The sequence below is a fragment of the Liolophura sinensis genome, chromosome 8 (assembly GCF_032854445.1).
Source record: "Liolophura sinensis isolate JHLJ2023 chromosome 8, CUHK_Ljap_v2, whole genome shotgun sequence".
Taxonomy (NCBI): Eukaryota; Metazoa; Mollusca; class Polyplacophora; order Chitonida; family Chitonidae; genus Liolophura; species Liolophura sinensis.
In genome coordinates this window covers 5853121-6141478 of record NC_088302.1, presented here as the reverse complement: position 1 = coordinate 6141478, position 288358 = coordinate 5853121, and the positions used below count along the sequence as shown (strand labels likewise).

The 288358-nt window shown below is 39.5% G+C and overlaps 3 protein-coding genes across 8 annotated transcripts; 1 reads left to right on the top strand and 2 right to left on the bottom strand.

Annotated features, from left to right (window-relative positions):
• Positions 1 to 76303: 76303 nt before the first annotated feature.
• LOC135474042 (protocadherin Fat 1-like) lies at positions 76304 to 214662 on the bottom strand. Of its 6 annotated transcripts, none has more exons than XM_064754028.1 (36): positions 214598 to 214662; positions 193650 to 197033; positions 172964 to 173278; positions 152310 to 152371; positions 127467 to 127781; positions 126877 to 127090; positions 125361 to 125500; positions 118967 to 119177; positions 118376 to 118651; positions 111616 to 113111; positions 111086 to 111263; positions 110135 to 110356; positions 108097 to 108117; positions 106017 to 106141; positions 104818 to 105640; positions 104162 to 104370; positions 103368 to 103512; positions 102056 to 103110; positions 101644 to 101803; positions 101044 to 101277; positions 100198 to 100343; positions 99318 to 99555; positions 98666 to 98880; positions 98137 to 98274; positions 97283 to 97417; positions 93194 to 94250; positions 92493 to 92675; positions 91406 to 91563; positions 90717 to 91122; positions 89190 to 89342; positions 87575 to 87754; positions 86337 to 86525; positions 85359 to 85880; positions 84562 to 84687; positions 82538 to 82558; positions 76304 to 79881 (listed from the first exon to the last, which is right to left on the bottom strand). In XM_064754028.1, exons 2-36 carry the CDS (start codon positions 197008 to 197010, stop codon positions 79088 to 79090), a joined length of 14223 nt encoding a protein of 4740 aa, XP_064610098.1. In that variant the 5' UTR covers positions 197011 to 197033; positions 214598 to 214662; the 3' UTR covers positions 76304 to 79087. The 6 variants fall into 6 exon arrangements, with proteins under 6 accessions (XP_064610098.1, XP_064610097.1, XP_064610096.1 ...); XM_064754027.1 differs by lacking the exon at positions 214598 to 214662 and adding an exon at positions 206242 to 206349; XM_064754026.1 differs by lacking the exon at positions 214598 to 214662 and adding an exon at positions 206232 to 206347.
• A 16780-nt stretch (positions 214663 to 231442) lies between these two features.
• LOC135472465 (uncharacterized) lies at positions 231443 to 250668 on the bottom strand. Its single transcript, XM_064751980.1, has 4 exons — positions 250130 to 250668; positions 236342 to 236411; positions 235770 to 235815; positions 231443 to 232007 (listed from the first exon to the last, which is right to left on the bottom strand). The coding sequence occupies exons 1-4, from the start codon at positions 250299 to 250301 to the stop codon at positions 231678 to 231680; spliced, it is 618 nt and encodes a 205-aa protein (XP_064608050.1). The 5' UTR covers positions 250302 to 250668; the 3' UTR covers positions 231443 to 231677.
• An 863-nt stretch (positions 250669 to 251531) lies between these two features.
• LOC135472462 (mucin-2-like) lies at positions 251532 to 254977 on the top strand. Its single transcript, XM_064751978.1, has 3 exons — positions 251532 to 251593; positions 252988 to 253097; positions 253665 to 254977. Exons 1-3 carry the CDS (start codon positions 251532 to 251534, stop codon positions 254975 to 254977), a joined length of 1485 nt encoding a protein of 494 aa, XP_064608048.1.
• Positions 254978 to 288358: the final 33381 nt, after the last annotated feature.

Here is a 288358-nt window from a genome sequence, read left to right as displayed (position 1 = left end):
TTACTGAGGATATCCCACAACCCATGGGTCACTAGGGGGTCTCCTCAAAGTTATATACATCATACATTTATATAATCAAAAACTTGATAGTGAAGAATAACATATTTACAATACACATAACATATTTACAATACACATAGGCGTCCAATACTGCACACACTCATATACTTCATTAGGTACCGATTATATAACAGATTTAAGAATGGGTTTCAGTCTTAGCACTTTGTACCTTAAAAGAAGCTTGTTTGAACTACTTGGTGAGTACGATGGATAAATCTTCGAGTATCTTGAATGAATTTGTGCACAGAACAAAATATGGTTTTATTGTCTTCAAGAGATAGGTCATTTGATCCAAAAAGTAAAATATTTGAGATATGTTTTGAGCAATGCGGAAGGAAAATAGATAAGTGAGCATTTGGAGAAATCGTTTTAGTAAACTTGTCGAACATGTGCTTCCTTAGAGCGGCATATGCGGGACATTCAATAAGAAAATGATGAGAATTTTCACATTTGTAATTACATTTATGACAAGACTGGTCATCTGAAAGGCCATTGGTAAATAAGTCTGCGTGAAGAGCGCTCAGTCCCATCCGCATCCTACAATGCAGTATCGAGGAAAATGTTACAAAAGAATCGTACAGTACGGAAATAGTAATGCTGTCAACAAAACTAGGTTTGAGATAGGATTTAAGCTTTTCTAGAGAGTCGTGACGAAAGTGGAGAGGTATTGAATTCCAATCTTTAATTGTTTAGGGAATAAATGACGACATGTACAACTGGATACGACCTTTAGGAAGACAGATGTTGTGCTTATTTCGTAGATTGTATGTACTGGCGACAGCTTCATTTCCGCATGGTAGTAATTTTTTCAAATAAGGAGGCGATAGCCCATTTATAATTTTATGGAAGAGAAGAATTCTGTGGGATCTACGTCTCACATAAAGCGGTTCCCATCTTAGTTCGTTTAATAATTTACTATACGATGTCCGACGTAGGCCCCCAGAACAGAGAAGAGCAGCTCTTCGCTGAATTGTTTCAAGTTTTTGAGACAACACTATACCGCAATTGTCAAACAGGATGTCACCTTATTCGATGGTAGATCTTATTTGACTGAAGTATAGAGTTTTCAAACATTTTCGGGTAAGGCATCGGTTGAGAATACTCAGTTTTTTGTTACATTTATTAACTAAGTTTCTTATGTGTTCGTCCCATTTCCCATTGTGTTGTAAAAAGATCCCAAGGTGTTTGTGGGACTGAACGCTCTTCACCTCCGTGCCATTAAGATACAGTTTGGGATAGGAAGGATTTCCCTTTAATGATACAAGTAAATAAACTTTACTCTTAAGAGCATTGAATGTGACACACCATTGATTTGCCCACGATGCTAACTTGTTAAGGTCACGGTTCAGTCTAGTTTCTGAGACTGGTAGCTCTTTCTTCTAACAAGGATGTGTCGTCAACAAATATATTTATGTCACATTCAATATTAGTATTTATATCATTTATGAAGATAAGAAACAACAAAGGACCAAGTACAGAGCCCTGGGGAACTCCTGAGTACGTAGGATTCGAGCTAGATTCTTTACCGTTGAGGCAAACAGAGATTGATCGATCAGATAAGTAATCATTTATCCACGCCAGTAACATTCCTCCAATACCCATCTGCCTCAACTCAAATAGTAAACCTGTGTGCCAAACATTGTCAAAGGCTTTGCTCACATCCAAGAATACCAAACACATATCATTACCGTTGTCTAAACCTTTATAAATATTATGGACGATTTTAGTTAGTTGACAGATAGTTGAATCACCACTTTTGAATCCTGCATTGTGAGGAATAAGAATATTGTTTATCGTAAGATATTGATATAAATGTTTATAGACGACTTTTTCAAATACTTTGGATATCGATGGTTGAAGACATACTGGCCTGTAGTTAGAAATACAATGTCGATCACCTTTTTTAAATACTGGGCAAACACGGCACCTTTTCCACGCGGACGGAAAGACGCCGTTTTGTAATGAAGAGTTAAATAGTTTAGTAAGCGAGGGTACTATACTTCCTGTTGCACTCTGCAACATAAAATTACTGATCCCATCCGGACCTGATGCCGTCCTTGTATTTAACGAACTGAGACACTGACCAACTTCCTTTTCAGTTATTTGTATACTGTTTAAACGAGTTGTAGTAACGAAGGAGAAGTCTGGCAAGTCGGGGACAGGAGATGGAAGGCCAGAATGTGATGCAAAGAATGCACAGAAAGCATTGGCCTTATCAACATCCCTGGACACATTTATACCATTTACAAGTAGTGGTGGTATTGGAGGTTTTGCTTTAGAACCCAACAGTGATTTCATTGAAGACCAGTAAGTCTTGGTATCTAGATTTGGGGCAGATAGTTTGGTCTTTAGACGTGTAGCGTAGCGACGAATTGCCTCTCTTTTGGCTGTGTTGGCCTCCCTTCTGGCTATATAGAAGCGAAATTTATCTTTTTCATTTTTAGATCTTCTATACTTTTTAAAGCATCTATTTCGAATTCGTAACTTATATCGCACATCATTGGTCACCCAGGGCTTGTCGCGAGGTCTCACGGTAATTTCTTTATTTGGGATAGCTTCCTTACAGCATGACAGAAAAAGATTTGACCATGCATACACTTTGTCATTTATATCAGTGAAAACGTCACATATATCCCAGGGTGAGACAGACAGTAAGTTACGTAGACGGTCTATATCAGCACATTTAAGGTCCCATACATGTCTTTTAAAAGATTTAGGTTTATCATTGCACAGAACATCCAGTTTACAATAGATCGTGCAGTGGTCAAGATTAGCCATGGGACAAGCCACTCCGTAATCTATTACATATCTCATGTTGTCAGTGGTTATTAGATCTAATAAATAAGCACTGTCTTCCGTATATCTTGTCGGCTCATTCAGTATTTGAAATAAATTTTTCCCAGCCAAAAGGTCGAAAAGTTTCATTTTTAATTCACTCTTTTCATGGTATTTATTCCAGTCAGTGCAGCGATCGTTAAAATCACCAAATATTAGTAAAGCATGTGGGTTTTCTGATATAACAGAAGTGAGAGAAGAATCAAAGTTATCAATAAAAAGATCCCGTGATTCCGTTGATTGGTTAGGAGGGCGGTAACATACAGCAACTAATACACTTCTATTGAACAATTCAATTGTAATCCATAGCATTTCATTTTCATTTTCAAGATCTAATCTGCGTGTGATATTCAATGATGACTTACAATAAATGGCAACACCCCCACCATGCCTATCTCTGTCTTTCCTTATAATATAGTACCCTTCTATATTAACTCTTTCATCTGGTATGGCAGAACTAAGCCAAGTTTCTGTTACACAAATAATATCGTAATCATGTTCTTTTACAAGTACGGTCGAGACTTCGTCTAACTTAGAATATGATGAGATTTGATCATCAGACTGAGCCAGAAGGCTCCTAGCATTAAAATGACAACATCTTAAGTTATGCGAGCTTGGTGGTCCCGGATTTTTATGTATATCTCCGCATCGCAGCAGTAATGCGATATTGACAATTAAAACGTAATTCAAATTGTTTAACATACAAAGAATACCTATAATAACACAAAATAGTAAAGAGTCAGTAGCATTACAAATCACTGTTAATTCATTCAGCAAGTTTTCAACTCATATATTGGGAATTGGGATTTGCCTAAAGGAGACAACTATTAATCAGAAATGAGGGCCAATCTTCCGTATAGTTTTGAATGGTAATTATTTATCTACTTATCGGATAAACAACGATTTGGGCTCACTGGAAGGATACTGAAAAATGGTCAAAGACAATAAAAATAGATTGTACGTTTAGTTAACCGTGACTTTTCACTTTTGGTACCCTATAGCTTGGTACACAAACATAATGACGTCATTTTCCCCGTCTACTTCATATATTTATTGTTCCCTAATATTTGTAGTTTAATTTGGAATTTATCCGGTAATTCAACTGGAATATTTAATGTGTCATGGCTAAATGCATATATACATTTATATATTCTTAACTATCAGATAAATTTTTTAATTTTTCGGGCTTACTTATGCAGATATATGGATATATGTATATATATACATGTACATTTACACGGCCAGGGTAGATAACTCACTCTTGTCCAAGACCAATTCGTTGTGAGTACAATATTGTTGATCAAGTCAAGTGTTTTAGAGAGAGACATTGAGCAGCAGTTTGTGTTGGAGTAGCGTACATATTATCTGCTATTACGTAAGTTACGGCAGCAGACCGCACTTTTGTGTTAGTAGACACGCATGTACAGTCAGAGTAACAATACAGAAAGCACATCGGTCAGCTGTCTTTAATGATTATAGTATGAACACCCCTGTATCCTGCACGGGAAAAGTGATTTGTCCGGGTTGATTAAATGTTCTCGAGATCCCATTCAGAAGCCACCTGCACCTTCACTCCCCCGTCTTCGGAACAATAGAATACATTTCCGTCGTGTGTCCAGGCTGAGAAAATCACACCTTCCTTCTCCTTTTGAAGTAATCTTTTAAAGAGCTTATACCTTTTTTTAATGAGATCTTCATTTATATACACCCCTGTGTAACCATTGGCGCTCTTCAGTAATGGACGTGCTCTAATCAGTTCAGATTTGGTTCGGTACGAAACAAACCTAACGATTATCTGGGACTGGTTTTTTCCAATAAAATGTGATCGCGAGATATCTTTTTTACACATTTCAATATTAAGATGACTTGCAAGTCGGCACACCGCATCATCAGTCGTTTCACCTGGTTGAAGTGAAAGGCCAGAAATCCGCAGACACTCTCGTCTACTATATTGTTCGGCTTTGTCTAAAAGGGACTGGAATTCATTCTTTTGTCGCATATTTTCTTCTGAGCTTTTTCTGACTAGGGAATTGACGATTGCCAGTTCAGATTTTAGATCTGATATTTCAGCCTTACATTCACAAATTGTCTTATCCCTGTCAGCAATTTCTAGTTGTAGACTGTCAACTTTACGTGCAAGGGTTGTTATGTCATTCTTATTCGACGCTACTAGCTCAATTAGTGGTTTTATACCCGTTTCTACAGCATTCAGGATTAGGCAATTTAGATGTTTGCTGACTTGAGGTGTCAATAAGCTCTCGGTAGAAAGTTAGTGTCAGTTCCAGCCTTGGAGTTTGTTCCGTCATATAACTCGGTTTCGTCCTCACCTCGATCAGCACAAATTAGGGACTGAATGTCGGGTAATGAATTCAATCTTTTAATGCTGGGATTTGTGGCGGCCAGACTGTATAGAAAGTATATTTAACGTAAACGTACAGTTCTGAAATACTACCATAGAATTATAGGTTCTGACTTTCACCAGTACTAAAACACAAACGAGACAGGTATAACATTTTTAATCAATACCAGGGGGACTGACAAATATCTGCGAGGTCAACAAAGCATGTATACCATTTAAGTCCGTATCATTCATACGTGTATAAATAAATTGTACACCGCGCTAGACTAAATAATATTTTGGTAATCGATATTTTCTTTATCTAAGCATTATCCCGGAATTCCAAAAAACAAACCCGAATGATATATTGTTGATAGTTGTGTCTATGGCCGTTGTTATACATGCAAGTCGTTTAGCACAGGCGGCGCGCATAACCGATCATAGCCTAAACAGTGGCATCAGCTGGTGCTATCCTGGGAACTATTAAAGAACAGTCGGCAGTAAGTTTAATATTTCAGAACATTATCATTGTATCCCAGTTAAACAGCATGTTAGACTCAAGGCCATAGATGATGGATTCCAGCTTCACAACATGTAGGCCTATCTTGTAGTGTCGTTTTGGTCTCGTAGTCTGTGCTTTAGCCGTGGCGTCGCCTAAGAATCGCTGAATATTTCTACGGCAGTTTTGGAATATCACGCACAAAATGACAGTATACAACAAATTTCTCTATAAATGTTAGGGATTAATCAAACAGCATTTGTCAAAAGCCCAACACACCTGTCATTATTTTAGGGTATGCGATGTCCAAATATTATATGGAAGATCTCCAAGAAAAACACAGTATAGCATTGTGAACCACCAAAGCCATGGAAACAGAAGAGAAATCCTGAATATTCTCTTTTAAATCTGAAACTGAGTAAACTCTTTGGACACTAAAATACCACCAGGAAGACATACAGATAAGCCAAAATAAGGGCAATATGAAGCAAACGATTGGACTTTGAAGATGCTTCAGTTCGTGAAAGCAATAAGCAATTAACGAAGACAACCATATGAACCAGAAACATACCCGAGCACATTGTCACGACCACGACTCACGACCATCAAAAAGGTTAAATTATCACTGTAGTAAGTTGGCCTAGTATAGCCAATAAGTATCTTTAGAGACAGTTTTTTTACATATTTAGAATCTGGTTATTAGAAGCCATTAGAAATTGTCCTCCGGAAAAACATATATCATGAAATTGGACAGAAACACAAATTGAGCTTCTAAGCTCACAAAAGCTCATTTATTACTGTATTGCCTCTGTCAACTGCTGTGGACGGCTGTTTACGCTTACAGCACCATGTGGCCACGATTGTAACACATCTGTATTGTCTACCCATTAGTCACAGCTCAGCTTTGTAAACACACATCAGCTTCCTGTCGCTATCACATGATTTACAGTGATACTCAGGTTGATTGCGTATTCTTTATAAATCTAAAACACATGTGCTTTAATTGTTATTAATTGTCCCCGTGTTACAATGCTTTCAGGGCCCCCAGTTTCATCTAATAAAGTAAAGTACTTGATTTTGATTTATTTCCCAATTGCAGTATTACCGTAAAATGCAGCGAAGGATTGTCGCAGAATGCAAGTTCCCAAGTTCTATCAACACATCGCTGCTGTCATATCTGTGGACATAGACAAAACTCAGGCAGACAGCGAAGGCATGGCTATTAGAGGCTACAAACAGTAGCCAAGGCTTGTAAATCATTTATACCCGTGGAATTGCGATTTTTACGAGATTTACTGACTCGCAGCAGACGCCGCTCGAAGAACAAAATCAGTTATTAGGTTTAGCGAATGCGATGGAGATGTGCGTGATTTTCTTCGTGCCTGACAGACCGATTGAACACGGCGCTTAGGGAGGCGGTCTGATTATTAGGTTTCAGCTAGTGATCTGAGATCACAACAAGATTACACAGCTGTGTGTTATGAGCTTAAAGCCCAGAAAAACGGACTGAGGAATATGAGCTTAGACCTGTTACGCAGTCCGGAATCTGGTAAAAGAGATGTAGTGCAAAGCAGTGATGACCCGGTTCTTGTTCTAGAACCATGATGTCAAGCGGGGTCTTTGGGCAGACGGTGCAGTTAGATGACCTGGAATCTGGTCCTAGAGTCGTGATGCAGTGCGGAGTCGACCGTGCTGTTACATGATCTGGGATCTGGTCTCAGAGCTGTGACACAGAGCGGAGCCTACCCTGTTGTTTCAATACCTGGGATCTGGTCTCAGAGCTGTGGCACAGAGCGGAGTCTATCCTGCTGTTACATGACCTGTGATCTTGTCTAACATCTGTGACACAGAGCGGCGCCGACCCTGTTGTTACAATATCTGGGATCTGTGGTCTCAGAGCTGTGACGCATAGCGGAGTCTACCTTGCTGTTACATGATCTGGGATCTGGTCCCAGGGCTGTAACATAGAGCAGAGCCTACCCTTGTGATCTGGAATCAAAGCTGTGAAATGACCTAGGATTTGGTCTCAGAGCTGTGACACAGAGCGGAGCCGGCCATGCTGTTACATGATCTGGGGTCTGGTCTCAGAGGTGTGACACACAGCCGAGATGACCCTGCTGTTAAATGACCTGTTATCTGGTCTCAGAGGTGTCACACAGAGCTGAGCCGACCCTATTGTTTTACGTGACCTGGGATCTGGTGTCAGAGGTGTGACACAGAGCGGAGCCGACCCTGCTGTTACAATACCTGGGAACTGGTCTCACAGCTGTGACCTACAGCCGCGCCAATACTGCTGTTACATGATATGGGATCTGGTCCCAGAGGTGTGACACAAAGCCGAGCCGATCCTATTGTTACATGACCTGGGATGTGGTCTCGGGACTGTGGCACAGAGCGGAGCCGATCCTGCTGCTACATGACCTGTGATCTGGCCTCAGAGCTGTGACACAGAGCGGAGCCGACCCTGCTGTTACATGACCTGGGATCTGGTCTCAGAGCCGTGACACAGAGCCGAGCCGATCCTGCTGTTACAATATCTTGGATCTGGTCTCAGGGCTGTGACACAGAGCGGAGCCGACCCTGCTATTACATGACCTGGGATCTGGTCTCAGAACTGTGACACAGAGCGGAGAATCTGAGGTCAGCGTAGATTAATAATCGCCATCGTAATTATAATAGAAGCAGCTTTCATTATGACCATTAAACAACGATCAAATAAAATGAATATCTAACTCAAATACACGATGATTGTCAGATTTGTGGGTGAAGGAGACCGGAGTGCTCGGATTAAACCATAACCCTTCGACAGATATCTGATAAAGCTCATGACTTCAAACCGCTGTCAAACAGGTAAGTTTATGGTGGGAGAAAACCGGGCACAGCCTAGAGAAACCCACAACCAGCAGGTTGCAGGCAAACCTTCCCAGGCACGACCGAGGGGAAGCCAGCATGGGCACGGCCGATTTTGTGAGAGGATTCAGAGTTTTTGCACCAAACGGGCACGCCAACAACTCGGGCACAGAGGCCCATTGTCGTCACTGAGATAGTCACAATATCAGTGCGTTAATACAGGAGCTGTATCTGAACCATTTGGTTAAATGTCGTATCTTGACGGACATGGAGAATTCCTGTAAACTCGAATAAACCAATTATTAAGCGAGTTCTGACACATTCAATTAGCGAATGAGGTGTATTATAGATTATATATTATATTATATATATATTATATTATCAGACAGGAGTTGTGTGGTTTGGCTGATTTGCATGGTTTTGCTAGCCATTAGCAACTTATTTAGATATCCGAATAATGAACATCCGTGTGCTATCATAACATTCACAAAACTATTGTGCAATAAAAGGTAAATTACTGCACATTACAATCCGCGTTTAAAATTAGGAGTTCAATGAAAATATAAAGGTATCACTATAACAGAGGTAAAACCGTAAAGAACTGGCTTGTTCAGGTCGCAGGCAGTGATAGTCATAACACAAGATCGAGTAAAGAAACACGAACACATTTAGATAAACTCAATATATATAATTAAATAATCTAATCAGTGAAAAATATAGCTTCTTACGAAGATTTCAGGAGACACAGTTCCGGTCAAAACACACGGGGTCTCGATGGCAAGTCGAGCAATGCCACTTCCAGTGAAATTGGGAGACAGGTATGTCACGGCACAGAGAGATGATCAGTAATAATAAAATCAGAACATAAGTCTCAAACACAAGAATACTGGACACTCACTCGATGTGTAATCGTACAGTTAAGACAGAGAGTTTTCGAAATGACTGAATTAAATAGCACGAATGACTGATAGCTCTCAAAACAAAATCCCTTCATTTTTCGAAATGGGCTTTCCTGACATGCAAACTGACGTTGCACAATGCACATGTATAGACTGCAAATATAAGATGAGCCATTTACGCGCTTGGACATACTTTCTAAGAATCTAGATACTAGCATCTTCCACTGTCGATTGTCAAAACTAATAAACACGTTTACAGCAATTTACAGTTGATTCAAGAAAGTAAGCATATACACTGACTGAGAACATCTAGAAAGATCGCTAGTTAAATATACTCGAACACAAGGGTAGGCTGTAAATTGTAAACAAGCCCAGATCTAGGTAAAACGCTGACTCGGGTAGCTTCAAACCAGCCGAGTTCATTCATAAAGCAAAACAATAAAATAAACATAATATTAATATAAATATAAATATTACATACGGAGTCAAAACGAAAGAGGAAACAAGTTTTGTCGTCGTTCAAAGTGTAGGACTACTCTATGTAAACGGGCTTTAGATATGTATTCATTTTAACTTTATTCTGGTCATATCGCAATGATCCTTGGAGCTAGCCGGCCACTGTACTAGTGTTTATAGTTTTGGGTTTGTGGAACGAATGCCTAAGACATTCAGTCACAGAACACTTACGCCAGATATAACACGTCGCTCAGTCTCTGTACACCGACGCCAAACATGACACGACACCCAGTCACAGTACACTAACACCAGATACCACACAACACACAGTCACAGAATACTGACACCAGACATGACACAATAGTCAGTCACAGTACACTGACCTCAGATATTACACGAACCCCGTCTCACAGTACACTTACGTCAGATATAACACAACACACGCTAACAGTTCACTGACGTGAGATATAACACGACACCCAGTCACAGTAAACTTACGCCAGATAAGACTATCATATAAGCTATCATACATGTAGTGTACACTGACACCAGATATGACACCACACTAAGTCACGGTATACTGACTGCGGCCTGAGTGTGGGTTCCTGCCTGGAAACGGGTGTTGATACGATTTCTCACATCTCATGTCTGACGTATTTCACAATCGCTTTCAATTCGATGCTTAAATGTAAAGGTTATTTTACATATATCGTCTTATATCGTTTATATCTGAATCAGTTGAGGAATCGAATACTAATACATGGATATGCATGAATACAGAATTTTATCGCTGACTCAGCATATTATGGGCAATTCAAAGGAAATACTGACATTTCATGGGTGGCATCAACACAACAAGTTACAAGACAAGAAACCACAGATTACAGCCTGCCAGAGTGTTACAGCCGTAAACACAAGTCAGTGGCGGATCGCATCGATTTCTTATCACAGAAGAATCACTGATATGACTGATAATGTACTGTTATATGATTGATAAACTCTTGAAATATGCATACAACGAGCAGCCTTATCATCGCTGCCCCGTGTGGATTCTGTATACTTTCCCAGCACCGGGTCTCGTGTTCTTTATAACACAGTTGACGGCACTCTTCTTCAAGGTTGATAATTTATGACATCAGCAAATCCTTAGAAAGTTATGAGACATGTTCGACATGGGCGCAGAATCTCAACTTAGTTTATTAACCGAATCTTCCCACAGTGTTGGCGATAAAGATGAAAATATTTTTAATTCACAGGTAGCACATTCATCAGTGGTATTATCTTTTGAGATTAAGTAAAGTTACATGATAGAGGGTTTGGTGAAATGATGCACCCAACTCAAGAGCAGTCGATGAATAAAAGTTGATGGGAAAATTTTCAAAATAAGAATCGACGAGCAATTGCTTCATTTCGTTTCCAGGGTAGGACTAATGACATAATATACAGCAAACAGGAAGTCTTTATATTTATATACGTTAGAAAACCCCGCCGGGTTTGGATGTAATATACTTACTGTGCGTCTTGAGTTTTATATCACGTACATTTCAACATGTGTATACAGTAATGTGTGTTGATTTCGTCGTGTAATCGAGATCTTGTCAGACGGCCAGTCAGTCACAAAGAATGTCTCAGACGGAGAGCGTTTGTTGTTACTTACAGCCTAGGTATCATGTGTGAACAAAGTTTTCCGAACGAGTGGATTATGTATGTTTATAAGAAAATTCTGTTTTGATAGTGTTTAAAGGCACCGAGGTATTCTGTATGGGGCCAAATGTAGCATACATGTGAGACACAGCCTGCATGGATTTATTGCCCTAAGTGGATTAGAGCCAAGAATATCGCTTGGTCTACAGGACAGGCATATGCTATAGCAGCCAACGTCTGAATTTTACCTATGATAAATTCTGTCTTTACGTGGCTAGTTCCACTTATCCCTACACATCTGAAGAGAGCAGGACTTCAGTTTGTTCACTGTTTCTAATACGGTGGAAGTAGCACGAGTGCCAACCCACTGATCGAAACGGGTCCGTTTGGCTAACTTGTCTGCCCGTCCCTTGTCAGGAATAACCAGTAACATTGTATATAGGGTTATGTTTGTAAATATATTAATGAAGCTATTATTTTTTGGTTTTATGTATTTTTGTATTGTACCGGTGATCAATGCATATTAGACTTATTTCAATGCAGTCGTAAACCGTACCTTGTACTGTTGTTGTAAACTGCCCCATGTTCTGTTGTTGTAAACTGTCCCATGTTCTGTTGTTGTAAACTCTGCCATGTTCTGTTATGTTGTTGTAAACTGTCCCACGTTGTGTTGTTGTAAATTGGTAGACGATAACGGACTACTGTGCCTTTTAGTTAAAATGAGATAACCATTGGATGAAGAAACAACAAACTCATTTGGGCAGGAGAGTTAAAAAATAATGTGTGCGTCCGTTGAGAGGCGACAGAGGATTTTGTCCACAAATAGTCCACATTATTTTGTACCTGTTCTCCTAACGAAAAATTTCAGTTAGTCAGTTGCTTTCTTATGTGGAGTTTTTCATATTATTTTCAGCACCTAAGAATTATTTAAAGGCCTTAGATGATTTTACAGGAAAAAAGCTATTTTCAAAATCTTTTCCAGGCAAAGAATAAAAAGTCTGAAATGATATGACGAATATGAATCGATGTCCACATAATAGAGACGCGGACCGAAGAATTAAACAACCATACTATATTTTACTTTAAATTCTTTGTATGGCACATCAAAACGTCTAAAAAATAAATGTAAATCGTTAGGGTTTTTTTCATGTCCCTTTAAAGTGCACTGAATTTAGTAGTAGTAAGTATAGTATTGCCTGTAAACATATACATACAATATAGACTGTTGGACTAACACTGATAACCCATTTGTAAAACATATACTCCTACTGATTTTAACTGCTAAATTTTGCAATCCCGATTCTGGCGTTTGACATACACGAGTTTTTACAAACTCCCGTACGTAAATGAAACATTTCGAGAGGAGCAAACATCAATTTTCTCTATTTCCTCTGGGATACATGCAGTGAAGTATTGTTAAAGCTCCGTGTCACATCGGATTTCATCCCATATCAGATGATATATCAAATTTCAACATGTAATCTCCGACGGACCCCGGCATTTGAGAGAAGCTGCCCTATTAATTAGAATACCTTGCTTTAATTTAGAAACACCCAGGAAAATACGAGAATCTTTGGCTGTAACATGTTCCCATGTATTCGACAACATATATATACATATATGAATAGGCCTACGCCGTTTTCAACACATCTCTGTCAAAAAGTAAAACTACTTGAAAAGAATACATTATGCATTCAACCTGCTTTCGTCTTATGGAACAGTGCCATATGCCCCACACATTAACAACACACACATAAAAACATTTATTGCCTTCAGCTTGCTAAATAATGTGTTAGCACCTCCTCGCTGACAGTTGTCAACTCACAGTTTAAAGGGGTGTTAATGTATTGATCCCGTTGACACAAAGTTACAAGCAAACCACCTGAAAACAGTCCGCTAAACATTAAATCGAGCTTTCCACTTAGAAACACGTGTCACATGCCGACCATTAATCCGTCGTGTTCCCAGCCTGCTTGATAATTCATTAGCATCACCTTACCGCCGGTTTTCAACTCAGAGATTGTCATGGCCTGACAGCATTAAACCCGAATGTATTTTAGTGCCTCTGTGTTTTATTGCCCACAAAGATGCATTTGTGCTTTGATCGTTGACATTTAGCCACAAACATGACCTTTTGATCAATGATCAACCACGTATGGATTTGCAGCACGACACGTTTTCCGCTTAAAACAATAAAGATCGCGCGCATTCCGGATGTCACGGATAGCGCAGACATGATACGGGTAGGCCTATAGTTATTCACTCTTACGATGAGCTAATTGGTTGTGCTGTAACCATACCCTAATCAATTGCTCTGAGCTCCAAAAACACACCGAAAAACCCCTGCTAATAAACACGAAGACCTACATATCCACAGCTGGAGAAGGCTTGTTATGAACCAGATGGCCCATTCAGGATTCAATTTGCTACATCTTTTACTACTTTTCCTCGTACAGTTTTTGCTGATCAAGTGAACTGCAAACATCTTACATTTGCCAGAATGATATGGAACTTAATGAATTCGTGAACGGCGATTTTATCTGATAGGAGATCTGCCTTACTTAGCAATCCTCTGGGTGGAGATCGGAACTTTAGTAAATACAGTCAACCTGTGACCTATTCGACTGTGGACATTTACAGCATATCAGTTTACAATACGGTGAAAATCAAAGATTAAACATCCCGCACACACGTACTGAACAGTAACAACACTGGAAAAAAACTTTTCTGAGCGAATTTAGCTTTACTTAACTAAAAGATGAGCATTTTTGAGTATAGACCTACATATAACACAAATTTATACCAGTTTCAACCAAAGTAAGGATTACACAAAATCTTTGTAGAGAAACTAAAAGTAATTAGCTATAAGCTAAAAGGCTCATGTCCATCGAAAAAAAAAATTAGAGAACAAATTTGGTTTAATTTACATTTTAATCTGGAAAGCGAGAAAAATAATTTTATGGAAGCTTTCCAATCTGGGCCTCCATGAAATGGCTGTGCACAATGTTTAATCCATACCATGATGCATAATGTAATAGAGGGTGTCCCAGAAGTCGCACACTATCCAGGTTGAGGTTGAATGCTTGAGCTACAGAGCCGTGGAGCTTATGGAAACATAAACATAATAACCAATTCAACTCTTCCTTGTACTGTTAGTTTATTAGCCATAGTTAACTCTGAAAGAGAGAAAAAAATGAAAATCAGTTTTAAATCTGAAACACAGAAAAAAAATGAAAATCAGGATCACACCATACCATTTTATCGCTGACTCAGCATATTATGGGCAATTCAAAGGAAATACTGACATTTCATGGGTGGCATCAACATGACAAGTTACAAGACAAGAAACCACTGTATATAGGTCACTGGAGAAACACAATCCAGGCGCACTCGGACCCATGCTTATTACCCTGACTTGTATTGTAGTATTGTCTATACGCCGGCCACAGGACGCGTCATCCATGCTCAGTGTCACTGTTTTTTCCTGAGTAGTGTTTCGTTTCTCATAGTTCAGCTTGTAGAACACAGCATTTGACCGCGGAAAAGATAAATCATTATAGGGACATAGTGAGATCTGTGAGATGATGACCAACACGGAGGCACTGCCATAATTAAACACCCTACAGCTGAAGGATATACTAAGATTCCACAAGCTTTTCTTCCTCTCAAAACCTCAGAAGGCTTTGGGTAATACCCATAAAACCAACCGACATTATGACATTATAAAAAAGTCATTCCGTTTCATAGAGAAACTATATACGGATCTCAATCTTTGCTTTACCAAAAAAAAATGACGTGATGTGTGATAAAGGAACATACAATGAGAAAAGTTTTAAAGACATATTGGCACCTTCACTTAGGTATTAAGGTGTGCATTTATTCATTCTCAAAGTAAATAAATTTATTTAAAGACGTTCAGTATAGAGAGTAAAACCAGAGCAGCGACGACAGTGTGATAGCTGGCAAATAATAATGGTTACACGTAATACACTACAATACATGCCATTTTGCTATAGTCAAGGCCTTATACTGACTTCATATAAATGCATAACACAATCGTGACGGTGTTTAAGTAAATGCATAACACACTTATGACAATGGTCATGTAAATGCATAACACAATCATGACAATGTTCATATAAATGCATAACACAATTATGACAATGTTCATGTAAATGCATAACACAATCATGACAATGTTCATATAAATGCATAACACAATTATGACAATGGTCATGTAAATGCATAACACAATCATGACAATGTTCATATAAATGCATAACACAATTATGACAATGTTCATGTAAATGCAGAACACAATCATGAAGCTGTTTATGTAAACACATAACACAATTATGACAATGTTCATGTAAATGCATAACACAATTATGACAACGTTTGTCAAAATGCATAACACAATCATGACGATGTTCATGTAGATGCATAACACAATTATGACAATGTTCATGTAAATGCATAACACAATCATGACAATGTTCATATAAATGCATAACACAATTATGACAATGTTCATGTAAATGCAGAACACAATCATGAAGCTGTTTATGTAAATACATAACACAATCATGACAATGTTCATGTAAATGCATAACACAATTATGACAACGTTTGTCAAAATGCATAACACAATCATGACGATGTTCATGTAGATGCATAACACAATTATGACAATGTTTGTGAAAATGCATAACACAATCATTACGATGTTTATGTAAATACATAACACAATCATGACAATGTTCATGTAAATGCATAACACAATTATGACAACGTTTGTCAAAATGCATAACACAATCATGACGATGTTCATGTAGATGCATAACACAATTATGACAATGTTTGTGAAAATGCATAACACAATCATGACAATGTTCATGTAAATGCATAACACAATTATGATAATATTTATGTAAATGCATACTACAATCATTACGATGTTCATGTAAATGCATAACACAATCAGGATAATGTTCATGTAAATGAACAACACGATTATGATAATGTTCATGAAAATGCCTGACACGATTATGACAATGGTCATGTAAATGCATAACACAGTTATGACGATGGTAAAATACCAAGCTTCCAGTATATAGACTAACACAAACCCTACTTTCTGTCTTCTTCACTACTATTATCGCGGAACCAGTGCAGTCTTTTTTTCACCACCTTTGACACCAGTCGTTAGCGGTGTAACCATTATCTGTTATGCTCGGGAAAAAACACTCATACCTTGTATTAATGTCCTCAACAGATTATTAAGTTGATTATAATTAAGGATATTGACCGGCCCACTAAAGATGAATGACCTTAACCCCCAGTTATCTCATTAGCCCCCTAGATCGTCAGTCTTGCTTTCCTGCTAGAACACGATATCTGGGAATAATGAGAATGCATTACATTTATTTTCTTTTAGCAACATTTCTTGGAGGAGAATTATATAGAAACATAGAGGCATGGTGAGTCGCAGCGAGAGCTTATCAGATTCATAGAAGACAGCCTTCACAAAGGTACATTCACGGTGGCAATGCATCGGGATAGGATAATGATAAATGGCTATTGTCATTTCAGTCGATCTAAGTGATTGAATTAACGCTATCACCACACACGTACAAGTAAGAACCATGTACAGCCGCATTTTGGAAATGACGTCTCTGAACCTCGATACCCCTCATCCCTCGAGTATCTACGACCCTGATGCTGGGTCCAGAAGCAGTCGGGACAGACGATATTCCTGTGTTACACCTCTCCAGGGAACTCACATAGATTACGAATTTCATCTCTTGAATTAAACGCCTTGTCCCAGCAGGCCTGTCCCTTCCGACCTTTGTCTTCTGACAACTGACGAGAGGTTGAACATAGCTGGGGTTTTCCAGGTTCCAAAGATTACTTGGATTCAGTTGCAAACAGATAACTTTCGTCCACATTGGAATTTTACTCATTTTCAGTGAATAGCTGTCCTTTGTTCATATTTTTGCCGTCTATGTGCAAATATTTTAACTGTACAACGTCATCAGGTCTGTCCAAATCACCAGATACTTGGATTGAATCAAACATATAACAAAGTGCATTACACAAGGAGTCATTAAGGCAGTGTAGAATCTTCGTCTACCATTATTTCAATGATTTATAAAATTTGTTCATGTAGTCCTTAGTCTGTATAAGTTCAAAACCGAAAACCATGCGCTTATGCTAACTGTTTAGATGGTAATAGACCTACACAAAATACACGCTTTGGAATGGATGTACACATGAAGCAGATTGCGTTCATTACTTTTTACTGTTTACCCAAAATACTGAATTCGCTTCTGAAAGGCATGTTCATAAAGAATAGAATTTAACACGTCTAAAGCAGTTCTGACAACGCGCATCTGTCCGTTGGATACACTTAAATGCTATGGTAAGGAAGTATATATGGACAATGTAGACTACAATACTGTGAAAATCCATAAAGGTTTCTGTCTCTGGTTACATTCGAGATTCAACAACTGTTTATCAAGATTAAGAAAATCAACACGTCATTCCTGAACAGGAACTGGTAGCGCGTTTTCATTTAGTGCTAGTAGAGTATTCTCAAAATACATGCATGTCAAACGTTAGCATTGTATGGATGTTGCAGTATACAATTTCATTTCAGGATATTGATTAAATATTGTCATGATTAGCTGTTGGTACAGCAGGAAAGGTCGTCAAGAGAGATACTTTAATGAAGTATGGTAACAGATATTTCGGACGACCTTTTCGATGACATTTATTTGATGTGCGTGCTAGATTAATTGTTGCAACATTTCGTTACCGATGAATTTTTGAAAATATTCAAAATGTTTTATAGCATCCCCGGTAAATCACCTAAAAGGTTTAAATAGGGGGGTTATAGTCTACTTTTCTTCAGGGGAAGTTATCATCAATATAAGCGTCATGTCCGACATTCATATACCATTCGCAGTCCGTAAAGGGCGTTAGCAGGCCAATCCATTTCCAAAACATGGTTAAACACTAGCTCCTAAAGACAAAGATATGTGGATATTCCAGGTATGAATTCCATATCAAAGTTCAAATTCGTAGTCTATGAATGAGTTCCAGGTCAAATAACAATTAAACAAGTATCTCAGTCGCGCTTTGATTGCAACTGTTCATAAAGGCACCATGCAGATGTAATGAGCATGGCTACCTTTACGACCCCTAGCCACAGGTTAAGCGGTGTTGGATACAGTTCGAAAATGACGAGCGTTACAGGCCATAGGTTTGCCAGTGGTACATTATCTTCACTGTCAGAGTCATTATGATCTGTATCGACATGGATTTCATCAGTAGTACCTAATGGAAATTTCTCTTCGTTACTATCTGTTCCACTTCATCTGACAGATCACCTATATCACTTTAATTTCTATTTTCCAGCAGAGGACGCCAATAACATTATACAACTTCTGTGAAGACATCTCGACTGACAAAATTGATAGTTGATAATTATTTACTTGGAGTTGTGACGATACAAACGATGAAATTACTCTTACGACAGTATTGTTACCATCATACATATTTACCTACATATGCGGAGGCCAAGATTAAGTTTGAAGATCTTGTCTGATTGACTTCACATTCAGGTGCGTATTAAATTTATGGTTGAATTTACTTCAGCCACCACAGATACAATTTTACTGATTGCTTCATATATTTTCTGAACGTACGTGGGAAGGTATGCCAGCAGCCTGCGGATGGTCCTGGGTTTCCCTCAGGCTCTGCCCGGTTCCCCCCCCCCCCCCCCCCACCATAATTGTGGCCACCGTCGTATAAGTGAAATATTCCTGAGTACGGCGTAAAACACCACTGAAGTAAAGAAATAAATATATTTTCAAAAGTTTCGAAAATCTACCGATAAAGTGATTATATTTAATACCTAACGAAGGCTAAATGTTGGATTATTGCTATTTTTGATGTTGTCAGTATACCTAACGAAGGCTAAATGTTGGATTATTGCTATTTTTGATGTTGTCAGTATACCTAACGAAGGCTAAATGTTGGATTATTGCTATTTTGATGTTGTCAGTATGCAAGGCACAATAGAAAACACCAACTCTGAATTTAAGCATCCCTAGACCAGTCGTTTAGAACTTGAGAACATGTCACCCCCTTATACCCTATGATGCACATTTGCAACCTTATCGTAAAGAGCTGTGCGATGACAATGTAGTAACAGTAAATCTAAAGACCACCTAGTATAAAGTAACACAAAATAACATAATACTGCAGTATGACTTGATTGCTTACAATGTACACGGGGTTCGCCATAGCCAAAGTTCCTTTCTTATGGTGAGATGACACGCACGTGGGCGTTCATGTTACCAATGCTAGTCACTTCATTCACCACTAGATGGCAGTCTAAAACCATGCAGATTTGCAACACTGGGCTTAAAGGGGTGCAGTGGAAAATACATTTTTCCATGCACCACATTACAATTTTTGCATACTAATTAGAATTTAACTTTGCGGTGCTACGGGATCTTTATGTATTATTATAGTTATTATTTTATGGTTGTATGTATATGTTAGTTGTTTTCTCAGAATGTTCATTATTTAATTTCTATGTCTACTATAAAGTAATGTTTACCTATATGTATATATTTACATGTGCATGTTTGCATGTTCACTGTGGTACTTGCCGAATTGTGTCCTTTATATCTCTAATTATCCCTTTATATCTGCATGTAATATGTGGTTTTTGGTGAGATCCCCTCGTGGCCATTGGCTATGGGTCATCCTTCAATGAAATAAATAAATAAATAATTAAATTAAATTTCTGTATTGTACCGAGATCAATGTAATAATCGTGGAGGTATTTCACCTATTTCAATCATTGTTGTGAACTGCCCCATGGTCTGTTGTTGTAAATTGTTTAATGACAAATCGGTTAATGTGGGTTGTAAGAAAAATGAGACAACCACTGCATGAAAAAGCAACAAACTGACAGAAGAGAACATTCCAAGTTACGCTTATGTTGACTTTTCATTTTACAATACAGATCAATTACAATACTATCAATAAAACGACACTTCTACACGGATTTTTTCCACACTCAGATTCTTTTGTTTTGAAAGGCAACAGAGGGTTGTGTGGAAAAATAGTCCAAATTATTTTTGTATCTTTTTTCTTAAACTCTACAAAAGCAATTACTTTCTTATGTGGGCTTTTGAGGCCAAATATTTTCCGAAGTTTTTTTCGTATTATTTTGAGCAGCTAAGAATTCATTTAAAGGCATCATATTGTTCCTAAGGTAGTTCGTCTGAGATGATTTCATACAAAATTTTCGCTAGACAAATAATAAAACATCTGATATTACATGCTAAAAGTGATGTGATGTCCACATAATACGTGGACTGAAGAATCAAACAACCGTATTTTATTCAACCTGAAATGCTTCATGAGGGACAGGAACACATCAAAAAATTAAATGTAAACACTCTGGGTAGAGTTTTGCACGGCACTTTAAATGGCAATTAATTTATCAAAGCGTTTATGCAAATTTGGCACTCCGTATAAACATACGCATATGAACATACATAGACCACCGATAATCCATTTGTAAAATATCTATTCCTATGGTTTATTAACCGGTAACATTTGGATATGCATTTCTTCAGTTAGCAAACATTTTCTATTTTGTACGCTAAAAATATCGACACACGTACACAAATCAAACAATTCGAGAACAGCAAACATCACTTTTCTCTTCTTCCTCTGGGACACATGAAGTGCTGTTAATGCTCCGTATCACATCGGATTTCATCCGATGTAATCCCCTAGAGACCCCCGAAATTTTAGGAAAGCTGTCCTATTACTTAAAACACTTACCTTTAATTTATCTTCTTTAGGAAGATACTAGAATTTTTGCGTAAAACAGGTTTCCGATAAAGTGGACAATATATATCTATGAATAGGTCTACGCCATTTACAACACATCTCCTTCTTAAAGTAACACTACTTGAAAAAAATGCACTATGCATTAAATCCATTGTTCCTCTTATGGAACATGTGCCATATGCCCCACACACAAACAGACACAAAACAAAAAACATTTATTGCGTTTTTCAACTTGCTAAATAATATATTAGCATCTCTTCGCTGTCAGTTGTCAACCCACAGTTTTAAAGGGTGTGAATGTATTGATCCCGTATACTACCATTTATACATGAAAATATGTCAAACAGTGACAAGTAGTCCACTTGAAAATAGTACGCTAAACATTACATCGAGCTTTCCACTTAGAAACACGTGTCACATGCCGACCATTAATCCGTCGTGTTCCCAGCCTGCTAAATAATTCATTAGCATCACCTCACCGCCGGCAGAGATTGCCATGGCCTGACAGCATTAAACCTGGATGTATTCTGGTGCCTCTGTGTCTTATCGCCTCCATAAAACAAAGATGCATTTGTACTTTAATCGTTGACATCTAGCCACAAAAATGATCTTTTGATCAATGACTGTCTACGGATAAAATGGACGAGAATATAACGCGTATAAAGCAGTTCGGATGACGCGCATCTGTCCATTAAATATACTTAAATGCTATGGTAAGGAAGTAAATGTCGACAATGTAGACTATAATATATAATGTGCACCTCATGTACAAAAACAGTTTTGTTTTCAACTGACATTGAATTATTTTGTCAAGGTCATCGGGTCTATGCCTCCATTTTGTACATTTCAACTGATCTTGAATTATTTTGTCAGGGTCATAGGGTCTATTCCTCCATCTTGTAAACACCACCATGGACCATGTAGGTAGATTTACCACACTGATATCACATGTAGCCTACATGCAGACAAGAGTTTGATCATCGGGGTCAGTAAATCATATATTAGGGAGGAAATGTTTATTTATTTGTTTGATTGTTGTTTTACACCGTACTCAAGAATATTTCACTTATACGACGGCGGCCAGCATTATGGCGGAAAGCGGGCAGAGCCCGGGGAAAACCCACGACCATCCACAGGTGTTTGGCAGACCTTCCCATGTACGATCGGAGAGGAACCCAGCATGAGCTGGACTTGAACTTACAGCGACCGCATTGGTGATAGGCTCCTGGGTCATTGTTTCGCGCTGGCACGGAAACCACTCGGATATGGAAACCCGTGTGTATTCAAGTGTAGGTGTTTCCTCTCTTCCACACATACTTGTATTTGCACTTGACCTTTGATATCCAGCCACAAATATGACCGTGAAAGCCACGACAGCCGGCGTGAACCTGCACTACGGCACATTTCCCCCATGAACATAAACAATCTGCGCATTGTAAATTTAATAAGACTGTCTGAACAGCAGCTATTTCCATCCACGACTAGCTAATTTGTTGTGCACCATCTCTGCACCAGCTGATTGGTCGAGGTGAAGAAATGTACAAAAAGAGCAAGACTACTAAAGCTGAAGATCTACACAGCTTTTGATGGCTTCGCTACTTTAGGCCTAGATTTGCCATTCAGGTGCCAGTGTAAAGATCTTTATCCATCGACCAGCATCAGATCTTTATAGGTCAAGTGAATTTAAACAGTCTACATAATCTTAGAAACACAACTTTGGACGCGGCCTGAACTGGCAGGAGATCGCCTTGGCTTAGCATTCGTGCGTATAGCGAAAGTAACGGTAGCCAGCATCGTGACATATGACCTATTCTAGGGTTGACATTTATTGGACAGTTGCTCAAGACTAACCAGTCTATAAATTATACTGAATAATGAAAAGATATTTCATTCATAGCCAGCCTATACTGAAAATGGATTCTAAGCTATGTTCACTTGACTGAGGGAAATGATATTTGCTTTAGTACACAATATGTTATAGAACAGAAACACAGGGAATTCTGCCAAATTGAGGATTGTGCAAAGTCGTTGTGAGAAACTAGAACTATAGTCAGCTCTAAACTAAAAAGTAAAATGAGAGAGCAATGCGATAAAGAATGTATTACGGAAGCTTTCCATTCTGAACCTCCATGAAGTGCGTGTCTCCAATGTTCGATCAGCATGATGATGGATAGAGCAACGTATAGTTCTATGGAGAAACACAATCCAGGCACCTTGTGTGTTGTTTATTATTAGTATCTTAGTACCTAGTCTATCCCTTCCACAGGAAGTGCCTTCTAGGCTAACAGTTGGTGCATGTTTTTATCAATCGCGTGGACAGCAATTGGCTTCTGGCTCAGGTATTTAGTAATTTTATATGAATAGATATAGCTGAAAGTTGCTACAGCATGACCGTTTAAATCATCGAGTATCAGGTAAGAAACAACCTGGAACTTCGGAAGATATAATGACCAACGGGGAAATAAGTAGGCCAGAAGTAGCAGATATATCTCAAAGCCTGAGAAAACACTGAGTAATACCAAGGAACCTGCACAACAGTGCATGTGATTTTCCTTTCGTAATTACTTTAGATTTCCAGCGTTATAGTATTACCGAGAAGCAATAATGTGACAGAAAAAGGGAAACCCCTGCCCAATCATCAGAAAAGACTTCACAAGAAGCAGTAATCCCATCTCACTTCTACTTGAAGCTGATAAAGCCTGCACCTGTTTACCCAGCTGGTAACATAACAAAAATATGACGACATTCAAATATCAACCTTCCAGTACACATTATACAAAAAGCAGTACGGTAGTCTTTGTGTTACTCGACATTGTTATCCTAGTGAAAATATTTTCTTTCGTCAGGTCTGTGACAGGAAACTCAAATTAGCAGTTCCGCCACGAATCCCATATTTACATTTCTTTCACCATCTGTGTCCGGAACAGTTACCATGTTTAATAACACACTCTGGGATTAAACACTCTTAGCTTGTATAAGTGTCAAGAGACTATCGTCTCCCTTGTTCTCTTAGACCGTTAATCCTCTGTTCTTGTCACAACACCTTGTCTAGGAATTAGGAGAATATATGTGCTTGTTAGCACAAATAATCTAATGAAGGGAGCATGGATTCTGGTCCTTGAATAAACGGCAGAGTTAAGGTACTGCTGTCCTCTTATCAACACTGACTGGATTGAACTGTCAATAGCCACAAGGAAGCTATATAAACATGAAGGAGTATAGCTCTACATCAATGCGTCCAAACAGACATTCGTGTACCAGCCGTTAACTAGGATGGACGGTCCAGGTTAATAATCGCAAGGCTAATTCGCAAAACAACGTGTAGCTACCAAAGAACTAAGAAAGTATATCAAGTATAAAAATGGGACGGAATGATAGAAGATGAAGTAATCCACAGTTTTCAGTAATGTTGGATAGACGTTAGGTATGTTCTAGGCGACTGAGTGAAATTCAAATTGTGTACCATACTAGAATATAAGTTGTCAGTAACAAAATATCTCTCTCAGTTGTGTTTTGATTGCAACTGTTCATATATCCAAAGTGGCGAGCTAATTCAACACGATGAATATACAGCCCTAGCCCCGTGTTAAGCGGAATCATGTAGCAGAGGACCAGGGTGAGTATTGCAATGTACCCAGCGTCCCATGCCATCTACGAAGGCGTATTCCTGGCCATAGATGACAGCCTTCACACAAGACAATATCACACACAATAGATATCCACGGTGTCAGCACATCGGGATCGGACAATACCAAAAAGCTATATTCCTTGATTTTAATTCGTGGTGTGAATCAATCTGAGTGATCGAATTAATAAGTAAGAAACCTGTACAGCGTTGATTTGGAGATGGCGTCTGTAACTCGATAGCCGGTCATCCCTAGTGTATGTACGGCTCTGGGTGCTGCTAGGGGATGCCTGTGCCCGGAAGCAGTCAGAGCAGACGATGTCCGTATACCGATCTTCCACATCGCCTTTTTCCTATCTTTTCCCAGCAAGGTCTTCTGTCAATTTCCTTTGCCTAGAAGGTTGAGCATAGTTCCATGGGTCATACCTTAATTGATTTCCAACCATTTAATTTCATCTTCGTCCATGAATTTAAAATCACACCGTTTTTTTATTGGATAATTGTCTATTTACGTGATGTTATTTCATCCCTAAAACGTAAACAGTTAAAACAAAATCACTGATTATTACACTGAACCTATTTATTTCATTGAAATCAGTTGTCAATGCACAGAATCGTTTTCGTCCAAGCTGCTGTGAATGACATGTCGAATTAGGAAATGTTAAGAATGTCGCTATGTAAAAAGGAAACCCTTCCCTTTCCGCTAATCCGATTTATTTCAACTTGGCGTAAAATAGTAACAGATCGAATATGACCACAATACAGATTGCATTAAAACTAAAAAATATCGTTGTTCAAATATCACATTTAAATAACTGAAGTCGATTGAGGATAACCGTTTAGCCCTCTTCTGTACACCACAATGTAGAGGAGCCATAAAGATAACAAATATGTGCTAAGTTAAGCCAGATGTTTCCAGTGAACTCGAGGATTTAGCAATTCACCTTGTCGTTCAGAGATTCCTCCGCGGTGTCAAGTGCTTTTAATCGACTGATCATGCCATGGTCTAGATATACCACTACCTAACCATGTCAAATTCTTTAACCAATATTAGGCGACAAAATTTGCATACCCATCAATAACATTTGCATATAAAAGTGTTAGAGCAGAAATTGAACTTTTCAGAGCAGAATGGAAGTCACCAGTTCAGCTGAAATTGGTTCTATTCCCTTCAGAAAAATGAATGTAGCAACAACTTGACGCTGACCTTGGCGTTAGCCGAGTCTGGTGGAACATATTTTTATTTGTGCATTGGTAAACTGTGCATAATTTGAGAAGGTCAAAGCGAAAACATTGAAAAGAGAATAGATGGGAGTGTAACGTGTAAAAAGTAGTTATCTGACGACGCGCCTCTGATAGATGCATAAATCCGACGGTAATTAGCTGCATGTTAGGAAGTAAATGTCGAAAATAGTAAACATCCTTCTAATAATATAATTCTCTGATGATTACCCACTGGCAAAGATCCAAGCACTGTCTGAAAAGATGAAGAAAACCAACCCTTTATTGCTGAGCGAGAAATGGTATCTCCTTCCTCCTAAGCGCTAAAATTATTGACACATGCATGTCAAGCGTTAATGTTGTGTTGATATTGTAGAATTCAAAATCATCCATGGATACTGACGAAACATTATCATGAATAACTGGTAGCTGTTTTAATGCAGCATTTTATGGATGCTTTCAGTTTTACGTCGTACTTAACAATTTTTCAGTCATATGACGACAATGGATCCTTGTTCCTGTTCGATGCCATTTGCTTAATGCTCTTTCTAGATTAATCACTCATCCTTCTGCATCTAATTCTTTACGGCCTTGTTTATGTCCAGCTCTTTATGTAGACAATGCCCACGCTAATCTCTCTTTGAATTGTTCTGAGCGGTAAGACGGTTCGCATTGATCAACTGCTAGAGTGCAGGGTTTGGCCACTGAATCAGATACTAAGTATCTTTAAAGTACAGAAAAGATTCATGATTACCAAGAGATAGTTCAGAGAGAGTTGCTTAAATCATGGAGTACACAGTATAGGTACAAACCAATACTTTGGAAGATATACTGATGAGCAGGCATACATTGCCGGAGTTATACACTCCAGAACTGAAGGAAATTCAAGCTTTACTTTCTAAGCTTGAGAAAGCATTCCGTAATGCCGGAGGCCATTCCTGAAGTTCACAGAACATCGTTTCGTAATTACTTTGGATTCGCAATCTTAGCTTTACCAAGAAACAATCAGGTGACAGAAATAGATGAAATCCCCACAGAGAGACTTCACAAAAAGTATTCGAAAATAATTCCATCTCACTTTTAGTGCTTGCAGTCCAACTCTGTATCTATTCCTTCTACTACAATAACAGTGTAAAACAATAACTAATTTTTGTGTTTTTCGACATTGGTATCCCAGTGAGAATATTTTCTTTCACAACTTTCGACAGGAAACACGAATTGTTATTTTCACACATTATCATCTAATTTCTTTCACCAGTTTTGCCCGGAATACCCACCATATCCAATACACTCAAACAATGCACACTTGCAACTGGTATTCATCTGCTAAACAGATAATCGGGGTGATAATGATCAGAAACATTAGCCGGTCCAATAAAGCTGTCGGGGAATTAACCCTATCGCCAGACACGCACAAGTAAGAACCCTGTGTAGCCTTCACTGATACTCGCTCATCCCTTGTGTATGTACCACCCTCGGGTTACCAGGAGAAATGCCACCATTAACTGAAGAAAGCAGAACCTGTTCACTGCTATACTCTCAGAGTATCTGTTCTAGAACTTCTGATCCCTTTGAGTTCAACAGTTTATGTGTCATACTTGCAGTGTTCAAACCAGGCGTTGATTTCACTTCTTCGTAAGGCACGAGAAGGAGCCATATGGCCAACAAATTTCTGGTAAACCAAGCCAGATGTTTGTAATGAATTCATGCAAACTAGTGCTTTTTATTCCAAGTCGACTTAATTTCATCATGGTCAAGATGTACCATTCTCGCGGCGTGCCTGGTGCTTTATAATTCCAATATTAGGCGCCAAGATTAGTCACTCCATCAATAACATTTGCATAACAGGGTGTTAGAGTAAAGATTGAAATCTGATTGTAGAACAGACGTCCACAGTTTTTGGAAATGGTGATACAAGTTGCTCAGTTTAGAAGCTGTGGTAACGCCTAGTGACACGACATCAACTGAGGACGTCAAACCAGTAAAGGTGAAAAGACAGTGGATAAGCGTATTACGTGCAATCAGAAAATGCAAATGCTGAAATAAGTTGCTCAGTTTAGAAGCTGTGGTAACACCTCATGAAATGACGTCAACTGAGGACATCAATCTGATACAGGTGAAAAGACAGAGGATAAGCGTATTACGTGCAATCAGAAGACAAGAATACGGTATACACATACATACTATGGCAATAAGCAAATTGAAAAGAAAATTTAGATAATGGAAAACATCCTTTCCTTTTTTGAGAATATGAAAGCCAGTAAAGCTAATACATATACGGTAGCCTCTAGTTACACTAGACAGACAAAAACAGGAGCTCAGTGAACTGAAATGAAGTAGAAAGGTCATCGATGCTGAGTGATTATAAACATCATGTAATGGTAGTTCATCTATCGCTAGTGCTTTACCTATTCTCTTTGCACGACAATGTCAAATATATGAAAGGAAATAAATTAAATCTTAATGCTGTGGTAATATTTTGGTAGATCATTCATTGATCAAGTACTGAATGAACATTTGCAATATCATAATTAGCAGAGGATGTTTTTATGGAGCATTTACAACGACCTGTTCATGGGATGGTAGTGAGTTTTATGCGTGGAGGAAACCGGATTGCCCATAGTAAACAACGAACCTGTAGCGAATTATTGACAAACTTTGCAAACAAAAATTGCCAGTTACGATATATTGACATTGGTGGAATAAAACTAATTTCAGAAAACTGATTGCAAGACCACAGAATCTTATTACAAGATCCCTATGATTCTGCCACACGATTAGAGAGTTGTGAGCTGCCGTCGATAATTCCTTGGTAAACTGTCTGGCATCCATGACATTTGTACTAGACGTTAGAAATCGTGCACGTTAATTATTATTAGGTTGCGAGCTCAAGTCCATAGAATACGAACGTGCAAGGTAAATACAGAAATTCCATGTAATGACAGCTTATAACCAGACGATTTATCAACAAGACTCATGTGAAGCTTCCTAAAATACTAACATTTCTCTCCTTCAATGCTCTTCATTGTGAAATTGATAATCTGAGATAATCTGCAGCAGAACTTTTACTCCAGGGAACTCTACCCTGTTCTTATGCTGAGAATACTCACCGTTTTGTTAAAACAACAAGTAAAGATCCTGAAAAAATCTACCGTGAAATGGTTCCATACAAGCCTCTAACTTGTATGTCAATTCTTTATATTGCCAACTGGAGTTTCTAGGCGTATAGATGTGATTGATGACGCTTGGTTGTGAACACTGGATGTGCTCCTTTAAACTAGGAAAATTTGAGAAGAAGTGCAAAACAGGCTACATAAAAAGGATACACAATACGGTATATCCAGTTTTGTGTTTAACAAAGGAGACACACACTAAAAATTCTAATCCAAAAACACAAGAACCCCCATCTAGTACAGACACCTGAATAATCGATTATTTCCCCCTCACCACCAGTTGTAGAGTCATAGGTTAACGTGGCGTGAACGTATTATATAGCCAGCGTGATTTCGCGTGCATCCGAATATATTCGACTACACCTTTTTCCTTTCGATATCATCCAGAAACCGGTCCTTGTAAACAATATAATTAAGACGTACGGCATAGAGAAGAAACCCAGAGCAGCGAAGACAATGTGATAGTTGGCCAGTGTTACCTGAGCGGAGATGTCTTTGGTTGGCAGTCTGTGAATACAGTGACAGATGCTGTATTAGATGTGGATATTCACTAAACAACAGCTGCTTGAGGTAACTCCCGAGAAGTACTAATGAATAAACTGACTAGAAAAGTACACTGATCTAAAAGAAAACTAATTATATTTCTTGTTTTCAGAGGGCATTTTACTGCGTAGTGAACAGCGACATATGTTCAACACGTATTCAGCTACGTTCATACATGCTGACACCACATATTTCAACTGCATGATCATCTCTGTCCATGACAATAAAACATGACATATGTTTTTATTTATTTATTTATTTGACTGTAGTTTTACGAAGTACTCAAGAATACTTCATTTGTACGAGGGTGGCCAGCAATATGGTGGGAGGAAACCGTGCAGACCATGGGGGAAACCCACGACCAAGCACATGCTTTGATGTGTGAAACAAATTTCATCTCAGACGGTGATTTTAGATTTTATAAAATTATTTTGACGGGAACTGGTTAACTAGTATCAGAAAAGACACAACCCTTCGAAATATGAGGAAATTAATCGCTCTAGATAAATCAGATGTTATAAATGTCACATAGGATAGTTGCAGTGTATTATACATATCAACGGGGAAACAAGATCCAGGCAGCCAGCCCTATTTATCATTGTCTCCCTAAATCGCGGGACGCGTCATCCAGTCTAACAGTTGGTGGATGCTTTTTTTCTGTGGTAACATATTCCACGTTCGTCAAGCGCCAGGATAGCGACTGGTTTTCGACACAGATACTCAGTACCTTGGAAGCATAGCGAAAAAGCATCATTTTTCGCACGATAACGATAACGAATGACCTAAGTCACTGCGGAGAGAAAAACAAAAAAACGAACTGATTCTCTGGAAGATATATTGACCAACCGGGAGACACTGCCGAAATTTAATACTCTAGTGTTAGCGATTATGCATGCATTACAATTTTAAAAAAGCATTTAGTGATACAAGTTGCACTGCAGAAATGATATGGCAAAAGTTCATAGAATTCCGTTGTCTTATTACGTTGAAATCCAATCACAGTTTTGGCAAGAAACAATCGTATGATATATATAAAGAAAACAAATCTAAAAAGAATAGAATTTGCGCATTAGCCCTTGGCACTGAAATTGCTTGCAGGCTCGCATTTCTTCTCTTTGCTTCCAGAACAACATATATATGACAATGCCAAGATAACAGTCGTCCAGTACCTAGCGTGAAACAGGAGACCAAGACTAATATAAAAGGGCATATGTAGGCATGTTTGATTACAATGTACTAGGTTACGTCACAACGATCTATGACAATGTTCTCTCCGTACACACGCTACAATATTAGGGGATTCGCAAGGCGGAAGCAAATTGGAACAAAGATCGTTGAATACGCCGGGGGCTTGGGAGCTCACGAATTTCAGCTCTAAAATTGAACGTCTGCTTCCAGCTCTTCTGACCTCTGTCTTCTGCCTATCGCCTTTTCTGCAGTGGTTGTACATAGCTGGAGTCTCCAAAGTGTCAGAATCCATGTTTCATACCATAATTGATCCATGCACCCTTAATTTCGGTGCAAATTCTTGAAATTTAAATCTCGCTCGATTAATTAAATAGTTGAAAATCATTTGATTTCCACAACGAATGAGACATTATTTCAGCCATACAACCTAACACTGAGAAACAAACCCACCAGTTATAGGAATGAATCTTACATGTACCTTTAGCAGCATGTATAAGATGAGCATTCCCACAAGAGCAAATTCGTTCTCTTCCATCATCGCACTGTAAAGAAGACATTCTACATGAAATGTTTTGTGTGTGCCGTGGTTCATTTCTGTCTTTGACCTTAACAGCATGTAACATGGTAATAGATTGTTTTTCACCTACAGCCCCACACTGACGTTTAAGTTGCGTGCACCCGGAACTAAAACCTTACAATAACACCATCAGTTGGAGGTAATAGTTGTCTTTCATTGCCGTTCACTGTTTTTGACCATATTCGCTTCTTCTGTACGCTGTGTTCAGGATCGTATCACACAACGGACAAATATCTGGTAATCTAAGCCAGCTGTTTCCATTGATCTCAGGGAATTAACAATTCACAGGGCGTCGTTCACTGTTTCTACCGCTTTGTCAAGTGCTTTTATCCCAAATTGACTGGCCTGACCTCGACACAGGATGACCACGCAGGATGGAGCCATAACGAGTCGTTTAACCAATATTAAATTCAAAGATTAGCCACCCTATGACCTTTTCACACCAGAAGAAATGGTAACATTTGCTAATACTGTAGTTAAGTAAATTGAATTTGTTTCATTTAAGAAGCCGTTGAAAATGAATGAGCAATATTCATTTGGTGTATTAAGCGATTCTCAGATCAGTAGCTTATATGACAGGTTTTAGTTTTGTTTTTGTTTTTTTGTCCTACAGATCCTTTCTAATTGTTTTCCTAGTGTTAAGTTGGTTTTTCATTTTTTTTTAATCTTAAGTGTGGGTTTTGGGTTGAACCTATTTTCTTATTCATGTTTTTTGGGGGGAGGGGGTTATGGTTTTTCTCTAGTTTTATGGGTTTTAAGATTTAACCTGGATGGAGAGTCATGTTATCAGAGCTGATATAGATTGACTGTACTTGTCTTTACATAGGCTTCGGTGTGCACTGTGACCCAGTGTGAAATACTAGTGCAGCAATAGTACTAGAAAATGGGAAAAAGGAAACCCAGGGCTATGAGAATATAACTGTCCGTGGCGGTTATTAGTGTATATCGGCCCCTGGTTACATTAACTGGACCAAAATACGTGCTCTGTCCATCGGGATGAAGTAGAATACACAATCATTACTCAGTGGTTATAAAAGTCCTGTAATGATAAGTTGTTTTCGTTAGTGCTATCGAGGTTCTCCTTAAGCGACAATGTAAAATATACAAAACAATGCAGGTTGAATCATTATCATAAACAGCCATTGGCATTGTAGGAACATTCGTGAAAAGCTATGCTTAAATGGCGCATTTTAACCTTGTTTGACAACCTGTTTGTTGGCATTTGCTTAATGCTCACTCTAGATAAATGGTCTCTCTGCTTGTTGTGCTTTACAGACACGCTTAGATACAACCATTCACTTTGAGGTAGCAGAAACATGATACAATTTTGTGTGAATGTACGGTTATTGAAGCCTTCCTGTCTCTGAACTACGTTGTATAGAAGAGACCGTTTATTATATTCTGTTAATATCGGTCTTTTAATACTGTAGACGGTCAGACGAAGTATATCGAACTATAATGATTTCATCTTTCAAAAACGGGCGATGGCTGTTTATGTTCTTTAGAGCTGAGCAGTTATTTGATTTGGGCTTAGGGCAGCCATTTACAGGTAATTTCTCTTTATTATGGATGCTTTTGGCTGGCAAGCCTCGGTAAAGCTGTATGAACCTACTCTTGATAATGCGCTCCCCGGGTGGCCATTGGAATTGGTCGAGTGTTCACCATTAACGTACTCATTGTTTACATTCTCTTGTCTTGATACTCTTGTCATTTGGTGAAACACTCGATCATTTGGCCAGTCACTTGGAGATCTTCTTATGTAATGGGAGTCAGAGGTACTGTCTATTTTGGACTGTAGAACCTACTGAGTATTGTGCCAAAGGTAATGTGGTGGTAATAATCTGAGAGTATGAGTGTATGAACCTAAGAACGCCAGCGGGGGACCAGAAACAAATGCTCCACCGGTTCACCGCTGGGATCTTTTATTTTACGATGGGATCGATAATGTCAGGGTAGTGAATAGCGAGACAAAGTAGTACAGTCGCTGTTCGTGTATAAACGAAAGAGTACTGGTCTAGCTGAGTCTGAGTCGTTGAAAGGCTGGAATGGCACGTAGACCATAAGAACAGGTGTGAAGTTAGAGGCTTACACCAGCTTGATGCCACCAGCCAGGGCTGTCAGCAGGGATAGTTACATTGTCAGCGTTCTAACACAGTATGCGAGGCAGGGGATAAAGTTTGACAGTGATGTTGGTTTAATGTTCGGGTCCAGGATTCCGAACGGCATTTCCCTGTAATGAGTAGTATTTCGTACATGAGCTGAAGCAATCTGGGACGGCGTCAAAGGTAAGATAACTAACCTTTTTCTGTACCTTGTGCTTTTTTCAGTTACAAGGTAGGTAGTTTAATTTTGCTCACATCTTATCATTCTGCTATCGTATCATCCTATTAAAATCAGATATCGCGGTGATGACGTAGTGGCAGGCAATTTACTTCAATCTGAAAAAAAAACTGCAACACAGTTACGTGTACTCTGTACATTGGTTTTCAGGTAACATTGGGGCGGCTTTTAGAAATTTTGAAGGGGTAATTGCAACTCATTAGCAGCTTTTATTATTGCAACTCATTAACAGTTTTCATTAAACTGAATATTTAGGTAAAACTAACAGCTCCTTTTAAATTCCATTCAGGTTCCGTTTCCTTTCTGCCATGTTTTGCAGTATGCATCAATAAAAGACTGTTTCCAAATATGCATGCGGACTGAGGTTCATTAACATATCTTTGACTGGTGTTGTGAACGCTTCTTGATAAAGCATGACTGCTCTTCCACTCATACCTGCATTGGTGCCAGCTGTGTGACATTGAAACGGCGTCAATTTAAAATCCTACTTTCTTCCAAGTGAAAAAGCCTAATTGATGGACATCGCCAGTTAGAGGTTAACCTGCAGTCGATATCTCAGCCGACAAGACAACCGCAAGCGAATCAATTTGTTCCAAAAGCACGATAATTTACAATAAGTTGGCAAAGGCTTCCGACGTCTAGTTGAACTGTCTGCGATTCATTGGCCATCCAGTCAGCCGCTGTGCTTAATTAACTGTGTCTGTGACTGTGTCGCTCCCGTCCAACCCTTTTCTGTTTTCCAGTTCTTTTGATGTGTTATCTGTCTCCAGAAGACATTTCATGTTCACTCTCAGTGATTATTTGCTGCACAAATCCAATTGTCGTCCAACTTACAGGCTTCAAAACGTTACGCTGTCCATTGCTTTCTTCAAAAATATGGTTTTGTTTTATTCCACCTATAAATACATAGACCTGATATGAAATGCTACAACACCCGGAAATGCCCACAAGTCATTTGATGTGTGGACTAGACATTGACCTTAGCACCTTCATTATGAGCCATCATTCAGATATTTTAGTCGTACAAGGCCCCTGCGATCAACTGCTAGTCTTTGGCGGGCTCACAGGATTATCTGTATTTAGCTCTTTTGATCTAGGGCATGTTGTTCAATTATGAAGATTCAAACTCCAGGGACAAGCAAATGCCTATTTCATTCCACGGGAATCATGGAAGAGAGAGGTGTGGGAATAAACCATTGGCCAACTTTTCTTTGCTGCCGTCTTTGTACAACGGTTTGTACCAGAGGCTATGCTGTTATCAATGAATATGTTTGAACCCCTTGGAAGTGTCTCTGGACGCTACACTGAAGAATAGGGTTTGTCACCGTTGTATTCATTGTCGATGGTTTGTCAGTTCGATCGAACGAAAAATTTACATTTTAACCCCGAATCGGTGTTTGGTTAGAACGTGTCTGATCTCGTATCAACGGCGCTCTGTTAGCAAGAGCCCACGTGAGAGAAAATCATTCTGTTGTCAGCGGTGATTGATTATCGGTAAGTTTGGTTACCATGGAATATGTGTCCAAGCCACGTCTGTTTCACGTAGCGTCAAAGGAAACGTTGAAAGTCGATGGTTAACGGGAAAGGCGCATTGATGGAAAGACGCATGATGCACCGTAGACATCGGCTGCACAAGCACCTGGGGACTATAGCGAATAGTGTACAGTTTTACATTTAACCCAGTTAAAATTTCGGCTAACAATCAAATCGTTTACTGCAAACGCGATCATTGGGATAGTATCATCAGCCAGTGCCCTTAAATGCCGTATAGATGATACCCAAAGCAAACGAGATCGCACATTCGGGTAATAAGAATGTCGTAACTTGTTTAGGGTTAACGCTACGCCTAATGTGAAAAGCATGGTTACACTGCAGATAATAAACGGTCTTCTGTCATGTCCAACAGGCCAGCTCTGGACTTTAAGCAGAATTCTAGTGCAGATACTTGCTGTCTGTTGTGAATAGTGATGCCGATATCTAAACCAAATCGTGTCACAAAAATTCGCACGTGTCAGTTTTGATGATAAAATATAGGCCTATAAAGGAGCGAAACATCTCATCGACAGCACTCATTTTAATATCCTTGTAGTTCACGGAAAGTTATTTTGAGGGTTGTTCTCTAGTATGCGTTCGTTGTATTTTCTGTAGAACCGGAATATATTATAAAGCTAAACATCATTGTTATTAGAATGCACCGAATCCGTTTGAGGATTGCTTTGCATCACTGACAGTCTAATGTATTTTCCATGAATCGGCAGTCATTGTCACAGAAATCTATTTTAATAGTGCACTTGCAGCCATTGGCTTTTCGGATCTTCTTTTTTTTTTTTTTTTTTTTTTTTTTTGTTTTGCTGTAGAATAAGATCTTTCTAGTTGCTTGCTACACTGGGGTAGAAGATTTCTCAATCGCATTGTCTCATCGATCGTAGTCGGTCCAGGAGAAATTGTTGGAAGTCTGAGACGTTCAAGTCACTAAAATCTCTGATCGGTCAGCTGCAATGGGTCTATCTCTCTAGCATACCGCGCCTCTAACATTCACTCTTCCTCATTTTTCTAGGCCAAGCCTTGGATGTCAGAGATGAGGATTGGGCATGTGAAGTGATATCGCTTCTGAGGAAGTCTAATCTGTTGTCCCGATACGGTAACCTGATATCACTTTGCCTTGGATAAAAGCCAGGGGACTGTATCATTTGTCCTATCGATATTTTGGACGGTTGAGTTCCTACCAAAATTCTCAGCTGCAAATCTCCGCTTCATCATTTCTTACTATATGTACACAGCCATAGGAAAATCCTTCACCGGCCTGTTGAGAAAGTAATACAGCCCGGGTTTAGTCGATCGTCTGCCTTCAGTCTACTGTCATCCAGCAACCATTTTTTCAGTTATTTGGAGGGAAGTCAGTCACTTGTTAGAATCAGACCCTTGTCCCTTGTTGGCACTTGGCAGCAAACGCGAGCTCAGATCTTTAATTTCCTGTAGCGTCGACACGTTTTCACAGGTCATTTATGAACCTTTCAATGTCGCGCTAAATCAACACGAGCAAATGTGCCAGGGATTTACCGAGATGTTATGGGAAAATATTTGTTAAGGTTTCCAGTAATAAGAGAGCGTCTCTTCATTTTATGATATCGTGTTTCCTCACTACCGGCAATGTGATTTTCCAACGTATATAGGCATGCTGACCATTGCTGTTGGAAGTGAGATACATGCCGGCTATGTCCCCGAACCTTGCTGAACTCGGCAACACAGTACAGTACACCTCTGTTCCACCGCGCTCAGGTTGTGTGAGTCACTGTACGCCGTACGGGTGAAAATATTGTCACGCGCCATATTTTGTGCCGCAATGTACCGTGGATTTCATAGCTAGTCAAAAAATATCAACTTTGATTGTTTTTAACATGGAAAGCATTAATTTTCCCCGTAAATTTCAAAGATGTATGGAAGAAAAAAATGATCATCCCAATTGTTTAGGAGCGCGGACATAGGCCAAGCTCCTGAGTGCAGCCCTCTGTACTTTGTCCTGATCTATGACAGTGTATTCGATTATGAAGGCTTGATCAGTTCCATTCAGCCGGGTAGGATGAATTGTAAAATTTCTGAAAACAGCCCATTACTAACCTACCACTTATGATTTATCAAATGGCCGCGATCTACATAGCGCGCATGTGCGACGAGGCAACTGGATATGATACTATCCCTCCCTTCAATTATGCTGGTTACGAAGTCCTTTTTTGTTATACGATCACGTGCTGGATGGTTTTAGTTCGCTTGACTTTAGATGGTACAAATAGCGCTTCAGAGAACCAAGCTAGAGCACGTGCCGTTGTTTTGACCTGCGTGACCTCCACAAATAAGGCCAGTACAGGTCGACCTTTTCGTATCCCGCTGCCTGGCCGCGCATACGCGCCATGTAGATGGCGACTATTTCGCAGATAAGAAGTCAGCGGAGAGTGGGGGGTGGGGGTGGGGGGAGCTGTAATGAATATGGATAAATATTTACCTTTGAGATGATCAACTTCTCGAGATGTTAACAGTCAAGTGCTAAGCATTAAACGAATGGCTGGATGGACGTGGTAGGTTAGTAATCGACTGTTTTCCGAAATTTTACAATTCTTCCTACCGGGCTGAAAGGGGACTGGTCCATGACGAGCATTGTCATCCAGGGCTAGTCTGAAAGGAGCTTATCCACCAACATAGTTATCTATGATATCGTCTGCTAAACAATCGTGCATACGTATAACACTTTGGGATGATCGCCATCCTACTCTTTTTTGGAGGGAGGTGACAGGTCTCAATGGTGCAGCTTTAGATGTCAGCGTTATTGCCAATCATATGAAAATTGTTCTTGGAGTCCTAAAGCTTCAGCGGTTACCTGTAATCAAATACCGTTTATCGCAATACCATCGCAGCTCCGATGTCGCAGTGCCATCGCAGCTCCGATGTCGCAGTATCATCGCAGCTCCGATGTCGCAGTACCATTGCAGCTCCGATATAGTTACTCAAATGGCTCAGATGTACATTGCATATCCACTACTATATTGCCTAATGCTATATGATACAGGCGATGTATAAGCCGCTTTTCTTAACGTCTCTGGCACTCCATGTCGGCTAATCCAGATTACACATAATGCGATTTGTCTTGCACAGGTGCTTTCCGGAAGCTTAACTGTTGCACTGCCGGGTATATGCAGCGTTACATTTTACACTCACAGACGGGAGAACTGAATTGGCGGATTTGCCACTTTTTAGTCGAAACAGCTGTCAAACCTTTCAGCTTAAAAGTCTAGACTATATACAAGGAAAATATTTTCTAAGGAAGCCTCTCTAATTCTTCGAAAATTCTGAATAATTCTTGAGATGGTGTTGTGTGCAGGCTGTAGGGCAAAATAGAAATGTATGAACAGGTTTCGTCATTTCATATTTATAAGTCTACTACATTGCTATTAAAATCATTGAATGTTCATACGTAATTCTTGTTTCAGCACTGTATGGGAACGTATAAGTTACTGCCATTAAATATTTTCATAAACAGAATAAGGCAATTCGGGATATTGACAGCAGCTCTAATTTCAATGGCTACGTGTGACCATTTTCTGAAATACCACATTTTCGTCGCATCTGTATTTATATATGACAGCAGTCATTCAGTTGGCAACCATGGACGTTTCACTTCAATAATCGCGTGACCAGTTTTCAAAAAATCATTCACAAACACCAGAGAAATAAGAAATTAAGACGGAGTCATGTGAAGAGAGGTTGAATAAACCTCGATTCGTAATTGTATACCTAATGAAGATAGGCCTATGCTCTATATCCCTCACTTGCACACAGTACAATTAAATACGTAATAACATCCAGCCATGAGCACATTGTTTTGATAAGGGAAGTTTGTATTGTTGTTCCTGATTAAAACAAGGTAAATGCCGTTTGTTGATCTCGAACACTTTAGGTCTTGACTCGAAAAGCAGCTGCCGCGTTCACCGCATACCATTTGTATTATAAACTAGTCGAAAGTGAATAGGACACGATCTATCAATAGACAGTCTACACATATCATTTTTGTTCGATTCTGTAATTCCGTACCAGTACGACAAATAGCATTATGTTAAATGAGCTTACATCTTTGGACGTACAGAAATGCTGTGACTAGGTCACACCAGTACATTGATTTTTCTTACTATTTATGTAATACATTTGTTAGTTTGAACTCAAACTATGTGTCATCCTATGCTGTACCATAAGACGTACGTGTATCTTGAACTTGTTTGTTCCACATATCAAAAGATCAACAAATCTTGAAAGTGGTTTAGCACTTTGCAACTGGTGATGTCATAGCATTTTGCTACAAAGGCATCCTGAAGGACGTTTGTTAATCACTCTGCGGGAAACACTTCAGCTCTTTCAAAAGAACACAAAATTCTGGTAGTTTTGACTAGCGACAAAATAAAAATACAAAAATCTATTGCGTAGCGTCTGTCTGACAGTATTATACAATGAGCAATATCACGTCAAAACAAATCGCCCTTTGACCACTTCATGCTCCTCACGGCTCATGCGTCGCTCTTTACACTCGTCTCTGCCACTGCCACCACTAAGATATACTGTAAAGAACTGTTGAACTTTAACAACACCGGGGTCACGGAGATGAACCAAAAAGTGATGCTAGAAAAAAAAACCTCGGTCTCGCTTTCTCTTTTAGCCGAAATGTGCGCCACATGATTCTAAAGGGCACCTCATTGATGAATGGTGATTGCCGTGCAATAGGGTGACACGAGTTCTTGTTTAAAAGATTTAATGCGGCCATAGTTTAATAATTTACAACTTCAGATGGTTTAATGCTTATTTATAAAGGCCGAGTGCATAATCTTGAGATCATCAGATTTGTTTTTATGCGCAGGTGGCGAAGTTTGTGGATGGCAAAAACTGTTGCGGTTAAAACAATCCACCACCTTTTGCCTGGTACCCGACAAACTTACGACGTAAAACGGCTTCAAGGTCTAGGCATCAGTACGCATCTGTACAGTGGATTAAGTCATTACTAATATTTTCCCAACATCATATGTTTTAATCCAGTCATGCCATAGCTTCTGCGCTGATCTTCGTGCGTCTGTAATTTTCCCAGTTGGATTTAGAGGCAACAACAGACTCTCCATATGGTACATCTTATCCGGATCTATATTTGTACAAAGACCAAAAACAGTTTCCTCTCTCGTAGACTTTACGACAAGAGGGATAGTTTTAGTTTTGACATTGTAAATTATTCTTGCTTGGACATCATTATACCGAAAGGATCCTGCTTTTGGCGTGTACATATATCGTCTTGTAGTATTTGTTAGATCCTGTGTGTTGTGAGACGATTTCAGTCAACGTGACAAGTTATTACTGCAAAAACTAGTGTGTTAAGGTTATTCCATCAAACGTTTTCACTCCAAGTTTCTTAAATTTTACAATGAGTATAATTCTCTTGTAAATAAATCCGGACAGAACGTCCAGAATCTCTGACGCTCTGCTTCATCATTGTGTCTTTTAGTATTACTGCATTTACATGAACAGTTAGAATAAAACCCTGACTATGGTAAATTGACAAAAGGCCGTATTTCACCGGTTGCGTGAAATAACGTAATTATTATTATTTAATTAGAATTATATTCTAATTCCATTCTAAGATTAGTGAAAACTGTTGCCTGCATCTCTTTGCAGTTCTTTGGTGTTTTTTGTTATGCGCCGTTTTGGGAATTGGCCTTGCGATTATTGACCTGGAACGCCCTTGCTGGTCGACGGCAGGTATACGAATGTCTGTTTAGACGCATAGATTCACTGTGACGTCGCGCGGTTGACGTTGCAGCAGAACGTTCAGCGTCACTAAAATGACGTAATATGTCCCACTTTGCACATCAGCCTAAATTCAGAACATGTATATCCCCTCCAATATGTCTATACGCTGAAAACGTGACTACACACCAACATAGAGGGTGATGTACCGATAGCCATGGAGATTCAATCCCATGCATGTATGTACGACCACATGACTTCATGCCAGACCTATGTCACATGGCATAGGGATAAGTATTCACACAATGTTGTACACTAGGTTGGCACTTGCTTCTTAGTAATTTAGGAACGGGACATCTGGTTGTTAGGTAAAATATTCCTGAAAATATCTGTCTGCTTGAGGCATAAGTAAAAGAAGGTCATATTGATACTACTGCGGAAAATGCGAGTTTCGGAATGGGGTGTAACAAGAGAAGGTCAACTTCGCAGTGTCAAGACTTCCACAAGGCATTCAGTCAGATAACAACGTGTGACAGCTTTGTCCTTGATCCTTCTATTGATTTCTACAGTGGGTAGATTGTATATGAATTATGACAAATTCTACACTCAATCACGTGATAGGCTTCACATGCGAGGACAGGAATAGTGGGCAGAACGTTGTCTCCATCCATTGGCAAGGCCTGCCTTTTGCGCCTTTAAATGTCTTTATATGTATGTCTTGGAATTTTCAAGATACCGGTTGATGAAAGTAAACTGCAGTAGTATGTATACATATACATACACTTCACGGTTTGCTTGTATATTTACAGCTAACTACTGCAGACAAGAACAGATAGAATGGCTGAACTGTACCTTTGAGATGAAAAAAAAAAACAGTCCGGGAATGTATTCACGTACAGAGCAATGAAGGTCCGAGCTATTGTATATCGAGTGTCATATACACGGACAGGCTAAATTGCAGTGTCTTTCCTTCTTTTACTTATAACTTGAAAAAAGAAAATAAAAATTGGAATCACTTTTATGCAAGAAATTCTCTGGTAAATCTTAATAAATTATTAGCGTTCATTCTACTTTAATCTAAAAGGTTTAGTGCCTTTGATTGGAGCAATAAAATCTCGATAATATCTGAAATGAACTAGTTTCCTGCTTTCCAATACAAGCAAAATTATTTAAACTGTTCGTGTAGCAGATGAACGTTGGCTGGCGGTTGAAAAGCAATTCTGCTTCTGCTTATAACTTGATCTTTCAGAATTCTGCTGTCATTGCAAAGATTAGAATATGTTCGCCAAAGGTTTGCGGTGGTTGACTTCTGTGTGCGATTTCCTCGTACATGAGTTTTCATTTTCGGATCAGAATTTTCAGCTGAGTTGTTCTTCTTTCTTTGAACGAATTTGCATATAGGTTGAAACCTCATATGCATGGATGTCCACTTTCTGATTCCTGACTAGTGCCTAAGATCCCTTTTTTTACAGTTGTAATCATCTATGTGTCAGTTGCCAAAGGAGAAAATGTGTTGACACTGTAAAGTGTACCATGGAAGTGTGTGGAGTCAGTGGTGACCATAATACCACGATCATAGATCGTGAATCACAAAGGCATGATCATGGATCATGTATCGTAAAACCAAGATCATGGGTCGTTAATCATAAAGCAGTGGGCATTAATCGTGAATCACCGATTTAAAATCAGAGATTGTGAATCATACTGTAAAACACTGACCAAATATCATAAAGCCCTGATTTTGTATCACGATTCATAAATTCGTGATCATGAGTCGTATAAAGCTGATCATGGGTCGTGAATTATAAAACCTGAACCATGAGTCATACAACACTGTTCAGGGATTGTGCATTATGAAAGCATAATCATGGATCATGAATCATAAAACCATAATCATGGATCATGAATCATAAAACCATAACCATGGATCATGAATCATAAAACCATAATCATGGATCATGAATCATAAACCATAATCATGGATCATGAATCATAAAACCATAATCAGAGATCATGAATCATAAAACCATAATCATTGATCATGAATCATAAAACCATAATCATTGATCATGAATCATAAAACCATAATCAGAGATCATGAATCATAAAACCATAATCATTGATCATGAATCATAAAACCATAATCATGGATCATGAATCATAAAACCATAATCAGAGATCATGAATCATAAAACCATAATCATTGATCATGAATCATAAAACCATAATCAGAGATCATGAATCATAAAACCACAATCAGAGATCATGAATCATAAAACCATAATCAGAGATCATGAATCATAAAACCATAATCATGGACCATGAATCATAAAACCATAATCAGGGATCGTGAGTCCTAAACCCATGAGCGTGGATAGTAATTCATTAAACCCTGATCATGAATCATGAAACACCGGTCATGGATCGGGAATCTTAAAAACCTGTTGCTGCATCTTGAGTCATTAATACTTGACCGTTTATTGTGAATCAGTTTTCTGCTGTTGTCTTACTTTGCAGCATGCATTGCATACAACATCATTCCACAGAAAAACCACCTTTGCTGTTGGACACGATTTGTCAGTCCATTTTGAACATTCATTTGATATTTTAAATGGCGATTTGGTTCGTCTTGCGCTGGGATTAGAGACTTCCTGATCAAACGTCCTCATATGGATTTAACCTCTCAAAGGTCTGTGTCTTGCTGCCATCACAATGTCGCTAAAAGTGGAGTAACAAGCAGTTATTGCGAGTTCGGATTTGTGATACATGTACCTCTATGGAAAATAAAAGTCTGCGGTTCCAGCAGATGTCCTTTTCATAGGATCGCCTAGTATAGTTGTAAAATATATCATGTGTTCTGTGAGCAGACTATGCTATCTTCTGAAGTTAAACATTAAGAGTTTCGATACAGTTAACTTGTAGATGTATTTGGGCCGTCATCACGTTTAGAACCATAATGGATTTATTTGTCCTCGGTTTAAGCCAGAGACAATCTGAAATGAATCCCAAGTCTGTCTCCAACGTTTAGAATTTTGTCATGTTTTGGGAAAGTCAGCTCACTAATAGAACTCAGGCGGTACAAAACAGTCAGATTTTTGTACCGTGGTTTACTGGTAGAAAGTTAATTGATCACAGATTTAAGGAAGTGTGAGTCTAACGATTCCATCCATGCTTCATTTGAAAATGAATTCCAGTGACGTTTTACAAACAGTTAAACAGTGAACATTTTAAATTAACGTATAATGTATGTTGACATGATTTTCCTGGTGGATTAGGCATGCCTGAGTCATGGTCCTTAGCATTGTTTTTTTTTTTTTTGGAGAGATCCTAGACCGGTGATATGTAATAAATGGAAACTAACATCACTGTTTTTTTACCTAATTCTGTGTAAGCTATTCTCCTAGGAGGCTTGTACATTGGTACATTTTAATCTTATACCTAAACAGTTGAAATAAAACCTTGACTGATGAAAACTGACAAGAGGCCGGGTTTCACTGGCGATATTTGTTTGATTGATTTATTTGATTGCTGTTTTACGCCGTACTCAAGAATATTTCACTTATACGACGGCGGCCAGCATTATGGTGGGTGACTGGCGATATGAGTTAACATTTACCAACTAATCCACACACATTTTAATTTCTACCCTATGAACTTGATATACGAAAAGAAATTGTTGGTACTTTTTGGTTAATGCTTTCTACTTCTTATCTGAATTTTGCATTACATCGTTTCTTGACGTATATGGGCTTGGAAAATGCCACATATATATATATATATATATATATATATATATATATATATATATATATATATATATATATATATATATATATATATATATATATATATATATATATATATGCATATCGATTGCGGATGCAAGTGGTTTTAAGGATACATCTTAATACGTTCGCTATATATACTCGCACGTTCAAGCCATTTCTTTGTCACTGCCTTCCCGTGGGGATAATCAGATTTAGTGTGGCGTACATCTCTCTGTGAGCCTGGTATATAAAGGTTTAAGGACATTATGTAAAGCTCAATACACCGTTATGACGCCCGTATTCAGTCTGGGTTGTTGTGAACATCGCACCTGTTGCCATCTGAGCATGCGTAGAAGCCCGATCGGTATCATGATCCTTGTTGTGCCACAAGCAATAATTTCAGTTTATTGGAGAGATTCAGAATCAAAGTTTTTTTTGGCTAATCACGATTAAATATCTTGATCTAAAAACAAAAACATGGTAATACGCTATGCATTTCTAAACCTGATTAAGTGGCTTCGAAACAGCTTGTCTGTCCTCTGTGAATAATATGCAATAAAGCACGGGATTACCGCTGCAGCCCATGAAAAATTTATAGCGTATACGACTGGCATATTATCTCTGCGTAATATAATCATATCCAATATGAGAGCTGAATGTAATTTGTTAATAGTGATGCTCGGCATAACAAGGACTTACAACTGTTTTTTTCTTCTTTTTTAAAATTTTTAATGATTCAGCCATAAGGTATCATTTCAGAGATCAGTTGACCTCTGGCCTTATCAGCACTGATGGTCAGTCACGTGATGCTCAGAGGCTTGTTATGGGTGAACGATCATCAGTATATTGTCAATCAAAGAGCTTTACACTTGATTTCACAGCCCGATCCTCAGCTTCACAAAGACGGTAGACATGACAGCGTGTCAAAAGCGGCAGCCTAAGCTTCAATCCGTCCATAAATTAACTTATCTTATTGGTTCCTACTGTAAAGTACTAAGACGAAAGCGCTGAGTGGAGCTTTGGTGTGCCGGAAGCGTTCGCACCACACGTTGCTGGATGACGCACCTGCTTCCGAGGAAGTTTAGGGTGAAGAAATTAAGTCGCGTATTTCCCAAGTGATTTGTTCCACAATCTACTTGTCTTTAACAGACTTTTCCCTCAGGGCAAAAGCGATATAAGTAAGCAGACCATCATATTCCATCAAGAGTTACTGGCAACTGTCTAATATACATCGTTCTTTGTCACTGGGGTTCCAATCAGTGGACATTCCTGCCCTTTACCCGAGTCTTCAGCCAAAGTCCAGCGGCAATGACTAAAGACGATATTAGCTAGCACTTCAAGGCATATCGGGATAAAGACACAGCCGGGTTGGCGGGCGGATCGTTTGTCTCTAACCTGGTCTTCAGGCATGCATAATCAGACGTGCTCTCCGTTACAGGCTCTTTCAATAAATATAGAAAACGTTAAGAAACAAATTTTCACAATCTTATTACAATAAAGGCCGAAAACAAAGAAAGCGTTCAGAAATATTTTCTGTTCAATGACACGGGTGCTCAGGTTGCACATTAAGCTTAATTCTGTCTGCATATATCAAAGTAAACTGTGTGAGTCTTCAAAGATAGTAATCTATCAGATACGTCTCCTGATTTAAGCATGTTCTCGCTTGATATGCCACGCCAATAAAGAAGCTGAAACGTGTCCGAAACACATAGTTCTGTTTTATTAAATCCGAATGGTGCTAACACTGAGCATATATGTAGCTGAGCGTTGTGAAAGCTGTACTGAAAAGGCTAGTACAGTACATAAAATTTTTTTTTGTCTATTGTGTTTGGAAAATATATTGATTTAGTTTAAATGTCATTGATAACATTACCATCCATGGTTTTGAGGTTTCTTGTTTGTATTGCAGTGTTCATGCCATACATTATCATTATATAACATACACCGCAGTTTTAGACATGGCGGATTTTTAGCAGAAACCTGGGAAATGCGAGCATCTCGCCAAGTACATGATGTAGATAAACGTTCGGGCCGAGCAAGGAGAGTCTCTATTCAAAGCACCTTAATTAACGAAGGTCACAAAGGGTGTTCTTTTACAACTTCTCACTAGACCCCGCAGTTTCATTCTGATACCATAGAAGTTTCGCATTTGTTGCAAATTACGTCTGCTTGTTTAGATATACGGCGGAAACCTTAACAAGTTTAAACTCGGAACGTGAAAAACGTGGACAATCCGACATCAGCACGTCGACAGTTGCGGGTAATATAAGGATAAGTGTGAAGATACATCATGGTATACGGGAGGTTTGCTCAGGTAGCGCGTAGTCGTTGTCACCCAGGAAACCCCATGAGGGTCTGGCCACCGAGAACACATCAAATGCAACTCTTCTCGTTTGCAATGGCTCTTATTTGTGTTCAACCTGCACGATACTCTCTGGCTCTCTCAAACAGCATAAACACGCCCAGACAGTAAATATCATTTATTTCACTGGTGGTTGAGCGTTACTCGATAGTATTTTACCGAAGCAGCGGTAGCGAGGTTTATTGAATACGGTAGAAGCGATCGCCCAACTCCATGTAACTGACCAGGGTCCTGACACAAAGCCGCAGCGGAACCAGCTCCAGCTAGATATGATTAGGTACCGTAATGCTATTTGCCAATAAGTATTCGGCTGTGTCGAGAGTGACTCATTAGCTGAAATAAGCCAGCTACAGTAAAGCGACGCACCGCTCCTACCTTATCCCTTCGCCCAACACCCTATCCCCTTCCCGGTACCCCCATCCTGAGCAAACAGGCCTAATAGTTAAAAGGCCTAAAACAGTTTATTTATTAACACACAACGTAAATATTCACATTATTTGTTGTAACACGAAAAAACCTATAAAAAATTAGCTTTAGATCATCCAAATCTGGCAAGAAGATTTACATCCATTCATTGCATCGAGTGGTAAATGCTTGGAAATATTTCCCAAAAAAGTATCAGGCAATTCCAAAGCAAGGGGACACCAGACCTAGGCGAGATGTAGAGAATTAGCCAGACACATGTTGATGATGCTAAACACTTAACCTTTAACTTAAGATTCTTCTTGCTGGAGCTGTGATGTACAGAGATATGATTCTAACTTTAGTGTTGAGAGCAAAATAGCAGATGCCAAAGTGCTTATGCACGTCTTTATCTGTTTTATGAATATGTGTCCGTTAAACAAGTACCGTTCTAATGTCAGACCTATTAGCCTTGATTGTGATCACGACTGGCTTTTCCAGGCAGTAACGTGGGGCATGAAGTCAGAGTTTACTTGCCGGGACAATATCCTGTCATTTCCACATTAACTCAAATAAAGCTTGATGCGAATGTTCCTTGTGCCAGCTGGATGGAAGACAACAATAAAGACATCAGTGGATCCCTGGATCAGAGCTGAGAGCAGCCCCCATTGTGCTAATGACTCCGTGACAAATTAGCTCTACGCTCCGTACTCATAAATTCTCGACCGTACTTTTTGTCACATGTCATGTTGCCATGGTGATCGTCACCATCCAACCTCGCAGATCCTTTGGTGTACCAGTTTAAGGCTCAGGTATGCCTGCGTCAAAGTGGCTAATGCTAAGGTAACACTAGCCATCTGTGTATTCAACACTTACCTTTACCTACCCGAGACGGCTGCTTCCCGACCGGGGCTCCCGCCGGTGTAGCTCTGCCATCCCGCTGTTCTGCTAATCGGTACTAACTAGACAATCCATATGTTACACAGCGCCGCACATTTATAGTCGGTTAGTGTCTGTGTGGCTCTCTCTTTCTGAGGTCTTTACCCACCTGTTGCGTGTGTATGTGTGTCAAACCAGCCTCTAATATCGTGAAACTCCAACTCTTCCTTAGGTAAGTATGTGGTGATCTAATCTATCTATGTAATCTATGTGCAGTATTCGTGGGGAAAGCTGTCCCCAAGAGCGCAGGGTCTAAAAGCCTGTTAATCATTGCTTTAATCTTGATTCACATGGCATCAGTCATTGAACGTCAACTCCGAATTCACTGCTATGAGTGTGCAAGTCGTCTTTCCGCCATTTTTTCACATACTGACAATCTTTTCTGCATCTTTTAATATGTTCCGTGTCGATTTTCGCACATGCGTGATAGTAGCTTTGTTTTAGTGACAGATTTTAACAGTAGTGTGACGATAGCCTTCTTTAGAAGCGAAGTCAAACGTTTACTATAGTAGCAGATTGCTACAAATGCATATAGCCTTTCTATGGTAGCTGGAGCTTTCTGATGATGATAGCTTTCAGTAATACATGTAACAGAATAATACGTTTCTCCAGTAGCAGAATCGGTCTCTGGTATGTATTTCTAAAACCAAACAGGGAAGAATGAAATAGATCTCAGATGTATGCATTGCACAAATATTCAACGCAGCCATTTTGTTACGTCTATTCAGATTGACTCCTGCAACACGGTACATTATAAATTCAGCACCAGCCTGTCTATCAACGATGTGTGTTGATTTTCACAAATAAATGTAAAAACTGACTGTCTAAGTTTACAATCATTTTGACTGAAAATTTCGTACAGTTCATTGAACTATTTTTGATTCAACATGTTTAAGGTGTATGTTAGTAACAAATTTTCATATCGTGTTTCCATTTCGTTGCAGGCCATCGTCATTTGCTGTGAAGAGACTGCCCTTGACAAGTCGGCCGCATGATGCACCACTGGATCGTGGCGTCTGTAGCCACAGACTTACGTAAACACAGATCCGTAGAGGTCCTTAACGATTCAGCCAAGAAGAATTACTATGCCACGGAGAAAAATCTGGAGAGGTTACGCTCAAAGCGGAGGATGGAGGCCATTCTGCAACACAACAGGCTGCGTGCAAAGCACTCTCACGGAGACATTTCAAAAGAGATACCTGCCTACTGTCACCGAAACAAAAAGACACCGGACAAACTATTCCCGCCAGTTCAGATAACGGTTGCGCAGTCATGGGATGACGTCACTTCCTGTGGCAAATGCCCACAGAAGCGTTCCTCGGCAAGTGACCGTTTGTTGTCGCCATCAGATTTGCCGTTTATGTCGCGGAGTAAATCACAAGGTGACGTGACAGAGTCTGTTAAGGCGTTCCACGGTAGCCGCGGCCTTCTGTCGCCCACTTTGCTCTCGCCAACTTCGCCCGTTCATAACAGCAGCTTCGGTCACAGTCATTACCTGGCTACCGGGGGTTCCAGCGCTGAACTAACGCGATCAGTCAGCGACAACGACGTCCGATCAGACAAAGTGAGACTGATAAAACACAGAAAGAGAACAGGTTCCTGGAATTGTTTAAAGTCTCCCAATACGAGCAGCAGTGAAAACTCTCCTGAACGGGAGTGTGTGCCGATTCAATTCCCCGTGTACGATTCCATGAAACCCTCCAAAAGTGAGGACACATTTGGACGTCGTACTGGTGAAAAGGGTCTCCGCGCTTGGCTAGGCTTGGCCTCTAAGCGCAGTATGTCCCCTCAGAGGAAGGGCCATCGTTAACAGTACATAAACATATTTATGTGGATTTATACGACTTCAGAGAATTTGTAATGACAAGTATTAACAGGCTGAGACATTAGGGTGGGGGATTTACTTTTGAACATTTTTGTCTTTAAACTTTCTATTAACTGGATTGGATATTTTCTATACTCATGAACTATTTTATGTTTGTATATGTATGTAAAACCTTAACTTCATAATAAACCTCTCAAAATGTATCACAGAAAATAAGTCAATATTTACGGTCCACAGGAGTGAAATTTAACGGAATGTAGACACACAATGAGGGTTTATTTAGCGTTTGGTCGTGTCAAATTCAGATTGCCAAGGGCCAGGTATTCCACAGGATATTCAATTTTCCCTTGATCACGCTCGAATAACATGGGTTGTTGCTCTGGTTTTTATGACGGCACATTGCATGGTTGCCTCATTGACCCCCTCTTTGAATTTAGAATTGGTTTTTCATAGCTTCGTCTTTTGAAGCGGTAAACCGTTAGAAACAGCACGATCGCGTCGATCATGATAGCTTGTACACGACAGATTGCTTGGATACACAGCCACTTTCAAGTTGCACACGGGAAACTATCCAAGTGACATATAGAAGCTAACAAATAGAGCCCTTGTCAGTCAGGCAAAAAAGTGAACTTTAAACACCTGATACCACTTGAGCGCATGCAGCAGCGTGCCTACTGGTCACTGAAGTGTATGCTAAGGCTCATGAATCATTATTGCAACCACTAGCTGAGAGAGTGGGCATATTGTGTAATGCAGGACACAGTCCAGAACACATCAAATCACTTTAAATCTCTCCAGTAAGGGCGAATTTATGGCGTGTTTAGCAAATATTTCCTTTCAACAAAACGGTTTTTTTATGAATATCTCTCGTAAAAAAAGACAAATGTTCCTCTTGATCAATCAGGTGTTGTTGGTCTCTAAAGGACGAGGTACTCAATACAAATCCTTCAGTCATTAAACACAAGACAACAGGGTACCGCACAAAAGAAAGGAAAGTAGAAATCGAGTTGATTGGCTCTTGACCATGTTGTATAAAAGCATGTTGTCGAATGCTCCCACATGTAAATGAATACCCCATACCGGCCTGATATTTAACAACCCTACAAACAACGCTCCGACTAAGTTTATAAAATAATTAAATAGGGCACCAGATAGACCCTCGTAGAAAAGAGATCCATGAAATAAATTACATTTACACGAGTTATTTGATAAAAATTAGCATCAAGCGACGGTGTCATACGTTTGTTTAACGTCAGTCTGCTTGGGATAAATAATAGATATTTAAACGACTGCGACGACAGTCTGACAAGAGCAGTTTTTTTAAAACTAACCATTTTACGACATCCAGTCGATGCTAAGAAATCAACTTAGACGTATGGCCTTTCATTTTCAGACAAGTCTTTTAAGAAAGAATTGTTGTATTATGTACAATTAACGTCAGCAGTCATTTTAGAGGACGGAACCCGTGTTTTTCAAACATGTATGTGACGCACACATTTTATCACATAGGGCAAGCCGAAGTCGGGGGACTCCGATATCAAAGTCCGGATCGGGTCATTTCAAAAACTTTAAAAATGTATTTGCTGCTGCCTAGCTTGGCGCTTAGCAGTGAGAGGTTAGACATCACTGATTGTTTCGTTGCCCGTGTAATGTCACTGGGTGGGGTTTCATGTTTGTGTCTTCGGAATGATGCTTCAGTGGCGGCAGCACTTTGGCGGCATGGACAAGCCCTGTCACAAGAACACACATTATATGTACACCTCTCACCTCTCACCTCTCACCTCTCAAACATTTCTACCTCTCATAAAACATGAACAGCGTTCATACAAAGCTGACAAGAAACCCTTTCGTGTTCAAACAAGACCAGGTCTTTCGTGTTGCACGTTTCCGAAAAACTCTATTTGTCATGTTCATCCAGCATCACGACAATCAGAAACGTAATTTCAAGTTGATCTCGAGGGAAAGCGCAGAAGTCCAGCAGAAGGATCTTGGCTCAGGTACATACAAGTTTACCGCTGGTGACCTCTAGGGACCATGGAGACCTACATGTTTGCAGACCCCGAGGAATCAGCGAGGACAGGTGGAGACCAATGGGGATCATCGTGGACTGGTTGAAAGCTACTGGGGGCATCGGGAACAGGTGGAGACCAACCGGGAACGAAATATTGCTTTAATCAGGAAATTAATCATTTGATGATTGATTTCATTATTCTTACTACAGATGCCCATTACCAGAGTTATCATGAGTACAATCAACGCACAGTATTTGTATCTACATATGCACAGTTTTTATAAATAAAACTTCGTACAATATGCGTTATATATATAACTCCAAACACCAAAAGAGGGAGGCATACAGAGGTTTAGACTGAAGGTCAAAATCACTTTGAATTGAGGAATACGTTAGATATCGACAGCTCTTTCTAGCTTTCATGCAATCGTTATTAATGGTCCAGATCATTTACTTTAAAACAGCCTGTGCTGTGAAATGGCCATCTGCAAAAATAAGAAGAAAATATTACCAATGTGCCCTTCCCAGAGGTGACTCATGCGGATTGTGAAAACATGAAGACACCATCCACGACAAAAAGAATAACAACAATTTGTTACTATGCATCACTTGTAACTCAGCTACAATAAGGGCATGGTTTCGGTAATCGGTATTAAACCTACCGCATTAAAAAAAGATTTAGATCCAAACATCGCCAATTCATAACTACCATTACATCGCTGACTAAATGGATACCTTCTCATAGCCTTTGTGCTCTATGTGCGCTAGCTGCCCAAAGAAAGACAGGTTTCAATGTATCCAAATTGTTCATAACTGAACATGCCTGTGTATTAGATGCTGGGGAATTGATGGGTCAATTTCCGCTTTGTTGTCCCTCCTCGGCTATTTATCGCCTCAAATGTCCACCTAATAGACTAGGTTAACGCCGTTTATTGTAACTCGACCAACACAACCAAATCAATGTAATGTGTATATACCTGCATAACGAGATAAACGGGGCCTAATGAATATCGTCTGTGCAGTGAGTGGTTTCGAGGCTTAAGTACGTCTGTTTCCAAGAGTGATTGTTACAGTTCTACCCTTGAGAAACAATCCGCCACGGACACAATTGTTCCTTCAGACGGGGGAGCCGGTCTGTTTGTCCACATGGGCTTGTTATGCGATAGGAGGCTGTTTGGGTTAAGGGAATACGACCCTACGGTGACTGATCGCCATCATTACGTCCACGGAACACATGCCGCTGTGACATGTAACAGACAAGGCCAACTCTGTCTGATAACGATAACAGTGTCACAGGTGCAGCCCCTTCACACAATTATGACAGGGAATAAAACTGGCCAATACCCACCTGCTCGTGGATGGGGTCGACAGATATTGGGTTTCACGCATTAGCCATACATTGACATCACCCTCCCTCTTCCATCTCAGCCCAGCTCAGTCTGGTGGCACCAAGGGCCATAACAGTTCTTACAACTCGTGATCACCGGGAGTTCTCTACAACCAATAACAACTATGTTTTTTTTTTAAATCATGAACTGGCACTCATCTGTGGATGACAGATGGCTTAGCAGAACCTATACTGTAAACAACACAAACATTAGAACGATTTTACTTTACCATATGATACCGTTCATAATTATTGCTGTGTACTTATTTGTTTGATTGGAGGTTTTACATCGTACTCAAGAATATTTCACGGCGACCAGCCAGCATTATGGTGGGAGGAAACCGGGCAGAGCCCGGGAAAAACCCACGACCATCAACAGTTTGCTGGCAGATCTTCCCACGTATTTGAACTCACAGCGAAAGCATTGGTGAGAGGCTCCTGGGTCATTGTGTTGCGCTGGCGTGCTAACTGGCGTGCTGGGCCACCGAGCGCCCATCCCCCTAATTATTGTTAGAACTGTGAACATTAGGCAAGAAACCTCCAACAACCTGTCGAACGATGTGGATGCTTTAGCGTAACCCACAGCCCGGGAATATCCTCGGGATTCCTTGTCCCATTTGTCCTTTTGGCCATTTGTGTTACCAAATAATAAAACAATAGGCATACAGCAACTCCAGATCGACTAGACATTCCCCAGCGAATCATGAAAGAAGATCAGCCACACTGGGGTTCTTACTGATGGCTGTATCCAGAGGATGTCGTGTCCTGTCTGTCAGACCATCGACGAGGCCTTGTGCCCAGGCAATGATCTCATTAGGACAAGGTGGTGTCTGGAGTAATCTCAGAATTACGTGGTGTTTTTTATTCTTCACTATTTTGCTTAGTGACGGGACGCAAAGAACTGGACAAAGCGCAACAAATGTCTTTTTCCCCTATTGTGGTTTATTTAGAGCTGCAAAACCGGTTTCTTCTCTTTACGTTTTTTAATCAGTAGGAGGGTTAAGGTAGCATAAAATAAATTACTCTGAGCGTGTGTTTCCTGTGGTTTTTGTGGCATCGACGCTTTAAAAAAAGGGCATTTGTCTACCACCTTTTCCTTGAGGCTGTGAAAACAGGGGTATTTGCCTACCAACTCTGCAGTTATACTCTGTTGGCAATCCATTCGTCTGGCATCCGGCCTTCAGGCTCACACCTTCCTGATCAACCTCCAAAGTATTGGTGTTCAAACTAATCTTGGAAACCAAGCCAGACGCCCCGTTTCTGACCTCAATACCATGGAGTCGCATTGGGGTCGGAACAGTGGGAAAGTCCCATATCCCACTACAGTGGGACAGTCTACAGCTAACCGGGAAATCGATGTAACTTTCGTACCTTTGTCATAATTAGGGCCAAGAACCCATTCAGTTACGATATAACAAACTAAACGAAAGTTAAGTTTATCGATAAAACTGTTCTAAAACTAATGCTATCTCAAATACAGTGTGTATAAAGTTACTACTCGTGTTTTACGTGGGCCTTGAATTTTGTTCACATTTATTTATTGATTGATTTCAAAGGCGTGTTTCCCGTATTGAAGAATATTTCTGTTATCTGACGATGCTACGTTATCAGCTAGGGGAATACTACACATGCAGCGGAAGAAAACCAACTGTACTTTTGACAATATAAGAAATAAATGACCAATATCCAGTCACAATCTTTAGGGCATGCGCGTTTCAAAACCCAGGATCGAAAACAAGAAGAACACATCCACGACCGAAGGTCTGCCAGTGTATAAGTAAAATATTCTCAAGTACACCGTCAAACACCAATCAAATAAATCAAATAAATCATAACTCACACGCAGTAAGGACACGATTTCCGAGAATGAACATCAACGCTTATCATATCTTAAAATGACTAATCGGTATTAAACCGACCACTTTCAACATAGGTTTAGATCCAAACATCGTCATGTTCATAACTACCATTACATTCCTAAATAAATTGATAGGGTCTCATAGAAGTGTCGCTATTCGTAACCTTTGTGTTCTACGTTTGCTAGCTGTCCAAACAAAGATAGGTTTCAATGTGGTAAACAAAGTGCTCATAACTTAGCATGTCTGTGTATTAGATCCTTTGTATTATACTGCATATGTCATAGCATGTACACATGTTCTTTTAAATTAACCTTTATATTTCTCCGAATACTGTATTATTAAAAGTGTATCATTAATTAAACTGATTACATGTGGTTCTCTGTTGGAAGCCTGACTGTAACCGGGCTGACCGCGATCACCTTCGACGGTAACCCCGAGAGGTTCGGTCAAGTGCCCATAGGGATGACAAATCCGAACCTGTCTCAGGCACACCAAAACAGCTCGTGTTATCCAATCAGTGAACACGACTGATGGGAGACCCTGTGTTGTTTAGTGTGTGTTGTATTTCTGTAACTTTAAATGATGAGTCGTTTTATATTATAATAAACATTCTGTTCCTCGACTGATTGGAAACCCTGGGTTGTTTAGTATTTCCAGACTATCATAAGAACCAAATAAGAACTAAGAAAAGACATAACAAGAGTCATAACATTTGGAATCGGTGGGTCAGTTACCGCTTTGTTGTCCCTCCTCGGCTATTTATCACCTCAAATGTCCACCTAATAGACAAGGTTAACGCCGTTTATTGTAACTCGACCAACACAACCAAATCAATGTTTTGTGTATATACCTGCATAACGAGATAAACGGGGCCTAATGAACATCGTCTGTGCAGTCACTCCCTATGAGGCTTAAAGTATGTCTGATTCCAAGAGTGATTGTTACAGTTCTACCCTTGAGAAACAATCCGCCACGGACACAATTGTTCCTTCAAACGGGGGAGCCGGTCTGTTTGTCCACATGGGCTTGTTATGCGATAGGAGGCTGTTTGGGTTAAGGGAATACGACCCTACGGTGACTGATCGCCATCATTACGTCCACGGAACACATGCCGCTGTGACATGTAACAGACAAGGCCAACTCTGTCTGATAACGATAACAGTGTCACAAGTCCAGCGTCTTCAGATAATAAAGACGGGCAAGATAACTGTCCAATACCCACCTGCTCGTGGATGGGATCGTCAAGTATTGGGTTTTAGACATTATGCAAGCTTTGACATCACCCTCTCTCGCTCAGCCCTGCTCAATGGGAACGCACCAAGGACCACAACGACTGTCAATACACGTGATTACCGCGAATCGTCTTGTCACAAGAGTGGTGTAAGATTTAAGACACCTAAGGCCAAGTGCTCTGTTACCAACAACAACTATGTTTGCTTACATGACGAACTGGCACACACCTGTTGGTGACATTTGGTTTAATTCAACCTATACTGTATTCATTTAGTTAATTAGTTGATTGGTGTTTTACGCCGTACATTGTTTCACTTTACGACGACGGCCAGCATTATGGTGTGAGGAAACCGAGCAGAGCCCGGCAGAAGCCATCACCATCCGCCGGCCAGGAAGACAGCATAAGGTGAACTTGAACTCACAGCCACCGCATTGGTGAGAGGCTCCTGAGTTATTACGCGGCGCTAGAACGTTAACAGCCTCGTCCATCAAGGCCCCCCATCCATACTGTAAACAACACAAACATTAAGGGGGCCTCCGTGGCTCTTTTGGTTAGCGCGCTAGCGCAGCGTAATGAACCAGGGGACTATCACCAATGCCGTCGGTGTGAGTACGGCTCTCTGGCCGTGCGTGGGAAGGTCTGTCAGCAACCTGCGAATGGTCGTGGGTTTCCCCCGGGCTATGCCCGGATTCCTCCCACCATAATGCTGGCCGCCCTTGTATAAGTCAAATATTCTTGAGTACGGCGTAAAACACCAATCAAATAAATAAATACTTGAAGATATGATGAAGTTTCAAGATTTGAAAGCGCGATATTCGACTGGAAATAATAATTAAATCGATCTCAACATTACCTAAAATAAATGTGTATTTACAGATTTATAGTTATTAAACTTATTTATCATTAAATTATAAAAAAAATCATGACTATTGTTAGAATTGTGAATTCCTAGGAACTCAATGCACCCGAAGACCTCACGAATAGCCCAAAAAACAGGGATATCTCGAGAAATCCGCGTCCGAGATTGAGATTCATCCATCACTTTGTGTGTTCTCGTGTGTTACCCACGTGATATAGGGAAACTATTACTTTGTAAAATGCCACCTTTCTATGGGAGAGACATATACAGCTTCCTGCTTACGTCGTTCAAATCTCATGGGTTAAACTACAGTTTGTCCCTGAGTTTGTTGCCTGCAAATATTGAACGTGATTTGTCTCAACTGTCAGTTTAAAATTCATCAGTTTTTGACAGTAACCTAATAGTAACTTGCTGCCCATTCAAAACTATTCCCTGCTCACGATATTTTTTACCAAATGATTGAGTAATTGGCATCCAGCAACGCCCTCCACGCTGAGGTTCTTGATGTATCCAGAAGCTACCATGTGCTGTGTATCATCATCGACGAGGTCTTCTGCCAAGGCTATGACCTCATTAAAACTTGGCGGTCTCTGGAGTAACCTGAGAATTGCTCGTTGTTTAATCCTTGGTTTTTAATGCAATGTGGACAAAGTGGCAGAAAGTTTTTTCCACCATCCCTCGGCACATCATGTTTTATGAGCCGCCTTTGTCTGTGACGCCTCTGTCAACATACAGATTAAAACGGTACAGTTCGTTTCCAGCAATGGATCTACACATAGAGGTCCAAATTGCAATGAAGTCTTCCATGAACAACATGCACCGAATGATGTGACTTAATTTAGGAAATTATATAACCTTACAAGGCTCTTGTGTTCTGAATGTAGCATAGTGATTTCTAATCGTTTCTGGTATTTTGTGTTTGGCGATCTTCTAATATCTTGTTTAGCAACATCAGTTTCAGACACAACATCGGTTTTTGTGCATTACCTAGTGCTGTTACCGTACGTGGGAAGGTCTGCCAGCTACCTGCGGATGGTCGTAGGTTTCCCCCGGGCTCTACCCAGTTTCCACCCACCATAATGCTGGCCGCCGTCGTATAAGTGAAATATTCTTGAGTACGGCGTAAACATCAATCAAATAAATAAATAAAATAGTGCTGTTATCGTTTAACCCATTGCACGTTGTAGCTCTAGTGCTGGGAAACTGTATTTTCAAGCAAGCTTTTTAATCAGTAAAACGGTTAAGACTGCACCAAACCTAGTAACGTTGAGCGTGTAACGTTTTCTCTTCTGGCTGGGTTTTGTGATCTCCAGTGTTTATCTGACACCTTTTCTGCTATACTCTGTGTCCTAATCATTCAGGGCATCCTTCTAAGGCACACACGTTCCAGACCGTCAACCTTCAAAGAATTGCTGTTCACACTAATCTCGGAAAGAAAGACACGTCAAGTTTCTCATCTTAATACTATGGAAACAGAGTGGGGGTAGTCTGCTGCCAACGGGGGCACTTTCATACATTTGTGATTGTAAGTGCCAAGCACATATCCGTCTATAATATAACAAACCACGCCAAGTGCTAGCTTTATCGATAACACTATTGTAGTGATATTACCACCTTAATTAAGCAGTTATTGCTCGTGTTTTATGTGAGTCTTGAATTCCTTTGAGATCTATTTATTTACTGATTTTAAATGTGTGTTTTCCAACGGAAACAACGGTTTGATTAGAGCTGTACCACTAACAAACAAATGAACCAAGTTCGGTCAAAGGCTGCGAACATGCGTAAATCACAAATGCACTCCACGATCGAATACCACAAGAACAGCGTGTACTACAACGCCGTTCGACCATACATCACCATGTGTTTCCATGGTGCAAAACAGGATTGATTTATTGTAAGCGCTTTATTTGTTACTCCACACCACTCAGATTACGCATGGTGAAAACAAGATTTCTGAGTATAAAATTCAACACTTATTATTCTGCAGAATGGCTGGTTAATAATCAGTATTAAACGGACCATTAAAACAACAGGTTTAGATCCAAACATCGCCATGTTCATATCTGTCATTATATCGCTTACTGAATGGATACGATATCGTAGAAGTGTCGCTTTGCCTTAGTCTTTCTGTTCTATGTGTGTTAGCTGTCCAAACAAAGACAGGTTTCAATGTTGTATCCAACTTGTCCATAACTGAACTTGTCTGTGTATTAGATGCTGGTGATTTGGTAGGTCAATTTCTCTCTGTTATCCCTCCACGGCTATTTATCGCCCCAAATGACCACCTAATAGACTCGGTCAACGCCGTTTATTGTAACTCGACCTACACAACCAAATCAAAGTAATGTTATATACCTGCATAACGAAGATAAACCAGGCCTAATGAATGTCGTCTGTGCAGTCACTCTCTGTCGCAGTTCTACCCTTCAGAAACAAATCCGCGGCGGACACAATTGTTCCTTCAGACAAGAAGACTCGTCAATTAATCCACACGGGTTTGTCATGTGATAGGACGCTGTATGGGTTATTAAGGGAATACGAGCCGACTGTGACTGATGGCCATTATTACGTCCACGGAACACATGCCGCTGTGACATGTGACAGACACGGCCAAAAGTCTCCGATAACGATAACTGTGTCACAGGTGCAGCGCATTCAGACAATAATGACAAGGAATAAAACTGGCCAATGCTCACCTGCGCTTGGATGGGGTCGTCAGATATTGGGTATCAAGGCCGCTGCATACACTGACATCACCCTCTCTCGTCTGCCACTCAGCCCTATTCAATCGGGACGCACCAAGGACCACAACGACTGTTAAAACACATAATCACCGGGAGTCATCTCGTCACAAGAGTGGTTCAAGGTTTGGCTCTTACCTCGTCCTCTATAACCAATTATAACAAATGTTTATTTACATCACGTACTAGTTATTATAACTAAAAATTTCAAATAATGTTTAGAACTCCACTGCCCTCCATGCAAAACCTCGTATGTGACCTCACGAACGCTGTCGTTCACTTATCGTCACAAAAGCCCACAGAACGTGGAAATCTCATGGATTTCTTGTCTGAGGCTGGAATAGAACTAACACCTTCTGTTTTCAGCTCAGTGAAAAGCACAAAATTCGTTCTTGACTCATTTAGTTGGGTAGATCTTTTAACAAAAACAAGGATGGTCCAGCTGTTTACTTCTCTCACAAAGTCCTGGTAAAGGAATCTTAGGAAAATGCCATCTTTCTATTGCAGAGAGACATATACAGCTTCCTGTTTACGTCGTCGAAATCTCATTGGATAGATTTCAGCTTGGCATCGAATTTGCCATTTGAAAATTCTGAACATGTTTTCTCCCGACATTCAAAATTCCTTATTTGTTCACAAAAATCGAAGGATAACTGTGTTGTTCATTCAAACGTTGTCCCTGGTCACCATATGTATTACATAATGATAAATTGATAGACATCCAGCAACTCCGAATCGACTAGACATTCCAAGGCGAGCCATGGCAGAGGACCGGCCAGCCTGGGGTTGTTGTTGAAGGCTATATCCAGAAGATACCGTGTGCTGTCTTTCACAATCGACGAGGCCTTTTGACCAGTCTATGTCAGCATTAGAACATTACTCTTTGGGGTAATCTGAGAACTGGGTGGGTTTTGTATTACTTTTTACTCTTTTGATGGGAGTGAAGGGCTCAAAGAACTTGACAAAGTGGCTCAAACGTCTATACCCCCATTCCTGAGCTCATTATGATTCAAGAGCCGGGTTTCCCTGTGACGCTCTGTCAACAATGTCAATTGGCGAGGTAAATAAAAAAGGTTCAAATTGCAATAAAAGGACACCTTTTTCTGTAGCAGAGATTCTGTACTACTTAGTTTTTTGCCTCAAGCATTCACCGAACAAAGTGAAGTAATAAAAAAAACCAGTCATTTGCCGCACTGTTACATGCGGGAAAACGTTTCCGAGTCTCTCACTGAATACTATATCCAATTTTTATCCTCCATACACTTCACGATCAAAATTGTATTCGCGTTAATTTATTAAAAAAACTTTAGCAGAAATAATCAAAAGCCCGTGTATTGCAATGAGCACCGCAACACTGAAAAAAAAAACAACGTTCTCAAGGTGTGTTACAAGCAGGACAAAGTGGTGTACTCCATTTCTTAATATGCACCTTTTTCTTTAAACCTGTGTTTATGAAGTAAAGAAATACTTCACCAGCGCTAAGGTGCAGCAGCAGAGAATGACGTGTTTGTAGACCGTTTCCAACTGACCTGTTTAGGTAAAAAAGGTTTTCCCCGATTTTGCGCTTCAATGGTTGGTCCTAGTAGGCTACGAGTTGACAAAGTTCCACAGGTACACGTCTTTACTTCACTGCTCCATCTCGCCACTATTGTGACAATAAAGTAAAAATTGTGAGGAACATAACCTCGTAAATCCGGAAGTTACACTGAAAATTTTCTTTGGAAAACAAGCCACGTCATTACGACACCATTCTATTTGGCACCCAATACTTCAGGCAAAAGCGTACTAAGATGCTGAAATACTGAGTTCATTGTTTCGAAACAACACCAGACTAGCTTTTGTTTTAAAGCTGTCATTGTGATTTCTATTCGCTTCCGGGTTTAAGTGTTCGCCTATTATTCAATATCTTTTTTGCAACAGCACGGTCAGTTCCATGATCGGTTTCTATTCATCACATTGTGTTGTTGGTGTTTAACCATGGGAACGTTGTGATTGAATCTGGGGCTCAGAAACCGGTTTCCTCTCGATAAACTGTGCAAACAGTAGAAGGGTTAAGATGACACCAAAAACTAATTCCCATGAGAGTGTAACATCCTTTCGTCTGGATGGCTTTCGTGACCTCCACGCTTTGAAGACACGATAAGATTTGTCTGTCACCATGCAGTTATACTCTGCTTCCAAATCATTAAGCTGGCATCCTTCCAAAACATACACCTTCCCGACCATCAGCGTACAAAGTATTGGTGTTCAAGCTAATCTGGGAAGCCAAGACACACGTTCATGTTCTCACCTTAATACCTTGACAGCACGGTGGGGCAATTTACTGCTGATCGGGGAACTTGTGTACTTTTCATACGTTGTCCATCGTTAGTGTCAAGCACGTACACATCTATGACATAACAGATCTTGGAAGTGCTAGTATTATCAATGAAACCATTCTTGTGCTAATGGCACCTTAAGTGTCTTGATTTCTGTTTAGATTTATTTATTTATTGTTTTCAAATGTGTGCTTTTCTGTATTCAAAAATATTCCAGTTATTTGACGTTCCTCTGTTATCCTGTATACACTGGGAGAGAAACCACGGTATGATAAGAACTGTGAATCGAAAAATATAAGACATGGAACCCATCTAAAATAAAATAAACAACAACACTGGAGTCCGCCTTCGGGTCGAGCTCCTTGTATTGTCCTGGTCCAAAGATTGTATTTCTAATGGGTAGAATCGAATTTATTTATTTATTAGTCATAAATCACTCGCTGTACAGACAACATGTCAATGTGTGCACACCAACACTTATTAGATCACAAAATGGCTGGTTAAGAATCCGTACAAAACAGACCGCCTCAAAAATAGGTATCAATAGATGCTAACATCGCCATCTCCATAACGGCCATTACATCGCTGACTAAATGGATAGTCTCTCATAACCTTTGTGTTCTATGTTTGCTAGCTGTACAGACAAAGGCAGGTTTCAACGTGGTATCCAAAGTGTTCATAACTAGGCACGTCTGTGTATCAGTTGCTGGGCGATTGGCGGGTAAATTTACCTTATGTTATCCCTCCAAGGTTATTTATCGCCCCCAAATGACCACCATGACGCCGCTTATTGTAACTCGACCGAATCAGTGTAATGTGTATATACCTTAATAACGAGGTAAACCAGGTCTAATGAATGTAGTCTGTGCAGTAACTGGCTATGAGGCTTAAGCAGGTCCTAAGAGTGATTGCTATAGTTCTACCCTTGAGAAACAAATCCGGGCGGGCTCAATTGTTCCTTCAAACGGGAGAGCTGGTTGGAAGTCTACACGTGTTTGTCATGCGATAGGACGCTGAATGGGTTATTAAGGGAACACGACCCGATTGAGACTGACCACCATTATTACGTCCACGGAACACATGCCGCTATGACATGTAACAGACAATGCCAGCTCTCTTTGATAACGATAACAGTGTCACAGGTGCAGCACGTTCAGATAATAATGACGGGAAATATAACTCGCCAATATACACCTGCGCGTAGATGGGGTCGTCAGATATTGGCACTGCTCTATGGGGACGCACCAAGGACCATAATGGCTTTTACAACACGTGATCACAAAGAGTCATCTTTTCACAAGAGTGGCGCAAGATTTAAGACACCTAAATAAAAGTGTTCTATATCTAATAACAACTATGTTGTTTATATTATGCAATGCCACTCACCTGTAAATGATAGCTGGCTACTGGACCGTATGATAATAAACGTTAGTGATGCCAGAATGCGTCATTCGAATGAAAATAAATATTTACGTGATTATGGCAATACGGCAAAAATATGTATTTACAGATTTAGAGTTATTAAAAACTGAAAAATTCCTAATTATTGTTAGAATTGTGAAATCGAAACATGAGGGAAGAACATGCAAAGGGCCTCACGAGCTCTGTCAATGGACAAAGGCCCACAGCACGGGAATATCCTCAGGATTCCTTGCCCGATTCAAATGTTGTCCCTTTTTGACTATGTGTGTTACCAAATAATAATAACAACAGACATCCAGCAACTACGGATCGACTAGACATTCCAAGGCGAGCCATGGCAGAGGACCGGCCAGCCTGGGGTTGTTGTTGAAGGCTATATCCAGAAGATACCGTGTGCTATTTTTCACAATCGACGAGGCCTTTTGACCAGTCTATGTCCGCATTAGGACATTACACTTTGGAGTAATCTGAGAACTGGGTGGGTTTTGTATTACTTTTTACTCTTTTGATGGGAGTGAAGGGCTCAAAGAACTTGACAAAGTGGCACAAATGTCGTTTCCCCCATTGTGGTCCACTTAGAGCTCCAGAACCGGTTTCTTCTCCGTATGCTTTTTAATCAATAGACGTGTTTAGAAGGCATAAAACTAATAACTGTGAACGTGTGTATTCGGTGGCTTTTTTGGCCTCGGGGCTTTCAAAACAGGAGCATTTGCCTGCTACATCTACGGTTATACGCTGTGCGCAAATCATTTAGCTGGCATTCATCCTGCAGGCATACACCTGCAAAAGTATTGGTGTTCAAACAAATCTGGAACACGAAGCCCGACGCCCCGTTTCTGGCCTTAGTACCATGGAAACATAGTGGGGCAGTCTACAGCTAACCGGGAAATTGATGTACTTTTCGTACGTTTCTCATTGTTAGGGCCAAGGAACCATCCAGCTATGATGTAACACACTAAACAAGCGCTAGGTTTATCGATAAAACTATTCTAGTGCTAATGCAACGTCAACTATACAGTAAGTACACATGTTTTACGTGGGTCTGAATTTCTTTCAGATTTATTTATGCATTAATTTCAAATGTGTGTCTTTCCACATTCAAGAACATTCCAAATACGATGCTACGTTATCAGCTCGGGGAATACTGCATATACGCCAGGAAGAAAACCACGCTTTAATAAGATCTGTACTGTTGAAAATATAAGAAGAAACTAGAAGCGAAAGCCTTTTGGCAATATATGCTTTCTTTTTGCTGCCTTGTATGGCCTTCGGTAGTAGTATCCCTGTGTTTCTTCCACCAATAACCGACCCATTGGTATATACGTCAAATTTCTTGAGCATGGTGTTAAACACCCATTTAATGCCCCTACTAGCCCGAAATATCCCGACATACGCAGCAGATAAAATGACATGACTAACTTCATGATAGATAAATGAGCTTTCCTGCATTCATGTAACTGACAAAAGTGTAGCGCAACATAGATCTACATAACTCCTGTAGTGTAAGCAAAGGTATAATCGACAGGGTACCAGAAATGTTGAAAAATAACGAACTGTAGTAAAATTCACACACTTGGTTGGGTCCTAGTGTAATCTGTTCACATTACATATATATATATTACCTGTGCACAGATAAGTGCTGTTCAGTTGATACAGCCTGTTGTTCTGCTTCGCAAAAAATGTTACACTCAAAAAATGTCAACAACAACAAAAAATGAGCATCAGGATAGAAAACAAGAAGAAGACATCCCACAGCGTAAACAAAGATAACAGCAACGTCGTTCATCAGTAGAGCTCCTAGTATTTCCGTAGTGCAAAACAGGATTGGTTTATTGTGGGTGCTTGTATTTCTTACGAGCATTCAAGAGTCGAATTTATTTATTTCTTACTCTATACCACTGAGAGGCAGTAAGGACATGGCTTACAAGTAAGGACTAGAAGTATATCACAAAATGGCTGGTTATTAAGTAGTATTAAACCAACTATTTTGAAAACACGTTTAGATCCAAGTGTCACCATGGAATAGCCTCTGTGTTCTATGTTTGTAGCTGTCCAAACAAAGACAGGTTTCAATATCAAATATAAATAGCCATGTCGGTGTATTAGATGGTGAAAAACTGGTGGATCAATTTCCGCTTTGTTATCACTCCACGGCTATTTATCGCCACAAATCACCACCTAATAGACTCCGTTAACGCCGTTTATTGTAACTCGACTAACACAAACCAAATCAATGTCATGTGTATATACCTGCATAACGAGATAAACGGGGCCTAATGAATGTCATCTTTGCAGGAACTGATTCTGATGCTTAAGGACTTCTGATTCTAAGAGTTATTGCTGCAGTTCTACCCTTCACAAAAAATCCTCGGCAGATGCAATTGTTCTTTTAGACGGGGGAGCTGGTCTGTAAGTCCCCACGGGTTTGTCAAGCGCTACGGCGCTCTATGGGTTATTAAGGGAATACGACCCGACTGTGACTAATCGCCATTAATACATTTGGCTTAGCACAACCTATGCTGTCAAGAACACAAATGTATTAAAGGTTTTACTTCAACATGAGTTACACTTTTGAACGTGAGTGATGTGAGAGCGCAGTATGCGATTGGAAATTAGAATTAAGATGATTTCAAAATAAATACTTATGAATAGATTAGAGCTAGTTCCGTTGTGTTACCCACATTGTATATAGGAAACTATTACTTAGTATTATGCCACCTTTCTATTGGAGAGAGACATATACAGCTTCCTGTTCATTTCGTCCTAGTCTCAAAGTCTAAAATCCAATTAGTCACTGAAGTTGGTGTTTGAAATTTCTAAATACAAAAAACAATAACATCCAGCACCTCAGAATTGACTAGACATTTTCAGGCGAGTCACGGCAGACGACCAGCCAGCCTGGGGTTGTTGTGCTGTCACCATCTGTGAGGCCTTGTGCCAAGGTTATGATCTCATTAAGACAAGGTGGTCTCTGTAGTAATTTGAGAATTGTTAGGTTTTTATTCCTCGGCTTTTGCAGGAAATTGTGTGACAGGTTCATGAAATTCATGGAGTTCCAAAATGTAGTGAAACCACATCGTTTTCTCTTGTCGGGATTGTTCGTCCACGTTATCTTACTTTCTAAAAAGTATTCATGATACAGATAATGCGTAAAACACCAAAACAATCCATTCAGGGCTCTACTCAACAAAATAGATTATTTCTTACGCATATACTGTATATATTAAGCTGTTGACAATTTGCCTCAGTCAGGGTTTTATTCTAACGGTTCATGTAAATGCATAAATAGTAGCAATTTACATGCTCCCTTGCACCATAGCTTAAGCAGAATTAGGTAAAAACAAATGCAGTGATGTTAATTGCAATTTATTAGACGTCACTGGTCTAGAATTACTGAAAATGCTCTGCCGTCATCACATTCAACATACGATCACATTAAACCGATGGAAAAGGACTGCATTAAAAAAAACTCATTGATATTAGGTGAATGATATTAAAACGAGATATTCAACAGAAAATATCAAGAGGATATCAGCAATACGGAAAAAATATATATGTATGTTGCTGACAGATGGAAATAGTTTAGAATTACCATGCATATACTGCGTTACGAAATGTAAAGCAATAATATATCCACAACTTAAGTTTAACACAACTGGCAGACCTATCTGGGAAACACGGGATACGTCATACAGAGGACATTAAAAATGGTACTTGCTGCCGCCTGGGTTGGCTGAGAGGTCAGAGCAAGGAAACAGGACTGGTTGGCCTGATGTCAGTATAAAGCCGGGCGTACATGGGCCTTGCGACTGGGAGCAACTGGGTTTTAAGCGACTGGGAGCAAATGGGTTTATAGCGACTGGGAGCAACTAGGTTTGTAGCGACTGGGAGCAACTGAGTTTTTAGCGGCTGGAAGCAACTGGGTTTAAAGCGACTGGGAGTAACTGGGTTTTTAGCGACTGGGAGTAACTGGGTTTTTAGCGATTGGAAGGAACTAGGAACAAGTGAAGGCAACTGGGAGCATACGATCGGACGCTGGTTTTGGTCGATCTACCCGCATCCAGTTGTACGCAGTTCCGTCGACCTACGCGTGCTTGCGTCCAGGTGGTCACGGTTGCTCCCAGTGAAGCTTCGCATAAGTTCCACGAGGAAAATGGCGACCACCGATTGGACAGTAAAATAATCTCATCCATGTTTGTACGACACCTCTTGCTAGGCACAGACAAAGCATATGATGGAGAGAGATATAATTAGAGAAAATTATTAAGCTTGTCTATCTTAAATTTCACTGAATGGGAGTATAACGTGAAAAGTTGGCATAAAAGTACAAGAAATTTTTTCAAGAAAGCTTAAATTTCGAAAGAATAGGTATATTAGACATTGCATCATTTACATCCACGTGTACATCGTGTAAAAGGGCCCCGCCATCACGAACAGGTCACATGACAGTCTGCTCACAGTTACCGCCAGTCGTAGACGACTCACGCGCACGGAAACTGAATCCGATCAGACGCCGCCAGTTGCTCACGATCGTAAGATTTTGTCAAACTTTTAACATAAGCACTAAGCGTAGGTCGACTGTGTCGAGTTGTACCCAGTTGCTTACGATCTCAAGTCGACCTACGCCTCGCTGAATGTGACTAGGTGGGATGTCATGGCTGGTACCTTGGACATGATACTGGGAGCATACGATCGGACGCTGGTTTTTGGTCGATTTACCCGCATCCAGTTGCATTTCTATCGATCTACGCACTGATGGCGTGGTCTCGCTCTAAAAACTTGTTTAGTACGACGTAGAAATCAAAGCACACATATATACACACACACACACCTGAGTTTGACAAAACTTAAGCAGCCCAAACTCAAGACTTACCCTCCTACATGTAGTTCAACATCAACGGGTTTTTTGTACATGGTTTTAATGATTAAACAGGTATGAACTGATAATAGGAATCACTAAAATCTGACAAGTAAAACACATTTACAATAGCAACTACAGTTGGCCTGTATTCCCTGGCTGGGACAGAACCAAGACCTCGCGTGTCCTGGCGACTACAAAAACACCCAGCCACCATCCATCCTGATACATTAGTTTCACCAATAACATACAATATGGGCAACGTTCGACTACAATTGAAGTTGATCGATCTTCATTTAAGTAGTCACCTACGTGACCGATGTTTCTACCGGAGAGCCCTCACCATTGCGGTCCCTGGAAGTTCAATCATCTCATGCTGGTTTCATCGCCGGGACGTAGGTGGAAAGATCTGTTAGCAATCTGCAGATAGTCTCCCCCCCCCCCCCCACCAGGGCTATTTCCAATTTTCCTCCCACCATAGTGCTGACCGTTGTCGTATAAGTGAAATAATGTACGGCGTAAAACACCAATCAACTAATTAAATAACAGTATAAGTTGTATTAAACCAGATTTCACCGACAGGTGAGTGCCAGTGCGTCATGTAAGCGAACATAGTAATTGTTGTTACAGAGCATTTGACTTTAAGTGTCTTAAATCTTGCACCACTCTTGTGGTAAGATGACTCTCAGTGATAACGCGTGCTGACAGCCGTTATGGTCCTTCGTGTGTTCCGAATGAGCAGGACTGAGTGAGAGAGGGTTATGTCAATGTTGGCCTAAGGCCTGAAACCTAATTCTGGCCGCCGTCGTATAAGTGAAATATTCTTCAACACGGCGTAACAGAAATTTTAACAAATAAATGAAATCATTAAAGTACATGACAGTAATGCTGTTTGTACTTCGCGTAGTTAAAGAGATAGAGTTTTCACCGCTTGACAGCCTGAAAGCTCGTATGTTTTGTCTCGTACGTCAAGTCAGGATTCCCTCTTCATTATTTAATTTATTTGATTGGTGTTTTACGCCGTACTCAAGAGTATTTCACTTATACGACGGCGGCCAACATTATGGTGGGTGGAAACCGGGCACAGCCCGGGGGAAACCCACGACCATCCGTAGTTGATGGCACTTACGGCAGGAGAGGAGGTCAGCATGAGCTGGACTTGAACTCCACAGCGACCGCATTGGTGAGAGGCTCCTGGGTCATTACGCTGCGCTAGCGCGCTAACCAACTGAGCCACGGAGGCCCCCGTCTTCATTGACAGCAGCCTAACAATAACAGTGTTGTTCATTCAAACGTCATCGTTTCTGGTCATTTGTGTTACGGCATCATAAAACAATACACATCCAGCAACTCCTGATCGAGTGGAAATTCCCACACGAGTCATGGTCGATTGGCAAGGCTGGGATCTTGTTGCTGGCCGTACTGAGAAATTTTGTGGGTTGTCTGGCACCGTCGGCGAGGCCTTGTGGCCAGGTTATTATCTAACTTGGACAAAGCGGTATCTAGAGAAATCTGAGAACTCTTCGGTCTGTGAATCCACGCTTTTACAGCAAGCTGACTGACGTGGAAGAAACGGACAGAGTTTTTTCCATCCCGTACCTAAGCACATTTTCTTTCACGAGCTTTTCCGCGCAGGAATAAACGGTACAATTTGCTTACAACTATTGGAGACAGACAAGCTACACAAAGAGATCTAAATGGCGCGGTTTCCCATGTAACGTTGTTTATGTAGTGTTTTATAAGCACACATACATAGAAAAAAGTGTGGCGTCCCACAGTAAAGAACAAAACAATACAGAACTTTGGACCGCTTTGCTAAAGGCGGGAAAGAGTTTTGCATAGTTTATCATAAACCTATTGCACTGGGCCCCAAGGTTGCTGTATCAGCTTGTATAATGTATTCAGGTACACCTGGAGAAGGGCCCCAAGGTTGCTGTATCAGCTTGTATAAAGTATCCAGGTACTCCTGGAGAAGGGCCCCAAGGTTGCTGTATCAGCTTGTATAATGTATTCAGGTACACCTGGAGAAGGGCCCCTAGGTTGCTGTATCAGCTTGTATAATGTATTCAGGTACACCTGGAGAAGGGCCCCTAGGTTGCTGTATCAGCTTGTATAATGTATTCAGGTACACCTGGAGAAGGGCCCCAAGGTTGCTGTATCAGCTTGTATAATGTATTCAGGTACTCCTGGAGAAGGGCCCCTAGGTTGCTGTATCAGCTTGTATAATGTATTCAGGTACACCTGGAGAAGGGCCCCTAGGTTGCTGTATCAGCTTGTATAATGTATTCAGGTACACCTGGAGAAGGGCCCCTAGGTTGCTGTATCAGCTTGTATAAAGTATTCAGGTACTCCTGTAGAAGGGCCCCAAGTTACCCATGTTTCCGTTGATGAGTCACATCGCTTCTATAAAAAAACTGGAAAATGTAATGTCGTAAATCTCGTACTTCCTCTAATAAATGTCACGTTATTCTGAAAAAGGAAACAATACATATTTGCACTCGGCACTTCTGACAATTGCCTAATACAAACCTCAAATATTGACTTCAAAATGGCTTCATTTTTAGGAATAACACCAAGTCTGGTACTAGTATTGGGCGACCTTTCAAGAGAATTTTTCATGACAGCACCGGTTTCCATTCATGACCTAATCTTACAAAGTGTTTAGACATGATGAACCCCTTATCATACAGAATAAAAACAGAGTAGTATGACAAATGGTCACACGTATAACCGGTGAAATGCGCCCTCTTGTCAACTTACCTCAGTGAGGATTTTATTTTAACTGTTCATGTAAATGCTTAAATAGTAGAAACGCCCCTAGCACCATGGCTTAAGCAGAATTATGTAAAAAAAAAACATGCAGTGTTGTGACTGAGGAAGAGTTTTGCTGTTAGTGAGATTTGTAATCTGCAGACAGGGATAAGACGGTATCAAAACCAATTTCTGTGAGTGTGTAACTGTGTCTGTCCTGGACAGCTTTTCTGACCTCCAGACTTCAAAGAAGACACACGAAATTTGTCGTCTACTTTGATAATTAAACCCTTAGTTCAAATCATTCGGCTTGCAGCCTTTTCAGGCGTGTACCTTAGGGACCTTCAACTTTGAAGCATTAGTGTTAAAACTGATCTTGGAAACACATATCCAGTTTGTGGCCTTAATGCCATGGAAGCTCTGTGGGGTCGTCCACTACTAGCTGTGAAATGTATGTACTTTTTGCACGGTTGTCATTGTAAGGGAGGGGCCTCTCACGCCCATACTGATTTCCTCATATGTCGTACGTGGGAAGGCAGGTCGTGGGTTTCGCTCGGGATCTGCCAGGTTTCCTCCCATCATAGCAGGCCTACTACTGTTTTAATACATTTCGACTATAATGATTCTGAAATGAGACTGTATTTGATGAGTGTTACACGCATACACCTATATACATCACGTCCATTGTCCTTGCACTTGACACACCACCGACTTGCGCACCGTACTAAAATCACCACAACAAACAAAGTAATGAATGTCCCGGATGTATAGCCAGTGCTTTATGCAAAGTCACTTCTCATCGTTATTTAAACAGGACTTTGTTTGCAAGTACTGGAATCACGGATACAGGGAATATTTTGCACGGTTGTCAAATTTTCAAAGTAGAGAAACCATTGTTTTCCTCTGTAATATTGCTCAGTGAAATCATGCAGATGAATTATCTGTTGAACAGAGTCGCCCTACAGTTGGAACCTAACCTATCAACTTAATCACTCCTATCACCGTATGTGTAACTAAGTATGCTGTTGTTGATGTTGGTTCGATCCGTTGTATCGATATGTCGAATACTACTATTCAATTGACAAACTGTATTCCAAACGATTTGTATCTTTTGACCAAATGTCAGTTTAGAATTGCGACTAGCCGTGGGTTTGATCCGAGCTCTGCCCGATTTCCTCCCACCATATTGCTGGTCGATGTATAAGTGAAATATAATTGAAAACGGCGTAAAACCTCCAATCAAATAAATTAATTGAATGACAATTTACATACATCAGCAAATTTTTAATCCTGCAAAGCTTCAACAATGGCCAGTGGTTTAACCCAAGCCTGATTCCTGCACCAATAACATACAGCGCCATCCTCTCAGTGAAAAATGCTCCGATATGGAGATAAGCGACAATGAAACCTATGACAGTCACAAGTACACTTCACATCGTGTTATTGGGAAGTCGACGGGATTTATTTCTCTATAAAATTTGTATTTCACGTTAATTTACTTGCGCGACAGCTGAGAATATTACTGCACCTTGGCAAGCAGCTGACAAACATCACGAGTACTTGACTGAGTGAAGTCAGCGCAAGGTGAATCAGAAAATCTGCCATAACATCGATAATTGTGGCAGAATACTGCGGAGATACCGGTCAGTAAAAGCTCAAGAGAAAATAGGACCTATTAGTATCTGTTTCGACTTTTGGGCTGACGTTTCACAACATATGTGATGTCGAGTTGCTCAGGATCGACATTTAGTTTGACGCTGTCGCAACCCCTATTGAAATAAATTACCCTAATTGAAACAATTACTTCAATAGGGGTTGCAGTAGGACAAGAAAATAAAAAATATTTCAATAGGGGTTGCAGTAGGACAAGAAGATAAAAAAATATTTCAATAGGGGTTGTAGTAGGACAAGAAGATAAAAAAATATTTCAATAGGGGTTGCAGTAGGACAAGAAGATAAAAAAATATTTCAATAGGGGTTGCAGTATTGAAATATTTTATCATCAGGGGTTGCCACCGCAACCCCTATTGAAGTAATTGTTTCCATAGGGCTTGCTACTGCAATCCCTATTGAAACAATGCTGTTTCAATAAGCACTTTATTTTACATTTATGACCCTTATTGAAATAAGTCGAATAGACACCAATTTATGTTCGTTTGAATATTCTATTTGTTTGTACTGTGTAAAATTGTAATATTGCCAAGTTTGGTATAAATATACTTTTTGTGGAACAGGGAATGGGCAAGGATTAGGATATAGGTAATACTGTCAAACATTCTTGTCCGACTTGAAGTACACAGCTCTGTGCCCAAAATTCGTTGGAGTTTGTACATAGGTTCAGGATGATAAGTATTTTCATACGAATTCTTTTGAAACAGAAAATTCTTACTAAGTTTATGCTGTGTAAGAGATTTTCATACTTTTAGTGGTATTTTTATCTTTTGGGTCTCATTTGTTTCTGTCTTTTTAAAGAATAAGGTGCATGTGATCAGTGAACAAATTCAACATTCACCCTTCCATCGTCTGCTCCTAACACGTCGTGGAAAAATCGTCAACAGCTCATCATATTTGTAGAAAATAAAACAGTTTCTGATATTTTGAACACGTGGTATTCTATCAGTTATAGAGATAATACTCTTGAAACTATAATACTAGTATTACAAAGGCGTGAAATATTTCAAATGGCAAGTAGAATATGTGCAAATGGGTCTTATTGAAATAAATCTTCTTAATTTCAATTGGGGTTGCGACAGACAACCTGAGCATCCACGCTGAAAGGCTCTGTTACCGTTAGTTCCTTGAACAGTGACGCCACGGAATTCACCTCTGGCTATTACAAAAGGTGGCCAACGTACCGGTGTGACCAGGTTTCTTTTTAGCTGTCGGTTCGTCTGTGCGTGCGTCCATGTGTCGGGTCGTCTGTCAAAGCGCCCACGTACACCGAGCATACTACACGTTGGTTCTTCTGATGTCGGTACGCTCAATTGTCTGTTTGCTGTTTGTGTGCTCACGTGTCGTTATGCTGTCGCTTAACCCACATGTTCATAAGTTTATCTGAATTTTTTGGAAACCTTTCTGCGCATGAATATCAGTAAAACCTGATGTGGCTTCCACAAAGCCAGTTTTAACTCAGAATTAGAAAAGTGGTTTAAAGACTTATTTTATTTTAATTTATAAGGCTTAACAAGAGCTACATTGACACACGTATCAAAATTTAAACCCATGAGACATTATATTCAGCTTTTTATGTTCAAGCCAAAAATCGCTTTGTGAAATCGGACCCTGGGAACTGGTAAATTGCCTACTCAGGCTCCTCTCTGACGTAGGCTCATCCCTTTGTCTGGTAATTATATATCTTTTTAACTTTAAACGATATTTCCTGAGGGGTTTCGCGAAATTTCGCCGATATATTTATCGTAATGAGATAATCTCGATCGAAACCTGCCACATTGAGTTGGGCTTGTGTTGAGTTTATGGAACACTTGATAAATACAAGATTGTCAACGGCTCACCAACTAAGCAGAAACACGGAATACCAGGGCAGGTTCTAGGACTTCATCATGAATTTGGTCCAATGAGGTCATCTGCACTTATACCGATGTGGTTTTCGAGAGAAAAACATTTGTAATATATGTTCTTCAGTAATTGCCATGGTTTTACCCCGCATGGTGACGGACAGAATTTGCAAATAAACTGTAATATAGGCGTGTTTGTTGCCCATTATTACCTTATCCCTATGTTTCATTTGTCTGTAGCTCTATGTCTTCGGAAAAACGTTCACATTTCAAACGCTGTTCATTTTGTTATACTTACATGTATCTGTATTGGATTGAAATTGATTAATTCCTTTTGCAAACTTAAGGTCAGGATATAACCAGAGGAAACAGGAATGCCCAGGAAAACCATTGCACATTAATTAAAATTAATAAATGTTACGACCTAATTGTGTAGCCCTCCCACCCACCTGGATTCTACAAAGATGTAATTGCACGTGCAGTTCCCTTTACCGTGTTTTCAACCATAAATAATGCTTACTTGATCTGAGATAAACATAGAAACATATCCCATCCCTCACTTTCACATCCAAAACGATTCATATACTCCGCTTAAAAACAGAGCAAAACCTGTTAGCTGGCGCATAAAACATTGAAAAGCAGTAAGTTCAGTTTTAGATCTTATTTATTCATCTGGGTACAAAAGTAGACAAGTTTCGCACACTACTCAATCCAGTAGTCGATGGCTTGACTCAGTCTACCAACACATGTACTGTTTAACAATCTTATAGAAAACTCAGCATAATCATATGGTAAGAATACATACAACATCCACGTAACCATATTAACATCCAGTCACAAGAGCTTCGCTTAAAATGTACACCTTCCCATACTGATTTCACACATGATTTGATGACAGATAAAATGAGAGTGAAAAAGAATTGAGGCATTCAGTGTGACCTGGGTGAAAATACTTATATTTACAATTTTACGACATGGAAGTCCCTTTGAGGAAATTCAACATAAATAACGTAAAGTTAAGAAGCTGGCAGCAAACTGACATGCCTCCAGCGTCCTATAAGATTGAACCTCCAATACGATTTACCCAGGGCACAAACAGTTAAAACAAAAACAATAAAGTCTTTCTCTAAGATAGCATTTCAAGGTAAGCACCTTTAACAAACATAAATAGCATCCCATGATTTCCAGCCTACTGGGCCAGATGGCATCCCATGATTTCCAGCCTACTGGGCCAGATGGCTGAAAACCCAACAATGAATGGTAACTGAAATGAAAGATGAGAAAGGAGAAAGAAAAACGAAGCACATACTCTGGGGAGAAACTTGCAAATTCTCTAGACTAGATAAAGCGCAACAGCGACTACAGACAATAAATCTTCCCAGGGGCTCAGACACACAATTGTGCACAAAACAATTTCTTAACAAAGCTATAATAAATTATTAAAGTTGGCAAATGTCCTAAAATCTTCAGGCTCAGTATCTAAAAGTACAAAGAAACACAGTATACTTTAAACAAGAATTAATAAGCTTATGTAAGAAAATGCTGAGATCTTAGAAATTAAGATGCAAGACAAGTTGAACAAGTTCTGCAACTTCTGCACTGTAAAACCCTCTACATATACATGTATGTAGACAAAAAAAAAACGATACTGCATTTCGATACCTGACAGTATTAAAACCATGGAAACCTTAAAATAGTGGTGGCTTATTTAAACTCATCTCACACATCAGGGATTTGAATTCATGCAGATTTTATAAACCTGGACGTACAAGCCAGACTGAGAACATATTGCAGGAAACTGCACATAGTCCATGACCAGCATTCAGTGCCTACTATTTCACTCTGGACACCACAGACCTAAGAACACAACATTGGGAATCATACTGTAAATTTTCTAGTGATATCTTTGGTCAGTCCTCAGAAAGTAATACACATACATGTACATGTATGCAAATATTATGTACAGTCATATGAGAGAAACCAATTTGTTGAAAATTACCCATGACAATGAAAGTGAAGCAATCCAATATGGCAGCAAATCTAAAATTCACAACCAAATAGAAGACACGATAAAATTGCCCTTAAACATCAAATCTGGAATGGATCAATAAAACTTGCATTATCTGAACAAACTGTTGCCCTAAGCTTTCAGCAGAGAAGTATAAATTGATAAACAATTCTATATGGTAACATTTGCGACTTCAACAGGTCATGCATATCTACATTACACTGTACAAAAAATCCACTAAATATGGACTTATTCAAAGGCAGTAGTCATGGGAGGATAAAATTAGTTTAAAACAGGAAGATGTAAAATACAACAAATGTGGTTGAATCTTGGTCTAGTACTGCTTGGATGCTATTTTGGCATTGTCCTTGGCAGGTTTTGTACAATTCAGAGCTGAATTAATAAAAACATGGTATTTAATACAGGTTGCTCTGAGAGTGAAAAGGTGAACTACACTGCATACGCATTAACGCAAATGCATGCATGCAGCCTGTACTACGCAACAAATTGTATTTCATTTCCTTGGCAAATATAAAGAGATATACATATGCATGTACAGACAAAACTTTGGATCAGTTTCTACAAACTATGGCAAGTAAATTACAAAACAAGGCGGGAGGCGGGAGGCACAGGCGGGGAAACAGCCAATTTGAATGAGCTATAAGGAACACAGTAACAACCACAGTCTTCACAACCATGAACACCACAGCAACAGATAGGGAAGTCTGCCTTGAAATGCTTCCCAACCAAGGCAGCTTGACATTGTGCCCGATACAATATAATGACACATCTGCACACAGCTACACTAATCAAAGTCTACTGTGTACCACATTTTCTCATACACAATGTCATAAAAAATGATACACAGAATTTCATGAAATTTGCACTAATTACTATGGTTTTCATGACTAAAATGAAAGTACATTTGTCAAAATCACATTTTGATTGCAGACATTCTGGTCTGGGGATCAAGTTTCACCAATATAATAAAATTTGTAATTCAGATTCAATAGTTACATTTGACAAATACAACAGTAGCCTCCAGAGATTTCCGCAGGACATAACGTTCAATGACACTTTGAGTCATAGCTTGAACTCCGGAACACTGCTACCACAATAACATCAACACCACAGTCAAATTCAACATCTGCCAAACCAGACAAATATCACAAAGCTTACACCAATCAAGCAGGCAGGTGAACTGTGCCAGTACACAGACTCAGATCACGTGTTCACAGAAAATATAGCACCATGCCAGCCAGGCCAGGGAAGATAACTGTACACCTATTTGCATTGAGGGAATTTCCAGGACTGGCTTGGCTGCTGGGGGGACCCGCATAATGGACACTGAAGTCACTCAGGGGGCAAGGGCTGACTGTCTACCAGAGTTCTTAGATGACACTTCACACCGGTGCACCACTAACAAGCCATCACACCTGTGTGTGCAGGTTGTCTGCGCGCAGTCGGGCCGAGGGGCTAGACTCCGTGCTGTCCTCATCAGAAAGATTGATCTCGCTGTCTTCTATCTCACAGAGACCAGAGATGTCAGAGCATGAGGCATTGGTGGAGGTGTAACCACCTACAGACACGCTCATGTCATCTAAAGCTGACTGAGAGTTCTCAAAGTCTCCATTACAGTCGCTCTGCACCCCGAGGTCATCCCCCATGAACCTGCGTGGTCCCTGGCGTGGAAACCCATAATGGATGATGTTCTCCTCCGGGGCGCGAGCCTCCGCACCCAGCAATGGCTGCCGGTTTCCGTTGTCCTCCTCATCGGCATTATCCTGTTCGCTTTGGTGTCCGTTGAGGCTGTAATGGGGCAGGTACTGGTCTGGGTGGACATTGAGGTTATGCCTGGGTAACTCGTAGTCTACGGCCTCCTGAAGCTGGGCCTGAAGAGCCAGGATCTGCTGGAAGTCTGCGTGAGATGGGTACTGGGTGGGGTCATCATTGTACTCATCATCAAACTCATTGTCGGCGTATTCAGAATCTCCCACGTACTCCGATTCATTCTCCACATACTCAGAGTCGTAGAGCAGATGGCTGTGCTCATTGATGCCATCCTCCTCCTCGGCATGGCTATGCTCCTGCACTCCTATGTTGGTGTTGGAGTCATGACTGTGGGGGCTGGAGCTTGGCGAATCTAAAATCTCTTTCATCGGCACTTCGCTTATGTTCGGAAGGGAAGGGTGTGGCGCCCAGTCACTGGTGTCCCAGTGGTAACCTGTCAACACATAAACAAAAACTATTAGACCACAAGACAAACCGCTCTCACATTAGACCATTTATCTTTGAATGAAATGAACAGAAAACTCACTCTTGTAAAAGTACCTTTCCATATGCCAACAGTTTATACATGTAACTTTCTGTATCAACAAAGTAACAAAAGTTCCCTATCACTTTTTCTGTAAGTTTTTCTCTATAAATTGGTCACCTAGAAATTACTACATGTATCTGAGAACACCCTAGCAAAAATGTTTTTTTCCAAATTTCCGAATTATTTGTGCAAAAAAAAGAATACATGTATTTGCTTCAACAAAGGGGGGAAAAGGAAGCAAACAAATATTATTCTATAGTGTGTCTCTTGTATGAATTTTTGAAGATTTTTTACATTTTAAAGAAATGTTATTAGGCAAATAAGGGGGTCTTATACCGTGGGACTGACACAAACATAATGAAGGCATGGTTGGGTAAAGGTACATAACACACTGACGGGGTAAACACTAAACTACCTGTCAGCCAAGAGAATCACTCACTTGAGCACTTAAGTATTCAGATGTCAGATTTAGATGACAATGCACCAAGACACAATTCTAAAATCTACAGCATTTGTTCTACATGATGATATGAAAGGCTGATCAAAGGTTGAACTATTACTCCACAGGTATCAGACAACAGGTGTATCTGAAGATTTGAACAGTGATGTGAACTTACAGGCACAAATGAAGACAACACTCCTATAGGTGCACATTGTAAAAAAGTAGAAGCAGAAATGTGATCAAGTTCATGTACACAAAAACTGCATTAATATTGTGCACATTTATTAAGAGAAGCCCAAGTCTGTTGCCTTTAATAGGAGTACCTGAATACTGATTATATCCTAGAGGATGCTAGTAAATATGTTTGAAATTGAAGGATACAAAGTCCCCGTGAAAGTATGGAAGCAGATACAGGTATAATATTAAAGATGAAGTGTCATTAGTCAGAAGAAACGACTATTTGCTACCTCATTTCTCACACACTCCCAAATATAGGTGCTATATATAACTGGGCATGAGTATAATAAAGAAAGTTCATATGACACCATTACCCTTCTTGTTTATACACGTTCTTCAGATGTTAAAGATGCAGTTTGTGAAAGGCAAGAATTCAAGAAACAAAAGATGATAACAATAAATGCAGCCCAAAGAAAACCCCCACAGTATTGGTTGAATACATTTACAGGTATTATTCATCCAGATTGTTTGATCACTCATTCATGACAAGAATAACAAGACTACATGAATGATTAGCTTGTCAACAGAATACTGCTAAATGTACAGCCTGTGGTAAATACAAGATACAGATAGTTGTGATGTTGTGTTGAAAGATACATGTTAACATACTGCCAGGAATGCTACCAAATTTGTGTCAGTCCTAACTGCATCAAGGATTACATTACAAACACATCAAGGACGTAATGTTTGTTTTATACAAATGTAGTCCTTGCCAAATACTCCGTTTGACACAAAATCAACTTTCTTTTTCTACTTCCCAACGCATGTACATTAACAAAACACTGTGTCAACATTTTCATAAGCTTACATCTACCAGATGTACTTAACAGGTGATATTAATGACGTCAAGTACAATTAAAACTAGCTGCTAAGTTTTAATTCCATCACAAATCCAAGCTACATTCAGAAGATCTAGAAACTTTCCAAGGTTAAAGCCTGAAGGTCAAAAACCAGCCTTCAGGTCACGGGAACACTTCACAATTAAAACTCTAATTGCAAACGCAGTTGTATCCATCATTATAACTGAGATAATTGTCCCATTTTTCCCTTAAGAGAATAACATTACTGACAAATTTGGGCTGTCTCATTTAGCATTTACAATCAAATTCAAATGATTTGGCATAATAAAAAAAACAAAACAAAAATAACTGAAAAAATGCATTTTGATGGCGTAATGCTACTTCTGCCATTCAGAAAGTCAATACTTATAAAATATACTATGACAGCGTGCATTACAGAACAACACAGACAACATGTTCTCTACTCACTTACGAGCAAATTTTCATGAGAGAGTGTTTCTACAAAGTTTGCTCTGCCAAAGTATTCTCAAATAGTCTATGGATATGGTGATGAACTTTAACTTCCTCAGCTGGAACTCTAACATTCCACAAACACACTACAGGCAAACTATTGAGACACTGTGGCAAACTACTAGGATGTAACCATCCACTGAAAAGGGGCCCATTTTTATTAAACTGTCACAGATGTAGTTTTCACTACAAGTTGTCATAAATGTTACACAAGTGTGGGAAAAGTCTCCAATGAGCTTTCTGTGTAAAACATGCCGCATTTCAATACTCTGGCAGAAGAACCAGGCTCCTATAACTGGTCCACACTGCACAACATTCTCAGCAAGGCCATACATCTATCAGATCACTCCTTCAATCATTTGTAAACACACATACATGTAAAACAGCATTCATTTATGGTCCATTCAATCCATTCAAACATTCATGTACTGTAACACAGTCAATGGACTGGACACCACAAACACAACAACAACAACAACAACAGACAAGATGAATCTGAGTGACACCACCACACAATCAAGAAACACCACAATCCAACATGCAGATAGTCAAAAGTTTAGGCTGTTAACACTACCTTTCTTCTTCCCTCGCTTGACTGTGGAAATGAGAACCAGACTGGTTAGTCAACACAGAATCACGACTACAAGAGAACTTTGAAATGTGCGAACTACTGGAACATTACTGGTTTGGTGCACAGAGATTGTGAGTGATCATCATCAGCACACATGTATTCTACTGTAACAAGATCTGGCAGGGTTTCATGTATAATTAAGTTAGACACTTCAATATTTGTACAGTGTTGTAGTAATTTCACACTGTCAAATACAAGCCTGAAGATTTATTATAAAAAACAGGTACGTTGGTTCAGTAGACAAAAATGTTTTTTTTCATAAATATATAGCATCAAAAATAAAAAAATCATCCCTAGTTAACAGTTTACCAAATTAAGTACATTTTCGAAAAGCTTAATTCAAGCAGTACTGCAACCGTATCAATTATGAAGAAAACAAGGAATAAAGAAAAACAAAAGGCGTTTGCTGTAAAGAGGTCCTTGCTCTACAAATACAAGTAGTATATCAGATATTAGTCCTTGCATGTTGTGTTAATGTTTGAAAAATTGTTACTAAAAGAGTAGCTGATTTAAAAGCTGGGGTAGTAGCCATTAGCAATGTATCGGAATGTTCTCTTGTACTCAGCAATTTACTGTTAGGCAAGCATGTTAACTGGTACCTTGGGGGAGTGGGGAGGGGCATGTGTAATCCTGAGGCTACATGCACTATACATACATACAGTCTACTCACCAGGAAGAAATTCGGGGGCAACATGCAGAGTTTTCTTTGGTCATTGTTAACTTTCCGAAAACACAACTCTAGTGTAATCTATAAGGTGAGTTTTATTTGTCTTATATTTAGTATGTGCAAGGATTCACACACAGGACATGAAAATGCAAATGTTCGGGTGGGGGTGTGGCAGGAAGATGTCCTTTATCATTGCATGAGCAAAGAGAAAAGGGACACAACTCTTGGAATAAAAAGACAATTAACATGTGCATGTACATATATGTACTACTGATAAACGATATTTAATATCTGTGTTCATATGTTTTTTGTCAAGATCTTTGCCTCATCCTCATCTTACAGTTTAACCTTAGAAGAAAAAAAAAAGTTATTGTAAAATGTGAATGGTCTACGTCTGTAAGCTGGTTATTGAATATAAGGTATTAAAGCTTTCAAGTTATGAAATAAAACAACAAGCAAGCTGTTGTTGCAATTTCGAGTTTGCATTTTTAGAAGCTATTGCTGGTGTAAAGACCTCAATGTTTCCGGAATTTAAAACAAAGACAAAAAACAAAGACTAAAACACTTCTTAATGTTATGTTAGTAGACACAGAACTAAGGGACATCACCCTGTAAGTAGACTGACACAAAAACTAAACAAATAGATATCTTTTGTTAATACTCGTATTCAGCACATACCCATAGCAACTACAGGTATAAGGGTGTACATTGCTATATTACAGGTGTCTGGTTTAGCATAAAGGTAACAGGTAAATAACAGTGGCTATACAAATGGGAGAGGTGTTCAACAGTCACATGGCATGGACAAGACGAGTTTGTGAGGAAGGCTGTATTCAACCAAAACCAAGTTTAGTTTACCAGGGTGTCACTTACCAAGAATTCAAACACAAATACTGAAGTACTCGCTTACAATTGATGTTTCAATACATCCAATCAGATTCACTGCATTGTGACAACAATCAATTCCAACACATGTATATTCATAATTAGCAAATTTTACTTTTGATTGTTGCAACATATTTTCCTGACAGTGACACTTGATAGTTGTTAAAGTTTCCCCTTATCCAGTTTGAACTCTAGTCAGGTAAACCTACCACTGGTCACATTTGTGCAAAATTACAACAGGATCAGGCTAAATTGATCTGGAGTTACAAACAGTCCCCACATAACACTATCATCCATGGCCAGGTGAGAGGTGACCACCACTTGTTAGTCTATGTATCAAATCCAGGTATATACACAAGCATTCATCCACCTCTCCGGAACACCTGAGAGGAGCAGAGGTAAACCGACGATTTACCTGGGAGGTCATCTTCAGACTCGGATACAGGTAGGCTAGAAAAGGAACCTGTACAGGGCCCGGCCATGGTCGGTGGCATGTGGGCCCCAGGCATCATCTTAGCCAGGTTATCTGCGTACTTTTTATCTACAATACAGACACAATAAAAATGGACAAGTAAACATAACATTTCCACTCCAGAAAAAATCCTAACGCACAAGGTTAGTGTAAAAATTATAAATGTATAAGACTCTGGATGTTATTTCCCTCGCCCAGTAACCTGATTTATATTTAGTACTGTATGGAGTTATGATGCTACACTGTACAAGGCACGGTTACAGATGATAATATACCACTTGCACTAGAGGCTATAAAGTAACCACTCCAGGGTCCTCTTTCCACACTAAGCACAAGACAAGGTTACAAGGTTACAGGCACGTAACTTCCATGGAGATCAAAACTCTAGGTTTTATAAGTTCTTGGTGATATGAACTTCACAATCATAAAGCTGCTTTAGACTTCAAAGACAAAAAAAAAAATCCTTAAGGTGGGTCAGGATTTCAGGACTTCCCAAAAGTATAATTTTATCAGTCAACAAAGAATAATGCCTTCAGAATGTGCTTGAATAAACAGCTGGCAGACATGCGAAAAAGTTGAAGAATTACAGTAGCAACTTGGGTGTCAGAGATGCAAACAGCTGAAAATAACAGTAACAGTGTTTCATTTGCTTTGCATCACGTACTTACAAAGACATTGCTAACAGGTCAAAAGGAGTTATCTCCCATAGTTCGACATCCTTCTGTGAATGCAAATCTTACCTTCACCGTAGTTCTCCATTATATTAGGGTAGTCAAACTCCCAGTGTGCTTTCTGTATGGAGTCAGAGTCTGACGCTGAATTGGAGGGTGGGGGAGGAGGTAGTGAGGGTGGAATGCTGGCTGGGGTGGTACGAGGTCCGGTAAAAGTCTGTAAATACTCTGAGTTGTACACTGGAATGTTGTGAATACTTTCTAAATCGTCCGCAGCGCTGCCGTAGTTCCTGACAGTGTCAAAATTGTTCAGGGTGTTGACAGAGTCATGGTTGCTGGGTGTATAGGATGCTGGACGGTTAGGGACAGGTGGGGGTCGTGGACTTGGAGGCTTGTTCTGCACGGACAGGGCTATGTCCAGGTTACTCAGCTTCGTACGCTTCATGTCGTCATGAATACTGTTCAGCAGGACATCACTCGGGTCGTTAGCGATCCCGGCAGTTACGTTACCACGGCGACGCTTCTGTCTCCTGCGACACAGCCGGTAACTCACAAATACGATGACTATCAACAAGAGGCCCACCAGGCAGCCTTAAAAAACAAAAGAATCAGATGATTATTTTATATAATTAATGAATATAATTAATACCACTCCAAACGCACAAATTTATTCAAAACAGCTGATTTAAGATGAGGGCACAGCGGTGATTTAAGATGTGGCCATGCATAATGAATGATTAATATCTTGTAAAACAAACAATGGTTCCCCACATTTCTGCTCAGGGTCCATTCATGAACCAACCAGTTGACGTTCACGAAATTTATCTCTAAACCTACTGGGACAAAGTATGCCAATGAGTTTCAAAACGAGTGCTTTTCCATTAAGTGCACTGCTGCAGAATTTCATTTTGTTTTTGCACTCATGTCCTTTGTGAAGTCATGGAAACATGTTAACAAAATGACAGGATTCTGGAGGTGTCAAAGTCACAGCTGATAACATAACATTTGAAATGTCCCTTTATCATGTCTTTCCATCCATCAAGTTACCTATAATGCCGTATATCTCCTCCACACTGAGGCTGGGGGTGATGGCAGGCACTGTGACCTCCTTACAGTCCACACCTGCTGTACCTTCTGTGCAGTTACAGGTGTAGGTCTGGCCCCTTCTCTGGCAGATGCCACCATGCAGGCAGGGGGAGCCGAAACATGGGTCCACATTCAACTCACATCGTTTTCCTGTAACAAGTTAACACTTTTTCTGATACACAATGAGTAACATTTCAACTGATGCACTAAGATTCCGCAAACATCTCAACTGATGTACTGAGCAACATTTCACTAAGATAGAGCAACATTTTATGTGATGTACTGAGTCTGAGCAACATTTCAAGTGATTCACAAAGACTGAGCAACATTTCCACTGATTCACTATGATTGAGCAGCATTTCTACTGATGTGCTAAGATTGAGCAACATTTTAAGTGATATACTGAGTTTGGACAACATTTCAAGTGATTCACAAAGACTGAGCAACATTTCCACTGATTCACTATGATTGAGCAGCATTTCTACTGATGTGCTAAGATTGAGCAACATTTTAAGTGATATACTGAGTTTGGGCAACATTTCAAGTGATTCACAAAGACTGAGCAACATTTCCACTGATTCACTATGATTGAGCAGCATTTCTACTGATGTGCTAAGATTGAGCAACATTTTAAGTGATATACTGAGTTTGGGCAACACTTCAAGTGATTCACAAAGATTGAGCAACATTTTATTTGCCGTACTGAGTTTGAGCAACATTTTAAACTGATATACTGAGTTTGAGCAAACATTTCAACTGATGCACTTGGATTAAGCAACATTTTATCTGAAGTACTAAGCTTGAGCCACATTTCAGCCAATACACTGAATTTGAACAACATTTTAATTGATAAACCAAGCTGATTAACATTTCAACTGATACAGTACTCTAAGTTTGAGCAATATTACAACTGATTTATTTATTTATTTGAAGAAAGGCAAAAAGGAATGCCTTGTAGAAAGGCAGCCAGCATTATGGTGGGAGGAAATCGGGTACAGCCTGGAGGAAACCCATGACCATCATGGTTGCTGGAATTACGGTGGGAGGAAATCGGGTACAGCCCGGAGGAAACCCACGACCATCATGGTTGCTGGAATTACGGTGGGAGGACATCGGGTACATCTGATTTACAACATTTCAGTTGTTAAGCACTGTACATCAACAGCATTCATAAGATACAATAATTATAATGTCCTTACCTGCAAATCTCTCTTGGTCGCACTGACAAATGGCAGAGTTAGGCCCCTCAATGCAGACCCCGTTGTTAATGCAGACGTCAGGGTGACAGTAGCGGCCATAGTTACACCGCTTGCCAGATAAACCCACGTCACACTTACACATGAAGTCATTAGGAACCTCAGCAACATTGGAACATACACCTGATGAAGAAACAAATTAGAAAATTTGACAACAATTCTTCAGAAGCCTGATTTATTTGTTTGCTTGTGGCTTTGTGTTGTTATGTATGTTTGGTGCAATTATCTATGAAGCAATGACAAAAAAAAAAGAGCTAGTGTATTGTCAAAAGATGGCATGCTTCACCCAATAGGTATAAAACTATACACCAAATATTAGATATGGTCGGGGAGAGACTGAATGACAATTTAAATTAAATTAGAACTGATCATGGCGACTAGTGTGGTGATACATACCGAAATACAATCAATCAATAAGCAGGCAAAAAATAAAGACAAAATTCTATTTCGGGGTACACTGTATAAAAATGCATGATGGAAATTGCTTAGCAGGAATTTGTGTTGATAAATCTCACAGGTGAGACCCGACTCAGCTGATGGAGTGAGGTTGAAAGGGCAAGACAGCACCTGGCTAAAGCCTATTTCAATCAAAAGCAGGATACTCAAAATTTCTACAAAGTTTCATACTTTAAATTTTTTAATTAAACAATTAATTTATTTTAATGAATTTTCACCGAATAACATGTAAAACAAAATGACAATGCTGCATAAATTGCTGGTGTTGAGTCAAGGCAGCCATCTTAAGAATTTTATCTAATCATACCCTTTGCTATCAGATTGTGTGGCCTAAGCTGTGACGTAGCCTCTACCCATTTACTCCGCTTCATCACTTACCAACCACCACAGACATAAAATCAAAAGTCTTATTCAATGACGGTATCACAAATTATGTCAGACAGTATAACATACCGTCTCTGCCCAAACCGCATTCAGCACCCCATTGCTGTTTTCCTGGTTCATTTTAGCATTTAACCAGCAGTTTCTACATGACAAATATCAGAGTCCGTGCAAAATTCATTAGGGGTGCCGAAGGTTTATGGGAATGAGAACACGGCATCTCACTGGACAATTACTAAAATTAATTAAATCTTATGATACAATTATTTTCTCTCTGAATTTATTACAACTCAAGAATTTTGCTCCTTTGTCTTTCTCACACAGAAGTGATTTTTTTTTCTGTTTTTTTTCATAAAATGCAGTAAAACAATTGAAATGCCGTTTTCAAAACGAAGTACTTTCTCTGACGTCTGCGATAACTAGGTCACCACTGTTTTCATGTTAGACCCCACCCCTACCAAACTAAAGCATAAAATCCAACAAAACAAGTCACCTTGCTCTCGATAATGGCGATGTGCTCAAGCTGCATCAAAATGAAGTTTCACTAAATTTTGCTGGGTTGAAAAAAATCTAAAAAATTATTTAATGCCGGTTTAAGATACTTTCAATGGTAGTTTTTCATAAACATTAGTCAGGTTCTGTCTTTCACTTGAAGTCTTCAATGCGTTGGACAATGGTTTCATGATTTCTGCCTGATTCTGCACAAATGGTCATCACATACCTCCGTACATGCAGGGGTTACTGGCGCAGGGGTTGCTGTCAATTTCACACTTCTGGCCTCGGAACCTGTCCAGACATTGACAGTGGAATGTCTGCTGGTTCAGACTTATACACTGACCACCGTTCAGGCATGGGAAACTGCCACAAGCGCCACCTGGACAGGAGAGATAACAAGGTTTACAGTATGACTGCGAGACCGAAATAAATGGCTGCTAAAGCCGCATTAGTGGTATTTTCGATTCATCGCTGTGAAAAACAGGGACAACATGTCTTCCATGCCAGGCCATAATCTCAGCAGGAAAATTAAACATAACCTTATGGTTTGAACATTAAACCAGTTTCTAGCATTCTGGTTCATAGTCCCTGAAAATTCGGTTCACCAGACATCATGTCCAAACTAGTTGCCGTCTGTCTGTATTTCCACTAGGCCTAGTTGTATTTCTTCTGCCATGTTAAACTGACCAAAAATGACGATGTATGAAGACTCTTAATTACTGTAAATGCCTATTTGGTCACATGGTACTAACATTCGCGGATTTCGTAGCCAACACATTTCCGCAAAAATAAGTGCCATCGAATATAAAATCCATCTAAGTAATTTATTAATGTCGCATGCGTTACAGTTATGAATTCGTTAACAAGCACTACAGTTCCAATACTTTTTCAAACATGTTAATTAAAAATACCCAATTAGAATGTATTCTGGCTTTCACAAATCCAGCTTTACTGATCGTCAGCTAATTTTGCTTTCTTTTAAGAAGGCTTTAGCTCCGCCTAAGTATCGCCACATTGCAATGTTGCTGTTGACTTATTGCCGCGGTTAGAGACATACAAATCGATAATTTGTACTGGGCGTGTGTACTTGATACAAATATACATACGATGAGAGAGGCTGTTTATTTATCGACTGTATTTGCCTTTCAGTCAGATCACCTTTCCAAAGCGCCCGATACATGGCTAGGGGGTTTCCGCACTTCCAATTTCCTTTGCATAATGATGATTTCTGAGAAATTTACTCAAATCTGCCACAGTCCACTCAAAGTTTCACTCACACCGCTGATGCATGAGAATTAAACAGCGGGATTTATTTATATCACATTTAATCCTTCGTCGTCTCCCGGAGTGAGTGATACGAATATTTGCTCACACAGCAGGTAAGGGCTTCGTCTTAAAAAGACTAACAGTCTTCAACAGATTACAAGCTTAGGAGAATTAATTTCCTTTGTCTGATCAAGTTACTGTATTGTATAGAAGTTTTGTCACATCTTACAGGTACAACCAAATTTAAATGATAACATTGTTACTTGAATGTTTGAGTTGATTTATTACTTGATGTTTCTGTATTGAAGTTTGATTTTCGTTTATCAGCTGTCCAGAAATTCTGTTAAGACCCATGAAAGTTGATTCCCGCTATATGTGTCTTCTTACCAAATCAGCAAAAGTTTATGCCCGCGAATAAAAAGGCATTTACAGCAAGTCTTGTGTGTGGACGAACTCGGACTACACATGTCTGCATCTCATGACTTACTTGTATCGCTGGGGATAGATCCAGAATCTCTACAGTGAAATTCAACATCCTTAAAATCCTGACTGGTTGCCACAGAGTTGCTTCCTGATGCTGGGAGTCGCACACCGTTGACCTTAATGTCATCCATACAACCTTCAAATCCATTCTGTATGTTCTTGTAGCCATTGGTCATAAGCGTGACCTCTGCCCCAAAGTACACATCATGTGTGTAAAGATTGAGGATATCATTTGGTTCTGGTGCCAACACCTGGCCTGAGAATCGTCCGTTCAGCATGACCTCAGCAAAGTTCCCGTTCCGTTCCACAATGATCTCATGCCAGTTGCCGTCGCTGATTATCTCCGGAATTAACACAGCTCCCTGACCACTGCCCAGGTTAAACTTGAACTGTACCATCCCATTGATCAGCTGGAAGTGTCACAGAAATAACAAGATTTTTCAAATCAACATGAATGGTTTACTTCAACTGGCTAATTTAAATGACTTCTCCCATGACTTTGCACACAATTGCAGGTCAGAAGACCAAATTCCATAACTCTGATGCCATGTAAAAACCACTGTCAAATTTTATGTCAATTGCCCTGGTTTTTCAGGGTAAAATTAATAAATCTGGAAATACATGTATAAACGCCTTATACAAGTTCATCATCCAGTTGCTACCTTCATGCAGATTTCTAATGTCCTTATTTACCTCCAGAATGCTGTAGTCCCTCTGACCCGTGGCATACATCAGACTGGCAGTGGCCTTGCGGGTCTTTATTTTAATGGCCAGGCTGAGACGCCTCTCCATCTTGTCCACCAACCTCCAGCGAGCATAACTACGGCCAGAGAACGTCATCGGCTTGTCACCTACCACAACAAACATTTCATTCAACTTTAATAAAAATTTGCACAATTCTTTAATACGAAAAACATAATCTGAACTAAATCATAAAAAAGGTCCTCGAACCACGAAGCATACATGTATATGTTTATGTGTCATTGCCTGACAAGTTAAGGGACATTCATGTTACAAAAAACATTTCATTCAACTTTAATAAAAAATTGCACAAATCTGTAAAATGAAAAACATAATTTGAACTAAATCCAAAAAAATTCCTCAAACCATGAAGCATACATGTATATGTTTATGTGCCATTGCCTGACAAGTTAAGGGACATTCATGTTACAACAAACATTTCATTCAACTTTAATAAAAAATTGCACAAATCTGTAAAATGAAAAACATAATTTGAACTAAATCCAAAAAAATTCCTCAAACCACGAAGCATACATGTATATGTTTATGTGCCATTGCCTGACAAGTTTAGGGACATTCATGTTCATAAAAAGTTATCGAGCCAAATACTATCTCTGGTCTGAGAAAGTACATGTAGGTTGAAGTTCAAATAAAGTGCAATATTTGGAAAAAAGGGGAGTAACTCAAAATATTATATACTTTGAAAGGTTTTCTACTTAACAGAATGTTCAACAAACTGTATCAACAAATCCCTTTTTAGGGAATATATGAATGTGGATGACAATGTCCTTTGGTCCATATTGGTCAAAAATATTTCACTTGAACGACGGCCGCCAGCATTATGATGGGAGGAAAGTGAGGAGAGCAAGGAGGAAACCCATGACTATCCGCAGGTTGCTGCAAGACCTTCCCACTTATGGCCGGAGACGTAAAATTTTAAATCAAATATTTAAATAATGAAAATCTCTGCTGAACAGTGAAGATCGATCAATCAATTTTCTGCAACCTGATGACATATTCTCTGACATACCACACTTACCTCTCTGACAGTGGACATCCGTACATACTCCCTGGGCCTTGGGTAATTCTTCCTCACAGCGTGGCCCAGTGCGCCCCACTGGGCACTCACATTGGTACCCCTGGGCAGGGTGTGGTCGACACAACATGTAACTAGGGCAGGGCTTGTGGATACAGGTGGTCACCTGCTCTGAACACTTCTCACCTGAGAAAAGAAGAGCCACTTCCGATAAGGTAATGTTTCTGACTGATTTAGTGTATATGACTTCAAATGTCATCCATGAATAAGTTGATAATTTTGTCTGATTGTGAGAGTTCCATTCACCTCAGACAGCAGGTTGGAGGTTTGTTTGGAGGGTACACATAGAATGCTATCCTACACAAAAATATGTACGTTTTAGCAGCAAAATGTAATATTTTATGACCTATCTTTGCTTCTAAATATACACTTTGTTGGGAAAACTTTTAAAGCAAATACATTCGTCAGGGACAACTATGTACCTATTGATCTTGCACACAATATATGATTCTGCGTTACCTATTATTCTAGTAAATGGTTTTGGTATTCCTGAAAGTAGTCACATATCGTTATGGTGGAGAGCTGTTAAAAACCGAAGAGAACTTTGTAAAATTAGATATAACTATGGGAAAGTTGCTGTGGTCAATTCCATTAATTCGCGAATGAAGTTGTAAGCTAGAGTCAAACTTCACAAGATTACTTACCACCATAGCCCTCATGACACTGGCACTTGCGGGCATACTTATGCTGAGCGGTGACGTATGTTTCATCATCAAGCACAACACGCACCACGGACTCTTTGTTAAACTCCACGTAGCTGAAACACTCTCCCTGGTCACAGAAATCTCGCTCACAGATGTCATTAAACACCTTCACAACGGGAACGCCCAGAGCAGACTCCAAGGTGGGTATCGCCAGGGAGACCTTGCGTCGCAAGGCATTGCTGCGGTAGTATGAGCTGGGCGACTTTCTCACAGCAAACAAGACATCAAGATTCTGGCCGTGAATGGCTCGCCGCTGACGTTTGAAGATGTTCTGGTCGCTGTCCTCTACAGCAGGCTGAACGCTGATAATTTCAATGTCCTTAGCACGCACAGATAACTCTGCCTTGAGCGTCCTCTTGAAGGCCTTGATGTTTCTCTGTAGAAATTCTTCCGGCACAAGGTTTTCTAGCTGAATGGTGATGGCGTTGTCCACCATTTCCTGGGTGATGGACTGCACCTCCACATTCACACTCGTCGTAGTGTAGTACTTGCCGTCCGTCACACTCACAACAATCACATAGTCTCCAGCATCCAAGCCTGGCAAGGCTATGATACGACCATCTTTCTCATCAATGTTGAACAGGTGTTTGTTGGGTGAAGTAATGGTGTAGGTCAGTCTGTCATAGATGTCATCATCCGTGGCTAACACCTGGCCAATCAGTCCACCTGGGAACTCGTCCAGGTATGAACTAATGCCAACACTCAGACTGCCTACCTTAGGTGGGTAGCTGCTCTCCTCTATGATGTGAATGATAACACTGGTATCAGTGTAAAGTGTGGGGAGACCATTGTCAAACACACGGATGGTGAGGTTATACACATCCTTCACCTGTTTGCGGAATATACCTGCAATTAACAGTGTCCCTTTGCTGTCCACTCGGAACTCATTTCCTTGGTTACCGCTGATGATGTCAAAAGAGAATGGGCCTGCATTAGGCTCAAGGTCACAATCTTCCACTTTGAAGGTCAGGATGTTGTAACCAACACTGCGGTCCTCCTGAAACAACAAAACACATAATGTCCTGTAAATCTCATCTGTACAGGAAGTCAAGTATTCTTATGCAATGACGTACAGATTGTTGTTCCAAGCTGTTGACAAGATTTCATAAAATGAGGTTTCCAGGTTTTATGTACAAGGTTTCAAGTTTGTACATCTCATTCACAAGCCCAGGGTGCTTTGTATGATGCAAATGATTTTTTTGGCAATATAAAGAGTATGGTCTGCCATACAGAACAAATGCACTGTGAACAAATGTGTTAGTGGATGAAGTAGAATGGACCCATTTACTTGCTGATCTCATTATGTTATTGTTGCCTGTTGGATGATACTAATACTTCGTGATTTTATGCAATGTTTCAATGAAACTATGAAATAACACTTGCAGTAATTCTATTAAAAACGTTCAACAAGTATAGCAAACATTTACACAAACTGCTAAGTAGTGGCATGCAGTTGGAGCACAATAAAACATTTGCACTCCAGCAAAAAGTTTGTTCAAACCTTATGACTGGACTGCTTGATGAACAAGATTCAAGGAACCATCTGCCTCATTACTGTAATTCATCAACCTTTCAAGCATATTCTAAATGCATTACTCTGTGTGAATTGATAATATGCTTTTTGTGAAGCCCTGAAAAAGTGAAATGCCTTCAACCAATGTAGTTTAGTTTTTCCAAAATCAAATCATAATTGTGCTAATACTGCACTGAAAGTTTCTCTCATGTGCAAAAAGGTTGAGGAATTGGAGTAGGGATTGCAGTGAACATAACCATGGTGCTTCCTCAAAACCTACATACTTTTGTTGTAGTATAATAGTCATACCGGTACAAAACCCTGACCTTAAAATATCCAGCTTCAACCTGTGCTGACCTTAACACAAGTCAGAATTTGCCTTTCAACTCGATCAAATAAATGGACACAAAGCAATCATGCTGCAGGCTTTTATCCACATGTTAAATACAACATCCTGTGGTTATGTTTCTGAAAATCTACATGTACTTGGTGCAAATGACTACTTGTCTACTCTTACAGGCACGTTGTTATCAATCATGTTCAACTGTGAGATCCAGGTTATTATCATATGTACAGGTAAGCCCAAACGGTATTAACAAGGGAATAGCCTAAACTGGGGAAAGACTCTAAACACAGAACACAGAAAGGTCATGCTAGCTTTAACTGTTATTCTATTCAGCATGAAAAGAACATCAACAAAATTTAAAATGTACTTATTTTTGGGAGTTGTTCAGTTCATGAATCACTCGCATCCCAAATAAACTCATTTCACTGTTTACTTACAATTTGGTTTATGTTAATCATAAAAAACATTCCACCCACAAATGCACAATGATGTACATGTATACAAAGCAGCAAATTTATAAAAACAAAATAAATGGAGATATAACCATGCTTATAAAAATAAAGCTACGAAAAATACAAAAGGTATGTTTCATTCTGATGTAAGCACACATTTGGCTAAAATGTAAAAGTGACTTATTGCACAGGCATCTTTCTGTCCAACATGCAAAATGAGCTGCAGTGGTGAAGGTTTACATTGGAAAATGAAAATGGATATGCATCAGTGCTTGTCAGAGTACACCTCTGTTTGCCAATGTACACCACTGTTAGTCAGGGTACACCACTACTAGTCAGTGTACACCTACGCTGGTCACCATACACTTTTGCTAGTCAGTGTACACCACTGTTAGTCAGTGCACACCTTTGCTAGTCCGTGTACACATTTGCCAGTTCATGTACACCTTGCTAGTCAAGGTACACCACTGCTAGTCAGTGTACACATTTGCTTGCCAGTGTAAACATTTGCTAGTTCTTGTACAACTTGCTAGTTAGGGTGCCACTTTGCTTCTAGGTGTACACATTTGCTCATCAGTATACACATATGCTAGTTAGGGTAACCCTTTGCTTGTCAGTGTACACGTCTGTCATTGTACACCTTTGTTAGTCAGGGTACACCTCTGCTAGTCAGGGTACACCTTGGCTAGTCATGTACAAAGTCATAATACACCTCAATCAGAGTTAACACAGGAGACAGTACACACAAACAAGCTAAGTTTATGTCACAACATCTAGACTTTGTTCATCACAAAGCTACTTACGTCTGCTGTTAACTCTGCGCTCTGTTCCAAGTTAGAGTGGGGTAAGGATAAATTTTTATAAACTTTATGAAAAAAAATGCATGGCATCAATCACAACAAATTTCCTCAGCCATATGAATACTGTTAACACATGATGCATATCATGGAAAGTTATCATGAAATGATCAACTGTACAGTTATTAATGGATCTGAGTCTAAACCAATCTGTTTTGAAAACACACAGCTTACAAGTCACTATGAAGTAATACAAGTGAAAATGCTCTGTGATGATGAACAGTGGCATAAAAACATCAACAAAAAACATGGTGGTATAATGTCAATTGTGTTGTGCTACAATGTTAAAAAAATTCCCAATCACAGGTTTCAGGAGTGAGTGTGAAAGTGGGAAATACTGCAGAAATGGTGAATTGAAAAGAAAGGGATCAGAAAGGGACCTTTAATGTCAGTACTGAACACACTGTCATTAAAAATCTTGTGAAAGGTGTTAATGACATGTTGAATAAATCCCACTCAACCCTGCCTAGGCCTTCCATGAATGGGGATTTTCTACTTACCCTAATTCTTCAACCTTTTCGCATATGAAAAAGTAACTTTCAGTGCAGTTTATGCACAATTTGAAATTGATTATGAAGACAAAACTACATTGGTTGTATGGGCCAATGCCAAAATACAATTTTATCAGTTTACACAGAATTATGCCCTCAAAACCGGCTTGAGTAAACACCTTCAAAACATTACGAAAAGGTTCAAGAATTACGGTAATAAGACGGTAACTGGCAGCAAAAAATTATATAGGACATTTACGGTGGAAAACATGATGGAAGTGTGTTATCGATTTCTTTTCGTATTGTGCTTTATTAAGGATGCATTGATGTACTAAAATCATGGTGCCACCATCAGTGCAGCCACTCTTACCTGTACAAAGACAGTATGGTTGTTCAGCTGGAAGACAGGTGGACAGTCATTAGCATCCTTAATGGTGATTGTTACGTCAACAGAGGTCAGCAGGTCACCATCAGAGGCCACGACAGTCAGTGTATACTCAGCAGTCTAGAACCACAACAACATATGTAGAAAAATCTCTCACGTGAATTTATTTGGGTGAAGGAAACCCGAGAGTGCCTGAAGTAAACCACCGACCTTCGCTATGTATCTGACAAACAAATTATATTACATATCACCTTTAAGCATGCACTACTCTTCTGGAAATAACAGGCCTAGAGGTACCCAGGCAACAAACAACACGCAAAGTTATATCCATGTACCGACTGAACTACTAAACTTTATGATACTGTGTTGATACTCCCAGATGTACCTAGACCTCCCAAATTCGTTACCAGATATACATAGTTTTGGAGAGTCTGAAGCTCTCCAGAGACTCCATGCTTCTGAGGTGGCTTGATAATGGAGAATAATGTACCAATCATGGAGAAAACTAGGCCCTAGATAGAGTCTCATATAGAAGTCATGTAACACTGCACTCAAGCCCATTGCAATTGACCACAAAAGCTTTTTCCCCCTGTTTCTATTTTCATTATTTACACGGTAGAAAGAACCAACACTAATGACTGCTGTTTATGATGGATGTTAAACAGTCCTCAGATTCCTCAATGATTTTGCCTGCCTGCTCTTGTCTCTCTCTTTTTTCCTCCATCCTACTAAGATGATGGAGAGCTAAAGATAATCAAGCCCAAGTGAAAGTGAAGTACTGTATAACAAAGTAAAATCAGCTGACTTCATCCCACATGTATACCCCCAGGCTGCTGTACCTGTTCCCTGTCCAGCACCTCTCCTACTGTAACAACACCAGTCTTCTCCCCAATCAAGAACCTATTCTCAGGGTCACCCTTGATGATGCTGTAGGTGATGTCATCAAACGGAGGGCTGTCTTCATCAGTAGCCATAACCTGATCAATTACAATAAACAAATATTCACTTCACTGCAACAACATGTCCTTCAAATGTTTCTTCATATCTTCTTCAGATAATTAAACTTTGTATCACAATCAATGCAGAATATTCTACAATACACCAACAATTTGGTGTGTGTTTTTATTTTGTACCTTGTGTATTATCTAACTCTTTTGTTTTCCTTTTATTTTCCAGTTCATGAATGCATAAAGCACATTACCAAAGGTAACAAATCCCAAATTCAAATCTGGAACTAAGCACACAGATTTAACAAAATAGTTAATCCTCTTTTCTACGATGTGTCAAACTTTACGCTCACCGGCTGCATAATTTCCCAACACTGAAGTGTCAATAGCCAATATTTGTTGTAACCAGCAAACACACTACCTGCAGAATTGTCTCCCCTTCCTTAGCATCTTCCCTTATAGAGCCTGAGTAAATGGGCTGGCTGAAGCGTGGAGGCATATCATTGACATCCGTCACATTAATGTTCACCACGGCTGTGTTACTCAGGGTGGGGGAGCCACCGTCACTGGCTTGTACTGTGAGGAAGAACTCGCGAGAAGCCTCATGATCCAGCATCTTATCTACACGGATAACACCTAAGGAAGAGAGGCAAGATTAACACTTCATACGGGGTATTCAACACAAACCAGCATACTGTATGTATAAATGTATCTTTATATTTATATGTGATAGCATGTATGTTTATAAATTAGATTCATGATTTATGCTATATCAGCCATATAACACAAAACTGAAGACAATTTGCAGAAAGATTACTGGTGTATACTGTACATTAAACCTTGAAAAAAAAAAAACACTAGCTGTCAAATCACATCTTATGCTTTTTTTTTTCACAAAAATACCAATAATCTACTTTAATAAGTGTTGTAAATTGGCTTTGAAATACTTAACACACATAAGCACACAAACTGAAATTCAGGCAGGCTAAAACATAAGACTAGTTTTAACACTTCTGTAAGGTTGCCTTTGAAGTATTATCAATATTACAATGGGAACAATGTTTACAACTTACCTGTGGACGGACCTACTGTGAACTTCCCCAGCTCATTGCCAGCCACGATAGAGTATGTGATGACAGCGTTGATGCCCACATCCCTGCTGGTGGCCAGTACGGTCACTACAGCCGTACCTGTAGGTACATCCTCCTGTACACTGACCGAGTAACTGGTCAGCTCAAACTCAGGGGGATTGTCATTGATGTCCAGCACCACGACCTGGACCATGGCCTCTGACGACAGAGAGGGGTTGCCCTGGAAACATAACACACATGCATAAGCTGGTGGTAAATGGCTGAAGAGGCTGATTTACAAGATATAATAAGATACAGAATGTGAGAAAAGTTGCATAGTACAACAGTGACGCTCAGACAAAACAATCTTGTCACAGAGAAAACACATTTCCTCTGCTGAAACAGGAATATATACAACTGAATCTAACATACCCGAGCTTGACATTTTATGTGTCAACTTTCAGGGCCAACAGTAGAATAATTGCTACAAGATATGCACATGACTTTATAATTGTTAGCATCACTTCCATAATTATATAGCTTCAAACTGCTGAAATTTTATCTATCCATTTGTTTCACTGTTTTAATAAAGTCAGAAGTTGATAGGCAAGTGATGCCCACAAAAAAAAAGGATGTAGGATCTCACTGTTTTTCTAACCTTCCTGGAATTTCAAAGCAGCATAAGCATTACCATACTGCAACTTCCATCTCACAAACTGCCTAGGACAGCCTGATATGCACTATGAATTCAATTTTCAATTGTTTAGAAATTTTAAGTTTAAGAATTATTAATTTTCAAGAACTAAGAATTTTAAGTTTATGAACAAGAAATAGTGTTAAGCTAACTGTTAAGCTCTAAGAGGAACTACTTGTTGACTCTTGCCTGATCATATGCCTCCACAGCTAAGGAGTATTGCGGAGTTATCTCCCTGTCCACACAGCGAATCAGGCTGATGATACCATTGACCTCATCCAAGGAAAAAGTGTCAGACCTGTCCTTCAACCGGTACTTCACTTTACGATTTATACCTGGGAAGAAAAAAACGGGAAATTACAATCACTGATTCTTAGCACATCAATTTTAGTACAAACTGAAATATGGAATATAAACTCCATACTATTGAATACTGAATAGGAATGAATGATTATGGCTTAACGCCACATCGGCAACATTTCAGCCATATCGAGGCTAAAATACTGTATAGGAAATAAGACGTATTTTGCATTTAAAAAAATGTATGCCTTTCCGATTGCAAGATGTTACCACCATTTTAAATTTAATGCTGAATTTGGAGCACACTGCCCTTTGTGAAACTGATGGGCCAAACAAGCCCAGTGTCTCAATTTTTTTTCTGAAAATTTCAGTAAATAAAGTTGTGCACTGGTTTAAAAATTACAACTTGTATATGAAGGATGGAAATCACTAATTTACTGAAATGTAAATGACTATGCCTAACACGTCTCACAAGTCTTACATGTCTCACAAGTCTTACATGTCTCACAAGTCTATCATGTCTCTCAAGTCTTACATGTCTCTCAAGTCTTACATGTCTCACAAGTCTAACATGTCTCACAAGTCTTACATGTCTCACAAGTCTATCATGTCTCTCAAGTCTTACATGTCTCACAAGTCTATCATGTCTCTCAAGTCTTACAGGTCTCACAAGTCCAGGCATACACATACAGTTGGACAGCATGTGAAAAGTTGAAATTAAAGTTAATGCCTTACCCAGATCTTCATCCGACGCTGACACACGGGTAATAAGCGTGTTCACTTTGGCGCTTTCTGCGATGGTGACGGTGTAGGTTTCCATGGTGAAGACTGGGGCGTTGTCATTGACATCCTTGACAGCAACGTACACCTCTGTGGTACAGGACAGTCCTCCTCCGTCTACTGCATGAACCAGCAGTTTATAATCAGCCTGTACCTCTCTATCTAATTCAGCAGCTGTCGTCAGGTAACCTGGTGTCACAAAGGCAACAGTAACACATCAAGTTTGCAGGTAACAAGCATTTATGTGGTCGATCTGATTTGTTAAAGTATAAAAACCTGCTTGAAACTTATTTGAAACCACTCTGTTACTGATTTGTTCTTGAAGTTCTTAGAAACACAAGGTAATCATTTAAAAACAAACAGATGAGTTGTTTAAGCCAGTCTTTGACAAATGTCTATTGTACTCAACCACATAAAGATGTCAAAGAAGCATGCAACTTGAAAACACGAATCTACCTTCATACAAGCTTGCCAAGAAGTAGAGGACTTGTCTTGCATGTGTTATGAACAAACAACGCCTGATATAAACCCTGAATCACTTTTATTTCAACAAACCTGTTTTCTCATCGATGTTGAAGTTCTCTGCCCCTTCTCCTTCCAGGGAGTACTTGATCCTGGCATTGCGCGTCCCGTGTTCATCAGCATCAGTAGCAATGATGGGAGTAACGTAATGGTTGGGAGCCACATCTTCTGTCACAAACTTCTGGTATAACGGCTAAAAACAAAAAAGTAAACACATGATCAAACATCCACTACAAGACCATCAATCATGGTGATTTTGAATTTACTGTGATTCACCAATCATACATGTACATCATACACATGAAGTAAATATACAAAACAGAGAAATGCAATCACGTAAGATTGTGGTTGGTCTAAAGGACATTGCTAACTTTAGACGAAACTGTGGTCATTTTATTTCGAACTGCATGTAAAAAGAGCACAAGCTAATCTATTTGGAACTCACTATATCGCAGTTAGGAGCGTTATCATTGGCATCAAGTATATCTATGACAACCATCGCCGTGGTAACAAATCCACCATCGGTTGCCATGATAGTCATCTTGTAGCGAGACTTAGCCTCCCTGTCCAGTGCCCTGTTTACGTATACCTCTCCAGCCTTGCTGATGCTGAACTGCCCTAGGGGATCTCCGCTAGTCACATAGTAGGTGATGTCTGAGGCCAGGTCACCATCAGACGTAGAGATGGACACAATGACAGTGCCCGGTAAGGCATCCTCATTGACGGCCGCGGAATACGTGGTCTGGCTGAAGACGGGTGCCTCATCGTTATGGTCCATGACCCGAACGGTCACCAGTGTGGTGTTGCTGAGGCTCTCTTTGGAACCTCGGTCGCTGGCGATCACAGTCAGATTATACTCATCGGCCTCTTCCCTGTCCAAAGGCACCAACAGAGTTATCTCCCCTGTTTCTGAATTGATAGCAAACATATTAGCGAGCTTGCCTACCTCGGCTGTGAATGCATATCGCACCTCGGCGTTTACTCCAGTGTCATTATCAAATGCTTTGACTTTGATCACATGTATACCAGGGTCTGTGTTCTCTGGCACGGTTGCCAAGTAAGGGTTTGATTCGAACTGAGGACAGTTGTCGTTGATATCCATAATCTGCACATGCACCTGTGTATGTGCAACGAGGGGCGGTGTGGTGGGTGTCTCGGCCCGTATCGTCAGCGTGAAGCTGCTCGTTGTCTCACGATCCAGCTCTCCCAACACTCGAATCTTCCCCTCTCCGTTAATACTGAATTTAGCCGGGTTGTTACTTCCCCTTGTGAAGCCTGGGACAATACTGTAGGTGACGGTGTCATTGCTCTGGGCTGTGATGGTTGCGATGATAGTGTTAGGTCTAGTATTCTCAGGTATGAAGAATGAATAGCCTGGCTGATCAAACATGGGTGGGGCGTCCATGGGCCCCATCACAAGGATCTCCACAGGGACGTTGTTCTCCAGGGAGGGGCTACCACGGTCTGTGGCATGCACAAAGAACTGGTACACTTGGTTCACTGTAAGTACAAAAATTCCATAGGTGAGTTACAATTACGGTCAAAATTGGAAAGTGTTTTTTTGAAACTCATGAAAATGTTAATCGTTTTGGCAAATCATTTCTAACAGATAAATCTAGACAGTCTGAAAGACAGAAAATCACCGTAATTACTACAAGCCTAACTCAACCCTCAAGACTAAATTACACTTATTAATCACATAAACAAGTTTTTGGAAGCAGACATTCAAAACAAGTGAGTTTACAAAGATGTATTACCAGAGTTTTCCAGACCGTCCTTGACTGTTATCACACCGCTGTCTGGGTCCACATCGATGAACTCGGAGGCTTTGGAGTTCTCCCCATTAAAGATTGAGTAAACTACATCCCCATTGTCCCCAGTGTCATCATCTGTGGCTCGCAACTGGATAAAGACAACAGCATACAACTTAAACTTTCTCTAAAAGAAATCCTTCAATGTTTATCACTAATGCATTAGAGTATTTCCACCAGTAATTTCTTATCAACTATCGATTGAGAAGCATGTTTGAAAGACGTCTAAATCAAATACTTTCTCATATTCAATTTCAAACCAAGGATGAACTGATATGACATATGATATTGTAGTAACAGTTTTCCAAACATTACATCTTATCAGAGTCACCATGCAAATTATATTGTTCTGATGTAAGATCCGATCCTGAACTCAGGGTAATATGCTATTTATGTTGCATAGTGTCACATCTAAGGTTACCAAATTTTGGAGAGAGACTTGTAGAGCAACAGCAAAACATTTGGTTGTTTGTATGCAGAACTGGTGGAATCTCACGTATGTACCTACTATTGTGGTGGAATCTCACATATGTACCTACTATTGTAGTGGAATCTCACATGTACCTACTATTGTGGTGGAATCTCACATATGTACCTACTATTGTGGTGGAATTTCTTGAGATTAGGTGGAAGAATAATTGTGGAACAGCCAGGTGCAAACAAATTCCATTAAAGAATGTGTTCATTTACTTCATGAAGTAGCAGCTGGAGACAATGACAACCAAGAGTCAAACAACTACCTGAAGAACAGTAGAGTTGATAGAAGCATCATGGTATACGTTGCCCTTGTACTCCTGCACCAGGAACTGTGGGACGTTGTCGTTCATGTCAGACACAGTGACCAGGACGGAGCTAAAGGCCATGAAGCCTCCGTTGTCCGTGACGGCAATGGGAACCTCATACTGGCTCTGGGTCTCACGGTCCAAGATCTTCCTGGAGAACATCTCACCTGAAGAAGAGTACGAAAAGTGATAGCTTTATTTCATACCACTTCAGCAGTATTACAGCCATAACATGATGACTAGAGAAAAGAGAGTGAACTCAAGGTTATAGTATTCATCCATATGGTTTGTGTTTCATGCTGTTTTCAGAAATCCCAATATTTAACTGACAAATGGCTGGAAGAAACCAGATGCTTCCAAAATAAGTCATAACTGTTTTTCACAAATCAGCATGAAAATGCATCTGTAATTTGCTCATTCCTACCATCCAATTGTATAAGGTATTTATACATCCTACAATACATACATGTACATTCAAACCATTGATTTTGGTGAATTTAAGTCTATTTTCGACCATATTCAGAGAAAAAAAGATTCCCAGAATGAAACTTTTAATTAGTCTAGATACAGCACCAGTTAAACAACATAACAGATGACTAAGGCGTCAAAGTTACCAGTATCAGCATCCATTCTGAAGATTTCATCGGACAGGGCACTTGTGATGCTGTAGCTGAGGGCTCCAAATGTCCCAATGTCCTGATCCACTGCCGACACAGTTGTCACCAGCATTCCCTCCCCAATGTTCTCTGAGAACTCCGCATAATACATGTCCTGGGAGAACTTAGGAGCGTAGTTATTCAGTGACTTGACAGAGATCTGTACACGGGCGAAGTTGGTGAAGACCTGATCTGTCACCGAGATGTTCAGGGTGTAACTGGACTGTAAATTGGGCGTTCTTTGGTCAGAGAGGCGAATAATCCCAGAGTTCTTCTCAACGATGAAAGCTTGTTGATCATTGCCGCCTACAATGGAGTATTGTAGCTGACCAGCGTCAGAGGAGTCTGGGTCAGAGGCTGTCACCTTGGTAACAAACTCCCCACGCCTCAGCTGCTCCGTAATGAGACAGTTGTAAGAAGGTTGGTCAAATGTTGGAGGGTTGTCGTTGAGATCTGAGAGCGTAATTCGTGTCAAAGAGGAGGAGCTGAGGGCTGGCATTCCGCTATCTGTTGCCACCACAAAGAAGCGAAACTCCGCCTGAGTTTCCTGGTCGAGGAGGAGCCTAGTGCTGAGTACGCCTGTCTCTGAGTCTATCTGGAAGTACGTGCTGTCGTTCCTGTCTGTGGAGATGTCTGCTAGACTGAAACGCACCATCTTGTTCATGCCCTCGTCCTGGTCCGTCGCGGAAACGCTCAGCACCTTACTGCCAGTGCGCACTGCCTCAGAGATGACAGACATGTAACTCTGGCTCTCAAACTGAGGGGCGTTGTCGTTGACATCCTGATGAATACAAAATACAACTTCGGGCATTGGCCAAATGCGGCATACAGCTTACAGTGGTATACACAATTCTTCCACACATGACTGCTTTGATAACAGCAGACTTCTTTTCCACTTCACACAGCACGATTAGAATTATTTTACTTGGGTTTTTTGATGGACAAATCTTAAATTCTGGTCCAATAGGTTTTTCCTTTTTAACAATATTTGAATGACAGTATTATCGTTCGAAACCTGCAGTGGTCTCAGCCAAATTTTCAGCACTAGAATCTGTGCTATATTCAGAAAATGTAATCCCTATTAACGATAATACTGTTATTTAATCCACTTTCCAAATGACATCCATACCTATTTAATATTTGAATAGTGTCCTTACCTCTAGTTCCACCATGACGGTGGTCTCCGAGTACGAACCCGTCATCACATCCGTGGCTCGCAGAGTTAGTTCATAACTCCTGACCACACCCTCATTATCCAAGCGGTCCACTACATATAGCACACCTATAATCAAATAAACATGAACACCATCAGGTATCACCTGGTCACCAGCGTTTCTCCTGATATAAACACATACATTTGTAGGATTTCAAGGATTAGAGAGCTTTCTACTTACACCAACTGAAACAGTTTTCTGACATGCAAATTAATATGTGCCTCAAGTAATCTCCTTAAAATATCCTTAACCTTAGCAAATGAAATTAAAATCAATTGCCAGTACACAAAGTTATGTAGGCATAGCTCTTTTGGGGGATAAAAAATGTATCTCTGCCTTATGAAGGATTACTTTAACAAATAGCATTAACTACATGAAGTCATCATTGTGTTACAGATTTTCATAATAAAAATTTTTCAAAATCTCTTGACTACTGGGCACAAATATATACAATTATCATTCAAATATGCTATGCTTTGAGAAATACAAGCCTACAGACATAGTCCTAAATAATGTTGCAAGAAATGCAGTAACTTGCATAGCCTCAACTACACTGGAGTCTACTGTCATTTATCAAGCTAAGAATTTCTAATCCAAATTAAGCATTGTAAGTAAGAGTAAGCATTCATTACTTTCTTACACAAAGGGTAATATAACTTTTCTAAATATGCACATATGCATTATCTAGATTTATTTTAAACATTCCCCTGCTTCCTTTTTTTATCAGTAAGTCGAATGTCATGTAGTCTTACATGAAAATCACATGAAACCAGGTGCCTTCCACCAATAATGACACGTGTCACACTTGGAATAGTATGCCAGTATCACTTGCCAATAGTCAGTGATTTACTCAATTCTCCTTCACCACATACTGGCCACCTTCATATAAGTGAAAAAATCGGTATCTAAATTTGTAGGTATCTGTCACATTTACACAGCCTCAAGGCCAGTTATGGCAGCCCTCAATGTACAGTATGATCATGGTAAACCTGTGGATTGTCATGGGTTTCCACCTGGGCTCTGCTCAGTTTCCTCCCACCATAATGCTGGCTGTCGTCGTATAAGTGAAACATTCTTGAGTACAGTGTAAAACGCTACTCAAATATAACAAATATATGACCATGGTGAAAGGGGAAGGTGGAAAAGTATATACAGGTGTGAACCACATATTTCCTTGTGTTGTGGCAGCTATGAGTATTGCTAATTAAATCAAAACTCTGCAAAGGAACTGAAGAGCTTTCCTAAACTCACAATCTTTAGTGTCCTTAAAACGGCAATTATGCTTCCTAACTGTTTTATAAACGGACAGAATCACATGAAAACACTTGAGGTAATAAGTTAAGAATTTTGTATTTGAAGGCGTTGCTCGTTACCCTAGTGCTATACAGGACATATAAATAAGTTTGGGACAGAAAAAATCCTATGTGGTATTATCTAAATATTGCCACTAAGATGCAAGTAGCATACTTGAAGTTGTGAGCAAAAAAAGCATACATTTCAAAAGGCATGTTCCAGAAGCAATTTCCAATGCAGAAAAAACAAATATTAAAACCACTGTCCTGTTTTGAATTATATGCTTTTACAGTTTTAATGAAGTCAAAGTATGAAAACAATAAAATTTGTAAAACATAACAAAAAATTAAAGTTTAAATACAAGTTAAACACAGTAATACCAGAACTCATTATTTATGAAATTTGTCTCGTTCATTGCACAAAGTAAGTAAAAATTTAAAATGGCTCATTTTTTCTAAATGTATGAAATATCATACATACTCAGGGTACCACAGAGTTAAGAAAATCAGGGATTAGAGATGAGAGGCTACCACAAACACCCAGTAAAACATTATCATGCAAGCTGAGGCAGTGAGAGGACAGAAGAGGTAGAGTGAAGGAGGTAACTCAGTGTGCTAATCTAATGAACAGTATGCTTCTTAAGGTCAGGCAGCATGCAAAAAAACATAACCCATCATCCCGAGTCAGATAACCCAGATGAGAGAACACCATATATGGGAACAGTACTCACATGGCCCTAATACGTCCATATCTTTTCAATAAACACACCAGATAAAGGGAGAAGGTAAAAAGGAAAAACCATGTAGACAATATTAGTAACCAGGGTATAATACATGTACATGTTAACATTTAGATAATTAGGGGAGGACTATACTTATCACACCATACAAAATATGTTAAATAACATGTAAAGAAGGCAATGAAAGGGAATTATTGTGTATATGGATGAATAAGAATGACAAATATATAGACATTACTAAATCTTTATCAGTAATGTGAAATTAGATCCACTGTAGGGTTTCACAGGTTTGGACAAGTGTATAACATAAGAAGTCCATAGTTCTGCTATAGCTTCACTAAATCAGTATGTTCTCGTATAGACTTCATATATTTCTTGACAATGATTAAATTGCATCTGCATGTCCCTTTCAGTGTCCACATCATGTAAAAGCATTGGGTTGAACTAGACAGACAGCCTTGCTATGTATTATGTCATCATAATAATTTACTCATATTTTGTATCAAGCAGATTATCATTCTTACATGTATGTGTGAAAGTGAAAGTGAAATCTCAAACAAAGAGGATCTCACATAAAAGGCTGTGGACTGCATGTAACTTTGTGTTTATGTACTTTACAGGTATCTAACATCATACCCAAGGTTTACGTGTGGAGGAAACTAGATTGCCCAGAGTATATCTTTACCAGTTCACCTGTGCCTGACAAATGGTCTGATGTCAAACTTGATTGATGACAGGCCTTTTAACGTTAACTTACTTTATTAATCTACCTTGACATTTTCAAATCTCTCATTACCATTACAAGCAATTTGTGAGTTTCTACGTGGTATAAGTGGTTCTATGTTTAGTACACTGGGATGACCTAACTATATGCCTTAATGAAGGTTGATCATGAGATGGGTTAATGTGGAAACAATTGCTGGAAGGACATGAGTACTATATTTCATGCATAGAAATGCTGACAACACTACGTAATTAGGCTAAGTTAGAGGGAATCTAAAACTTACTGAGGAAGTACATGTACCAACTCTTTAACTCCGAGGAAAAAAATTAATGCTTCTAATTTCTAAACATACATGTACAAATATCTAACAGTAGGTGTATCCACAGGCTTTTAAGGGGGATAATTATTGTCATGCCATTTAATAAGTGGTTATATAAATTCATTTCAAGTTAATTACCTAATATTTTCAATTTTCCAATCAATTTCCAATCAACAGTTAATTTCAATGCCTAAAATCTTCCATGGAAGACATTGATGAATTTATTAAGCTGCAGGAAAGTTTATAAAATATAACTTTTTACACATTAACATGTGGCAGAAATATTGAACAAGTATGGTAGATTCCTACTAAAATTTGGCTCAATGTACAAAAGCTGCTTTGCGTTGATGTTAGTAAGAAGTCATTGCCAGAAGACCAACACCTAAAGAGATCAGTTTCTACACCGCGGTGAACAGATAGACACAGGTCAAACCAAGAGAATGGCAAACCCCAGAATACTCTATTGGTTAGGTCAGATTCTAAAATGTCTACACAATGTGTATAAATCATTAGCAGGGGATTTCCTGAATGCACTAGCAATATAATGTACTGCACAAGCATTATGAATACATGTAACCGTACTACAGTGGATCGTGTCCTCTTTTGACATGTCAGAAAAATGACAACTTGGTAACATCGTTCTGTTGTTCAGCCTCCTTTTATCCATTTGAATACACAGCCTATTCCAAACACCAATACAAAAATTCTAGTCTGCAATCGGTTTTTTAAATTTTTTTAATAATCCGAAAGATTGACACAGGATTGGGCCACCTGTGTACATGTACTAGTCCTGTGTCAGTCCTGGTGAAGGCACTATTTATGTTCAGATACAAGCAATATATATGTACGTCTTTTGGCTACAGATGGACTTAATTAGCAATAGATGCGATTCACCAGCTCTATACCTGTAGTAAAGAGCACAGTGAACACTTGCGATAAATTAACTAAATACAAGTTGTCACAACATTCTAATGCCAGGTACACACCTGTATTAAAGTCGACAGCAAACTCGCCATATTTATCTCCCTTGGTAATGGAGTAGATGAGTTTCTGTCCGTTGGGACTGCCGGCCTGAAGACTGATGACAGGGGAGTGAAGCTGAATGTTCTCAGGTATGCTCACACTGTAATACTGTTGGCTGAATACAGGTGTGGCTTTTGTAATCACCTTAACAGGTACCACAGTCTGTGACTTCAGTGATGGAGTTCCTGTGAATGTGAATAAATGTATGAAAATTAATTTATTGATTTGTTCTTTTCACTTGCCAAACTTATGAATATTTCACATATATGATGGCAGTTAGGTTTATAAGCCACATTCGTTTTCCAGAGAGATCCTTGTTCCCGAACCAAGTTCGGAAAAGTCCTACAAGGCTAGGAGCAGTTAGAGTTTAATGCAGCCTCTTGTCCTAACATACTATTTATTCATCCAAAATTAGACAGCTCAAAATTAATTTTATAATACAAAAACACAAAAATATCCCTCATTATCACACTTTCTTGAAAGCTAATATGACTAATTTATCAATTTTTTGCACCTAGACTTATTATCATGTTCATTCTCACATGTACATGCATGACCAACTAATATTTTACCCATGTAACAACCACAAATCAACCATAGAAGGTCTGGCAAACATTACACTCAGTAAGGTATGGCCGCACACCATCTGACTTGTGCTAAGGTGCCCAATGATCATAACTAGGCTACCAGGACCTATTCTAGTTGTTGCAGGGCCAGTAGTTTCTTGTGAACAAGGGGCACTTTAGAAAACTATAAGGGCTAGTTTTAGTCTGTTCTTTCTTTTCTTCTTTTTTTTCTCAAAAGCAACTTTATTGTCAAGGGCACCATCTGGTAATCACACCATAAATTTAGCCATGCTAGTCAATCAACAAAGTTTAATCACGTCCCAGTTGGGTTGGATTGACTGATTTCACCTCTGTCCATGGCCTCGACCAGCAAATCAAACTGTGTGTTCTCCTGGACCGTGGTCAGTAACTCTGACAGGTAGATCTCCCCTGTACTGCGGTGGATGGTGAACTTGCCCTCCGCCCCATCCACCAGTCTGTACGTCACTGCTCCATTCTCCCCAAGGTCCTTGTCAATAGCCAGTACCTGTACACAAACACAGAGGATTTACACTGCATCTCATGTAACATGCTCAAAGGCATCAGCAAAAAACCCTCAAAAACTCCATCTAACACTACAATCATTTTTCACCAGATTTTTTATCACAAACTAAAAATTAAATGAGATAAAATACCAAACTTTTAAGGGCCTTAGGGGCCACACTGAAAATACTGCATTGAGTTTTTTCACTTTTTACCTTTGTATGAAATGAACTTGAAATTCAACTATTCTGGGACAAAACAAAGCGCTAGTGTATTATTCCAATACACCTGTATTAAACATAGTAATCAACGTAAACATGGCACCACAGATTTCTCTCTCAAACCACTTTACAAACCTGTAGCACAGTTTCTCCTCTTCCAGACTCCACTGACAGTATTGAGTAGTATGGCTGGTTAACAAACATAGGAGCGTTGTCATTCTTATCCAGTACAGTGACGCTGACGACGATGTGAGCTAGTCTGGGCTCTGGGCGCGCATCACGGACTTCTACCACCAGGCTGTACCTATCTCGTGTCTCTCTGTCAAACAGGTGTCCAGTTGTCTGTAACACACCAGACGTCGGTCCGATCTTAAACAGCTTGCTCGGGTTCAGTATGGAGAAGGTGAGGTGCTCGTTCATGACATGACCTTTGACCTGAATGACCGCCAGGTTTTTGACACCTGTCACGTTTTCCATCACGTCTACAGATATGGTGTCCTCTGTGAATTCTAGCCCACTGTTTTCAGTTTTCTTGACAGTAATGTTCACGAGAGCTTTTCCTGTAAACTCTCCATCGCTGACTGTGACGGCTAAAGAGTAGCTCTCACTCATATTCTGTTCATCTATGACAAACAAAGCACCGCTACTGTTGTTGATTCCAAAATGGCCTTCATCATTCCCATCAGAAATCTGGAAGACCAAGTTGCTCTGCACGTCCGTGTCTGGATCAGTGGCTTCCAGAGTCAAGAAGTGAACGTCTTTGTAGGTTGGTAACAAAACGGTCGCATTGTACACAGGAGAGGAAAATTCTGGCGGGGAATCGTTGATGTCCTCAATGTAGATGACCACCCGTGCAGGTTCTTCTGTGGTCAACTGTGGCTTTCCCGTGTCACTGACCTTCACCTCAAACTCAATGACAGTAAATTCCTCGTGGTTAAGAAGTGCTGCTGTTTTAATGGCACCTGTACTAGAGTCAATTGAGAAGTATTTCTTGGCTTCCACTCCCATGATCTCATACACCAAGAGACCGTTTCTGCCGAAGTCTTTATCCCTTGCCTGGATCACCAAAGGACCCAAATCACTGTCAAGAACAACTGAACCAGCAGCTGTACATTCTGTGATATTTCCTACATAGACTGGCTTAAGAAATTCTGGTCTATTGTCATTCATGTCTACAATATGGACAAGAACATACGTTGTTGCAGTTGCTCCCACCATATTGGTTCCTTGTACAGTCAAGTTGAAGAACTGATCCTTTTCGTAGTCAAAACTGATTCTGTTGGAGAGGATGCCAGAATTGGGGTTGATAGAGAAGGTGGAATTGTCATCCCCGTGGATGATCTCATAGACAACAGATGAGCAGCTCTCGGCATTAACTGTGACTATGGCCTCTCCGGGGGCGGAATTTTCCTCCAGCTCAGATGTGTACTCTGTGTAGCGGAACTTCGGTGGAGCATTATTCGAAATGGTGACAAAAATCTTCACTCTTGCTGTACTACTCATGGAAGGTTCACCTTTGTCAGTGGCTTTAACAACCAACAGGTAAGAGGACTGTTCATTGCGATCCAGCTCTTCAGACACTGTTATGGTACCCAACTTCTCATCAATGCCAAAAGCATTTCCTACATTACCTGAAATAAACAAAAGGAATACTATAGTTGAAGAAAACCATAAAACTTTAAAACTTTGCCAAAGAAACATTTCACATCTATAGAGTGTGTGCAAAAAAATCAAAAGGTATACATATTCATCGCCATAGAGATTTTAACATACATGTACACAACAGTGTTATTGTTAAAAGCAGATGATCTAATTTGCATCAGCGTAGCTAAGCCAGTGGAAGCTTACTGCAACGTGCTAATTACAAGCAACTGATGTTCACACGGAGTATGCAACATCTGATTACAAGTATCACATGTAAATTCAGCAACACTTGCACAAAGATGATGATATTCAAGATCTTGTTTTATAATTAATGGTAATAGTTGTTTATACCCGATTCTGAAGCTGTTGAATTAGTTAATTTCAAACGAAGCTTTCCTATTATTTCCCTGTTTAGATTGTGAAAAAAACACTTCAGTACATTACTTCACAGACGCGTACACACACAGCAATCTATGTGAGCAAGAGCATTAAAAGGCACTCCATGAATATGTACAAAACTGGACGTTTAGTGGTTAGAATTGCATACGTCATACTTTCTAGGAGTGTGGGATTTCTCACGCGTGAAGTGTGGGATTTCACTTCATGCATTTTTAATCTTTGGAGTTTTGTTGAGAGATGTTATAGCAGCGCAACTGTACTTTGTTCCCCTCTGTCACTCTGAAGCTTTAATCAACGCATGTACAGAACCTACCAACAGAATCTTACTTAATAGCAAGGCACTATGTTTAAACTTAGCTCAAATTTCAAGCCTTCATATAACGCATTGCAACCATTAGATGTTGCTCAAATGTATCTTCAAAGTGACATAAGCAGGAGAGACACAGTCAGCCGTTGGCTCCCAGGATATTTCTAAAAGATCCCTAGCTACCTTCAATAGACAGCTTAAGGCCTGCAGAACTTCAAAAGACTTCTGTGACAAGGTTCTAATCCCTTTCAAAATTGACGCTTTTCAAGCAGACAAAATTCAGTGTGCCATTGCTACAAACAGCCGCCTTCTCTGAACAGGCCATGCCATGTGGTAATATTATACAGACAAAACAGAAATGTCAGAACACTACTAAATACAATCTACCACACGATACCGTCAGTACAAATCACACAAACATATGGGTGGTCAGGAGAACACATTACAGACTTGGTTACACATGTACAATAAACAAGCTTGGCTACAACTGTATCTACATCTACAGAATGTTCTAGGATATCCAAGATGAAATACGGAATGAACTTTAATTGTCCAGCTAGCCATCAGATGACAACATGTAGAAAGTTGGACAGTCATCTGAGGTACAGACAGTACAACATACATCATTGTCCCTTATTCAACACCACCTCTTCTGTCTACCAAGAAACAAATGCAAATCACATCCTATACACTGAATATATTAAATTCTACAAGCTTACATTTTCTACCACAAAACATTAAAATGTTAAAAAAATCAAGCAGAAGAGCAAAATGACTTTCAAACTAATGCCTAGACATGCAAATGTATAACCTTGGACAACAAAATTAAGTTTTGTCTCTTGATTAATTTGTGAATTACATTTGTTATTTAAAAGAGCCCCAAGAATGTTTTTCCCCACTCTGCATTCTTTATTTAACACCAGTATTTTGGCTAAGCCATGTGTACCCTATACAGATGGTATACAAGAGATACTGGTTACAAATCAAGCTGCCTATAGTGACCCCTTCCACAAAGTGAGCAGTAATCAGCATTTTGACTAACGCTAGTACTGAGGTTTTAGGACTGATCGTAGATACATGTACTACTGGCACATTACAGTGAGCACAAGTTACATTAGCTCTTGTGTGTGCACCAAGCCATGATGTATACATGTATATTCCAAATCATAACATCTATAATATTGATTCTGTGGGAAAAATTACAAATAATAAAAATACTTTGAAAAAAAAAAAAAAATTCAAGAGACTTAGTTGCCCGTGGTATTAATGGGATCTGTCCCATAAAGCTAAGGTGAACCCTGGTATACCATCTGGTTAAACCCTGACCAAAATTTAGTGTAAAAACGTGATCAAATCTGAGCCATAATTTGCTAAAGAAAAAAACAACCAGGCCAACAAGACTTAAAGCCAATTAAACCAGATAAGAATCCAACAAGCAAGTTAGAGAAATATATATGGCTGCATGGTGAATCAAGTTTGAATGAGAAAAATATTAAATATTGATCTTAACCAGTGAAACACCATCTAAAGCGTGTCGATGTTAAGACCATCTTATAATTAACCTTAAAACATCTCTGAGGAACCTAAAGAGAAAACACGATATAATTCATATATAATTGACACTATAGACATCAAGGGAAAGGATAAAAGGACTACAACAACAACAGCAGAGGTTAGAACAAGCCATGTGCAGTTAACACAGGTGACAGGTGTATCAAGACAGTGATATGATGGTGATTGGCTACTACCTGCCCAGGACGGCCCCTGACAGCGCCAAATAGAGCAGGGGATTGGTTCTAAGGCTGAAATCAGTAGGGGCATTTAGATCAGTCTAGGGTTAATCTAGCTGCAATCTTCAGTACCAGAGATAGAAAAGCTATGGAAAAGGTACATGTATTCTGATAAAATGCTGTTAGTGGTGAAACAAAGCAATAAACAAATAAAAATGGTTATTCATGGCACAAACTGCATTCATACGCACAAAAGCACTATTGGAAATAGTCTGAAGGTAATACTTCTTTCAGTCAATGATTATAGGCATAACAACGTAAGGTATTTCAGAAATATAACAGAACTAAAGAAGAAAATGGCACATGAGACTTGAGTCCAAGCATTTCAGAGAAATATATACATGTAAGAGTCCAAAGATGGTTTTTAGCGATTCCAACAACTCAGGATACAAGTACTGCAGAGAATTCAGGTGTGAATAAAAGAAATGGAATACTAAAAAAAAAAAAATTTAAATTATTAAAATGAGAAAGGAGGTTTGTGTGACAGAATGGTATGGATGTATAGTACATGTACAAATGTAGTTGATATACATGTACCTTACCATTAGACAAAACATAAAAACAACCAGTAACTTAGTCATGGGACAGGTACAGGATACTGTTAATCTGATGTGTCATATGAGATAGAAAATAACACCATGTCTGGAGACAACCCTTTTAACCTTTCCAGGTAACAAACTCCCAATGCCTCAACCATTACAGATGAAGGGGTAGATAATGAGAAAACCTCATGTGCTGGGATTAATGAGTTCAACAGAAATTCAAGTCAATGGTTGATGAATGAGGTAAACATGTGATATAGATGGTGTTAAGCAAAAAGAGCATATACCACAGCACTGTGGAAGCATCTGCTGCCAGAAAACTTAGAATCACACAGGTGGAAATAACTGCATGTACATGAAATTTGTTTCAAGAAGTATAAGTACAAATCAAAGAAGCAATAACAATACAGCAAATTTGCAAACCAAAGTGATGTCAGTGTTGTAGGTCAGGATTATGTGTATGAAACTTGGTAACACTGTGAACCGTGGAAAGGAAAACCACCATGGTGAACTTATGAGCCAAATAAACACCAGAAAATAATATGAATGCACCAACTTAGTGTCAGAAATATGAAATGTGTAATTACTGCCATGGTAAAAAGCACTGGTGCAAAAAAGCGGCCAAATACATTATATTTCTCCCATAAATGTCCATTTTTCCATATAATAAAGGCATGACATATCGTTTTGATATGCACCACATATGATTACATATGATATTACATACCATATGTAATGTAAATTCTGATATTTTGATTGGTCTGTGTATCTTTTCATTCATCAAATCGACCAATCAAAAGATACAACTAGGCTGTACAGGCACTACTTTTTTTTGTTTTTTACAACTTTTTCATCTCCACGCCACCTTTCCCAAATAAATTCTAGATAGCCATGTGATGTCTAGTTCCAGTTAGTCCACTGTGATAGCCACTTCTTCAAATTCTTAAATGATGCCAATATTTGGCGGTCCCGTATTGGGTGGTCTTTCATGTGCATGTTCATTACAATCATGGAGCACCCAAACGACGATGTGTTTGTGAATCGTCATCCAAATCTTCACAAGAGCACTAGCTGATGACTAAATTCCAGTTAGCCGTAAGAACTTTGTACACTGTTTCGCTTGTTCAATCTTTGTTAAATCAAACTGTCAGTTGTTTTTTGAAAGTTGCACGGCGTGTACTCAGTGCACGTGGAATTTGTCTATTTTTAGACAGTAATTCTTTCTGTAGTAAATTGTAATATACTTGCTATAAATATTACAGTATTGAACGATATATTGTATAAAGCAAACTTTTGCCATCTATGGTACAAAAGAGTCGAAAACAATGTAAATGAAGTCCCAAAAAAATGTCAATAAATTTTGTCTGTACTGTACTATACTGCGCCATGTATTTGTCACTTACTGAAGCCGCTTCACCTGACCTATATCTGTGATATCACTACGTGCTTAGATTTAGATCGGCTTAAGTCGTAAGGATTTTTTCCACTATAAATTTACAATAAGGCATTTATGGGATAAATAGGATATGAAATTTGTGACCCTCTATATCAAATTTATTAAACTCAAGTAGTAGTTTTCATTTGTTTCTGGCCAGAGGCTCGGGACAAATGAAAACTACAACTCTCGTTTAATACATTTGGTATCTTCAGATCATTCATTACATATCCTCATACACTGTGCCAAATCAAAATAAAAATCCAACAGAACCCAAAGAATGGACAATAAAGTCCTGAACAAGACATGTACAAATGGATGTATCATAGTCGAGATCTGCTACTTAGAGAAAGGCTGAATCTGTACACAGATTAAACAGCTGAGGTACGGAAAGAGGAAGAAGAAAGTCACCCAGTAGAAGTTACAAATGTACTAAAAGGATATCATAAAGAACACAGTGCGTGTGATACGTGTTTATCAACTACTGTATTTAACACGATAAACCATTGGGACTGTTAGAATTGCTCCCACTCCATATTCCATTAAAAGACGCAAAACTAAATATTCATTTTGGGGAACAAACAATTCAATCATGCTACCTGAAATAACTTTGTCCTGAAACTATAGTTGCAATATTCCCACAAGACCACCGTTTCAAAAATCAGAGTACTCTGTCAGTAACTTTACAATTCTACCAGTTTCAAAGCAACAATACAGTCCTTGTCCATTAAAGAGGCATTTCTTATCACCAGCACGAGATAAACGGAAGCACTCTTACCAGACACGATGGAGTACTGGATCTCTGCATTATCTCCCTTGTCTCTGTCGAACGCCATCACCTGGACGACAGACGTCCCAATGGCAGCTGTCTCAAACACTCGCCCTTCAAACCTGCCAGAGAGGAACTCAGGAGCATGGTCATTGTGATCCTGTACATTGATGACAACTTTTGCAAAGCTCCGGTATGGCTTAACTCCCTTGTCTCTGGCCATGATGACTAGCTGGTGTTTATTCAGTGCCTCATGGTCCAGTGGTTCCTTCACAGAGATTTGACCTGTGGTACATAAAACAATGGGTCAACGACTGTGCAACATCTGCATTGCATACTTCAAATTGGGAAGTGTCTGTATGCAATTTTACTTTAATTATAGAAGAGTTTGAATTAAATAAATAAAGGTAATTTAAAGACAAGGGAGTTTTAAGTGTTCCTAATTGTCGAGAAAAGACTTTTCATTTACTTCTTTTGGACATGTACCATGTTCACTGCATTTTAACATCACAAATTACTTTGAATTTACATATATTTTCACTCTCCAAGAATGCTGAACATTTTATATTTATTACACTTTTAGTCAGTATCCTTTAATACCTGTTAGCGAGTTAATTTGGAACATTTCCATGCTGACACGATTCGCAGCACCATGGATTGTGTACAGTAGCTTGTTGTCCTTGTCAAGGTCAGTAGCCGTGACCTCAAGGACACTGGTGCCGACCTCTGCACTTTCTGAAACCTGACCTATGTACAATGTCTGGGAGAATACAGGAGCATTGTCGTTGTTGTCCTGAACCTTGACATTCAACTGAAAAACAAACCATAGATTTCTTGTTTACACAAGTACATATATGTACATGTATGTCATGTTGCAGTGATATTTTCCTTTTTTTTTTTTAAACTCCTGGACAAGAGTTGTTTTAAGAAATAACTTGATGTAATAATGTCTTGTCACTGGATGTGAGCTCACAATGTCATGCCAGCAGCCTGTCAGATACACCCCATGTCCCATCAACACCCCATAATAGCACCCCTCATTTACATAACATTTCCATAAATCACAGCTCATTTTTAGCTTCTGGGCAAAGCGGACGTAAACTTCTTCATTAATCTTCTCCTTTCATACCCTTTTTTATTTCTTTTTTTTTTTTAATGGTTGTGCCTAAGTAGTACTTACACGTACAAGCTACTTTACAACTTGCTAACATGATAACATGTGTCCATACCCAGCCATGTAACCTGGCGACTCCCAGGCAACCTCCTTCATGAATCACTGCCTGTATATGGCTTACATAAAACAATGTTGTAGTCTGGTGTTGTGACATGCTTCAGTTACTACACATTATTCTATGGTCACCTGAATCTTCCGTACATAGTTTCCTCTATACACAAGTACCATTTTCCAGGCCCTCACTGACTGAAGGATAAACTTATCCTACATGGCCATGAATTTTGTCCATCATTAACTTGCCAATTTTTCCTGATTCTGAGAGTTCTATTGATTTTAGAAGGGTGTTTGCTTGGTCTGCTTGGAACATGGGGTGATATTCTACTGGAGCAGCAAAAATATTTTGTGACATCTATTTGCCTCTAAAAATGCACTTTTGTGTACAAACTTTATGATCATTTAGGAATATTTTCTTCAGCATGTTCACAAGCACTAGATCATTATTCAACTCCAACTTCTACAGGTTTATCTACCAGTTAAGGTGGTGTGATTTTATCAAACTTGTACAGGGATTGTCTCATTCCCCTATATCTCCTCTCCCCTGCCAATAAGCCTGCTCCTTGTCGTAGACAGCAAGCATTCAGAGCATGACAAAAATCAACAATTGATCTAATAATAAATACCAATATTTGATTTTATTATGAACATACTGAAGTGCCGTAGAGGAAATGCTCTATGTACTGCGAGCTTAACTGTCAGCCATGTAATTGTCTACTAAGTCATATAGAATATTACATGTATTCATTTACTTATTCGATTTGTAATGTTTAACACACTGCAACTGTTCACCTATATGGTGACAGTCAGGTTTACGGGTTGACAGAACTAGATACAGAGTATGACCTGAAGCCTGGGTAAATGGTCTATATACATGTATATATATAGCCTGTCATGTAATAACAAACATGCCATACATGTACATGTAGTGTGAAATAACCTATAATGTACACGTACACTTGCGCCTAGTGTGTGTCTGTAAAAGGTGATTTTCTGATCCCGTATCTGACCTAATATTCCCCCCATGACTAAGCTACATGTCTCCTCTGATTCCGAGATTTAATCTTGTAAATGTGCAGTGAGGTTTGTTTGTAACATACATGTATCTGACATCTTACAGGCTTCTTTAATGTTTTATTTGCCTCTAAAAATGCAAACACCTTCAAATCACAAAATAACTGCATGTAACAGTATGCCATGCCTGAGTGTGACCAAATGACATCAAGTCTTTATTGCATAACCAGGAATAATTATTTGACAAGACTACACATACATTAATATGCATTTCTATACATTTGTATGTCACCTACATGTAGTCACATATTAACAATTGCTGACAAAAAATCCCCAAACTCAATTAATCAAACAAGAACAATAAATCATTTGAAAGTTTAATTCAGAACATTAGTGTATCAAATTGAGACTGAAGCTTCACTGTCGTCACGATCATGAATTATTTGCCTTTTAAAAATGACATCATTGTTTATTGAGGGCGCCAGATGCTGATGTCTTCAACCAACAAAGAACCCTTATTCTATTCTGCGAAATATTAATTAACGTTTTAGTTATAATGAAGCATAAAGTCAGTCAGTCATATAATGATAATGTTACACAATTTTCCAATGCTGTGTACAGTGAAAATCTCCATAACAATACTGTACATGTACATATAACCTTGCTTACAACGTAACTTCCACATAATTCAAGATCCAAATAAGATGTACTTACATGTCATTTCCTTCTGATTTTCAGCCAAGGAGACCTTTCTACTTCAGAATTTTCATATAATCATCTAGGCTAAATTATCAGCCACTTTCAGCCAATTTTCAGCAAAAATGCCTCCTTCTGCTCAAACTTTTAAAAGCTTTTAATGTGCATAATTTCACTTTAGAAAGGTCTTTTCTGTTTGTGATGTTTAGTAAAGAAGGTTAAAAACTATGGGATTATAATATAATCACTAATTTGAACAGCCAAAGTTAAACTGTATCTGTGTCACAGCTGCCAAATAAGCCCCTACATGTATAAATACGACTTTGACAATAGTTTAATATACCACTTCAATAAAGTTTTGGTTTTGGAGCTTAACATGCAGCAACCAAACCAAACAGCACAAATCTAGCACATGTCAAGGTTCCCCCAGACATCTCTGTATCTTTCAACGTGTCACTATTTATCAGCTACTGTGTCTAAGATAACTGTTGATACAATACACGGCACACCTGGTACAGGTAACATTTCCTCTCCACAGGTAAATCAGATATATCTGCACTGCCTGTTTAGTTAGTTTGCATGGGTAATCATCACAATGACTCAACAAGGTGATGATATCACACACATGCAGGATTCGGACTTCCTGCATTCAGTACCACATTACTTCTTCATCATATGACTTTCTGAAAACCATTTCAGGTGCTATGTATTCAATGAATTTGGGCAGAGATGCATGCTTATATTCATCCACATATGCTCTTTGGTTAAGTTGGTTAAAATATAATGCTACAAGGTGGGCACTCTTCTTGGATTACATCTTTAAAATATACAGCTTTATAGTCATTATATATTTAAAATGGTTAGAAGAATTGATTGAGCAAGTATTATTTATATGTTTAAAAATACATAAGCATTATATCAAGTTCAGAATTTTGCACCACAGGGTATGTTCCAACTGAGATGTGGGGCATATAGAGTGCCAGCTGTAAGCTCTGTGATGATTGTCCCCCATTTCCTGTGTGGGGTCCCTGAATTTATGGTTTTATTATACTGCAGGGGCTCTATCAACAGTAGAGCTCCTGTGTAAACTGACTCTGGTCAGAAACTGACCTTGTCTGGTCAACCAGTCTGGTCACTCTGGTCAGGTTGAGGCTCACCCAAGTGTACCCCAACCCTGATCTGACCCCCATCTAATCCCCCCAATACAGCTCAATCTGCATTTGAAGTGCCCAATACTGTATGCAAAGAATACCTCTTCTGAATGTAAGTATACCTAAATTCTCACACATATGTGTTACAGTATGTGTGTTTTTTTGTTCAACCTTAATTACAGTGTGTTTATGGAACAGTTTCATGGTCAAAATATTCAGTGTATATTATTTGTACCTCTGCCTTTAATAGCAATATACAGCTCAATCTGCATTTGAAGTGCCCAATTCACATAAGGCCCTAAGTGCAGACAAGGGAACCAAACCTACAGTGCAGAAGATGCTGAGGTAGAAAAGCCTAACATGTAGATGAGGAAACCAGGCCTACAGTGTCTGGAGTGGAGAGGTCAGGTAACCAGACCCAAAGTGCAGAATATCACCATTACACCTATATGTACATGTACATGCAGCCATGCACAAACTCAGTCCATTTGAATCTTCCAAGAACCTTGATAGCAGCCAGGCTAACTATTCCAACAATCCACCCATTAGCTCCTTGATTCCAGATGACCCATTTTATTTGTCTTGGAGGACTGGAGTTCAAACAGCAGAGTTATCTGGATGAGCATGTGGACCATTTTATCCCAGGATCATTTCCTGCCAGAGTTGGATGTGAACCAGGTGTACCTGACTTGTTCCATCTATGTGCATGTGTACACAAGTAGATCAGACAGGCAGTGGTGTGCATGTGTGGGTATGTGATGAGGGTGGCTGGGTGGTGGTTGAGAATGGGAGTGAGGGGGTGGGGGGTGAACGATCAATTGGTAGCACATCAGCTACACTGCATATTCAGTGAAGCTAAGGAAATGATGATAAATCAGGCTCCATTCAGGTTGCCAAGATGCTGTGGAGATATGCCCATAGATATATTTGGCAGCAGACAAAGTTGCCCCTCCATCAGCCATTTTTGCTCCCTAGTTACTGACCACAGAACCAGCCTCACATTACTCATCTGTCCTTAATTATAGGTCATGTCTAGCAATCTACTAGATAGCCCTTGAGTGGGGACAGTGCCTGAGGTTGTAACCTCTGGAGGGGTCATTTAGGTGGGTGGTTCTGGATGATTTAGTGATCAACTTGCCAACAGAGACATGAGTTACAGTTCAGCATGTGTTATCTGGACAGGAAATGGCTAGGGTTAGGGTCCATTGGAGTTTCCCTGTGATCAGCATACACATCTCAAGTGCTCACTCAGGCCAGTTCCTACCGTGCTTCATGATGGATGCCAAGACTCTCATTCACTGATTGTAGATGTGCATCATAATGGCTTTTCTGTTTTTTCATTCTCTTTAAGCTTTAATTTGGAAGGACTGATTTAATACAACAAGCTTTCCTTGAGTTGATGCCTAGTATCTGAGATTTCTTGCGCTTTGTTACATTATATTCATAGCTTTCTTCATCATTTTTTGTTTTGATTTGAGTGTTGTTGTTATACAAACTCTTCCGAAAACATATGTCTAAGAAAGAAAATTCAAATAAAAATAAAATTGGAAAACTACAGAATGTCTCCACAGGTTAGCAGGGAGGTAATTCTTCTACCCATGGTCTACTACAGGCTTGGTTTCTGGTAAGTTGATACCAACCCCAGGTTAACAGGGAGGTAATTCTTCTATCCATGATCTACAGACTTGATTTCTGGTCAGTTGATACCACCCCCAGTGTTCCCTGGTTTATAAACATAGGCTGATTCCCCCTCCCTGCCCATCTCCACCACAAACATAGTTAACATAAACAATCTAGTTGATTTTATTAACAAACGCAGTTTTCCTATCACAGATATTAGGCTCAAGGCAATTTGCCACTTCTTTGAAGTGAGCCATGTAATTGACAAGCCTGTTCATTGGTGTGGACAAAGTCTATCCAGATCCTGTCAGAGGTGACTATAACCAGGCCTATACCCCAGGTACTAGTAGCAGATACAACTCTTCTGCTCTCACTCCTACAGATGACAAACAGATGACAAGACATAATCTGTTGATCTAGAACCTTGCAATGCTGTTACCATTGAGATGCTGGGTGGAGACAAGATACCACTGCCTAATTATACACATACACCTAATGCTACATGTCCCGCATAACCCTTGACCATTGCCCAATCATTGTTCCAATCCCACAAACTCTTGTTTGGCCACAATTTACACATCAGGATGTCCATCAAAGGCCTGTCTAAAAAGCAGTGGTTGTACTGCTCACCTTTTCAACACTACATTTGAATGTAACAAATATGTGGTTCATAGTCAACATAAGAATTACCCAAAATTAAACCTAATGCCAAGCTGAATGTAGTCCTCTTTGAGGTAGAAGAACCACACAGAACATCTTATTGAAATGTTGTGTATTGCACATTATTTTCATATCATTCTGGACTAGTTAATGACCTCTGGCCAAGGTCTGTCAGCAACCTGTTCTTTACAGAAAAGTAACCATCAAATTGAGGCTAATCTATAGGTAAGACACTATAGTTTCGACTGCCTCAGACTCAGGCAAGGCCTGAACAGTTTGGTATACTGTCTCCACTCTCATAACTAGAGTATAACACCCATTTCCCGAGTCAGTGTTGTTGCCAAACTTGAAGATCTCCTCATTAATCAGCCTATCTACCCATCACCCAGGAGTTTACTGTGAACACCAAACACTCACTCTCCACAGTCACGAAAGCTTTCAATTTCCTGCAGAGTGAGGCAGACAACTGAAAGCTGTATTTAATCAACCCTGAGTATGATAGCTAAGCCATGGCATTCGTCAACTAGAATACTCTAGCCACAGCTAACTTCAACTGTCTTGGTTGTTCTAAGGCTTCGAAACATCCTCTAAAGCCTGTCAGGAAAAGCGAGGCTAGGGTACTCACCCAACAATAGGCTGTGTGAACACCATCAGTGACGCTGATGGTGAGGTTGTAAGAGTTCCTCTGCTCCCAGTCAAGGGACTGTGCCAGTAACACGATTCCATCTTCTATTCCAATCACAAACTTTTTCTCTTCATTGCCTCCTGTCAAAAGGAAGGAGACATGTGCAGGTGTTAAAGGAAGGGACATGACAAAAATAAAAAAATGAGGCTGGCAATGTTAAATTTGAATGATCAGACATTTAGTGTGGACAAAAAGCATCTGGATTTTATCACTTCTGTCTTTCACAGCCTGATGATCCAATGAACGGGTGATTGGATATTGATTATGAAGCATACATGTAGCTCACCAAGAGAAATCACTAAGATTTCCATTATATCACAGACGGACCGACAGACAGAAAGGTGGTTCAGCTCTATACATATAACATCAATTGGAAGATACTTGCTACAAATTAAATGTTCTGTATTTAATGCTTGCAAAGTTTAAATGTTTGCATCCCCGATGTTATCAAGCAAAGCCATAAACTAGCCGTTTGCTTATAATAGTAGCCAGCAGTCCCACATTTTCATGTAAATTTTTCAGGATTTCAGGTAAAACAAAATGAATATTCAATCAAAAGATCTGTTGTAAGACGCTAGCATCCAAATAGACACATACTTTCACCTAAAGGAATTACTACAACGTCCACAATAGTAGGGGACTGATATAATGCATACACCTTTCTAATTTCAGCACCAAGTTTGTTACCAGTAAATTTCTCTGAGTTTTTAGTCTCATCTCAGAGCAAAGAGAAAATCAATATCTGTGCAAGCAGAGGAAAATGCCATGATAACCACAATGTGATCATAATTATCTATCACCAGTCCTCATGGCCTTTCCTAATTCCAATTTATGCACACAATTGTCACCCAGAATTGAATCGGCCTTCTAGCTGCAATTTAGATTGGTAAACCAACACACACTGTCCGAATGAATTGATTTTGCAATTGGCTCGCAGTACACCGTTCCAGAAACCCTCCAAAATTGACCACAGATTTGCACGAGGTGATAAATTAGCATCAAGTCTATTACCAAACACATTAGAACAAGTTGGGAATCAAGGAACCGGAGCTAAATAATTCTGGATTCTTGTGCTCTTAGTTGGAAAACCTTCTAGAAATCATTCTGCTAACCCAGAACCAGTATATGCCTCAGCAGAACTTCACAACTGATACTGCTATGACCAAAGTTAATGCATTGAGGAGACAAAAAGGGAGCAATTGCTGAATGATTTCATAACGAGAGATTTATGACTTTACTGTTGTTCTGTGAATGTTCATGGAGTTTTCAGATGTTGACATCAAACTTGTCATTTTCAGGTTTCTATGTGCTTCAGAAAGTACATTTTTACGTTCATGTACGAAACTTTAGGTCATATACAATATTTATAAATTTCAATAATTTCAAAAAAAAAAAACCCCAACACAAGAAAATCTTGATGTTCCATACAACTTTAAACATGTTCCCATACCCTTACCTGTGATGTTATACCAAAGTTTGTCATGGTCATCATCAGTGGCTCCTAAAAGGGCCACCATACTGCCCAATTTGTCATCCTCCATGACACTGACGGTCATATCAGCCCTGTCAAACTTGGGCGGGTGGACGGAACGGTCGGGTCTACCCAGTACCTCCACTCTGACGCGTGCAATGGACTTCCTGGGTGGACTTCCGCCATCCTCAGCCTTGATCTGACAATCACAAAGGATAAGAAAAAGGTAACAGGCACCGAAAAGCATTACCACTGTCATGTTTCTAGAAAGAATTCAAGAATATGTAGATGGAAGTATTTAATCAAAGCTTGCTATGGGGGAAAGTGGAATTATTTTCGAAACCGAACAAGGTAGAGAACAACCATTATAAAGATCAATATACAGTCAGTCAGAAGCTTTGATGCATACAAATTTCAAATGTAATCCCAGGTCTAGCATCAAGAACATGCAGAAAGAAGACTAGATCATCATCAACAATGCCATCCTCCCACAGAGCTGTTCATCACACGTAAAAACCCAACAATCTGAGAGACATGTTTTGTTGGATGACCTGTAACACTGAAAAACCACTTACGCTAACAGAATGGTCGCTTCCTTTAATCAGATCCTGTGGACTGAGGGCAGTGATCTCCCCGGTTTTTGGGTGGACATGAAACTTTGTCCTTGTTCCTTTGGCAGTGTAGGTGATTTCAGCATTGACTCCAGAGTCCTTGTCGAATGCCACCACCCTAAAGAGTGACACCGACTGGGCACCGGGCAAGGGCTCAAGGATCCTAACCCTGTAGACACGCTCCGTGAACTGTGGAGCATTGTCATTCTCATCCTCCACCTTGACCACAACTCTGGACGTGGATGACAGGTTAGGCTGACCATTGTCACTGACCGTTATCTGACAATGGCAAAAAGACACAAACTTGTGAAAACATAGAACATTAACCACCGAGACAAGTTCGCTGAAAATAAGAGGCACTTCCAATATATCCATTTCTGAAAAAGTGAATAAAAACACAAATATATGGGAATGCTCCTTAGGACATAAACTTATGTCTGTACTAGCACATGCTTAAGTTATTTAGCAGTGAGGAAAGTTATTTGAGCAGATATGAAATACAACAGATACCTGGAGAGGAAGAAAATTGTAAAGATATCAGTCCCCATAGATAAATGTGGAAAGACACACACGCAAGCAACAAGACAGCAAACTTATCCTACAGTTTACTTCACTGCTTTCCTGTAGAATTTTCAGACATGGCTCAAAGGAAATGGTAATGGTAAGACTTTGAGGGTGACAGCTGAGTATTTACCAGATTACATGAAAAAGTGTTGAAATAATATATTACTCTGACAAATTTAAATGTTTACAACTGTGTCAATTTAATTTGTAAAAACTCAACAAGTTCATAACAATAAAACTTAAACTTTCTTGCAGCCTCCTGAATGTTACACCTCTTGCAAACTTTTCACACAACATTACTTTCTTTACCTTCATAGAGAGCAAATAGACTATCAATATCAAAGTATGAACAGTTCCACACACACAAAAAGGACTTATGTCAGCGCAAACACTGGGCTGAGTCACACCTTTAACAAAGCTATTTCAGTCACAGTGTAGACATGATCATGTACTTCATATCAGTGATCTATGTACATCAATGCCAGGGGTCAGCCCAGGCAGAAACCTGCTATAGAATTACATACCTACTTCAGGATGTCCCCCGGTTATGTAACCATTCAACTCTAGAACTTGACAGATCGGATAAATACTTGACACAAAGCCATTGAGGTTTTAAAAATAATTTCAGATACGTTTGTATTAGAGGGCGGAGTATTGAAATTAATACACTCCTTCTGACGGACCTGGATCAACACCAAGCATAATCAGACAACTGAAGCTTACCACAGAAGCAAGACTTAGACAGCTTCAAATCTTTAAGTGCCATAAAGTCATGCTCTATCAACGATTATCTTGAGTTTGAATGAAAGCTTTAATGTACTTATTCGTGGGAAGCCATTGCTGAGAAATTCATGAATGGAATAAAAGTGTTAACATGTACTTCATGCTGTTCACATCCATGTAAATATTACTTGAAAATATTTATGTGTGTAAACCATCACAATTGTTGAATCAACTAAATTGTATCAATTGAATTCTGTTTTATACTGAAACTCTGAAAGCAATAAAATCTTATCCCCAGAAAAAAAAAGGAAATCTACAATCCTTTACACGTGTGGTTCTACTTCTGCCCCTTACTTCTGTCAAATCATGAAGATATGAAGTCCAAAACAATATTTTTAGCTACGATGTAATAACTGCATGAAATGGATGCAAACTTTAACTTCTATTCCTTCTAATCTTATGTTAAGATACATATATGTCGTTCTTGATATTCAGAAACTGCTCCTTGCAAATTAGTCCACAGCAAACGCTTGTATCAGCGCAGTAATAATTCTTGATTAAGTTCAAGGAGTTAGAGCTGTGATCATATTACGCTATATTTCACAAGCTTGGAATGTCTGATTGATAGGGGTTTACATTGAGATCATCCACAATAGTATAAATAAGCCATGACATCAATGACATCCTGACATAACTTCAGCAATCTTTTGTCCACACTTGTTCTGGAATTTCAAGTATGTCACTCCTATATGACAAAAGATAGGACAAATATCGAACAATTACATACACAAGATTTCCAATAGATGTAAATGTCCTCAAAATAAGTAGCATCTGTAGCAAATCTGAGTCTCATTGAGCAGCAATCAAGTCTCACACTTGATATGCATACCTCTACAAGTACATGAATGATTGCTCAATTCGTCTATGGAGTAACCAGTAACCTACATGTATACTCAAACATATACATTGGATAAAAAGCAGAAAATGCTTTGGAAACATTACAAGTAAAATTATGAACCAGCAAGAAAAACTTCTTCCATATTAACAGATCATGAAGTATAAACATCCAAGTCCCAGATATGATACTGCTTTAGCCAACAAAGGTTATGTAACAATACAATGTCAAACTCGTTCTCTTGGATACCGTGACAATATGTGTGCTACTAAATTTTTGTCCTTCAATCAGAAATCATGCCAGACTATGCAATGGTGCTGGAATACATGGACCAGGTCAAACAACAATGGTTTTAACATCTCTGTCTAGTGTCAGACGAGAGGATGGACATCGGGAGTTTCATCAATGTATTTGGGCTCAACATGGAGGCCTTGATTAACCTATCTTCAATCCATTTGAAAGGTAGAACATGTGAAGAACATATGACCTGTTTGTTTGTTGTTTTTTTTTGTTGCTGTTGTTTTTTTATGCTGCACATAAATTCCCATAACTCTCAACAATGATGTTCCAATTTTTCTATCTGTTTTCTTCGCTAAAGACATTATGAATGAAAAGAATGACCGCAGCCCCTACAGGCATCACCTTTTCTGTCTTATGTTAAATTTCATCAAGGGTTCATTACCCCTGACCTAATCCCTAACAGTAAAAACCACTTTTGTTCACTTCACTGATGATGTGATCCATAGGAACAGGCCATTTGTACTTGGCTGCACATCTACAAGTGCTTTTATACCATCTTATCAGTTAAGAAACATTAATTAACGACTGCTTGATGTCTATTAACTTCAAACCATTAAATAATGCAGCAAAGCTTGTTATCCCATTTCAAAATTCATTAATTCAGAATAATGTAAATGGAGCATTAGTATTGCCAATTCACTTTGTTATCTTTATGTAGTGCCTCAGAGGCCTTTAAGCTATTGTCAGACTGCCTTTGCTTTGGGAAGACAAATTAGTTACGTTTTACAGCACGAAAAATTGTCCTGGAGTTTGTTCGTTTGCTTTTTTTTTTGTTGTTGTTCACGACAGAAGATTTTCACCACAGTGTACTGTGAAACCTGCCAGCAGCTTCACAAAAATATAGATCGGTACAAAAATGATGAATTACAGAGCTGTAGCAACCTTCTGTCTTCTCCCTTACTAAACAGGAATTTGTGCAATGAAATATTATTGGAAGTAAAAATTCTCTGTTTATCAACAACTTTTCTATACATATTTTTTTCTTCTGGTTAATAAATAGTAAATTTTGTAACAAATTAAATTCTTACTTTTAATTCATAGCTAAAAAAATTTTGTTGCAAACTGAATGATTAGTTTTCGTTTACATCTAGGAAAAATTTATAACAAATTAATTTCTTAGCTTTAATTCACAGTCAGAAAACATTATGATTAAGTACAGGAAACCATGCTGCACCTCACAAGCATCAAACAGTCCTATAAATCTTTATTTGTGTACATGTACATATGCTAAACATTCAGGGCACCACAACATCGCTACCTTGTACAACAAATGTTCAGATAAACTGACCTTTTCCAAAAACCTCACATCAGATAACAAACATGAAAAGCACCTTGCTTTGTTTGGTTTACATAAAACGAAAAGAACAAGGAGAAACAAGATTAAGGTGTTTGTATAACTTATCAGTAATCAAACAAAAGCATCCTGTACATGTAGGCCTTTCAAGATGGCTTGACAAAGCCAGTGAACAGACTGGGATTATAACACTTGTGGCAACTCTACATGCCTTTATGGTAACTAATTTCCGCGTCGGTTGCTAAACTGTTTTTCTTACGACAGAGAAGACAGTTTGTCATACAAATTCAGAACTGGCCATATCTAATCAGCTACTCAGTCTCCATCCAAGCCATTATATATCAACCCATCACGATTTCCTTTGATCTTAATAGACACTTTGATGAACTTACTAATCTTTATCTTATCAGCCAAAGGGGAAAAAGTCTCATTCAGAGAAGAGAAGATAAATGGTTTATTATTGACATGTGAACTTGTTCAGATAGAGTTTTGTGGGTGCTCCCCTCTATACTGGGAAACTTTTACAAGGACATTAACCTATATGTGGTACTATATCCTGGACCAATCAGAATTCTCACCTAGATCAGGAGACACAATGTACACTCCACTGTACCAGTACATATCCACACCTTTATCAAACATATGAAAGTTTTTGAACTGTCAAGCGTAACAAAAACAAATCTTGTGAGGAAAACACCCTCACACAGACACAACAACAGAAAGCAGGCATTATACATGTACATGATCTATTGTGATTTATTTCATTGGTGTTTTACGCCGTACTCAAGAACATTTCCAGCATTATTATGGGAGGAAACCCAGCAGAGCCCGACGAAACCTACGACCATCTGCAGGTTAATGAAAGACCTTCCCATGCTGATGCATGATCTATTCTAAATGATACATGGAAGCATGACATAACCATGCAGTGGTGTCAAAAGGCAATGGAAAGTGCTTTGTAGATTAACTACCTATATGTACATACCCTAAATGACCTACAATTTCGTCCATGACAACAGCTTGCTCAATATACCACATTCTGACATTTCTAAAGATTCTACAATCTGTAAGGCTTGCCTGGAAGGTATTATGATATTCTGCTGGAAAAATGTATATTTCAGCCCCAAAAATGATGTTTTATAGCATTTATTTGCCTCAAAAACGGCACTTTTGTGGGCGAAATTTGGGGACATTTAGAATATTCTTGATTAAAATATTGCATTTTATCATGTCTTGAATACTTAAAATAGGAGTAATATGATGACACATTAACCTAATTATCCACAGTCTAGAAGGATGATCTATGTTACATCATCGTTTGGGAACTGTATGTTACATCATCGTTTGGGGACTGTATGTTACATCATCGTTTGGGGACTGTATGTTACATCATCGTTTGGGAACTGTATGTTACATCATCGTTTGGGGACTGTATGTTACATCATCGTTTGGGAACTGTATGTTACATCATCGTTTGGGAACTGTATGTTACATCATCGTTTGGGGACTGTATGTTACATCATCGTTTGGGAACTGTATGTTACATCATCGTTTGGGAACTGCCTCATTTCTCTTATACATGTAAGTGTGATTCTATTAAAAAAGAAGCTAAATGTATATATTTGAAATACCCAGTTTTCTTCGGTCATCCAAAATACACAGTTTTCTTGAGTCATGCAAAAAAGCCCAATAAGTCCTATAAAATCCAATGCAGATGTGCCCACCCCTAGTGAAAGTAATGTGTACAAACACTCATGTTTACGTGTACAAATCAAATTTTATGTGTACCAAATCAGCAATGCAGCAGATTTATTCTAACCCTTCTTAAAAAAAATCACTTCAAATAAAAACACCAATGCAAAATAAAGTTTTAATTACTGTAAACTTTTACTTGTGTCACTTAAACAGAGATGCCAGGAACTTACAAAAAAGGGGGCTAAGCTGCCCCAGAAGGAAACATGTTAGGTGTGTTAGTTTGGGACATTAACAGGCCAACTGTGCATATTCTACGTCAAGACAATGAGCTAATTAAGGATATAGCATGTTTAGTTGGTGTATAATGTTTGATGTGTTCTGTATATTTTCTGTGATCAGGCTTTTTTGACAGTTTGCTTATTGCGCAGAAAACAAAATTGCAGATTTCAGCAAATGTCACATCTATGGATACCACAAAATATTTGTGACAGGAGCAAATTTGAATTCATCGAGTTTGGCACCCGTTCGAGACCGGGGACCCGCACTGACCATGTGATGATGTGGATTTTCCAGTCATGACGCTGTAATTCTGAGAATTAAGGGATGCTTGATCAAGAATTTCTCACTGTAAGTGACTTCGTACTTTTCTCCATCATGAGCACCAACACCAAGCATTTAATCGCCAGCCACTTTGCCAGAGAAAGCATGCTCAACGACAAGGGTTGACATAAAAAGATAAACTGGCCCCCATTCGGAAATCCTTTGCGGACTATATTTAAGCGTTAGTAAATTGCAAGTTGGGGGTTTCCTACAAAATCCCTGCTGTAATGTGAATGGTAAAATAGTGGATCTCATGCTAAAAACACACTTGTATAAAAATAAAAAACGAAATTGGTCTTTGGATTTAATTTTCTTCAGTGGCATCTAAACATATTTTATACTTCTTTAGTGTACGGTCATATTTTCTTCATTTTTGGCATACAAGATATGCCAAAATCGTACAAGAAGGCAGGTCTACCAATGACTAAATCTACACTAAATCTATATTTAGTCATACAACATGACAAGATACAACACTATACTTTAAGCCAGTATGATTGATGAGGGAATTAATGGCTATCTTAGCTCTGTGTTCCATATCTTTACCAAAAGCTGGCAAATTCCAATGTAAATGACACAGGATACCACAACTAACCAATCTCTGCCAGGGCGACTAATGGCGCCTGTTAGGTGGTGCTGTTTTAGGTCATCCATTATTCCATTTGTTGACCAAATCCTGAACTACAACCCTGATCAGACGCATCTACCAGACAGCTCATAACTAAAGCAATATATGTGCATGTATACTAGACTACAAGTAAGCAGCTTTAAACATCCAGCATGAGGATATAACAGCAAGTATTCATACATCTACACATGTCTTGATACATAATATTATATGACCACTATAATCATTACAAATAGAAATTATTGATGTCGTAAGCCTGACTATCTGTAAATTTATGAAAGACAGCCAGAGATTTTTACATGTATAGTGTTTGTTTTCACATCTTAAATTCTAATTTATGAACGGACTGTACAAATTCTGTCACTTAAAATTGTTTAACTATTTAACCAAGCATTAGAAAAAAATTCACGTTTACATTTGTTCTGTAATGACAACATGTTTATTAATATCACCTATAAAGATAAATGTCACAGCAAGCCAGGTCTACATACAATGAGTCTAGACTACATTGTAACATGCGTGGCTCCAGGCACCCATCATTAATAATGCAAGGCATAGAACCGGAAAGGAGATATGTACCCATATCTATGATATAGGTGAGCTAGTACTGTAATGGATGTTGTGTGCTACATGTAGGTCTCTGTAACTGCTGGGAATTAAACGCCCGATGCATATCTGGGACCAGTCTTACAAAATGTCTCATTTTACTGATGACCACAAAATGACCTCGTTATGTGAGCATTTTAATGTGGCCCCAATGCAAAACCATGAGAAACTCTTTGCCATTCCATGGTAAAATCACCCAGCCTGGCAAACACTGATGTAGTTACATGGCTATTTGGTATTCCAGGCACAACATACTCTTCTGTAATCAAATTGCTTTGGAGAACAAGCCTTCATCCAGGGAGGCTTCGATTTCCCTCCAGGCGTGTTCACTGCTGATTTTTCAGTATAGCCAGGTGACATTTCCTTCCTACCAGTCACCTCGCCAGCACACCATTACAGTCTTACACAACATGGCTTTCCTCAGAACACAAACTGGGCAATATTCACTTCCTCCATGTTTAACCTCAACAGGCAGTACTAAGCTGCATAAATTAAATGGAAAACAAGCTCAACATCCAACTTCATTTTCACAGTTCTAATGAAACTGTTTAACTAGTGTCCCTTCAATGTATAATCATCATATATATTTGTGCCAGGTTTCTTTATAGTTTTGAATGTATATTTTTCAATTTTTTTAAAATTGAATAAACTTACTGATTTATAAGTCCTACAAAAACAAACTGAAACTACAATGAAGGTTGAACATCATAAATACTATTCGAGTAAGTGTGGAAACTGTAACATGCTCAACACTTTGTATTTCCACCTCTTGCTCAACGATGTTTATCGCATTCAACCTTCACAACAGAATATCCCCTATTTTACTGGCCTTTCACAACTTACTCATGATTACCCTAAATGACCACAGATTTCGTGAATGACTACCTTGCCCATTTTTCCTGATTCTGAGCGTTCTAGTGATGTAAAAAGATGTTTAGAGGTTTGCTTTGAACACGGAATGATATTCTACTGGAAAATTGGAAGTTTCAGCACCAAAAATAATATTTTGTGACATTTACCTGCCTCTAAAAATGCACTTTTGTTGATGAAATTTGAGGTCATTTAGGGTGCATCACTTAAATATGGAGGTAAACATCTCCATGAGTAGAGGATACTTGGCTAGGGAAAGCGCCACAGCTTCCCATATAGATGTATATGCCTTGCTGTAGCTAAACCAACAAGTACTTCATTGGTCTACAGCTAGCTGTCTTTTGGAGCAGCCTCAGACGTCATGGGTGGCTCCCCTTAGGGCCCATATCATTTCAGATGTACTTGTATCAAACGTTCACAGAGTCTGACCAAATATTCAAATGCTAGTCAAATGTGTACTCACACCTTTGGAACAAACTGAATCTGACACTCTTATGTGAACATTTTTTTTCCTAAGATTCAAACAGAGACTTTGATAGTTTACAAGTTCTACATGTAAGCCACAAGACTTTTGCACGTATTTGTAAAGGCCACCCTTCACTGGGCATTAGGCAGATGGAATACTAGATAAATGTACATGTATAAATGTAACTATAAAGCTTCTTGATCTATTTAAAATTCATAAATCTTGGGAGTAAGATGTAAGAGTTCAGGGGGTCAGAATTACACACACCTGTACTTGTCATTTCACTTAACATATCACCCACCCCACCATCACCTAACCCTTTTCTGTTTACCTTATACAGACTCTATGTCAAAAACTGACCCCATTTTGCAAGAGGATTTAATCCTTCAGGGGTCCCTGTCGGCAGGTCCTGGGGATTAGCGAAATCCTGCAACAAGCTGCAGGCCCTGGAGAGGGGATGAGACAGTGGATTAGGTTAACAGCAGTCTGGTTGGTGTGGACGCAGGCTATAGTGGGTGGATTTCTTCTAGATTTTCATATCATTTACCGCCTGAACATTTTCACATATTCTGAAGATACTACCATTCTTATGCAACTTATCATTATGTCATTATTGCTACCTGCCCAGCACTTAAAGTTCATTTAGTATCTAATGTCAATGTGCTTCTACTGGTAATATAGGCTTTGAAGCATACCTGGTTGAACACTGATCATGCTATTAACCCCAGCCCCCACCTAAACTGTCTCTACACATTGCTCACCCACAGCTAGAGATTTTAAGCCAAGCCAGGCCAGCTATAACTGTCAATATCCCTGGTTTGTTATTTGAGTTTCTAAGTTGGGACAAAAACAAAGGCTGCTGGACAAGGTTCCTGCGACCCTGTTGAGACTGCAATACAACAAGTCGCTCAGAGACAGGGCTGCCCAGTTCTATTAACAGCCCCTTACTGTTTGCTCCTTGTTCTTGTAATGCTTACAAGATCTGCTACTTCACAGCCAAAGCCTACATTAATCAATGGTTCCGAACTAGCCTTAGGCTTTGAGGTTGATGCATACATTTACACACACACAGACCACTTTATTAACATATCTTTAATAATTTGAACAGGTTTGATTATGGACTTTGTTTATCTGGACATAACAGTATTATGAGTGGATCTTGTCTTAAGAAAATACAGATATTGAGGCTCTACAATTAGAAGCTTTTTGGGCATAATGATTTGCATGTAGCTCTGACAGACCTCACACCTAGCAGAATATGTATGCCTGAACACTTGTAACTCTCCACTTCTCGGTGATAACAGCCAATTTGTCCACATGAGCAGCCACACAAGAGAGCAGGATTACTGTATAATGTGTACGTCAGCTCTCTCCACAACTACATTCATCAGTTATCTTACCCACTGGAAAAGGCATCCACTTTTGTCCACTTGCCAAACCCCAGTCACAATAAATCTCATTTCTGTTTATTTATTGCCCCTTGTCATGAGTTAAATTAATTGTCTTCTTTGAAAACCCATGCAGATGCACCACGATTAATTGTAGTTAGGTTTAGAAATGCCATGTGAAATTTGAGTCAGGCAAGCCAACATTTTGCATCACACGGAAGGTTTTTCATTACCCTACTCAAAAAACCAACTGCCTGGTGGCTTGCTTACAAACACGTACAGTGTACGTAGTTAGTGTAGCAGAACTTTACTCCAGATATCACTAAACATAGCAGACTGGAACCGGTTTAGAAGTGCAAGAAACTTTTGGATTAAGACATACTGTACACCAGGAACAGTTAGTGAATCATTATGGCATTATGCTATATTGGCAATATTACAGCCAAAGCTTTCACCTGGAAAGTGATTCACCTGAAAAGGAGCATGCCATTGATGGCACCATGCTTATATCGGACTTAAATGTACGGCCTTCTACAAACCCTGCTAAGGATCTGATCCATACATGTACGTTTTAATATGATCACATTATATCATCTTAGAGGTACATGCTTGTATGCTAAGAAACCAATAATTTAAAAACTTTATACATGTAGTTAAGTTTTACCAGAAGATCGAATTACTCCAATTGTGAATTTCTTCCCATTCTGGAACAATCTAATTTATTGTCGCTCAGTCTTAAATCCACAGACAGTTGAAGACTGAGGGTTTATCTATCTCCTGACCCACATTCCCCCTCTTCTCCCATCCTAAATCACATCTTAGTTACACTGCTTAATCTTCAAGTCTGGTACATCTCCATCATTAACCTTACCAATGATAAACTGGCTCTGTCACCAAGAGAAGCTTTCTCCATACCTTATCAATATGCAAATGGTTTTGTAGCAAAGCTTTCAGAGTCTGCGTCCAGTGATTGGCTTCAAGAAAATACAGTATGGACAAATAGAGATGTATTACTATCCAAATCCCTGACACCACTTTGACCATGCAAATATACAAGTTGATCTCACAACCAGTCTATTGTTATTTCAAATGTGAAACTATGTGGTGGCACAACTTTCATTGGCTATGAAATATTATATCTATGCAGCAACATTTAATAACTGTTTTTTGAAGTATGATAATACTTCAAAAAGCTAAAGAGTTCACTAACACAGTATCTTTTACAGAAGATCTTCAGGCTAGAATTGACCAAATCCTTTGATGTATTTACTCCATTTGTGGTCTGTGCTTTACTGAAGAATATTTCACCTGTACTTATGACCGTCAAGATTATCAATAGAGAAAACTAGCACACCTGTGTGGTGGAGATTCGAGTAAACCATTCTACCTCAGAAAATACATGTACATCGTACCTGATGAACTTCCCAAAATGTCCTTTATTTTAATGATACATATACCTGTAAACTCCAAACCCAATAGAAAAGTGAACAGTGCTAATTTTATCTCTCAAACTATTTCATATACATGTGTATATCCTTCCTGAGCTCTTCTCTGTGTCACCCACACTTTTATATCTCCAGGTATATTAAAACTACAACACTCCCTAGCAATATATCCACTTTATATGTGCACAGGTATTTACTACCTGTGACAAGGAGCTGACAAATATTTCCTTATAATGCCAATACAGTAATGCAGTAAATTTTCAGAGTAAACTAAGGGTAGATAAACAACATCACAGCAAGTTAGATATAGTTTTCATCATTTCCTTCAGTTCAAATTTATTCAAGCATGTAAATTAAACCTTAACCATGCCATAACCGGGATCATACAGGTATGTTATGAACAAAAGTAGAGCTGCACTAACCAAAACCCCTATGCTCTGCACTTCATCACAATATAGGCAATATCACAAAAACTTGCAATTAAATTTTACATGTGTTCAGAATAACCAAAGACTAATTTTTATCAGAGATGGCTTGGTAGTTAGTAGTTAAGTAGTAGTTAATAATCCAAGGTAAATATGCACAAGCTGTTCACAGAGAAGGTGGGTTAAAAGTCCATCTTTTTAGACCATGTTCTAATCAAGTCGATCTGCAGGCACCATTAATTGATAATTGTAGTGGATAAGTGTATGAGGTTTCATTGAAAATGGTTCATTTGTTCTAGAGACATTAATTCTTAAATCTGGAAAAACGGAACAGTATATAAAAATCTGTCATAGGACACGGATTTTTAATACTGTACACTGTTTCCTCTGATCACTTACAAACTACATCCAAGCACCCACAGGCGAGAATGAAATTCGCGAACAAGGGGTTGGGCCATATGGTCTGAATTTAATCCATGAGGGACAGATGAAATTTCAGATAATTTTAATCATTTTAATCAGAAATGTGTTACTAGCCTCTGAAGATTTATTTGTTAACACAAGTAAAGGATGAAATATGTCAAATTAATGGTGTGCTCTAGCTGAAAATTGGTTATCAGTGAATGAAAAATTTGCAAAGCACAACAGATATGATGGCTAAAAAACACAAAACAAATACTTGTCGATACGAGGTGAAATCAGGGGCAGAATCAGCTATTTGTTATTGCCAGGATATGATGAGATGTCCAGCTATTACAGAACCAGAGACTATCCACCCCATGCTACAAGGCTCTGTGCCTCTATTATATTACATTATACTGATCAATGCGCTTAATTGTCGCAGCTCTATAACCTCATGCAATTTGTCACAAGTTTTCCCAACCTCAACCCTTCCCACCAGCCCTTACTCCCCTAATATCACTGGCCTAATAACATAAAGTTGATCTGCCAACAGGAAAATAAAGTGTTTACCCACAGAGCGTGCATTATGTGCCATCCATTCCACACAACAGGCCATATTGAACATGCCAATATCTCATATTATACCCACACAAACTGACACAGTGTCACCAGACACTGATGGTTATGTCTACTCCGGAATCACTCTTACAGGTCATTACTGGTAAGGGTTTAGCATGCCACACATACTTTAGCAAAAACAGCCTTCTTAGTGCATGATCATTCAGCACACTTATAACACAGGGAGATTGGGAACTCTACAAAAGTTTGGCCTATTCTGTGCCAGATTACTGTGGCCCCCCTTCTGAGAGAAAACAGTCCTCTGACAGACAGCTTAGGCAAAGTGTTTGAGATTTGAGGGATTAGAGACAACACAGAGATATCCAGTATTTAACATTTTAGCAGGAATCTGTGTGCTTTCCTTTGCTGTCTATAAAAAGTTTGCTTTGGATTATAGCTTGACAGTAACAAAACACATGGTTCAAGCCAAGAATCATTCTCTGTACATTGCTTTAACCATTCTAGTCAGATTGGACTGTATTCTAAGAAGCCAATACATTGAAATACAATTAAGGCAAATCAACAAATGGTCAAAACACAGCAATGCAATATTCCACATTAAAATTATTTTAACACAATGAAAACTGAAACTGTTTTACTTACAAGCTTTTCATGCTTTGTAACTTTGTAACAGACTTTTAAACAGAGATTTCTCAAACAGTTTTATTCATGTTTATTAGCTTTTCTTATATCTCACAAACATGCACAGAACATATTGTGTCTACTGGTGAAAATCTTGTTTCAAATATGTATAATGGCAAGAAATTCCAGTGATACTTGAAAGTAAATCTATCATTCAATTTTAACTCTACATGTCTGAGCACTTAACACTTAAGAATAAAAAAAAAACACAACTGATAGTTTGCCTTTGTGCATAAATCCAAACAGATCATGAGGAAAATTCAAGTACCATATTTTAAATATTTGCCAAAAAAAAGGTGTTTGGCTTGACAGTAAAGGATGCTCCACTGGTTTACCAGGAAGCCAGAACCAAGACAAATCAATAATGTAGAGAGAGACTCTGGAAACCTCCATTTGAAGTCTCTGAGAATGCATACAAACACATCTTGAAATACTTCTCCTGACCTGCAGCCATTTAGCCCAATAAAAGCCTGAGCAGATGGCCGAGGCCAATACCACAGGGCAAGATAGAACAGCTTTACCATCTAGGGCTTCACAATGTAAGGGTTGGGAGAGACAGAAGAGGGGTATTGCTAATAGCTTCAAGTCCTTTGGCAGAGATACAACTTTTTGCAATTTTTATTTCTAGACGTGAGCTCTAGACTGAAGTTTCGTATCATTAATTCTTTTACACTGAAAGAAGCCAAAAGAAAAATATGTGACTGTGAAGATAGCCCACAAATACTTTTCCTTTACTGATTTTCAAGACCTATTTATGTTTGAAATCTTCAATTCCTCTTTATTAAAAACAAATAAGGGGAGGAATTATTGGATTTTGTGAATGAATCCAATGGAAACTTCAGGGCCATTCTTATGAAGTAGTTGCTCACGATGATATGAGCCCACGGTTGATATTACTCTAAATGAATTTCCACCCGGATTCTGATTGCACAATTTTGTCTATGTTTGATAGGCTGTTTCCATCACATCAACATCACCACTTCAGTCTGCTAATTTCATCAGCTAAACGGTACGTATGCGACCAATTAAAACCTATTAATAGTACTGTAACTTCCCAATGCCATCCTGAATTTTTTCAAACATATAATCATTCTGATCACATCTTACTTAATTCTTCCCTCCCCCCCTCCCCCCCGGCACTGCTCGGTTTCCTCCCACCATAATGTCGTATAAGTGAAATATTCTTGAGTACGGCGTAAAAACACCAATCACATAAATAAATAAATCTTACTTAATTCTTATTAATTATAACCACAATTTACTACCAGTTTAAATCCATGATCTATACATTACATGTATACATACACAGTCACCCAAAGTGCACTGTCTTGGTTCTACGGAACACTGATGGATGGATGGATGGATGGATGCCATCCTGGTCTCAGTTCATCAGAAACCACTCAACACCAGTCTACAACCTACTTGTATGCCCTGCCCCTTTCCCATGTGCTCAATTCTAGGCCCCACACTCCAAACCTAGTGACCCCCCCCCCCCCCCCCACGAATGTAGAAAAAGATAATGAAGTTCAGACTCCTCTGTCCCTGGTAGCTGGAGAGACAGGAAGTGCAATAGAGCAGAATACAGTGGTCACAAACAATGCTACAGATCCAGGAGTGGTGGGGGTGGGGGGTGGAGCAGGGAGCTGGCTTCTTAAACTACAGTTTAAGAAGACATATTTATCAATACTAAACCCAGATCCCATTTTCATCAACTTTCAAAAACCAAACTCTGCAAAGAAACTATAAAGGCACTTTGTTCACTTTTTTTTTCATGTTGGAATGGGGATTATTTTCCTATGTTACTTAAGACCATATTTAATTTAATCACTATCTATCTCCATGCAGCTGCAGGAATTTCTCAAATTACATGTACTCCATGTTAATGTATGATGATAATGCTGGTCTAATGGTACACAACCTTGCCAATGAACAACATTAATCATAAACAGAGCATTCCACAACAATTAAGTCATGGCACATGAGGCGCTCATAGATTGTCATATTCAAATAATAATATCCTGTAAATTATATTAATACACCTCATCTCAGAGTATCACCCATTGTAAAATGAGAGAAAATTAGAAATACACACAAAGAAATGAAAGTGAAAACCTCAGTTCACAGATTTCCTGTGTACTGGAGGTAAAGTGAACAATAGTTCACACACTTCACACAATTTGGGTCATGAGAGAGTTCTCATCATCAGTGATATCTATCCCTGTAGCCTGGCAATCAAGAGACAGGATGGGAATAATTCAGTGCATTTTCACATGGGGGGTGGGGGGGGGTGGATTTCTCTAAACAGTAATATCAGAGTTAGTACAGGGACATAAACAGTCACAGGTTACATAATAAAACCAGTTTAATAAGGGATGGTTCAGTCATTTGTGCTTAATCACCAACTCCTAAGCCTACGTAATTACCATCATTACAGAAATCCTGCATGTCTAAATACACTAATAACAAATTAGCATCCCCAGGTATGTAATGACATTGTTTATACAAACCAGTTGACCCCAAACATTACCCCTCCTAGCATGCTTCATGTATTTATGGTTATACTGTAGCACCTCCAAAATTAATAATTCTAAGTAAAGGTATCATTCAAAATAGAACAGGAAGCTGGCAGGAAACTACATGTACATGTAACTGATATGTGTTACTGTGGAAGAAATATAAATCATTTCCAGCTTCTGATAATAAAATTAAGAACAGATGATTTGCCAGGAAACTGTGAACAAGCTATAAGTAAAAAATATCATAACAAAATTTGATTTTACTCTCATGAAACATACTCATTGGAGAATTGAATGTATTAAAAATTTATTATAAAAATCCTTAAAATTTTTGGTAATCTAACAGATTAAATATTTTCAACAAGAAATCGATTAATTCTTGAAAACTTTTGTGGATTAACTACACCAAATAGTGAGTTACATTACATATTACTAAGTCCAAGTTTCAAACCACTATACAAACTGCCTTAGGTTAGAGCACTAAACCTCCTCGTTTGTAGATGTCAGCAGATACAGAACAGGTGTTGATCAGAAACATGGTGATCTTATGTTTTTCTTCCAGCACCACTGTTCAAATAACGCTGATCAGTACAAACTCTATGGGGGTAAGATCTAAGATCTGGGAAACAGGCCGGTGGGTCTGGCAGGTTTCTGTTACCCTACCCTCTTCATGTTCTACTTCCTCACATGCAATACTTAGCCACCCTGGGTCTATACCCTGTCAGGTGTCTGTCATCAGTGGGGACTGAGCTGTTAGCTGACCTTGGGAAGCACAGGGATTTCCATATCAATTCAGGGGCCTACTGTAACTCTGGCTGCATCAATACACTCATACATACTGATGAACATCTTCCACAGTGCAAGCTAGGTTATATTTTTTAAAATTTTAAAGATTTTTAAGGCATTATAATGCAGGGAATCATGCAATTCATATAAAACAGAAATAGGCTCCACTGTGGCAATTAAATTGCAGCTAAAAATGGTTTCCACAAACTGAATATATACATATACAACTGTTACTCATACCTGTACAACTAATATCAGGAGAAGGTGTTTTGTTCGATCACCATGCTCTGAATTCTACAACCAAATTGCCCTTGTGCATGTAAACTTTACACGAGTCTCTACAGAAAGACACCCTGTTTGTCTGATATGGAAAGCCCTTGTATATGCACAATTGTGATTTTGTAAAGAAAGATACTTTGGAGTCTGTTAGATAGCAATAACTGATATAACCCCATCTCATGCAAGGATTATTTCAACACTAAGGAGGGTGGGGTGGTGGGTGAGGGAAAGTCTAGATGTAGTTCCAAGTTCCTGATATGAGGGATCACTGTAGATAGTTGCTGTCATCAGTGAATTAAGACCTTCCATGAGCCTTCTGCAGATCTGGCCAGATAAGCTGCAGACAGATCTTGTCCACACTGAGGTATCCATATCATGTAGTCATGAAGGTCACATATCAAACCTATCTCCAGACATTTCATAATTCTGCTACCCTGCCACTAAACAGATTGGTCTTTAAAATGACATCAGTGCCACTGTTAAATGTAAAAATGATATATCATCTGACATGATTTTTTTTCTTTCTAATGTGTAGCAAATGTTTCACATCATCTTACCAAAGTCGCTATAGCCAATAAAATGTGTGATGTTTATAGTTCTGTTTCCCTGATTACTGAAGTGAACAATTAGTAAAGTACATATACGTTTTACATTAAATTTATAACGTATAACTTATAATAATTAAAATATAAAGAATGATATACCCTTCATAGTCTGACTCTTGATGTGTGGGTGCATGGATAAAGAAGCTCAAAATGAAACACACCTGATAGATCTCAATGATACACAGGTGTGTATGTAAACAAGGTCTGTAATACCATAAACACCGATAAGGATATGTGCTTTCTACACACTAATAAGTCAACACTTCAAAATTAGAATAAACCACAAACCTTGAAAAAAGGACACAAATATTTCCTGCTGTTTTAACATTACAAAAGAATTAATTATCTTACTTTGTTAATAAGTGCAAAAACAACAAAAAAAATTAAGTTGAGGTTTATGCACAGAGCTGAGTGGAAATACAGGTTGCAGCTTTGCATAGTAAACCACATGGCCAGCACGGGGGATAGAACAAAACTTTTTCTGATGGGGCATATATTTTTTTTCCTATCAGTTGTTGATTTCCATTTCTGATTCATCTCTTACATTGACCTATATGTCAAGGTATATGTGTGTTTGTCAGATCACATCTCTAGATAATGTATATTTATATTCTGTCAGTTCTGGTGATGAATTAATTGCTGCTGTGAGAGAAGACAGATAATATCTACGGATGGTCTGAAAGCTCTCTTCTACCTTTCTTTTGCCTAAAGTTCTATGCTAGCTGGCCAAGCAACCTAAACATTCTTTCACTGGTTTTACTTGCAGCCAATGAAAAGCTGTCACTTACCACTTTAACAATCGTTCACATCACTGTCAAATCTAAAATTAAAACCTGTTAGCAAATTTTATGGTTACAGAAGAGATAACTTTTAGCGACTGTTTTAAATGCATTCAAATTTTAAGAAAACCTTTAAGCATTAAGGTTCCTTGCAGCTTCTCATGTGTTATGTGAAATTTCCTACACAAGATTGGCTTACAAAAGTCCAATTATAAAATTAATGTCACCTTATGCCGAAAAAAAAGAAAAGCAATGTAGCGTTAATAAAAATGGACTGTTTCACATGAAACATGGGACAATGAAGCATTTACTCTTCATTGTAATTCCCACACTAATCCCATCATCCACAGAGACAAGGCCAAGTGTTAAATCACTTTTTAGGAGAAACAATAATCAGTTCTTGATAACAAATAAATTGACCAAAAAACATTTAGGCAAACAATGCACCTGTATGTTAAGGTCTGGTATGTTCTGGATTGTCTTTTATCACGATATCAATTCATCAATGTTCTAGACTTCATTTATCACCTGGAGATTATGGTATGGAGATCTTCATAATCTGACGCCTACGTAAACAACGGATACTACAGTATTTAGTTTGTGGCCTTGTGAGTGACAAATGCACGCACATGTATTATCACTGGTTCCACACCTGCCTTCTGGGTACGGTTGTTCCAAACTAGTTTAAGACTTAATACCAGATTTAAGTTTAAGTCAAGCCTTCAATTTTTTACTTAGCCTGAAAAAACAACTGTGTAACATTTTATTACATATGAGCTAAAACTGCTGATGTTATATTTTGACGTTCAAGAACATGGGTTGATGAGTTTGACTAAATAATATGACTTAATACCAGTATGAACTAATACACTTTCAAACAACTGGGCTATTCAACCATTCATGCAATCTGCCTGAATCAAGCCTGTACCCACGCAGTCACCATTATCTGGACCTCCAGGGGGTGGACACTAAACAGCCCTGTCAGAAGTCAGTGTGTGGGGGTCATGGGTTATCAGCCATTCATAAAACCTAAGAAATGCTCTGACACAGCCTCCAACATGACCAGCCATTTGACATCCACATTTGGTCTTAATGACATTAAATCTGGATACAGTTTTCTACCCCACCAAACCAGATACCGGACATCCCTTAAGTCTGCCCGCAACTGATTTTACACCACTGAAATCATGTTTGAGGACAAAAACCTGAGACATGCTAACCTTTGACCTGTTTACAAACAAACCCTGGCATTTTTATGGCTTTGGTAACTACATGTACATGACAAGTCCACTCATAAAATGGGAATGGACACTAACTGGCCCACACAAGTTAACACCAGAGTCTCCTAGGATGGCTTTTAGTTTGCAGGGTCCTTTCTTACCAAATCGCAATTACCAGTATTTCAGAGCTGGTCACATAATTTGATGTGTCGATGCAAAATGACACAAAAAGGAGAAATGCAAAGTTAAATCTGATAATGGTGAATGGTTATTACTGGTTATACCTCACATATACAGTAATTAACTATTAAATCGCAAATCATATAAAAATTAATTATCACCTTTTACATACTAACTTCCATGCTTTTCAGACAGTGAACCAAACTAAAAGTTATGGATACATGTAATTTCTGGTTACATAATGCATGTACCAGCATCTATTTACACATGTAAATCCAAAACACCAAATTTGTGAATAACTACTCGTGCAAATGCCATCATAAACCGAAACTTCAAAAAAAAAGACAAAAAACAAAGAAGAATGTGAATAATGCAATTTGTTTACCACTGAAAATAATTTACTTTTAATGGAACCCTGATGTGTTGTTCTAAATTAAGTTTTCTCAATTAAGGCCATTTTGAAATTCACCAAAGAAATAATCTGGAGGTGTATGACCCAAGTATTGATCAAGATCAGTTCTCAAACAACTCAAAAAGTGCAACAAAACCAAGAACCTTTTCAAATGAAATTGCTATGAACCTGAGCTTGTTAAATATCCCAGAACCAATCAGCCTGACAAAGGTGTTAGCCTGAATTGCTCCTGGAAGTGTAGTCAATATTTCCACCACCTGCACCAGAAGCGAGGTTGAACGTTCTTCTTGGGTTGTTTCCAAGACGATTCCAGTCATCAAGAAGAATGTGAGCTTGCGAGAGAATTTAGGGTTGTTGTCTTTATAATAAATATGTTATTGTGCATACACATCTTGTATCCAAATCACACGGTCTAAATATTCCCGGCGAAGGTCAAGGGGTTATGCATTTTGTGAGGAATGCTGATAATGTCATCATGGCTGAATAGGAAAGTAAACAGTAAATGGAACTGTTCAGTACTTTACCATTTCTCCACACTGTTGTTTACAGCCTTGTAATGACAACTGTTTGTGTAACTTATCCTTTTTAACCTTATCATGCAGGGCTTATTTTATTCACAAAAATATGAAGTATTTCTAATTGAATATACCATCTAGACCACCTGTAATAACAAGAAAAATTTAATAAAACATAACACATGGCTAAGAAATTTTAATCATTTCTACAAGCTTGAAGGAATGTAAAACCACCTTAATTACTTGAACTTTCAATCTCTCGTAATATACACTGAAGCATTTTAAGCATTTTCAAAGATGTTAGAAAACAATTTTCCACAAGAGAATGTCAGTATGCTATGGTACAACATGTATAAGCAGGAGCTCAGCTTAGTTCTATAGACTCAATTTCAATGCTTTTTTTGGCCCATCTACATTTTGAAAAACTGCTATTTGAATGGCTTTTTAAAGTTTTCAAGGCTCCATATGAACTCTGAACACAAAAATATATACATTTACAAAACAATCCTTATTGTTCCTGCTACTGATTGCTATCTTGGACTGACGGCCTGTTCTTTAGGCCTGCTAGCATTAATACAGTGTGAAACATCCACTGACCATGCAGAGACTATCAGTTAATTTCAAGCCTAGCAATTATGGGGATCTGTAAAAGTGGTGCTATGTAAACATGGCTGGTTATAGTAATCCCATGCCAGGCACTGTACTCCACAAAGAGAGACTGCATACCAGCTTACAGTCATTTTAATGGAGGTCATAAAACTGGTAAAGAAAGCACTTAGCCTAAAGGCTGTAGCAGGCATGCGGGCTAGCGGTTGGTCTGGTCTACAGGTGGGCGCAGAATAAGGGAATTCCAGGCTGATTACAAAGGGAGATATATGCCAGAACAATGCCAGCACATGTCCAACCCAAGCACAACCCACACCTTCGCTTCTCCATCCAACAATGTTGATAAAATGATACGCCCAAATCTCTGATATCCTGTCTCTTGTCAGTTGTAATAGTTGGCTCTTTCACCAAGAATAACAAAACATACAAGATGATAATAGTGACAAGAGAAGATACCCTTCCTGACAAGCGAAGCGCTAAAGGAAGTGATAGATTTGTCTACATATTCCACTCCAGGAGGATCCCGCACATCAGTGGCTATTACCAACAGCCTTTATTCAACCAGAATTGACAGCCACGATACACATCCTGTCAAAGACATAAACTTGTTAAGTATAAACACTCCCCAGGAACTGGCATACTCAGACACAAGGTAGACTACACAGCCACAAAGAGGGAAGTTCCTGCCTCAGAACCTCTACAGTACACAATGATGCAGATGTACATGTGTGTACGCCTTTGTAAATCTATCCTGGAAGTCTGACAATAATAATGCAATCCCTCAAAAGAATTCTATGTAATAAGGCTACCTAGAAGTTCACCAGTATCATCTGAGGTCAAAGCAGAGATAGAATTTTGGCTCACATCTTCATCAAAACTTACCGTTTCACCAAAACATTGCTCCCCCGCTCACCCCAAAGTAAGACAGCAAAGGGTGATACAGTTCTACTTCCATTTCTTGAATTCTTTTGTCATTTATTACAATGCTCAAATATTTTCGAACATAAAGGCCATTTGCCAGTACATTCTTATCCAGGCCGTAGGATCCAGTGCTAATACATGGAAAAACTTTCACTGAATTTGGATTGGTAATTTAGGCAATAAATTATTCTGATGGGAGAAAGTAATTGGTCGGTAACTGTCAGTATCGGGCAATATTCACCTTTTCATAGTTTTCCAGTTAAAACAACAGGGGAAGTTCACCATATGTAATGAAGGCACATATATAAGTTGGTGATGCATGGACAGATCACATGCATATCACAGTCCCCTTAAGTCAAAGTGGCTGAAGACATGGGCTTGGTTAAACTGGTTAAAAGAGTTTTGCCACAATGATAGAAGAAATTTCCTTTCATGAAATGCAAAGGATATCTGGATGACACCACACGAAAGCTGGACATGGTAAAGCCACATCCTTCAATAGTGTTTACATTAAACTACACTGACCAGTAAATAAACTTACAGCTCAACACCATCCATGAAACCAGTATAAGTTATGCACATACTCAAGCAATATTCAGCTGATAATTAGCCTATAAATGTGATTATAGCTGGCTTGAATGAAATATTTAAGCTATCAGGCAGTTCTTAATTAGGTTGTGCATACTATCCAACCTGATTCCACAGTTGCCATGGGGTTATTAAGAGAGCCTGTGGAGAGGGGATGCTTGACCAGGGGCAGAGCCCTGGATCTCAATATCACTATCCCCCAGTCTCCCTTGCCCACACAATATGTCCTGCTACTTTAACATAAACATCCTGCACAGTTGATTTTTGACCAGCTCAAACCCTATTCTTCAGCTAGAACTGCCAGTTAACCTAATCCAGAACCACATGCATGAAGTGTGTGTGGGCAGCCAGGGTTGGTCAAACTGCACATGTGCTCTGGCCGCTCAGGCTGTGACCCTTGTATCAATCTCTGTGGAATTCGGAACCATCCAGACAACAGTAGGGTAATCTGAGATGGAACCATGACTACTCTGAAAGAATCTGGTTAGCCAAAGAGTTGTGCGGAAATGGTACTCTGGAGACAAACTGGCTATATATACTGCCATCATCATCCAGCAGAAAAATAGAATTTATCTCCCTGTATGTATGTGTCTGGTGTGCATGGTATTGACTTTCCGAAGATTAACTCACACCCTGGCAGACAAACTGTAAAATGGACATGTATGCATTTCTGAGAAAAAAAAAAAGACAATAATGCAAACTAGCCCATGTTCCTGCAACTCCGAAACGTAAATCTGCCAAATGTACCGTTCCACTTCACATCCCTGATGCAATGGAATTAATCTTCTGCTAGGAAGCACTCAGACATAAAATTACCTCCACAAATGGGTACTTCCCAGTAACTAATCATTTCTAGTCACTTCAAAATGAGTTTAGATATTTCATCTGCTAACAACTGGACTGAGCTACCGGTATGCAATGTACTGTAAGATGATTAAACGAAACTTAATTATAGATGTATCTTGAAGATTGGACGTTAGTAGATCTGTCTGAGTTGATGTTTCAGATGTCCGCAGGATCTGTTATACTCACACTTATGCTCCTTACCAACTGACAGATTTGTTGTTCTACATCTACATGTACGTATGTGGCGGGTAATCCAATACTTATGTGAAATCAAACTGAACAGAGGCAAATAGACAGATACATGTAAGCCATATGTACACACAACATGTATATTATTATCCCATTAAAATTACAGATCTTAACAGAGGCAGACATCTTTATGGAATTTAGACGATGAAGCAGCCATGAGTCTGGGACTCTATTATCACTGAGATGTCTGGCCATATATATGTACATTCTTGTTTCACATTACTTGACCCAATGATCAACATGGGAAAGGTTCAGACATGTACATACAGGTAAACAAGCTGTTTCATTTTTTTTGTTAATGACCATACAATATTATCTACTTTAACAGTTCTTCATCCACCCCACCCCCACCCCCTCTCCCTAGCTGTCCAGCTTAAATCGACTGCAATTTTTGGACACACTAATCTACACATTACCCACACTACTGCTTACTGCGGCTTGTTTACCAGTTGACAGTTAATACAAAATGCCCATCAAAATATCTCATTTCCAAATGTGCACAGCATTCGGAAAATACAGCATTTCAGGATCATGGCTACTTTTGTAAACAGTGCGTGAATACTGTTGTTTGGTAATTCGCTTCATGGCTGTCACCCTAGCAAAAGACTCTATTCATCTTGATGACTCATCTGTCTCTAAGCATACCTGAAAGAGAGTTATAACCTAATCAACAGATCATGCTGGTTCTCAGGTAGCCCAATCTCAGGTAACACAACCGTCACAACAAAGACACAGGACACTTACCTCCAAGATGTGCTCGCTCTGACGTTCCCTGTCCAATCGTCGCTTTGTTGTCAGCACGGCACCTGCAACAGCAAGTAACAATGTGTCAATTATAAGGCTTGATACTTTCTCGCATTACCACCAACAGTTATAGTACCATTTCCAGTATCCTGAGGCAAGGTTAACATATACAGGGGCACGGATATATTTAAAGAAGCAACCTGAGACTACAGTGACATTTCAAATTCTTCATGTAAGATCACATGTGATGCCATTTTAACACAAAAGGCTTGCCCAATAAAATATATTACCTTAGATATTTTGAGAATGATAAATACATTCCTCATGAACTTTAAGCAGAATCATTCCACAAACTAATACAATAGATCAGGTGCCTGCTCAGGTGAAAAATGTCAATGTAGAAGTCAGGCAAGCGGTAAAATATGGGAGCTTTAATTTTAACTTTTCAGGCTCTGCATACATGTACTACAGAACTGTTACTGGATTACTAGTGAAATTAGTGGATATTAAACAAAAAAAATCACATAAAAAATATTTGTTTTAACTTCTCAAAATAGCAAGATTGTGAATGTTATATATGGTCTATTCTGTGTCATACAGTTTTATTACAGGAAAGGAACTGTTCACTGACATTACAATTATGCAATTCAAACTGAAGTTCTACATACAACACACACAACTACACCTCCTATATAAAAACAGAATGAGGTGAGGGAGCAGCGGGAAAGGTGTATTAGCAGCACATGGGTATACTCAGACAATACCATATCATCAGACAGAAGACAAACAGACTCCCCCGAACACTCCTATATCAGGATATACCTGGGGTGCTTGGGTGAAATGTACAACAGGTGAGGGAAGAGGGTTCTTATCTATCTGTCTGTCTGTCTCAGCCAGGCAGCAAAGGTTACACAGGCAGGGTATAAACTCCCATTGTTTTGATACATGGTACTTTATAACGCCAAAATCATTCTGGCATATTTGTTATTTACATTCACACCACGTGGATTATTTTCTTTATTATTGTGTGCGTACGTTCAAAGATAGTAACACTTATATTGACATGCAAAAGTAAATTTTTTAATTTCAAAACATTTTCTTGAAAATTCCTTAAACAAAGAGATAATTGAATATCACACAAAAATGATCTGTTTATTTACTTGATTAGTGTTCTACACCGAACCCCAGAATATTTCACTGATACGGCAGTGGCCAGCATTTTGGTAGGTGGAAACAAGGCAGAGCCCGTAGGAAACCCACGACCATCAGCAGATTGCTGCCAGATCTTCCCCAATACGGTCAGAAAGGAAACCAGCATGTGTTGCACTTGAACTCACACTAACCACCTCAGCCACAGAGGCACCCACACAAATATGAATAAAAGGATTCTAAAAAATGCAAATCAATACATTTATGCTGAAGTACGTGTTAGAATTAAAAACATGTGACAATACAGATATGATCAAAACAGCTATAAGAGCTGTGAGCAGGAATGATTCACTTCACCCTCTCAATTGTTGACAATTCTACAGTATCCCAGGTCATTCTTAACACTTGAGTAAGTAATAAAAAAAAATCAACGGTGAATAGAGAAGTTTTAAATTTACCTGTTTCTAAAACAGCAAGACCCCTGAAGACCCAGTTCAGTTAATTTTATGGGACACTCTCTACAAGCGTAGTGAAATTTATTGCCTTCCATTAAAGGGTCTGGCAAGGTAAAGGGGAAAGGGGGAGAGGGGAGGGGACCTCCACTAGTGGCTCTCAAACAAATGTCCTGCCTTGATATTCTGATGAATTCCGTAGTCCTTAAAGCTGACTTTATCAAATCTAGGCCACATCTACTGACCAGCAGACAGACCCATTACAGGCCACAAAGCCTGGAGGAACACTGAAAACCCATCTGGACAGCCAATTTACCAGATAAAAAACATAATGTCATAAATCACGGCAGGCAGGGCTTGAAGGGGAAGTGACCATGTATATCACTGGTAGTGACCATTTTATAACAGACTCAGTAGCTCTCACGGCAGGCAGGGCTTGAAGGGGAAGCCACCATGAATATCACTGGTAGTGACCATTTTATAACAGACTCAGCAGCTCTCACGGCAGGCAGGGCTTGAAGGGGAAGTGACCATGTATATCACTGGTAGTGACCATTTTATAACAGACTCAGTAGCTCTCACGGCAGGTAGGGCTTGAAGGGGGAAGTGACCATGTATATCACTGGTAGTGACCATTTTATAACAGACTCAGTAGCTCTCACGGCAGGCAGGGCTTGAAGGGGAAGCGACCATGTATATCACTGGTAGTGACCATTTTATAACAGACTCAGTAGCTCTCACGGCAGGCAGGGCTTGAAGGGGAAGTGACCATGTATATCACTGGTAGCGACCATTTTATAACAGACTCAGTAGCTCTCACGGCAGGCAGGGCTTGAAGGGGAAGCCACCATGAATATCACTGGTAGTGACCATTTTATAACAGACTCAGTAGCTCTCACGGCAGGCAGGGCTTGAAGGGGAAGCGACCATGTATATCACTGGTAGTGACCATTTTATAACTGACTCAGTAGCTCTCACGGCAGGCAGGGCTTGAAGGGGAAGCCACCATGAATATCACTGGTAGTGACCATTTCATAACAGACTCAGTAGCTCTCACGGCAGGCAGGGCTTGAAGGGGAAGCGACCATGAATATCACTGGTAGTGACCATTTTATAACTGACTCAGTAGCTCTCACGGCAGGCAGGGCTTGAAGGGGAAGCCACCGTGAATATCACTGGTAGCGACCATTTTATAACAGACTCAGTAGCTCTCACGGCAGGCAGGGCTTGAAGGGGAAGTGACCATGTATATCACTGGTAGCGACCATTTTATAACAGACTCAGTAGCTCTCACGGCAGGCAGGGCTTGAAGGGGAAGCCACCATGAATATCACTGGTAGTGACCATTTTATAACTGACTCAGTAGCTCTCACGGCAGGCAGGGCTTGAAGGGGAAGTGACCATGTATATCACTGGTAGTGACCATTTTATAACAGACTCAGTAGCTCTCACGGCAGGCAGGGCTTGAAGGGGGAAGTGACCATGAATATCACTGGTAGTGACCATTTTATAACAGACTCAGTAGCTCTCATGGCAGGTAGGGCTTGAAGGGGAAGCCACCGTGAATATCACTGGTAGTGACCATTTTATAACAGACTCAGTAGCTCTCACGGCAGGCAGGGCTTGAAGGGGTAAGTGACCATGTATATCACTGGTAGTAACCATTTTATAACAGACTCAGTAGCTCTCAGGACTTCTGTCTCATTCTATGGCCTTTTACAGGTTAAATGAGATTTTTCTACTGGATTAGCAAGTCTTCATATCTTCAATTTTTCTTACATTAGATTACCCACTGGGTGGCCCAATGACTAATTTCCTACATCATTTTAACATCATTTTACAGATCAAATATCTCCTGTCAGAATTCTTTGTGAACACCTTGATTGTACTTAAGTAATATCTCTTGGAATCATTAAAAACTGAAGAATTTTATTCCTGGTCATTGTACTGTATATGCACATGGACTTGATAATATTCACATGACATTTCTTTTTCTACAAAGACTGTGATAGTATATTATACAGAAAACAGTCACATGAAAGGTTAAAGAATGGCTTTGAAAATTATTTTGCTTAACTTTTGGCCTACATATTTACATTATATTCCAATTATGATATGGACACTACATCTAGTATAACAGTTTTGGGACAATGGATATAACAGAAATGGGTGGCCTTCTGGGTGACTGAGCATTTCAAGGGACAGTTGAACTTCACTTCACAGGTATCATCAAATGTAATGAGGTCAACCGAGGCTTAGCCAGGTCACCCACACACCTGGGTTTATCAAGAGCTCATTCATCCCAAACTGGTCCATCCATTCTGGTGGTAAACATCAATTAGACAAGCTCAATAAACCCTGTTCAGGACAGTTCTTCCATGCAGCAGAGGTGAAAATGAGCAGCACCCTCACAGGTAAGTGTGATCGGTAAATGCCGCAGTAAAATATGTTCATGTACACTGCTCTGTGGCCTCGTATTTAAATATTAATAAAGGATAAATGAAAGACCAGTTTTCACCTGAACTATTTATCGAACTTGTAACTCAGACTACTGCAGGTTGCCACCAACACCAATGAAAGCAGTGCAAAATTTTATACATTTACATGTATAGGTATGAAAAAAATGTTTTTTTTTTAAATACAATTTCAGTCTGATGATTGCCGTCACGGGAATACATGTACTTGCACCCTTTTGAATGTGTACGTGTTGGCTATGAAAATTGGGCCATCTATCTGAATTTCAATGTGATTTATGTTCACATATTTCAGCTTATACTTGCAACCTGAATCAACCTTCCATAGAACCTGACAAGATACTCAGCCAGGTGAACAGTGAAACAACAGACTAAGGGGGTACAACAGCTCTACAGGTACATGTACCGGGTTCTTACCCATCAAGCCTGACACTCCCTATGACGACCTCACCCCCCTCCAATCTCCCCCTACACGGGCTCAGTTCACCCACTGGAGCCAACTGTAATCCAAGCCTTCATGCTAAGCCACCATTAGCCTTACATTAGCAGGATTCCCCCACACATGCCAACTGTCAGATAAGTTACAGTGAAAGGAGTCTCTGCATTCCTCAGGCTACTAATCCATTAAAATAGAGCACAGGAGGTACAGGCCAGATAACCGCCTTGACAAAGACTTTTGTACTACTGGTGATAAGTTACTCCAAGTTGTGTTAATCACACAAAGCAGTAAAGGGACACATGGGTTACTGGTAATACATGCACTTGGACATCCACATATCAGTACCTGAATCAAGGTCCCACTGCTTTTTGTTCAGGAGTACAGGTACAGTAATGTATCATGTGTCTGCCTTGGGAACACTCAGGATCTACTATCCCAAGTTTGAATATTTCAATACAAAATCTGCACTGCATCATAGTTCATCTATTAACTGATAATGAACACACATTGCTTGTCATGTAGTTCACATTAAAAGATACCAGGATTCTTCATATTTTAAGTAAAATTTACTTCTTGACTACATTATGCACAGTAACTGTTTAACAGTGAGGCAATTCATGTCACCTTGGCTTAAGTCAGACATCTGGGCTTACAGTACATATCAGACATGTATCAGAAGTCAAGTCAGGTATTAAATTTAGCCTGGAATAAAGTCTCATTTGTTCTACATTAGTTCTACATTTGCCTTAAAACCTGAAACCCCTATCAACAACCAGTAACTGGGATATAGGTATGTACAAAACTGTCTGTCAATAAGAAGATCTCAACCTTCCTCCCTCCTGAACCACAATTGGGTCATATTTCCTCCAAGGATCAAATTATAAGCAAAAATTTCTTCCACTGGCCTATCTAAGAGGAGAAAGTCCTGCCAGGAAGCCAGCTATTTCAGAGGAAAAATCAACAGTTGTGGTGTCTAGCAAACCATAAGTAAACAGTCCAAGTGCCAAGAGCAACCTGGCCAGCTACAGCTGACATTTTAATGAAACTCCTTAGGACATGTGGAGAGACACAATTGGCATTGTTTGGTCTGCAAAATATCATAGTGCCTCAGATCAACAGCCAAGGCATCTCATATTTCATAAACCCCCATATCTGTATAATACTACTAGTGAGAAAACTCTGTAGGCTTGCTTGGGAAAAATAAGAAATTTTGACAAAAGTGAGAATAAAGTAGAAAAGCACTATAAATTCTACAATGGGAACATTTTCAAGACCGGTAAAGCGGTTATATATTCCTCCGCTATGCCTAAGGAACTTCTTTCCTTTGTGACCTGACTATAACAAGAATCAATGATCACTTTGGCTGCAAATTCAAGATCAACTTAATTAATATGTACATTCATTTCAGACAAAGGTCACATAATTTGGCTTATCCACTTTTCAGATGCCTGGATTGTGTCCACATGAAAGTTGTTTAAATTTTAGTCTAAAATGATGTCTAATTCTGTGATGTGGTTGGTAAACCAAAGCCTCTTAACCCTTTCCATGCGTTTGACGCGTATACGCGTTTTCTGTAGACCACATCAGCTTGCGTTAGACGCGTAAACGCGTGATTTATGCAGGTAGGGAGTTCCGTGACGTAGCTTTTCTGAGAATGAGGCTAGGCTATTCTGGTGACCTGTAAGGGATTCCCCCTTAACTAAAGCCTAAATTTAGAGCGATCTAGCGTCGTTTTCATTTATCCCGACTAGGACTGTTGGGTAAAACTAGGTCAGACTTTGTTTACAAGGCGAGAGGCCAACAAAATGGCGGAGCCCATGCAAGCCGCATGTGAGGGAAGAAAACGTCAGCGATATTCCGCTGAACAAGCTCGTAGCATTATCAGTGACTGGTTGGACGATGACGAATATGATTCGGAAGATAGCCTAGGAAGCAATGACAGTGCAAATAGTGATCACGGAAGTGATTTTGAAGTAGAAGACCAGTTTGATGACGATCATTCGGGCGGTGGCAGTTCTCAAGTGACGAGTCAGATGCAGACAACAACACAAGTTTTGGCGAACACACGACTGATAATGGGTCTCACAACAGTTCTGGTGACAATGCCGACGATAATACCGTTATGGAAACACAGGCTGGTGGTGTGAGGGGAAGGCCCAGGGGTAGAGCAAGGCTACATGCACGTAAGCCTACTCGAGACAGACCGCCGGTTCGAGGTGACCAGGGGAATAACAGGCGCAGGAGGGGGGCGGGTAGGCTCCCACCCAGCCCTCCACCCAGCCCCCTGTTTTGGCTTGTACCACACTAAAAAAAATTACTAGTGCCGAATAGACCCTGGAATTCATAGGATTCATAAATAAATGAGATTTCATCACCATCAGTTTTATTTTTTGTGGATTTTTGTGGCTATATATACATTGTTTTTTTGAAAATTCATATCTACATAGCATATAGTGCCCTTTTTGCCCTTCCCAATGGGCATCCCTGTGAATGGGTACCGCACTGTTGGTGTTTCAAAAAAAGAGAAATAGAGGATAATTAATTCCCTCTCAGTTCTTGGCTAAAATTATACACTTGACTCTATAAAAACCATAGCAAAAGCAAGGATAGCAATTTGATCAAAAAAGCCGTAATTAATTACGCAAGGGCTATATGTTATGTAATATGGAATTACGCATGGAAAGGGTTAAAACAGCATATCATTATGCCTATTGTACATCCATACATGGGATGGTCAAAGCAAACACAATCTACTTGTAGGGACAACCTAATAAATGCTCTCCAGCAGTTAATGAGAAATGACTGCGTGAACATAAATGCCAGCTAATGTCGCATCACCTATACTGAATACCTGCTGTACTACATTTCTCCTTCAAGTAGACTAGACCATTTTAAAATCTGCCTTCCCACTTTTAAAGCCACCTATCCTGAAAGCCATGGTATGATGGCAAAGGAAACATCCAATATCCCACAATTTCTTCCTGAGCAATTTTTTAACATGTGGTTTTCATTGGCTGGGATATTACAAAACAAGGTGTTTGTTCAGTCAAATCAAAGAGCATCAGGAAGATCTCTCTGCATTTCCACTCATCTCCACGCATGATGTATGCAGAGCAGTCTTTACCTATGACCTTTTCGGCATTCAAATTGCAAGGTATGAAGTTTATGTTACTTTATGTGATGAATTACCTAACGGAAGTTGACAAATAAAATCACAGCACTTTAGTTTGACTGACATTGTTCAATGTTTATTCGACTACGGTTTTAGCGGTAAGGCATAACATCGCCTATCTGACACTTGTTAAGATTTACTTCCACAAATCACAATATAACTTACGTAGTAGCCAGCTATCCCTGCTGGCATCATGATATGAAATATTACTGATAGAAGCCATAAACAAGCCATCCACTAATGCAATCATTCATAACCCCAGTATGAGAATCGCACAAACTCTGACCCACTTCATAACCCTGCAGCGCAATTTCAAAGTGATGTCAGCATACGCTCCACCTGTGAAAGGTCAGGCTCAGAGACATTAAGCAGTGCCTCTGACAACTCAACACTTCAATTCTGGCCAACTTAAACTACTAAATAGCTGCTTAAATTTCAAAGGTACAAAGACATGAGTTAATCTAGCCCACAGTACTGGTATTAGGCCTGTATTTACTCATAATAGCCCTTTTCTTACCGCTAGATTTACTTTGAAATCCACACCTGTCTAAGAAAATGACAACTCAATCTGATGTGAAAACGAATCTCCTTGGGCTAGGACAGGTAGGCCTAATGTAGTGCTCTTCCTAGCCTTGCGTGTGCTTTCTGGTGGGAGACAATAGTAAAAGAAGTACACAGAAGTTTACTGTAAGCCAAGATGTAATATTCTTGGGTGAAAGAATTGATGGCATAATTCAGACTTTTTTGATCTTTAAGACAAAAGGGGATAATTTTAACTTGGATATTGTTAATTGTTTATTTGGGCAGCAATATACTGACCGGCCATGAATATGGCTTGAATATGGCTTGAACATATCTTGCCTTGCAACATTTATAAATTCTCTGTGTTGTGTGACAATTTCATGAATATCACAGGTACATGTAATTTCTTCCAAGAACAAGAGCGTGAGTGATATTCCCTCAAAGTCTCCTTCGTTCTGTGCTTCTTAAAAAAATACTTGAGTATAATTTTCCTGTCTGTGAGCATGGACAAAGTGCCTAGAATCCCATGTGCTCTAGCTGATTTATAACTACATGTATGTATTCATTTCATTGAACTTACAGACTGGGGCCTAAGTATGCATTTGTTGTATAGAATCCTTCAGCTGGATAGATGAACATTTGAAATCAAAGCGTAGTCCACATGCATAATTTTCATGAATGTCAACTTAAACCATATTTTAATATTTGGATAGATTAAATTTTAAGGCTTGAAACATTCTTGAAGATTTTAAGGTAACAATCGCATGGCAATCTGCCGTTTACTGCCACACGATTATTGACCTGGAACCTCCATTTGGGAGGGCCATTGACACATGGGTGTCTGTTACAACACCTCGGCCTCCATAACATTACTCCTGATAATCTACTTGTAGAGATAATCTCCTTCACATACAGAAAGCCACACAGTGGGATTAAACACAAACCTCGTAAACACCTGGGCTATTGCCTATCAAAGAACTGTGGTGTGTTTACTTATATGATATACACATCTAGATTTCATTTCAGCTTTGATACAGGGAAAACCTAGTCTTACGAGTAACAATCTGCTTATAACTCTCACAGTATTAGTATTGATCAACTATAGAGTTCAATCATTTGTCAGAAAGTCCACACACAGGAGCAGGACCATTCTTTCTTGCACACTTAGACCAAAGATAGAGTAACTTCCCAGGTTAAGCTTGTGTAAAATGTCTTTAGCTTAAACAGTGCAGCATATCGACATGTTTTGTTACAGAAATCTCATGATACATTTGAATACTGTATTTCATCTGAAGTTTAGTGTTAGTGTTAACAACCATAGTGTCATTTTAATGCATTTATAAGGATTTAAGAGTGCATTTTTATAGCACACTTCAGGTGAAATACAGTGTGTACATTCTGCTAACATTATACTGATGAAAATATCATTATTTTGAACTTTACATTAGAATAAATTTAAATTCCACTAGCCCAATGTCAATAGAGGTGATAGACAGGTAAACAAACATTAATATGTTCTGAATATACAACCATTACAACTCACACCAGTCTGTCACTTGATCATTCTATATTTAACATCAACTCATGCAGGACAACATAAAAGTGTCTGTGATAGTCCAGCAGAATGTACCTAGACAGCTCTGGTGAAGTGTTAATTAACAAGTGTGACAGATAGGTGTTCAGCAGGTTAGCAATGTCAAGCCTCTCCTCTTCTGTCCCCTCTGCTAACACCCTGGATTAAGTGGGTATGTCCGACAAGCAGGTATGAAGGATGGAAGGTAACCCATGTGGCTCCACAGTCCCTTCCCAGCCCTTACCAACCACTTCTGTCAACAATGAGGTGGTCAGATAAGGAGTCAACCACAAAACTGTCCCACCACAATACCTCACCAGCCCAGCACCAATTATCACCCAGTGCACAAGTACTTTCATGGAGTGACCCATTTTAACTTGTACCTTGTCCCATTACACAACATGTCAAATGTTAATTTGCGCTCCCTGAATTCAGATCACAGCAGAAATTCAGAAAAATTTAAACATACAAGTCCACAAAGAGCACTATTCTTCCTTCCTGACATCAAGAAATTCTATTAAACAGAGCAAATCTTCACTTTCACGTTCATCTTCTCTAAGTACATGTAAGAGTGACATGTAACATATTCAATACCTCAGCAAAAAGCACTTTACCTACAACTACAATTATTATGATGTCACTCTCAGCCTCGACGATCAAAAGAATATCCTTGTCAAATGGTCTTCCCCGACAAACCAGCACTGTCAGAGGACAACAAACTAGTGATGCATTAGTTTGAACCGAAAAACCAAACAACTTTCCGCATTAAACAAAAATGACCCAGAAACTCTCATCATCAATGCCTAAAAAAGCATCAATCTTTGCAGAGTGACAGCATAAGAAAAAAAAGGCGACAAGATAGGATTCACCATGTAAATCAGCAGAACAAAAGGCCCAAGTTGTGAATCATGTTACAGGCTGGCAAAAAAAGGAAAGAAGAAAGAAAACATCCACTCAACCAAGTGAAATGAATTAGCTGTTTCAACACAGAAAACCACAGTGCTTTCAACACCGAACACAACAACTACATTTTATAGTGAATCTGTCTGAGACATTTGCTCGTAAAAGGACATTAATTTGCGAAAGCGATTGAGCACATCTTTTCGAGCATAAAGTAGTCTTCACAATTATAGTCTATCACAATAGTTTAACCTTTGATACACGAATCCTGTTATTATATCATATCACTGAATGGGTCAGATGAGACTGTTAAACCTATGTACATATTTCAGAACTGCTCTATATAAAAGTGCCTTACAAATATTGTTATTGACTTTCCTTTATGTATTTTACAGTCCATTTTTCACCATTAAATGATAAATCAAGCGCTTATTTTGATACCATACAAGATCCCAACCCTTTCAACCTACAACAGCCCCACCTAAAGTTGTACCCTTTGTGATTTTTTGTAATACTTACTCACTTTCTGCGTACCCGCTTTGTAAATCAAAGAGGTAGACCATATCAGACTTGCATAAGAAGGGAGTGTTCCCCATTCTAGTTACCAAGGTCTCAAATGATTCCTGTATTCAGTTCACAAATGTTGATTTCCAGATCAGATTATTGCCCAGATCAAGGGCACAATTACTAGGCTGTTACCTGATCTAATTATCTTTGTACCTGACTTAACTAACATATCTAAAGCATCATATTCTGCTTTCTGCATACATGTATACAGTTTTCTTGAAGAAATTTCTGTGCATGCTTGTGTGTACATGTACCTTGTTTTTTATTTTGTATTTTTTAAAAATCTGTTCTTATCCATTATGACATTCCCGAAAACTATATTAACACAACAACCAGATCAACACTGTAACATAACTGGGCTTATGGTGCTTACATATGTCATCATTCTTATCTCGTACAAGACAAATCATGAATCACTTCATGGACACCGGAATAGCATGCATGTAGATGTTACAGTCAATCAGCACAAAGAGACAATCGGCTATAGTCAGTGTAAATAACATGGTTAACGGTGTGACAGTAAACGGCAGATGGCCATTTCCATCAGGTAACGAACAAATAGCTGGCAAAACCCTGCTATGATCCATATTCTCTCACCTATAAAGAGTCAAGATTGCAAATAATCAGGTAACGAACAAACAGCTGGCAAAACCCTGCTACCATACACATTCTCTCACCTATAAAGACTCAAGATTGCAAAATCTGATTTTACAGGCATCCGGAACATCATGAGAATGTCAATTAATACAAAAGATTACAGGTCAAATTCTTTACACGGGCCTGCATAAGAAAAAAAGAAAAAAAAAAAAAACTTTTCACATTCTTTGAATGGGGCGGACAAACTATTCATCAGTGTCTTAACTGTTTGCGTGTATCCAACTGCTGTACTGACAAACTTGTCTGTTTTATTCCTGTATATCAACTGCCACTTTTCTTGAGGAAAATTGTTGGGTTATTTATTTTCTTGAGCACTAATCAATTACATCCTATGGATGAATTCTGTTTTTATATCCTTGCCTACAAGTAGACTCTTCAACACAGCTGTTTAATTTTGAAGTTTTCCCACACAATCAAAACAGACTGGAGACAACCTCATTTACACTGTATAACACTCCATAGATAAGCGCCAAGCAGAGTGAACTTGATCATACACATAACAGTTACCCACTTATCAGTGGATAGACTTGGCGCTCCGATGTAAGGGGCATCAGGGACAGTAATAGGCAGTTCTCGCCAAGAAAAAGGTCAGCTTGTATCATTTAGCCCACATTAACAGCATATTAGTCTGTGATAAGCTGTCCTGATGGCAGAGTGGCTGGTAATAGAGTCATCACAGTGTGGGAGTGGAAGGTGAAGCTTTACATCAGGGAGGATGAGGGACAATGCGGGGGTTGACAGTATAGGGGTACAAACAAGGGCTGGGTGTATCCATACGTAACCTCATATTTTATAACCTGTTACTGTATGAAGTTTAAAGAAGAGTAGGATGGGTAAGGGATAAAAAACACGAAAGAGATTCAGTCAAGTTTATCTCGATCAAACATCTGACAGTGGCTCATATCTGGACATTCTCTTAGATTGTCACTACTAGGGTTGGACCTGTCTTTAATACCCGAAGTTCACCTGGTCTAAATACACCAGGTACTCTCGGCTGGCTCTTGGCATAGCAGTCTTTCTTAGCTTCACATCAGTTCCTTTCTCTTCCATCCCCATGAGAGAGGTCAGCAGTGTCACAAACCTAACAAGGGAAACATGGTCCCTGCAGGCTCTTAACAGTGGCTCCCAAGAACGACTCCCCTTGAAACTCCTGAGCTTTTGATCTATTGAAACCGTGTCGAAAATGAAGCTTTTATTCAATTTGGGCAATATTTAGAAAACACCTTAAAGGGAAGCTTTTAGAGGCTGTTGTATAAATACAGAGGAGATCATCCATAACAATTAATTACACATGATAGACTAACTCGCCTTGCAAACTGCGGTTCATTTCAAAGGTAAACAACTCTCGAGGGGGATATTTCACCTCCAAAGGCAGGTGACCTGCGCTTACTTCAAAGTCTGCCAAAACCTTTACAGGCCCATGTCACATTTACACAACAAGTCTTCTCTTGATCTTGAATTAACACAAGGCCTAGCACAAATGCCACAAAGGTTAAAGGTCAGGAGTTTTATAATCTACGCTGAGCTTGATTGATTGATTTAATAAAGGGAACACAAACACACAAATTGAAGCAGGAGCAAGCAACATGGGGGTGAACCTGGTTAGAAACTGGAAAATGCTAATCTCGGGTTTAGATAGGGGGAGGATTGATTGGAATCTAAACCCTGGTTACACCCCACTTCAGTGAAAACAACAACAAACCAGTGTATCAAAAACAAGACTATTCACAACAGGTTGCTGATCAAAGATAGACAGATATCAGTGTCTTTCCGCCTTTGATCAGATCATGACAGCATATTTACAAGATGATTGAGTTTATTAGTATGCCTGACATCAGACACATCAAACTGCTTAATACTTGTGGGTAAATACACCAAAGTCATGTAAATAACATAGCACCAGTCCTTTTCCTGACTCTCCTTACCCCATACGTTATTTGTTCAATTGCATGTGTAATGTATTAACAGTTGACAGATGCTTTATGACCACCTGACAGCTATCCATACAGAGATCAATAGTCAAACCAGTGAATATGAGGTTTCAACTTTACAACTGAATGACCATGACAGCCGTAATGCTTTCAATTTAGAACATATTACACTGATCAACACCAAGCATGCCAAAGCCAAAGTTCTGGCCATAACTACAGTTTCTCAATTCAGGTATCTCTTTTGAATTCTGTAATTTGGAAAACAATTCAAGAAACTGTTCAAATACAGTTAAATACAGCAAATATTTTTGAGTACGGTGTAGAACTCAAATCAACTATCGAGGAATTTACCCAAAATTTTAACTCACAAATTTTCAATATAGTATGAATCAAAGTAACAGCTATAATTTGTTTACTTTTTGATCAAATCAACTATCGAGGAATTTACCAAAAATTTTAACTCACAAATTTTCTATATAGTATGAATCAAAGTAACAGCTATAATTTGTTTACTTTTTGATGGATGTTTCATGCCGTACTCAAGAATATTATACGATGGCAGCCAGCATTACGGTGGGAGGAAACCGGGCATAGCAGGTTGCTGGCAGACTTTCCCACATACGGCCGGAGATGAAGCCAGCATGAGCTGGACTTGAACTCACAGCGGCCACATTGTTAGCTTTAATTTGAGCGTCTTGCTTAACTTCTGCTTAAATTGGGTACACACCACAGGTTTAAAAAAAAAATGCCTGAATTTGACCTTGTGCAAGCTGTAAGGTGTTACTGTAGGTTTTGTTAAATATTTTCTCAGATTACAAAACACTGTGAATCCTATACACCAATGTTATGATACATCCTGTGCTGTTATTCTTTCTACACTTGTCATTTTATCAACATCTGGTTTCATTACAGCTGACTTAGCAAAATAATCATTCTCAGTTAGAAAAATATCACATGATCTATGGAATTTCACCATAACACATATATTAGGCCTGTGTACCTTATACTCTCCCACAACAGCTTACTGTTATCAATACATATATAACATTCAACAATGTTCCAATTGATACATTCCTGTTTCAGAATTCACCACTTAAGCAAGGAGTACTTCAAACGCACAGTTTTTCTGTGTTTTCAGTCTTTACTGCTAATAAGTTTGGGTTGTCTGAATTTAACGTCTAGCAAGTTGAAATAGGCCACCCATAGAATACATGTGGCTTGAAAAAAATAAATCTGCAAATACAATTCATTTACATGTATCTTAACATTTCTCACCTAACCAATTTTTTTAACATACTCTCATTAAATTTTAACATAAGCAACAAAACTGTTGACCTTTTGTAAATTACTACAGATTGGAAATTAAGTTTCTTTTCATATATACATGCAATAAATCACACACTTCCCCACATGATATCATATATCAAATGTAACATCATTTTCTCAGGCACAGTAACATCAGTATGAGTATGGTAACTGCACATTCTACAATGTACCAGTGCACATTCTACAATATACCAGTGCACATTCTACAATGTACAAGTGCACAGTGTGCATTTATCATGATCTGATACCATAAGAGATGTTTTCATTTATTAGATCTTACTTAAGATCCAAAACACAAACACAAGGATTTAGTTGTGTGTAATAGTCTGTGTTCATGTTTAATGTTGTACCACACTACTGCCCTCTGATGTTCAATGTATCTACCTCTACACAGGCCAATGGTAGAGCAGTCTTACTCTGAGGATAGTATGTGGATTCCTGCCTGCAGATATGACCCAGGGGCCTGTAGATTCCCCAGGGTGAAGATTGACTGGTTCAAGGGAGGAACTATCAGAGAGGTAGATTGCTATCAGTGATGTAACCCAGCTGGGGCCCAGGGTACTGAAGAGCCAGCACTGCTATCAGATGCTGAAGTCAACACTATACTATACATACTTGGCACATTGCAACACTATCACCTATAAGTAAAGTCTAATGGTTTTCCCATACCACACATGTAGGTGTGGTGTGCAGGTAGTCCTTATGTTCAGAGGACAATGAATGACTGGAGAGTATCATGGGTACTTTTCTGAGTATCAATCAAAAGATTAACAATGCATTCCTATCTGTATCTTTTTTTTTTCTCTCCTTCTTTCTCTTTCTACACTGAACTTTTAGTAAAGGCTTGACCGGCTGTACAAATTCTTAGATCAGCACTTACTGTTACACAGCCACCATTTTTGCAAGACTAGTGTATTTTTGAGGTGGTGTTTTTTTTTCCAGGAAGGTTTGAGTGTAAGTAATGAACAGGATATAGTGTAACGCCACCTATCACTCCAGGAGGAGATGAGGCTCATTTGTCAGGTTATCACAGACACCTACACCCTATCCCAGTCCCTCCCCTCAAAACACTAAACACCATTACATCAGTGGTTCTGTTAGCTGGGGGCAAGCCAGCTAACACAGTAATTACTCCCATCCTGCCCAGACTATTACTATCCCGGGCATAAACCCTGCAGTGGACATGTTATACAGGAAGTCATGCAGAGCACTCTTTATTCAATGTCTTACATCATTACTTCAAAAGAAACAAAGTGCACAAAGAACACCAAAGCTACAGGAGACTGTGTTTCTTATTAACAAGTCCATATATATATATATATGTATACATACCAATGTCATACAAATTTACCAGCGTGCTGAACTTCTCAGAGGGATATGGGGACACGTAGCTGTGTGTTGTGTATTATCTGGAGGTTGATGCTGCGAGACGGACAATGAAGATTGCATGCCGTTGCAGAGAGAAATTCAATGACCCACTACATGCCTGCCTGGTTTCACCTACTGGACACAGGGCTTGTACATGGAACTAAGGTTCTCTGCTTACAAACATCTTCATACCATGATGTACGATCTGGAAGATATTATCTCGGCAGACATCATGTGTATGAAAGTGGGTTAATGGAAACTATACGTCATCTCTCAATACCGACAATATCAAAAATTACTGCACTTTCACAAATATTTAGTGTCCAAAACAAACTACATGAATATGCCATTAGGCTATATTTTCTTCACAAAATACCAATGTCCAGATGAGATTTGTGAAACCCTATCCTGCTATGAACATGGTTCAGAATAACAGTCCACTTCTTCCAAAGACGTGGAAAGGTCTGTCAGCAACCTGAGGATGGTTGTGGGTCCCCCCACCACAAAACACCACCCCACCCCAACCCAACCCCACCCCACCCACCGGTTCTGCCCAGTTTCCTTTCGCCAATGTATAAGTGAAAACACCAATGAAATAAAATATTCATAAAACACAGCAACTAACACACTGTGTTCAGACATAATGAAGCTTCCTTCATGTTTTCCACACCCAGCATTCCTCTCACTTACATTTCAATGTCAACCCTGAAAGGTTTAAATAATTCATGTTTAAATGCATCCATTAGAAATCAATAATATGAGAAAGTGATGTTGAGATATAAAGCATGATACTGGCTTTAATGGTCGTATCCCTAAACACTTGACCTACCACTTTTCAGTCTCATTATTTCAAGCAAGGGATTTTGAAACATTATTTCACAAACTAATGTGAGTCTCTTAACGATTGCAGCTGATAATTATAACAATGTGTTATTCACTTTCTCCTTATTTTAAAAGTGGAATTGCATACATTCCTAATGTATATTCGTGTACTGTTATAGACATCGATGGGAAAGAGCAAACAGTTCAGTTGGACAGAATATATTCTCTACAATAAAGGTTGGATTTCAACTCAATGCATGTAATTTTGAGTCAATGCAGGACAATAACCATTCTCCTGTATTTCCACGAGTCCATGTACATGTGTGTAAAGCATGTGCACTAGGTGCGGTGTACTGTGATATGTAGGTATGAATTTGTATGACTGGGAAATGCACTGGTCATGTGGACATATTCAGTTACTACCAAAACATAGCAGCCTGAGCTAAGACTAAGACCACCAGGTACTGTTGATGTTTTATCTGAAGCACAACCTCCAGCACGGCAGGTGCTAGATATGGTTACCCGTTCTCCCCTAGCCGACAGATACTTAGCCAGTCCACCAGACATAAGGCTTACAACTAACTCCCTCATACCAGGTGTTCAGTAATTGGTACTGTATTATCAAATAGCCTGAGGAATGACAAATAGCTCCCTGTTGCTTGTACAGATTTGTTACTTATTCCATATGTTTGTGATATTCAACAGCAGAAGTCAAATCTATTTGGATGCACACAAAGCTAAAGTAACTACATACAGGTGAAAAAAAAAACACCTACATTGACTTCAATACGAGCTGGTTGAAAAACAACCCCCCGAGGACATGTATACTAGTCAGAAACAGGATATCTGCCTGGCATTTTAACATGTATTACCAATGTGCATCAGCTTTCTATCAATTCCCTGTTGGGAACAACTGGATGAGGGTCAAAAGGGCCAAATGTGGCAGAAGAGCTGACATACACAGGCACTGTTAGCACTGCTGACCCCTGCCTACACATCCTGGCCTATTCATTAAAATCTTAACTCACAATACAATGTACGTGATGTAGTTTTGTTTCAGCTGACGGACTCCAATATCTCCCTGCAACTAGCAGTCAGCAGCAATGTATGCTGAATAATTGAAAGGTATCCTTATCAAACGAAAACATGAATAAGCTTGTCTAAACATATTGCGCTGTTACTCAATTGTAATTCAGTAATTCATGAGAAACAGGCATGTTCATTGCTTGTAAGAGTTTGTTTATTTCCTTATTTCAGACAAACCTGTGCGTCTTTAAGTGCATGTAGGGACAGGCATTCAGGTACATGTACATGGAAATGTCAAGTAAATGACCAAATACTACAGGAAACGAAAAATGGTTCAAAAACTTCAATTTACCAATAACCAGGGATTGTGGTGAAATATCTCTTTTGAAATATACATGTTTTGTTAGGTAAAATTTATTTTGATCTAACTTCTGCACAAAATATAACTTCATGTAATTCAACATACATTTCACTTCCACCAAACACTAGAAATTATCAGCCCTATGCAGATATTCAGATTTGATGGAAAATATCCCATGATAGATTTGATATACATGTATTAAATGTATGCATCAGTATCCCAATAAATCTGAAAATTTGCATCCACAGGTCATCAAATTCGCTTCTAATGGACATTTTTCTAACGGACAACATTAGGAAAGTTTAGAATACCAGCTTAATGACAAGGGTTAAACACTGTGTACAACATACAGGTGCTATAGGTATAGACCGATTCCCTGATCAGCGTGTAGACCACACACTGGTAACTTTCACAGAATATATCATGTTCACGTAGCTTTATAAGCCTGTATTTTTCCTTCCAGTGGATCAAATTATATTCAATAAAGCTCCATGTGCGTATACACCTGAACATAACTGTACCCTCGGGCTGGATTAATCCAGGGTATCTGATCAACTAAGCCTCAACTTCACTGATCTCTTATTCAAGGAGGCGCCTTTATAACTGATATTGGGAACTGTTTTCAAGCAGGAGAATAAATTGGATGGATGGATTTTTACACCGAGAGACAAGCCATTTATCAGACTGATGTGATCAGTGCATTCCTTGTGAAAAAATACCCGAGCCAACACTTACGCAATACTTCTGTAAGGCACTGGCCGGCAGAACTACAGTACATGTAGCTTCCAAGGCTTTTGAAGATGGCTTTGAAACCTTGTCATATTCCAAGCACCCTCAATTTTACGAGACTTAAACAACACTGACCAGGGAAGGGTCTTCAGCTCAGGTTAACATTAAAAGTACGTCTTTTTAACTTACCTGCTCCACCAATATAGTCTAAGAGAAGGCAAACAGGCAAAGCAGTTTGTTTACAAGCATGTACATCCAAATTTGTGGCAAGAACAAGCAAGTGTTAGTGAGCAAAACTTAAAGAAACTGCGTTAGGCTCTTTACATACATCATCCACATGGGTGTAAGTAATACAATATGTATAACTTTTCCATTAAGAGAAATAAAATAATCCCACCACCAAATCAATGTTTAAATAAACAGAGTGTTTGAAAATCAGCACCCATGCAGAATAACCCTCTTGCAAGATGCAAATCAGGCCCCAGGGTCACAGAGCTGTATCAGAATAATTAAGTGCTATTGTCCCTGGACATATATTCAAACCTAATTTTCAACTTGCTGTGAAAATTAAAGACAACTAATCTGATGTTTTAGAATAAAAGTTCCTATAAATGTAGGTCACAATTTAAGCACATTAACCTGTTTTGCAGATAAGTCAAAGACAGCTTTGTCATCCTGTGGCCAGAACTATAACAAATAGTATTTACAAATTTAGTATTAAAATGCTGAAAAACACTGTCAATCTCGGCACAGGCCACTCCTCATATTTACATATAGACTTTCTATGTGTGCATAACCAGAAAGTCTACTTGGAGTTAACTGATTGCAACTTTTTACCCTTGGAAGAGTAAAGTTGGTAAAAACTGTTTAAATACAGTATTTTATTATTCATGCAAAACAAATGGTGGTCAAAGTTTTCTGAGATTTTTATACACACATGAAAATTATGGAGATGAGTAGTGGCCTGCTTTAAGTATCATGCCACTTCACAAATGGTTCAGCCTAAAATTTCAACCTCCGATCTGGTGGTTCAGCCTACAAAAAAGTGGTTCCACCTGAACATGGTTCAACCTACCATAAGGCAGTTCAACCTAAATACAAGGTGGTTCAATCCAAAGTAAGGCAGTTCAACCTAAAAAAAAGTGGTTCAATCTGATGTAGGGTCGTTCAAGTTTGGAGGTTTTACCTGACACTGGGTCAATCCTGAAGAAGCCCTGGGGGTTCCCACCCGTGATGTCAAACTGTAACCTCTGTAGAGGGTTCTGGTCACCATCCTCTGCCTCTATCTTTACCACAGTAACGCCTGCCTTGCTGTTCTCTACCACGGACGCGTAGTACGCCGGCTCTATGGTCTGGGGGATATTATCATTCAGGTCTTCCACCTCGATAAATACGTCCAAGCGAGAGTGTAGAGGAACCACCCCACGATCCTGAGCATAAACGGTCAGCCAGTAGTGTGACGCGGTTTCCCTGTCCAACACCTGATTGGTACGAATTGTGCCTGTAATGTGAAAAGACAATCTGGTTAGAAATAGTTGGAACAGAACATACGTTATTATGTATCCAGACAACCAAAATTTTTACAACAAGGTAAACTGAATACACAGGTACAATTAATAAATACAATAACCATGAATATTTCCCTTAAAAATAAAAAAGAAGCATTTATAAGCTACCCTACATGTTAAAATCACTGGTTAGACAACCAGAATCTACTTGTGGAGTTCTAATATTTCAAACAACATGGTTCTTCAATGGCTCACTCAGCCAAACGAATGCTCTAACTTTAGTTATAGACATATAATATTAGCTAACAATGGGACCCCATGCTTATATGTGGCTTGGGATCAGACATTTCCCATATACATGTACCTGGCAGGCCATTTTCCCGACATAGAGTGCTGGTACTGTACATGTACTTTAATCAAAAATAGGTCATACATACATATGCACAACAGAGACAATGGGTTGGTTATTCATGATCATCTCATCATCAATGATGCATATTTAATAAAGGAAGTAGAACTTTAAATGACAGAAGTGCAGCTTCTGTTAAGGATCAGAATGCTGAAAGAAATACACCACAATAACACTAATGTATGCCTTCATATATACATGTGACATGTTCCAAAGCATAGATGTAACTGACAGATTTGACAGTCAGTAACATGTCATCTATTACTGGCATTATATTGGACACTGGGTGCTGTATGTCATAAATATATGCACGTAGGCAATACCTTTTCATAATACACACATGTAAGTGCCTAACTACGTTTAGCTTGGTAATACCATACTGTGAATGTCAAGGCCATTACCACATCTGCAAACAATAAAAATACCTCGCATAAATGTACTTCATACAGAACTCTGCATCCATATTTATGTTGTATGCTTGTATGCAACTGCTGAAAACTACACGTCTGCGACTGATAATGTCTTGTCTAAAGAATGCATGTCCAGCACTGGTAAAGCCTGTCCATCATGCAAAGTGTAAATGCAAGAAGAAATTCTAAGAAATTTATTTATTTCATTGCTTAATGCCAGCACGTTGAAATGCATAAGAACTAAAAAAAAAGTTGCACCCATCAAGTCTTTTGTTGGTGTCTGCAGGACAGACTGACTTGTCCAATCTTATGAAACCCATCATGGGTGGCACAGCAAAATAGATGAATTTTGTAATGTAAGCTAAATGCACATGCATGTGTCACAGTTTTTGGAACTGCTATAGGGAGGTTTATAAGACTGAATTCATATTTTGCATATTTTTACCTAATAAAGGAACTTTTGGAAGGACAGCATCCTTGTATCAGCCCTAAGTTTTCCTATTTATACAGACACACATACATGTACACTAAGCGTAAAGGTAATGCACATTGAAAGCCCCTATTAGTGTGACTGGTCCAGACTTCCATGCACCTATTGTGTCAGGTGTGTACAGAAACAGGACATAATACAGATGTTGCCAGTGGACCAGCTGAAGACCCCCAGACATAAGCCGGGGTCTACCCAGCTCAGGAATGGCAACAATGATATCGGGGTCATGATTAGGTGACATTCCAGCGCTGGTTCTCACAGTTTTTTCCCCTCCCAGCTGGTGCACAAGATTCCTTGAGGGAAGGCTGTCACAGAACATCCTCCAACTTCCTGTCCACTTAACAACACCAACGCAGTTTACCTCAGATCTTGATTAACCTTCGGGAGTTCCAGCAAGTGGAAATTACATTACCATTTGTGTTTACTGGGCTTACAAAAAGGCTTCATTTAGAAGGAAGTCTAGAAACTACATGTAAGCTACTGTAAGAGGACTGTATTGCATAAAAGAAGTTTATAGCAATGGTCTTGTTGACCAGATGAATTTTATCACACATACAATGTACATACTGTACATACACTATTACACCGTCAGGAGCCATTAAATGTATGAGAGACGAACATCACACAAAGCACACATGTACATGTATCTGGACATACATGTATTGGCGTCTAAAAATTTGCAAAACTGTCTTTGAGAATCCACTGTCATTGATGTCGCTGTAATGACACCTACATTTGCATTTACATGCAGTGTGCATGTACCAAGAGCAAAAAATATAATAAATTGCATTTGCTCCTTAGACCAGATGCCAAGTTGCATTTTGGAGTATTATGTAAGCCTGCTGTATCGTGTACATGTATTTTGCACTTCATCTCCACACTGGTTGTCATTTATGGTTCAAACACAATCAAATGTAGATGTCCCTTGAGGAAATCTGTAGAAATACTTGTGCCTAATATCATAAAACTTTAAAACAATTCTAGAAAATAGCTGGGTCTGACAGGAACTAGAACTGGATCCCTGCCAAGTTCTATATCACTTTAGTCTTAAACAGAATACTGAATACTTAGACGAATGCCATGAGCAATTTACACTTAATATACATTTGTTAAGCTTCCTTAAATCAGTTAATGAGATTTCGGGGGGTTTTTTTGTCTTTTTTTGTCTTGTAGTCCTAGAAATGTGTTTATCATTCAAAAATAGAAATAAAAAACCCCAACATAATCCATTTCAATTCCTGCAGATTTTATTCTGATTTATAGAGCTACCACATATTTGAACACACCGAGAACATATATATTTTATTACTTGTAACTAAATCAATAAAATAACTCAACTATTACTGCTTTTTCATTGATTAGCATTTTTCAATTTATTAGTTTAAAAGGCAAACAACCCCCAGTTTTATGAGAATATTAATGTTTTGACAAGGCCCACAAGTACATATACATGTAGCTTGCTTTTAGTGTTAACAGGCAAGAAGTGCTGATCTGAGCATCAAACCCCACACAAGTGCTTCAAAGTGTCTGATCAATGGACCAAGAAATTCACACAGCTTCTTAAGGAGCCCATCCTGTTTTGGGTGAGCAAATGTAAACTTGCATTAATAACAGTACACGGACATGATTTGTGGGAGAATTATGAGCAGCTCCAGCTTAAGCGATTAATAAGAGGACAGTATTTAAATCATGTACAGGATCTTCTCACTGCCTGAAGGACAAAAACATCGGGCAGTTATTTGAACGAGTTAATCAAAGCAATAGACAATGCTGCAAATGTAGATGCAGGCTGCTTGCATTTGTCAGGTCAACCTGCGCTTTGTAGAATGTCAATCCTTGACAAGAATCAATCCCCCGTGAGAAAATTATGTGCTTAAGACATCCAATGATCTGGTTATGATCAAAACACACCATTACATAGGTCCTTCAGCAAACATATGATCTTTCAACTTTCGGAAGGAATTATAATTTTCGCATGATATGGGTTATTCTATCAAGAAATACTTCTTAGTTGCTGCCAACTTCACCGGAAAGCAATTCCTCAACGGATTCGATCTGGCATGACCATAATATGACCAATGGCTGATCTTTCGTAAGCCTCTTGTAACTAAATGGCCTAACCACTTGACAGGCTGGTACTGAGTTGATCCACTTAGGCCAAGAAGCAGGAGAGTGGGATATAGATTGTAGACCTGATTTACGCTGACCTCAAACCCTCCAGACTGGACAGGTCATCATGCTGGACAGCTAACACCACCCTCAATGTCGCTTAAGATTACCCCTACTGGATCAACCATGTCAAAACACTAGCTTTTATCTGTATTCAGGATTTGTCTGATAACTTACAACTGTCACATTAGGTATACACACCGATTGAAAACAGATTTACACACCCACATTTCCGTACAAGTAGTAAGGACTTTTATGCATTAAAAAATTCCCTCAAGCCTCTTTCTGAAATGGTAAAAAGAAATGAAAGATTTCTCTGACATGGTCCTACATGTATTTCTAATAAATGTGACCCTTGGGTATACCCATAAACCTTGAAAATATTGAATAAATTTGACACATACTTAGGAGCTGATTCAGCTGAACATCTATGTCTTAAGATAACTTCATTGTTCAGCTGACTCAAAGACTTTAATGTGGTTTTACAGGACAAGCGGAACTTGTTGTTCAATAGCTTCACACAATTTTGATCCAAAGGTTCAAATTTCTCGCCCAAAGCTTTTTTTTGCACGAACCTAATCATTCAACAACGACACTAAGTTATTCATCATGCCCAAGCAGCACATGTAGGTCAGCCATTATGCTCCGCCTCTTGTAACCTAATGATAGTGGTCCAGGCCATTACATGGATTTATTCAATCCCACAAAAAAAGACACAGCAATGAATGCTCACTTCTGACTACTCAATATAAATTATCGTTATTAAATACCCAAAAAAAATATGTTATAAAACACTGGACTGAATAAATACTCCAGAAGTTCAGCACTGAACGCAGGAATGGATGACTTTGGCCCAGTATCACCTTTGCAGTGCATGTACATGTATTTCACCCACATGGTGGCGAGAGCATTAGTATTGAAGGACTGACTACTCATTAAATACATGTCGTAGTTATGTTGAGCATGTTCTTAGCTTCAGGCTATCACACTAGCTTGTTGTAAACGCCTGATCGATACTGTGACTCAGGCCTCGTGGACTGATTCTGACCCCAGTCACCCTAGAACTCCACCATCCCAGGTCTACAGTGCTAGTTTTCTCCAGCATTTTTGCTTCCACTTGTCATAATCCATCAAAGTATGCATCAATCTTCTGCACGAAGAGCATAAATTCCATAACATGTATTCTTTTCCCATTGGCAATCTTTCTGCAGATAAAAAAAGTTGCGTTTTTCTGCAAATCAATTTTATCGCACACTCTGTTTAAACTTAATGTACATGGCATTTTAACATTTTCATGTATCTTTCATGTATAACAAAAAACAGAAGAGAAAAGTTACAGCACAAGTTATGATCCATTTCAGCCACCTCCTTTTAACTGCTACCTGGAGGTTCTGCACTTCCCTCAAGATTCTGAAACTTTATCACTGACTGTGTTTATAAATTGGTACGACACTGAACAAATATGTCAGATACATGCACCTGGCAAGCCATGGTAGTTCCTTCAAACAAAAAAGATGTTAAACAAAAATTGACATGTGTCCTTATATATACTGCTGACAGATATATATACATCATACATGTACATGTATATAACCATTGTACAACTATCTAAGAATTGCATTAGAGGATTTCAATTAGGCTACTGGAACTGCACTTTGCCCTCCAAAAACGTGCACGTGACTGTACAATCAAAAAGACAACGAAAATATGATTATTTTGCTTTTACCTAAAATGAAAAGTTTCTATACCATGCATAACCACAGTGGATTTTAATACAATCTGATATTTATGAAGCCTGTTCTGTCTCGTGTTTTTTGTCTAGATACATGTACTAATGCCCAAGTGTGACTGAAGTCTGAACATGTGACATTCGATTTAATCTGTTTTATCATGTATTATAACCATTCATCACCCACAATAAAAGAACGAGAAGAAGAAAAAAGTGTCCATAAGAAAGTTCTCTTTGTCTTTAATGTTACCTTTATAATCAGAACAATAGGTGGCAATGGATTATCTCTTCACTAGTCCTTGCCACGGTCAGATCAAATGGTGCACTTTTTTTCCAGTCACTGATACGCTGTCAAAACAGACTTAACTAATGGCTTGTAACACTTGAGAGCTCGGGAAGACCTACACGTAAAGACCATAAGTAAATGCACATGACCGTAGACTTTGTGCGCTTTAGTCTATAGGCCATCTACTTATCTGTTCACGGCTCATAGAGTTTGATTTAGTTATTTTTATCCAAGTCCTTTGATATTTGATTTGTCTTTTTTTCTGTAGAGCTCAAGACTAGCATTGATCAGATTGTTTTTAAGATTCTGTTAAAGTGATAATTTTGTGAACCCAAACCTACATCTCTTCTCTAGCCACCACTATGACACACCTTAGCTGATCTTGACATTTATGCATGGAAAAACACTGGAATATCTTTATTTTATCACCAGCATATTATCGCAGTTTTTACAAAAAGTTTATTGATCTTCATATAATGAGATACATGTACTGGTAATCAGATTTAAGTGACGAAATGAAAAAAGGGCTAACTGAGAACTAATATTCTTGGGATCTAAAAACTTTGACATTGTAACAATGGCTTCCTGTATGGTCATTTACTGTACATCTGTATTTCAGAGGAAAATCATTTCACAAACTCCATGCAATTATATTTCATGTTTTACAGGAGAGTGGACCATAAATAAAAAAAAATAAAATAAAAACACTGGATAAAAATAAACTGAAAATCTACCATTTTATTTTGTTCCAGAGGCTTTTTATAAATTTCCTGTTTATCAAAGCTTTTTGATCACGTAAAAACATCTTCAATAGCTAAATTACATGTCTTGCACCCAGGTATATGTAAGCTTGTGTGTTTGTCACGCTGTTTTATAACTGTACACATACATGTAAATACACACGTGTGTAGTAAACTGAGAAGAGAGGGTTAGACACAAGTTAAGAATGGATGAGGACATCAACAACACCTCTCTATACACACATGTATATGTAGTGTATACAGGTATACATGCATGTTTGTGTGCTGACCTAAACATTTAAGAACACATGAACCAGTGTTACAGGCTTATGTCTATAGGTCTGGCAACCGCAAGTCAGGTGTCACAGTGCACATGCATGAATAGAACTCTATACTCAAAGTGCCTGGTCAACCAAGAGGCTGTGGTTATATGGTTTGAGCAGACTGAATGCTGAAAGAGTGACGCCTTACATGTGGACAAAAACAGTTCTGGGTAATTCATCAATCATTGTGACCACAGTCACTTGGGCACAGGTGAACGAGCCAGGATAACGGGCCTCTACGCAGTGGAACCGGCAATTAGCGTACCACAACAACAGAAGGCCCTCAGCACAAATGGCAATAATAAAGGTCTAGATGTCTTGGTAATTTGCAGGTAAAGCCTATGCTCCTGACCCCACTTAAAATGGGGCTAGGTCTGTGTAAAGGGGGCCCGCTAACGCCACTTCACATTACTCCCTGTGTTTTCTTGTCAACAGGTGACATGGAAAATCAGCTGGACAGCCTTGAATTTTTCATGAGCTGGCTACATTAAGAGCCAACCATTTAACACTATTAAGTCTTCAGAGCCATGAAGAGCCTATGGATGATGTGGCAATAAAATATTTACTTCTTTCTGCCAAGTGAAAAGAGATTGATTTGTAAAAGCTTTTGCCACTCTTCGTACACTGTATTCAAATTCCTACACTGTACACACATGGAGGCGATGCCTGGAAATAGAGCCCGACAGGTTAATATGAACTATAAACAAAATAATAACCATCCATATTCCGGTGTGCCTGTACAGATATATGTGCATTATATGTGCCTATACATAAAAGTTAGATTCAAGAGTGAAGCTCACCAATACATGTATAACAGATATAGTATTGGACAACATGTGCATGTACAACAGGTATGGTCCTGGACAACACACACATGTGCAACAGGTATGGTCCTGGACAACATGTACATGTACACCAGGTATGGTATTGGACAACACGTACATGTACACCAGGTATGGTATTGGACAACACGTACATGTATACATGTTGTTTTAGAGTAAGACTGATCAAAGTAAAGGTTCAGACAACCTTAGTATATTTACCTTGAAACTGAATTCTGACTTAATTTGAATCAATACTGGCTTTAACCAAATAATGGGGATACTTTAGCTGTGAGTAGACAACAGCGGTGGAGGTGAATTGTAGTCCTTTGTTAGCTGAGTTCACCCATGTGGGGCAGTTTAGTGTCTGCACTCAGAGTGCTCATACAGATCTTTATCACAAAAGTATGTTGCTTGTAGGTGTAACAAGGGTAGCTGGGAATAACTGAAGATTCTACATTCTTCAGACTGGTTTTCTAATACATGGTATCTGGAAATCAGACTTGTATACATTAATGCATGCATCTTCCCGATAAAAACGGTTGCAATTATTTCACTTCAAAGTTTACACACTGTGCTTATCAACCAAACCGAACCTGTTATTACTGTACATGCACATTAACTGGCCAGGTAAGGCATGTATGAGCATATACCTGTATGTTCTAACCCTTGCTATGTACATGTACTTCAACTGTACCTATACATGTATACTGTACATATTTATGTTGTGGCCACTGTCCTGCCACAGTTGTGAGATCTTAATGTACATGTACATATATACACAAGTGTGGAAAACAGACTCATTCATGATGAAAACTGAAATGCATTCCAAAGTTTAACATTTTTAACCGCGACAAGCAGCCTACTTGGTCTGTCTGTCCATTGGTCGTTAAAGTTTGGCCTGTTAAAAAAAATCCTGAATTTTAACGTTTTATTCACTTACATGCAACAAGGAGTTTGAGTGCATAAAACAAGCAGGCACTTTTTTTTAAGGACATTGCAGCTATATCTATGGCAAATTTCCGCTTATTCTAAAACAAATTATCTGTTCAGCCATCTGATCAGAGGTCATGGCAGATGGCAGATGAGACCACAAGCTACAATTTCTGTTCCAGATCCGTGCATGATGCAATATGTTAACAGCCATTAGGACGACAAAGCTTTGCCATCAAACGCAGCAGATCTGCAAAGTGCTGCCTGAGCTGCAGATGCAACATTAATAAGGCAACAGTAACTGTGATAATAACTCAGCCGTGCATGTCCATGCTGTGATCGCATCACCCCGGTAGTAATACACAGACATGGGCACAGAGCCGTCACAAAGATCCCCCAGGGTAGTGGGCTGTCATCCACATACATCGTTCCAGTTAATCATATTCATCAGTATTACACATGTCGCTGCTCTAAGGCGAGTTTAGGCCAGTCTGTTCCAGCAGTTATCTGCACTAGCCCATGTTCACATCTGCTGCAGCATTTAGCTGATCATATAAAAAGGCAGCATTTGGAGAACACAAAAGCTCAATTTCATTTTGTTGTGTTTTTTTTTTTTTCAGTGAATTCCTTCGTACAAAACAACAGGGATTCATCCTGGCCTCTAATTCTCCAAGTTCTACATGTGTTCTGGGTGCATATGACTCATTATACAACACTTCAGTGCAGAGACATGCCTCAAAACTTAACACTGCATAATACAGTGAAATACTACATAAAATTCAAGCATACACTGTATATCAACAAGAAATCTAATCAAGTACACTGGAATAAGACTTAATACTAAATATTTACTTGATTGGGGTTTAATGATGAACCCAATAATACAGGTATACATGTATGTGTTTTACTTTTTACAAATAGCAGATCCCATGAAGAAAAACACCTGCGCTCATTTCCAGGTAGGGCCTCCTTGGACCAGCAGTTAGCGTGCAAGCGCAGCACAATGACCCATGAGCCTCTCAAGAATTGTGTCACTGTGAGTTCATGCAAGCCCAGATCATGCTGGCTTCCACTCCAACCGTACGTGGGAAAATCTTCGGCTTGTCGCCATCACCAACCAATCAATTAAATAAATAAACCATTTCCAGATACATGTACGTCTACCTAACAAAATCTCCGGACTTAAATTTGAAGGAAAACACAAGCTGATCTCAAGCATTATTGTAGGATGTACCTTATCAAAATACAGACAAGCTGCATGCCATACATGTACATGTATAAACAATAAGCATCAATGTCTTCCATCTACATGTACATATACAGAGCGTGTACACCTTTATACAACATCAACACAATCATTTGTTAGCCCTCTGGCACTCCACAAATCACCCTTAAGCTTGTTACCTAGCTAGCTTGATATTGTTCTTTTTTTTAAAACTTAGTTGTTATCTATAATGGGATGAAAAGCTTGGTTGCTATAAACATGTACATGTGCATGAATGGCCTTATTGTATGGGTAAATCATAAAGCTATCAAGATTGCACAGCACAAGGACATGTAACTTGACTTGGGGACAGACTAGTTATAATTAACTTTCTTCAATGCTCAGGGTACTACATGTACAAGAAAACTTGCTTTCTTCCTTAATGGTTATGTCTTACTTTTTTTTCTTCTTTCTTTTTCTCACTCGTAGTTCAGTTGCATTCATGCCTACATTCATCATTCACGGAGGATCAGTCCTCTTATCTCACTATCACTGGTTGACCCTTTTTTTCTAGTACACCTGACAAGCCTAGCTTTAGGCATCTACCAGACTACACTGCTTGTACAGACTTCAATCTCTGCCAGTGACAGGTTGCACTCTGCCCACTTCATCCTCTATACGTCATAACCTCAGACACTGTCATTAATAGGTGAAATATTCTTGAATGTGGCATAAAACATCAATCAAATAATTAAATCACAAACGTACAGTCTGTGCATGTATCTACGATGTAAGCCTGGGAATTACTGTGAAGTTGCTGCAGACATAATGGAAAGTCTTTCAGCCATTCACATAATTAAAAAAGTTTTACTATATGGCATTTTTTGTCCTGTACCAAACAGTTGGCCTCTGTCAAAGTACCATGACGCAGGATATTGTCCTTGCCCTGCTGCTGATTTCCACACTTGTATCGTACTAACGCAACACCACAACATCTGAAAGATAACTGCATGTATACACTCACTTCTCCCTTTCAATTTAGTGCAATATTAAGTATTTCAACCAAAATTACACTAAATGATTTCCACTAAAGTCAAACCCACCTAAACTGCTGCCCAACTAAACATACCTGCAAAAGCAAACAAACTTCTTGAGAGATACGTATTACAACTTACATAGCAACATGTATCAGAGAAGTTAATGGCGTAAACACATTATGTGGAGGAAATTAGTCATGTTAATGTGCCTATCCTATCAGTGTAGTGTACCTGTAGACTTTAACGCTTAATCTTGGCCGCTGACAGTTTGACAGTGTTGTCCAAGTGAGGTGCCCAGCTTTATGTGTTCTTGTCACAGAACAATCAAGGACATGACAAGATGAAGTGTTGTTTGCGGCACCAAAAACACAGGAAGGAAAAAATGGAGAGCAATACAAGCCTTTACGCAGCACCATTGTACAGGTACAAGTACGTTCTGCTGATTATTACAGCCCTTGATTCTGAACTCTTGTAAACATTCATGTTTTCAGTTTTGGTGTACAGTGTATCCACTATTACAGGCAGAATGAGAGGTCTCGACACAGTCTGAACTTACAAATAGCACTTTACCTACCTACCTTAGGGACTAAGGCCCCACAAAAACCCTAAATTGATGGCCTACACGTTGACATAAAACACAGAAGGTTTGTAAGGTGTACAATGTAAATGTAGGCACTGGTGCCTGGCCTGGTAAAGCTTGAAATATTATGAAATACTGCACCACAGATTTGTATACCTACATGTATACACCTAAATTGCCCACATATATTACTGCATCTACACATAGGACAATCACATGCAGTCTCCATGGAAAATCTATCAATGCCCAGGTAAGGCTTATGGAGATGAATGTCACTGTTATCTATCTATCAGACAAAATCTGAGCATGCCCAGGTTAATAGCACCCAGAGAATGAACCATAATGTAGCACAAATCACTGCACCCCAAAACAACTACCTTCTTTCACAGGTAGGCACGAAGCCGGAGCTGGCCTTCACAAAAGCTGTCAGGGAGACCAAGAAAGGGGGAGAGGCTAAGAGTGCTTTCCACCTACACAGATTTGTGCCTAGCATTCACCTATCTAGATAGTATCAGCCTCTATTATGTCCATGAGTGATGAGATTCAAGCCATCTCCTGGGCATGTCTGCCATCCCTCTATTTAACTCAGTCCAGTTTAACACTCCTAAACTGTATTAAATATAACTGTATAACCTTGGTGACCTCTTACCTGGTTTACCTGTTCAGCAGAGAATGTTCATGACCAGTCAAATACCAGCAGGTAGCACAACATGGTTTAATACTAGATTACTGGGGGAAAACTTACAATGTATGACCTATGAGGCAATATGCATACATGCAAGAATACATGTATGTTTGCAAACATGAACATCTGTATTACTCATAAACACATTTACATGTAAGATTATAATAAATTAAACAACTACAATGTACATGTAGTAAATGCATTAAATTTAATGCATGTACATGTACCACAAAGCCTAATACTGATGGTGACACACATGTACATGTGTACATGTAAATGTAATGTACTGATTCTGAAAATGAATTCTCCACACATGTACATGTAGTTAATGTAAATGTATCGAAAATTCTGAGCCACTTCTTCACACTCTACACAAAGAAGTCATGCAATACACTGCAGCTGAATTAGCAGAAATTACATGTAAAACTAACTATCTAAAATGTACTTCTGAAGGTAAAAAGTAGTACAAATGCGCATGGTGTTATATGTACTGTACATGTAGTGTGAAGCGTTTTCTTTTCGGATCCCACCAGATGACCCCTAAACTTTGGTGCTGAACTGACGACGTTCACGTCAATTTGCCAAATGGCCATCATCCCCTTTGAACTACTAAATGCACAAAGAGTTGAAGGGGTTAAAACAGGATGTGGGATTTCAAGCATAATGACATTAGAATTTATCCAATCGGCTGTGCAAAGGACGATTCCATAATCCATCCAATGATCAGGAGCAGGCCAGTCGATAAAGAGTTGCTGTCTGGGTGGCAGACAATGGGAGGAAGCTGTAATTAATCCCCGACAGAGAGACAATCGCAACAGAAACGGAAAACAATTGACACACACTTTCCTCCATGTTTATGTCTTTGCAGGAGGAGTTGGACGGCTGCAGATTTCTGAGACAAAGGCGTCCCAGACAAAGGTTTCCATGTTCTGCTTCTCTATGAGGTGTCAAGAAATGATGGCTCATTGGCGCACCCCTCATCAGGGAACAGGGAGACAAGGAAAGTCAGATCCAAACGATCCTTCCTGTATCGGGGATAAAGTATGTGTAGGTCAGAATGAATGAATGAATGATTATGGCTTAACGCCACATCGGCAGTGAGGAACAAAGTTCTGAGTCATGGACCATTGTGCCCCGTCATCTGCCGATAGAGGGGGTGGTTTTAGGGAAAAGACTCGTAAACTGTCCCCTCCTTAACCAGATCCAACCATTATCATGCCAGTTGGCTTTGTTCACATCTTGAAAGATGATTCACTACTGTTAAAGAAAATCTGTCTGATTTCCCTGATTGCCTTTCACACACAAAATGAGCTATCTGCCTGTATAAATGGGAAAGCACTCAGTTTTAATACCTCCCCATGGAGATGAGAGTACAGGGGTAGGGCATTCAGTAATCACCCTTGCCCGACCCCATCCTGGACCCTACCTGCATCCTCTACACACATTGATACATGCATATTAAACCAGCAGTAATACGAGCCTGTCCCTAATGCTGGGAAAAGCTCTCATGTAATACCATCATGCCTCCTCCTATCAGGATTCCATTGTTGGCAACTGTTCCAGGCAGCAAAGTACAAGCACACGAACACTGATAAATCCAAGCTTCATAGTGATCAACTAATGGCACCTAATTTACATGTGCATTCGTTCAGATCAGATTCTGGACAAAACGATGTTTTTTCAAGCAAAGACACAACAAACTCTTGAGTTCCTGCCAGGGCACATGTATGTGCTATTTAAATCATCAATACAAACACTTGTACATGTAGCATATACACAGACTTCCTCTTTCAATCGAAGAAACAGGTATGGTCAATGACATGTAAAATAATGTACACTCACTTATGAAAGATTTGTCACAAAACAGTTTCATTTCGTTTCTTCATACTCAATACCGCATTGTTATTCTCAAGGCAGAAACAATGGAAAAACTTTTTTTCTCCCTAATGATTTGTACACTTTAGCTGTACATGTATCAGATTTTCCCGCAAATCAAACATATAAAGCACATGTACATATACCTGGGGATTTTACAAGTATGACACCATTCACTGACCTTGTAACAGTCAGCTTTTGTCAGAGCGTTCATCAACTCCCGGCTGAAAAGTGTGCATCTCATGAATGAACACAACAGCTAGATACCTTCAATAAATTTTCAACTTTTTGAAATGCTTGAAGAAGCAAAATTGAAAACAAAAGTGTTAATATAAAAAATCATGTAATTTTGGGATATTGATTATAAGATGTGCTCTATCAACTTGTAAGATAAGAACATTACCTGTAAAAGTAAAAAACATTAAAGTGTCACAGTTAACCTAACTGTAATTACTTACACGTAGAGCTAACACTTACATGTACAGTACACACGTCTGTCACCAAAAACTAACGCGACTCACATGTGCACATAAAAGTGTGTCTGCTAAATAATAGGAGGGAAATTTTCCTTGTTATACATGCACTATACACATGTAGTATCCTAGTAACTATGAAAGTGTTTCATACCTCCCAATGTAACTGTACATCAGCAAATACAGTGCACATGCATGGTGTTCTTAAGCACCTGTATGATGCCAATAGTAAGCTAGCAGCTCTGCTTATACATGTATACACATCCACCAATCATGAAGCTCACTTGTCCAGAACGCTTAATGCATTGTTGGAGCAATACAGGATACACTGCTCCAGTACATTGTGGGGAAGTATCAGCTAGATGCCAGACTTTTGGAGACTGCTGAGCAGCTTATGTCAATGACTAATATCCTACAGGGACTTGAAGGTCTACATCGGCCAAAGTACCACAATCGCTGAAGGGGAAGCAATTAAGTGGTAGCTCAGAGTGGACAGCACTCTCAGTTCTTCAAATATATAACAATTACCTCATCCCATCACGACAGACAGGGTACACGAGGTAGCTGGTTTCACACCGTCATCATCTAGGATGTCAAAGACGATAGTCTGGCAGTAACTCTGTCCCCGACACCATCAAATCGCCAATAAATATTTATACTTCATATTTACATTTGCCAGACACCCAGTTGGTGCCTCAATGACCAGACTTGTCAGTTTCCTTGGCTGTTTTCCAAACTGCCATCCTCATTTGGACATAAACAGCACTTACATGTACATGTATAGCAGAGTGAATAAAACAAGGAGCCATTTATACACATCATGTAACAGGAAATATACACCTACTACTTGTACACATTAGTTATTCCTGTAAATATCAGAATTTTGTAAGACAGCATGTACACTGATGAATACAAGTATGTTGGCCTACAGTGTACTCTTATCCAAACTAAACATATTTAGATACATACAAATAAATTGTGCACGTACAGTTCCACAGGAGAACATGTACGTGTAAGCAATTTTTATGCTAATATTGGCCATATATTTATTAGTTTGCATTAAATTTCTACTGCTTACCCCCCTTTAAGCTGCTTCAGACACCTGTAAATTTATGCACAGTGTATGCTGTTCATATCGTACATGTACAGTGTATGCTGTTCACATCATGCATGTACAGTGTATGCTGTTCATACTGTACATGTACAGTGTATGCTGTTCATATCACACATGTACAGTGTATGCTCTTCATATCGTGCATGTACAGTGTATGCTGTTTATATCATGCATGTACAATGTATGCTCTTCATATTGTACATGTACAATTTGTACAACCCTACAATTTTGCTTCAAATCTCCCATGTTTTTGTTAATGTCTAAAAAAGACTTTTGTATGTGTACATGTATAAGAAGTCCCATTATTTTTCCTGAATGTTATAAAAAATCAAAATGATAAAAGCATAAATAAAATCTAAAGAAATGTAATATTTTTCAATTCATGGTCACAAGATATGCAGCTTGAATACATGTACATGCATCCCTATTCTGTCATCTTTGTATCAGTGAAATATGCATGTACCTAACTACATACATGTATGCTGTCCACCTACATGTAATTATTATCCTCCATAGTCTGTGTAAGTGAAAGGCTTGCAGCAGCTCACCACAAGTCGCAAGTCGTCACTGACGAATGAAGCCAATTATCTGCGTACATGTATGTATCAATCTGTTGTCAGATGCCCAAGCATAGCCTAAGATTAGGCTAAGATTAGCCTAAGCCTAAGCCTCCGGTCAGCCTGCGTCCAAGCAGAAAACCTATAATTACTGACCAGTCCCATCTGGAAGGGCTTCCCTGGCATGTCGTTACCTTGCCTGTTAGCAGGTAGCGGTTAATTTGCCTGGGACATCGCACCTGCTCTTCAGCTCTGGGATCATATTCATGACCCATGTATGATGACCAGCTACATGTACAATGGACATCCAGGGTAACCTGTTACCTAGACTGGTACTAAAACTGCCTTGCCCACATCACAGGACAAGACGCAAGACTTCCTAATGTATACGTATATGATTTTCTCTCATTATATGTTTGTGCATGTACAGATATTCCTACCTGGTCTTCAAAAAATACACGTCCACATACACATACATGTATTCATGTGGTTTATCGAGAAGCTACACTGTACGTACAGTCTATACCATGGCTGTACTATACAGTACACTGGGTGTTCCAATGTTAGTCTTTTTAGCCTGATGTCTATTAAATCACTCATTTAATTTCCAGAAAAAGGAATCGTGACGTTATATACAGTCAAACCTGTTGTATGTGACCAGTGAACGGACACGTAAAAAGTTGCCGCATATGACAGTTGGCCACATAAGATAGGTTGTGAAGACCAAGACAAATCACAACTGAATTAAGTTTCAGGAAATGTACACATGTAGGCCTACATAATAATCTTATACATAATTGTTACAGCACTAATCTGTTCTCCTACATAAATTTCACAGAAATATAACGATTGTGGTAAAATAATAACTCAATAATTTCAAGTTTTGTGGGGTAAATCTATGGAGTTCACGCATTTAACAGATGATTACAGAAAGAGTTTCAGGTGAGGGCACGAATGGAAGGAGAATTTTCTTCCCATCATAGTCAAGCCCTAGAAAGCCATGTGCTAGTTTGGTCTACGTAGGTATAAATGACTATTCTAACAAAGTTTTGGACTGTAAATGACAGACTGCTGAGATGTTCAATCATATTTGCCATTACCGGTGAAACAACAACAACAACATGTACGAGTGAAGGAAGGCCAGTTTCTCCATGTGTCCGGTACAGGCAACACTTTGGCCACGCAAAATGAAAACACAACACCATTTGCCTGCAAAGATAATGGCCAAGCAAGCCAGATAATTTTTCAAAGAAACCATTCACGAGTTTGCCCACTGTTTTTGGATGGCATTCATAGCGGGGGACCTCAGCATGGAGCTAATCCACTGCCACAGTGCAGAGGTGTCCTTACAATAACCAGCTAGGCCTGATTAAAGAACGGCAAACTTCAGTGCTATTGACCAATAATGTTCACACTTCACTTATCATCACAAAGTGGCGGGTTGTAACTTTTAATCACTACAAAAACTACTGAAGTAGAGTGGTCGCAATTTTAAAATTTTTGAATGTCCGATGCGGCAATCATCATTAATGTTGCAAGTCTCGGCCGCTCAAGACAGGTTGATATAGAATTTGGTGGCAAAATATATTGGCCGCTGGACGCGTTGGACAGGTGCCCGCATATTACAGGTCGTTTAACATGGAAATTGTTTGGTCGCGGCAGAGAGTGGCCGCTTACGGTAGATGGACGCTGATTACAGGTGGCCGTAGGTACAGGTTTGGCGTTACTGTACTATTCTGTAAGTTTAGCATTTTCAAGAGACAAATTTTGCTTGACTCTCTGCGAAGTCTGATTCATTTCTTATCAGAAAATCTTAAGTATCATTTTAAGGCCTTTATGTGCTTCTGAAAGTTCAGTTTTACATACCAAACTTTAGGTAAAATACAGTAAGAAAATTACTGCTAATAGCATCAAATTTCGCCTTGTTTTTCACCTACAGTGCTGAAACATTTGGTAAAAAAACATCCCTGAAATTACATGTACATGAAAGGTGAAATGATGTAAGCAAATGGAAGACAGATATACATACGTGTACATGAATGGTGAAATGATGTAAGCAAATGGAAGACAGATATACGTAAATGAATGGTGAAATGATGTAAGCACATGGAAGACAGATATACGTAAATGAATGGTGAAATGATGTAAGCACATGGAAGACAGATATACGTAAATGAATGGTGAAATGATATAAGCATATGGAAGACATATATACATACATGTACATGCATCAATACATGTAGTTCAATTCCATATCAACATGTACAGTAGAACACTGGACTTCCATCTACATGTGCATGTCCACTGCACGCAGTAGCACAAACACTGCTGAGACAAGGAATGAATGAGTGATTACGCACTAGCGCAAACACTGCTGAGACAAGGAATGAATGAGTGATTACGCACTAGCACAAACACTGCTGAGACAAGGAATGAATGAATGATTAGGGCTCAAGTCAACAATGTTTCAGTCAAACATGTATCATGGTGAACTCACACAATGCAGACAAGATACATATGTGTATACAGACACTATTTCTCTGTATGTACCATAATTCTACAATCAGCTGGTCTAGTTATCTGCTGCTACTTGATCCAGTGTGTATGTCAGCAGACTGATAAACTAGCGACAGGATTCCTGATCAAGTTACACAGCTTCCACTGTTGGTGGGTACAGTCAGACAACAGGGAGACTGCCAGTTGTGGGAACACCTGCTAGCATGTTTAATGCTGATTGACAGTGTCTGGCCTACCCTCATATACTGACTTAGTCCACAACGTCTTCATAGTGTATCAACAGTCCTAATGGCTTGATAAAATATACGTACGGAATATACATATTGCAATTTTAACAAGTCATTTGTGCACTGGTTAATTTATCATCTGTAGTATTATATTTAATAATGAAAACATTGAAACCCAGCAGGCACATGCACAGTGCATTCAGGATGAAGACGAAGTCTGCACTAGCGCAAAGCAAACAAACATGTTACTTGGGTTAGAACACTTGGACCTGGATTAGCAGCTCCATATTTATTTATTTATTTATTTGATTGGTGTTTTACGCTGTACTCAAGAATACTGCACTTATACAATGGCGGTCAGCATAATGGTGGGAGGAACCCGGGCAGAGCCCACGACCATCCACAGGTTATGCTGCCCTGGCGTGCTAACCAACTGAGCCAGCTCCCATATTAATGTACATTTTATATGATTCACAGTAAAGTACATGTAACAAATTTTAAGACACAGCAGATAAAAACATGTGTATTTTTTTCTCTCACTACTTTGTAGTCCCAACCAATCTCTCTTATACTTAATGAAAACCCTGTGTTCAGTACCTTGTGAATGTATGAACCCACATGACAGATCCAGACATAAATCATAGATCTATGTAAGAACAGTCAGAAAGTTTTCATAAAGCCTTCCATTTAAATTTAGATTTAACTCCACTACAAACTGTGTTTGAAGGAGAAAGCCAGCTTTGATAGCCCTGAAGGGATTTTGGTATAAATGTACCAGTGAACAATGACTTGACTATCCACGAAAAGCCAAAGGGTTGACCTTCAGCACAATGCTGTTCTATCATCCCCTCACTAAACCCCTATTAGTTACGTGCCAAACCCTCCAACAAGACATCCAGCTCTTGTATTCGCACCTTTGTTGGCAAACCAATGAGCTAATTACGACAGATAAATGGCCGAACAGGACAGAGGGTCTTCATACAAATATCTCAATTTGACAGACAGGTTCATTGGGAAGACTTTTAATAATGGCAAAATGACACTTTTTCCTGTTCAAGCTGCCGGAGGGCTCGTAAAATTGCCTACAATCGTGTTGTGTGCTAGCTGTTCTCAGGTTTTCTGAAGAGTTTGAGATATGAGAGGGCATGAATGGGAACAATAATATAGTCATAGATGTGAGGGGGCTCAGCGCTTGTCAGGTGACTGGAGCAAGGTATAGAGAGGTAGGAAGGGAGGGGGAGGGGGGTGTCTTGTATTAAACAGGGACACAGACTAGCTCTGACAAAACACCATTACACCCACAGCCTCTCACGACTCTTCGTGTCAGCTCACCTCTGTGTCGCAATCTCAATTGATTGCCTACAAAGCACATGTAAAGTAAACACGTGCAATATCTTGATTTTTTTTCCACAGGTTTACAAAACTCACACATTCATTCATACCCTCCCTGACCATAGTTCAAGTGCACTCTTTGATGAATTCACTATTATCAGGTGAGTACTAAAATCCTCTACAACATGTACTCTAATAAACTTCCTTTTAAGTATATACATGGGTTAAAATTAGGCCATTCAACACCGCAAATGGTCCTAGAAAGAGAGGTTCCATCTAATTGTTTACTGAATTGGGCACCAAATCATTGGTTCCTTCAAAACTTAATATTTTAACCACCATTTTCATATACAATGTATGTACATGTAAGTACAGTGCATGCAGAAGAAGTGGCATCACAGCTTCAGCTTACAGGGGGGAAAAAAATGAGGTAAAAAAACTAACATTACTTACCATCAGAGTCAATGGTAAATCGTCCCAAGCCAGTGCCCTCACGAATGGAGTACAGCACCAAATCTGGACGGTACCCTCCCAAATCCGGGTCCTTAGCAACCACCTGCATCACCACAGATCCTAAAGGTTCGTTCTCCTTCACTGAACCTTTGGCCACAAAATTTCTGAACTCTGGTGGGAAAAGGTTTTCATTAACATCAATGATTTCTATATTAATTTTACATTCAGAACTGAACGCAGGGTTGCCGTTGTCTCGAGCAACACCTGTTATATTGAACACCTGTTTCTTCTCAAAATCCAGTGGCCTGACAATGCGTATCACACCTGTGTCATGGTCAATGCTGAACTTGCCATCAGTTCCATCCTGTAACATGTATTTGACAAGTCCACCACCACCAATATCTGGGTCCTGAGCAGTTATGGTCATGACCACTGTTCCTACGGGCAGATCCTCACGGATTTTCACTGTGTAGTCACTGGGGATGAAATAAGGCCTGTTGTCGTTTATGTCCTCTACCGTTACTGTGACCGTGGTGGTTGATGACAGCGGCTCCTGACCAGCATCCATAGCCTGAACCAGCAGATAATAGACATCCTGCATCTCGCGATTAAGAGGAAGGTTGACAGTGATCACACCGCTCCAGCCATCAATATGGAAGTCATCCGTGTCCGATAAAATGGAGTAAGTGACCTCCGAGTTCTTGCCTTGGTCTTTGTCCACAGCAGATACTTGCACAGTGAAGGCTCCTACTTTCACATCCTCAGAAATGGACACCGAGTAAGAATCCTTGTCAAACTTAGGAGCACAATCGTTTTCGTCCAACACAGTTACGGCTAAAAATGTTGTGCTGCTCAACTGAGGCTCTCCCAGATCTGACACTTTTACAGTCAAGTTCAAAGAGCTATTTAATTCTCTGTCCAACTTAGACAGAACTGTAAGCGCCCCGGACTTGGTGTCTACCTTGAAGAAGCCCTCATCCCCTGAGCTAATGGAGAACACCAACATGCCGTTGTATGTCGGGTCCTCGTCAGTGACTTTGAGCTGCAGGACAGTAGCTCCAACTGGCATTCCTTCAGAAACAGCAAGAGCATGACGCACATTGTTGTCAAAAACTGGAGTGTGCTCATTGTGCAGGAACTTGTTTGGTATGTTTGACATCATATCCAGGTCTCTGGAATCATCATTGTTCCTCTTGGATTCCTGCAGAAGCTTACTGGTTTTCTCAATCACCCCTGTATCTTTACAATGGATATTAGCGTTGTTGTTTGCTAAATGAACGTTACCGTTTGTGTTGACAAGTGTGATGTTCACCATCATAGGAGTAGAAAATGTTGCACTATCTGTGGCCTTGATAACCAAGATGACGCGGTCTGCGGGGTAGTTCATAAGTGTACACTTCAACAGAAGCTTTCCTGTAGAAGAATCCAGATCAAAGCAGTTGTCCGTATTACCATCAACTATCTGGTAACTGACAATGTTGTTGACATCCTGATCGATGGCGGACACCACCAAGAGCTCTGTATCTAATGGGGCTTCTCTTGCCACATAGCCTGTACAGTTTGTCTTCTCAAACTCAGGGGTGTTATCATTAACATCCCTCACTCTAATCGTAAATACTTTCTCAGATTCCCTTCTGAATGGTGCCCCCCAATCAGAAGCACGGATTTTGATCTTGTAAGTCCGCCGCATGGATTCAAAGTCTAACACATCAGTTGTTCTGACCACACCGGTAAATCGATTGATGTCAAAAGGCACCGGATTTAAATTAGCAATGGAAAAACTCAAGTAACTATTTTCGCCTCTGTCAAGATCGTACGCCGAAACCTGAAATACATCCGTTCCTACGGGTTTATTCTCATCTACAAATACTGAATTACTTGTCACATTAAAAACAGGTGAATTGTCATTGCAGTCAATGACTTTGACGGAGACTCTGGTCGTGCCTTCTTTTCGAGATCCAGTATTGCCTTGATCCACAGCACTAATCACCAGCTCAAAGGTGTCTTGTGTTTCTGCATCGAGTTCTCCAGCTGTACTTAACAGTCCTTTCCACTGGTGAATTTTGAAGAGGTTTTTGGAGTTCCCAGCCTTGATGGAGTAAAGTATTTCCGCATTTTTGCCCAGATCTTTGTCTCCAGCCTCTACAAACAGCAATGGTGTGTTCACTGGCACCGTCTCTTCCACTTGGACTTTGTACTGTTTCTGGGCAAACTTTGGTGCATTATCATTGGTGTCCAGAATCTTCACATGCACTGATGTTGTGGTGCTCTTAGCAGGACTGCCCTTGTCCATGGCTAACACTGTTAAATTGTAGCCCCAGGGCATTATCTCTCTGTCCAGTTCATCCTTCACTTCTATCACATACTCTCCAGCCTTGTCTTTAGCAGGAGCCACCTGAAAAAGGCCTTCTCTGTTGCCAGCTATTATGTCTACACTGCCAATCTTCCCATTATTACCTTTGTCAGCATCACTGACGGTCAGAATGGCATACACAGAGGCCATGCCATGCTCCACCACGGCGGGCAGGTTCTTTACAGCTATGACAGGCTCAAAGAAATTCACCTGAATCACGGTAATGTGTAACTTAGCTGATGTTTTAGTAGAGCTGACTGTGCTGTCTTTCTTTGGGCCTCTGTCTTCTGCTAAAACATCAAAGAGATACTCCTTGCGATCAGAGTAGCTCAGAGGCCTTGTCACGTACACAATGCCACTCGTCGGGTGAATGGCAAAAACTTTAGTGTCCTGTAAGAAGCTGTAATAAATCTCGCCATTAACACCTACATCAGCATCAGAAGCAGTCACCTGAGCCACGCTGCTGTGCAGCGCAGCGTTCTCATTCACTACCACATCGTATTCCCTTGGTTCAAACAAAGGACTCAGATCATTTGCATCTTCCACCCAGATCTTCACTTCCGTCACTGCCTCGAGTCTTAACGGTAAGGATTCGTATTTCCCAACTGCCTTGACCTGCAATGTGTAGCTGTCATGGAGCTCTCTGTTCACATTTCCATAAATGCCAGTGTGTGTCCTTATGCGAAGAAAACAGAAATCCCCTACGATATATTCTTCTGGTTTAAATATCTTACCCTCATCACCGCCAACGATCTCATAATAAATATCAATCTGTGGTCCCTCCAGGTATGTGTAAATACCCATCTTATCCATGGCTGTTACATATGTCTTGCCAATAGAGTTCTCTACGATGCTGGCATTGTAGTAGGGCTTGGTGAAGTGAAAGGTTTCCCTGGTAAGATAGGGTGGGTACTGGGCAGCACCAGACTGGAGGTGTAATGCCCCAATCCACACCAACCACTGGAGCAGACTGGACACACCAGCCCAGGCAGTCCACCTCACTGCCATCTTAATGCTTCTTCATTGGCCACCTACAAACAAACAACACAAGACCCATATTAGCTCACTTGATATACTACATGTATATCTCATCAGTTAATCATTAAGCAAACGCATTAGGTATTATTTACAACAAAATGTTACAGTAAACACTGAACATTAAAATCTTTCTTCTTTTGTACAATGTACATGCCTTCAGTATAAATATATCACCTGATTTATGACAAAAGATTTCAGCATAAATAACTGAAAAAATACGTGAACTTAAGACAAAAAACTGCACAGCCTGTTAGCACACTTTGTTTGAGACACATGTAATCTCTCTTTCAGTAACCATATCAATGACTATATATAGATCTATCTTTACAATATCAATGACTGTATATATAGATCTAACTTTGTACAATGACAATGTTGACTACAGGCTACAGACAAAAATAAAACACAAAAACAATTTGATAAAAACATCCACCCATCACATGAAAAGTTTACACAAGGGCGGGTTTATTCCACTTTGTATTTTCATTCATTTCCTTACTTTTTTTTTTTGCCTTTTTTTTTGTGAGGAAAATGAGATAAAATTATACATGCACACATCCATAAAGAAACAGTTCAATCTTAACCTAGTTCAATACATGTATGTTAAGCACTTATACAATGATTCAAGTGCCCATGTTTACAGTAACTGGTCAGAGTTTGTTGTCAAGTTAGGCACAACAACAAACAGGGACTGATTTCAAAGAAAGTGACGAGAAAAAGTTTTCTAATGATAATTAACACTGCGCCCGAAGGTTTAACTTGTCAACACCTACGCCATCTGTCTACAATGGCACAAAGCCCCCACACACTAACACATTGTTCAACTGACAGACTTATTATTTTCATACTTAGCATAAATTACATTGACCAAGTTATAACGAAGAGATACCATTGAAGTGAATGTGGGCCACTTGAGAACAAGAAGGAACTGGGATGAACTCGGGCTAAAGAACATGTCCACATGTTGTATCTCACACAGATGTGATGTACATGTAGCATAATGTTTTGTTCACAACTCGTTCAACTTGATATACCTCCATGTGATGTTAACTTCAACCTGACTCTAGACAAAGACAACATACATATATATGCTCCAACTCCAGGCAAATCCTCAAGCGTTCAAGGGTGATTAGGCTGGATTAAAAATAGTAAACAAGAAAACTACATGCACAACACACATTTGTAAAAAGCAGGACAGACTGCTTAGCTGTTTACTAAAGCTGAAGAACATCCAAGAATTCAGGAGTTCATCAAAATGACCTATAACTCATACCTGTTGATACTTGGATAATAACATAATATTACAGAAAGCTTATGGCAGTATTTGCTCATTTGTTGCAAATATTAGCTGGAATTCTTGGCTGCTACAGAAAAAAAAATTTCTTTAAATTTTCAAATTGATGTCAGGAATACAGCGATTATTTTGTTGAGCTGACAACAAACTTCAATGAATATATCAGGACTATATATCAAACTAAAGCTTTCCAGTAGTATTCTGTCTTCTCCAAATTTAATACCTACACACATATCTTTGGATCAACAAAGAGGAACTCTAATCTTCCACATGCACAAGTACAATGCAGAATGATTCTACAGACAAGAGAGGTCCCATCTTGGTCTGGAATGGACTGTTGAGGTTGGTGTTAAAAGAATTTTTCTCCAGGTGGTTAAGACAGTGGTCTGACAAATTCTACATAAGAATTTGCCCCACCCCCTAAACCCCATCTTCCCCACAATGATTGTGTCAATGGAGCTACAGGGCTGTGGTGGAGCCAGCCTTGGCTGTTCTACAATGACTCATTGGACACACTGAGAACTGCAGATAACCAAACATATTGATCGTGCTCCGAAAATCCCAGATACACTTGTACCCACAAAATAGCTCCATGGAATTCCAACAGGGGCTTTAGATCGATGAGGCTAGCCTGGACCTGGTCCTTCAACTACTCACCCCCCTCCTAGGCATGGCAGCCCTAGTACTGCCTTGCCTGCACATGTATGTGTACCTCTCTTAGCATAGGAATGCGTGTGAAAAGAAACATCGCATCCATGTGCATCATCAGGGACAATCCACAGCAATGCCAACGAACAAAACAGGTTTTGCACAGATATAAAAACAACCCCTGAACAAAACATACTGGGTGAGGAGATACAAAAAATGAAGTTTGTCCTAAACAAAAATTTCACAAAAGATAAAATGCGCAAGACAAAAAAAAAAAGACACCTCACAATGGGCAATAAAGCTGATGAGCTGGATGCCAATGTTATCAAGAAACAAAAGCGAAACCTCAAATCAACATGGAATTTCAATTAATCCAAAATGTTTTCCTGACCACTGTGCTGTTACGCTGCACTTGCTATGGATTTGTTATTTGCCAGCTGATATTCATCAAGACTTGAATAGACTGTAATCAGGGCATGTCAATCAAGACCCATACCAGGCCTCTGACCAACTGTTAGTTATAATGCATGTATGCATGAAGCTGGGGTGGTAATTAGAGCAACAAAGATTGCCATAACGAAGTTCCATTGTAAATGAAACTATGCTAACACCAGGACTTGACTGGACAAATGAAGAGGGACATGCGCGATGCTGACATGCATATTCAACCATGGCTAATACAGATCAGCAATTCAGATGTAACATTACCAGGAATAACTGTGTACTATACAGGGATACTGTATGTTTCATGAACTCGCACACACAGACCTGTAGGTATCCTGCAGGCAATAATACATACTTACGAATAAATTACATGTAACTTGTCAAAAAAACCAAAAAAAACAAAAAAAATAAATAAATAAATAATATATATATATATATATAATTATATCAGGGGGAGCACATATACGTAGTCGTCTATTTAAAAATGGATTTGCACCAAATGAATCACTTAGAAAAAAAATTTGAGCATCACAAAGTAATATTAGCTTCTGTATAAGTGTTTCTTATTGTTTCGTGGGTTACCCAACACGTATCGGTATTTCCCCCAAATGCAGATACATGTATATATGTGCATATCACAACAACATAGTGTACAGATAACATGTACACTGTATTTTAACTCTGTCCCAATCCCCTACTTCATCTTATTGTTAACTTCATTCTTTTTTTTATCTCTTCTCACTTTTGCATGCATAATGATGATTACACGCTTGTCCTGTGTAAGAGTTGTGCCCAGTAAAACTGGTCCCAGTTCACATAATGAACACAAAAAAGCTGTGTTCTGGATGCACATTCACATACAGATAGAGTTTGGGCCTCACATTAGCTACTGCAGCTCTCTAACTGTGTCACATGCCCAGCCCTACATGTACTGCCAGTTGTCATCTCATTGAGGTAAATGTATCCAGTGACTCATCCCTAACAGCTGAACATCTCACATGTGTGTCTACAGGTACATCATCAATGTACAACAATTAACATTGAACACATGTAACAGGGGGCTAGCTGTAGTTTTCTGAAGCCTGATTACTACTGAAACACAGAAGAGAAGTGTTAAACTGAGAAAGAACAAGTGACTATCAATTCTGTCAAGGCATACAGTACTGTCTAGTTTCTATACTCAACTGGCGGGTGCAGCTATCGTACAAGCATTGCCACAGCCTGGGTTTTCTACTCAATATACATGTCACTAAAATTTTTCTATGTATGTACATGTACTTGAACAGTCTGAACCACTAGACCAAAAATGTTAACTTTTGACTTAAACCCACAAAAATATACAGCAGCTGCACACATAACTAATCATCTCAAATGTAGCCATCTGTATAACACTAAGTGCCGTAAGTGACAGCCTGTCATCCACCAGTCAGAAAATAACTCCATAGTTGTGACACTGTAAGTCTACTTCAACCTGTAAGTGGATGGCCAATTCTAACAGATAGGATATCAAAAATGTCACTACTGACACACCAACTGAACGGCAGACAGACAGAAAAGGCTTATGGAACTGCTTGTCTAAAAACATCAAAAACTGTGAAGACTGTTGAAGGTTTGTTCAGATAGAGACAAGCTGTAAACTGTTCACTGTTACGAATAATATCCCTTCTCATCCATGTGAACCGTGGACTTCAGCATCAATAATGATTTCAGTAGTATCCGCAGAAGCTTAACAATCCTCCGGGTCAAACATTACACCCTTGTTTACAGTACATGTACCATTTGGTCTGCATCCAATGGGAAACTGAACCCTATACCAAAGATGTACAATCCCTGGCAGGTTTTCTCATGCAAGCTGCATGGCTGACAAAGGGCTAATAAACAGTAAGTTCTATGAGGTGAAAATGGCCCCAGGGGTGGTGACAGGGCCTCTGTCAGCTGGGGCAGTAAGTGGCAATAAGTACTGAGTCATATATCCCCAGAGTCAGCCAGGGAAACATGATGTCATCAACAAGTCATTTGTTCCCATCAAATTTAACATGGACCTTATCTCTTCACAAACTAAACTTGAGGTCAGGCTGGAGGGGGAAACTCTTACGTAACCAGATCATGAGGGACCCAGTGGTTTTATCTCTTGGCCTGCTCAGGTATGGATGGACAGAGCCAGGTGCTCACCAGGAAAACCTCAACAAGTCCTGCTGGTCACACCTCACACATCCAGTCCATCATAACCCTACTGCACTCTGGTTACTTTAACGAACATGATAATTATATTCTGATCTGAATGCACGAGGAAATGACAAATACCTGTAAGCTATGTCTCAAATGTGATGAATGCATTTTTTTTGCCATTTTTTTTTACATTTAATTGTATAACCAAACTTCCACATTCAAATGTTATGACTGAAACATGTCAGACAGTCCATGTACAGCAATCTAAGTTTTATGTACTTGACCAGTTGACCACATGTACAGTACATGTATGTTAGGAAATGTGAAAAGAAAAAAATTCTGCAAATTTTTAAGATAAAAAACAAATTGTACAATGTACAGAATAGCAATATAGCAAACACTGTGACTGTGTCACAGGACCTCCCCATACCCAGACTGTGTGTCAAATCATTTATTAACAATGTATACCACAGACCCTGCAATGTGTGTCACAGCACCTGTCCCTTTAACTCTCCCATGCTATGGGATGCCCCCCACCCCCCCCCCCCCTTCCGCTTTACTCCCGCCTCTTCCCCAAATGCTTTGCAATACAGGATTACAGTAGGGCTTTCCCAATCCATCATGTTCACAGAGCCATTGACAACACAATCTCCTTCCTCAATGAACCAGAAGAATGGGGAGGTTTTCTGGGCAATACTTCATGATAGCCAGCTTTAAGGGTAACAGTCAGGAACTGGTAAGGGAATCAGACAGGGAGCAGTACAGTGGGCCAGTGGGTTGGAATGGCTTCCAAATTCAAACAATGGAATGCACTAATCAAAGCTTAGACTCCATACAAGCATACAGTGTAATAATTAGATACCTGTATACATACTAGGGTATGTACACATTCATGCATCAGCACTACAGTATACACACAACATGTACATGTACTGCATCAGCACTACAGTGTACACACAACATGTACATGTACGTAACTTTGTTAGGAAGGAGGCTGTTTTTATAAGCAAAAACCTGACCATGTAATTTTCTAAAACTGTGTCGTTGGAATAATGTACATGTATGCTTACCATATTTTTGACAGCAATGATTACATTTCTGAAAGGACAAATTCAAGTTCTTATCAGCTTAGGTAACTAATATCTAACCTTTATTTTTTTGTCCAATTGTTTTAAAGGTTGGTTTTTGATCACAGATATTGTCAGAATTATCCATCTAAAAGTCAGGGAGGCACCTTCCTGGCTAAACCTAGATTGTTTTGACCATGGGGCAAGTAGTGACAAAACAGTCAAGGTACAGCTGAAGTCAAAGTGAAGTCAAACAAGACCATAGGACCAAGTTCCAAGCTGTTCAGCTAACAAGGCCAAATACACAAAAACTATTATCAAATTTGGCCCAGGAAAGGACAAGGGGTGGGGGGGGCAGAAGGGAATCTGTTCACACCCACACTGCCCCTCTTGGGGTGCATTCATGTATGAAGTGGGTGAGAGCTCAGGATTCTTTTTCCCCGAACAAAGCTGGAGAATCTGCAGCCAGTTACAAGACATCCAATTGGCCCTCTGCTGATTAGTCTGTGTGGACAGGTACAACTGATCTGATGCTCAGGCCAGCTACAGAGTACACAATGTAGCCAGCACCAGCAGCCAGCTTAGCCACAAACCACAGCCTCACAGAAAGCGACCAGTTCTTTACTTAGCACTGCAAACAAACCACAATTTGGTCTGCACACTTGTGGAATTTTCAAAACATTATCTTGATAGGGGCAAATACAAACAGTGTTCAATTTATCCAGTCACTCGAATCGGCAAAGAAGTCCATTGTTGGGAACTTAAAGCGAAGGAAAACAAAGTCTGGAGTAAACTAGATGCCTTGGGAGCCACTGCCAATACTGAGGCCAAGAGCACTGGCTGAATTGCAAACCTGGCCAGCAACATTGTAATAGGGCTATAGTTTACATGTCGCTACACTTCAGGGCTTCCACAGCTTTGATGTGGTAATTATAGCAGTGACTTGGCCATTTTTCAAACCATACAGAAAGAAGTTTTCAAACAAACCAGGGTTTTGTGTATTATTGCTCTGAAAAGGACCCATGTATGGCAATAAATGTACATACACTTGACTGGATCTACAGATATATGTACATACATTAGTACATACATGTACGATTATCACTGTAAACACTTGAAAGTGCAGTCAGAATAGACAGATCCATACAGAAAACAAGATAGGATTTACTGTATTCTTCTACAACTTTTAGCTTTTTAGCTTCATAATTCATATAGGATACAGTACTCTCAGCATGGTAACATGTACATGTACATACATTTCATGTTTGTATTTGTTTTATCAAGTTTTATCAAGATCTGGCTATTTACAGGCCCAAGTACAGTATATGTACATATATTCTTTAGTTCAGGCATAAGGTCATTTATGGTTGCTCTCTACTTGAGAGGTATCTAGTTTATAATGTACCTGTACCCATTTATAGAGTAAATTTGTGTTACGTGTTTACCTCAGCACAGTCATCATGTGTACAGTATATCTGAGCCCACAACAGAACACAGTTGCTACGGTCTAATAATACTGCTTTAACAAAGCACTGGACATCCACAGGCTGTTCTGTTACTGTCTCTCCATAAAAATATGCTGGGGGCAGTTCAATATTCATCAGATCATGCATGGAATAAAATTGATTTTTTGGTAATTTCTCTGCGGCCACCTTCCAAAAAATTCTGATTCCTGAGTAGCTCGACGTGTTGGTTGACATTATCTGGCAGATTATCTGGGGGAAAAACTGGAATCATATCTCATTAACTTTGCTTTCATTCACAATTTTTTGGGGTTTCAATTTCTTTCATATCTCATGCATGATAATTATCCACATGCGATGAGCTTATGGGGACAGCCTGGACTTCAGGAGACACTTTCAGGTGTACATGTACATGTACATACCTGATTACAGCTTACGTAAACTGAACAATTCACAACAGCAACAGATATCACATCATTCATTACAATTCATCCCCACCCCCAGAGCCACCCAACCTCTTCACCCCTAGTGATGATCATTGGGCAGACCTAACATATGGACCAAGCAGATGAGGATTTTAGGGTCTGATAGTAAACTTACACATATTACAATACTGATCTACTAAAATCAGAGGTACCATCACACAATGTATGTAGTCTATAAGCCACCCCAACTGCCCACTACATTTTTGAATATATCAGCCTCCATATTAACTCATTAACTGTATTATGAAACTTGCTACCTTGGTGAATGTAAAACTGCCTACAACTGAGGGGGGGGGGGGGGGGGGGGGGGGGAGGATAATCAAATGCTACTGTACTGAAAGAGAACAGAATGGTGGGGGGTGTGAGTGATTTGCCTTAGGGTTGCTTAATTAAATCTTATGGACAAAGGTGGTAGGGTGTGGGTGTAAGTGAGGGGGGGGGGGTGTTAGGTGTGAAGGTCTGTTCATCAGCTCAATCATCAATAATCATACTGCACCTTTCACGTCACTGTCCAGATAATATGCACACGCTTAAGTCTTGGCAACAACTTAAATTTAGCCTTGAATTTACAGAACCATCTAAATTATGTGTTACAAGTAAATTTACAGGGATGCGCACTACACACTATCGATAAAACTGTCCTCAAAAGGCTATGCCTCATCAATATTTTATACTGGATAAAGTTACAATAAAATGAGCCAAAATTTTATCACCTGTTTAAATTAAAAACAAAAGTAATGAGAAATGTAAATAGGTCATTCTTAAATCACATGTAACATTTAAAAAAGATTATTGCTGAAATCTCAGGCATCATTTTGCACAAAATATTGTGACATGCAAGGTCTTGCAAATTTCAATTAGGATGCCCTTTCTCTTAAAAGTATTACTGCCCTTTCATCACCTAACAAGCAGACATTTGTAACATTAAATGCCTAATAAAACAGACAAGGCCCAGTAAGCCAGCACAGAATGTCAACTTCCACAAGATGTTAACAAGAATCCTTTCTCACCAAAAAAAAACTTCTACATTACATTTATTCATGAAGGAAATATCATTTACAGCTTGATACATTATTAAAGAGTTTAAGAGGATGTAATTAAAGAATATGGGAGCTTAAAACCACAATCCTCTAGCTACCTGGTTGTTGGAGACGTTGATAGCCGACATGTATTTATAGAGAACCTTCTAAATCACGGGTTGACTCGGCAGCCATTTTGCTTCACTCGGACAATAGCATGGGTGACAGACTTTTGTTTAGAAAATCTCAGACAATTCAAGTCACTGCTACCGTTCAGATCTATCCTCTACCGTTTTGACTTCTGGCCTGGCAATCTGCCTCCCAATAATCATGTAACATTTCTGCAAGTAGTCGCCGATTTGAAAGCTATCATGGTTAAAATTACACCGTGTAATAGGATCGTGGGTCAGCCAGACGGCCGTGTTCTACGGTCTCCCGAGGCCGAGACCCCGGCCTGAGTGGCCACATGTTTCCCCCCAAGAGTCCCTGTACAACCGACTGACGTACTATTTACAACCACGCTTGTTTGCAGGAAAACTCTGCATCTAGTCCACAATTCTGACAATGCACACTACAGTCAAGCAAGAATAAGATTATATTACCTTCACATACATTCAGTACAGGTCTGTCTGTCAGAAATCTATCCCGAATCGGTTAATAATCCCATCGCTTCTCTCACACAACCTCTCTAGTCGCAGTACTGCTGCCTAATGACACAGTGTGAATGGCACAGACGGCTTGGGCCAAATCACTCCGACACCTCCGCCACTTGAGCACAGGTAAAAACTCCACACCGCTCAGCTGCTGATTTTAAACGAGTGTTTCTCAGATAGATCTATGCAAGTAAACTAATATACCCACATAAGTCTAGCTGTTAAGGATATCGGTATGTATTCGGTAAAGTAGTCCGCCGTCAGCAGACAATGTACTTGAAGGTTGACAGACGGTTCATGCTCAATGTTTACAGTTAGCGGAAGGATCCATGACGAAATCCACCGCCTACTGTTAAAACCTAGTTAACTAAGGCGGTACGTCGCCCTGATGATGTCAGGGAATAAGCGGGATATTTCAACAATGTTCGAGAAAATGTGTCACAAAAATATAACGATGCGAAAGTTATGAAAGTAATACTACATGAAAATGCCAGACATTTACATATCTGTCACATTACAGGAATCCTAGGCCTAAATAGCCTCTAAATAGTTGAAGATTTAGCACAACAATATTTTTGAGCTCTGCAAAATTGCAATGTCAAACATCCAAAATTTAGAAGGCCTATAGGTCCCTTGTAACAGAGCGGAAGCTACTCAATTTATCCTGAAAAACAATTGTATTATATATAGGGCCTACATTAATTTATAATGAAAATCAATTACATGCACTACTAGTATATAGGACTAATACCTGCATGTAGACATAGTTTGTCATTTCCAAGCAGATGAATTATGTCTATAAGGGCTTATAGGTCGGATCTACTTTAATAAGAGCGTGACATAAAATAGGCCTAGACCTATATGAATTCAGTCCTTCATTCGTTCGTTCATACATTCCCTCATCATTCTTCCGATTTAAGCATTAGGCCTAGGGCCTACATATACGTACTCATTCACCATAGTTTGTTCATTCATTCTGTCATATTTATGAACAGTTCCACGTGTTTCACACATATGGGTATAGAGCATAAAGATTATGCAGATGTTCGAAGCCTATATCTATCACGACATTCTTGTCTTATTGTGACCTAGGTATGCACAGACACATATAACTGTGGGCATTACAAAACCTTTAAGTGCAAGTTGCAATATGCCTTTCATGCTGAATGGTAGGCCTACTGTATCATGACCACGGTATAGTCTCCAAATATACGTCTATTGGTATATGCTACATAGCGTTATATGGTAATGAAATGTATTCTTGATTTTATTTACTATATGGTGTTAAAGTAAAAAAAAAAAGTCAAACATAATAACTTAGCTTGCCACATATAGGGTATATCTGGAATTCAAAAAAAAACCGTAGGCCTAGACTGGACAGATTTGACATATGCCCAAATCTTTTGCATACAGTTGCACAATTACATAAGGCTTTAATTTCATTACAAGACAAAAATACATACCGGATATGTTGTTCCTGCAAGCCTATTGGCATAGGTCTTGCTTGAATACAGCGACGACTGAAAGGCGCTATGTGCATAAGCTTCTGTACTGGAATGACAATAGAGCAACTGGTATATAGAACTTACTTGTATAGGATCTGCTCCATTCGGATTTTAATACTATAGACATATATCATGCACCCTTATTCTCTAGATTGTTCATTCATACTTTTATCACTGCCTATAGGCCCTATATACATATACACCTATGTAGGCAAAGGTCTTCGCCGTTGCATGACAGATCACAGCCCCGTTCATATCTGGTGTAAAGTAGGACAGGCCTAAAGTGTTAAGGGAATAGTGAATGAAAGGGTGGCAGTCCCACGTGAATGCCTTACCATATCAATGAGCCAAGCTGATGTGGGAGACAGAAACCACTGTATACGACACATCGACCTTCTCGAACAATCTAGATTTACAAACGTATCAAGACGCCGGTCTAACCTGTACCAGGAAATGTCATCATATAGAGTAAGTTTTAAAGTAAGTGTTCGTGTTACGGAATATCGAGCTGGTCGTTTGCGCGGCGTGGTGAGTGTTTTGAGAAGACTTAGCGCCAAGCCGTTCAGGTGGGGCGCGACCAGAAGCCAGCCAATTACAGCGCGTTTTTCCGTTCATTCAAACTTTCACACTATCGTACACAGGCCATGGCTGTGATGGGCCACTATGTATGCCTATACAAAACATTATATATCCCATTTATTTGAAAGGAAAAATGCCACGTGTACATGTAGGCATATATGATGCAGCCTGGTGTTCTGGATTGGCCAGAGTCGGGAAAAACTTCATACACTGCAAAAGACAATGGTTCAGTTTGTTATATATATATATATATATATATATATATATATATATATATATATATATATATATATATATATATATATATATATATATATATATATATATATATATATATATACACGTGCATGTGTATACTTATATGTTAACATGTGTGTTCCTCAAGCTCTCCATCGCTGTACTAAGTCCAGCTACAGTGCATGGTTGACCAGAATCATCTTCATGGATATGGGTATCTATATATATATATATATACATAAACGTATACCCGCAGATAGATATACATAAATGTATACCCACAGATAGATATACATAAATGTATACCCACAGATAGATATACATAAATGTATACCCACAGATAGATATGACGATTGTTGCATGTCCGGAATCAGGGGTTTATTACATCTACATACTACAATTTAACCATGGGATCCCAGCAGTAGTTTCCCAGAAATATATTTATAATATGACGAACCCATTATTTGTCCAATTTCTGTCGCTCATCTCTCGCTATAAATCGTTACATGTGTTCTTGCTTAGTGTGATACTTGTGAAAATTTAATACATGTAGTTAAAACTATAACTCTCCGGGTATGAAGATTTGCATATAGACTAAGAAACATTTCTCCAAACAGCGTGTGTAATTTGTAAGCTCATTAATTGTTTACAGGTGTTGACCACCTCATGGCTATAACTCCAACGCTTTCGCTGGAATACAAATCGATGATTGGATAAAATGAAAAACGAATTCTTTGCATTTTTTTGCGCTTTGATTTTCCGTGCAGCAAATTGAAATCGTGTTTCATCTGGCCAAAACCACAGGTTGATATTCGTTGATTAACGGATGGTTAGCACGCAATAAATACATTAGCACATTGGCCGACACTGCCGCTTTATAGTAGTCCCATACAGCGCTGTGTTAACGAATGGCGAATTCTGTACGCCCTTCCCTGTGTGACGAACTGGTTTTTAACTGTCCCTACATTCCACGTGTTACAATTTAGCACTTCTAACAATTAACCCATTCGGCTTCTTTTCTAGATATTCACATAAATCGTTGAAGCGTTTTAACTTCCATATCTTCTCACCCCATTCCTCAGCCAGCATGACAGTTTTTCTTTAAGCAGGAAAATTTAACATACCTTTATATCTCGAGCTATTCCTAATGTCTGGTATACACAGAATCTCACAAATCAACAGTTTTTTAAATGCCAAAGTATACATTGACAAGCCTTCTAATTCTAACAATAATCTGGCCGTTGAAACTTTTGAATCGAAAAGTGTAGACGATGAAAATATATAAAACCATAGATAGAGTATGCGTATTGGGTGTTCTGAACTTTCTTCCAACGAGATATTCCTTTGAGAACTGATTTTTTTTTGCATCTTTTATGCCTTTAATATGAGGCTAGTGTGTTCACTCAATTTCGTTTTGATTTGTCAACATGTAACACTTTTTCACAACCATCACGTATACGTTGATTTTCGCCTGACCAATGGTTAGAGTGACGGCTGCAGTTTTCAGTGAAGAGGCTTATCAGGTATAGGAAGAAGAAAGTTGAATCATTTCAGTATCGACTCATTACGGTTAAATATTTCATGTTTGTATGCATTGTTTATAAGCTAGTTATAGGTCTTTTCCCAGCCCGTATTATATATGTGGTCTTGAGCTTTGTGCCCGAAGCTTTCTGCACATTTGCTCTTCATATACTTTGCTTAGTTCTATCAACAGTACCACGTAATTATGTATGATATGCTGCCAGTGTAGTGTTATACACAGGCTTATTGGTCAGTGTCTGTAGTTATGTTCAGATAGATGGATAGCCCGGTGTTATTCTGTCAGGGTCTAACATGTTTCAACAATGTTTGTTATATTTTCACATTGTGGTTTGACTGACACTTTCACACCATACAAATATGGCCCCAGACAAGATGTCATATATGTACCTGTCAGATTACTCCATTGACACGCACCTATGACGCCATCCAGCACACAGGCCAATCACAGTACTGGGAATTACTACACGTACCTTGAACGGTATTTACCATCAAGACTTGCAGAAAACAACCCAACTGATGGCAGCCTAATATTCCACAGTCTTTCAAGAAAAAGTTTCCTGAAAGTTTCCTGATCTAAAACTCAAAAATTAATATTCACAATCATATCCAGTTCGCATTATTGTTTAGAGTTTGTTCTGGTTGCAGAAAGACATTGTGTGACATGGGTCTCCAACTGTCCATGGCCAGTTAAAGAGAATGTGGCTGAAAATCTGGAGCGGAATATAATGTTATAGGCTCAGCGCATTTTGGAAAAGAAGTATTTGATAACAGTACAATGTAATACCAAAACCTGATTTATTCTAAAAATACTCTCATCAGTTGGCAAATATGAAGTAAAATGAAAAACTTTGCAATTTTATTTCCATTTTAACCATAACCTTGTATATTTAGCCAATATACACGTATATATGGCGTACTTTTCGTTTTCCAGCATTGCATGCACACTATTGATAAAGTTTCTTGTGGAAGTCAAAGCTAATTCCTACACCACACGACATCAGTTATTTATCTAAGGTCAGGTGAATTCAGAAAACATAGTTCAGAAAAAGGCCTAATTACAAAATGTATGTACAACACAAAACCAATTTTGTGATAAAATACATGTAGACTAGTCAGTGATTGTCATATCAACGCTAACGAAACATAACGGTCAATCAAAATTAAGGAATAATATCAAGTAGCTCGCCTTAATACTAAAATGAAGTAAAAAGCATATTTTGCGACTTTGAGATGACATCTGTAATACAAGGTGAGGTACGGATTCAGTGGGGTAGCGAAAGGTCCTGTCTCGGTTTCCATAATATAGTGTTAAATTAAACAGACATGCATGCAGAAGCCTATTTTTGTTATACGTAATCTTTCTATCTATGTACAGATTAATGAATATTTCCCAATTTTCCTATATATACACTAGCTACTTTTAATTCTTCATACTGTCATATATAAATCTTCTATAAGAAACCCATGTTCTCCTGATCGCCCAAAGACTTAATTAATCCAAAGATACATGTGTAGTCCACATCTCTGTGATCTATTATCAGTCTGCCATTCGGACCATGAAGGATGCACATAAACGACCTCTCTAATTTACATCAACGCGCACTGAGTGGAAGATGAATGAAGCGGTATAATGAATGGGCGCGTATTAATTGGCAGTCTGGACACAGAAGGAGCCCATTGTTGACGAGAAGTCTGATATTAATGAACAAGATGGATGGGACTGACGAAGTCTGTGACAGCCGCGTACGTCTCCAAAAACAAGCACGAAGAAACAATCCACCAAGAACAGCTTTTCCATTCATAAATCTTTTTACCTAGTTTTTACGTGTCTTTAAAAACACATGTATAATATAACATATTATAAGGTTACTGCGACCCACATGCACATCTTTACATAGACGTTTACCCGGTTTCTGTTAATCAATGCAGCTATCTCTGTTTCTTATAATAGGTGACATGTGTACAAAGATAATTAAACTTAATTAAAGCGAAAGATGATAAACATGGGTTATGTAATCAAAGCATGTAAGCAAAATTGGTAGACACCAGAAAGACAGACAATCCTAACCTTTGTATACAATCAACTATTATTATACTCTGTTCAATAATTTAATATATACATGTGTAAAAGCTCTATCACATCAACCTTACCCGTCGTGTATTGATGAGACTATATAGTACACTTATCTCCATTCTTAAACCTTTGACAAATATAAATATACTTATTTCCTTAAGTATATTTTGTTTTAAATATCTTACCCCTTGCATATATAGGTGTAATTAACAACCCTTTTACTTCAAGATCTGGAAAGAAAAACTGATATAACGCGTATATTCTTATGAATGCATACAGGCATTATTTTGATGCATATAGGGGAAAAGCTGAGACTACGACGAAACTGATTCTTTGTTCAATACATGCAACTGAAAGAAGAACTAAATGGACTTCACATGTCTTTATGGCCGTGGACTTGAATCCATCTCTCGTGCGCTCTGCTGTGGCTTTACGTCAGGAGACTTGTCAGCGTAGCAGTTATTTTACACCTTGACGCGAGACTCCGGTTTCTTCCTCCTATATGTCTGAGCGCCATCATAAGTCAAAAGTATCTGGTTTATTTATTTAGTCAGTTAGTTATTGGCGTTTTACGCCATGCTCAAGAATATTTCACTTATACAACGGCGGCCAGCATTACGGTGGGAGGAAACCAGGCAGAGCCTGAGGGAAACCCACCACCATCCGCAGGTTGCTGCAAGACCTTCCCACGTACGACCGGAGAGGAGAAAAGTATTTGAGTATGGCGTTAAAGTAAATAAACATATTATTGGACCATGATGTTTTAATTTTTAAAGATAAAATAGATGTTTATATAGAACTGCTGTACAGGCAAAGTGCGACTTCGGCTTTCACTGTCCACATTGCCTGCAAACATCACGGCTAGCGTAATGAAATGAGACAGGCGGAAAACCTCTGTGATATGAATACTGCTGTACGTGACGCGCAACAAAATAAGTGTAGTGTGGTGGAGTTATGTATGTGAAATCTGTTATATCAGCGTTACAGACAGACCTAAGATCATACCTATAACGTAGAAGAGATCTGCTAGCTGGGTATAGGACAAGCTTGTGATATACCGACACTGAATCATTCGGCGAGGGCATAAATGTATGTGTGCATCTACATATATAGCTGTAAAACTTCTGGAGGCGTCTAAATTCTAAAAATGTCGCCGTTACTCAAGAGGAGCAATTCTGAAGGCTGTCTGATCTTGTGTGAAATATCCACCGTTGATACGCCTTCGCTGACGTTTTGTGACTCCATTACAATTACTTTGAAAACTGCTTTGATCTTTAATGCTATTTGTGGGTGTGACATCCACTTACAGCACTTACACGTATAAATAGACTTAAATGCCCGCATTCGGATTTTTGTCTGGCGTATTCAGGTTTCAAATCCATTTCAATACATACGTAAGGTGCTTTACACTCATATCTAACACGAGGATTGAGGAGTATATGTCGTAAGTGTATATCAAACAGGGCTGTTCATACCCACACAATACTCACCACAGTGTCTGATTGTTATACGACACTCATGTTACCGCTGCATTTTTTCAAACCAATGAAAATAGATGTTAGCTGATATCGAGTGCACGGGCCTTCTTGAGCAATTTACGTTCTGAGACCTATAATTAAAGAGGATATACCGATTCTCTCCAAACAAAAATCGATCAACATATAAACCTAATCGACTTTATGCTGTTATTTTAGAATAGCACAAATAATTACCTTTCACAAAATTTCAGCTTATAGTCTGTGCTCGAGGTACCGTTCAAAATCGGTAATAAAGTACCTAAAATTTATAAAGCGGGACGTATTATAGCTTTTCAAACTTTAGAATCATTTGAACACAATAAACTGTTCAAGTACGAGTCTGATATTTGCAGGAAGGTAGTAATTTGACCAATTCTTGGTAAGCACAAAAAGTTTTATTTGATCAGCATGTATGGATTATTTGCCAAAAATATATAGCATGGCCTCTTTAAGGGAAAGAAGTAGCACTTACCACAGGTGTACTCACATTAGACAAACCCACTGGCACTTAGATACACTATTCCCACAAAATAACATCACGAATTGTATATTATTAATTTTTATGTTCTTAATAATTTCATCGGTGTTTAACGCCTTACAACTGAAGAATATTCAACTAACAAACCTATACTGTCATAAAAGGCGAACACTAACCACCGAAAGCGGGATTCGAACCTGTGACCTCATTGGTGAGGGACTACTACTTCATCAAGAACAACGCTTTAGTCGAATGAGTTAATTAAAATTTTGAATTACAGCCTTAGTTTCATTGCGGATACCAAGTTTGTCTTTATATAACAATTGTATATAACTTCATGCAGCGAGGCAAATCAAAGTTATATGAATCATTATGACACATACCTCGCCGTCAGTCAGCTGGGCAAAAGATGTTTCCTATCATGGTTTAGCGTTTCACTCATTTTCCATTCAGTCCGGCCGGGGCCGACATCACGGGCACTTTATCACAGTTAGTGAGGGCGGGAGAAACTAGCTAAACCTACGTCGCTGCACCGAAGAACCCAGGCTGGAATGCTGTTAATAGTTGGCATGAATGGGATCCGCACTACTTATGAATGAAATAATGACGTATAATCACTGCAGCTATGTTAAAATTCTGGCCGGTATGCGCATGGCAAGAGATCAAGACTTTGTATTCGTGATTAGGCTCGGTCTACCGTGCATGCAGTATTATAGAGCTTGTATCATTCGCAGTAATTACGCCCTTGCCAAACGCCCTTGCATTTGGCACTGACGTCTTTGCAAGAGAGCCAAAATTGTGAAAATGCAAGTCCATTTATGCAAACAGGTGTACGACAATAATTGCAGGATCCGTAATTATTGATTTCACATCAAAGAAAAGGGTAAATTGAAAATGCTATTAACACAACATTTTCCGAACAAATATACACTTACTTGGAATATTGGTATTACTGAACTCTTATTCCCACTTCATCTGTTGAACATGCACGTTGTCACAGCACATTGCAAGGTTTACTTTCAAATGTATGTGAACTGAGGAGATTTTCGCTATAACAGCGATAAAGGTAAATAAATATATTAGCGATAGATTCTTCCAGGTACATGTCTACATATGCCTTATATGTAAATTATGACACGAGATATATTTATTACAATCAGCATCCATGAAGTGTGTATTAATAATAATAACTGCAAGAGATGTACATACGGTTAGCGTGCTAGCACATCACAATAGCACTGGGCCTCTGATCAAAATGCAATCGCTATGAATTCAGCCGTCCAGCTCATGCTGGCTTCCTCCCAGGTGATACCTGGGAAGGTCTGTTAGCAATCTGCAGGCGGTCGTGGGTTTTCCCCGGGTTTAGCCTGGTTTCCACCCCCCATGATACTGGTCGCCGTCGTATAAGTGAAATATTCTTAAGTTGCTGACAGACCTTCTATCACAAGACTGGAGAGGTACACGCAGCAGAATATTTAATAGTTCTGTAACCCAAAGTCACTGAATACTCATTATTATTAGATTTTCAAAATGTATCTATGTTGGTATAGTGACCATGTTCGTAGACTTCAATAACAGACATGAACAGAGAAGACAAATATTTATGTGAAAGCTGTTACCATAAATGCATAAAGCTCTGGTATATGATATATATAATGTATATCATTGCAAACACCAAAGTATACATATTTGCAGACACCAGAGTATACATATATGCAAAAACCTAACTATACATATTTGCAAATATCAAAGTATACATACTTGCAAAGATGTACTGGAGGTATAGGTAGGAAGGTAAGAGCTACAGGGAGTTATAGGTAGGAAGGTAAGATCTATAGGGAGGTAGATGTAAGAAGGTAAGGGCTAAAGGGAGGTGTATATATATGCTGTAGGCAGGAAGGTAAGCAGTACAGGGAGGTTTCGATAGGAAGGTAAGAGCCACATGGAGCTACAGGAAAGAAGGTAAGAGTAAAAGGGAGGTATAGACAGGAAGGTAGGATGGTAAGAACCACAGGGAGGTGTAGGTAGGAAGGTGAGGCCTACAGGTAGGTATAGGTAGGAAGGTAAGAGCTGCAGGGAGGTGTAGATAGGAAGGTAAGAGCTACAGGGAGGTGTGTATATATACACACAGGGAGGTAAGAACTAAAAGAAGGTATACATTTAAATAGGAAAGTAGGAGCTATAGGGAGGTAGATGTAAGAAGGTAAGGTCTATAGGGAGGTGAGCCTATATATACTATAGGCAGGAAGGTAAGCACTACAGGGAGATATAGGAAAAAGAAAAGAGCTACAGTGAGGTATAGGTAGGAAGGTAAGAGCTACAGGGAGGTACAGGAAAGAAGGTAAGACCTTCAGTGAGGTATATTTATTTTATTTATTTTGATTGGTGTTTTACGCCGTACTCAAGAATATTTCACTTATATGACGGCGGCCAGCATTATGGTTTATTATGTAAACCGGGCAGCGCCCCGGGGAAACCCATGGCCATCCGCAGGTTGCTGACAGACCTTCCACGTGCAGCCGGAGAGGAAGCCAGCATGAGCTGGACTTGAACTCACAGCGACCGCATTGGTGAGAGGCTCTTGGGTCATTACGCTGCGCTAGCGCGCTAACCAACTGAGCCATGGAGGCCCCCGCAGTGAGTTATAGGTAGGAAAGTAAGAGCTACAATGAGGTCTAAGTAGGAAGGTAAGCGATACGGTGAGGTACAGAAAAGAAGGTAAGAGTTACAAGGAGGTGTAGGTAGAAAGGTAAGAGCCACAGTGAGGTATAGACAGGAAGGTAAGAGCTACAGGGAGTTGTAGGTAGGAGGGGAAGAGCTATAGTGAGATAGATGTAAGATGGTAGGCCTACGTGCTACAGGGAGGTGTGTGTATGTATGCTATGGGCAGGAAGGTAAGTATTACAAGGAGATATGGGTAGGAAGGTAAGGGCTATAGGGAGGTACAGGAAAGAAGGTGAGAGCTACAGGGAGATGTAGGTAGGAAGGTAGGGCTACAGGGAGGTATAGATAGAAAGGTAAGAGCTACGGGGAGGAACATGAAAGAAGGTAAGAGCTAAAGGGGGGTATAGGTAGAAAGGTGAGTGAGTGAGTGAGTGAGTGAAAGAGTACAGTGAGGTATAGGTAGGAAGGTAAGAGCTACAGGGAGGTATAGGTAGCAAGTAAGAGTTAAAGGGAGGTATAGGTAGGTAGGTAAGCACTACAGTGAGGTATAGGTAGCAAGTAAGAGTTAAAGGGAGGTATAGGTAGGTAGGTAAGCACTACAGGGAGGTATAGGTAGGTAGGTAAGCACTACAGGGCGGTACAGGTAGGTAGGTAAGCACTACAGGGAGGTATAGGTAGGTAGGTAAGCACTACAGTGAGGTATAGGTAGCAAGTAAGAGTTAAAGGGAGGTATAGGTAGGTAGGTGAGCACTACAGGGAGGTATAGGTAGGTAGGTAAGCACTACAGGGAGGTATAGGTAGGTAGGTAAGCACTACAGGGAGGTATAGGTAGGTAGGTAAGCACTACAGGGAGGTATAGGTAGGTAGGTAAGCACTACAGGGCGGTATAGGTAGGTAGGTAAGCACTACAGGGAGGTATAGGTAGGTAGGTAAGCACTACAGTGAGGTATAGGTAGCAAGTAAGAGTTAAAGGGAGGTATAGGTAGGTAGGTAAGCACTACAGGGAGGTATAGGTAGGTAGGTAAGCACTACAGGGAGGTATAGGTAGGTAGGTAAGCACTACAGGGAGGTATAGGTAGGTAGGTAAGCACTACAGGGAGGTATAGGTAGGTAGGTAAGCACTACAGGGAGGTATAGGTAGGTAGGTAAGCACTACAGGGAGGTATAGGTAGGTAGGTAAGCACTACAGGGAGGTATAGGTAGGTAGGTAAGCACTACAGGGCGGTATAGGTAGGTAGGTAAGCACTACAGTGAGGTATAGGTAGCAAGTAAGAGTTAAAGGGAGGTATAGGTAGGTAGGTAAGCACTACAGGGAGGTATAGGTATTATGAACTACATTTTGTTGGTGCAGGGTCTCTAGTTGTAGCAAGTCGGTAACCGTGTGCGTTTTGACCACTTTTTAAGCAAAATAAAGGTATAGGATAAACAGATCATAAAAGTACGTATTCTATTTTCAACAGCCGCATTTGTCCTCAGCTTGATACTCGTTCGGACTGAAATCAGTGACTATATAGACTGATACCTCTTTTGTCTAGAAACAATGTAAAAGTGTTTACATGACTGGAGTTTTTCATATTTAGTAGTAGTTTTATAGTCGATAAGGTGGACGAGGTTAACAAATTTTAGTCCTCAGGTTACCCCTTTCACCTAAAATATTTACCTCGCCCACCTTATTGACTACAAAATAGCCGCTTTACATTCACAGCACGCGACCTTATTTCTTAAATCGACAGTTAAAAATTCGTCTCTAAACGCAAAAAATGTTATATAACTTAAAACATTAGACAGTTTATTCCAAGTACAAAAGATCCTTGTGAAAAATGCTTTCATTGTCTGCAGATCTACCGTATGTATACAATCCACTTTTTACTCATAGCGAATATTTATTTATTTAAAGTGAACATAAAGTCAGCCAATAAAACTGAATTAATTAATAAAGTAGTATTCCAGAAATGTTCTAAAAATATTTTTAAAAAAACTCTGAACCGGTCATCAACAAAATAAATAGCAAGCAATCGTCAGTACCCAGCCACTCATTTGGTGACGCCATTTTGCGATGTTATAGCTATCTAGAGTGATGGCACAAAACCTAGGAGCTCACCCGTGCCACCGGTATTAGGCAATGTGACAATGAGAAAATACCATCACGCCTGATACCCAACCAAAGAGTATCAGATGTGTTCCGTGTTCAATGGGCTGATGTTTCTTTTAGTTTGGCACTCGGTCAGGGCGATGTTCGTGAACACAAGCGTCGTGTCTTAGCGGCCATGCTCGTCCTGAAAATTGTACCAAATTTGTGACTTTCTATATTATTAATATTAATATTATACATTAATTTAGAATGCATGGTGCCGACCAAATAAGCTCTCCAAACTTTCTCTCGTGTTTGTTAGAAAATCACAGAAGGAGACTTCCAAGATTACAGTGGTTCTTAATGCATGTACTTCCTTATACATCGATATTGTCAACATTATGACCCGTAGAACAATCAGGCCAGTGGGCCTAATTACGAAGTAAACTTGTTACTTACCGGTTCGTGTTTGTTTTTGTTCAAATATTGTACATAGCCTATGTTTGATATTATCATAGATTATCAACCTGATTACCATGTATGAATGAGTATATTATTTTTTCAGAGGAAAATATTTTTTCAAAAGATATTAAAAAATATTTCGCGTGGCTGTAAAAATATTTTTCTAGAAATATTTTATAGCGTTTAAATACTTCCATGTATTAATATACAAATAAAAACATATTCCGTGTTTCTGTAACACAGATTTTTCCACGTATTAAAAACACTTCTATGTTTAAAAATCTTTACATGTATTAATAAATAAACTGTCTTTTTTCTGAACCCTGTGACGCTACCTGTGTTCATTCATTTCCCTAACCCCCACACTTCCGGTGAGTTGTTGACAGCTTGCCTCTTCTGCACGCCGTGAACCTTTTGACCTGTTTCGGGTTACAAAAGATAACCAATCCTTATAAATTTCACACACAGAAGGATTACATTCAATCATGATACTACTATTACAAGCGGGGTTATCAGGTGCAGCGGTACACTGCATTACCCTAGATATACCTCAGGTAAACATGTGCAGCAGGGCGAGTTACGACAAAAGTAGCAAAATCAGATAGTGCAATCCTTCGTATCTGATCTCCAACGACTGTCCAGGAAGCATACATGACCACTAAGTTTCTAACTGTAAATATTTAATTTCTTCTCTCACCTGGTTTAAATTGAAAGGGAAGGGAATGGGTGATTATGACTTATGTTTTCCACAGTATTACAGGTGTATTAAGGCAATAATTGAACATGAAGTGTGGCATTAGGACACCTTAATAGTGTCCATCATTTTTATTTTTTGTTGTCAAAAAAAAGTTGTGTTAACTATACACTTTAGAAACTTTGGAAATTTCTATGTGCAGTATTTCAGAGTACCAATGAAAGACTATTGAATAAGGTTTTGACGCTGTTTTATTTCTGTCAACTTTCAAAGCCGGTGCAGGTTACGCCAGTCTCAAAAACCAGGAATCTGCAGGGAATGTACATGCAGTTTAAAAGACTAGACTAAGACTTGTAGCATGTGGGTAAAATTTTATAATCGGATTGTGTGTAGCGTGGAGTGTGTATTTCAAGACTGCACAACAGACTCGTATATACAGTAGATTTGTGTGTACCTTGTATTGGTTGGTTCAAGTTTGTATAAGAGATTTACGTGTGCATTAGATTTGTGTGTACCTTGTATTGTGCGCTGAAAAACTTTATAATACATGTGCATTTGTATGTACAGTATGTGGTTACAGATTCTCTAATAGATTTACGTGTACTTGTATGATTCAAGATTGTATAGTAAGTTTGTCTGGACACTAGATTTGTGTGTAGCGTACAATGCTTGGTTCAAGACTGTATAGCAGATTTGTGTGTAGCGTACAGCGTATAGTTTAATACTTTACAGCAGATTTGTGTGTTCAGTAGATTTGTTTGTAGCGTACAATGCGTGGTTCAATACTTTATGGCAGATTTGTGTGTACATTAGATTTGTGAGTAGCGTACAATGTGTGGTTCAAGACTTTATAGCAGATTTTTGTGTACATTAGATTTGAGTGTAGCGTACAATGTGTGGTTCAAGGCTTTATAGCATATTTGTGTGTACATTAGATTTGCGTGTAGCGTACGGCGTGTGGTTCAATACTTTACAGCAGATTTGTGTGTACATTAGACTTGTGTGTAGCGTACAATGTGTGGTTCAATACTTTATAGCAGATTTTTGTGTACAGTAGATTTGTGTCTAACCTGCAGTGTTTTGTTAAAGACTTATATTTGTGTGTCAATATATGGATCAAGACTTTATTACATTTGTGTGTAGCTTGCAATGTGTGATTTGAAACATACACCTAGTAGCAGATCAGCGTGTACAGTATATGGACGAAGGATGGAGCTGTGTTGCTTGTAAGTTTTAATCTCCATGTCATCAGAGAATCGCTGCTAACTTACACTCTGTTATCAGTTAGATAGTGTATTTTGCCAACTCTGGCTATCATCTGTTTAATTCAGTATCAACAATTACAAGCTATCCAAGGTTCTATTGCGAAATCGACCTGGCAGTATGTTTAAGCAAACGAGTTGAACTCTGAGACTTGTTGAAGTGAACACTTAACACCACTCTGGGCCACGCTGGGCCAGGATTGCACTGATGCCCTGTATGTATACATACCATTTAGAGTAATTAATTTTCGATAAGGATCTTTTCGTAACAGGCTAGTTGAAGATTCGGCACAAATTGAAAACTGGAACCAATTACACGTAAAGAGAATGACAGTGTAAACACAATCTCATGTGGATGACCTTATGGGATTGCTGGCGACAGGAGAGTCAAAATGGTGTGGTTTGTTTACAGCCAATTAAGAGAAATCTCTAGAATCTCGGCTTCAGATGAAAATGTTTTCGGTTTTTGATAAGCGGTGTATAATAATGTCAACAGAGTTAAGTGTATTCCAAGTGCTTTTTGACCATTCATAATACGCCTTTATACGAGAAGAGCGTTGGTATGTGTAATATATAGCCCGTCCTTAACCAATTGAGACAGGATATATCTACTTAGGTTTTACCAGTATACGTCTTTACGTTACAGACCTCCGGCGTATATCGGTGAGATTTCCCATAGCCGGAAAAGTCACCTATCAAGTTCCAACGCTGCACTCGTTGAGGTTTCGTTGACAGGAACATGTGAAATAAAATGTAACCGGGATTTAATATTATTTTCCGTCTTGTCCGATTTCTGCATTGTGTGTATATATGAGAGTTACAGCCGGATAACAAGCGCAGTCCCATCTTTAACATGTATGTGGTATAAAAATGTTCATGCGATTATCCTCAGACACGCGCAATTATCAAATTTTCAAACATAAAGAAAAACTTTCAAGAAAAAAAATAGCGTCATATGTGAAATAGTATTAAAACAGCTACAAATTTAAAAGTGCGTACCCGTACATTGTAAGATCTGTCAACGACTTGCGGATGGTCGTGGGGATTCCCTCAGGCTGTGCCGGGATTCCTCCCACCATAATGTTGGCCACCGTCGTATAAATGAAATATTGGGCCTCCGTGGTTCAGTGGGTTAGGGCGCTAGAGCAGCATAATGACCCAGGAACCTCTCACCAATGCGGTCTCTGTAAGTTCAAGTCCAGCTCATTCTACCTTCCTCTCCAGCCATGTTTGGGAAGGTCGGTCACCAACCTGCGAATGGTTGTTGGTTTTCCCCGGTTTTCTACAGTTTGCAGCCTTTACTTGAAGCCGCAGGCCTAATCTTAAATTTAAAAAGTTCCGTTCATCGATTGAATCTTCCGTAACGGCAATGTCAAAACAATTACCATGCATGAAGTTATATTTTCATAAAAAGTGATTTATTAGAGGTTTGTTTACTTCATTGATGTTTTACACCACTGATAGTGTCGTGGTTTTCCTCAGAGCCATGCATCCGCGGTTCCTCCCACCATTGATGTTTTACACCACTGATAGTGTCGTGGTTTTCCTCAGAGCCATGCATCCGCGGTTCCTCCCACCATAACGTTGGCCGACATCGTAAATAAGTGTTCTTATATAATATTTATAAGTACGGCGTAAAACACCAATCAGATAAACAAATAAATAAATAAATAAATAGTTTAATAAAATAAAATGTTTATCTGTGGAACTTGCTGCGTGACACTAAATAACTGGTTTCGACCGTTTTCTCTTCATGTGGGATTTTCATTTTTTTCATCATTTCATCAATTTTAGTGGCATAGAGACGTTTGAGCCATTATAGATATATACAGATTCAACTGATTCGACTCTCCGGCCGTACGTGGGAATGTCTGCCACCAACCTGCGGTTGGTCGTGGATTTCCCCCTGAGCTCTGTCCGGTTTCTTCTCACCAAAATGTTGGCCGCCGTCGTATAAGTGAAATATTCTTGAGTACTTCGTCAAAACACCAATCAAAGAAATATATAAATAAATAAATAAATTTTATTTATTTTGTTTTAAACTTGACAGTTTAGAAAACAAGGATTATGCTAAACATGAAGCTAACATTTCAATGGATCAGTTTTTTTATCGTTCGGAAGCTACCTGTCAAATGTAGGACCTTGTTATTCAAATGTGAAATTATGAAAAAGGAGAACCAGTCAAACGAATTGGTAAATTTTATCAATAAATATTTATGTTGTCCAACAGAGTAAGCTTTTAAAGCAAGTGGAAGAAATTCGCGTGTGAACAAAAAAATATCACGACTCCAGACTCAACGTGCAGACTTAGTTGACTACTGCTCTTCACTCAACTGTGCACATGCATTTATAACATCACAGTTGTGAAACATTTGCACACAGTTGTGCGCATGCTCAGTCATGACCAAGCGTGCAAGGGAATATTTACCTGATTTCGTGATGTTGATAATTTTGCCCGGATGATGGCTGCATACTAAGGATTGAAAAAGTATCAGACTTTCATGTGAGGAATGCAACGTCATGAATAGTTGACTTATAAAGGTCGTCTAGTTAAAAATGTGCCAATAAGCCATCTGCAAGAAATGAAGTGTGAACAACAAACAGAACACATTTCAAATAATTTGAATTACCAATCTTTTGACGTTTAGCTCGACATCAACGTATATCAAAACTTGAAAAGTTAAAGGTTTTATTTTCTTCTGCCCAATTAGAAAATTGCCCACCTCATGTAATTCAAGCTTGGCTTTCTTCTAATCAGTCCGCCACTGAGTGCACTGGGAACTCTCTTATTTTATTTTTTGCAAACTTATCTCATACATCTCTTCTTAAGAGATTTTGTGGTAAATCAGGTGATTAATTCACTATCAGTTGGTCAAGCAAACTACCACTTATACGGCTGTCCATTTCAAATTTGAATTTAAAAAAATGTTTTAAATGGTCCGTTTTTGTTAAATTGGGGTTAGAGTTATATTATGACTACTTTTTGAAATGACCGCACGAATCAGCGTGAAGCCTTTTTTTATAGCAACAGTGTAGAGTTTACAGTGACAGTTCAGTGTTTGCTGTTATGCATAAAGCCTGTTATCTTCAAACCTGACAGAACTCATGTCACTGGCGATCGAGTCGTGGACTGGGCTCGTACTCTACCCGAATAATGCGCGTAATGTATCAAAGATACCCAACACTGTAACGCGTGGAGGGAGATAACCTGTCAGTTTTGTATATAAAAAAGTAAAAGCGGAAGTGTCACTACTGCAATGGAGAGCACTGAAACTTAAATATGTGTGCTCACTTTGATAAAGACTTGATTTTTCTCCAAAACGCCTCTCTTCAGATAAGGAAAAAGAAGTCCAATCATATTACTGATAAGGATGAATCGATACGCTTGTACTGGTGCCATGTTACAAAAAGTAGTTCGATCAAATCGTCCAACCCATTCATGTCTCGAAATTCAAACTGGCAGTTTGACTAGAAATTTGTTTTGTTTAGACTTGATGTAGTGCAGCAGGGGTTACCTTTAGCACGACTTGACCTCATTGCTGAGCAAGACACCACGATTCTTAACCAGGGTCACGTGATCTGCCGAATCGACCTGCTCTTGCTGTTTACAGAGGCAAGAAAAAGGGCATTAAAGCCAGAAAGATATGACCATGTAGTCTTTGAAAACTTTGAAAAGTAAATTTCTTTGATGATATATCATACAATCGACATAAGAGTAGTAAGAAAACTACTTCTATTACAGAGCCTCTTTGTGTTTGTCTGAACACCTATACAAACAGACAGAGCATGCCCCCCGACGCCCCCCCCCCCACTCCGTCACATTGAGAGATGACCATTTAGCGAAGTGACAGTCATATTCCGTTATTATTTGGCCACTTCCAGGCAAGGCAGTGAACATAATTATTTTGCACGTGAATTATTAATATTCAGATAACATGTTCATGTCTGCCAACTGTAATTTTCTGCTTTTGCTGCGCAAGTTTTAAAATAAACATCGCATGGCATAGTTTTGTTTGATGGTCAGTTTGTCCAGGCACTTCAAACGTTATGGGGCTGGAGGAACAATCATCGCATGGCATAGTTTTGTTTGACGGTCAGTTTGTCCAGGCACTTTAAACGTTATGGGGCTGGAGGAACAATCATCGCATGGCATAGTTTTGTTTGATGGCCAGTTTGTCCAGGTACTTCAAACGTTATGGGGCTGGAGGAACAATCATAGCATGGCATAGTTTTGTTTGATGGTCAGTTTGTCCAGGCACTTCAAACGTTATGGGGCTGGAGGAACAATCATCGCATGGCATAGGCCACTTCGAACGTTCTGAAGGAATAATCCAGGGCTTACGCAAACAATGATATCAATTCATTTTCATTTAAAAACCACAAAATTTAAATTTAAATATTTAAATAACAAAAAAATCAAAAAATCAAAACAACAATAAGAGCTAAAAGAAGTACAGATATTTGGATGTGATATTTAGACTTTCCTGCAAGGATCTACATTTATATATTATTTATCATACCTATGTACAGATTACATCATGTTTTCTGAGACATGGCAGATTATGGTATTGCTACAAACTGCTATGTTATATATGGCCGTCTGGTTCTGTTGTTCCATCAGGATACCGCCTGTTGCAATAATACAATCATCTCTTCAGCATCTCTCAAAAAACACATGATATTACCTCAAACCGTAATCCTGTCCGCCTTTGTATGAGTGAAATATTCTTGGGTACGGCGTAAAACACCAGTCAAATAATAAATAAATTAATATAATATTATATTAAATGTAACAGACGAGTTTAAACACGTACCCGTTCCTTGTAGGACTGTAGGCTACAAGCACCTATTTCCTAGAACACAAAACATCAATGAGATGTACTAAAACGCGCGTTTCGTGAGGAGGCGAGGGGTGCCTTGTTGAATATTTAAGATGCGCATCTCTCAGTCGCTCTGACCACAATTGGCAGCCGACAATACTCGTATAAGGCCGTTAGTGTGGCTTAACATGAAGTCCGTTGAGATTACTTGCCTCAAACTGACAACAATCTTTGAGTGAGTGAGTGCTTGGGGTTTAACGTCGTACTCAACAATTTTTCAGTCATATGACGACGAAGGAATCATTAGGGTGCATGTACGTGTAATGTGCCTCCTTGTTGCAGGACGGATTTCCACCGCTATTTTATTTAGTGCTGCTTCACTGAGACGACTTACCGAAGGTAAGTAAGCCGCCCCGCCCGAGCCATTATACTGATACGGGTCAACCAGTCGTTGCACTATTCCCTTCATGCTGAACGCCAAGCGAGGAAGTTACAACTTCCTCTTTTAAAGTCTTAGGTGTGACTCGATCAAGGATTGATCCTGGGTCTACCGGTCCCGAAGCGGACGCTCTACCACCTGTGCTATCCGGGCCGGTAACAATCTTTGATATCGGTGGTTTACCATTGGCGCCCCGGTTCCCTCCACGGTATACCAAAATCGCTGCCTTCTGAATATTCGTGTGTACTACACTAAAGAACGGTCGTTAAACTAAAAAAAACGGAGCAAGTTTAACATTTACTTGTTTATCATGGAGGGCTGTGAAGCAGTGATAATGACCTTGAATCATTTAGTTTTGTATTTAAACACATTCTAAATGTGATTCTTTTGCTTAAATTTAAGATTGAATCATGCAAGCAAACAAATTGCTTGTCTAAAATATGATTAATTACTAAGGTGCATGTAGATAAATTAGAATGACAAAGCCGCGAGGTCGACTTGTTGTTGCCGTTCATCTGTGCTGACCTGGACCAACTAGCAATCTAGACAGTTAAACGTTGTGAGAGACACTTCATTCTAACGTATCCTGCAGCCAAAAACAGTTATTCATATAAACATTCCTGTCCGGAACAACGGTGTTTTGTGCCTCCTATAAAGCTTTGAGGATGATGGGGCCATTAGAGATGACAGCTTAATGTGTTAAAAGAGGGCACAAGCGTAAATGTGACGTGTGAACAAGATAACAATTGAGCGAAGAAAGCGGCTGTGTATATTGCCGCTGTTATAAATGCCATCTATCACTCAGTAGTAGACATTACATCGACAAACGCGAGATGGACAAGTACATATCGTTGTATCATTGTCAGAGATTTACCAGCTATTATGTTTCGTACGATAGTAAATCTAATCTGCTTTTCAAAGCAGCTGTATATTGTACACTGGGTCAAAGACACAAACGATCCTATATTGCTGTATCTATCTTATTTTTGTTTTGTTACATAGACAACATGAATTTAATCAACAATATGCATGGATCCGCTCTACATACCGTCGGCATATGGTCCCCATAAGAAGGCGACCGTATGGATGGCCGATAATGGTTAGAGCGACGTATCGATGTCTGGAGACATTAAACCCAGGTCCGGCCATACCAAAGGCTTTAAAAATGCACTTGTTGCTACCTCGCTTTGTGCTCAGCACTGAGAGGTTAGAATAAGGAAACAGATTAAACGAAATGCGTGTAGCAACAACTACAGTTAAAGATGTCAATCATCAAAGAACAATAGCTGTCTTTTGTCACGTATGGTGCAGGCGCACAAGAGAAACATTCTTGTTTTCAAAGCATTGTGTCATTGTTATATACTCCATTCATAAATGTCATTGAGTTTTTAGTTGCGTTTGTTTGTCACGTTCTCGTTCACAAACAATCCAGGAGAAGATATACACTCTGCTAAAAAAAATAATAAAACAAGTAACAATGCAAAACATCATGCAAAAAAAAAAGCCTTCAGCATGGTCATATGTAACTCTTATTGCGCACGTTTGACTTTAGCATAGCTTTAAATATTATAGAATATAGTTGTAATGAGAAGATCATGAAAAATATTTTAATCTACTGCTGCGGTTTTTTTATAACATGTGAGGCGATCCAATTCCACAGAACGGTTAGATCCCTATACCTGTATCTAGAGACAAAAGAGATTGCGATAAAGAAAGCTACATACTATAATACGTGTTTAATATCTTATATTTTTTGTGAAGATTTGCGTTATAAGTTACTTGTAGAGCTTTTGTTCTTTGATCGCTAGGTTACCCCAGGCGTGAGTTCAATCCCACGCTCGGTCAGCGAATTTTACTTGGTGGCAAGATGGAATCGACCGCGTCTTCCATCTATAAGGCTTGTCACAAATGGAAAGGTCGCCAGTGTAACTTGCCAAAGCCAAGTGGTTTATTTTTCCCATAAACAAGCCTTCATAGTAGAAGTAAAAAAATTCTCGATTCTACTTTGCGTTAAATAAATACATAAATAAAGCAGTAAATAAATAAATTAATAAATAAATGGAATCTAATGATTCGACGCTTCAACTTATATGCCGTCAATCTTGTAAATAAAGCTATCAGTTCATTTAACTCTTCGCTCTGTAGGTGTGAATATATGTTTATTTCACATTTCGTATTTACAGTTGATAATGCTTACGAAACAAAATCCCAAACAACGAACCATATAGTCTGACGACAAACAACATCAATATGAGGTATAATATGGGAATTGCGAGAGATATGTAACATCTGTGCGCCACGTGCTGCAGTTTCACAAAGTTGTGTTGGTAAAAAAACAATCTAATATAAAGAAGTACAAATAAATAAGGAAGAGACAAACAAATTCAGGCCATAAATACCATAAATAAAACTTTTGCTCTTCAACTCGCATAAAAAATTTATTCCAGTAAAGAGCCTAAACTGTATTTCCTTTTTTTAAGATAAATTCATTTGTCGCTAATATCATCACATAAGTCGTACGGTATTTGTCTGCTTTACGTCACACGACGTACGTCTGGTTTATGTCACACGTGGTACGTCTGGTTTACGTCACACGTGGTACGTCTGATTTACGTCACCCGTGGTACGTCTGGTTTACGCCACGTGTGGTACGTCTGGTTAAGGTCACGCGTGGTACGTCTGGTTTACGTCACACGTGGTACGTCTGGTTTACGTCACACGTCGTACGTCTGGTTTACGCCACGTGTGATAGTTTAATAGCTCGGAGCAGAAGGATAGCATGCAAGTAATCCAAAGTGAGGTGAACCAAATGAAACTCATTTATAAGATTTTGGTATAACACAAAACCAATTTATGGGTAACGTCTTCGCTAAGTTACGAGAACGACGTTTTGGTGTGGCTGCTAACATGTTATATGCTTGATATCACCAAAACTTCACTCAAGCAAGCACCCTCGTTTTATTCCAAAATAAAATCCGTTATTCAAGAAAATCCTGTGATCATTTTGAATTAAATCCTGCATTAGAAGATAATTTTACCCTGTGTACCTTTCCCTATACCGTGCTGAAGATTTAACCTATTCTGGTAGCCAGTATATTTAATTACACAACAAATTTGTTTAAAACCCCTTTCGCCCGCATAGCTCTTACACTAAGTTAATGTTAAAATGATCAGATCTCTAATTCATCCTTTGATAAAAACCTGGATAAGCCATTGGCCAGCTGTTCAAGGAAATGGGCCCTGTTTCTCAAGTCTTCAAAAATGATTAAAATTGTGACATTACTGAAATCTGTCTTCAAGCATGATTTTCGGACTTATCGTGCTCTATTGTACCTGTTCGGTCAGAGTGTTGGACATTGAAAACTATGATTGGTACATGTACGTGTGATGAAACAACTATATATACGTATCACAAAGAATCACACAAAATTATAAAACATTCAGCGTACATTATAAAGATGCATCTCTGTATATTTATGACAATAGTCAGGTTGAAGAAAACATATCGGAATCCAGAGCTATTAGTACATTTACGCACGTCCCAGATTTCCACAAAAAGACGTTCCTGTTGGCAGAGGTGATTTTTTACGTACGTTACGCAAAAATAAATGTACCATATCTAACATTTTGCTTACATCTCATACCAGCCTATCACTGACGATTTTATATCCATTTAAATGATAAACACCTTCACATGAGCAATAGTAAATAAGAAGATATTACACATATATTTAAGTGTTGCACGATATACAAATGAGAGCTGCCCGTATACGTATGCAAGTAAATATGGATAGTTTAAGTAAACAGTTTAAAAATCATGTTCTGTAACGCGGTTACATGAATTTACAAGATAAGCTTTAGTCAACAAATATCAATACTATGAATATCATAACATAAAATCATAAAATAGCATTCAGAAAGCCAAAAACTCAGTTTTCAAAAATAAGGTGCATCTATAACATGCAGTCATCGGTATGAATGAATCGTCAAAATTGAATTGTGTTGCACCACTGTACACCTTTGCTGGAGACAATCGAATACCAAAAAGAAACATCTGCGACCAAACCAAGAATTCCTTTCCAAAAAAAGCCACAACAATGCAAACAAGGAATCTACATTCATTCACTGCATATGAGTTGAACAAATTAACAAATTATGCTGACATGCTGAATGGCACTTTGAACCGAAGTAAATCAAACATTGGTAATCTTTATTTAATAATAGACGGTGACGCCAAACAAATCGAGACCAGACTAAATTAGTTTTGCTATTGTCCACCAAACTACATTTGAATACCAAAGCAATCAAGGACCAATTTACGTGTTCATTATGCATGACTTACAAAACAACTTTTTGGTGTATGAAAGTCCAATTGTTTATTGTTTATCCAAAATATTTTACAAAACGGAACGAATCCATAGCTTAACAACACGTTTGTGGTTCTTTTTGACTTGTCCACACCAAACCAACCTACCAGTACATCATGACGCTTTCAATCAGGCACAAGTGGATGGGGAAAGAATGCCAAAGAAATTAACAACAAATTAAGAGTTCTTCGTTACGCAACCACCCAATATGTAACTGCGCCCATAAAAGAAATCGGTCACAAAACTAGCATGTTCCCATTATCTGTATCAACCGAACATGTTGACAGTTTCTTTGAATGAATAACTAAACTTTCATCCATGACCTAATGCAATGAACAAGAACAACAACTTAGCCAATGAAAAATCGAAGCTTTCATGCATATTCCGCTGGACAACATTTAAATGCAAGACGTAACTCAACGAAAAACGTCTTCCTGACACTATCAAATAAATCAATAACACCATCAGACGACCCTTTCATTCAATGCACAATATTAGAACACCAAAAGTACTCATCATGGAACTAAAGCATTGCTCACGTTTGAATACCATAGGGACAGACATGAATAATAGATGGTTGCCGAGATGGAAGGATGGACGAAGTCTCTGTGCGTTCAATCCAAGTAAGTCGATGAAAAAAAACTAAACGTTTATCGATCCCGGAATCTTTTACTGCCATCCAGCTTACTGTGCTTTGATGGATTTACCGTTGGTTTGGGCGTAAGTCAGTCCATTTCCCCGGGAGTTGAAGGTCGAGAACACCCTCTTGTCGTCTTCTTCTGCTCTCAGCATCATTCGGTTCCAGAGAGCGGCCATGACGATAAACGGCAGTACGATCCAGATGCCGTTAGGGATGGCGATGATGAAAATCTCCTCCCAGAATTCATTTCCCTTGCGGAAGTTGTGTCCTCCGCAGATTTCGGCCAACATCAGGAAGTACATGATGGTTTTCCAGAACGTCATCACACTGACCGTGAAGCCCAGAGGCACCGTGTGACGACTTTTCTGCTTGTGCTACAATCACAAGAAAGCAGACGGAATAGGTAAGATTGGTACTATCAGTAACACAGCACTGAAGCAATTTCCTGCAATCACAATCTAAATTTCGACACCCTGTTCATGGTCATTTAATGACCTTTTCAATACATTTATTCCGAACTAGCAATAAACACCATGTTGAAATAGAGCATCTATAATCTATCCATCATACCAACGAAGTCATCAATGTATGTCATTTAAAATTATTCTTATACATTATTCTTTCATCAGTGTTTTCCTCCATATTCACGACGCTTAAAAGTTCTATGACTGAGGAAAGAGCCAAAGGAAAACAGTACAGAACTCAGAGGGACCTGAACTTCGTTCAAGGGATTGATCAACTAGAGCCAAGACAGAATTCAAGGGATTCATCAACTAGAGCCCAGACAGAGTTCAAGAGATTGATGAACTATAGCCCAGACAGTGTTCAAGGGATTGATCAACTAGAGCCCAGACAGAGTTCAAGGGATTCATCAACTAGAGCCAGACAGCGTCCAAGAGATTGATCAACTAGAGCCAGACAGAGTTCAAGGGATTGATCAACTAGAGCCCAGACAGAGTTCAAGGGATTCATCAACTAGAGCCAGACAGCGTCCAAGGGATTGATCAACTAGAGCCAGACAGAGTTCAAGGGATTGATCAACTAGAGCCCAGACAGAGTTCAAGGGACTGATCAACTAGAGCCCAGACAGAGTTCAAGGGATTGATCAACTAGAGCCCAGACAGAGTTCAAGGGAAACCGTCGAAAACTCTCAGAACCCAGAGGAAACCACACAGACCTCAGGGGAAGATGAGGACAGAACAGCTTTAACGTTTGATGGAAGAAAAGTGGGCGTATTATCTGAATCTACAATCATGCACCTTGTCAATAATGTCCACGTGCATTTGGTGTAATTCTGTCAGCATTTACATAGCATCATACTTTTAGTGTTACGTACTCACTATGAAACGTCATCCGGAGATTAAACGCGACGGAAAATAGAGGGGTGATAGGCAGCGATTGACAGTGATCGCCTGCCTTACTCAATGATATTTTGTTCACAAAAATGGACTGGCTAAACCCAAGAACATTTAAAGGTGTTTTGATAATTAATTATGGTAACTTTATGGTTGTTAAAGTTTGGCGATTTTCTGGCATGTCAGAACAGAAAACAGCGATTCTTGGCGTAACAACTGTCCATATTAATCACACGTGGCTAAACATCGTTTCTTTCTTAAATGGCTGATTTTAGTGCAGTCCTCTTATAACCACGAATATCCTGGGTATCATGGGTAGATGTGTGACCGACATAACAAATCAGTGTGAGTGCAGCGCAAACACGAGTATCTGGATGGGTGGTGACACTCAGTGTGGCTCTCACTTAAGATCAGTGACAAGCTCTTCAAAAAGTCACCATACACATTATCTACAACAAGGTGGTATTGTCATCAACTGTGCTAAGGAAGAGTCCAATCATTCAGTTTATGCCAATAAATAGGTCAAAACCCGGCATATCGGGTTGTTGATCAGGGAACGTTCACGGGTAGCTGTTGACTTAAGAAAGGCAATAATGACTTGTAATGGTCCATAATTTGGTGGATAACAAGCCAAGGGTCAAAGTCGTTCTCCTCGGCCCATCAAATTTTACCATCGCATCGTAACCTAATCCTCAATGATGGAGATGCAATACCAAAACGATTGCCAATTTGCCACTGCGAGATAACAAAGGCGTATTGTGACCTGGTAAGGTAACACACCTGCGCAAACAAATACAAACTGTAATCCAAGGAGCCCTGATGGAGACCAATTACGTTAGTTGTGTGTGATCCCCAGGTCAGATATTGTTTGCTCATACCTATATAGTGGTAGGTCTGATAGAAGGGAGAATAGAAGAGGCGAAGAGGTGGCCTGTTCACAAAATGCCATTGTCTACGTGTCAGCATGTTGATCAGCCATCCCTCTATACAGAACAGTTAATCAGAGTGAAACTGTTAGAGGCCTTAACACGAAATCATGAAGACTGCTTTGTTATAAACAAATCCAGACGATGCTTCTTTGTTTGGTTTTTTGGCATTTCGACCTCTGATATATCAACGAAGGACAACTGGCAGCCAAATAACACTACACTGACACGATACGCGATAATACACAAAAAATGTATGGAATGCTTACCGCCCAACCAGGCACGGTAGCATGATGAAATTGAGTGATAGAGGTACATGACACTGAATTAGATATAAATTCTGTTATTTTTTAACCAAAAGAATTCAAAGCTGTAGAGTATGTGGTTCATTTGGGTCATCATTCGGGCCTTGGCCGCCATCGATTCAAAGGTTTTTACCCATATTGTTTATCCCGTAAGTCGTCATTTTAAAGCTATATTCACCAAGTTTCAATTCAGCATGAAGAAATATTTTGTCTGGAAAACTGATTCAAGACGGAATGAATTTTACGGACGGACTGACATCCATACGAGGCATAACCCATAGTCCCTTCCGGTACAGAAAGCAAAAAAAGAAAAACAAAAAAAACCTGTCCAACAGGCATTGTTATTCTCAAATTTAATACAGCAGGATGGAAGGTGGGTATGGTGTTGGTTAGGCAGATAAAATGATTGTTTGCAATCATTTGCACATACGAGGTAAGTGGTCCAGAGCGGAGCTGACGCTTGTCAAGGGATACCGGACAAAACTTAGCTGAACTGACAAAATGTCTTCTTAATCACTTAACCATACTATAACTTCACTAACAGGGTTTGTTAACCGTTATGATATTATAACTTCAATATAAGGGAAAGTGGTATCGTTATCTGTTACCGCTTTTGCTAGGCTGCTTAACCGCATAAGTGATCGCTTAGAGCCTTTGTTACCTAAAGAGGGATATTAATATGAGTTCACAGCTCCATCTAAGTACACCAAACCAAACCTTACACTAACGCACTGATTACTATTTATGTAATAAATACATAAATACTAGATTTAAAAATTTAAAATTTACGGCAATTAATATGTACACAGGGCGTCAGCGATGGCACATTCCCTCGTATTCGTGTGCTTTACATGCAGGCCTATACATGCGTCTAAAACCTGAGCAGTGTTCATCTGCTGTGAGAAATCAGGAAGTTTTGTGAGTTATCTCTACATTACTGACCGCCGTCGTGAAGATCACAAATAAATAAATAAATAAATAAATACATATCAAACAGGGATATTCATCGTCTTCGGGCATCGTGGGAAGAGTGTGAGACAGATGAGTGGATCAGCAGTGCAGGTCTTTGCGCATTCAAGGGGGATAATGCACATGGAATTAGATTGTTATATAGAGTAGCCTCCCCTAATAATCCCGGTATATTTTAACGCCATGCTGAACGATGCGTTCAACGTTCATCACTGTAGCTACTAGTGTAGTCTACAAACTTCGCTTCGTTCTTCTTCCCGTTTCCATCAAAATATCTTTGTTTTAGCACCTATGCAACTCTGACGAAAACAGCAGTGCTTACATCTGTAATGAAGTCGCACAAGGCTTCGTATGTAAAAGGCACAGTGAAGTTTGTATTGACAGTGAACATCGATCGAGCGTCGTGCTATGAGGCCGGTGCCATACCATGTGCCCATAAACTATTGTGGCGCTATACGCGCTTAAACATGATACTCACAACAGCCATATTTTTTTCATTTAATGCATTTAAATTGAAACTAGTTATCAAAAGAATTCATTCATGGATACTAATAATAAATATAATAAATAAATATACTTACGAGAAACAGCGTTGCTACATTGAAAATTACTTCGGCACAGTTCATGCTGAAAAGACAGTAAATGAACATAGTAATGAATAGTAGGCCTGTTGTATGTGGGCTATGAGACTTACCTACATATGATTTACAGCATAACATTATAGTGAGCAACTTTTGTCCCTATATTACACAAACTGCCGAACTTTTTTTTCCTTTTCCTGGAAAGTCAACTGCACGAGAAAAATGCCGGTCAGTCTATAAGGGTCAAGCTAATATCGCCAAAGTCAAATCTTTCAGCTGCTCCCCATATACAGGCCTACACATGTGACTTACTCGAATGGCATTTAAAACAACAATGACTCTTATTTCAATAAAGAGGTACCATTCAGCGCTTTAACGTTTAAAAATACAGAAACAAGAGTTCCATGGGAGCAAACATCTGACTTTGGCGAGAGCAGGTACAACATGTTGACCTGACATTAGCTACGTTGCATAAAAGCAAGTGTTAAGAGGAGGTGCATAGTTTCAGAAACCCATGCTGTCGAACACAGAGAAGTTTATTACGATCTGAGGGGATTATGACGATAACTTACAGACTAATGGCGACCACGAATCCGTCTGACACGTCTCGGTACCTCTGATCTATGTTTATATAAGCTCGATCTGAAGTAGTAAGAAAATTACTGTATGTATACATCATACTGACATGTCTAAACGTCGTCGTGACTTGTATAAACGTCGTACTGACTTGTGAAAACGAAGTACTGACTTGTGTAAACGTTGTACGGACATCTGTAAACGTCGAACTGACATCAGGAAATGTCTTACTGACGTGTAAATGTCATTCTGACACGTGTAAATGTCATTCTGACACGTGTAAACATCTTACTGACATTTGTATACGTCGTACTAACACGTGTAAACGTCGTATTAACATGTGTAAACGTCGTGCTGACTTGTGTAAACGTCATTCTGACATTTGTAAACGTCATATTGACATACGTAAACGCCATGCTAATACATATTATTAGCTCTAACGATTATAAACGTGTTAACATATGTAAGAACGTCGTGCTGACATATCTAAGCGTCGCGCCGATATGTGTACGTTGCACAGACATATTTGAACCTTGCATAAGCAAACGTTGTATTGACATGTGTAAACGTTGCACTGATATACGTGCACGCTCTAGTGACTTGTGTAAATACACAAAGCTAGGTTCTAGGGTAAAACAAAATGTATCAAAACGTTTAATCTTTTTACCATTTTGAACCAGATCTTCGCACTTCGTACACACGATGAATACCGTACCAAAGTGTAGGCCTATACCGTTCAAAAGTGTACATCGGTACCCTTCGAAAATGGATACCCTACAAAAATGTATACCGGTAGCTACAAACGTGTACACCATATAAAACTGGATACTCTACAAAACTGGATACCCTACAGGCAGCGAAATTTGGCCTGCCGGCGAAACCCAGAAATCGGTTACGTCTTTTCCGCCTCGCCTAACCGATCATTCGGTTACGCCACGTATGTTTATCAACCCGATCGGTTACGCTAATTGTTTACGTGGTTTATGTTTCAGGCATCATTCTGGATCATTAATAAAAGTATTCAGCTCAATGTTATGTTTGTTTTTCTTTTCTATATCCAGCAGCTCATACCGTAAGAGGTTGGTGAACAAAAGAAAGAGAAATTTTACACTCACACGGTGTTTCAACGTTGTGTGTTGCCTGGTTGGTACTTGACTCCACATTTTTACGTGAAATTCCGTTATACAGGCTTATAGGTTTGCAATATGCCCAGTCCAACATTAAGTACTTCCAGTAAGTGTCATTACGGTATTGGGGAGCGAGTTTGGTATTCCTGATTACTGATAATTAACGCAGTTTCCAACGCACGTGGTGTGAGTCTTACCACAGTGATATATATATATATATATATATATATATATATATATATATATATATATATATATATATATATATATATACTCGCTACAGGGCCGGGAGAGACCTTGACGTCACAGGCCTATGCGTCACAGGCCTGTGCTCTAAATCAGAACGCAGCCGGTGAGGTCCCGTAAGGGTTCCATCAATCTGTACGGTAGACTCGACTAATTTGGGCTCGAGTAGCAGTTAAACTACATGTACATGAAAAGGTAACCTTGTTTTATTTACTTGCGTGATCGTGAATAGATAAGTCAAAATAAATAATTTGAGTATTATCTCAAAGCCTGTAAGGCATATATGAATGATTACATTTCCATGTGACCAGCACAGGCAGCTGGCTGTGGCTGAAGTCGATGTTTCTATTTTTAGACGCGTTGCCATACTAACCGCGTTGTGATTCTGAAAGCTGTTCAGTCCAGTTTATCTGTAGTTACCTAATGCACACTGACTCTAAGGACGTTCTCGTTGGACAGTTGGCCTAGCCGATTTTCCGGTTAGCCAAATTGAACCGCACCGTTGCGCAACCGACGGTTTCGTTCGCGCCAAATTTCGCTGCCTGCCCTACAAAAGTGTACACCGGGGTACCCTACAAACATGTACATCCTACAAAAGTGGATATTGTGCAATGATATATTAGTGACAAAAAATGTGTTTCCAAAAAATCAAATTCACGTTTGATACGGTTTTGAGCGTACAAATAAAATGGCTAATTTCTTCCTTTGTCCACAGTTGGTAGAGCGTCCGCTTTGGGAGTGGTAGATTCAGGGTCAATCCTGGGTAGAGTCACACCTAAGACCTTAAAAGAGGAAGTTGTAACTTCCTCGCCTGGCGTTCAGCATGAAGGGAATAGTGCAACAAATGGTTGACCTGTGTCAGTATAATGGCTCGGGCGGGGTGTCTTACTTGCCTTCGGTAAGGCGTCTCAGTGAAGCAGCACTAAATTAAAGAGCGGTGGAAATCCGTCCTGCAACACGGAGGCACATTACATGCATTCTAAGGATTCCTTCGTCGTCATATGACTGAAAAATTGTTGAGTACGACGTTAAACACCAAGCACTCACTCACTCACTCTTTCTTTGACATCCTCATAAAATCTGTATTTGTGTACATTTGCGTCACGGCAGGGTGGGGCAAGTGAATGTATGTTAAAATGTCCCCTGGCGTGCCGTAAAGGGACGACGTTACGTCAGAAAAGGACGTCTTGATGATGTCGAAACGTCGCACCTAGAAGCTCCCATATTTTTTCCGGTCTAAACATAACTATCATAGATCACCCAAAGAATAAATGAATGAATGACTATGGAAGTATTTGAACTGCATCGAGACGACACATCGGGATCAGATGAACTTCTTGTTTCCGCGCTTTGCCGAACTTTAATTATACTATTATATTTGTTGACATGTAACGTGCGTCGTTCAAGGTCGTCACAAACCGTGGCGTAAACATCCCGTTTAATTAAGTTTAAGTTTTTAAATTGAACTGACACATTTACACCAGTGCATTGAACCGTAAAGTCTGTAAGCACTTGCTGACTCAAACACTCAAAGTAGTCGTCCGCATGTAAATTAAAATACGACAAGCACTCAGCTGAGATCAGTTTTACTATATTCATTCACAGGTTTTATACATGACAAGGTACGGCGTTCCCCCCGGGGGCTTGTCTGATTCCCCAGTCACAACTGACACCTCTTATCACAGTCATAATCCAGATAACTATCCCCTATTACACTGAAATAATTTTGAACTCGGCGCAATGTTCCAGCTGGTATAACTTTCTCTTTTCACTGACAATTTGCTGTGTCATTTCCAAATTCAACCGTATGAATCTCCGCGATGAGAAACTGCTTCGCTGACAATAAAACCTCTAATGTAATTCAACTGGTATATAATTATTTTCCTTGTGAAAACATGGTTTAAACTGTTACGCTAATTTAATTAATATTAATAAAAATATTATCAGGTTAATATTATCAGGGTTCAACGCCGAACTCAAGAATGTCATTACTTATTTCTACGACGGCGGTTTGGAGGAAACCAGATTCTCCGGAGTAAACCACCGACTTTTGCTAACTACATGACAAACCTCCTGCCTTAAAGCCGCAGCCAAACTAACCAGATTTTCGAGCCTGAGACCGCCATTGCCAGAGGCCAATCGGCTGCGGTGAAAAAATGTTAGCGCCTGTGCCAGCGATAGCCATCAGATTGTATTCCGTGGATATACCTGCTGTGACGGGGACATATAGACGAGCAAACATCCACATAATAACTTCATATGTACTGTGGATGCAAATTTTTTTTCAAGCCTCTTCTTTATCTGGTGATTCATCACAAGAGCATCCAACTAATTTACGAAGAAATCGTGCAGAATGAAAATGTCTTAAAAACTGGCCTATTCGAACGAGACACTTAACTAAGTGGTACTGATTTTTAACACTCGGTCAACGAATGCTGTTTAAAATCGATCCCTGGTAAATACAACATTTTGAAGTTTGTTATTTTTTCCCCCAGTTTTCATTTTTTTTGTTTGGTTATTTGTTTTAATTAACCTGCCAAACAACTCTGGGACATGATCTTGGCTCATCAGTTTGATTGGTCAAAACTAGATCAACGCCGCCTATCACTGGAAGTAGGCTTAGGTCACCGACTACAAAGACTACTTGTAAACTGACAACGGTCAGCCTATCTGATTATCAAGCTGGCTACCTAGACAAAGTTTTTGTCTAAATATAAACGACCTTGGCCCGGAATGCGATAAGTGGTTTTATTGTACAATACATGATCAAGGAGCGGGTTGTGAGGACCTACACACCAACCCAAAAATGGGTTTGGAGCAAAGAAGGCCACATATGTCCTTAATCAATGGGCGTAAATAATTGTAGCTATTTATAAAGCAATTAGACAATAGATCCGAAAACAAGTCTCTTCTTGTCTACCATAAAAAGTATCGATTACAGCACTACGATAAAAGCTTCACAAGAGCGTTACGTAATACAAGATTTCTGCTTTTCCAGAAAAACCAAATGTTTAAGGACACGAAGATTAACAAAGCAAGAGGCAAACCTACGGCACAATAAACTAAAGAAAAAAGGGAATAAAGAAATGGATAACTTTTATTTGTTGGCTCAATGGTGATTTCACCAAAACAGTTCCACATATTTCATGATTACTGTTGACAATTGTTAGACTACGGCTTTACATCAGAAACTTCTAAAATGGTGTGGTCGTTTCCAGCTTGTCTTCGTTATTTCCTCCGCATAAATTGAATGGTGGTTAGGGGTAAAACCAATCCAACATACTGCGTTAACTTCTGAGTTTTCTAAGACTTATCACTGCATAATCTTTCACAATGATCATGATTTTCATTAACGAAACAACACAATGTTTCATTATTCGAAATCCAGTTTGCAACCCTGAAAATGATGGGATAGCCATAGACAGTACTAGTATTACAATGAATCATTCAAACGTCTTGCGCTATTCCAGTACAGGTGACCCCACACTGGAAGTTGTTTTAGGGTTACAGCTAGATAGGTCATGTATGGCAATGAAGGCTTTTCATGCTTTCCAGGCATGAGTGATTGTGATATTATCGTTATGGTATATCGCACATTAGAACACAGGCCGTGACTTTGTGTCGCATGGTTTCATCTTCATTCAAGTGGAAACCTGGTTGGCGATGCCAGGTTTGAAAGTCGGATGAAGTGCATCACTTCGCTCGGACAAAAACGGAAGAAACGTAGAGCTCTGGAATTCAGACATTGTACTGTAGGGCGTGTAAAAGCCACAAATGGTATCATGAAATAAGCGACGGGCATTGCAATGTGAGTATATTTCAGTAATATATATTATTATTTTAACCATAATTGCGGAAGATTTTTCACATTTCGCCTTAGAATATGTGTTTTTCAAAAACTTTCTGTGAATAATGACATTATATGTGTTCTTAACACAACTGTCGGCAATGTTTAAATGGACATGTCGTTCCCCTTTACTTTGACTGACACATTCCTCACTTCAGACTATGAGCATTGATCCCTTCATAGATTCCCCACATTGTGTTCGGTCGTACTTTCTACAATTTCTGTAGAAAGGATTTGTTTTGTTCTTTAAATGAAAAGTGCTCAAAATGAAACGTGATCACTAGGAAAATGCTCCAAAATATCACCACAGTCTTTAATGTAATTATTGTTTTCTTTTTCTGCAATGGAAAGTTCTCAAAGCGAAGCTCAAAATGAAAATGCTCAAAATAAAATGCGCACAAGTATCAAAACGTTACAGGCATATCTGCATTTACTGTTTCCTTTTCCGTTCTCTGATAGGGCCCAAAATAACAAGTGTTCGAAATGACATGGTCAGAACTATTTCTTTTCGTTTAATGGGAAGAGCTCAGAATGGAACACGCTTACAATGGCAATGCCCTAACAATACAGGCCTGTTTTTTTATTACTGTTTTCTTTCCCTTTAATGGAAACAGCTTACAGTGAGGTGTTTTACACAATGTTATTTCGTATGAACTTTTACACTGAAAATTCATCTGTTAATTTTAGCAGAAAGTCTGCTGTCTTAGTGATGATAGAATGTATGCTGTTGTTATAACACACTATACTGTGCCATATTCAAGATTATATCCTGTTTGTCTAATAGAATCTTTATAATGAATTAATAGAATATGTGTGTTATATTTAACAGGATATGAAGAACGTTGCTGTCCCGTGTGCGGATTTCAGGTTTCCCTTACCCTACATGCGTTTACAAAAATGTACTTGTAGCCAGGTGTTAACACGTGGGGTTACGGTAACTCGGTCAACTGGCAACCTGAGCTTTGAAATTCTCGAAAACCATAGCTTTTCATGTGACATGTTACCAAGTATTTGAGCGATAAATGGGCAAAGAGTTGTATATTTACATAAATATGTATGAGTTACATAAAACAGGCGCCAAGGTGTTTGATAAAGGCTATCGTGAAGAAAGAAAGAGAACTAGGTCATTATCAATGAAAGGTAGAATAGTGTTAACAAATGTTAAAGTACATGTAGCTGACAGTCTTGCTGAATTTACATCGTGCAGAAATCAAGTTGTGTGTGTTTGAAGTGCTCATGGAGTTGGCAAGTGCCTAGCTTTGAACGAAAACCGATAATGGCCGATTGAAACTGTGTGTTTATTTAATATTCAAAGTGTTCCATTTTCAAAGTGAACTCATTTAACTTAATTTAACTCAAAGACTTCACTGTGTGCAAAGTTAAGTTTAATATCAAATTACAACTTTAAGAGTATTGCGTGCTTTACGAGAAATTTTTATTTAAATATACTTTTATACTTTTTGAAGAGCTTGTCTGTTAAAGATGAGCGTTTTGTACCATAAACATATTTAACCATACATGACTACGTCATGATGATGACGTCAGTGCCATCTGTTTGTGGAAACTGGTTTGTGCTGATCAGTGGTAAACAGCTGTATCCCATTGTCTTGAAGATTCTCTGGGGGCAGATGTACTTTAGTTCTGTAACTAGTACAGCCACTGTATGTTGAGTACTACCGCCTTTAGTTGGCTTGGCACACATTTCTATTCCTTAGTGCGAGTGTCCCCGTCGGTTCCCCGTATGATGTCTGGTTCATTTCACTTTGTAGTGCAATACGTGTACTGGTGAATGGGTATGTAATATCCACAGGCGAGCTCTTAGTATCAGTGATACATTAGTATCATCATATCATCATATGTATATTTATATATGTGCGCTCAACCATGATGTGATTTTTGAGGTAGATGCAGTTAAAACAGAATGCCTCCCGGACATTCCACGACAACTCATGGGTATCACATTGCGATTTCAGAAGATAAAGCCCCGTATTCGCCTTGTAACACTTGTAACACGAGGTAACTACCTCGGTGGACGGACTAGTTTTCTCTCCGGCACAGCAAATGAGGAGGAATGGATGCTGAAATGTTTGATGCAGTCATACACACAGAAAGTAATTCTTTATTTGTCACACACATATAATTAAGCCTAATACGCCATTTTGAACGGAAAAGTTTTTTGATAACAAAGAAATCATACCAGTCTCTCGACTTAATGGAATATTTTATGCGGAGGCTTACTATATATATATATATATATATATATATATATATATATATATATATATATATATATATATATATATAGCAAATAGTCCATTATTTATCACAAATAAGTCTTATCCGTCATTTTGAACGTGAATGTTTTACTACAACAGTTTGAACACAGCACCACTTTTGACTTCATGGGATACATCTGAATTATCTTTGACGTAAAATAGTTTTACATTAACATTAAGTTGGAAAGCGGAAAAGTTTGGCATTATCAACAGGTTAATTTATATGACTTTACAAGCAAACTATAACGTCCACTGCCATATGCCAAGGGGGCGTTACAAGAAGAATGTCCCTGATTAATTAACTGACCGCTCACGTGACACCAAGCAGACAACAGGCAATAAGCTGGCGACAGACATTCGTTGTGTTGCTGCATGTTGATGCGTTCTAGTGAAATAGTGGAAAAGTACACTTTTCGTTTTAATTACAGCACTGGTAACAATAATAATAAGATTTTATTTGGGCTTTATGCTTTTGTATTGGGCCTAGATCAATAGGCTAGGTCTCAACCTTCTGTAGGCATTATGGGCTTTTCGACCCTTTCGGACACTCGTACTGGCGATGGCGGGCTGATGATCACTCTCGTCGGGCCTCTGTCCCAGTGGTTCAAAAGTCCATACATGGTTAGTAACTGACCATGGTACGGACATTGTTGGTGAATTCGTGAAGACTAGGGTCTGACTGGTGATTCGTACGTATTCTCTGGTACCTCTGAGTGGATACAGTGCTCTGTGACAAATGGTGTGTGACAAAACATTTTCTTGTGGAAGAATGAATTTCACAGAAGATATACATGTACTTTGCACACAAAGAACATCCGAAGGGCTATCTGAGAACGTAGAAAATACAGACCATTCTAGAGAATAAGCGTACAGAACCCCCCCCCCCCCCCCCCTCCCCCAGTGATCCTTAAAACATTGGGATGATAAACTAAACGTTGCTTCGATGTCATCTTTAATTGGTCGTAACATAGTACAATCTTAATGGAGAACACTTTAGCCGAGAAAAGATGTAAGCTTTACATACATATATAAAGCACTGGACCGTGTAATGCATACATGTAAACCTGATGATGAAGGAGATTAATGATTGTCTGGTGGACCTCCTAGTTCTAGATCTTCCATGTAGGACACCGACCTTAAAACCCGAAACGCAGGATGCACGGAGTCAGTAAATAATCCACGCAGAATTAAATATATCATCTTGTTGAAGAGCTTTATATTTTCTTTACACAGTAAAACATTCTTAAATTTCATCCCAGAAAGCATATTCATTTATACGCCTAAACACGGAACAGCTGGATTTTATTCCATGTTATGACAGAGAAACTAGGTATACATGTAACTAGAATTTTTTTCCATGTTATCTCAGAAAACATATATCTGTGAATAAGGAACGGCCTGACTTTCTTCCATGTCGGCTCAGAAAGTGAGTAACTGTGAAGATATAGCTAGACTTTCTTCCATATAATCTCAGAAAGCTTATAACCATGAACAAGACATAGCTAGACATTCTTCAATGTCATTATATAAAGAAAGCATACAACTGTGAACAAAATAAAGCTAGACTTCTTCTACGTCATCTCAGAAAGTGTATAACTGATATGGCTATACATTTTACCATGTCAGCTCAGAAAGTGTATAATTTTTACAAGATATAACTAGACTTTCTTAAACGTCACTTCGGAAAGTGTATAACTTAACAAGACATAGCTATACTTTCTTCTATGTCATCTCAGAAAGTGTATAACTGATATGGCTATACTTTTTACCACGTCAGCTAAGAAAGTGTATAACTGTGAAAAAGACATAGCCAGATTTTCTTCTGTGTCAGCTCAGAAAGTGTATAACTGTGAAAAAGACATAGCCAGATTTTCTTCTCTGTCAGCTCAGAAAGTGTATAACTGTGAAAATACACAGCCAGATTTTCTTCCACGTCAGCTCAGAAAGTGTATCACTGTGAAAAAGACATAGCCAGATTTTCTTCCACGTCAGCTCAGAAAGTGTATAACTGTGAAAAAGACATAGCCAGATTTTCTTCCACGTCAGCTCAGAAAGTGTATAACTGTGAAAAAGACACAGCCAGATTTTCTTCTCTGTCAGCTCAGAAAGTGTATAACTGTGAAAAAGACACAGCCAGATTTTCTTCTGTGTCAGCTCAGAATGTGTATAACTGTGAAAAAGACACAGCCAGATTTTCTTCTCTGTCAGCTCAGAAAGTGTATAACTAGATTTTCTCCTGTGTCAGCTCAGAAAGTGTATAACTGTGAAAAAGACACAGCCAGATTTTCTTCTGTGTCAGCTCAGAAAGTGTATAACTGTGAAAAAGACATAGCCAGATTTTCTTCTATGTCAGCTCAGAAAGTGTATCACTGTGAAAAAGACACAGCCAGATTTTCTTCTGTGTCAGCTCAGAAAGTGTATAACTGTGAAAAAGACATAGCCAGATTTTCTTCCACGTCAGCTCAGAAAGTGTATAACTGTGAAAAAGACATAGCCAGATTTTCTTCCACGTCAGCTCAGAAAGTGTATAACTGTGAAAAAGACATAGCCAGATTTTCTTCTGTGTCAGCTCAGAAAGTGTATCACTGTGAAAAAGACATAGCCAGATTTTCTTCTATGTCAGCTCAGAAAGTGTATAACTGTGAAAAAGACATAGCCAGATTTTCTTCCATGTCAGCTCAGAAAGTGTATAACTGTGAAAAAGACACAGCCAGATTTTCTTCCGTGTCAGCTCAGAAAGTGTATAACTGTGAAAAAGACACTGCCAGATTTTCTTCCACGTCAGCTCAGAAAGTGTATAACTGTGAAAAAGACATAGCCAGATTTTCTTCTGTGTCAGCTCAGAAAGTGTATAACTGTGAAAAAGACATAGCCAGATTTTCTTCTATGTCAGCTCAGAAAGTGTATAACTGTGAAAAAGACACAGTCAGATTTTCTCCTCTGTCAGCTCAGAAAGTGTATAACTGTGAAAAAGACACAGCCAGATTTTCTTCTCTGTCAGCTCAGAAAGTGTATAACTGTGAAAAAGACACAGCCAGATTTTCTTCTATGTCAGCTCAGAAAGTGTATAACTGTGAAAAAGACATAGCCAGATTTTCTCCTGTGTCAGCTCGGAAAGTGTATAACTGTGAAAAAGACACAGCCAGATTTTCTTCTATGTCAGCTCAGAAAGTGTATAACTGTGGAAAAGACATAGGCAGATTTTCTTCTATGTCAGCTCAGAAAGTGTATAACTGTGAAAAAGACACAGCCAGATTTTCTTCTGTGTCAGCTCAGAAAGTGTATAACTGTGAAAAAGACACAGCCAGATTTTCTTCTATGTCAGCTCAGAAAGTGTATAACTGTGAAAAAGACATAGCCAGATTTTCTCCTGTGTCAGCTCGGAAAGTGTATAACTGTGAAAAAGACACAGCCAGATTTTCTTCTATGTCAGCTCAGAAAGTGTATAACTGTGGAAAAGACATAGGCAGATTTTCTTCTATGTCAGCTCAGAAAGTGTATAACTGTGAAAAAGACACAGCCAGATTTTCTTCTGTGTCAGCTCAGAAAGTGTATAACTGTGAAAAAGACACAGCCAGATTTTCTTCCACGTCAGCTCAGAAAGTGTATCACTGTGAAAAAGACATAGCCAGATTTTCTTCTCTGTCAGCTCAGAAAGTGTATAACTGTGAAAAAGACACATCCAGATTTTCTTCTGTGTCAGCTCAGAAAGTGTATAACTGTGAAAAAGACATAGTCAGATTTTCTCCTGTGTCAGCTCAGAAAGTGTATAACTGTGAAAATACACAGCCAGGTTTTCTTCTGTGTCAGCTCAGAAAGTGTATAACTGTGAAAATACGCAGCCAGATTTTCTTCTATGTCAGCTCAGAAAGTGTATCACTGTGAAAAAGACACAGCCAGATTTTCTTCTGTGTCAGCTCAGAAAGTGTATAACTGTGATAATACAAAGCCAGATTTTCTTCCACGTCAGCTCAGAAAGTGTATCACTGTGAAAAAGACATAGCCAGATTTTCTTCTGTGTCAGCTCAGAAAGTGTATCACTGTGAAAAAGACATAGCCAGATTTTCTTCTGTGTCAGCTCAGAAAGTGTATCACTGTGGAAAAGACACAACCAGATTTTCTTCTATGTCAGCTCAGAAAGTGTATCACTGTGAAAAAGACATAGCCAGATTTTCTTCTGTGTCAGCTCAGAAAGTGTATAACTGTGAAAAAGACATAGCCAGATTTTCTTCTATGTCAGCTCAGAAAGTGTATCACTGTGAAAAAGACACAGCCAGATTTTCTTCTGTGTCAGCTCAGAAAGTATATAACTGTGAAAAAGACACAGCCAGATTTTCTTCTGTGTCAGCTCAGAAAGTGTATAACTGTGAAAAAGACATAGCCAGATTTTCTTCTGTGTCAGCTCAGAAAGTGTATAACTGTGAAAAAGACATAGCCAGATTTTCTTCTGTGTCAGCTCAGAAAGTGTATAACTGTGAAAAAGACACAGCCAGATTTTCTTCTATGTCAGCTCAGAAAGTGTATAACTGTGAAAAAGACACAGCCAGATTTTCTCCTCTGTCAGCTCAGAAAGTGTATAACTGTGAAAAAGACACAGCCAGATTTTCTTCTCTGTCAGCTCAGAAAGTGTATAACTGTGAAAAAGACACAGCCAGATTTTCTTCCACGTCAGCTCAGAAAGTGTATAACTGTGAAAATACACAGCCAGATTTTCTTCTATGTCAGCTCAGAAAGTGTATAACTGTGAAAATACGCAGCCAGATTTTCTTCTGTGTCAGCTCAGAAAGTGTATAACTGTGAAAAAGACACATCCAGATTTTCTTCTGTGTCAGCTCAGAAAGTGTATAACTGTGAAAATACACAGCCAGATTTTCTTCCACGTCAGCTCAGAAAGTGTATCGCTGTGAAAAAGACATAGCCAGATTTTCTTCCACGTCAGCTAAGAAAGTGTATCACTGTGAAAAAGACATAGCCAGATTTTCTTCCATGTCAGCTCAGAAAGTGTATCACTGTGAAAAAGACACAGCCAGATTTTCTTCCATGTCTGCTCAGAAAGTGTATCACTGTGAAAAAGACACAGCCAGATTTTCTTCCATGTCAGCTCAGAAAGTGTATAACTGTGAAAAAGACATAGCCAGATTTTCTTCACAACTGTGGGAAAGTTTGTCAGTAACATGCTCAAAGTCGGTGGATTATTCCGCGCACTCTAATTTCCTCAACCCATAAAAATAACCGCCATGGTCTAGATAAAAATTTTTGACAATCGCATTAGACCACCGTCAAATGAATCAATCCCGGTTTACACCGGTATAGCCTGAATTTCTTCCCTGGCATCAAAATCTATTTATACGCGAAAGTTATTAAAATACAATACTTACTCATGGATCAGTTTGTGCTAACTCGAGTGATCTATATATTTATTTGACTGCACTCAAGACGTTTCACTTATACGAGGGCCATAAGGAACGTGAGAATTCCCCTAAGTTTGCCCAGTCAGCAAGTTTGCCCAGTCAGCAAGTTTGCCCAGTCAGCAAGTCTGCAATCTCGTTCGTCAGAGCTGGGTCGGATATATATATGAAACCAATCCCGTTTGAATTGAACGTGCCAAAAGTTCAATTAGCCGTAAGAATATGTCACCTACATGACGACGTTACTGCTGATGGCTGGAACAAAACCGACCAGAGCTCATATACCTAATAAAAGTATGTATATTTATTCATGTTGAATTCTAACAAATGAGACGAGGGCTGTGACCGAGTGGTTTAGGTGCTCACCGTTCAATTACAAGGACATACGAAGTGCTGGTTCAGACCCAGCATTGAGCTATCGGGTTCGTCAACCCACCAACTGGCTGCTGATTTAAGCCAGTAGCTTTGTCTGGAACCTGAAGAATTTGGAAGGTTTACTCCAGACATTCCGGTTTCCGCCGTAAGTGAAACATTCAAAGATGACTGCGTCTAACGCCAATCAGTCAAATATATTAAAAACAATCAAATAAGTATATATTTATTATATGATTGTATTTTACTCCATACCAAAGAATATTTCACTTGTACGACGGCGGTCAGCATTATGCGAGGAAACCGGATCTCCTGAGGGCATGTTCTGCACTAGTACTCTAACCACTAAGCCACAGAGGCCTCGCAATGAGATAAGTAAATAAATGTACCAAATGTATTAGCCAACGCGGAAGACACATAAAAAATGATAAATGATATCTAGATAAATATGTGCATTTATAACCATGTCAAGGCTTAATATAGGAAATAGTTAATGCTGAGTACTCACATGGATACCACAACACGTTGTACTTGCCGCCTGGAAAGGTGTGAGGACGCAGGAGAATGAAGCAGGCGTCCCAGGTACAGAGGATGGTGGTGAAGATAAACCAAATGAGGATCCAGGTGGGCAGCGTGGTCCTGGAGGACGTTGTGGAGGCCGAAGAGGATGCTCGGATCATCTTAATGATGAAACCTTGCTCTGTGACAGAACTAGTTATGGTTACGGCGAGAATCTAGCGCGCTAGTGTAGACAACCGCGTAGCTGTCACCGCTTAATATATACACACATGACCGGTCGGTCAGGCGTGTCTTAGAAAGCCCTTGACAGTGGCTTGTGTAAACTCGGCTCCAGTTGGCCCTATGACGGTGTTACGGTGATCAGAGGAGGTGTGGCGTTACTAAGAACTGTGTACTGTTGTCAGAACGGGCCCTGTTCCTCTGGTTGACCTCTGATATCGGGGTCGTCCTCAGTGTACGGAGGGGTATGAGTGCTGATGAACTTGTTATGAAACTCGACCCGGTCATACTAACCCTCTCCAGGCATTGTCACATGTAAACAAAGCCGCTGAGGTAAGTCCCCAGTCTTGGAAAATCCGCGGAAAAAAGGAGTAAATTGAGCCCAGATTTTTACCATTGTGCTACCGACGTCGGTGATTATATCTGATCCTGTTTCTATAGGATCTCTAATGCGCTTTCCAATGTATAACGATTTTCAAGTTTTAAGCCATAATTTATTTGACGCTATTCTGAATTCCACTCACTTTTGGCTGTTAGATTAGAAATCAGTGAATGCTTTTGGGTGCTTACAGGAAAGAAGCAGGCGCCCCAGAAGCAGAGGGATCTTGAATTAGGTTGAGATGAAGACAGATTTATGTCCCAGATTTACTCTGTGCACTGAGCCAGTGCGTTCCGTCATCTTAAAATATTAACTCCAGGTGAAAAGTTGTTTATCAGCTACAGAGGAGGCTGCGTGTAGGAAAGCACCCGGGCGTGTCTTTAAATATACAATCCAAACCATCTCCAAACAAACATTCATTTATCTGACAGAATAAAACAGCACGCGACTAAACGCTTTGTGGTTTTCGTAGTTATAGATCGTGCAACTGGTCTGTGTTGTTTCTGAGAAATTTTTCAGGTTATGTCGGTTTGCACCTATATGGTGTCGAAGAAGCCTTGTAGCTTTGATTGGTTCACATCTGATATATTTGGTACTGAAGAGGTTGTTACTCTAGCTTAGCTGTTCTATGTGGTGTCGAAAAGGCTGTAATCGAATAGTTTACACTGGTTCACAGCTGATCTATTTTGAGCTGAAGAGGTTGCAATTGTAGCTTGGATTGGTTTGCAGCCGATCTACAGATGCTGTAATTGTATTGCTTAGGTTGGTTGGCAGGTGATCTATTTGGTGCTAAATGGGCTGTAATTGTATTGCTGAGGCTGGTTTGCAGGTGAACTGTTTGGTGCTGAAGAGGACGTAATTGTAATGCTTAGGTTGGTTTACAGGTGATCTATATGTTTCTTCGACAACATATAGACCACCTGCAAACCAGTCAAAACTACAAGACTTCTTCTGTGGTTCTGTGGTCTATGGTTTGCAGCTGGTCTGTATTGTGTCAAAGAAACTTCTCAGATTAAATCGGTTTGCAGCTGAGAAACCTTGTGGCTTTGATCGGTTTGAAGCTGAGAAACGTTGTGGCTGTGATCGGTTTGAAGCTGATTTACATACATAAGATGTGTAAGAGGATTTGTAGTTTATATAAACTTTAAATACATTTCTATAAAATATATGCAAATGTTGTAAAAAGAAACTTTATTTTGTAATCAGTTATTCAGACAATTAAAGAAATACATTAGTTGTTTCGTGCACATTATAGACTGCATGGGAGACTGACTGCCACACAAAGGTACAGATGGCTAGAAAATAACCCATCGTTTTCTGATGTAACACAGCAGTGCTTGTGTACTGCCTGAGTACTATATCAGCATATACACACACACCGAAATAGTGCAGGCAAGAAGAAATGAGCACGTAGCTTTGGGTCGTTTTGTTAAAGGCGGGAAAGGAGTTATACGAGTTGCCCATTCATCTCATTATTTGTTCTAGAAACATGGCTACAGAAGATTGCAATGCCATCAATTCTGATTGTGCTACAAACGCATGCACCTTTTACCTGGTACTGACCTGGGTTTATTGATACGCATAATTGCCTTAGATCGAAAACAGTGTCAAAACCAGGCTGCCAACATTGATCTGACAACAGATTTACCAACAAATACTACACATACTACACAGTTTGAGAACAAAAATTCAGGGAACGTGTATCAAGCCGATGGAGAATAATCCGGTTATTTAAGACTGGCCGTTACACAAGCACAGCTGTTACGAAAGTCAATAAATAAGACCGCAGTACTCCAGGGGTTGTATCGTAAGGGTAATGCGGCCTTACATAGGCGGTTGTATAGATATACATGTATGGCACGTTTGACCTACTGATCATGGAAAATAGATCAATGGTCGCCATACTTCGCGCTTAGGATCCTTGTACTTAAACATTTGATATTTTGGACTTTCGCGTGAAACAGGAAGCATAAGAGAAAGAGGCGCCATTGTTCTTTTGTCTGGCGCACACAAGGCACTATGGTCCTGTGAACTATTTCTGGACTGTTATCATATTACTTCATTCTAAAGAAAGAACGAAAATCTTGTGAAAAAAAGAAAACCAATCGTTAAAAACTCCTGAGGCAAAAATGACATAAGGTGTTGGAATTCAACTCATTGTTGTATTCAGGAGTAGATTTCCCGCGAGAGCCCTGGGAATTGCATGACTAACTAGGTTAATTTACTATTTGATGATTTGTTGTGTTCAGTGACCTGCTCTCTGCGAGTACAAACGAGGGCTTTATAACACCTGTGGACACGGGGAAATGTGCTTATCTCCTATTGTTACAGGGAATAGTACACCAGCTCCACCCCTGGGGTATTTTCCAAACGATCGTAAAATGACTGAAAAGAAAACACAAGGGCTATGTATATGGTTACTTAGCAGATGTTGTCGTCCATATATGTCTTTTGTCGGCTGACCTGATGTGAACCGGCTCACACGATTCATGTTTTCAGCCGTGTCATTCCTCACTGCAAACATTGCTAAATAACTTGTATTCTTCACGTCTGTACGCTATGATTTATAAGATGTGGTACATTGCCCCTGTTTTCTAATGGTTTTTCCCGGAGAATGTACTTTTCAAATGGCCTGAGTGGAAACTAAGACGAGCCATTGTCTCTTAATAGTTTTGCTTGGTCTGGTCAGAGTGCAGCATTTTCTCAGATTCCCACAAAATGGGACATATATCTACCGTGCACTTGTACTTGTGCTGCACTAGCGCAGTGAATCTGTACTTCGATAGGCAAGAAACATATGTATAAATAATAATAAAAAAAATCCTGGCTTCCTGTAAAAAAAATTTATATCTTTTTTCATTGAAGATTGAAGAACAGTTAACATTGTCATCATGAAGAACAAACCTTTATATTATCAATATACCAGACATAGCTAAACCATATCAGACAGTTGTCACACCAGTCAAGCACACACCAACCCATATCAGGGCAGTTGTCACACCAGTCAAGCTCACACCAACCCATATCAGGGCAGTTGTCACACCAGTCAAGCTCACACCAACCCATATTAGGGCAGTTGTCACACCAGCCAAGCTCACACCCACCCATATCAGGGCAGTTGTCACACCAGTCAAGCTCACACCAACCCATATTAGGGCAGTTATCACACCAGTCAAATTCAAACCAACCCATATTAGGACAGTTGTGACACCAGCCAAGCCCACAACAACCCATATCAGGACAGTTGTCACACCAGTCAAGCCCACAACAACCCATATCAGGACAGTTGTCACACCAGTCAAGCTCACACCAACCCATATCAGGACAGTTGTCACACCAGCCAAGCTCACACCAACCCATATTAGGGCAGTTATCACACCAGTCAAATTCAAACCAACCCATATTATTAAGGCAGTTGTCACACCAGTCAATCCCACACTAAGCCATATCAGGGCAGTTTTCACACCAGCCAAGCCCACACCAACCCATATCAGGACAGTTGTGACACAAACCAAGCCCACAACAACCCATATCAGGACAGATGTCACACCAGTAAAGCCCACACCAACCCATATTATTAGGGCAGTTGTCACACCAGTCAAGCCCACATTAACCCATATCAGGGCAGTTGTCACACCAGCCAAGCTCACACCAACCCATATCAGGGCAGTTGTGACACCAGTCAAGCCCTCACCAACCGATATCAGGGCAGTTGTCACACCAGTCAAGCTCACACCAACCCATATCAGGACAGTTGTCACACCAGTCAAGCTCACACCAACTCATATTAGGGCAGTAGTCACACCAGCCAAGCCCACAACAACCCATATCAGGACTGTTGTCACACCAGCCAAGCCCTCACCAACCCATATTAGGGCAATTGTCACACCAGCCAAACCCTCACCAACCCATATTAGGGCATTTATCACACCAGTCAAGCCCTCACCAACCCATATCAGGACTGTTGTTACACCAGCCTATCCCTCACCAACCCATATCAGGGCAGTTGTCACACCAGCCATGCCCTCACCAACCCATATTTGGGCAGTTGTCACACCAGTCAAGCCCACACCAACCCATATTTGGGCAGTGTTCACACCAGCCAAGCCCTCACCAACCCATATTAGGGCAGTTGCCACATGCGCCAAACCCGCAACAGACCATTTTAGGGCAATGCCCACATTCTCCAAACCTCCAAACCCACGAGACAACTCTTCGCAACGGTTACATGCGACATAAAACCCCAAGCATACACAAATGCATGCGTCAAACCCACAATAAGCTATTTTAGGCCAATGACCATATCAAACAAAACAGCCTAAAGCTATTTTAGGACAATGACCACATGGGGCAAACTCTCTACAAGCTATTTTAGGGCAAGGGCCACGGCAAGTCATTCTGGGAAAATGGTCAAGCCCACGGCAAGCAATTTTAGGGTAATGGTCACATGCGCCAAACCCTTACAAGCCATTTTAGGGCAATGGCCACATGCGCCAAACTCACGAAAGCCCCACTTTTGGGCAATGGCTAAACCCAAGAGACAGCCCATCGCAATGGGAACGTGCACCAAACCCACGATTAGACACTTTAGGATAATGCCCACATGTACCAACGGGAGGCCTGGGAGGAAAGCAAGCTCGGGTCATACCAAAGACTAAAAAATGGTACTTTTTGTTGCTTCGCTTGGCGCTCAGAACTAATATGTTAGAGCCAGGAAACAGGACTGGTTAGCCGGTATCAGTACAATGTGACTGGTGGGAGTGTTATGCCTGGTGTCATCGGCACGATACTCCAGTGGCGGCAACACTTTGGCGGCATGGATTCGCCTTGTCACATAGATAGACGTCATAGAACAAACACCTAATGATATCACCACGTCGTGAAATGACTGAAAAATTGTTAAGTATGAAGTCAAACAAACCCCAAACAAACACAAATACCTGCACCAAACCCACGACAAGCTATTTTAGGACAATGACCGTATCACTCCAAAAAAGACAAAAGCTATATTAGTGCTATAGCCACATGAGTCAAACCTACTACAAGCTATTTTAGGGCAAGGGTTACAAGTCCAAAGCCCACAACAAGTCATTTTAGGGCAATGGCCACATGCGCCAAACCCATGACAAGCAATTTTAGGGTAATGGCCACATGTGCCAAAACCACGATATTTTTTTATCGCCATTTTATTTTTTGCCATTTTAGGGCAATGGCCAAATCCACGAGACAAACCCTTGGCAATGATCACATGCGCCAATTCCACGAAAAGTCATTTTATCCTAATGACCCCACGACAAGCTATTTTAGGAAAATAATCACATGCGCTGAACTCAGGCCAAGCCATTTTAGGGTAATGGTCACATGCGCTAAGCCCTCTACAAGCCATTTTAGGACAATGACCACCCACGACAAGCCGTTTCAGGAAAATGATCACAGAAGAACCACCCACGATAACCTATTTAAGACATATAGTCACATCTCACACACAAACGACAAGCCGTTTTAGAGGAAGGTCCATATGCACTGAACTCTTGACAAGATTTTTTATGGCAATGGCCACATGAGCCAAACCCACGACAAAACCCACATAGATGTGTGTTCAAATCAGTCCAACCAAGACAAGTCGTTTTGGGACAATGGCCAATGGTTCAACCACACAGAAGGTCAATGTTGTGAGTCGGTTTGATTAAACCACACAAAAAGTCAGTGCTATGAGCCGAGATGGTTAAATCACACAAAGGGTCAGTGTTATGAGCCGGGATGGTTAAACCACACAGAAGGTCAACGTTATGAGTCGGGATGGTTAAAATACACAGAAGGTCAGCGTTATGAGTCGGGATTTTTAAACCACACAGAAGGTCAGCGTTATGAGTCGGGATTTTTAAACCACACAGAAGGTCAGCGTTATGAGTCGGGATGGTTAAAATACACAGAAGGTCAGCGTTATGAGTCGGGATGGTTAAAATACACAGAAGGTCAGCGTTATGAGCCCGGATGATTAAACCACACAGAAGGTCAGCGTTGTGAGTCGGGATGGTTAAAACACACAGAAGGTCAGTGTTATAATCCGGGGTGGTTAAACCACACAGAAGGTCAATGTTATGAGCCTTGATGTGTAAACCACACGTTTAAGGTCAGGGTTTTGAACTGGAATGGTTAAACCCCTCAGCATGCCAGTGTCGTGCGGTGGGATACGCTCATTCTTTCGACCACCATGAATCAAGATGAGACAGCTGTGCTTTCGGGGCTATTCCTCAAGAAAAGATGTACTTATCAAATTACATTGTTATACCACAGCCATGATATGCCATTACAGTCTCGTTGTCCGACCGTCCGTCTGTGTCATCGTCCGTCACTCCGTCCAGATGACACCTAAACATTAAACCTCTATGGAATTCATATTTTGAGTGCAGGTTTATATTTGTGTATAAATCAAGACAGAGACGAAAATGGTCATTCTGGTTTTCAAAACAAAATAGTAAGTTACATTTCTTGAGTTTGGGACATACAAAGCTGTTAGATTGGATCGCATTGTGCGTGTCGTGCTCATGACTTATTTACGGTTATTTACTGTTTTCCATCATTCACCCGCAGCGCACTAAACCCACGTTATGTGTGTGTAAACTTGATATGCTTAACAAGTGTGACTTGTACGCAGATACAAACGGAGTATAATAAAACAAATATGCCATTTTCACGGAAGTTTGGGTACGATTCAGTAAAAAGGAATTAAATGTTTTATGGCTAAGGTATGGCGTCAAATCTACGTGATTAATGGTTTGTCAACGCTAAAGTGCATATATCACCGTGGTCTGTTTGTTTGTTTGCTCATTGTAAATATGCACCAGTGAACTTCTGAACCTTGCATGGTTAGTTAGCCAAGAAAAAAAAACAAACAACAAACAACAAACAGCAATACAATCAACACTGGGGAGCTAGACGTTGGTCCGGTGTGCTGGCACATGAGATTTGATCAACACTGGTGGGCTAGACGTGGGTCCGGTGTGTTGGCACACGAGATTTGGTCAACACTGGTGAGCTAGACATGGGTCCGGTGTGCTGGTACAAGAGATTTGATCAACACTGGGGAGATAGACTTGGGTCCGGTGTGCTGGCACACAAGATTTGATCAACACTGGTGGGCTAGACGTGGGTCCGGTGTGTTGGCACACGAGATTTGGTCAACACTGGTGAGCTAGACATGGGTCCGGTGTGCTGGTACAAGAGATTTGATCAACACTGGGGAGATAGACTTGGGTCCGGTGTGCTGGCACACAAGATTTGAACAACACTGCGGAGTTAGACATGGCTCCGGTGTGCTGGCACACGAGATTTGATCAACACTGCGAGGGTAGACGCGGGTCTGGTGTGCTGGCACACAAGATTTGATCAACACTGGGGAGCTAGACGTGGGTCCGGTGTGCTGGCACACAAGATTTGGTTAACACTGGGGAGCTAGACGTGGGTCCGGTGTGCTGGCACACAAGATTTGGTTAACACTGGGGAGCTAGATGTTGGTCCGGTGTGCTGGTACAAGAGATTTGGTCAACAATGAGGAGCAAGACGTGGGTCCGGTTTGCTGGTACAAGAGACTTGATCAACACTCCGCAGCTAGGCATGGGTCCGGTGAGCTGGCACACGAGATTTCGTCACCACTGGTGACCCACGCGGGTCCGGTTTGCTGGCACACGAGATTTGGTCAACACTGGGGAGCTAGACGCGGGTCTGGTGTGCTGGCACACGAGATTTGGTTAACACTGGGCAGCTAGACGTGGGTCCGGTGTGCTGGTACACGAGATTTGGTCAGCACTGGTGAGCTAGATGCGGGTCTGGTGTACTGGCAGACGAGGTTTGATCAAAACTGGGGAGCTAGACGCGGGTCTGCTGTGCTGGCACACAAGATTTGATCAACACTGGGGAACTACACATGGGTGCGGTGTGATGGCACACGAGATTTGGTTAACACTGGGTAGCTAGATGTTGGTCCGGTTTGCTGGCACACGAGATTTGGTCAACACTGGGGAGATAGATGTTGATCCGTTGTGCTGGCACACGAGATTTGGTCAACACTGGGGAGCTAGATGTTGATCCGTTGTGCTGGCACACAAGATTTGATCAACACTGGGGAGCTAAATGTTGGTCCGGTGTGCTGGCACACGAAATTTGATCAACACTGGGGAGATAGATGTTGGTCTGGTGTGCTGGTACACGAGATTTGGTTAACACTGGGGAGCTAGATGTTGGTCCGGTGTGCTGGCACACGAGATTTGGTTAACACTGGGGAGATAGATGTTGGTCTGGTGTGCTGGTACACGAGATTTGGTTAACACTGGGTAGCTAGATGTTGGTCCGGTGTGCTGGCACACGAGATTTGGTCAACACTGGGGAGCTACATATGGGTCCGGTGTGCTGGCACACGAGATTTGGTTAACACTGGGGAGCTAGATGTTGGTCCGGTGTGCTGGCACACGAGATTTGGTCAACACTGGGGAGCTAGATGTTGGTCCGGTGTGCTGGCACACGAGATTTGGGTTCAGTCTTGGCCTTGTAGCCAGCCTACAGAGCATTTTCAGATTTCCTTGCTCTCACCTCGTCTGGGGCCTTGGTGACAATAACATGTCGACAACGCTGACGTGGCCCTTTGCACAATCTAAAGTTCGTTGAAGACCATTTGTATACATCAACTACCAATATGGTATTAGGGATCATGATATCATTGAATGAAAGTGCGAGTTCGTTGACTTTGAGGATAGACCATTTATGGTTTAACAGTTAGTCCATTTACCCAAATCACTTTAAAAGGTTAAACTCGTCACATCTCGAAAATGTAGGTCAGATTCGGAAGACATTATCGAAGCTGACAGTAATATTTCAATGAGTGACATGTGGAGCAAATGTTGTCCGCCGTGACCCGGTAACGAGTTGCTCTATATTTCTGTAGTCTGAGACATGTGCTGTCATATCTGAACTCAAATTATCGACCAGCTACCTCGACAGATTAGCGACGTCAGCCGTGTTGAGGTACCTTGATGATACAGGCTCCTTACGTTTTACCTTAAAACATGTGTACTAATATTTCAGCCCTAAAGCGCACTTTCAGTCATAACGTTCGTTAAGTGTCAACGCCAATTTCGGCTTGTATATCTTAATCGAAGGACCTTCAAACATGTGTTTTCGTCCGGTTTGTCGTCAGCCGATGTCATTCATTCAGTCTATCAGTCAGCTAAATCGGCCAATCAGTCACTATATGTCATATCAGATAGTGGGCATTTCAGTCAGTCAAGGCTGTAAATCATTTAGCTGGTCAAGCAAATAGAGTTGTGTGCAGAATAAATCAATCATCCGTGTAATCTGTGTGTTTGAAAAACGGGATTTTATTAACGGATACTCTTTGGAAACGAGACAAGAACTTTTGTACAGCTCGGATACAAGAAATGTTTCGTTGTTTTTGCTATACTGTTAGTGGTGTTAGTTATTTACTTGTTTGTTGTTCAACGCTAAGCTGAAAAGAATTTTTCCCTTCTACGATGGCGATCAGTTTAACGATTGGAAGAAACTAGTGCCTAAGGTAAACCACGTGTATTATGTGTATGTATGTGTGTGTGAGACAGAGCAACTTGACGGAGGAAGCTTTGTGCGACCTTTAGAGTTACATTCTGTGTGCTTATTTGCGGGTAGTACACAGTAGGTGGTCAGATGCAGGTTGCCATTAGTGTATAGTTTTTATTTGTATGAACGATTAGACTCATTAGTAGTGTTCAGTCATGCGCCAGTCATGTTTCCTTATTTTACTGCATACCGGCAGGTCTTGTTACGGTTTGATTGCCAACTTGTATGGGCACAGATATTAAAGCGTTAGCTGAAGCGTCATTTTATACAAAACGTGAGGTTTATTCTTCGCTTTTCATTTTTTTTATCCTCGATTCTTGAGTTTGCATTGAATACTCTCTTAAATATAGCTGCATGTTTCGCAAAAACTAAGTACCTTGATGTGTTACAGTGTACCGATATTTCATTTCTGGTTAAATGTCTTTGAAGATGAATTTACGAACCATTTAACTGAAGAGTGGGCTTCCTCAGAACTCGAGATCATTGTCCTTATGTGAAGAATCAATTTCAACAGCAAAAATGGGCTAGCTACCAGACATTTCAAACGTAACTGCCACTTTCAACACTTCAACTACTTACAGGCAGGGATTCCTGTACCAATCGTCAACCATTGTGGAGGTTCCAGGTCAATAATCACAAGACTAATTCCCAAAAGAACTACGAGAGAATGTATATTGTAAGTAATAAATTAGGTGGAAGCCATTTAGAAAGAAGCAATAATAAAAGCTTTCAATGATGCTGGAAAGACGCATAAAGGCGCATAAATTTTATCGTGTACAAAATATGTACCTATACTTGTTTATAAGCCATTAGTCAAAAATATGTATCTCAGTAGACTTTTGATTGCAGCTCTTCTGGCATTCCACGTGGCGGTTTTATTCAACACGATGTATACCCAGTCCCTATGTGTGGAATTATGAAGTAGAGTAGGGGTACCGGAGGTTCCAGACGCCGTCTCATGCGTGTTCCGCATGACCATCTACGCGGCTCTGGTTCTACTCTCTGTGCGGCAAGGATTCTGCTGGTGGACTAAGCATCCATGAGGCATTGTTTTACTGTTACTGTGTGTCAAATGTGATGACAAGACAGCCTCACGTTTTGAGTAGTTCTAGACTAGTGACGTACAATTGCCATTAACATGCCTGCATATTCTTACACTTAAATCTGCTTAGGCCATGTTGCTGGAGGCCTGTAAGTGAAACCTTTGTCTTTTATTTCTTAATATGGAGTATATGATGGGACCTAACATGTAAAAGTGCAAAATTCCTTTTCAGTTGTGTTCGGGCTAAAAGTATCTTCAATCTACAATTTTCTTAAGGTCCTAGCGGTCAGTCCGGAAAGTAAGTAGCCTGCTACGGTGACGTCATCGGGGATAGCTGTCAACAAACACAACTTTGATGGGTGAGAGCCTGAATTGGGGAAGCTAACCTGGTCCCGCGTTCGCAGTATGCTCATCGATGACGTCATTTCCAAAAATTTCCAACCATCGACAGAAAAATATGCGTAAAATGGAAGGGTTATTATGAATATTAAAATATGCCTAACAAATTAAAAGTTTTCCTCCTTTTTTGTGGCATATCTGCCAGGGGATGTGCAAATTGCTACTAGTTATGCATATACGCGAACAGATAGAATAAAACCCTGACTGAGGTAAATTGACAAGAGGTCGTATTTCACCAGTCACGTGTGACCATTTGCCAGCTATCACACTGTCGTTGATGCTCTGGCTTTACTTTCTATGTTGTACGTCTTTAATTATATTTCTTCGTTTTCCGTAAAACTATTTTCTGCGTTGTATAGTATTTTTTCATGGATCCTTTAAGAATTTACATGAACGGTTAGAATTAAAAATTGATTATGTTTCACCGGTTATATATGTGTGGTCAGTTGCCAACTATCACACTGTTCTGGTGACATGAAGACATAAAGCCACAGAAAGACATCTGTTTTCGAACACACAGATGATCAAGAGTGTCCTGCCTAATGCTGCAGGATCCCTGAAGTGATGCAGGTGGTGGTAGCAGAATGCTCTGCGCCTAACTAATGGTCTCATTATGGGTAAAATAATTATATTATATAATTTCATTATTCATATTGCCACTGTATAATACGGTATAAGTATTCTGCAACACAAATATTCAACTTTGAGACTGCCGACTAATTTAATATTTAGCATTGTGTGAGATTTATCCATTGCGCTGTCTAAATTCCAGTACCTCAGCCCGATCTACCACATGTACCTTCAATATACTGGTGCAATCGTACCACAGTGCACCTAATACTACCACAAAATACACATGACAACATTTGAATACTACTGTCTCACGTCAGTCACTCAGCAGGGACGCGTGAGTTCCTTTAACCATTGTACAACAACAGATAAGGTAAGACTTGTGATATGGCTAGACCACTTCACCGTGTGTAGGCTGCCTGACCTCGGTGACATCAGAAGCTTAGCGTAAATCTTTCAGGTCACATGTCCCTACTGACAGGCGCGGATAACTGATAGCCCGAAATCGGTCAAGTTTAACGGCATTTGTACCCACTCCTCCTCGTCTAGTGCGACATATGCCGTGTTGGTGCAAAGATTATCAATGTAATAAAAGACTTACAGTATAGAGAGTAAAACCAGAGCAGCAGAACAGTGTGATAATTGGCAAATGACCTCATGTCAGTTTACTTCAGTTAGGGTTTGATTTTAATTGTTATGTAGATGTTTAAATAGTTGCAAAATGCGAGTCCTCCAGCTCCATGGCATAAGCAAATTTAGGTACAAAAAATGTAGTGATGATAATTACGCTTTATCAGACGTCACTGGTCTAGAATTACTCAAACTGCTGGGTTGTCCGTAGTCGGCATCAGTTGGCACCATGACAGTATTGGGCAAGCAACTTCTTCCGAATGAAGGTTAGAGATATACGGTACTCTGTGTATTAACTAATCTCATTATTCTTTTTTTTTCCTATTTTGTTTATCTTTCAGTAGTATAGATGAAGCAATGCGTTTTCATGACGGTTTTGTTTTACTAAAAGGGCCTTATTCCAACAAAAACTTGATCTGTGTGCGGGTCAGAGGTGTATGAATCCCAATATAGTTAACTGGATGTGATAGACGAGATAAAGTTATTACACGAGTTTCCATTTAAAATGCACGCAGATGTGCATGCCTAATTCATCCTACCGGCCCGGATAGCACAGTTAGTAGAGCGTCCGCTTCGGGACCGGTAGATCCAGGATCAATCCTTGATCGAGTCACACCTAAGACTTTAAAAGAGGAAGTTGTAACTTCCTCGCTTGGCGTTCAGCATGAAGGGGATAGTGCAACGACTGGTTGACTCGTATCAGTATAATGACTCGGGCGGGGCGCCTTACTTGCCTTCGGTAAGTCGTCTCACTGAAGCAGCACTAAATAAAAGAGCGGTGGAAATCCGTCCTGCAACAAGGAGGCACATTACACGTGCATGCACCCTAATGATTCCTTCGTCGTCATATGACTGAAAAATTGTTGAGTACGACGTTAAACCCCAAGCACTCACTAATTCATCCTTCCCCTGTCCCTCCTCGACAGCTTACCGAACCTTTGGATTAAGTCGACAAAATCATGACCCACAAATACTTTTCCGTCATGTACACAGAGTTGTAAACTACTTTGATTGTCATATCTCAGGTAACAACTTTGACAAAAGAAATGCCAGTTCAGATCGAGAGCCTGAAGGAGATGCTGTAGGGTAACGTTAGGTAGAGATGACACATGACCAGGACTAGAACACGAACCTGTAATTTTTCAACAACTTCTTATTTATTCTGATTGAGGTTAAATCCATGAACTAAATGAAAATCATAACTAATTTATCATAAAAATGAATGGCTACACGTTGCCTCCAATTGCCTTATGGCTATTTGTCACTCAAACGTTTCATTTGTGTAAATATTTGTATCTTGAAGATGGAATTCCACAGATGACTGCCAATTTATGACATCCGGAAACACAATCATTTGCGACAGAATATCTGCGGAACAAACTGTACCGTCCATAGGTATTTAGAAATCTGGTCCTTCCAACCGGCTGTTCAGACGTTGTCTCCGTTGTAATGGTTACAAAAACTACCAATGGGGACACCAATGGGGACACCAGCATCACTACTCATGTAAATTCTTTGGTTCCAACATATTTTATGTTTTATAAGGATTTATTTCTATTTATCGACACATTTAATGAACCAGATATTTATTTTTCTGCTTGAATCAATTTTTATTTCCATTGAATCTATTGTAGATGGTGGTCAGATGTAAAGGTGATCCTGTCGATGCGTGACTGAATAGTCATGTACGAGTTAACCAGTGGTTGGCCGAGATGCTTCCAGATCACATATTTGTGGGATAGTCAGTAAATATATCTACATGTATACATTTATTTCTGAAGGTCTTCACATGTGTTAAGTCACAATCGGTTTTACAATGGCTGTCTGTGTGCCCACACAATCATACGTGAAACACAAAATCGGAAAATTAACTAGTTCACGACAACCTGGATATAGGCCTAACGGTAAAGTCACAGTGAGGTGCAGTGTTGTAAAAATGTACATTTAATAACGTTATACTGCATGGACGCTTTTAATCTAAGCGATGCAGGCTGAATTTTCTGTATTTTCCATTATTACCAGATCTTTGCACTATCTGAAATTGCCCCCCTCAGGATCATACGATATTTTTTCGCAGTAAGTCATTTTTAAGCTGTAGTTTCAACCCGACCCGAATTGCGAAAGTAACGTGATGAACAAAAATTAAGGAGCATTACCATCTCTTGATGCAAATAGTCGCTCAGCAAAGTTCGTGAAAAAAATCCCAAGACCCCGTCTCTTAACAACGCTGCTTTTGTTTCATTTTGGGTGTAGACAATTGTGACGCCATGCAGTCGCAGAAACACTGAATAAATGTAACAAATTAGCAACAATATCAATTATGAGTGGTCATACAGCGCCACATCAACCAATACGATACCGATACGTAGAAAATAAAAAATTACTGTACGCCACAGCATCAATAAATGCGACATCCACACGAAGGATACAGAGTCACTGCACGACGTTGTTTTATATATGAAGGATACAGAGTCACTGCACGACGTTGTTTTATATATGAAGGATACAGAGTCACTGCACGACGTTGTTTTATATATGAAGGATACAGAGTCACTGCACGACGTTGTTTTATATATGAAGGATACAGAGTCACTGCACGACGTTGTTTTATATATGAAGGACACAAAGTCACTGCACGACGTTGTTTTATATATGAAGGATACAGAGTCACTGCACGACGTTGTTTTATATATGAAGGATACAGAGTCACTGCACGACGTTGTTTTATATATGAAGGATACAGAGTCACTGCACGACGTTGTTTTATATATGAAGGATACAGAGTCACTGCACGACGTTGTTTTATATATGAAGGATACAGAGTCACTGCACGACGTTGTTTTATATATGAAGGACACAAAGTCACTGCACGACGCCTCATCTACCAACACGACACCTACACGACGAAAATATAAGTTACTATACGACGTCGCATCAACGAACACGACACCTGCAGTACGCCGTACATGAAGAATACAAAAATCACAATACACAAGTACCCGCTCTAAGCTTATTGACATTAAGTCTCGAGGTGGGTCCAGTACGTCTGCACTAAGTTTGACACTCGAGTATATACATGCATGTATCACCAATGAACCAGCGCAGAGCCTATTTCTCTACAACTACCACCGCCCTTTCCTACCACCGTTTTTCCGTCTTTGAAACTAATTTTAAACTGTTTTCATTCATTACGCGCCACAAAAAGTATTTCAGGTAGAAGAAAACACAGTCGCCTGGGGCAACACCTGTGGCGTGACGTCACATCACTTTCTTCATAAGGGTTTTCCTTATTTGGCTACGGAACGGTTGAAAAGTTATTTTCTGTTAAATCATCTCTGATGAACTACATTAGAACTATTCTTATAAGTATTAGTTGATTTTAGGCACTCAAAATAAAGAGAAAAACCTTTGAAGAATATGGCTTCAAAAACACACCTTAGAAAAGAAATTATTTTGTGAAATATTTTTCATTTGAGGCACACATTATTTTTGACTTCATGTACACTTTCATAAATCCGTCCAATGCTATGTACTGTTTTGTAGCACGTCACACTTTTCAGTTTGTCTGTACTCAAAAAGACAACTTGGTAGTACACCAGCTCTCCAAGAATAGAGCAGAAAACGATGTGTTTTACTATCAAGTGGACCGGACCTCTTTGTATAGGGGGGGCCTCCGTGGCTCAGTCGGTTAAAGCGCTAGCGCAGCGTAATGACCCAGGAGTCTCTCACCAATGCGCACCAATGCGGTCGCTGTGAGTTCAAGTCCAGCTCATGCTGGCTTCCTCTCCGGCCGTACGTGAGAAGGTCTGTCAGCAACCTGCGGATGGTCGTGGGTTTCCCCCAGACGCTGCCCGGTTTCCACCCACCATAATGCTGGCCACCGTCGTATAAGTGAAATATTCTTGAGTACGGCGTAAAACACCAATCAAAAAAAAAAAAAAAAAATCTTTGTATAGGCTGTCAGAAGCTCAGTGTTTTAGAGTCGACGCTAGAGTTGTTCTCCGTATACGTGTCAGTTACCGTACTTATAATACTGTGATCTGACAATGACAGTCAGAATGTTAGGAGATATACGACCAATGATCCTGAATCAGTCGTATATATAATTTATGATTTTTGTAAAGTATGTCGTTATCTTTTTATTACTTTGATGAAACGTGTACTAAAAAGCTAGAAGATCAATGCCATAACGCAAATCTATATCCACAACTAATACGAAAGCCTCTACAAAATGACTTCACGTTACACGACAGTATATCTCTACTTGACCAGTGCAGTAGTTATCCTATACGACATCGTATTAACCAGTTGGTCGATCTACCTACAGGACAAGTGGAAAGAAATACAAGATGGCAAATCCATGAGGAAAACAAAGTCTAGAACTGCTAATATGTAAGTTGTCGATAGTGAAATATGTATCTAAAAACCCGTTTTGATTGCAATTGTGCATATATCAATCGTGGCGCACTAATTCAACGCGATGAAGATACGGACCCTAGCCCAGGGTCAAGCGGATTTAGACGCAATCATGAAACAGAGTGCCAGAGATTCTGCACGCTCTGTCCACATTTACCTACAATCCGTTTGAGAGAATAACCTTCACACACTAGTTTTTGCAGCAATAATTTGTGACGTTGATTGAAATCGTCACACAACACGCAGGATCTAACAAATGCAACAATTCGAGATATTTACATGCCTTGTGCAGGACCCTTTGTTATATTGCCGTCCAGGTAAGGATAATTTACAATGTCAAAATTGAAACCATACCTCTTTTCGTGAGGCATGCCATCGACAAGCAAGCCTTTTTGGTCTTTGGTACAAATACAAGTCCAGATAAGTTGCACCAACTGGAGAGTCTGTGGTTTCCTTTAAATCCAGCGAAGTTTGTTAAATATCTTTCACAGCCTTTGCTATATCTGGACTGTTTAAAGCTAGCAGATCATCAATATACCGTTCAGTGAATGAGAAAGATCGGGCCTGGTGAGAATTAGTCCTTAATAGTTTCAGCATATCGTCGTATTTATATGAGGACAGGTATAAGTCGGCCAAAAGAGAGGCACAATGTGTACCCATCGGAATACCTATACACTGTATATTTATGGTTTCGCCGAATTTCACATTGATGTCATTAATAAGAAATTTAAGCAACTCGTCGAACATCCCATTAATGGTAAGCTTTGTATGAAGTGGATATGAAGAAGGCTTTGTTGCCTTTAATATAGTGGTGACGAATTTTATTAAACACCGACACAATCAGTGATGAAATTCTATTCATTAAACCTGTGTGAGGAATAGTAGTGTTAGAGAATGGAGAAATCCAAAGTAGATATGTTCTTGTACTGTATGTGCATTTGAGGGTCTAGTTCTTTAGTGAGACGTTTAGAGTTTTTAAGTATCTACATATAGTTGACGCCTGAATTTTTTGCAACTGCACTGCAGTACTTACCCCAAAATGACTGTACTTCTTGTAGTGCCTTCGTTAAGAGAGTGGATCCAAATGTGGTGATACAGCTTTTTGGCCCGCAATAAAGTGAGCTTTGTATGGGGATTTATACATTTTTGAAATCCAGTATTAAAAGTTGTGGTATGTATGTATACCCCTCTGTTTGAGAAAAAACCAATCTTTCTAAAATAATTCTTCCAGAGTATAGGTCGTCATGGAATACGTTGATGTTGCGGCAGTTGTTGTTGTGATATTAAACTGATACTAATAATCCTTGCAGACAAATATAATATTATTAAGAGCTTTGTCCACAGGAACAATAATGTATTTTCTTTGAAAGTCATCAAGTACCCTTCGCGCGGTAGGGTCCTTCGGAACTTGTATTGCTGTCACATGAGCAATAGTATTGATATGGTAGATTGAACTCACTGCCTTTTTGTTAACAAGCTCAAGCCAATATCAAGCACTGGAGTTTCCACCTTCTCCCGTTAAGACCATTTATTACAAAGCTTTCAAGCGCCGAAAGGACTATTTTCGTATTAACTCTCATATGTTTTTTCTTGGCCCTCTATATTTCGGACCCCTCACAAGCAGATGTCATAGATATTTACAATATTAAGGTTACCAGTTATGGCATTTTTACATTCTCTGTCACAGCTGTATCTACCAGAAGTATAATTTCAAAATCTTTAACTGCTTTTGCGTAATTAAATATCTTGGAAGCAATTGGTTTAGTATATGAGTGTGAAATTCACAGGGGCTCTCGTCTATTGAAATAATTCGGCATAACATTTGCGAAGCTCTGGATCATGTAAAATTCGTTGGATACTGATTTAATCCAAATCCCTAAACTTTAATTTTAAAATCAGTCTCTTTTTGGTAGTCTGCACTGCTCTGAATGGGTGATGCACAGGATAGGTCTTGACATATACAGATCACATGGGGTGGCACAGAGAGTGTAGAAGGGACTTCTGTAACCACTCCATTGATACCTACACGAAGAATACAAAAGTCACAATAAGTATAATTCTCTTGTAAGTAAATATGGAGAGAGCGTCCAGAAACTCTGGCGCTCTGCTTCATGACTGTGTCAAGTTTAATTCCGCTTGACCAGGGGCCAGGGGTGCTATATTCATCGGGTTGATTACGATCGCCTCGTTGCATATATAAGGAGTTGCAATCATGGTTTGAGTACTGATTGCACGCAAACCTCATACAATATACCTATCGTCTTCTTTCAGAGGAATTTAGGAGATGGGGTGGTACAGACTACACGAGGCATTTCTTATGGATAACAATTCCTGGATTTATTAGTTGTAGGTGGCGTTTCGATGTAGGTTCTTACATCGTTATCAAACCATATGAACATACAGAGATACAAGTCAACATATATCAAGACATATACAGTAAGGGAGTGAGTGGTGTCAAAAACAGGCAACAATGTAACAGCTAGATAATGGCTTCAGGGGTTAAGGCGGTCAACGTCTAATCTGATGAGGTCATTGTAGGCGCGCGGTAGGTTGTACCAGATAAGAAGACTAATGCAGGACAAACTGAACATACAAACTACGTTTACTTCCGCCTCTCAAAACCCGACTCAAAGCCAATGGAAATAAACAGCCAACCCACAGAGAAGAACTATTATTGACATGGAACGTCCATCTTTATTGTTTGTTGGTTGACATACGAATGTGTACGTAGACGCATAAGTTCTAAGAGGTTCTATATCCAAAGCCAGTAAGGGGTGGCGAATGCCAAACCAGTAAAAGATGTCGTGTTTTACAGTCAGTAAAGCATGCCCTATCCAGAGCCCCTTACTAAGGCATGCCGTATCCAAAGTCACTTTCAAAAGCAACTAGGAGATTAATTACTATGGGTTACCGATCCAGGTCTCTGAGAACGACACTCGATGGCTCTTTGGAGAGCGATAGATCCAGGATCAATCCTGGGTCGAGTCACAGACAAGACCTTAAAAAAGGAAGTTGTAACTTCCTCGCTTGCTGTTCACCATGAAGCGGGTAGTGCAACGACTGGTTGACCCGTATCAGTATAATGGCTCGGGCGGGGCAGCTTACTTGCCTTCGGTAAGTCGTCTCACTGAAGCAGCACTAGATAAAAGAGCGGTGGAAATCCGTCCTGCGACAAGGAGGCACATTACATACACCCTACGTTAAACCCCAAGCACTCACTCACTCACGATGGCTCTTGGGAAGTACCTGGTGCTCAGAAAAAGCAGCACAAGATTTTCAGAGTGACCTCCCTTTGACCACAGATACCTTGAATGGCCAGCGTGCTTATATCTTTTTGCTTATTTCGTGCTTTACACCGCACTCCGCTGTGAAAAGACAGATGAAAAGACCTGCACGACAAATGCAAAAGTTTCAATGAGTTTTCGTATCAACCGCGGTAAAAATGTAACTTAGCAACCTGCCGAACTGGAGACTAACCGTCACGTGACGACAACACCAACCTGACGATCACATATCCAGTAGGCCACCCGCCCTGCACAGTCGATGATATGTACCAAAATCCCTCTTGTCGTGATATTGCAGGTTCAAATCCAGGCTCGGCTACATCTTTAAATCAGGAGCCGAATTTTCAGGGGCTTGGCAAGATAGGTTTTTTTCCCTTAGGTTTTGTATGTATTTCTCCATCCGTTAACCGGACTGCAAGAAAAGTAAAAGTTGTTTGTGTGCGGCGTAGAACTTCCAACCATGTCAAGTACAGATACACAAACAGACCGAGTTCAAGAGCCTTAGAAAGCTGAACATGTTATATACATTATAATTTCAGCTGAGGTCCTCCGTGGCTCAGTTGGTTAACGCACTAGCACACCCTTATGACCCAGGAGACTCTCACCAATGCGGTCGCTGTGAGTTTGAGTCCAGCTCGTGCTGGCTTCCTCTCCGGCCGTATTAGAAGGCTGTGGCGTCAGCATCAAGCATGACGTCCCATGGCAGTAGGTATGACCACAGCTAGCTCTGAGATTGGTTAGCCATGTTCGCAGCTTAGCTTCCACATTAACCTATTCGGTATTTCTAAAAGCTAAGCTGAGAAGAATGAAACAGATCTCATATCTAGTTCACAGTGTATCAGCTTGGAGCTTTTTTCAAGGGAGAGAACTCAGCAGTATCAGACAGATACGTATATTTGCCTCCCTTATCTCATCAAGTAGTTCACAAACGTCCAGGCAGAACATATTCCTTGCTCTCTGATGTCTGATAAGCATTGTGCAATCTGGTTGATAATATAATATTATGCGTCATTTATACACACATCTGATTCAATTGACCACAATCTCACTTACAGCTGAATTAATGCGTAGCTTCTGAAGTAATGCAGTGCCGGTACCGGTACTCCGATATCATTCAATGGAAGGAAGGCCATTTGATATCCACATTCTACGTCATGTCCTTGTCCCTACAAGCTCTTCGGTCAGCGTACATGTAAGTGACAGGATTTTGTGTCTGTTGAAAGTACATGTATTCAGTTGGATATGTTGTCGTCGTGTGTTCAAACCCCGCTGTTGGTCAACTAGGTAGAATGTCTGTCACTTATTGGAATACAGCTCAGGTACTCAGTTAATCAGTTAAATAATCAATAAATAAATCAAAGGGCACACAATCGGGCAGGTATACTTCATGACAGCGTCATTTCTTTGACGCAGGTAAAATCCAGGTAACGGAGGTATTTTTTCTCCGTCTTTTAAACAATAACAGCCAATGGAAGGTGTAAATTAATGGAGACACGCTTAACTTCACGTGGCACAGTATGCGTTACTGTTACCTAACAAGGGAATTTCAGATCGTGACTGAGTGCTTTATTTCGAAACATTTCCGCCAAACATTGGTTGCGACATAATCCGTGTCGGTTTACGTGATGGTCCATTCTTTCATTAAATGTACGACTCACTGGTATTATTGACCAATCACGCAGCCAAAGTGCAGACGTGCTAGACGACAGCCGCTCTGTCACGTGACTCGATCCCATTCCGCGACAATGACCAGCTACCATGTGATCGGCTATTGGCAGGAATTGTCTGGTGTCCGCTAGGAGGCGAGGATAAGGTTGCACCGCATTAGGGGAACCATCACACCAGGCTATCTCGTGTTACAAAAACAAACGCAGATCGTTAATGTTAGATAAGACACCTCTTTCACCTCCATGCATATGTCTTGTTTTTTGTTTCCTTTTAAGTCATATTTGGGTAACTAATCAATGTTCAAAGCGAATATAATTTACGACACTTATACTGTGAAGCTTGAAACACGTCAGATAACTGGATAGCATCTGGAACTAAGAACGTAACACAGGATTTTAGGTACATCACACTGGCATGTGTATTTAGATGTGTTTACATTAACGTCTGTAACGTCTTGAGGTGATAGTTCTGGAACCTGTTCTTGACAGCTATCAACAAATGGGGTCAATGTAGATAACAGATGTCCAAAGATTTACACCTGTTGACCGATTTGATTAAAAGAAGGCATAATTAACATAATTATCAATGAAAATAAGAATGCTTTCTTTATCAAATAATGTTAACAAAAAGACTCATTAACCCGCTTAAAAACGGTATACGACCAACTGTATTGCGTTGGTTTATGCAGTTTCCGCTTCAGGAACGGGCGAGACTGAGAGATATCTGACAAAGTGGGTTTTGGGTTTGTCCTGGATGAACTTGACATCCACGACAAGGAAGCTGAAAGCCACAGGGCCTTGGAATAACCACACCGCCCGTCTTTCCCCATACACTTTTGCCCACGGACAATTCACGCGAGATGTCGGACACAACTGCTATCTCCTGTGATCAGACTACATCTGCTCTTCACGGCAACATACATGTCATTCTTTCCACGTATTATTTTTGTGCTAAATGTGAACGGTAGAAGACACAATATGTTGGTCATTCTGTTATCACCAAGCAATCCACATCTCTCACATATCCAGGTCTGAAGCGAAACACCAGCATGACATGGCTTACTTTTTCTTCCATTCGCCATCGGTGTTTCCAATGAACGAAATTTCACATAAACCTAAACAGCGAAAAAAACCCCTGCTAAAGTGACTTTATTAATGATATTCGTATATGTAACTGGGTACTTCTTATGCTGTCTCATGGCAGATATAAGAAATATGGAGGTTGTAAATGGTTTATAATGTAACAAATGAGGTATTTGGTTATTCATATATCTTTCATGTTTAAAACTGCCCAATGTATCGATACAGGTTCAATGAGAGTAGCATCTACACAAATTTTATGAATCATCATTTCTACGTGAGATTTCTCATTCTCGAAATTGTACGTATCAAATTTCAGAATTGACACCGTTTGACCATGATATGACCTGTTGAAAAAAATACTTAATATAAACCACAGTAGCATTGAGAGTACATCCAGAACGTCCATTGACGACAGTGTGATGGTTGACAACTGGTCGCATGTAACTAGTGAAATCTGGCCTCGTCATTTCACCTCAGTTTGGGTCTTATTCTAACTGTTTAATCACATGGAAAGTAGCAAGTTACCCCTGCCCCATACCATGCTCTCGTAATCGTTTTCCTTTAGTGGAAGGTAAAATCCTACACGGTAGGATTAAAGAGGTGATGTAGACAAAAAATGAACCTTGATATATCTAAGTTGTCTTCCCCTACGTTGACTGCGATGCCTCCACCTTGTGTGAAGAAACAGGGTTCGATCCCCATTTGGGTCGACATATATGGTTTCAAATCTTGACGTGGTGATATGTCTAGTACGGATTCGAGCTGTGTCAGTGTACTTTGACAACGGTATCGTCGTATCTTCGACAAGGGGTTCTTGTGAGAACCGAGATAATGTTGAAAGCGATGCTAAACCTCAAGCAAAGAAACAATGTGTTTCCCCAAAGAATGTCGACACGTACAATGCAGTAAATAATGTTTATGATCTCTTTCAGTTAAGGTTCTCTTTTTTTCAAATAACTCCATGGTTGGTGTCATCTAAACCTAGGCAAGCATTCGTATACTAATGATCATCAACCATAATGGACATTAAGGCCAGTTTCTAAAATAACGTTCAACGCAAAACGCGAGGTAACAAAAACAATATGTGAAAGAAGAAAGTAGGACCTGTCATGTAAAATACACGTAGTCAGTTATACCGGAAAGACACGAGATATGTGCAAATGTAATCGGTATCCAAAATAGAGTACTTCGTAAGCAGTCAGTTATCTAAATACCAGTCTTTCCGATTGCAACTTTTGTGTATCCAATACGGCGACTTTATTCAATACAGTCTGTTATACATTCCCTAGCTCTTGATTAAGCAGAATAAGGCGATGTGGGTAAAGCAAAACTGTATGATAATTGGTCAATTAATATAACGTCAGCAGCAGAAAAAAATATCCCTCTCACGATGTATTACGTGAGCTCTGGCAGGCCGCATATGCTTGAAGGCTTTGGTGCGAAAGCTCTGATCTCTACACGCCTCTTCACTAACAATGGCATACAACCCTGTCGGTTGACTGAGTACCTATTTCCCCGCGTACACTGAGAAAGAAACAAGCAAACAACAAACTGGTATCAAAGGCCTCAAGTCTCAGAAAACAAAGGATATGGAGAATATGGACTACCCGGATGTGGTTATTCGTGCGAAGCCCCCACCACAAGGTCACATATAACCTTCCGGCATCAGCTTTGTTGGTTTTCCTTAAATCTGATAGGACATCTCCAACGCTATTTGATACCGAACAATTACGCAGTTTAAGCTATCCACCGTATTTATGAACAAGGTCGGGTGAACTGCGATTAACTACAAAATAGGAGTTGTATATTTGTGTGGGGAGGGAAACAGGTGAGCTGAAACTGTGCAATTAGTAAACTAAGTCGAGACTTCTAAGATTTATCTCCCAGCAAAGCAAAGAGGCTTGCTTGATTTGAAACCACTACCATGTTAAAGATTACATGAGCGCATTGACTTTCCTTGCTATTTATGACGTGATTTTGAATCTCCAATCTCTCGCGCGGTGCCATTTTATATCATCACATGCAGCTTGCACTTTTCTCTACAACATAATAAACCTAACCACTATTACGCTGTTGCTCCTGGAAGTGAAGTAATAGTATTTAGTGGCCTTGGTAACCCCCAGGGGCTAGGTAGTAACCCTGGGACAAACGTTTTCTGTTCTATCCAAAAAAACCATAGTTCTGATATATTTTAACAAAGTGTAAACAGTAACTGCTCCCATATAAAAAGCTACAGGCTTGTGAGTTTTGCCTTTAACAGGTCAGGCCGGTTAATTACAACTTAATTTACGTTTTAAACTCCCAGAATGAAAAAAAAAACATTAATAGGTCTGTGTCATTTTATCGTTTTGCTTTAGACTTATGCTACGGCAGGCAGCATTATGGTGGGAGGAAACCTGACAGAGCCCGGGGGAAACCCAAAACCATCCATGATTAATTGGTCATAACTCCGCGCTGGCGTGCTAACGGAGGCCCCCACCTACAGAATAGCCTATATATACTAAATAGAGATATAAATTGAATGAAGTAGTCCCATAAGTCTAAGTTTGGTAGGCCTGTTGTAATCTTTTGTAAATCTGTAATATATTGTATAATATTCAAAGTCGCCCATGCATGGAATGAGGAAATTTCCAGAGTGCAGGGAATTTGTACATAAAGGGAAGGTGAATGTCTTACATGTTCTTATATACCGCTAGCCTAACCAGTAGTGTAATAACATAATAGTGTAATAGCATAACTGTGTCCAATTGTTCAAAAGTATCTCACAATTTCACTGCAGATTTAACTTTAAGCCATGAGTTCAATTGCGAATATACCTAGTCGAAAACTAATTGAGTAACAAGGTTAACTGTGAACTGGGTCTGTTGCTGTTACATTTGGGCTTTAGATAACCACATTGCTGCTGGGTTTCGCTAACATCTTATGTGTATAATACGACTTAATAATGGTACTTACTTGTATTCTTCTGCACAAGCGGAACATGGATGTTAAACTGTCCGTTCATAAGAATATATGAGAAATTCCCCTTCTCTCTCTGAAATTTCCCTGTCTTCCGGAAATCCCCTCCTTTGATATATGGGCTACCCTTGTTGAACCAGTAGTGTAATATAAACTACCCGAGGACAAATTGACTGAACATTAAACAAACGTAATTTAATTAATTAGAAATTTATAGTGAGCATGAGAAACCGCCGTGAAGACTACAACTACGACGATGATTAAAGATGACAATGTTAGAATGCATGATTGGGTTTTACGTCGTATTTAACAATGTTGCAATTATATGACGACGAGAAGTCGTTCAGTGTGAGAGAGTGAGTGAGTGAGTGCTTGGGGTTTAACGTCGTACTCAACAATTTTTCAGTCATATGACGACGAAGGAATCATTAGGGTGCATGCACGTGTTATGTGCCTCCTTGTTGCAGGACGGATTTCCACCGCTCTTTTATTGTGCTGCATCACTGAGACGACTTACCGAAGGCAAGTAAGGCGCCCCGCCCGAGTCATTATACTGATACGGGTCAACCAGTCGTTGCACTATTCCCTTCATGCTGAACGCCAAGCGAGGAAGTTACAATTTTCCCTCTTTTAAAGTCTTAGGTGTGACTCAACCAAGCAGTGTGAGAGAACATGAGTATATACTGTGTCTAGTCGTGGCAACGTGACTTCGCTTCATTTCAAGTGCTACCTCCACTGAAGTACCATGCGAAAGACACCAGACATGACAACTCACCCAGTTACATTATACTGACACCGGACTAACATTCCTGTTTCTTTGCTCTAGTGCTTAGCGCAAAGCCAGGCAGCAATTATGACAATGTCGATGACTATCACCACCATTTTGACGATAATGATGTTCATACATTTCAACACAACGCACTTTCTTTTTATCATAAAATACCAGTAGCTTTCAAAACTCATATTCCCGTGAATCATTTGCCTCCTTATGGCGTTGAATTAACAGCTTTAAAGACTAGGCTTGACCACCTTGGCGATGTGTACCAAAGACTTTGTTGAAATTTCCGGTTGTTTTGACTGGAGTGTCTCAGTGGTGGATATGTGTGAACTAATCATGCCTTGAGCAGAGTGACTGCATGGGCGGGTTCTGAGCGAAATGGAGCAGTTACAGTTGAGCGTGAGGTAAATCCAGGGAGATTAGAGGGATCAACATCTCACGGTCTGTCCCGTTAGCTAGCCGGAATCGAATTAATGACGCGATCTCGCTACTTACCTGTCTAAATACCTGATCTGCAATCAAACAACATCAGTGACTAACCGAGGAGGATTAAAGAATCCACAGAAAGGTGTTAGAAAATTCTGGCTTAAAACCTTGAAATACCTGACCTAGAAAAAGCAGGCATCAACTTGCAGATGAATGCATAAGAAAGAATAAATAGCTGACCTGGTTTTACGTGTCAGTTTACACGAAGCTCTAGCTCCTGCTGGACTAAATCTGACCAGGAATGTCGATCCGGTCGATTTCTAAACAACAGACGTGCTATTTAACAGACATCCAACACTATGGTGCAGGTGTGGTGTAAATCTCAAACCGTCAGTGTGGACACAGTACGTATAGTGTAGGGTAGGTGTAACGCTTAAACTGTCAGTCAAAAAGAGTAGTGTAGACGATGTGTAAAGCTCAAACTATACGTTTAGGAGTGTAGGAGAGGTGTAAGCTCACATCGTCAGTTAAGTAAAGCAGTGTTGGCCAGGACATGTAAAGCTCAAACCGTGAAACACAGTAGTGTAGGCGAGGAGTAAGCTCACGTCGTCAGTTAAGTACAGCAGTGTTGGCCAGGACGTGTAAAGCTCAAACTATACGTCAAACACAGTAGTGTAGGAGAGGTGTAAGCTCACTTCGTCAGTTAAGTACAGCAGTGTTGGCCAGGACGTGTAAAACTCAAACCGTGAAACACAGTAGTGTAGGGGAGGCGTAATGCTCAAACCGTCAGTTGAACACAACAATATTGGCGTAGTGTAAAGCTCAAACCGTGAGTCAAGCACAGCAGTGTTGGCGAGGTGTAAATCTGTTAAGGTGTTAACATTTACGTGAACTATTTTTACTTCTACATGTACATGAATGGCACTCACTTACATTCTAAGTAAAAATTACATCCTCCTAGATTATTTGTTTGTTTACTTATGTGTTGTTTGGCGTTATCCACAAGAACTCTCATTAGATTAAGTAAGTATAAGCTTAAGTAATGATTGTGTAAGTATACCTTAGTACGATGTAGTGTTTATTTGTATGGCTGAAATTTACAATATTTCCGCTTTCGACTGTGAACGAAACTAAATAGAGATAGATACAATGTATTTTATTTATTTATTTGATTGGTGTTTCACGCCGTTACTCAAGAATATTTCACTTATGCGACGTCGCCCAGCATTATGGTGGAGGAAACTGGGCAGAGCCCGGGAGAAACCCACGACCATCCGCAGGTTGCTTTCTTAACTTCCCACGTAGGGCTGGAGAGGAAGCCAGCATGAGCTGGACATGCACTCACAGCGACCGCAAGATACAATGTAGATATAGATCCATTTATACGTGGTGCAGCCGCTGCAGTCAGTTGAAACTTCTACTAAAGCTGGAGAAACGTGGAGCTCTTTTGTTCAGTAATATTACAGATATAAAAGAAAATGTACATATAATTATCGTTGAAGATATGACTCATGATACCAGAACAGAAAGAGAGTGGGAGCTATAAACCAAGATGGTGTCTTCCTACCATGTAATACATATCATCTAAGTAGTCTACTGTATGTACTCTGGCAGGGCCCAGCACTAGATTTAGAAAACCGTGACCGGTTACATTTGATAAATTACATTTGCCATTTGGCGGTAGTTCCACCATCCGCTCGTCTGACCACCATGTAGATAGATACAGATCCCGAGACAGGATGCTCTTCACGATGAATAACTCGGGACATATAGAGTGACAGGATGACTCAGTCTGGCGGTGACCGATTTTCCAGAACTACCGGGACTGTAACCTTCGGAATGAGGTTTGTGGTCAGTGGCAACTGCTCGGAATGAGTAATAGATACTAAACCTGACGGCGTCCATATGCTCCGGTTTCCCCCGCTGTTTTTAGACCGTGCAAATAGGATCCGTGTTGGCCATGCATTTGGTAGACCTCTGCCAGGAGAAACTTTCTAACATTCTAGACTGTGAAAACTTCAATTTGAAACGTAACATATGGACAACGTAAAGCACATAGCGGACAAACACAAAGCCAAGCATTAGTCCCATGATCTTCATGGCAACTATACAGTTAAGGTTAAGAAAAATTTCAAAGATATTTGATGGTGTCAAAAGAATTTTAAGTTTGAAAAGTATGTGGTAAGAAGGGAAAAGTTTAAACAGATAAAAAAACTTAAATTTAACAAATGTTCGGCATATGAGTACCACAAACAAGAAAGCCATTGCCAAATATGGTTAACTACACTTGTCAGACACGCACGGGACTATAAGCAGGGTTGTGGTTAGCCGCTAGAAATATACGTAGTAGTTTCTGTCCTTTCTATTTTTTCTGTTCTCTTTACATATATTTATACGTGTGTCTTAAAACAGCTACATTATCATCTTACACACTGACATGAGCTTGAGATGTAATTCGTGTAATTACGTGCGGCTTCCTTTATATATTTCTGCATATTCGACATAATGTCATATACTTGACGCACGAAAGTAATGGATGAAAAAAAACATCACAACGACGATCAAGGGCATCGGTAAAAAGGAAGACAGAAAAGTGTAAAGAGGTACTTAATCTGTATTTACAGTGATTTATTACACATTAATACGAACAGCTTAATAGGACGTATGAGGACGACATGCAGAACGGGTTGAGATGCAATATGTAATACATTCCATTCAACACAGAAAGTTTACATGTAACTTAATGCTGACAGAACATTTTCATATTCTAAAATATCTTCACATATCATTCTTCTGCACTGAAACGGCATAAAGCGAAAATGTACGTCAAAATTCTCAATCAAAAGTCACACTCCCGAATTTATATGTCATGTACTTAACATTATTCATGTTATGCGTACTCGTGTTGTTTTCAGAATGCATGTTTGTGCATTAGAGCAGAAATCTGTGAAAATCAATTCCTAAATTATGTGCATATACTTTTAAATGTCACGGAGCTCTGAGTTCGTGGTTGTTTGAATCATGCTCAGACTAACAGAAATAGACCCGGTTCAGCAGATATTCTGTTCAGAACGCTACTTTTAGGCTTATTGATGTTACAACAGACGTTCAATTACAAACCTGTCACAGGTATACATTTTTCTTTTAAGTTGGAGACATGAAGATTTTACGGCGTAATTTATACCCAACCTTTTGATTCGATGAGATGCGCATTAGTTTTGGTCACGTAATTAGGCTTCGTGTCGATCATTAACTTATAAGATATAGGCGGTGTTCGTTCTGGAACAGGTTTAGTGACAAACCAGGCATCGGCCGTCTCGTATTCGTCATGCCAGTCCTTTGTTCAATCCAGTGACAAACAAATTAACAGACACTAGTTCATTGTCTTAGTCAGATGTAAACATCAAAACTCGGCCGCCTGAGCTTGGGCGGAGTGGCTTCTCACTCATGCCGATCATGTTCATATATGTAATACTGACAGAGAATAATTCTAACTCTACCACGGCTATAGCTGTAGCTTCTTGTACTTTCCAGAAACTTCTTAATGGCCGTTTTTGTTCATTTACGTCAGTGTCGACTTTTTTTCTGCATCGTTTTCTTTACAAAACTGACCACATCACTTTTTTGTCACCATTTAGACCAAAAAAGCCCTGAAATAAGGTACTGTGCGTATTCAAGATCATATGAACAGTTTATATCAACCCTGTATCACAATTAGTAACGGTTTCCACGTGGTCCAAAAAGATGGAAATGTTAAAACAACGTTTCCTTTGACTTTGACAGGATTCACTGTATATGACATGACGTCATTTATGTGTGGTGATGTAATTCGTGTGTGGTGACGTCATTCATGTGTGGTGACGTAATTCATGTGTGGTGACGTAATTCGTGTGTGGTGACGCCATTTGGTGGCGACTGCACACCCCAGTACAGTTCGCAAACTTTAAGGAATGGTTTTGATGTTGATCAGCTTGGATGTCAATAAAGATTCAAAAAGAGGCAGACGTTAGTGGGTAGATCAATGGTCACAATAGTCGGGTTCTCGTGGAGTGCTTTTCAACACAGGTATCATCTTACTATTCATTTGCGAGTGAGTGCGTGAGTGTATTATTCATTTGCCGTAGGTGTCGTAGTTGAATGCGGTATACAAGGGTTCATTTGTCAACTCCGTGACCAACTTGACGCTACCGCATCAGAAAAGAATCATGTGCGATGAACAAAACACAAACATACGTTATGCGCTTTCAGAAAATTCTAGAATAACTAATTTGTCAGTTAAGATAAACTCCTCGTAGGACGAGTTATACATTAGCTTAAAGACACGCGACTTTCCACCGGGTTCTGAAAGCTGAATTGTCTATTGTCTTCCTTCCACAACTCTGCGCCATTAGCAGGGTTGAAGTGTCGGGATATGTACCTATTTGGATGTAATTTTCAGTGTAACTGTCAGTCTCTATAGTCCGCGGATATTTGCTATGTTAATTAGGCTTACGCGTTTGCCGGGAGCAAAATTTGCCATTTTAATGAATCATTGTAAAATGAAGACATCCACAAAGCCCGCGGCGGTTTGATACGTCAGCCGCCATGATGAATAATGTGATTCAAAAAAAATATCTCTGAAATGCGTTGTATGGCAATGCCCTGAGGGTGATATTAATTCATTCAGCTAAACCACAGAGGATTGAAAAACTTCTCTGACGAAGGGACCCCTCCCCCCCCCCCCCCCCACTCAGAGAATGTTGAATTAGCGAAAACATCCTGTATCTATAGCAGCCTAATGTTTTGTGAAATCCATGCCAATTCCCCGCTGATAATGGTGTATACGTAGATCTGCATGTGTACCACTGGCTGAAAAAGAACACTACCATTAACCAAGCCCATTTTAACCGGTTATACCAGATTCACGTCTCATTTCCATTTTCCTCACATGTTTTACTGGCATCGTAAATGCAACAAAGTCATGTTTCGTTCGTGGTGGTTTGGCTTAATCGTGCTTTGGTTGACAGCTATTATCTGCAATGTACCAGGTAGCGTCGGACTATAGTCTGGGATACCAGCTAATGACACTTTAATACCGTTGTCCAAGTGAGTCATAAACCGTCTTCAAATCAACATTCGTTAACTGACTTTACCAATATAAAAGAAGACATACTCTGACGCATTGCCCAATCTGACATTGACTGTACCCCAAGTTCTGGTCTTTTAGTTCCATTTTCTCAATATCTCACATCGTGTTTCCATTGTAAATTTCCATACACTGAAATGGACAGTATACGACGCAAGTTAAAGAAGAGCACTATTCGCCATAAATTGCAGTGCCTTACTTACAACAACTGGATGTAAAAGTGCATTCAGTGAATCCAGTCGCCCAATTAGACATTCGCATACCAGCCGTCTACCAAAATGGATGCTCTAGGTCAATAATCACAAGGCCAGTTCCCAATACAAAGGTCGACACAAGCCACCAAAGAGCTAAGAAAGTACTGGTATATAAAGTACGAAATTAAGACGGATTTATGCAAAAATATGAAGAAAAAATACACACCGTGTTCTCAAAAAATGTACAATGATTGGCAGGTTTGATATCCGTGTGCTTCACGACTAGTCAGCCGTTGACTCCTCTCCTTGTGGTTGTAGCAAACTTTTATCTGCACTTTGTTCATATCACCACGGTATTTTCTTGCAGTATGCACGTTTTTAGTGCTACTGGATTAAAAACCATTAAAGACACACTTTCCACTTACACCCTCCAGACATATGCCCTGTCACTGGTTTCTATGCGGTTCATGTCCTATACTCGTATGCTAACTGGCGGATGTCATATTCCCACGCTCTAAGCCGTCCATGTGCTATGTCCTACACCCATATTCTAAGCGGTGTATGCCCTATACCCGCTGGCTATATACCCTTATGTTAATGGGTGTATGTACTATGCCCTATACCACATGGTAAGGGCGCATTTCCTATACCCGAATGCTAAAGGGTGCATGTCCTATACCCGTATACTAAAGGGCGCATGCCCTATGCACTATACCTTATGCTAAAGGGTACATGTTCTATGACCTATACCTGTATGCTAATGGGTGCCTGTCCTATACCCGAATGCTAGCTGGTGCATATCATATACCTGTACGCTAACGGGTAGGCTACATATACTATACCCTTTACCTTGTGCTAACTTGCACAAGCCCTATACCTTATGCTAACGGGTGCATGTCATTATTCTTATGCTAACCGATACATATACTATGCCCTGTACCCTGTTAAGGACTGCATGTCCTTAACATCCGTATGCTAAAGGGTGCATGGCATATGCCCTATACCTTATGCTAAGGGGTGAATGACATATACCTGTACGCTAATGGGTTCATGTCGTATGCCATATACCTTATGCTAAGGGGTGCATGTCCTATGCCCTATACCTGTATGCTAATGGGTGCATGCCATATACCTGTATGGTAATGGATGCATGACGAATGTCATGTAACATACGCTAAGGGGTGCATGTCATATACCTGTACGCTAATGGATGCATGTCCTATGTCCTATGACTTATGCGTGCCCTATATCCTTCGACACATAAGCTTGTTTGAAGACCGGTAATTGGAAGAAAAGTGGTCAGTATTCAATAAACTTGAGAATACTGCAATAAAATCCAGTATTAACACAGAGGTCCAATGTAAAAGGGGATATCCTAAGTATAATTAGTTGCTCTCAATGAAACTGTTGACATTCATGAAGGGGCAAAAAGCAAGGGTTACGAGAGCAGCAGCTGCATATTAGCTGGAATTAAAGGTAGCTACAAAAAACAAATCAGGAAAGATACTGAATGTCCTATCCATAAGTGCTAACAGGAAAGCTGGACATAGTGCAAACCTCGAAGCGAGGACGTCTGATGGAGCACCCATGAGTCTAGATTGTCTCCAAATCTATATTATTCAGATTGACAGGAAGGAGGAAAACGCGTAGGTCTGATCGAATTTAAATTGTTATTGGATCTATTACTGAGCGGAAGGGATTGGAATTCCGGACATCGCAAGTCTCGTGGTAAACAAAGTCTCAGTTGTCACCGGAGAAAGTTTCGGATGAATGCTCTCATTATTTATTTGCTTTAGCTGTCAACTTGTAGAGACTTTAATCGACTGGTCATTGATAAAGTGGGAGGTCTCTCTTACCAGTTACTATCAGGCTTTAGCTTCCGGCCACTGTAAACAGATACACAGCTATTTGTAACCAGCAACCTGTACACTTTTACAAAAACCTCTGTTTAATTCATACCATTCCAATTGTCCCTGGGTTTTCGGTATTTTATGAACGAACACGCTGCATGTTACAAATGACCTGTTCCTTCACAGGAATGCTTTAACTATATAGTCCCTCTTAATTATGCCACCCACGCCCACACTGACCAGTGGTTACCTTTGATCTGAGATCGGAATTGATTCCTCTAATTGGAGGGACTAAATGCTGTAGTTACCTGTACTATATATAAGGTGATATGAATACTGTTTTGTAAATCCTACCTTGAAATTCTCAGAAAAGATTGTTACTTTATATTGGATGATTATAGTAAGTTAGATTTATATTGCTGTGTAGACTGAACTATTTTGGACTTGATTTGCATACAATTTTGAAATAATAATTATAACCGAGCGAATTCCACGGTCGTAAAGTTATTTACTTGAAAATTTTCTTAGAGACTATTTTAAGTTAGTTCGGTGTGCGGTATTTCCAGTATTCCTAATATCTTCCTCAGTTCTGTATTGAAAAATTTCTGTTCCCATTTACAGTATTTATCACCTTGGTTCCTCAGTTCTGTATTGTAATATTTCTGTTCCCATTTACAGTATTTATAACTTTGGTACCTCAGTTCTGTATTGTAATATTTCTGCTCCCAATTACAGTATTTATCAACTTGGTTCCTCAGTTCTGTATTGTGATAATTCTGTTCCCATTTACGTAATCGCCGGTGCACTAATCTAGCCGCACCAGTTAGTGTTTTGTCCATGTGGCAGGCTGACAAGCACAGACCTGTCCTCCTATCTCGTATGTAAAAAAGGCCAGAGCTCAACACCCGAGAAAAGCAAGAAATCCAGGGACCACGTTTTACTCTGCACCCCGCGGCCAGGGTGACACATTAACTACACAGACTAACCGTGCAAAGAATGCATCAAGGTCTTGTTCTGGCCATAGAACCATACATGTCTGGGCCGATTTCCGGGACTGCGTGAAAAAAAGTACCAAGAGTTGTTTTCATCGAGCAGAGAAGAACATATTTGCGGTTAGGTCAGGGAGCGATAAATGGGTAGACAGTGAGTACTGGGGTCACTCAGGACAGTTCTGCATGGCCAGCCATTCATTCATTATTCCGCCGACTCGAAATGGCGTTTCATTCATACTTTTATCGCTTTGTCGGCTGCATGCCGCGGGCTATGGCCTGCTGTCTGTGGTAGGTACCCAATGGTCAGGCCATACTTAAAATCCCTCAAGTCCACTTTTGTGTATGTCAGTTCTAGAACCTTTCCCGCAGTCCGTGCAGCACAGGTTCAGGCATTGTGCACACGAGCTGTGTTTTATCTTAAACCTATATCGTTTCACCACAAATATGTAGTATCTGTGGCTCATAAAGCCAGAAATGTGAACCAATTTTACTGGGGATTCTTTTTTTCTCGCCAACAATTTGCCTGTTTGTTCGAGACACCAAACCAATGGCTAGGGAAATGTCTCCATTATAACATGAGTCGTAATGGAATCAGCCGTGTATGAACACGAAGAGAGAGTGGAAGTGGGGAGAATTTACCCTAATACAAATACTAACTGTACAACCTTGACACGTTCACGACAATGACATCTAAATAATTAGGTTATCTATGAGTGTCCTCCGAATGAGTGTCCAAGCATACCGGACAGGTGTTGTTCCCGGGCACCGTTGCTATTTAGTTAAACCAGTTTCGACTATGCGTAGAAATGACCAAGCAATCTTGAATCAGTTGCTTTCATGATATATTTTGTACACACTCAGCTATAAATCATGTACTTGCACAATGTAGTAAGAACACTGACCTATGATAATGTACCAAAGTTTCCAAGGTTAACTTCAAGTATTATTTATTTCATAATTATCTGGTATTCAAAAATTTGTGGTTTATATGTTGGTAGTGAAGTTTGTGAATCTGCTGGATTGCATACAAGCTTTGGAAGACTTGTGGCAAGCCGGAACTCGCCAGTTACCCAAGAGACAAGCCTTGTGATCGGAAGTCGCAGAACAAAGTAAAGATTAAGCTGAATTCAAAAACGCCATGCAAAGTGAATATATCCATGTAAATATCTAGAAATCTCAAGCTGTCACGGAGGACCATATGTGTCTCCAATTACCTGATTTACATATGAAATCATACTCTCACTGGGTATATTTCATAGTTCCCCAAGAATGGAAAGAATGAATGTTATTTCATCTATCTGACAAAGATATATTTATGCCCCATCACCTCACCCCCACCCCATTTTCCTTCATTCTCCCCCTAGCAACACATAACATGTTTTTCTTGCTTTGCTTCTTCCAGCTACCCTGGAACAGGATGTGGTTTTCCTCACATTGCCCCCTGTCTGCAGATGCGTTTTGCTCTTCAACTTCGCTCTTGTCTGTGTGGCCGAACGTACCTAACTCTGAGTAACCTGACCTCAACAATTTGGTTCTTGTTCATTTTTAACTCTTACCGGTTGTTACCTAGGGTTTTGCGCACTTTTGTGCTCTCAGACAGTACTAGATGATATTTGATACTACAGAGAGTAAATGTCCCCATTGTCATGGTCAAATACAGCGCTATGTTTGTCTTGGGCATTCTAACATCTGTCCCAAAGCAGGTAGACAGAGCGTGGGTAGTTACATTAATGCCGTGTCAACAAAAGATCTTTACCTGAATGAACGCAACAGCTGAGCATGAAACTGACCTGGTGTAGTTAAAGGATACACACAGTACACTGTGAACAACTCAAAATGTAGTTCTAACACTATCTGGGATGAAACTATTACACTGTGAACAACTCAAATCTACATGAACCTATATATTACATTAAGTGACCAAGGCATGCATTCGTCTGCAATAAAATTATCAAGTTACATTGCGAACAATTTATACAAATGTAAAAAACATAAAGCTTCAAGGAATAAGACATTTGACGTCCTGTAATGGGAAAACATTGGAATGATTGGTTATATATCTTTACACTACTTCAGCAATATTTTAAACGTATCATGGCAAAACAAAGGTACAAAAGCAGTGTCATTTATTACAATCCCACCTAGACAACTAAAAATAAGCATGATGGAAGGGCAAATGACAAATGTACTGATACACGTGTTGATCAATTCATTCGTTTTTGTGTCCTTATATAAGTATATGATACACGGGGGGTAAATGCGAGACATAAAGACCAGTCGAAAATTTCATAAAATTCTTTTGGATACATTACTACAGACTGTTAACTTTTGTGATAAAGGATCGAGTTTGATAAAAATAAGGAATTCGAACCTCATCTGTATTAAATATAGAAATGATGATGATATCTTCGCAATGATCCGGTATGTGCAAATTGGCTCATGCAGAGGAAACTAGAGCCATGGATTGATTCCCAATCTGTTATTAAATTTGAAAAATACTATGTAATATATATGTAAGATTTTACAATTTTTTAAGGAACAGAAGCTTTAAACCTCATTTTTCCTACGGCTATGTGATCACTACATTACACATAGCC

Bases quoted from the DNA above. Each gene is read 5' to 3' on its own strand.
- LOC135474042 (XM_064754028.1), bottom strand. From the start codon at position 197,010: ATGGCAGTGAGGTGGACTGCCTGGGCTGGTGTGTCCAGTCTGCTCCAG. The intron at 127,091-127,466 runs GTAAGTGGTTTT...TGTGATTGTCAG, and splicing joins GAAGCGACCATTCTGTTAGC to ATCAAGGCTGAGGATGGCGG. The intron at 92,676-93,193 runs GTAAGTAATCTT...TTCTTTTCTCAG, and splicing joins GTGTCATGAGGGCTATGGTG to GTGAGAAGTGTTCAGAGCAG.
- LOC135472465 (XM_064751980.1), bottom strand. From the start codon at position 250,301: ATGATCCGAGCATCCTCTTCGGCCTCCACAACGTCCTCCAGGACCACG. The intron at 235,816-236,341 runs GTAAGTTATCGT...CTGTCTTTTCAG, and splicing joins TTCGTGGTCGCCATTAGTCT to CATGAACTGTGCCGAAGTAA. The intron at 232,008-235,769 runs GTAAGTATATTT...TTGTGATTGTAG, and splicing joins ATGTAGCAACGCTGTTTCTC to CACAAGCAGAAAAGTCGTCA.
- LOC135472462 (XM_064751978.1), top strand. From the start codon at position 251,532: ATGGGCTGTAATTGTATTGCTGAGGCTGGTTTGCAGGTGAACTGTTTG. The intron at 251,594-252,987 runs GTAATTGTAATG...TGTTGTGTTCAG, and splicing joins TGTTTGGTGCTGAAGAGGAC to TGACCTGCTCTCTGCGAGTA. The intron at 253,098-253,664 runs GTATTTTCCAAA...TCAATATACCAG, and splicing joins ACACCAGCTCCACCCCTGGG to ACATAGCTAAACCATATCAG.